Source organism: Cervus elaphus, chromosome X (assembly GCF_910594005.1).
Source record: "Cervus elaphus chromosome X, mCerEla1.1, whole genome shotgun sequence".
NCBI classification, from domain to species: domain Eukaryota; kingdom Metazoa; phylum Chordata; class Mammalia; order Artiodactyla; family Cervidae; genus Cervus; species Cervus elaphus.
Window position 1 is genome coordinate 107,259,101 of NC_057848.1, and position 282,710 is coordinate 107,541,810.

Sequence of the window (282,710 nt, forward strand, 5' to 3'; positions counted from 1 at the left end):
TTGAACTTAAGCCTCCTGCCACTGGTTTTCAGTCTTATTCTTACAGTAGCCTCAAGACTTCTCCATCTCTACGGCACTGATAATAAAACATCTCGGTTAATGATGAAAAGTTTCTCCACAGTGAGGGACACCCAGAGAGGTTCACAGAGTTACATGGAGAAGAGAAGAGGGAGGAGGGAGATAGAGGTGTCCAGGAGAAGAAGGGGAATCAAAAGGGGAGAGAGTAAGCTAGCCAGTAATCACTTCTCTGTGTTCTCCACAGTCTGGAACCCTCAGAGATGTTCACAGATTTACACAGAGAAGAGGGAGGAAGGAGACAGAGGTGGCCAGGAGGAGAAAAGGGAGAATCAAAAAGAGAGGGACAGATCCAGCCAGTAATCAGTTCCCTAAGTGTTCTGCACAGCCCAGAACACACAAAGAGATTCACAGAGTTGGGTAGAGAAGAGAAGGGCGGGGGGAGGAGATAGAGGCGACCTGGTGGAGAAAAAGGAGTGTCAAAAGAGGGAGAGAGCAATCAAGCCAATAATCTCACTCTCAAGTGAAAATGGGTACTGAAGATTGGGTTCTTAAAGGCACAAAATTGATAACAAATACCAAAAATCAAAGATTAAAAATCTAGAGTAGAGGTTAGATTCTCAGAAATACAATATTAAAAAAACAAAACAAAGTCACAGAAATTATATACACACACACACACACACACACACACACACACATATAAAGTTTGCTTTAAAAATAGGGTCTTTTTTTGCAAGGTAATAGTAGTAATTTTACTATTTACTACTAGTATAATAGTAATTTTCATTATAAAAATGAAAATTAAAGGAGTAAGAGGACTTAAAAATTTTTTAATTTAAAAAATGATAATAGTAAAAATATATCTAGGACTTTCTCTGAAGCTGTTGTGGACAGTGTGGGGTCAGTTCATTTTCAGATAATTCCTTGATCCGGCTTATACTTCTCAAGATCTATAGGCCCCTTCCTGTGTAGTCGGTGCTAACTACAGGGTTTTAATCTGTTGCACCTGTCACTTCCAACGTGGTTCCCTCTGTTTATTTTAGCTTCTTCTGTTTGCTGGTCTCTTCAGTGTCTAATTTCCACCCTGACACAAGTGGGCAATGGTGGTCACTTTTTTATGCTCACTTGTTCAGTCATGCTGTGGGGAGGGAGGAACACTGCAAACAAATATCACTGGCGTGTGTAGGGAGTGCTTGCAGTGTTTCAGCCGCACTGGGTTTGCCCCCGCTCACTCACAGCGTGTGTGCTATCATGGTCTACACTTCTCAGGCTCTAGGTTGCTCTGCCGGGGAACTGTCTGAGGTGGGCCCTGGGTTGCATGCACTTCCCAGGTCTAAGCCGCTCAGGTTCAGGTTCTTGGGTACTCCACAGAGGCGCAGACTCAGTTGGGCCTGCGTTTTGTGCCCTTCCCAAGTCCAAGCAGCTCAGGTGACCACGTGTTTGGTGAGCGCAGTCACCCCAGGTGGGGGTTGCGTCTTATCACCTCCCCTGTCCCAGCTGCTCGGTTTTCTGGATGTACAATTGGCGTGCCTTCTCAGGTGTGCCATGTGTCTCTTCTGGGGAGCTGATCTCTGGCTGTGACCCTCCAGGCGGATGTCAACCATCCAGAATCCCAAGAAGTCATGGTTAGCAACAAAGCAAGCTTGCAGTTTTGTAGAGGATGCCTCTTTGTGACCGCAATTGCCCCCTTTTGCCTCTGTTGGCCCTGGCCTGCCTGTCTCTGGTGGGGGATGGGCCGGTCTGCAGTCAACTAGTTCTGCTGAGCCCTTTGTTCTGAGTGGGCCTGGCAGTGTCTTAGGTTAGGGCTTTTCGCAGGATTATTCTCTCTCTTTCTCTCTCTCTCTCTCTTTTTTTTTTTTCCTCTCTCTCTCTCTGGCTATCCCACAGTCTGGGTTGCTATCTCAAGTTAGTTCCCTCAGATTGCCCTTGGGGCATTCAGTCCCAGTTCCTACCCTAAGCAGTGCAGCCTGCACCTCCCTGTCCAGCCCCTGCTTGCAAGTGGCGGATGCAAGCGTCTGGGCTGTTTCTCCGCTGGGAGTTGCTGTTAGGCACCAAATGTGTGGGTTTTAGTTAATTGTTTATCTACTTTTCCTCCCAGTTATGTAGCCCTTTGAGATTCCAAGACTCGCCACAGACCTGCTGGTGAGAGTGTTTCGTGGTGTTTGCAAACTTCTCTCTTTTTTAAGACTCTCTTCCCGGGACGGATCTCTGTCCCTACATCTTTTGTCTCTCTTTTTATCTTTTATATTTTGTCCTACCTCCTTTCAAAGACAATAGCCTGCCTTTCTGGGTGCCTGATGTTCTCTGCCAGCAATCAGAAGTTGTTTTGTGGAATTTGCTCAGCGTTCAAATGTTCTTTTGATGAATTTGTGGGAGAGAAAGTGGTCTCCTCGTCCTATTCCTCCACCATCTTAGGACTGCCCCTTTCTCTTTGTTTTGACTTTTGACAACTTGATTATAAAGTGTTTCATTGTGGATTTTAGAGGATTCATCTTATTTGATGATTTGGGGACTTTTACATCTGGATATCTATTTCCTTCTCAAGATATGGGGCTTTTTTTCACTCATTATTTCTTTGAATAAGCTTTCTGGTCCTTTCTCTCTTCTCCTTTGGGAACTTCCATACTGTTTATATTGGATGTCTCGATGGTTTCCCATAAGTCCCTTTACTTTTTTCTTTTTTGTTCTTGTTACTTTGATTGGGTTATTTCTAATGAATTGTCTTGACGTTTACTGATCCTTTCTTTGTTTGATCTAGTTTGTTGTTGAACCCCTACAGTGATTTTTTTCACCTAATTATTTCAATCCTTAGCTCCTTAATTTGTATTTGGCTTTTAAAAAATATTTTCTATCTCTTTGTTGCAATTCTCACTTACAATTCTCTTGATCTCACTGAGCATTTTAATGACAACTATTTTGAATTTTCTGTCAGGTAAATCATATTACTTCCTTTCATTTGGGTTGACTTTTGTAGACTGATCTTGTTCCTTTGCTTGGAACATCTTTGATTGATTTTTCATTTTTATTTTCTCTCTGTGTGTGTTCATATCTTTGCATTGGGCAAAGTAGACACCTCTCCTGGTCTTCACACTGACTTGTACAGGAGACAACTCCTACCAATCCACCCAGCCAGATTCTGGGATTCTCTATCAACCCTATCACTCCCCAGGGAGAAGGTGGCAGCTGTGGTTTTGTCAGGTCAATTTGTGGTGAGCCAGCAGAGTGACCTATGGTGTCTGCCAGCCCAAGCTTCCATTTCCATTCTCCCCCAGGCTGCTTGACTGTGGTGGACCCAGCTGAGATTGGCAGGACAGAGGTAAGTACTCTGGAGTGGGGTCTTGGAGAAGTTGGGGGCATTGTACATACAGCTTGACTCTTTCCTTCCCCAGGGGGCAGCAGAGAATTTGGCTTTTTTGTCCACATGTTCTATACTGGGCAGGAGTGGGAGCTATGATGTCTGCAGGCTAAAACGTTCATATACCATGACCAAGTGGGATTTATCCCTGGAATATGAGGATGGTTCAATGTAATAAACTCAAATCATACATCAATATCCAGATAATAGAGGGTAACACCACAAGACAGTATCAATAGATGGAGAAAAAGCAGTTGTCAAAATTCAACAGTTTCATGTTAAAAACTTTCAGCAAACTAGGAGCAAATGGAAGATACCTCTACATAATAAAGATTATGTATGAGAAACCTACAGATAACATCATACACAAGAGTAAAAAGCTGAAAGTTTTTCCTTTAAAAGCAGGATTAAGACAAGGATGCTCACCTCTCACTACTTCCATTTAACACAGTATTGGAAGTCCTAGCCACAATAATTAGGCAAAAAAGAAATACAAGTCATCTAAATTGGAAAGTAAGAAGCAAAACTAACCCTTTTTGCAAAATGGCATGATCTTATATATATAAACCCCCAAAAACATCATTTTAAAAAACTATTAGAACTAAAAATGAGTTAACTAAAGTACAGGATGCAAAGGGGCTTCCCCAGTGGTTCTTTGGTAAAGAATCTGCCTGCAATGTAGGAGATGTGAGTTCAATCCCTGGGTCAGGAAGATGCCTTGAAGGAGGGCGTGGCAACCCATTCCAGTGTTCTTGCCTGGAGAATCCAATGGACAGAGTAGCCTGGTGGGCTGTAGTCCATAGGGTCACAAAGAGTCAGACATGACTGAAGCAACTGAGCATGCACACAAGCACAGAGTACAAAATCAACACACACAAAAGTCATTTGCATTTATATACATTATTGAAAAACTATCTGAAAAGGAAATTAGGAAAATAATCATTTTGTGTAATAGTACCACAAAGAAAAAAATTTTTAGAAATAAATTTAACCAAAGAGGTGAAAGACTCATATACTGAGAACAACAAAATATTGATGAAAGTAATTAAACAAGACTCAAGCAAATGGAAAGATGAATTGTGTTCATGGATTGCAAGTTAATATTGTTAAAATGTTTCTCCCCAAAGAAATCTGCAGACTTGATGTAATATCAAAAATCCAAAGACTTTTAGAGAAATAGAAAAAACAATTTTACAGTTCATATGGAGCCACAAAGGGCCATAAATAGCCAAGCCAATCCTAGAAAGAAGTAGTTCTGAAGGCGTCACACTTCTTGATTTCAAAATTCATTATGAAGGTACAAAAATTAAAAAAAAAAGGTATGGTACTGTCATAAAGAAAGAAATATAGACCAGTGGAACAGAAGAGTGAAGAAAAAACCCAAACTTACATGGAGAACAACTCATTGAGAAAGATGCCAAGGATATATAATGGAGAAAGGATTGTTTCTTCAACAGATAGTGTTGGGAAGTCTAGATATTCACATGTAACAGAATTAAATTGGAGCATTATCTTACACCACACACAAAAGTCAACTCAAAATGGATTTAAAAATTAAATATTTTCAATAAAATAAGATACACGAATTTATTGTGCAACATGGGGAATATAGCCATTACTTATAATAACTATAAATGGAATACAACTTTTAAAATTGTGAATCACTATATTGCATACCTGTAACTTATATAAGGCAAACCAAGCAATATCACAGTAATCCAAGCCTATGTCCCAATCACTAATGCCAAAAAAGCTGATGTTGAACAGTTCTATGAGGATTTACAAGACCTCAAGAACTAACATCAAAAAAAAAAAAAAAAAGATGTCTTTTTCATTATAGGGGACTGGAATGCAAAAGCAGGAAGTTAAGAGATACCTGGAGTAACAGGCAAGTTTGGCCTTGGAGTACAAAGTGAGGCAGGGCAAAGGCTAACAGAGTTTTGCCAAAAGAATGCACTGGTCATAGCAAACAGCCCCTTCCAACAACACAAGAGAAGACTCTACACATGGACATCACCAGATGGTCAATACCGAAATCAGACTGATTAAATTCTCTGCAGCCAAAGATGGAGAAGCTCTATACAGGCAACAAAAACAAGACTGGAAGCTGACTGTGCCTCATATCATGAATTCCTTATTGTAAAATTCAGACTTAAATTGAAGAAAGTAGGGAAAACCACTAGACCATTCAGGTATAACCTAAATCAAATCCCTTATGATTATACAGTGGAAGTGACAAATAGATCTAAGGGATTAGATCTGATAGACAGAGTGCCTGAAGAACTATGGATGGAAGATTGTGACATTGTACAGGAGGCAGTGATCAAGACCATCACTACGAAAAAAAGAAATGGAAAATGTCAATATGGTTGTCTGAGGAAGCCTTACAAATAGCTGAGAAAAGAAGAGAAGTGAAAGGCAAAGGAGAAAAGGAAAGGTATATCTGACTGCAGAGTTCCTAAAGAATAGCAAGGAGAGATAAGAAGATCCTAAGTGATCAATGCAAAGAAATAGAGGAAAACAGTAGAGTGGCAAAGACTAGAGATCTCTTCAAGAAAATTAGAGGTACCAAGGGAACATTTCATGCAGAGATGGACACAATTAAGGACAGAAATGGTATGGACCTAACAGAAGCAGAAGATATTAAGAAGAAGTGGCAAGAATACACAGAACTATACAAAAAAGATCTTATTGACCCAGATAACCACGATGGTGTGATCACTCACCTAGAGCTAGACATCTTGGAGGGTGAAATCAAGTAGGCCTCAGGAAGCATCACTATGAACAAAGCTAGTGGAGGTGATGGAATTCCTGCTAAGCTGTTTCAAATCTTAGAAGATGCTGCTGCTAAAGTGCTGCACTCAACATGCCAGCAACTTTGGAAAACTCAGCATTGGCCACAGGACTGGAAAAGGTCAGTTTTCATTCCAATCCCTAAGAAAAGTAATGCCAAAGAATGTTCAAACTACCTCACAATTGCACTCATCTCACACGCTAGCAAAGCAATGCTCAAATTCTCCATGCTAAGCTTCAACAGTCATGAACCGAGAACTTCCAGATGTTCAAGCTGCATTTAGAAAAGGCAGATGAACCAGACACAAAATTGCCAACATCCATTGGATCATAGAAAAAGCAAGATAATTCCAGAAAAACATCTACTTCTGCTTCTGCCTCTTGATGAAAGTGAAAGGGGAGAGTGAAAAAACTGGCTTAAAACTCAACATTCAAAAGACGAAAATCATGGCATCTGGTCCCATCACTTCATGTCAAATATATGGGGAAACAATGGAAACTGTGGCATACTTTATTTTCTTGGGCTCCAAAATCACTGTGGACAGTGACTGCAGCCATGAAATTAAAAGACACTTGCTCCTTGGAAGGAAAGCTATGATGAACCTAGACAGTGTATTGAAAAGCAAAGACATGAATTTGATTACAAAGGTCTGTATAGTCAAAGCTATGATTTTTCCAGTAGTCATGTATGGTGGTGAGAGTTGGACTATGAAGAAGGCTGAGTGCCAAAGAACTGATGCTTTTGAACTGTGGTGTTGGAGAAGACTGTTGAGAGTCCCTTGGACTGCAAGGAGATTAAACCAGTCAATCCTGAAGTAAATCAGTCCTTAATATTCATTGGAAGGACTGATGCTGAAGCTGAAGCTCCAATACTTGGGCTTCCTCTTGCAAAGAACTGACTCATTTGAAAAGGTCCTGATGATGGGAAAGATTAACACAGGAGGAGAAGGGGACAACAGAGGATGAAATGGTTGGAGGGCATCACCGACTCAATGGACACGAGTTCGAGCAAGCCCCAGGAGATGTGAAGGACAGGGAACCCTGGCGTGCTAGTCCACGTGTTCGCAAAGAGTCAGACACAACTGAGCAACTGAACAACAACAGTTTACTGGGGATATTACCAGTCTCTTGGTAGCTATGACATCTCCTGGGTTTCTCCACTGAAAATGTATGAACTTTCGCTGTAGAAATAAATACAGTTGGTGTGTGTATTACATAGATACCTTGAGACTATGAATATATCTTGTTTCTCCTCAAACTTTCATCTGCTAAATTTAGCATACATCAATGTGTCTTGTCTACAATAATTATTACTGTGATATTTGCCTAATTGTGATTTTTATATTTCTTTTATTTCTTCTGCTTTTATTAATTGGAATTATTCTGTAAGGAAGATGTCTCCCCTTCTCCCACTTACTTATTTATTTGACTATTTAATTGTTTATATCAGTTTGGACGCATTCATATTCATGGATTGACAATTCAGTACTGCCATTATTTATTTTGTTGCTCAAATGGTTCTAGCTTTGGCCTTAAGAACTCCTTCAGGTTGGCTCCCTGTCCCTTCAATAGTGCCCCATTCTATTTCAATATGTCCTTATTTTCTGGGTACCCAGATAAGTACCCAGATAAGTACCCTGGTACCCTGGGTACTTATCTTATATTTCTGCTGCTCCAGTCCTGAAATCAACCACTTCTTTAAGAAGTTCGGTTCCTTTTCTGGGAGAGTATTATTTAGAAACCAGTATTTGGGCTCTAGGTATGCTTGTTGCTAATGGAATTTTATTACTCCTGGGCTGTCTCAGTGGACAGAGCTAGGAAAGATATATATGTATACTATTACAAATATCTATATTTAGCTGTCTATTATCTTTAACAGCATGAGTTCATACTGACATCTCTGATTCCAGACACACATATTTTGTTCATTCTTACCTCCCCTCTATGTTTGTAACTCCTTCTGGCGGTAGGAATTCTAACTATAATTATCTCTTCTCTTTAAGAAACAAACTTACAAAGTAGATTACAGTATTTGTGTATAACTTTTTTGTATTTAACCTTACAGTGTTTAATTTTCAAAGTTACTTGCTGTATTAGTTTCCTAGGGTTTCTGTAACAATGTAAGTGCTCGGGCCTGGTGCACTGGGAAGACCCAGAGGAATCGGGTGGAGAGGGAGGTGGGAGGGGGGATCGGGATGGGGAATACGTGTAAATCTATGGTTGATTCATATCAATGTATGACAAAACCCACTGAAATGTTGTGAAGTAATTAGCCTCCAACTAATAAAAAAAATAATAATAATTAAAAAAAAAGAAAAAAAATTGAAATTTATTATTTTACAGTTCTACAGTCTAGAGGTTCAAAATAAAGGTGTCAACAAAGCTGGCTCATTCTTAGAGTTGTGAAGTATAATCTTTTCCATAGCTTTCTCCTAGCTTCTGACAGTTTCCTAGCAATCTTTGACTTTTGGTGCATTACTCCAATATCTGCCTTTATGTTCACATGGTACTCTTCCTTTGTCTTTATCTCTTCATATTTATCTCTTCATATCTCTTCTGTGCATATCTGTCTCTGTCCAAATTGCCCCTTTTTATAAGGGCATCAGTCGTATTGCGTTAGAGTTCAAATGAATGACCTTATTTTAACTTGGTTGCCTGTTTAAAGAAACTGTTTCCAAATAGTCATATTCTAAGATACTGGGGGTTAGTGCTTCAACATAAGTTTTTGGAGAGATATAATTCAATCCATAATATTTATGTTAGTTCTTTTCTTTCCCACCTGTTCCAGTTATATTGTGATTTTATAATGCATTTTAATATAGTCATGTACACTTATTGTTTTTATTCAATTTACTTATTTATTTTTTAGCTATGTGAAACATTACTATAGTACTAAGAGTCAAAGTTACACAAAAAGGCATACTGAGATAAGAATCACTCCTCCCTCAGTCTTACTATTTGATTCCAACTTTCCCATTCTGTCCCCTTTTCACAACCACCCCATGTTGATAACTCCATTCAGTTTCTGGTTTATTCTTCCTGCATTTCTTTTTCACAAATGAGCAAATACACATAGATTTTCTTCCATTTCCTTTTTTCTTTCACATAGGGTAATATAGGTACTCTTTAATACATTGCTTTATTTACTTAAATCATTCCAAGTCAGTTCATAGATTGGAAATCATGCCAAATCAGTTCATAAATTTCTCATAATTTCTTTTTTCTCTTTCATGTTTTAAATTATGAAAGTATGATAACACATTTACAGGAGACTTGAAAAATACAGAACAAGGTTACATATAGTTCCACTATAATAGTAGGAGTGGTCAGTCATGTCCAACTCTTTGCAACCTCAATGACTGTAGCCCACCAGGCTCTTCAGCCCATGGAATTTTCCAGGCAAGAATACTGGAGCTGGGGCCAATTTCCTACTCTAGGGGATCTACCCAACCCAGCGATTGAAGACATGTCTTGCATCTCCTGCACTGGCAGAAAAATTCTTTACTACTAGCTCCTCCTGGTAAGCCCCATAGTTCCACTATATATTAAAATTATATTTTTAAGTGGGTAAATTAAGATTTTCAGTTTGAGTTTCAATACCAAACTCTCAGTAATTAATAGAATGAAAACAGAGAAGTAGAAGGATATAGTAGACCTGAAAGAGCAAAAACGCTGGGCTGGATGAAGCACAAGCTGGAATCAAGATTTCCAGGAGAAATATCAATAACCTCAGATATGTAGATGACACCACCCTTATGGCAGAAAGCAAAGAAGAACTAAAGAGCCTCTTGATAAAAGTGAAAGAGGAGAGTGAAAAAGTTGGCTTAAAACTCAACATTCAGAAAACTAAGATCATGGAATCTGGTCCCATCACTGCATGGCAAATAGATGGGGAAACAGTGGAAACAGTGACAGACTTTATTTTGGGGGGCTCCAAAATCACTGGTGACTGCAAATGGTGACTGCAGTCATGAAATTAAAAGATTCTTACTCCTTGAATGAAAAGTTATGACGAACCTAAACAGCATATTTTAAAACAGAGACATTACTTTGCCAACAAAGGACTGTCTAGTCAAGGCTATGGTTTTTCCAGTAGTCATGCATGGATGTGAGAGTTGGAGTATGAAGAAAGCTGAGCACTGAAGAATTGATGGTTTTGAACTGTGGTGTTGGAGAAGACTCGTGAGAGTCCCTTGGACTGCATGGAGATCTAATCAATCCATCCTAAAGAAAATCAGTCCTGAATATTTATTGGAAGGACTGATGTTGAAGCTGAAACTCCAATACTTTGGCCACCTGATGCAAAGCACTGACTCATTGGAAAAGACCCTAATGCTGGGAAAGATTGAAGGCGGGAGGAGATGGGGATGACAGAGGATGAGATGGTTGGATGGCATCACCGACTCAATGGACAGGAAGGCCTGGCATGCTGCAGTCCATGGGGTCACAAACAGTCGGACACAACTGAGCGACTGAACTGAACTGAACTGAAAAGCAATATGAACCAATTCAACCTAATTAGGATTTATACAATTTTCAGACAACACTAGGATACAAATTCTATTCAAATTCCCATAGAGTGGGTATATATACAAATGCTTTTCTACTATGCCTTATAAAGGATTGAGAAAGAACAACAAAAAAAGAGAGTTGAAGAAATTGGAAAACGTAGACTAAATGAAATGTGAGCACTGAATATGAAATAGAAATAATGAAACAAACTAGATGCTTGAGTGCAATCTCAAAAATGGCAGAATGCTGGAGAAGATTCTTTTTTTTTCCCCAGTCAAAACTTCAGTGAGTATTTATTTATTTATTTATTTATTTATTTATTTATTTATTTTTAGTTGGAGGCTAATTACTTTACAATATTGTAGTGGTTTTTGCCATACATTGACATGAATCAGCCATGGATTTACATGTGTTCCCCATCCCGATCCCCCCTCCCATCTCCCTCCCCATCCCAGCCCTCTGGGTCTTCCCAGTGCACCAGCCCTGAGTACTTGTCTCATGCATCCAACCTGGGCTGGTGATCTGTTTCACCCTTGATAGTATACTTGTTTCAATGCTATTCTCTCAGAACATCCCAACCTTGCCTTCTTCCACAGAGTCTAAAAGTCTGTTCTGTACATGTGTCTCTTTTTCTGTTTTGCATATAGTATTATCATTACCATGTTTTAAAATTCCATATATATGTGTTAGTATACTGTATTGGTCTTTATCTTTCTGGCTTACTTCACTCTGTATAATGGGCTCCAGTTTCATCCATCTCATTAGAACTGATTCAAATGAATTCTTTTTAATGGCTTAGTAATATTCCATAGTGTATATGTACCACAGCTTCCTTATCCATTCATCTGCTGATGGGCATCTAGGTTGCTTCCATGTCCTGGCTATTATAAACAATGCTGTGATGAACATTGGGGTAGACGTGTCTCTTTCAGATCTGGTTTCCCCGGTGTGTTTGCCCAGGAGTGGGATTGCTGGGTCATATGGCAGTTCTATTGCCAGTTTTTTAAGGAATCTCCACACTGTTCTCCATAGTGGCTGTACTAGTTTGCATTCCCACCAACAGTGTAAGAGCGTTCCCTTTTCTCCACACTCTCTCCAGAATTTATTGCTTATAGACTTTTGGATAGCAGCCATTCTGACTGGTGTGTAATGGTACCTCATTGAGGTTTTGATTTGCATTTCTCTGATAATGAGGGATGTTGAGCATCTTTTCATGTGTTTGTTAGCCATCTGTATGTCTTCTTTGGAGAAATGTCTGTTTAGATCTTTGGCCCATTTTTTGATTGGGTCATTTAATTTTCTGGAATTGAGCTGCAGGAGTTGCTTATATATTTTTGAGATTAATCCTTTGTCTGTTTCTTCATTTGCTATTATTTTCTCCCATTCTGAAGGCTGTCTATTCATCTTGCTTATAGTTTTCTTTGTTGTGCAAAAGCTTTTAAGTTTCATTAGGTCCCATTTGTTTATTTTTGTTTTTATTTCCAATATTCTGGGAGGTGGGTCATAGAGGATCTTGCTGTGATTTATGTCGGAGAGTGTTTTGCCTATGTTCTCCTCTAGGAGTTTTATAGTTTCTGGTCTTACATTTAGATCTTTAATCCATTTTGAGTTTATTTTTGTGTATGGTGTTAGAAAGTGTTCTAATTTCATTCTTTTACAAGTGGCTGACCAGTTTTCCCAGCACCACTTGTTAAAGAGGTTGTCTTTTTTCCATTGTATATTCTTGCCTCCTTTGTTGAAGATAAGGTGTCTGTAGGTACGTGGATTTATCTCTGGGCTTTCTATTTTGTTTCACTGATCTATATTTCTGTCTTTGTGCCAGTACCATACTGTCTTGATGACTGTGGCTTTGTAGTAGAGCCTGAAGCCAGGCAGGTTGATTCCTCCAGTTCCATTCTTCTTTCTCAAGATTGCTTTGGCTATTCGAGGTTTTTTGTATTTCCATACAAGTTGTGAAATTATTTGTTCTAGTTCTGTGAAGAATACTATTGGTAGCTTGATAGGGATTGAATTGAATCTATAGATTGCTTTCCATAATATACTTCCAATCCATGAACATGGTATATTTCTCCATCTATTTGTGTCCTCTTTGATTTCTTTCATCAGTGTTTTATAGTTTTCTATGTATAGGTCTTTTGTTTCTTTAGGTAGATATACTCCTAAGTATTTTATTCTTTTTGTTGCAATGGTGAATGGTATTGTTTCCTTAATTTCTCTTTCTGTTTTCTCATTGTTAGAGTATAGGAGTGCAAGGGATTTCTGTGTGTTAATTTTATATCCTGCAACTTGACTGTATTCATTGATTAGCTCTAGTAATTTTCTGGTAAAGTCTTTAGGGTTTTCTATGTAGAAGATCATGTCATCTGCAAATAGTGAGAGTTTTACTTCTTTTCCTATCTGGATTCCTTTTACTTCTTTTTCTGCCCTGATTGCTGTGGCCAAAGCTTCCAAAACTATGGAGAAGACTCTTGAGAGTCCCTTGAACTACAAGGCGATCCAACTGGTCTATACTAAAGGAAATCAGTCCTGAATATTCGTTGAAAGGACTGATGCTGAAACTGAAGCTCGATATGTTGGCCATCTGATGTAACACGCCAACTCATTGGAAAAGATCCTGATGCTAGAAAAGATTGAAGGCAAAAGGAGAAAGGGGTGGCAGAGAATGAGATGTTTAGATAGCATCACTGACTCAATGACATAAATTTCAGGAAAATCTGGGAGACAGTAAAGGACAGAGGAGCCTGGTGTGTTGCAGTCCATGGGGCTGCAAAGAGTCAGACATGATTTAGCCACTGAACAACAATTGCAAGCCATAGTGGAACCATGATTAACCTAACCATATAAAATATTACATACAGTTTGGAGGGTTAAGTAGAGTGATGTGTTAAGTGGAAGTGCATACATGCACATGTTTCCAGCCAGTTTATGCCTTTTGGTTGGTGCATTTCATCCATTTACATTTAAGGTAATTACCAATATACATGATCCTATTACCATATTCTTAGTTGTTTTGGGTTTATTTTGTGTAGGCCTTTTCCTTCTCTTGTGTTTCCTGCCTAGGGAAATTCCTTTAACATTTGTTGTAAAACTAGTTTGGTAGATTCTCTTCACATTTACTTGTCTGGAAAGTATTTTATTTTTCCATCAAATCTGAAGGAGAGTCTTGCTGGGTAGAGTATTCTTGGTTGTAGTTTCTTCCCTTTCATCACTTTAACTATATCATGCCATTCCCTTTTGGCTTGTAGAGTTTCTGTTGAGAAATCAGCTGATAACCTTATAGGAGTTCCCTTGTATATTAATTGTCCTTTTCTCCTTATTTCTTTAAATATTTTATCTTTGTCTTTAATTTTCATCATTTTTATTATTATGTGTCTCCGTGTGTTCCTCCTTGGGTTTATCCTGCCTGGGACTATTTCCTTTCCCATGTTTAGGAAGTTTTCAGCTATTATCTCTTCAAGTATTTTCTCAGGTCCTTTCTCTCATTCTTTTCCTTCTAGGATCCCTATAATGCAAATGTTGGTGTGTTTAATGTTGTCCCAGAAGTTGCTGAGACTGTCTTCTGTTTTTTTCATTCTTTTTTTTCTATATTCTGTTCTGCAGCAGTGATTTCCATCATTCTGTCCTCTAGGTCACTTCCATTCTTTGGCCTCAATTATTCTGCTATTGATTCCTTCTGGTGTATTATTCATCTGTTTGTTCTTTACTTCTTCTTAGTCTTTGGCAGACATTTCCTGCATCTTCTCCATTCTGTTTTTGATATCCTGGATAATCCTCACTATCGTTATTCTGAATTCTTTTCCTGGATGGTTGCCTATCTCCACTTCATTTAGTTGTCTTTCTGAGGTTTTATCTTCTCCCTTTATCTGGGACATAACCCTCTGTCATTTCATTCTGATTAATATTCTGTAGTGTGGTTTTCATTCTAGCCACTGCAAGTTGTTGTTCTTCTTGCTTCTTCTGTCTGCCCTCTGATGGAGGAGGCTAAGAGGCTTGTCTAAGCTTCCTGATGGGAGGGACTGGAAGTGGGAAAAACTGGGTCTTGCTCTGGTGGGCAGGGCCATGCTCAATAAAACTTTAATCCAAGTATCTGCTGATGGGGGGGGTGCACTCCCTCCCTGTTAGTTGTTTGACCTGAGACCAACCAGCCCTGGGGTCTTTGGACTCTATGATAGAGTTAATGTCAACCTCCAAGAAAACTTATGCCAAGGGACTTCCAGGACTGCTTGTTGTTAGTTCCAAAAGTCCCTGCACTGAGTCACTGCTTACCCACACCTCCACAGGAGATTCTCCAACACTAGCAGGTATGTCTGGTTCAGTCTTCTGTGAGGTCACTGCTCCGTTCTCCTGGGTCTTGGTGTGCACAAGAGTTTTTTGTGTCTTCCAAGAGTGGAGTCTCTGTTTTCCCCCAGTCCTGTAAAAATCCTGTAATCAAATCCTGTTGGCCTTCAACGTCACATTCTCTGGGGATTCCCAGTCTTTTTGCCAGATCTCGAGGCTGAGAAGCCTGATGTGAGGCTCAGAACCTTCACAACAGTGGGAGAACTTCTTTGGTATTATTGTTCTCCAGTTTGTGGGTCGCCCCCCGCGGTGGTATGGGATTAGATTTTATTGTGTTTGCACACCTCCTACTGTCTCACTGTGGCTTAATCTTTGTCTTTGGATGTGGGGTATATTTTTTTGGTAGGTTCCAGCATCCTTCTGTTGATGGTTGTTCAATAGCTAGTTGTGATTTTGGTGCTCTCACAGGAGGAGATGTGTCCATGTCCTTCTACTCCGCCATTTCAAGAATTTATCCCAAAACTCAAAGTTGAACACAGAAATTATATTCTTGGTATTCCAACCCTTTACTTTCTGTTTCTGCAAACCTTCTATCTGAATTTCTTTAGCACTTACAGCCTATGCCACAAACTCAAACACATAATAAATTTTACCTAATGTGTATAAGTTTGTTGACCACCTACTACTTTGATGGGTTTATTACCATTGTCATACCCTACACAATGTCAAAGCATGAAAGAATTTTACACATGACCTGGTCAAACTTCATCTTTTTAGAGACTTTGCATGTTGTCTCCTCTAATCCTGAATGATGCACATGCTAATTTTTCTCAGCTCTTATTATTTTAAAAGGCATGCTTAACTACTGTGGGAGAAAATAAATTTAAAATCTTTAATTAAATCATATTTATAAAAAGTTTTTTCTTGCACTTCAATTTATGCTTTTCGTATTATTTATCTTTAAAAATTAAATGGTCTTTCCCTGAATAGTCAAAGGAATCTTGAGGAAAAGACAAAAGCTGGAGGCATCATGCTATCTGATGGGTTTTTTTCTGGGCTATCTATTCAGTTCTATTTCAAACTGATACACAGTTTGAAATTTCAAATTGACACACAGATCAATTGAGTAGATTAGGTAGCCCAGAAATAAAGCCAGGCATATATGGTCAATTAATTTACAACATAGGAGCCAAGAACATACAATGGAGAAGGGACAGTCTCTTAAATAAATGATATTGCAAAAACTGGACAACCACATGCAAAATAATGAAACGACCATTATTTTACACATACACAAAAGTTAACTCAAAATAGATTAAAGACTTGAATGTGAGACCTGAAACCATAAACTCCTAGAAGAAAACAGAGATAGTAAGGTCCTTGACATAGGTCTTGGTGATGAGTTTTTGGATTTGTCACCAAAAACTTCGGTGTTTGCAATAGTTTTTTTTTTTTTTTTAAATCTGTTTCCTCAGACAAAGCAACAAAAGCAAAAGTAAACAAGTGGGACTACATCAAACTAAAAAGCTTCTGCACATCAAAGGAAACCACCAACAAAATGAAAAGCAGTCTACTGAATGTGAAATATTGCAAATGATATATCTGAAAAATAACTTATATACCTTAATAGCAAAACCCAACAAACAATCTGATTAAACAATGGACAGAAGCTCTGAATAGACATTTTCTAAAGAAGACATACAAATGGCCAAGGGGTACATAAAAAGATGCTCAGTATCACTAATAATCAGGGAAATGCAAACAAAACCAACAATAATATCACTTCACACATTTGAGAATTACTATTATGAAAAATACAAAAATAACAAATGTTGGCATAGATGTGGAGAAAAGGGAACTCCTGTGCCTGTTGGTGGAAATGTAAACTGGTTTAGCCACTATGGAGATTCCTCAAAAAATTAAAAATAAAACTACCATATAATCCAGTAATTCCACTTTTAGGTATTTATAAAGAAAAAAAAATGTTGAGCATCTTTTCATGTGTTTGTTAGCCATCTGTATGTCTTCCTTGGAGAAATGTCTGTTTAGTTCTTTGGCCCAAGTGCTCAGGCCTGGTGCACTGGGAAGACCCAGAGGAATCGGGTGGAGAGGGAGGTGGGAGGGGGGATCGGGATGGGGAATACGTGTAAATCTATGGCTGATTCATATCAATGTATGACAAAACCCACTGAAATGTTGTGAAGTAATTAGCCTCCAACTAATAAAAAAATAAAAATAAATTAATTAATTAATTAATTAATTAAAAAAAATGAAAACACTAACTCAAAATGATATATGCACCCCTATGTTCATTGCAGAATTACTTATAATAACTAAAATATAGAAAAAAACCTAAGCGTCCATCAACAGATGAATGGATTAAGAAAATACATCTCCAGCATTTATTGTTTGCAGACTTTTTGATGGCAACCATTCTGACCAGCATGAGATGGTACTTCATTGTGGTTTTGATTTGCATTGAAACATGTATACTACCATATGTAAAATAGATGACCAGTGCAAGTTTGATGTGTGAAGCAGGACACTCAAAGCCGGTGCTCTGGGACAACCCAGAGCGATGGGATGGGGAGGGAGGTGGGATGGGGGTTCAGGATGAGGGGGGACACATGTACACCCATGGCTGATTCATGTTGATGTATGGGAAAAACAACCACAGTATTGTAAAGTAATTAGCCTCCAATTAAAATAAATAAATTAGTTTTTTTTTTAAAGAAAATACATCTCACATAATGGAATGTTATTCAGTCATAAACAGACTACAGGCATATGATGAAAGGTTATTTAGCCATAAAAAGAATGAAATCTTGCCATGCATGACAACATGGATGGACCTTGAGAGCATTATGCTAAGTGTAGTAAGTCAGACAGGGAAAGACAAATACTTAAATACGATCTTACTTAAACATGGTATCTTAAAAAGATCAAACAAGCTCATAGATAGAGAGAACACATTTGTAGTTGCTAGAGTCAGGGTGTGGAGGGGACAAAATGGGTGAAAGCAGTCAAAAGGTACAAACTTCCAGTTATCATGGGATGTTATGGACATCATGGTGACTATGGTAAATATACTGTTGCATATTTGAAAGTTGCTAAGAGAGTAAATCTTAAAAGTTTTCCTCTCAAGCAAGGAATTCTGTTACTATGTATCGTGACAGACGTTAACTAGACTTACTGAGGTGATTATTTCACAACATATACAAATACTGAATCACTGTGTTGTATTGCTGCTGCTGCTAAGTCACTTCAGTCGTGTCTGACTCTGTGCGACCCCATAGACGGCAGCCCACCAGGCTCCCCCTTCCCTGAGATTCTCCAGGCAAGAACACTGGAGTGGGTTGCCATTTCCTTCTCCAATGCATGAAAGTGAAAAGTGAAAGTGAAGTCACTCAGTCGTGTCCAACTCTTAGTGACCCCATGGACTGCAGCCTACCAGGTTCCTCCATCCATGGGATTTTCCAGGCAAGAGTACTGGAGTGGGTTGCCATTGCCTTCTCCTTATGTTGTACATATGAAGCCAAAATAATGTTGTATCATACCTTAATTAAAAATTAAATGATCTTTGATAATGGATCTATTTTGTACTGCTTTATGAAGACCAAATACTTCTTGTCATCCCATTTTTTTAAAAATTTTACTTTATATTGGTTTGTAGCTGATTAACAATGTTATGATAGTTTCAGGTGAACAGAGAAGGGATTCAGCCATACATATACATACATCCATTCTCCCCCAAACCCCCTTTCATCCAAGCTGCCACATAACATCGAGCAGAGTTCCATGTGCTATACAGTAGGTCCTTATGGGTTATCCATTTTAAACATAGCAGTGTGTACCTTAGCTTCCCAAAGTCCCTAGCTATCCCTTCCCCCCAGCAACCATAAGTTCATTCTCTTAGTCTGTGAGTCTCCTTCTGTTTTGTAAGTTCATTTGTATCATTTCTTTTTAGATTCCACATATAAGGAATAGCTTATGATATTTCTCCTCTGTCTGACTTAGTTCATGCAGTATGACAATCCCTAGGTCCATCCGTGTTGCTACAAAGAGTGTTATTTCATTTTTAATGGCTGTGTAATATTTCATTGTGTATATATACCACATCTTGTTTATCCACTCCTCTGTCGATGGACATTTAGGTTGCTTCCATATCTTGGCTATTTTAAACAGTGCTACAGTGAATATTGGGATGCATGTATACTTTCAGATCATGTTTTTCTCCGAATATATGCCCAGGAGTGGGATTGTAGGGTCGTATGTTAGCTGTAGTTTTAGTTTTTTAAGGAACCTCCATACTGTTCTCCATAGTGATTAAACCAATTTACATTTCTACAACAGTGTAGGAGGGGTTCTGTCTCTCCATACCCTCTCCAGCATTTACTGTTTGTGGATTTTTTGATGATGGCAATTCTGGCTAGTGTAAGTCATCTCATTCTTTATCCTCTCCTTTTATGGAGTTGCTATCTTTAGTTAAAACTGTTTTACACATTTAAAAAAGATTGAAAATTAGATTACAGGTTAAAAATAAAAAAGATTTTTTAATGATTACAGATTAGAGAAACTCAGCTCAGAGAAAGGAAGTCAGTTACCCAATATTCCATAGCAAGTTAGTGGCAGAATCATGATTAAGATCCAGGTTTTCTGACACAAGTCAATGTTAATCCCACAATTTGTGGTGGTTTTTCTGATTCTTTTTATATAGTCAATAAACTAACCCAAGAACCTTTGGGAGAAGAGGAAAATGAGTTAAAATTATTAAGTAGCTAACAGCAGGCTGGCTGCCCAGGACAAAGTACTGCTGATGAATGGTGAGATTTCAACAGATAGATCTCTCAATTCCTTCCCAAACCCCAGCTAATTGATAAATGAATCATGCATTTCTCACTACTCTGACAAGATTGTTTCCACTGACCTTTATGAGCTCAGACTAGACTTATTAGTGGAAAGAAGGAACCGTTAGAGATATGGGCCTAGGACATGGCTTTTTAATTTGTTTCCAGGTCAGAGGCAAACAGAATACATTCTGGTTAAGAACAACTCTCTAATCTACAGGTTTCTTTATAACCAAACTGTATCCTGAGTCCTGTAGTTGTTGTGAGAAAAAGCAAGGAGGGACGAATCTTCGTCAGTCTCAGGTCACGAATTCAGTTTAATTCAATTCAAAACAGTATCTTCAATGTTCTAGGCACTGTGATATCTTCAGGGATAAGCAATCAGTGCAACACTATTTCTGTCTTCAAGCAACTTGCAGTCTAGTAAAGTTCACTGTCATGACACAAATCATTATGATGCAAGGAAGTTTGAAATGGGTGCTATAAAAGAAGCTCAGGTAGTGTTCAGTGAGAATAGAAAGGGAAAAATAGTTGCTTTCCAGTGAGGCACATAACACTGACTTCATGAAAAGGGTGATATTTGAGTTAGGCTCTGAAATTTAAGATTTTAGTGACTAGAGAACAAGTGCAAGGGCAGGGGACAAAAACCAAGAAGTGTTCCAAAAAGGAGCTACAGGGGTTTAGGATGAGTGGAGAGATTTACTATACAAGTTGACTGTCAGGGCCAGATCTTGAAATAGTTGAAAAGCCATGTTAAGTGCTTAGATTTTTAAAATTTAGGCAAATTTTTGAGAAAAATTATGTGATTCAAACTCTGTTCTGAAAGAATGATTCTGACATAAATGTGGAGCTTATAGTAAAGGGGTAACAATACTAGAAGCAGGGAGAAGCTATTACAATAGGTCGCGTGAGAGATGATGATGGTCTGGGATAGGAGAATTGCAGAGGAGAGGGAAGAAGTAGACTAGATATAAAAGATACTCTAAAAGTGGAATGGATGAAATAGGCAAATTAATTTAGTGTTGCTGGTGAGGGAAAGGAAGGAGCCAAGGAATTTCGTCTATAAAACTATTTGAACCATGATTGTTTAAAGTAGGGAATAAGGAAGAGAAGCAGGTTTGGAAGGTGCAGAGATGATAGAATTTTTGAATATGAGAGGCTTATGGTATGATGGTGGTTTAGTCACTAAGTCATGTCCAACTCTTGCAACTCCATGGACTATACACCGCCAGGCTCCTCCATCTATGGGACTCTCCAGGCAAGAATGCTGGAGTGGGTTGCCATTTCCTTCTCCTGCTTATGCTATATCCAGGTGGAAATTGTGTGATTAGTTGATGGCCATAGAAGTCTAAAGTTCAGGAAAGAAAGCTAGTCAAGATTTGAAAGTCTTTAAAACGTGGTAGTTGAAGTCATTGTATGACATCAGCCAGAAAGAAAGAATGGACTAAGAAAAGAAAGGAATCAATATTGGAATCTTCAGTGATCCCCTAATTGTCTCAAACTGAGATCTGGGCTCATCTTACTATTATATGGAGAAATATATGTACATTCATGTGAGTGAAAACTGAATTTGAGAACTTTTCCTTTTCCTTTCCATAATTCTTTACTCCCTAAACTGTTTTGTCATAAGCATTAATTACTCTTGAAAAGGAAAAACAAGCAAAAAGGAGAAAAGCATCATATTAAAGGAATACATCATAAAATTGTGAAAAGAAAAGATTCTATCTCCACCAGTATAACAAAGTTATTTTTATTTCTCTGTTTCTTTCCAGTTTCTACCCATATATTTTATAAAAATGTGCTCAAATAGCTATAATTGGAGATCATATATAATTTTAACCCTTTATTACAATTTGCTTTTCATTTCAATTTGGTTTCCATATAGATCCTTTTTCATGCTGTATCAAATTCCATAAGTTTAATGTACCATAATTTACTTAGTTCCCTATTGTGCCAAATATAAATTAAAAAATCATCAATAAGAACTTGACTGATGCGTCCCTTCATTCTCTCTTAAGGACAGTGATGAGAATGAGGGAGAATTCAGTTCTGCCTAATTTATGCCTCAGTTCAGTTCAGTCGCTCAGTCGTGTCTGACTCTTTGCAACCCCATGAAGGCCTCCCTGTCCATCACCAACTCCCGGAGTTTACTCAAACTCATGTCCATCGAGTCGGTGATGCCATCCAGCCATCTCATCTTCTGTCATCCCCTTCTCCTCCTGTCCCCAATCCCTCCCAGCATCAGGGTCTTCTCCAATGAGTCAACTCTTCGCATGAGGTGGCCAAAGTACTGGAGTTTCAGCTTCAGCATCAGTCCTTCCAATGAACACCCAGGACTGATCTCCTTTAGGATGGACTGGTTGGATCTCCTTTCAGTCCAAGGGACTCTCAAGAGACTTCTCCAACACCACAGTTCAAAAGCATCAATTTTTCGGTGCTCAGCTTTCTTCACAGTCCAACTCTCACATGCATACAAGACCACTGGAAAAACCATAACCTTGACTAGATGGACCTTTGTTGGCAAAGTAATGTCTCTGCATTTTAATATGCTATCTAGGTTGGTCATAACTTTCCTTCCAAAGATAAGCATCTTTTAATTTCATGGCTGCAATCACCATCTGCAGTGATTTTGGAGCCCCCCAAAATAAAGTCTAACACTGTTTAAACTGTTTCCCCATCTATATGCGATGAAGTGATGGGACCAGATGCCATGATCTTAGTTTTCTGACTGTTAAGCTTTTTTTTTTTTTTTTTTTTAAGAAAAACACCCAATGTTAAAAATCTTCCACAAAAACATTCATAACCTATGTGGTGCGAAAAACAGAAGACCACTTTCTGTTGTATACTCAGTTGAGTCTGACTGTGACCCCATGGACTGTAGCCCACCAGGCTCCTCTGTCCATGGAATTTTCCAGGCAAGAATATTGGAGTGGGTTGCCATTGACTGTTAAGCTTTAAGCCAACTTTTTCCCTCTCATTTTCATCAAGAGGCTTTTCAGTTCCTCTTCACTTTCTGCCATAAGGGTGGTGTCATCTGCATATGTGAGGTTATTGATATTTCTCCTGGCAATCTTGATTCCAGCTTCTGCTTCTTCCAGCCCAGCGTTTCTCATGATGTACTCTGTATATAAGTTAAATAAGCAAGGTGACAATATACAGCCTTGACGTACTCCTTTTCCTATTTGGAACCAGTCTGTGGTTCCATGTCCAGTTCTAACAGTTGCTTCCTGACATGCATATAGATTTCTCAAGAGGCAGGTCAGGTGGTCTGGTATTCCCATCTCTTTCAGAATTTTCCACAGTTTACTGTGATCCACACAGTCAAAGGCTTTGGCATAGTCAGTAAAGCAGAAATAGATTTTTTCTGTCTCTCTTGCTTTTTCCATGATCCAGCGGATGTTGGCAATTTGATCTCTGGTACCTTTGCTTTTTCTAAAACAAGCTTGAACATCTGGAAGTTCACGGTTCACGTATTGCTGAAGCCTGTCTTGGAGAATTTTAAGCATTACTTTACTAGCATGTGAGATGAGTGCAATTGTGCAGTAGTTTGAGCATTCTTTGGGATTGCCTTCCTTTGGGATTGGAATGAAAACTGACCTTTTCCAGTCCTGTGGCCACTGCTGAGTTTTCCAAATTTGCTGGCATATTGAGTGCAGCACTTTCACAGCATCATCTTTTAGGATTTGAAATAGCTCAACTGGAATTCCATCACCTCCTCTAGCCTTGTTAACATAGTGATGCTTTCTAAGGCCTACTTGACTTCACATTCCAGGATGTCTGGCTCTAGGTGAGTGATCACACCATTGTGATTATCTGGGTCATGAAGACCTTTTTTGTACAGTTCTTCTGTGTATTCTTGTCACCTCTTCTTAATATCTTCTGCTTCTGTTAGGTACATACCATTTCTGTCCTTTATTGAGCCCATCTTTGCATGAAATGTTCCCTTGGTACCTCTAATTTTCTTGAAGAGATCTCTAGTCTTTCCCATTCTGTTGTTTTCCTCTATTTCTTTGCACTGATCACTGAGGAAAGCTTTTTTGTATTTCCTTGCTATTCTTTGGAACTCTGCATTCAAATGGGAATATCTTTCCCTTTCTCCTTTGCTTTTTGCTTCTCTTCTTTTCACAGGTATTTGTAAGCCCTCCTCAGACAACCATTTTGCCTCTTTGCATTTCTTTTCCATGGGGATGGTCTTGATCCCTGTCTCCTGTACAATGTCATGAACCTCCGTCCATAGTTCATCAGGCACTCTGTCTATCAGATCTAGTTCCTTAAATCTATTTCTCACTTCCACTGTATAGTCATAAGGGATTTGATTTAGGTCATACCTGAATGGTCTAGTGGTTTTCCACACTTTCTTCAATTTAAGTCTAAATTTGGCAATAAGGAGTTCATGATCTGAGCCACAGTCAGCTCCCGGTCTTGTTTTTGCTGACTGTATAGAGCTTCTCCATCTTTGGCTGCAGAGAATTTAATCAGTCTGATTTCGGTGTTGACCATCTGGTGATGTCCATGTGTAGAGTCTTCTCTTGTGTTGTTGGAAGAGGGTGTTTGCTATGACCAGTGCTTTCTCTTGGCAAAACTTTATTAGCCTTTGCCCTGCTTCATTCCATACTCCAAGGCCAAATTTGCCTGTTACTCCAGGTGTTTCTTGACTTCCTACTTTTGCATTCCAGTCCCCTATAATGAAAAGGACATTTTTTGGGGCTGTTAGTTCTAAAAGGTCTAGTACATCTTCATAGAACCGTTCAATGTCAGTTTCTTCAGCGTTACTGGTCGGGGCATAGGCTTGGATTACCGTGATATTGAATGGTTTGCCTTGGAAATGAACAGAGGTCATTCTGTCATTTTTGAGTTTGCATCCAAGTACTGCATTTCGGACTCTTTTGTTGACCATGATGGCTACTTCATTTCTTCTAAGGGATTCCTGCCCACAGTAGAAGATATAATGGTCATCTGAGTTAACTTCACCCCTTCCAGTCCATTTCAGTTCGCTGATTCCTAGAATGTCGACATTCACTCTTGCCATCTCCTGTTTGACCACTTCCAATTTGCCTTGATTCATGGACCTAACATTCCAGGTTCCTATGCAATATTGCTCTTTACAGCATTGGACCTTGCTTCTATCACCAGTCACATCCACAGCTGGGTATTGTTTTTGCTTTGGCTCCATCCCTTCATTCTTTCTGGAGTTATTTCTCCACTGATCTCCAGTAGCATATTGGGCACCTACCGACCTGGGGAGTTAATCGTTCACTGTCCTATCATTTTGCCTTTTCATACTGTTCATGGGGTTCTCAAGGCAAGAATACTGAAGTGGTCTACTAGTGTACAAATAATTTCATGACATAAAAAAATAGTCATGATTCTCAAGGGAAACTGTTTCCACTTGATAATTGCCTATGAGCTAAAATTCTTCCTTCTACAAGTTTCACAGTTCAAGTGTGATGCCATGACTTTAATTTCTGTAATTTCATAGTTTATTCAGGGCTCATAAACAGCCTCTCACTCACCTTCTTCAATATGTTCTGAGACAGGACTTCAGATAAGCCCTTGGTCCATAGCATCCTAATCCAAACTAACTCTGCCTAACTCTTCCCCTTAGCTTCTGGGGGCTCTGCCCTGAAAATCTTAGCTATTTACCTATTTATAACTCTGACTTTCAACGCACTACTTCATCCTTCTGTTTATGGTTTATTTCTTCCCTTCTCTCTCCAGTCCCTCTTAACTCCTGGCTTAGTGTTTCTCAGAATCGCCAGTTTTGGACCTCTCTATTTTGACCAAAAGGCCATCCCAAGAATTACCCTGAAATCTTCTCTGGCATGTGAGGCCCAGCATTCCTGAGTTCTGAGGATCAAGTGAGTGCATGCTAAGTTGCTTCAGTCATGTCTGACTCTGTGTGAACCTATGGATTGTAGCCTGCCAGGCTCCTCTGTCCATGGGATTCTCCAGGCAGGAATAATGGAGTGGGTTGCCATACCCTCCTCCAGAGGATCTTCCCATCCCAGGCATCAAACCCAAATCTCTTACATCTCCTGCATTGGCAGGTGTGTTTTTACCACTAGTGCTACCTGGGAATGAGCTGCAATTTCCTGACTTTGTTTTAATAAATCATCTTTCCCTCCAACACTACATTTATTGGAGAAGGAAACAGCAACCCACTCCAGTATTCTTGCCTGGAAAATCCCATGGACAGAGAAGCCTGGCAGGCTACAGTCCATGGGGTCGCAAAGAGTTGGACATGACTTAGCAGCGAAACCACCACCACTACATTTATTTGCCTTTTATTCCTCTGCATTGTTTAACCCTGGGGAACAATTTAGAATGTCAGAGTAACAGGGCAAATTCTTCTATAATTGTAGATTCACAGTCAGGTCTAATAGCACTTTCAAGTTTCAATAGAAAGTATAAAACTTAAATGCAAATTATTACTGTACTAGTAATTATATAATAATGATCATAAGCAAAGACTACAATGAGACAAATAGATTCAAGGGATTAGATATGATACAGTGCCTGAAGAACTATGGATGGAAGTTTGTGACATTGTATAGGAGGCAGTGATCAAGACCATCCCCAAGAAAAAGAAATGAAAAAAGGAAAATGGTTGTCTGAGGAGGGCTTACAAATAGCTGAGAAAAGAAGAGAAACTAAAGACACTGGAGAAAAGGAAAGATACACCCATTTGAATGCAAAGTTCCAGAGAATAGCAAGGAGAGATAAGAAAGCCTTCCTCAGTGATCAGTGCAAAGAAATAGAGGAAAACAACAGAATGGGAAAGACTAGAGATCTCTTCAAGAAAATTAGTGATACCAAGAGAACATTTCATGCAGAGATGGACACAATAAAGGACAGAAATGGTATGGACCTAACAGAAGCAGAAGATATTAAGAAGAGGTGGCAAGAATACACAGAAGAACTATACAAAAAAGACCTTCATGACCCCAGATAACCACAATGATGTGGTCACTCACCTAGAGCCAGACATCCTGGAATGCGAAGTCAAATGGGCCTTAGGAAACATCACTATGAACAAAGCTAGTGGAGGTGATGGAATTCCAGCTAAGCTATTTCAAATCCTAAAAGACGATGCTGTGAAAGTGCTGCACTCAATATACCAACAAATATGGAAAACTCAGCATTGGCCACAGGACTGGAAAAGGTCAGTTTTTATTCCAATCACAAAGAAGAGCAATGCCGAAGAATGTTCAAACTACCACACAATTGCACTCATCTCACACGCTACCAAAGTAATGCTCAAAATTCTCCAAGCCAGGCTTCAACAGTACATGAACCGTGAACTTACAGATGTTCAAGCTGGATTTAGAAAAGGCAGAGGAACCAGAGATCAAATTGCCAACATCCATTGGATCATTGGAACAGCAAGAGAGTTCCAGAAAAAAACATCTACTTCTGCTTTATTGTTTACGCCAAAACTTTTGAATGTCTAGATCACAACAAACTGTGGAAAATTCTTCAAGAGATGGGAATACCATATCACCTTACCTGCCTCCTGAAAAATCTGTATGCAGGTCAAGAAGCAACAGTTAGAACTGGACATGGAACAACAACCTGGTTCTAGATTGGGAAAGGAGTACGTCAAGGCTGTATATTGTCACCCTGCTTATTTAACTTATATGCAGAGTACATCATGTGAAATACCAGGCTGAATGAAGCACAAGCTGGAATCAAGATTGCCAGGAGAAATATCAATAGCCTCAGATATGCAGATGATACCACCCTTATGGCAGAAAGCAAAGAAGAACTAAAGAGCCCCTTGATGAAAGTGAAAGGGAGAGTGAAAAAGTTGGCTTAAAACTCAACATTCAGAAGACTAAGATCATGGCATCTAGTCCCATCAATAAAGGATGAGATGGTTGGAAGGCATCACCGATTTGATGGACATGAGTTTGAGTAAGCTCTGCGAGTTGGTGATGGACAGGGCAACCTGGCATGCTGCAGTCCATGGGGTCACAAAGAGTCAGACACCACTGAGCAATTGAACTGAACCGACAATGAGTTTGGACAGACATGATATGTTCACACATGTCGCTTCAGTCTGTCAAAATGAATTGATAAATTGATTTAGTTTTTCATTTAAAAACTGACACATTTTTCTGAGACTATATTTGATGGTATTTGGACTTGCCTGATCACACGCCTTCCATGCCTCCCCAATGACTATAAAATAAATCCGAATTCTTTAGCATGACATTCTGGGCCTTCCTATGACCCACAGTGATTTCTTTCTAGTCTTATTTGTTGTTACTCATCCTTGTATACCTAATGTACTGTGCTGTGCTGTGCTTAGTTGCTCAGTCATATCGGACTCTTTGTGATCCCCTGGACTGTAGCCTGCCAGGCTCCTCTGTCGATTGGATTCTTCAGGCAAGAATACTGGAATGGGTTGCCATGCCCTCCTCCAGGGTATCTTCCCAACCCAAGGATCAAACTCAGGTCTCCCGCTTTGCAGGCAGATTCTTTACCATCTAAGCCACCAGGGAAGCCCTGTATACCTAATACCAGACCCCTACTTATTTTATTCTTCTACCTGGAATGTCACTTGCTAATAATGACCTTTGGGGTATTTACCAGGTGTCAGACACTGGGTTAAGAACTTGTATGCACTATACAAGTGCAATCCTCTCAATACAATCGAACAATCCTCTCAACAGTTTGATGTGATAGATACTACTATTATTACCTGCCCCTACCCTCCATAATTATAGATGAGGAAACTGTTTCATAAAAACATGAAACAATTTAGCAAAGGGTATAGAGGTAATTAGTGATGGCATTGGGATTGTAACCCAATTTAGTCCTAACCTGGAACCCATATACATAGATACATTACCTTACTGGCCGTTATCTTCCAATGCCCACATTAAATGAGAATCGATGCTTTAGAGATGACCCAGTTTTCCACCATAAATCCCATAATCAGTGACCTAGTAGGTTAGGTTCAGCCTCCTGCTTGAATAGTGAGCTTGTGGGAAATAGACTGTGACATTTGCCTTTTCCTTCCTTCCTTCCTTATCCTATAATTTTGTGTGTTCAAGTTTGAAAAAGCAAGCACTTGGGGTGGCTGCTAATTTCTTCTTATATACTTAGCCTCTAATTAGGTTATATACTGTCATCAAGTAAGGGGCTTCTCAGGTGGTGCTAGTGGTAAAGGCCCTGCCTGCCAGTGGGAAACATAAGAGACAGGGTTTGATCTCTGGTTTGGGAAGATCCCCTGGAGGAGGGCATGGCAACCCACTTCAGTATTCCTGCCTGGAGAATCCCATGGACAGAGGAGCCTGGCAGTCTACAGCCCATAGGGTTGCAAAGAGTCAGACTTAGCATGCATGCACATCATCAAGTATATGGTGATAATTTCTTTGTAGTCATGTGGTCTCAACAACTAGGCATGATTAAATGAGGGAAAGAGAGGAGTATGTTTTTCTAGGAAAAGAGATCTTTTATTATTTTTTAATATCTGTAATTTTTTTCATTTATTTTTATTATTTGGAGACTAATTACTTTACAATATTGTAGTGGTTTTTGCCATACACTGACATGAATCAGCCATGGATTTACATGTGTTCCCCATCCCGATCCCCCCTCCCGCCTCCCTCCCCATTCCATCCCTCTGGGTCTTCCCAGTGCACCAGCCCTGAGTACTTGTCTCATGCATCCAACCTGGGCTGGTGATCTGTTTCACCCTTGATAGTATACTTGTTTCAATGCTATTCTCTCAGAACATCCCACCCTCGCCTTCTCCCATAGAGTCCAAAAGTCTGTTCTATACATCTGTGTCTCTTTTTCTGTTTTGCATATAGGGTTATCATTACCATCTTTTTAAATTCCATATATATGCGTTAGTTTACTGTATTGGTGTTTATCTTTCTGGCTTACTTCACTCTGTATAATGGGCTCCAGTTTCATCCATTCCATTAGAACTGATTCAAATGAATTCTTTTTAATGGCTGAGTAATATTCCATCGTAAAAGAGACCTTTACATTCCATGTAAAAGAGACCTTTTAAACCTTCTCTAGCATACATTTTAATGTAAAGAGGCTTTTACCCTAAGAAACTGAAAGAACTTCTCTGTACCTTGGTTTACTCATCTTTAAAATAGGCTAAAAATACTACTTGCATCACAGAGTTATTATTACAATTAAATTTGTAAATACATGTAAAGTGAGAAGAATATAGTAAAGGCTAGTATTTTTTCTTATAAGATATCAAATTTATATTGTAAATATTATTTGACAGATTGCAAGACTATATTTAAGTATGGACGGAGGAGCCTGGTAGGCTGCAGTCCATGGGGTCGCTAAGAGTCAGACACGACTGAGCGACTTCACTTCCATTTTTCACTTTCATGCATTGGAGAAGTAAATGGCAACCCACTCTGGTGTTCTTGTCTGGAGAATCCCAGGGATGGGGGAGCCTAGTGGGCTGCCGTCTATGGGGTCGCACAGAGTCAGACACGACTGAAGTGACTTAGCAGCAGCAGCAGGTATACTTGGACATATAACTCATAAATTCATATGATTTTCTGAGCTATGGTACCAGAGTGAATCTTCCAAGGTGGCTCCAAACTGAAAAGACCCCTCTTCCTCAATTCTTCAAGTTCCAGACAAGCAGCCACAGAGCAATACTAGAACCTCTTAAGACTATATTTATGGACAGGGATTCCAATGACCTGCTGGGCATGATTGCATTAACAAATACTTACTAAACATTTGTTGTGATATATTTATACTGTGACACTACCTTTTGCAATCCCTTGACCCGTGAGCTGATAATCAGCTTTCTAGGGAACAGTTCAGAAGAAAATCCTTCTTTTAAGTTACTACAAAGCCAAAGTTTTAATTAGTACAAACAAAGGAGCAGTGGTTCTTATTTTCATGCTACTGTTGTTTTTAAAGATATTAAAATTACTTATACATGTAATAAACTCCAAGGCATTTTTTTTAAACTTGACATTTTGAAAATTAACAAGTAAATAAATGCCATTGAAATTTAGAATTTTCTAGTATCTAAAACAGAAGATAAAGTGGTATTGCTTTGCTGGCTCATTGTGATCAAGGCAAACCACATTATTTTCAGGGAAACAATCCAGAAATCTAGAACACATCATTGTCCTTGAATGTGTCTTGCTATAAAGAGTCGGACACGACTGAATAACTGAACTGAACTGAACTGATATCGTCTTTAGTCACTGTTGAGCATTATAACATTTCTGGCAGTCAAATATAAAAACAAATTGTTGAGCTTCATGATTGACTTGCATATATATTTTTAAATTTTATGTTGAATGCATTTTGCAAAAACCACAGCCCCAAGCAACTATAAACTTCAGCAAGGTCTTTTTTTTTTTTTTTCATCTGAACGCCACATCTTCTGCTCAATAAAGCAACACAGACCAAAGAAATAACTTTGCAACCTCTCTAACATGGAGTGAAATAAAATACTGTGTCTTTTGACTATCTGCCAGTGTCATAAATGTCAAAAGGATTTGAAGACTTTAAAAGTGGTGTCCAGCATCAAATTGCTTTTTTACTGCATACTTCCTCATTCTAAGCTGGAATGAAACACTCAGCTATTATTTGCCATTAAGTATAAGGCTGCAATCATGCACGTTTTTCTATATAATATCATTGTAATAATCATTGCCTTGTAATTCTGAGTACATTAAGACAGACACAAAGTTGGGAAGATGTGACAGACAAGATTCACTCTGCTGGCATAAAAGTTATCATGGGCTTCTGCATTTAAGGCTAAAAGCAGAAGTCGAACCTCTAAGATATTTTCCTTCATCAGTGTCTAGTTATGGACATAATGAAAAGCATATGATCTCACGAACAAAATTTATGAGCTGACCACATAAATCAATCAGTTAAGTAGTTATTAGACACCTTATATGTATTCAGTCTTGTGCTAGATTCTATCTTTGGGAGATGCAGAAAAAATATAATTCTTGCCATAAAATACTTACATTATTGGACATACAAGTCACATGAATGAAATAAAAGCAAATAGCATAAAATAAAGGATTAAACTGTGTAATGTGCATTGTATTGAGCGATACTAGTCAGAACAGAGAGATTGATGGTCTTGAATTGAACTGGATAAGTTCTTAAGCCCGGGAGGGAAGTGGAGGACAGAACATTCTAGGCAAAGAAAATAGAATGGATGCACATAGAAGAAAAGAATAAATTAATGGGACTGACAGAATACAAGAAGACTGAAAACTAGGTCAAGTAGAGAGATAATGGAAGGCAGTGGTTATCAAAGAGTTGTCCCCAAGCCAGCAGCATCAACATCACCAAGGAACTTGTTAGAAATGCATATATTGAGCCCTACCCAGATTTAACTTAATCAGAAAGTCTAGAGGTGGCCCCCAAAAACCTGCATATTAACAAGCCAACCCAATGATTTTGATGCCTGCTCAAGCTTGAGAACCACTGATGTAGAGGAGTAGAGAATCACTGATGTTGAAAAATGGACAGAAATAAGATTGTAAGGTAGGATAGGTGGCTAGAAAGCCAGGCAGAGGGTTGTTCCACTTGATGCAGTAGGAGATGAGTTACTGGGTGTTCTGAAAAAAGGAAATGAGAGTGATTATTTTGGCAATGATGGACCAAAGAGGTGAAAGTAGGACTCTCAAGAATCTTCTCCAACACCACAGTTCAAAATCATCAATTCTTCAGCACTCAGCTTTCTTTATAGTCCAACTCTCACATCCATATATGATTACTGGAAAAACCATAGCTTTGGCTCCAACTTATACTCGCTCCTAAATTTCACAGTTGCCCCTAAAGTCCACAGTCTGTTCCCCACCCAGACATGAGGGAGCAAATGCCAAGGCTTATTAGGGCTCACTTGTTCACTTGGGCTGGAAAGAGGGAAGAATATGGCAGTCACAGTTGGGATGTACCAGGGTGAGCCTGCAGCAACAGAGACCTGCCGGATGTTGTTGCAGTCTGAAGGATGTCTTGTGCTCTCCCAGAGGACTTGGCCCCAGATCCTGGATCCATAGGAGGAACCAAACTGTTTAAGCTTCTAGCAAGTTTTGGACAGTAACCTGTGCCTACTCACAGCCTGGTGGTAGCTGCTACCTCTGGGGTTGGCACTGCATCAGTGGCATTTTGTTCACTGCTTCAGGTAGTTTCCCCTGCTTTGGCAGTGGTATGCGTGTGTGCTAAGTCTTTTCAGTTGTGTCCGACTCTTGCAACCCTATGGGCTATAGCCTGCCAGGTTCCTCTGTCCGTGGGATTCTCCAGGCAAGAGTACTGGAGTGGATGGCCATGGCCTCCTCAAGGGGCTCTTCTTAACCCAGGGATCAAACCCACATCTCTATGTCTTCTGCATTGGCAGGCTGGCTCTTTACCTCTAGCGCCACCTGGGAAGCACTGACTTTTCTTTAGGCCAATTAAATTAGAGGTCATTTACAAACTAAACTCAGCGATCTGCAATATTACCCAAACACAAAAGCACGTACTGAGACATACATATATCCAAATAGACACAACAAGATATCTCATAGCTTTGTTTTCCAAACTTAGTTATGAATCAGATATCACAATATAAAGCTCACTAATTGTAAATGACGATTGGGATAAGAAAATTTTATAAAAGCTTTGTTCCCTTTTTTTTCTTTTCAGACTCAGGAATTAGAGATGGTCTAGGTAAGTGATTCAGAGAGCTCTGGTCTCAAGGCCAAAGCATTGGAGGAATTATTCCCTCAGGGCAAGAATTCTTAAGTCACTCTAATTTCACAGTGGCACTCTGGTTTTGCTGGTTTTGACTTGAGCCAGTGGGCACTCAACTACTGTCTGCGAGTGTCCCGCACTCAGCTACTGTCTGCGAGTGTCCCGTTAGTGTCCCTGCAACAATGACTTCTTGCCACTCTGGGACATTCAGTCTTTTCTCTGGACTCCCTCACTGTGTTGAAGTAGCCCCCTCAGAGTATCCTCACGGCAGCCCACTCCTGACTGCTCCCTGAGATCTGACGCCTGCACCTGAGCCTCAGCACCTCGCCCCCACCATCACTCCAGACGGAAGCTTGTGATTCATTTCTTGGCTGAGAAATGATATTTGGCAGTGATTTCTGTGGTGAATTTTCTCTGTTTTGCCCTCTGAGCCCCCACCTTTGCACTGCCTTCTAAGGTTCTGAACCCCACCCTGGCCCCACCTGTGAGGGGGTGTCCTAGTGTGCAGGAACTTTTCCTCCTTCACAACTTTCTCCCTTTTGGCACAACCTCCCATCCTGAAATCCTTTATCTCTTCTTATGTCTTTATCTTTTGCCCTACCTCATTCTAAGGAGATTGGTTTATCCTTTTTGAAGTTTGGGGTCTTCTGGTAGCATTCAAAAGGTGTTCTGTAGGAGTTCTGGTTCCACATGCAGATTAATTTTTTTATGTATTAGTGGGGAGGAAAGTGATCTCCCCATCTTATTCCTCCAACATCTTCCATCTTGTACTACGCTTACTTTATCCATTCATTCGTTGATGGACACTTAGGTTGTTTCCATGTCTTGGCTATTATGAATAGTGCTACAATAAATATAGGAGTTCAGATACCTCTTTGAGATAATAGTTTCATTTCTTTCAGATACATACCCAGAAGTAGGATTGTTCAATCATATAGCAGTTGTATCGTTATTTTTTGGAGGAAACTCCATTCTGTTTTCCATAGTTTCTCTACCAAATGTTGTCTCATTGTTGATGTTTGTAGAGAAACAGAAGTTGGAGTCTCCTACTCTGTCATCTTGATGACATCACTATTCTTGCTATAGATTCTTGTATTGGATTCTTGAGGCTTCCAAGACCATTTTTGTTCATGGGTAGTTGTCTTTGCTTTTGGAAGGAGACAAAGGCTGATAGCTCCTATTCTGCCATCTTGCTGATGTTACTCCCCCTCATTATTATTTGGAATATTCTTCTCTTCCTTCTTTTTTCTTCTCATTCTGGTATTCCTATTATGCTTATGTATCACCTTTTGTAGTCGTCCCACATTTCAGGGATATTCTGTTCTGGTGTGTTTCAGTCTCTTTTCCTGGTTTGCCTTTCAGTTTTGGAGGTTTATATTGAGAAATCCTCAACCTCAGAGATTCCTTCCCCAGTCAAGTCCAGTCTACTTTAAAGTCCAGTCCTTTAAAGACATTCATTTCTGTTATGGTGTTTTGACATACAGGATTTCTTTTTGTCCTTTCTTACGATTTCCATCTCTCTACTTACTTTGCCCATCTGTTCTTGCATGCTGTCTCCTTTGTCCATTAGAGCCACTAACATATTAATCATAATTGTTTTAAGTTCCCAGTCTGATCATTCCACCATCCTTGCCACATCTGAATCTGGTTCATATGCTTGCTTTTGCTCTTCAAACTGTATTTTTACCTTTTAGAATGCCCGGTAATATTTTTAGATAACTGAACAAGATGTATTGAATAAAAAGAACTGCCACACATAGAACTTTAGTAATACGGTAGTGATATGTGGGGATGGAGGAAGCATTCTATAATCCTATAAATAGGTGTCAGTCTTTTAGTGAGCCTGTGCCTCTGAACTGTTAACTTCACACTAGTTTCTTGTGCCCCTCCTTTAGGTGGGATAGTATGTCTATAGTAGTAGTAGTTTAGTTGCTAAGTCGTGTCCGGCTCTTGCGACACCATGGACCATAGCCTGCCAGGCTTCTCTGTCCATGGGATTCTCCAGGCAAGACTACTGGAGTGGGTTGCCTTTTCCTTCACCAGGGGACCTTCCCGACCCAGGAATCAAACCCGGGTCTCCTGCATTGCAGGCAGAGTCTTTACTGACTGAGCTATGAGGGAAGCCCCAGTATGTCTATAGAGGGCTGCAACTGTGTATTTCCCTTCCCTCATGTGGAAGCATAGAGTGAGCTAGTTTGGGTTATTTCCCTTCCTCTAGATCAGTTAGGCTCTGATAAATCCCAACAGTTTGGATCTGATTAAACAGTATAGATCTTATTAAGAAGAATAGAATGCTCTTGCACATTTCAAAATTATTCCTTTTCCTCTTCCCCTGATGGAAGCAAAAAAGGGACTTCCCCCTATATTCACTATGAGAACCTGACAGAATTCCAGGAGGTAAAACTGACAGATGTGTGAAGGACTCCAGATGACTGAGTCCCCCAGCAGTTTTTATCTCTCAAACTTGGCACACCATTCCTTCAGCAGTTCAACTTCAGTTCACTTTCCCCTATTCTGGCACAGGTTCTTACAGAGATTTCTGTTCATGCAGTTTTGCTCTGGTAAGTTGTAATTTGCTGTATTTATCTGTTGCTCTCTCCAATTTTGGAAGCTGTAGTATGCTCTCTGACCTCACTTCTCTTATGGCTCTAAGAAGAGTTGTTTAATTTATAGATGGCATATCTGGTAATGGGTTAATATCTAAAACATACAAAGAAATCATACAACTCAACATCAAAAAAAACAAACAACCTGATTAAAAGATGTGCAGATTACCTGAATAGACATTTTTCTCAAGAAGATGTACAGATGACCAACAGGCATATTAAAAAGATGCTCAACATCACTAATCATCAGGGAAATGCAAGTCAAAACTACAATGAGATACCACCTCACACCTGTTAGATTGGCTATTATCAAAAAGAAAACAAATAACAGGTGTTGGTGAGGATGTGGAGAAAAGGGAACCCTTGTGCACTGTTGGTAGGAATGCAAATTGGTGCAGGCATTATGGAAAACAGTATGGAGATCCCTCAAAAAGTTAAAAATAGGACTGCCATATGACCTAGCAATTCCACTCCTGGATATTTATCCAAAGAAAATGAAAACACTAATTAGAAGATATATATGCATCCTTATGTTTCTTGCAGCATTATTTACAATAGCCAAGATATGGAAGCAACGTGAAAGTCACTCAGTCGTGTCCAACTCTTTGAGACCCCATGGACTATACAGTTCATAGAGTTCTCCAGGCCAGAATACTGCAGTGGGTGGCCTTTTCCTTCTCCAGGGAATCTTCCCAACTCAGGGATGGAGCCCAGGTCTCCCACATTGCAGGCAGATTCTTTACCAGCTGAACCACAAGGGAAGCCCAAGAATACTGGAATGAGTAGCCTATCCCTTCTCCAGTGGATCTTCCTGACCCAGTAATTGAACCGGGATCTCCTGCATTGCAGGCAGATTCTTTACTAACTGAGCTATCAGGAAAGCCTAGAAACAACCTAATGCCCATCAATAAATAAATGGATAAAGAAGATATGTATATACATATGTATATACACACACATAATGTAAATAAAAGAGTAACTTCTTGCCATTTGTGACAATATGGATGGACCTAGAGGGTACTGTTTAGTGAAATAAATCAGACAGATAAAGAGAAATGCTGTATGTTTTCACCTATGTGTGAAATCTAAGAAAACAAAACATATGAACAAATGTAAGACAGAAACAGAATTATGATGTGGAAAACAGACAGGTAATTGCTAGTGGACAGAGGAGTGAAGCAAGAGAAAAATAGGTGAAGGGGATTAACAAGTACAAACTTTCAGCTTCCAATTAAACGTCACTGGTATGAAGTATATAGTGTGAGAAAACACTCCATAACTATGTAGTATCTTTGTATGGTGATATATTATAACTATAATTATCAAGGTGATCATTTTGAGATATATTGAGATACAGAATCACTATGCTGTATCACAGGAACTAACATAGTATTGTAAGTCAATTGTACTTCAAAAACAAGCAAATCACAGCAAAGGTGATCAGATTTGTGTTTACTAGATGCAGCAGATGGGGTTAGGTGGAATTGAATGAAGATAGTTTAAAGGCACAAGCTCCCAGTTATAAGATGAGTACTAGGGATAAAATGTACAACATGATAAACACAGTTAATGCTGCTGTATGTTATATGTGAAAGGTTTTAAGAGAGTAGTTCTAAGAGATTTTATCACAAGGAAAAATATTTTTCTATTTTTTAAATTTTGTGTCTGTATGAGATGATAAATGTTCATTATACTTATTGTGATAATCATTTCATGATGTATGTAAGTCAAATCATTCTGTACACCTTAAACTTATACAGTGCTATGTGTCACATCTCACTAAAACTGAAAGAAAAAACTGCTGTTATATCTGTTTCGGTGAATTTTTAAGCTTTTTAGTATGTAAAATTTCAGAAGTATACAGAGTATACAGAATAGTAACATGGATGTGTATACACCCATCAACCAGCTTTAGCAATGATGAAACTTCTGCCATTTTTATTTTATGTTTCTGCCTGACTCCCTGCTCCACTGCCAACTCAATTATCTTATAGATATTTTAAAGCATAATTTATGTATACTGAAATGCTCTAATCTTCACTCTAATGTTTTGTCAAATGGATACATGTGTAACTTGTACCTCTATCAAGCTATTGAACATTTACATCATTTCAGAAAGTTTCTTCATGCCACTTCCCAGTCTCCCATTGCCAGAAACAACTATTCTAATTTCCTTAATCCTAGACCTCAGATATGCAGATGACACCACCCTTATGGCAGAAAGTGAAGAAGAACTAAAGAGCTTCTTGATGAAAGTGAAAGAGGAAAGTGAAAAAGTTGTCTTAAAGCTCAACATTCAGAAAACTAAGATCATGGCATCCGGTCTCATCGCTCCATGGCAAATAGATGGAGAAACAATGAAAACAGTGACAGAATTTATTTTGGGGGGCTCCAAAATCACTGCAGATGGTGACTGCAGCCATGAAATTAAAAGAAACTGGCTCCTTGGAAGGAAAGCTATGACCAACCTAGATAGCTTATTAAAAAGCAGAGACATTACTTTGACAACAAAGGTCCATCTAGTCAAAGCTATGGTTTTTCCAGTAGTCATATATGGATGTGAGAATTGGACTATAGAGAAAGCTGAGTGCTGAAGAATTGATGCTTTTGAGCTGTGGTGTTGGAGAAGACTCTTGAAAGTCCCTTGGACTGCAAAGAGATCCAACTAGTCCATCCTAAAGGAAGTCAGTCCTGAATATTCATTGGAAGGACTGATGCTGAAGCTGAAACGCCAATACTTTGGCCACCTGATACAAAGAGCTGACTCATTTGAAAAGACCCTGGTGCTGGGGAACATTGAAGGCGGTGGGAGAAGGGAATGACAGAGGGTGAGATGGTTGGATGGCATCACTGACTCAATGGACATGGGTTTGAGTAAACTCCGGGAGTTGGTGATGGACAGGGAGGCCTGGCGTGCTGCAGTCCATAGGGTCGCAGAGAGTTGGACACGACTAAGCGACTGAACTGAACTGAACTGATAGACTAGTTTTATCTATTCTAGGACTCCTTAAAAATGGAATTGTACAAAAAAAAAAATGGAATTGTACAGTATGTTCACTTTTGTTTCCAGCTTTCTTTCATGCAGCATACTATTTGGGAGATACATTCATATTGTTGTAAGTTATCAGTAATGCATTCTCTTCTATAGCTAAATAATATTTTATTGGATGAATATACCACAATTTTTTTTTACCACAATTTTTAAATGCTTTCTCCTGTTGATGGACATTTGATGTATTTCCAGTTTTTGGCTATTATGAATTAAGGTATAAAAATCTTCTAAAACTTCTGGAGGACAGATATTTTTGTTTCTCTTGAGTAAATACCTAGAGGTAGGATTGTTGAGTCAAAAATAAGTGTATGCTTACCATTAGAGGAAATTGCTAACACTTGTTCCAAAGTTATTGAACCATTTTACATTCCCATCAGAAAAGTATGAGTATTTTGGTGACTCCACATCCTTTTCAATATTTGGTATTTCAGTGTTTTTTTTTTTTTAATCTTGCCCATTCTAGTGAATGTGTACTGATGTCTCATTTTGGTTTTTATTTGTTTTTCCCTGAGGACTAATGTTATTGAGAAATTTTTAATGTGCTTATTGAGCTTTTATAAAGTGTCTGTTAAGTTTCTTGCCCATTTATTATTGGGGTTTTGTCCACTTATTGTTTACTTTTAGGAGTTTTTATGTATCCTAAATATAAGTCCCATGTCACATCTATGTTTTGCATAGTCATTTTCTTAATTGTTTACTGGGTTTTTAATTTCCATTATAATCAGTTTTTATTTCTAAAGCTTTTCGGATTGTTTTTCAAAACAGCTTGAATAGATTTTGCAAGGCTCTAGCTCTTTACTTTTATTTTGTTAACTTTATTTCTTTAAACATTATAAATATTCTTTTATATTCCTATTTCTGATAATTCTAATATTAAAGTCTTTATGGGTATGATTTTGCTGCCTATATTTTCTGCTGACTCTCATTCATATTATCTTGTATCCTTAAATGTTCAGTAATATTTCTGTGTGAGTTCATATTTCTTGGAAATTTACATTGATTCTTTGAGTGATGGGATGAAAGTGAGTTTCTATAGAAAAATCTGCCTTTGCTACCACACACCAAAATTCTTGGCTTGAGTTTTTTTTAAATTCACTAAGTAATGTAAATGTGAGTGGTTATTGGTGTTTGATTAAGAAATCTCAGGGAAGATTTTTTTTTCCTCTTTCACTCTGTGCCAATGTTTGGGATAGGCAATTTTCCATCCAGTGAGTGGGAAGGAAGACAGTTTTCTTTCTTTCTTTTTATTTTTTTTCCATTTACTTTTATTAGTTGGAGGCTAATTACTTTACAATATTGTAATGGTTTTTGTCATACATTATCACTCTTCCCCTAAGTGATGTCAGTGGTATGTGAACTTTACAATGGATCTTCTTTTCTTTTCCATTTTAAATAAGCACTTGGCCTTTCTCTTCTTTCCCTACATCCCACCAGATTGTGAAAACAGAAGCCCAATTTAACTGGCAGCAGCGTATCCCCTCACTGTGAAAGCTATGTTCAGGGTTTCACTTTTCTCTTGCTTTTTCACATCACTTTTTTTTTTTTACTCTTTTTTTCTTTTGAAGTTGTTGATGCATCTATCCAACAGTTTTAGTTTTCAGTAGGAGAGTTGATCAAGATACTTAATCTACTAGACTACTGTACTACTAGAAACAAGGATCCAGCAATTGATCTTTCAATCAGGAATTCACTTCTAGATTCTCATTTGTACCCCAGATAATTAACTTTACATATTCAACAGGATATGTAGTAAAACTTACTACATGTTAAAAAATTAAAGTTAAATAAGATCTAAATAAATGAAAAGACATCCTGTGATCATGGATTGAAAGTCCTCCAACCTTGTTTTTCTTTGTTAGGATTGTTTTGCCTCTTTTGTGTCCCATGCAATTCCATATTAATTTTATGATCAGCTTTTTCATTTAGAAAAAGTAGCAGCTGGAATTTTGATAAGGATTGCATTGATTTGGTAGATCAGTTCATGGATTATTGAAGTCTTTTTCAATCCATGATTTCTTTTGGTAGACTTAATTTTTGGTTTCCTTTGCTTGCCGGGTTATTCTATTGTGCTTAATTTTTGTTGGACAGTTTTGATTTTGCTTATGGGTATATATGTATATGTGTATATTCAGTCATACTTTTATTGTGGTTATAAACCTCTGCATCTACATTGGGCTTTTGCAGTTCTGCGGAGTTCTCCTTTTTTGTCCCTTTTTTCTTTCTTTTTCTGTTTTTTTTTCTCTTTCTTATAATTTTAACTTTTAATTTTTTAAACTATTATATTTTTATACATTTATTCATTTGTTTGCCTTTCGTACTGTTCTTTTCCCCTTGCAGTTAATCTTTAATGTGTATAAATCTTTTTCATCTACCTCTGTTTAACTTTGCATATCTATTCTTTCTTTCTTTCCTTTCCTCTCAAAATATTTGTTAGTTTTATTTTATTTGCTTTATTCCCCACTTGGCACCTTGCTTTAGTTTTGTTTTCCACTTTGTGCTTTAATTAGTTTTGCTCTTAACTGGTAAATATAATTTTTGATTTCCTTTGTTTACCAAGTCAGTCTATTGTACCTTTTTTTGTTGCACTGTTTTGACTTTGCTCATGGTTGTATATGTATATGTGTATATTCCATTATTTTAATTATTATTTGCCTGGTTTTGTAACTGACATTTGTTTGCAGTTCATCTTTGATTTCTCCTTTTCAGATATTTGTTTTAATCTCACTTAATGCCATAACGAACCACTTGTGGAATTTTCATTCCTGACCAGAGATCAAGCCCTGAGCCTTTGGAGTGGGAGCACTGACTCCAAGCTCCCTAGGCTACCAGAGAACTAACCCTAGGGAGCATCAAATAGTGAGAACTCACACAAAGGAAACCACTTGAATACAAGACCTGGCATCACCCAACCACTGGTGGCACCCTGTGCGGGACGTCTCATCTAAACAAAAAACAAAACAAAAATACAAACCCAATCATCAGCAGACAGGATTACAACCTCACTCATCCTTGCCCATCAGAGGAAAAATAAACAAGCAAAGAAAGAAAAACTCAGCATGAATCTCACCATATACGAAGCCTACACAAACCACTGGACCAACCTTAGGAGGGCAGAAACCAAAAGGAAGAAAGAATTCAACCTTGAAGCCTGGGAAAGGGAGACCTCAAATACAATAAGTCAAAAAAGAAAAGAAAAGGCAGAGAAATACTACACAAATGAAGGAAAAACACAGGTGCCCAAATAAATGAAGAGGAAATAGACAAACTACCTGAAAAAGAATTCAGAATAATGACAGTAAAGATGATCAAAAACCTTGAAAAGAAAATAGAGAAAATGTAAGAATCAATTAACAAGGACCTAGAAGAATGAAAATTAAGCATACAGAGACAAACAACACAATCATTGACATTGAAAATACTCTAGAAGGAATCAATAGCATAATATCTGAAGCAGAAGAATGAAACAGTATGCTGGAAGATAAAATGCTCTTCAGAAATAACTTCTGAATAGCAGAATAAAGAAAAAAGAATTAAAAGAACTGAGGATATTCTCAGAGACTTCTGGGACCATATCAAATGCACCAACATTCAAATTATAGGGGCCCCAGAAGAAGAAGAGAAAAAGAAAGGGTATGAGAAAATTTTTGAAGAGCTTATAGTTGAAAATTTCCCCAACATGGAAAAGAAAATAGTCAGTTAAGCCAAAAAGGCACAAAGAATCCCATACAGGATAAATCCAAGGAGAAACACACCAAAACACATACTAATCAAACTACCAAAACTAAACACAAAGAAAGAATATTAAAAGAATCAAGGGAGAAGCAACAAGTAACATACAAGGGAAACCCCATATGCTTAACAGCTGGTCTTTCAACAGAAACTCTGCAGGGCAGAAGGGAATGGCAGGATATATTTAAAGTACTGAAAGGGAAAAATGTACAAACAAGGTTACTGTACCTGGCAAGGATCTCATTCAAAATTGATGGAGAAATAAAAAGCTTTTCAGACAAGCAAAAGATAAGAGAATTCAGTACCACCAATCCAGCTTTACAACAAATGTTAAAGGAATTTATATAACCAAGAAATACAAGAGGAGAAAAAAGATCTATAAAATCAACACCAAACAATTAAGAAAATGGCAATAGGAACATATATATCAATAATTACTTTAAATGGAAATGGATTAAATGCTCCAACCAAAAGACAGAGACTGGCTGAATGGATACAAAAACAAGACCCATATATATGCTATCTAAAAGAAACTCACTTCAGACCTAAAGACACATATAGACTGAAAGTGAGAGGATGGAAAAATATATTCCATGCAAATGGGAAGCAAAAGAAAGCTAGAGTAGCAGTCCTCATATCAGACAAAATGGACCTTAAAAGAAGAAGATTACAAGTGATAAGGAAGGACACTACATAATGATCAAGATCAATCCAAGAGGAAGACATAACAATTGTAAATATATATGCAGTCAACATAGGAGCACTTCAATACATAAGAAAAACACTAACAGACTTAAAAGGAGAAATTGACAGTAACACAATAATAGTAGGAGACTTTAACACACAACTCACACCAATGGACAGATCATCAAAACAGAAAATTAATAAGGAAACACAAGTCTTAAATGATACATTAGATGAGATGGATGTCATTGATATCTTCAGGACATTCCATCCAAATGCAGAAGAATACCCCTTCTTCTCAAGTGCACATGGAACATTCCCCAGGATAGACCAAATCTTGGGTCACAAATCAAACCTCAGTAAATTTAAGAAAATTGAAATCATATCAAGCATCTTCTCCAACCACAAAGCTATGAGACTAAATATCAGTTAAAAGAAAAAAAGAACTGCAAGAAATACAAACACATGGAGACTAAGCAACACGTTTCTAAATAACCAACAGGTTACTGAAGAATTCAAAAAGGAAATAAAAAAATTTCTAGAAACAAATGACAATGACATCACAACAACTCAAAACCTATGGGATGCAGCAAAAGCAGTCCTAAGAGGGAAGTTTATACCAATACAATTCTAAGAAAAACATTGAATAGACAACCTAACTTTACACCTAAAGCAACTGGAAAAAGAAGAACAAAAGAAAACCCAAAATTAATAGAAGGAAAGAAATCATAAAGATGAGAGCAAAATTAAATAAAACAGAAATGAAATAAACAATAGTAAATATTAAGAAAACTGTAAGTCGTTTCTTTTTTTAAATTTAATTTTATTTATTTCTTTATTTATTTTTATTAGTTGGAGGCTAATTACTTCACAACATTTCAGTGGGTTTTGTCTTTGACAAAGGAGGCAAGGATATACAATGTAAGTCGTTTCTTTGAGAAAATAAACAAAATTGACAAGCCTCTAGCTAGACTCATGAAGAAAAACAGAGAAGAATCAAATCAACAAAATTAGAAATTAAAAAGGAGAGGTTACAAGAGACAATACAGAAATACAAAGGACTACAAGAGAGTATTGTGAACAATTATTTGACAATAAAATGGATAACCTGGAAGAAATGGACAGATTCTTAGAAAGTTCAATCTTCTAAGACTGAAACAGGAAGAAATAGAAATTGTGAACAACCCAATTATAAGCACTGAAATTGAACCTGTGATCTAAAATCTCCCAAAATACAAAAGCCCAGGACCAGATGGCTTCACAGGAGAATTCTATCAAACATTTAGAGAAGAGCTAATGCTATCCTTCTAAAACTCTTTCAAAAAAACTTCAGAGGAAGGAACAGTTCCAGATTCATTCTATGAGGCCACCATCACCCTGATATCAAAACCAGACAAAGACAACACAAAAAAAGAAAACTACAGGCCAATATCACTGATGAACATCTATGCAAAAATCCTCTACAAAAATTTATCAAACAGAATTCAGCAACACATCAAAAAGCTCATACACCATGATCAAGTTGGGTTTATTTCAAGGATGCAAGGATTTTTCCATATATGGAAATCAATCTGTGTGATACACATTATTAACAAATTGAAGGATAAAAACCATATGATAATCTCAGTAGATGCAGAAAAAGCCTTTGGGAAAATTCAGAACCCATTTATGATTAAAACTCTTCAAAAAAAAGGGGGATAGAAGAAACCTACCTCAACATAGTAAAGGCCATATATGATAAGCCTACATTATTATTCTCAATGGTGAAAAACTGAAAGCATTTGCCCTAAGATCAGGAACAAAACAGGGGTGTCCATTTTCACCACTATTATTTAACATTGTTCTTGAAGTCCTAGCCACAGCAATCAGAGAAGAAAAAGAAATAAAAGGAAAGCAAATCAAAAAGAAGAAGTGAAGTTCTCACTGTTTGCAGATGACATGATACTATACATAGAAAACCCTAAAGATAGTATCAGAAAATTACTAGGGCCAATCAGTGAATTTATCAAAGTTGCAGGATACAAAATCAATACACAGAAATCACTTGCATTTCTATATACTAACAATGAAAAATCAGAAAGAGAAATTAAAGAATCAATCCCATTCACCATAGCAACAAAATGAATTAAATATATAGGAATAAACTTACTTAAGGAAACAAAAGAACTGTACAGAGTAAATTATAAGACACTGATGAAAGAAATCAAAGATGACCTAAACATATGGAGAAATATTCCATGTTCCTGGGTAGGAAAAATCAATATTGTGAAAATGACTATACTACAAAATGCAGTCTACAGGTTCAATGCGATCCTTATCAAATCACCAATGGCATTTTTCACAGAACTAAAACAAAAAATTTCACAATTCATATGGAAACACAAAAGACCCTGAATAGCCAAAGGAGTCTTGAGAACGAAGAATGGAGCTGGAGGAATCAACCTTCCTGACTTCAGGTTATACTACAAAGCTACAGTCATCAAGACAGTATGGTACTGGCACAAAAACAGAAATCTTTACCTATGAAACAAGATAGAAAGTCCAGAAATAAACCCATGTACCTATGGGTACCTTATTTTTGACAAAGGAGGCAATAATTTGCAATGGGGCAAAGACAGCCTCTTCAGTGAATGGTGCTGGGAAAACTGGACAGCTATATGTAAAATAATGAAATTAAAATTCTTCCTTACACCATACACAAAGATAAACTCAAAATGGATTAAAGACCTAAATGTAAGACCAGAACTATAGAACTCTTAGAGGAAAACAGTCAGAACACTCGATGACATAAATCAAAGCAACATCCTCTATGATTCACCTCCTAGAGTAATGGAAATAAAAACAAAAGTAAACAAGTGGGACCTGATTAAACTTAAAAGCTTTTGCACAGCAAAGGAAACTAAAAGCAAGGTGAAAAGACAACCCTCAGAATTGGAGACAATAATAGCAAATGAAACAACTGGCAAAGGGTTAATTTCCAAAATATACAAGCAGCTCATATGACTCAATGCCAGAAAAACAAACAACCCAATCAAAAAGTGGGGAAAAGACCTAAACAGACATTTCTCCAAGGAAGAAATACAGATGGCTAACAAACACATGAAAAGATGTTCAACATTGCTCATTATTAGAGAAATGCAAATCAAAACTGCGAAAAGATATCACCTCACACCAGTCAGAATGGCCATCATCAAGAAGTCTACAAACAATAAATGCTAGAGAGGGTGTGGAGAAAAGGGAACACTCTTGAACTGTTGGTAGGAATGTAAGTTGATACAGCCGCTATGGAAGACGGTATGTAGATTCTTTAAAAAACTAGAAATAAAACCACCATATGACCCAGTAATTCCACTTGTAGGCATATACCCTGAGGAAACCAAAACTGAAAAAGACACATGTATCCCATTGTTCATTGCAGCACTATTTACAGTAGCTAGAACATGGAAGCAACCTAGCTGTCCATTGACAGATGAATGGATAAAGAAGTTGTAGTACATATACACAATGGAATATTACCCAGTCAAAAAAAGGAACACATTTGAGTCAGTTCTGCTGAGGTGGATTGTTGCTGTCTTCTTGACAGCAACTGTCAAGACTGGAGCCTGGGGACAGGAGTCGATAAAAAGAAAGCAAAAGAGAGAGAGAGACTAATATTCCCTGGGTTACATGGAAATCCAATAAAGCCCTAGAATAGGGCTTGTACCACTCACGAAGGCACAGGGCATCCTCTCAAGGAGGTCTTGAAAGCCTGGGCAGGAAAGTGAGCTCGGCAGGCCTCCACACTCCAAAGAACTAGCCAGAGAGACAAAGAAGGACATGGGGGACCCAAGTCTCTAGTGGAACAAGGGTGCTTTATTCATGTTGGCGTGAGCTTATATATTGTTATACAAGGAAGCTTTAGGTAAAAAATAAAGATAAGCAAAGAACAAAAAACCAAACGTATAACAACCATTACCAAGGGAATAACAAGAAATAACAATTGTCACAAGGCCAGAAGACAATCCATATCTTGAGCAAGAGGGTCCTGATTAAACAGTTTTACTTTAGGGTAATAGGTTATTGAAGGAAATCCATGCAGGCGTCCCGTCCCATGACCTCAGTCCTGGGAACAGCGTGCTGCTCCACTCGTTCCTGTCTACCAGGAACTGATAAGGGGCAAAGAGTTCATGAGAAACAGAAAACAACATACAAGAATCCTATAGTTAAATGTTCCCTGACAGTGGATGAACCTAGAACCTATTATACAGAGTGAAGTGAGTCAGAAAAAGAAAGATAAATACCGTATTCTAAGGCACATATACAGAACCTAGAAAAATGGTACTGAAGAATTTATTTACAGGGCAGCAAGGGAGAAACAGACATAGAGAACAGGCTTATGGACATGGGGAGAAGGGAGGAGAGGGTGAGATGTATGGAAAGAGTAACATGGAAACTTACATTACTGTATATAAAATAAATAGCCAATGGGAATTTGCTCTATGGCTCAGGAAACTCAAACAGGGGCTCTGTATCAACCTGGAGGGATGTGATGGGGAGGAAGATGGGAGGGAGGTTCAAAAGGGAGGAGATATATGTATACCTATGGCTGATTCATGTTGAAGTTTGACAGAAAGCAACAAAATTCTATAAAGCAATTATCCTTCAATAAAAAAAATTAAAATGAAAAAATATAAATTAAAAAAATTTAAAAGTTAAGAATAGAATTATCACTGTTCTTGTTGTTCAGTCTCTTAAGTTGAGTCTGACTCTGAGACCCCATGGACTGAAGCAGTTAGGCCTCCTCACTATCTCCCAAAGTTTGCCCAAGTTCATGTCCACTGAGTCAGTGATGCTATCCAACCATCTCATTCTCTGCCACTCTCTTCTACTTTTGCCTTCCATATTTCCCAGCAGCAGGATCTTTTCCAGTGAGATGGCTGTTTACATCAGGTGGCCAAAGTACTGGAGCTTCAGCATCAGCAACAGTCCTTCCAATGAATATTCAGAGTTGGTTTCCTTTAGGATTGACTAGTTGATCTCCTTGCTGTCCAAGGGACTCTCAAGAGTCTTCTCTACAACTCAGAAGCTCCAATGCTTTGGCACTCAGCTTTCTTTATGGTCTAGTTCTCACATCTGTACATGACTATTGGAAAGACTTTGACTAAATGGACCTTTGTTGGAAAAGTGATGTCTCTGCTTTTTAATATGCTGTCTAGGTCTGTCAGAGATCTCCTCTCAAGAAGCAAGCATCTTCTAATTTCATGGCTGCAGTCACCTTCTTCAGTGATTTTGGAGCCAGTAGTATCATCTGCATATCTGAGATTGTCGATATTTCTCCAGCAATCTTGATTCCAGCTTGTAACTCACCCAGCCCAGCATTTTGCATGATGTACTCTGCATATAAGTTAAATAAACAGGGTGATGATATACATCCTTGTCATACTCCTTTCCCAAGTTTGAACCAATCAGTTGTTCCATGTAAGGTTCTCAATGTTCCTTCTTGACCTGCTTAGAGGGTTCTCAGGAGACAGGTAAGATGGTCTGGTATTTCCATCTCTTTAAAAATTTTCCAGTTTCTCATGATCTACACAGTCAAAGGCTTTAGTGTAGTCAATGAAGCAGAAGTAGATGTTTTTCTGGAATTCCCTTACTTTCTCTATGACCCAACGAATATTGGCAGTTTGACCTCTGATTCCTCTGCCTTTTCTAAACCCAGCTGTAATTCCGGAAGTTCTCAATTCAAGTACAGCTGAAGCATAGCTTGAAGGATTTTGAGCATAACCTTACTAGCGTGAGAAATGAGCACAATTGTCCAGTAGTTTGAACATGCTTTAGCACTGCCCTTCTTTCAGATTGGGATGAAAACTGAACTATTCCAGTTCTGTGGCCACTGCTGGGTTTTCCAAATTTGCTGACATTGAGTTCAGCACTTCAACAGTATCATCTTTTAAGGTTTCAAATAGCTCAGCTGGAATTCCATCACTTCCACTAGCTTTGTTGGTAGTAATACTTCCCAAAGCCCATTTGACTTCACACTCCAGGATGTCTGGCTCTAGGTGAGTGACCACACCATCGTGGTTATCCTGGTCATTAACACCCTTTTTTGTATAGTACTTCTGTTTATTCTTGCTACCTCTTCTTAATCTCTTCTGCCTCTGTTAAGCCCTTACCATTTCTAGGCTTTATCATGCCCATTCTTGCATGAAATATTCCCTTGATATCTCCAAGTTTCTTGTAGAGATCTCTGGTCTTTCCCATTCTATTGTTTTCCTCTCTTTCTTTGCATTGTGCATTTCTCTCCTTGCTGTTCTCTGGAACTCTGCACTTGGTTGGCTACATCTTTCCCTTTGTCCTTTGTTTTTCGCTTCTCTACTTTCCTCAGCCATTTGTAAGGCCTTCTCAGGCAACCACTTGCCTGTTGTATTTCTTTTTTTTTGGAATGATTTTGATCACTGCCTCCTACAATGTTATGACCCTCTGTCTATAGTTCATCAGGCACTTTGTTTACCAGATCTAATCCCTTGAATCTATTTGTCACCTTCACTGTATAATAAGGGATTTGATTTAGGTCATATAGAATGGCTTAGTGGTTTTCCCCACTTTCTTCAGTTTAAGCCTGAATTTTGCTAAGGAACTGATGTTGTGAGCCACAGTGAGATCCCAGTCTTGTTTTTGCTGACTGTATAGAGCTTCTGGTGATGTCCATGTGTAGAGTCATCTCTTATGTTGTTGGAAAAGGGTGTTTGCTATGACCAGTGCATTCTCTTGGCAAAAGTCTGTTAACTTTTGCTCTGCTTCATTTTGTACTCCAAGGCTAATCTTACCTGTTACTCCAAGTATCTCTTGACTTCCTACTTTTGCATTCAAGTCCCCTATGATAAAAAGGAGCTCTTTTTATGGTGTTAGTTCTGGAATGTCTTGTAGGTCTTCATGGAACTGGTCAACTTCAGCTTCTTTGGCATCAGTCATTGGGGCATAGACTTGCATTACTGTGACATTGAAAGGTTTGCCTCGGAAATGAATCAAGATCATTCTGTCATCTTTGAGATTGCACCCAAGTACCACATTTCAGACACTTTTGTTGACTGTGAGGGCTATTCCATTTCTTCTAAGGGATTCTTGTCCACACTAGTAAATATAATGGTCACCTGAATTAAAATCGCCCATGCCTGTCCATTTTATTTATTGATTCTAAGATGTCGATGTTAACTCTTGCTATCTTCTGCTTGACCTTGTCCAATTTACCTTAATTCATAGACTTAACATTCTAGGTTCCTATGCAATATTGTTTTATATAGCATCAGATTTTATTTTCACCACCAGATACATCCACAACTGAGCTTCATTTCTGCTTTGGCCCAGCTGCTTCATTCTTTCTGGAGCTGTTAGTAATTGCCCTCTACTCTTCCACAGTAGCATATTGGACACTTCCAACCTGGGGTGCTCATTTTTCAGTGTCATATCTTTTTGCCTTTTCATACTGTTCATGGGGTTCTCAGGGAAAGAATACTGGATGGGTTTGCCATTCCCTCCTCCAGTGGACCACGTTTTGTCAGTATAGTCCACTATGACCTGTCTGTCTTGGGTGGCCCTGCATGGCATGGCTCATAGCTTTATTGAGTTATGCAATCCCTTCACCATGACCAAGCTGTGATCCATGAAGGAGATCACTTAATTATCATATTATCCAGCAATTCCATTCCTTGGTATCAACCCAAGATAAATGAAAACATATAGTCATACAAATAGTTGTACATAAATTTAATATCACCATTATTTGGTATCCAAAAATAAATGAAAACAACCCAAATATCTATCAGCTCATGAAGGTATAAGCAAAATGTGATATCCAAACAATGGAATATTATTCAGTAATAAAATAGAATTAAGTACATACTGCAACATGTACAAACCTTGAAAACTAGTAATAACAAGCATAATGTCTGGAAATAAGCCAGATAGACAGGGACAAATATTGTATGATTCCATTGATATGAGATGTCTAGTTCAGGAAACTCCACGGAAACAGAAAGTAGATTAATGGTTGCTAGAAGATGGGGAAAGGGAGGGTGATTTGACTAAATGGTAATAGATATGGAGTTTCTTTGGCGGGGGGGTGATGCAAAAGTCCCAGAATTAGACAGACTTGATGGTTACAGTGGATATACTAAAACCTACTGAAGTGTATCCTTTAAAATGATGAATTGTGTATGCAACATACATATTAATAAGAATAAAATGCTATAGGAAAAGAAAAACCTAGTATGTGCAAAACCAATATTTCTTGCCTAGTATGAAGATTAATTTGTGGTGTGTAAAGACCTATTTATTCACTTAGAAAATCTTTTTTACTATATCATGTCAACATTATTTCTTTTTTAAATTAATTTTTGTTGGAGTATAGTTTATTTACAATATTGTATTAGTTTCTTCTGTACAGCAAAGTGAGTCAGTTATATATATGGCTCTTTTTTAGATTCTGTTCCTATATAGGTCATTACAAAGTGTTGAATAAAGTTCCCTGTGTTATACAGTAGGTTCTTGTTAGGTTCTATTTTATATACAGTAGTGTGCATATGTCAATCTCAAAGTCCCAATTTATCCCTCCCCCCGTCCCTTTTGGCAACCATAAGTTTGCTTTCTACATGTGTGACTCTATTTATGTTTTGTAAATAGGTCCATCCGTGTTGCTGCAAATGGGACATTTAGATTGCTTCCATGTTCTGCCTATTGTAAACAGGGCTGAAATGAACATAGAGGTGCATATATCCTTTCAGATTGTGGCTTTCTCTGGATATGTGCCCAGCAGTGGAATTGCTGGATTGTATGGTAGCTCTGTTTTTAGTTTTTTTAAGGACTCTCCATACTGTTCTCCATAGTGGTTGTACCAATTTACGTTCCCATCAACAGTGTAGAAGAACTCCCTTTGTTGACATCCTCCCCAGCCTTTATTGTTTGCAGATTTTGATGTTGGCCATTCTAAATGCTGTGAAGTGATATCCCATTGTACTTTTTATTTTCATTTCTCTGATTAGTGATACTGACCATCTTTCATGTGCTTCTTGGCCATCTATAGGTCATCTTTGGAAAAATGTCTACTTAGATCTTTTTTATTTTTTATATTGATCTACTTGAGCTGTTTGAATCATTTCTTTATCATTAAAATTCTCCTGTCATGTCTTATCTCAGTAATAGTCACTTCATTTTCTCAAGCTTGTTGTATGTTATTTTATTAAGGTGGTCTGCCTTTATGTTTATTTAATAAAACACACACATCTTCAATAGCAATGTAAAGGTTCCCTACACAAGACATTGTAGTAAGGACACTGGGAGAACACTTCTCAAATGATATTTTGTTTTCATAATTACCAAATATTTTAAGAAGTTTCTAGAAGAAGCCATATAACTATTAAAATAGAAACTTGACATTATCAATATCATCACTCACGTTTGAGGAGTTGTATCAGGCACTAAATTTTTTTTACTGTGGGTTGTATCAGTTCAGTTCATTTCAGCTGCTCAGTCATGTCTGACTCTTTATGACACCACGGACTGCAGCGCCCAGGCTTCCCTATCTATCACCAACTCCCGGAGTTTACTCAAACTCATGTCCATCGAATCGGTGATGCCATCCAACCATCCCATCCTCTGTCGTCCCCTTCTCCTCCCACCTTCAATCTTTTCCAGCATCAGGGTCTTTTCAAATGAGTCAGTTCTTCGCATCACGTGGCCAAAGTATTGGAGTTTCAGCTTCAACATCAGTCCTTCCAACGAATATTCAGGACTGATTTCCTTTAGGATGGACTGATTGGATCTCCTTGCAGTCGAAGCATCTCTCAGGAGTCTTCTCCAACACCACAGTTCAAAACCATCAATTCTTCGGCGCTCAGCTTTCTTTATAGTCCAACTTTCACATCCAAACATGACTACTGGAAAAAGCATAGCCTTGACAAGATGAACCTTTGTTGGCAAAGTAATGTCTCTGCTTTTTAATATGCTGTCTAGGTTGGCTATAGCTTTTCTTCTCAGGAGCAAGCGTCTTTTAATTTCATGGCTGCAGTCACCATGTGCAGTGATTTTGGAGCCCCCCAAAATAAAGTTTCTCATTGTTTCCATTGTTTCCCCATCTATTTGCCATAATGTGATGGGACCAGATGCCATGATTTTAGTTTTATGAATGTTGAGTTTTAAGCCAACTTTTTCACTCTCCTCTTTCACTTTCATCAGGAGACTCTTTAGTTCTTCTTTGCTTTCTGCCATAACGGTGACAATAACCTGCATATCTGAGGTTATTGAAATTTCTCCTGGCAATCTTGATTACAGCTTGTGCTTCCTCCAGCCCAGCATTTCCAATGATGTGCTCTGCATATAAGTTAAATAAGCAGGGTGACAATATACAGCCTTGATGTACTCCTTTCACAATTTGGAACCAGCCTGTTGTTCCATGTGCAGTTCTAACTATTGCTTCTTGACCTGCATACAGATTACTCAGGATGCAGACAAAGTGGTATAATATTCCCATCCCTTTAAGAATTTTCCACAGTTTGTCATGATCCACACAGTCAAAGGCTTTGGCACAGTCAATAAAGCAGAAATAGATGTTTTTCTGGAACTCTCTTGCTTTTTCGATGATCCAGCAGATGTTGGCAATTTGATCTCTGGTTCCTCTGCCTTTTCTAAATCCAGCTTGAACATCTGGAAGTTCACAGTTCATGTATTGTTGAAGCCTGGCCTGGAGAATTTTGAGCATTGCTAGCGTGTGAGATGAGTGCAATTGTGCAGTAGTTTGAACATTCTTTGCCATTGCCTCTCTTTGTGATTGAAATGAAAACTGACCTTTTCCAGTCCTGTGGCCACTGCTGAGTTTTCCAAATGTGCTGGTGTGTTGAGTGCAGCACTTTCACAGCATCATCTTTTAGGATTTGAAATAGCTCAACTGGAATTCCATCACCTCCACTAGCTTTGTTCATAGAGATGCTTTCTAAGGCCCACTTGACTTCACATTCCAGGATGTCTCGTTCTAGGTGAGTGATCACACCATCATGGTTATCTGGGTCTTTAAGATCTTTTTTATATAGTTCTTCTGTGTATTCCTCCACCTCTTCTTAATATCTTCTGCTTCTGTTAGGTCCATACCATTTCTGTCCTTTATTGAGCCCATCTTTGCATGAAATGTTCCCTTGGTACCTCTAATTTTCTTGAAGAGATCTCTAGACTTTCCAATTCTATTATTTTCCTCTATTTCTTTGCATTGATCACTGAGGAAGGCTTTTTTGTATTTCCTTGCTATTCTTTGGAACTCTGCATCAAATGGATATATCTTTCTTTTTCTCCTTTGCTTTTCACTTCTCTTTTTTCACAGCTATTTTTAAGGCCTCCTCAGGCAGCCATTTTGCTTTTTTGCATTTCTTTTCCATGAGGATGGTCTTGCTCCCTGTCTCCTGTCCAATGTCACGAACCTCCATCCATAGTTCATCAGGCACTCTATCAGATCTAGTCCCTTAAATCTATTTCTCACTTCCACTGTATAATCATAAGGGATTTGATTTAGGTCATACCTGAATGGTCTAGTGGTTTTCCCCACTTTCTTCAATTTAAGTCTGAATTTGGCAATAAGGAGTTCATGATCTGAGCCACAGTCAGCCCCCATTCTTGTTTTTGCTGACTGTATAGAGCTTCTCCATCTTTGGCTGCAAACAATATAATCAGTCTGATTTCGGTGTTGAACATCTGGTGATGTCCGTCTGTAGAGTCTTCTCTTGTGTTGTTGGAAGACGGTGTTTGCTATGACCAGTATATTCTCTTGACAAAACTCTATTAGCTTTTGCCCTGCTTCATTTTGTACTCCAACGCCAAGTTTGCCTGCTACTCCAGGTATCTCTTGACTTCCTACTTTTGCATTCCAGTCCCCTATAATGAAAAAGACATCTTTTTTGGGTGTTAGTTCTAGAAGGTCTTGTAGGTCTTCATAGAACCATTCAACTTCAGCTTCTTCACCATTACTGGTTGGGGCATAGTCTTGGATAACCGTGATATTGAATGTTTTGCCTTGGAAATGGACAGAGATCATTCTGTCGTTTTTGAGACTACATCCAAGTTCTGCATTTCAGACTCTTTTGTTGACTATCAGGGATAATCCGTTTCTTCTAATGGATTCTTGACCACAGTAGTAGATATAGTGGTCATCTGATTTAAATTCACCCATTCCAATCCATTTTAGTTCACTGATTCCTAAGATATTGATGTTCACTCTTGCCATCTCCTGTTTGACCACTTCCAGTTTTCTTGATTCATGGACCTAACATTCCAGGTTCCTATGCAATATTGTTCTTTACATCATTGGACTTTACTTCCATCACAGGTCACATCCACAACTGGGTGTTGTTTTTGCTTTGGCTCTGTCTCTTCACTCTTTCTGGAGTTATATCTCCACTCTTCTCCAGTAGCATAATGGACACCTACCGACCTGGGGAGTTTATCTTTCAGTGTCATATCTTTTTGTCTTTTCATGGATTGTATACACTGAATTAAACCACTTGGATTTAACTTGCAACTTGATGACTTAAAATGCTATGTAAAATCAATGAATTGCTACCCTGACTTAAATGCAGAAGGTTATAATTGAAACTTTGCAGTCTCATACGTGTGTGGCAAAAGAGCTTTGAAATATTTATTCACTTTACTTCAGATGCCAATTTCTTTCTGTGTTCTCTTCTAAGACTTCAAATGCAACGTATTTCAGACTAGACTCATTACTTTCTTCCATCCCACTCTTCACAGTGCACCCCAAGGCCTATGATACTTTCTTTGTTTCCCCTTGCTTAAATGGACCATTATCTTCCCAATCATCATAATTAAAATTCCTCTTGTTTTTTTTTTTTTTCCCATGGTTACTATCTTCCCGCATGCTAAGTCATTTCAGTTGTATCAATTCTGTGTGACCCTATGGACTATAGTCTGCCAGGCTGCTCTGTCCATGGGATTCTCCAGGCAAGAATACTTGAGTGGGTTTCCATGCACTAGGGCTTCCAGGGGCTTCCCCGGTGGCAAAGAATCTGCCTGCAATGCAGGAGCCACAGGAGACATGAGTTCAGTCCCTGCGTTGGGAAGATATCTTGGGCATGGCATGGCAACCCACTCCAGTATTCTTTCCTGGAGAATCCCATGGACAGAGGAGCCTGGCGGGCTACGATGGTCCATGGGGTCGCAAAGAGTTTGACACGACTAAAGCAACTTAGCATGCACAGGGCCTCCAGGGGATCTTCCTGACCCAGGGATCAAGCCCGTGTCTCTTCTGCCTCCTGCATTGGCAGGTGGGTTCTTTACCACTAGTGCCACCTGGGAAGCCTGTTCCTATCTGAGCAGTCACCAAATGCTATCCAGTATATTCTCACAATATTAAATCTGTTCCTTCTCACTTCCTCTGCAACTACCTATTTCAGTCCCTCATCATCTTTCAACTTAATTGTTGCCATATTCTACTAACTTGTTTCCTTGTCTTTAGTCTCTCTCCCTTCCAATCCATCCTTCTCACTGTTGTCAGTTGGCTTCCTAACACAAGTTGAATCATATTCAGTTCCCTCCTCAAATGACCTCCCACTGCTTACAAAATAAATTCCAAAATCTTTAAGTTGTACAGCCTAGTGGTTAAGAGCATAGGCCTATAAATAAAGTAGATTTGGGCTTGAATCTTTGCAGACCAAGTTGTTGTTAAACTTGAAGTAGTTTACTTATGCTCTGAACTTAAATTTCCTCATAAATGAAATGGGACTAAAGGTTAATACCTATCCTATAGAGCTGATTAAATCATACTGTTTGCTTGGTATAACACAAAAGTTCAGCAAATGTTTGTTTTTATTAATATTATTATTAGACTTCCATAATCTTACCTGTCCTACTTCTGTAGCTTCATCTGCTACATTCCTCTGACTATATTGTAGTAAATAGTGTATACTCTCACCTGTGTCAGTTCATTAACCTGAAATACTCTCCTCTCTACTTTTCCTTCTATTGAAATTCTATCTTTCAAAATTCAGTTCAAATATTTTTTGTGTGACATTTTCTCTGGTCTTTGCCCCTTCTCAGTCAAAATTATTTTTCCCTTTTTCACCAACATCTTTTTGCTCTTCCTACTATTGGTAATTCTACTTTGCATGTTACTTCTTTATATTTCTATGTCCTTTACTAGATTTTTTTATGAGCTCCTTCAACTAAAGGAAAAAGACCTATTATTGTGGCACTTAATTTTGCACCCATTACAGTGCTTTTGTAATGTCATCTTGCTTTGTTATAGAAATGTTGAGTGAATTAAAGAACACATAATGTACATTAAGGAAAAAATGAGTATTGTAGATCTCCCTGTTCTTTCCTTGTTTTGAGGTATATGCCACCTTTTATAATACCAGATGTTTAGAAACCGCTCTGCAATACCATCAGTCAACCTCCAAGAGGTGTGTGTGTGTGTGGTATAATCACTAGGCATGAAGATTGCACACACAAAAAAAGAGTCTGGTATGGAAGGTCAAGGGGAAAAATAAAGAATAACAGGGCAAACTGTTACTGTATTTGGTAAACAGGGAGGGGGTAGGGAGAAAATGTACAAAATATAAAGGAGTTGAAAGACAGAGTTTTAAATATTCATATTACTTTTAATTATAGCACATCATAAGTACAAAAGAAAAAAGATAAGAAGCTCATTCTGGGCAAAATTATTTCAAGGCTAAGCCTTACTATTAAAAGGCTTTACTATTTAAAGCCCACAACTTAGACAACTGTTGTGGCAGTGGTTTAGTTGCCAAGTCGTGTACAACTCTTGCAACCCCACAGACTGTAGCCCACCAGGCTCTTCTGTCCATGGAATTCTCCAGGCAAGAATACTGGAGTGGGTTGCTGTTTCCTTCTCCAGGGGATCTTCCTGACTCAGGAATCGAACCCAGGTCTCCTGCACTTCAGGCAGAATTTTTTTTACCAATTGAACTACAAGGGAACTGTTAGTTTTGTTCAAACCAGGAGGCTGGTCACCTGAGAACTTCTATTGCTTTAGTATCATGGACAGAGAAGCCTGGCAGGCTACATGAGTCCTTTATTGGCTTGTTAGATTTATGTAGTTCTTGGTAGAAATGATAGTTTATTTCATCTGTATTGTTTCTTCTTGTCCTGTCAGTTAAGGAACCAGTCTTTTCAGACCTAGAGCCATTGTGTACCTGAAGACTTAGACAATTCTTTTTTCAATGCTAGTGTAAACAATTTGTTGCACAGTAATATTTGAAAATGATCTTTGAAATTATAATATTACATGTATATGAAAGGTCAAGCATAGCATTTAAAAACTATGCAGAAATAAATTTACCATATTTGGTAAATCACTTGAACCCATATTATAGGTAAAATAGAGAGACATATATAGTCCAGACCATGAGTCTATTAAAGAGCAATACTAAAGTTGTGTTGGGCTTCCCAGGTGGCTCAGTGGTAAAGAATCCGCCTGCCAGTGCAGGAGACATGGGTTGATCCCAGGTTCAGGAAGATCCCCTGGAGAGGGAAATGGCAACCCACTCCAGTATTCTTGCCTGGAGAACCTCATGGACAGAGAAGCCTGGCAGGCTACAGTCCTTGGGGTTGCAAAGAGTTGGGCACAACTTAGCAACTGAACAACAGCAACAACAAAAGTTGTATGCTGAGAGCTGTTACTATAATTTTAAAAGACTCAATGTGAGAGAAGTTTTTGTAAAACATATAACCAGTGAAGAACTTATAGCAGAATACATAAAGATGCTTACAAATAAAAAATGCATTAATCAGTATATTCACAGCAGAAATACAAGCACCAAAGGATGTATAAGAATGTCTATAGCAGCATTATTCATAATGACTCCAAACTGGAAATAATCCAAATATCCTTCAACAAGAGAGTAGATAACCACATTGTGGCATAGCCATACAATGGAATATTATGCACTAATAAAATAACTTATACAGTTACATGCAATAACATGAATGTATCTTGCAAACAATTGTTGACTAAAAATACCAGTTGCAGAAATCACTGTATGATTCCATTAAATAAAATTGAAAACAAGGCAAAACTAGCTAAAGTAAGGATTTTGTTAGTTTCCTTTTGTGTGGAAGGGGAGGTTTGTGATTGGGAACTTCTAGGAATTTGGCAATGCTCTATTTTTTCACATGAATAGTAGCTACTTACACTTTAAAAGGTATTCACCTTTAAAAGAATTCATAAAACTAGTCATTTACCTTTTGTACATTTTATTTAATTTATTATCTTTCATAAAGCAAAAAATATGACTAGATAGAAAACTATTTGGTTAGCAGAGAATCTGAGTAGAGGAATTTGAATGGTCTTAAGGAATACAAGCACCAAGATATCATAGTCTCCCCAGATAAACAACCTAACTCCATGCCTTATAGAAAAGAAGACCCTAACTTCATGCCTTAAGGAGAAAGAAAAACAAATTGAGCCCAGAGTTAGCAGAAGGAAGGAAATAACAAAATGAGAGCAGAAATAATGAAATAGAAAAGAGAAAAACAATAGAAAAGATTAATTAAGCTAACAGTTAGTTCTTTGAAAAGATGAGCTAGCTATGAGGGAGTGAATGAAGTAGCTCAGGCGTGTCCGACTCTTTGTGACCCCGTGGACTGTAGCTTACCAGGCTCCTCCCTCCATGGGATTCTCCAGGCAAGAATACTGGAGTGGGTTGCCATTTCCTTCTCCAGAGGATCTTCCTGATACTAACCAAGAAAAAAGAGAAGGCAGTCAAATCAACAAAATTATAAAAGAAAAAGAAGACATTACAACTGGTACCACAGAAATACAAGGGATCATAAAGGGCTACTATGAACAATTATATGCCAACAAACTGGATAATTTAGAATAAATGGAAAAATTATTCAAAACATACAATCTAACAAGACTGAAACAGGAAGAAAGTCAAAAAAGACCAATTATTAGTAAGGAGATTGAATCAGTGATCAAAAATCTCTCAATTAAGTAAAGCTCATGACCAGATGACTTCAGTGGTGGATTTTACCACATATTTAAAGAATTAGCACCAATACTTCTCAAACTATTCAAAAAAAAAACCAAAGAGAAGGGAACACTTTCGCATTCATTTTATGAGACCAGAATTATCATAATCCCAATGTCAGAGAAGGACATGACTAGAAAAGAAAACTACAGATCAATATCCCTAATGAATATAAATGAAAAAATTCTCTACAAAATTCAGCAGAATATTAAAAGGATTATTTATCATCAAGCGGAATTTTTATCTGAGATGCAAAGATGCAAGAATGGTTCAATATATTCAAGTCAATCAATAAGATATATCCCATTAATAAAATGAAAGAAAAGAATATGATCATCTCAATATGTGTGGGAAATCACATGACAAAATTCAACATCTGTTCATGATAAAAACCACTTAACAAATTAGACATAAAAGGAACATATCTCAACACAATAAAGGCTGTATATGACAGACCTACAGCTAACATCATACTCAATTGTGTAAGGTTGAAATCTTTCCCTCTAAGATCATATATATTCTTTTAAAGGTGATATCACCTCACCCCTATTAGAATGGCCATCATCAAAAAGATGAGACACGATGGCCAAAAAGCACATAAAAAGATGCTCAACATCACTAATTATCAGAGAAATGCAAATCAAAACTACAATGAGGTATTACTTCACACTGGTTAGTATGGCCATCACCTAAAAGTATACAAACAGTAAAGGCTGGAGAGGGTGTGGAGAAAAGGGAACCCTCCTACACTGTTTGTAGGAATGTAAACTTGTACAACCAGTTTGGATGTTCCTTAAAAAACTAAAAGAAAACTATTATATGATCTAGCAATCCCACTCCTGGGCATATATCTGGAGAAAGCCACAATGCAAAAAGATACATGCACCCCAATGTTCATTGAAGCACTATTTATAATATCCAAGACATGGAAGCAACCCAAATGGCCATCAACAGAAGAATGGATAAAGAAAATGTAATACATTTAAAACATACAATCTAACAAGACTGAAACAGGAAGAAAGTCAAAAAAGACCAATTATTAGTAAAGAGATTGAATCAGTGATCAAAAATCTCTCAATTAAGTAAAGCTCATGACCAGATGACTTCAGTGGTGGATTTTACCACATATTTAAAGAATTACCACCAATACTTCTCAAACTATTCAAAAAAAAAACAAAGAGAAGGGAACACTTTTGCATTCATTTTATGAGACCATGAATGGAATATTACTCATCATAAAAAAGAATGAAATAATACCATTTGCATCAACATGGATGGACCTAGAGATTGTCATACTAAATAAAGTAAATCAGACAAAGACAATACCATGTGATATCATTTATATGTGGAATCAAATTTTTTAAAATGATACATTTTTTAAATGCACTTGCAAAAAACAAAAACAGACTTACAGATGTAGAAAACAAACTTATGGTTACCAAAGGGGAAATGTAGGTTGAGGAATAAATCAGGAGTTTGGGATGAACCTACACATACTACAATACATAAGATAGAAAACCAACAAGGACTACTGTATAACACAGGGGACTCTACTCAATATTCTGTGACAACCCATAAGAGAAAAGAATCTAGAAAAAGAATGAATATATGTATGTGTATAACTAAATCACTTTGCTGTACACTGAAACTAACACAACATTGTAAATCAACTGTATTCAAATAAAATTAAAATTACATAAATAAAGGAAAATAAATGCTGACAAAGACGTGGAGATAAGGTAACCCTTGTGCATTGGTGATGGGATTGTAAATTGGTACAGTCGCTATGGAAAACAGTCTGGCAGTTTCTAAAAATATTTAAAATAGAACTCTCAGGAATTCATCAGCAGTCCAGTGGTTAGAATTTTGTTCTCTCACTGCAAGAGCTAGGGTTCAATCCCTGGAACCAAGATCCCACAAGTTTCATGGCTCAGCCAAATAAACAAGGACTCCTGTACCATCAAGCAATTCCATTTCCAGGATTGTATACAAAGGAAATATAAACACTAACTCTAAAAACATCTGCACTCTCATGTTCATAGCGGCACTATTTACAATAGCCAATACATGGAAACAATCTAAGTGTCCATTAGTGGATGAATGGATAAAGTTATGAGATCATGCATGCATGCATGCTAAGTTGCTTTAGTCATATCCAACTCTTTGCTACCTTATGGACTGTAGCCTGCCAGGCTTCTCTGTTCATTAAATTCTCCAGGCAAGAACACTGGAGTGGGTTGTCATGCTCTCCTCCAGGAGATATTCCCAACTCAGGAATCAAACCAGACTCTCTTATATCTTCTGCATTGGCAGGCGTGTTCTTTATCACTAGAGCCACCTGGGAAGCTCTGTGAGATCATTATATATCTATACACACACACACACACATATTTGTATATATATAATTTCACAATTTCTTTATCTGTTTTCCTTGTTTTTTGATAATTGAGTATGTATTCAACCTTCAAGAAACAAGGAAATTCTGCTACTTGTGACAACAGTAGATAGACCTCAAAGGCATTATGCCGAGTGAAATAAACCAAAGAAAGACAAATACTGTATAAATTCACCTATAGGTGGAACCTAATAAACACTAAACTCATAGAAAAAGAAATCTGACTTGTGATTATCAGAGGCAGGGGGTGAGGCAAGGGGAATTTGAAGAGGGTGGTCAAAAGAAACAAGTTTCCATTTATAAGATAAATAAGCACTAGGGACGTAACATACAATATGATGACTATAGTTAGCACTGCTGCATAACATGTAGGAAAGTTTTTAAGACAGTAGATTCTGAGGTTCCATCACAAGGAGAATTTTTTTTCTTTCCTTTTTATCTTATCTATTTGAGATAATGGTTGTTATTTAAACCTATTTTGGTAGTAATTTCACAGTATACATAAATCAAACCATCATGCTGAACACCTTTAACTTACATAGTGATGTATGTCAATTATTTCTCAAAAAACTTATAAAATAAGATATTATATTCTCATGTATCCACATGCATTATGGAGTTAGATTTGTGGAAGAGGCTACAATACTCTGTCAAGACTTCCTCTTCTTTAGAAAACCTTGGGCATTCTACCAAATTCTAGCTCTCCAGCTCTATTCCTACTGAGTGGAAAATGTGACACTTCTATTTTTATTTGTTATTGCAAAATCATTCTTCTCAAATGCAATTTCTTTTCGCAATAGGTTGGTAATTGGTAAATAGAGAGAAGGTAGGGGGAAATGCCTAAAATACAGAGAAGAAAGTTGAAAGACACAGATTTTTTAAATCACATTAATCTTAATTATTATACATTATGAACAGTGGAAGTCACAAATAGATTCAAGGGATTAGATCTGATAGACAGAGTACCTGAAGAACTATGGACAGAGGTTCCTAACATTTTACAGGAGACTGTGATCAGAATCATCCCCAAGAAAAAGAAATGCAAAAAGGTAAAATGGTTGTCTGAGGAGGCCTTAGAAATAGCTGAGAAAAGAAGAGAAGTGAAAGGCAAAGGAGAAAAAGAAAGATATACCCATCTGAATGCAGAGTTCCAAAGAATAGCAAAGAGAGATAAGAAAGCCTTCCTAAGTGATGAATGCAAAGAAAGAGGTGGTAAAGAATACACAGAAGAAGTATAAAAAAAGATCTTAATGACCCAGGTAAGCACAATGGTGTGATCACTCACCTAAAGCCAGACATCTTGGAATCCAAAGTTAAGTGGGCCTTAGGAAGCATCACTATGAACAAAGCTAGTGGAGGTGATGGAATTCCAGCTGAGCTATTTCAAATCTTAAAAGATGATGCTGTGAAAGAGCTGCACTCAATATGCAAGCAAATTTGGAAAACTCAGCAGTGGCCACAGGACTGGAAAAGGTCAGTTTTCATTCCAATCCCAAAGAAGGGCAATGCCAAAGAATGTTCAAACTACTGCACAATTGCACTCATTTCATATGCTAGCGAAGTAATGCTCAAAATTCTCCAGGCCAGGCTTCAACAGTACATGAACCAAGAACTTCCAGATGTTCAAGCTGGATTTAGAAAAGGCAGAGGAACCAGAGATCAAATTGCCAACATCTATTGGATTATAGAAAAAGCAAGAGAATTCCAGGAAAACATCTACTTCTGCATTTTTGACTGCACTAAAGCCTTTGATTGTGAGATCATGAAAAACTGTGTAAAATTCTTTAAGAGATGGAAATACCAGACCACCTTACCTGCCTCCTGAGAAATCTGTATGGGGGTCAAGAACAGTTAGAACCGGACATGGAACAATGGACTGGTTCCTAATTGAGAAAGGAGTATGTCAAGGCTGTATATTGTCACCCTGCTTATTTAACTTATATGCAGAGTACATCATGGGAAATGCCGGGCTGAATGAAGCACAAGTTGGAGTCAAGATTGCTGGGAGAAATATCAATAGCTTCAGATATGCAAATCACACCACCCTTATGGCAGATAGTGAAGAGGAACTAAAAATCCTCTGAAATAGGAGAGGAGAAATAGGAGAGTGAAAAAGCTTAAAACTTTTAAAACGCAACATTCAAAAAACTAAGATCATGGCATCTGGTCCCATCACTTCATGGCAAATAGATGGAGAAACAATGAAAATAGTGACAGACTTTATTTTCTTGAGTTCTCAAATCACTGCAGATGATGACTGCAGCCAGAAATTAAAAAACACTTGCTCCTTGGAAGAAAAGCTATGACAAACCTATACAGCATATTAAAAAAGCAGAGACATTGCCGACAAATGTCCATCTTGTCAAAGCTACGGTTTTTCCAGTAGTCATGTATGGATGTGTGAGTTGGACCATAAAGACAGCTGAGTGCCAAAAAATTGATGCTTTTGAACTGTGGTGTTGGAGAAGACTCTAGAGAGTCCCTTGGACTGCAAGGAGATCCAACCAGTCAATCCTAAAGGAAATTAGTCCTGAATAAACCTTGAAAGGACTGACACTGAGACTGAAGCTCCAACACTTTGGCCACCTGATGCAAACAACTGACTCATTGGAAAAGACCCTGATGCTGGGGAAGATTGAAGGCAGGAGCAGAAGGGGACGACAGAGGATGAGATGGTTGGATGGCATTACCAACTCGATGGACACAAATTTGAGCAAGCTCCGGCAGTTGGTGATGGACAGGGTGACCTGGCATTCTGCAGTCCATTGGGTAACAAAGAGTTAGACACGACTGAACAACTGAACTGACTGACTGAGGGTCAGTTAAAGAAATAGTATGATTTTGAATAACTTGAATTTGATAGTGAGCAATATTGTGAACTATTGATCAGGAAAATAAAGTTTAAAAAGTAAGATTAATCCGTCACAAAGTAGTTTTCAAGGCTAAGAAACATTTTCCAAACCAAACTTGGATTCGCTCATCAGAGGTGTAGGAAAGCTCATCAGATGTATAAGCTTGCTTGTACACCAGCAAGGAAAGTACACCATTTATTTCAGGTGCCCAATGTCAGGCCAGGCAGGGAAAATGGGCAGGTCATGCTCAAAAGACCCAAACTTCCCAATGGCTTTCAGGAAAAGGGTTTAAAGTCAGTGTTAGGTAGAGGATTTCAAGGTTCATGATCTGCTCATGTACATCCTTCTAATTTGTTGGTGATGAGGTAACAAAGTGGTGTTTTGGGATTTAACATCATCAACCTTCCAGTTTTAACATGTCTGAGATCTCTGTCTGGGGTCTCCATGCTTGTGGTCAGCTTGAAATTAACTTCTTTTCCCTGGTGGGGGTTTTAGTATCTCCAAAATAATTCAAGGATATGGCTCAGGATATTATCAATTGCCCTGGGGAGGAACTAAAGGTCACTGACTTTGTTTTATGGCTAAACTATTATTATTTTGTCTTGCTTGATACTTTTCCTTTGTTTCTGCTTTTTCTCACTTCTCTGATTAAATTTGTTCTTTGGAAATTTGGGGAAAGCCTAGGAAGCTAAGCTTTTCTACAAACAAGAGGCAAAGGAAGGTGGAGGATTTTGGGAACAGGCTCCATCCCTGGGAATGCCCTGCAGGGTCCTGTCCATGTCTGTGCTAAGTCATTTCAGTCATGTCTGACTCTGTGTGACCTTATGGACTGTAGCCCACCTGGCGCCACTGTCCATGGGATTCTCCAGGCAAGAATACTGGTGTGGATTGCCATGCCCTCCTCTGGGGATCTTCCCGACCAAGGGATTGAACTCATGTGGATGTATTCTGTAAATATGATCATTTAGTATTTTTTATTTTTAATTGTAGCAGGAGAAGCTCAGAAATTTATTATTTTTAAATAATCATAGATACATTAGTTGTTTAATATTTGTTATGGTAGTAGAAGATCATAGTATTATTATTTTTAAATAATCATGGACAAGGCAAAAATTTCAGATTCCTCAGATATGTTAGGATTTGGTAATTTCTCTAAAATGATTTATGATACTTTCTTAAACCTTTTGTTGGGTGTCAAAAGAGATATTAGGATAATGACTTGAAAATTCTCCTTTGATATGACCTTTTAAAGTTTCTAAAAAATAACCTCATTATGCTTGCCCTCCTTGTACCATTTTTATGAGTATGCCTCATGTCCACTGGGAATGCAGTTGAAATTAAATGACCTTACAATGTACTTGGTATCATGTTTAAATGCTAAATTTAAGATGTCTTTTATTGGTTATGTGCTCAGTTGATAATTTTTCACTTTCATCTTACTCATAATGTGTCTCCAGAATCAGACTATAGGATGACTTATATTTTAGGAACTTTCCATGATATGAGAATACTTCCTTGTTTTACATTATATTTATTATTTTAAAACAGAAAATAATATTAGAAAGCTTTAAAAATTTTGACTAATCAAAAAATTAACCAACTAGCTGTTAATCACTTTTCTTTCAATTTTTATCCACATGAATATACTTTATCTACAATTTTTTTTTAATTTAGCCTTTCCTTTCAGTATTATATTGCAAGCATTTTAACATGTCACTGACATGCCTGTCAGTCTTCTCCTCTGTAATTTCATCTGCTACTTCAAACCATAGAATTGTAATCTCTGGATTCATTTTAGTTTCAACCAAATAACATGTTGCCTGCAATCCCTGATCTCTTATCCTTCCTATGACCTTTGCTTTCAACATCGTTTGTTATAGCTAGACCTCAAGGCAGATCTTACTTTAAAGTCTGCAGCCCTTATTTGTCTTCTACATATAAAAGGATCAGAAGAGGGGCAATAGTATTTTAATTTAAGATTTATTAGTGAAGGTTATAGAACTTGTGCCTATTTAGCTTTGAAACTGAATTAGCTTGCTGGTATGGGTGAGATTAAGGAATTTTAAATATAAGACTTCAAGTAGGGACTTCCCTGGTGGTCCAGTGGCTAGGGATTCACACTCCCAATCCAGGGGGTCCGGGTTCTATCCCTCGCCAGGGAACTAGATCCCACATGCCACAACTAAGAGTTCGCAAAAGATCTGCCTGCTGCAGCTAAGACACAGCACAGTCAAATAAATAAATAATTAAAAAAAAGAAGACTTCAAGTAGATGAAAGGATAGATAGTATTGAGCAACTGTTTTCCATTTCTGTTGAGAATAAAAGGAACTGTACATACTAGGGCAAGAAGGATTTATTTCTGTAAATATACAATGGTGAAACCCAGCTGTGGTGACCCAAAGACGAAAGAGCAGATAAACCAAAGAGGGTCTTGGGACGCAGGAACAGAAAAAACAGACCCTTATCATCCTTCCCTCCCCATGTTGTAACTATTAATGGATTTCAGGTCCTCCTGAGCAGTATAAGCTGTCTCCCCTCCTACTCCATAGGGAGAAGATATTTGCCTTACTCTTCCTCCCCCACTCAGTATATGTGCCTCATCCAATCAGCAAATGACCCACAAGACTTCTATCCCACTCCTTGTACCCTGGATATAAAAGTGGACTAAGTAAAAAAAAAAAAGTGGACTAAGGACCCCTGTTCAACGTCAGTTCTCCCTTGAGCTGGCCTGCTGTTCTAATAGCATCTCCCACTCTAATAAACTTTATTTCCTTCTCATTCTGTCTCACGTCTGGAAATTGTTTTCCAACCCACGCCCAGACCACGACATTTTTGGTGACCCATATGGCGACTTGGGGTCTCTTCCCTACCTCCTCACTTCTCCTTTCTCATAGGGACCCTCTGCGAACAGGCAAGTGTTGTGGAAGTAACTGAGGAACTCTGGCCAGGGTTACCCTCTGGTGTGTTCCAAAGGCCCCACTGCTCACTGAGCCCCAGTAGCTGCTGCCCGAATGGGTGAGGATATCTCCTTTGTCTTCTTTTCAACTGAGGACTAGGCCAACCAATATTGTGTGGGCATGGGTCAGGTACTTAAAAGCCGTTAGGGTGCCTGCCACATGAAGACTCCCATGTGAAGATAAGGAGGACGTGGAATGGATCAGGCCACAAGGGCATCCGCCCCCAGCAAAACAACTTCTGTGCACCATATCAGGCACATAGTGGTTGAAGCAAAACAGAGATCATCATCCCCTGGCCACCTCCTCCCCAATAGGATTGTAAGGCAGATTCCTCAGCCTTCTTCCCTGTCACTTTCACTTCTTTCCCCTTTTGGTCCGGATTGATTTACAGGAGCCTAGGTGTTGCCTCTGAGTCATCCCAAGAGTACCTTCCATGTTTCAGGGAATCGCCAAAAGGTGAGTCACCTGGTTGCTCCCAGGAATCTCTGTCTTTCTCTGCCCGGGTCACATGGTGCCTTAGCTCTGTCTTTCTTTGCTTGGATCACATGGTGCCTTAGCCGCACTGTCAGATGCGACTGTTGGGACGGTCGGCCATTTTTTGTGCCATTAGTTGCACGGAGACGTCACTGAGACAAAAAGGGATGCCTTTTTGCCAGTCGGTGACTCTCAGTGCCCCCATTCTATGGCATATAGGTTAAGGATGGGTTCTGGTATGTCTTGGGAGCCCCTTTCATACTCACCCCTTGGCTACATTCTCAGAAACTGGAAAATTTTGACCCTGCAAAAAGCCTGGCCACAATACAAAATGGGGGACCCAAAAAATGGCCTCTGAATGGCACACTAGCTTTTGCCAAAAGCAGGGAAAGACTCAGAATTTCCTTACCTTCAGTCCTTCATGGCCCTCGGTCAGAATCCAGTCTTGAGGAACTCATGCTGCATGTGTCTTTCTGTTGCCTCCCTCTCTTCTGTCCTCTGTCTCTCTCCTTCAGATTTCCTAGATGACCCCTACTCGACTTTTCATCTCCATATGATCTCTAGGAAAGGATTCTGAGGTTCCCTTAGGTCCAGGTCTTTTTCCTACATTCAAAAGCCTGAAGAATCAAAAACTTCCCTCTATGCTTCAAAACCAGTTCTTTTTGCATATGCAATTAAAAACAACTAGCTTGTTAAAAAGCCTGCACCTCATGAGAAGAGTTGACTCATTAGAAAAGACCCTGATGCTGGGAGGGATTGGGGGCAGGAGGAGAAGGGGATGACAGAGGATGAGATGGCTGGATGGCATCACCAACTCGATGGACATGAGTTTGAGTAAACTCCGGGAGTTGGTGATGGACAGGGAGGCCTGGCATGCTGCGGTTCATGGGGTCGCAAAGAGTCGGACACGACTGAGCGACTGAACTGAACTGAAGGAAACACTTGAAGTTAACCCTTTCCATGTCCCTGAAATACACAACCCACTTTGCCTGAGACCTCAGCCTTGGGCAAATTAGAACTTCAAAAAAAGGGGGGGGTCTACAAGCAATAAATGCTGGAGAGGGTGTGGAGAAAAGGGAACCCTTTTACACTGTTGGTGGGAATGCAAACTAGTACAGCCGCTATGGAGAACAGTGTGGAGATTTCTTAAAAAACTGGAAATAGAACTGCCATATGACCCAGCAATCCCACTTCTGGGCATACACACTGAGGAAACCAGATCTGAAAGAGACACATGCACCCCAATGTTCATCGCAGCACTGTTTATAATAGCCAGGACATGGAAGCAACCTAGATGCCCATCAGCAGATGAATGGATAAGGAAGCTATGGTACATATACACCATGGAATATTACTCAGCCATTAAAAAGAATTCATTTGAATCAGTTCTAATGAGATGGATGAAACTGGAGACTATTATACAGAGTGAAGTAAGCCAGAAAGATAAAGACCATTACAGTATACTAACACATACATATGGAATTTAGAAAGATGGTAATGATAACCCTATATGCAAAACAGAAAAAGAGACATAGATGTACAGAACAGACTTTTGGACTCTGTGGGAGAAGGCGAGGGTGGGATGTTTCGAGAGAACAGCATCGAAACATGTATATTATCTAGGGTGAAACAGATCACCAGTCCAGGTTGGGTGCATGAGACAAGTGCTCGGGCCTGGTGCACTGGGAAGACCCAGAGGGATCGGGTAGAGAGGGAGGTGGGAGAGGGGATCGGGATGGGGAATACATGTAAATCCATGGCTGATTCATGTCAATGTATGACAAAAACCACTACAATATTGTAAAGTAATTAGCCTCCAACTAATAAAAATAAATGAAGAAAAAGGGGGGGTCAAAGAGACATTTTAAATATCAAGCAGAAAACTACAAGATTTCTGTCTGTCTGTCTGTCTGGATTTATGTATGTCTCAGTGTGTGTCTTTTTTTTTTTTTTTTTAATATTGCTGAAGTTGTAAATGAGTTCTAATTTAATTAGCCTAAAGAAAAGTAAGCACTTACGAATCAGACAATTCTAAATACAAGAGAAATTAACCTAAATGAATATCAGATTCACGTGAACTGGGAAATAGTCAATATTAAATATATAGTATTAATGTTGGTTTGCTAATCTAATATAGACATGTCTAAGAGTCATTAACATTAAGCATAATATTTTCATTGTGCCTAGGTTTATTATACGCTAGGTATTGTTATATTGTTATATCTGTTACAAGTTTATCAGCAAGGAAAGTACCTCGAGTGAAGAAACTTAAAAAAAAATGTAAATGAGATATGAGCTTTTGGATAAACTCTATTAAGAATAACTATACTTTATAAATGTCTGTCTAAAACAGTCTCAGTAGATTTTGGTAACCTGAATTTCTAGGGTAGTGCTTAACTAAGTGATGGAACTTTATTGAATAGCTAGGTCATTTCTAAATAAAATAAGATTCTGAAACATTTGCTACTTAACACTAATTTCCTCTTACACAGAAACTATAGTTATTTAACAAACAAAGTCAGATAACCTAGGGTATACTGGACTCTACCTAATGAAAGTTCTTGACTTATAATTCTTACTTGTGACCTTACTAATAACTGCTAGCCATATTATTTTCTATGTCGCTTGTTTCAGAAGATTGTTTCTTATGTTACCAAATGTGTGACTGAGTCTGTGATAAAATGCTGATATGCACTTCCATATGAGATCAATGATTGTAATAATGTAACTCTAGATATGGGAAGAAACAAGAGGGAATATTTTCCTGGACCAAGAGGCTAGTAAGACAGGTATGGTCCAGAGACTTTTGCTATTCACAAGACCTGATTCAATAATAGAACACTGAGTGGCCTGTCAATGGAATCTTCGTTAAACCTGGGAATGAGCCTTCCCAGCACCACAGGACGCAATGGCCATATAATGCCCACAAAGCATGGTCAAATATGTGGTTATGAAGGGACCCTGCTGACTGGAAGCTGGCACTTGCCAGCTGCCTCTACAAGGATTACTTCATGACCACTGCAAGCTGCTGACTGTCAGTATCCCCTGAAAGGAGTTCAGGGTGGAGATCAGAAATAAGGCACTCTGTGCTCTGGGAAAAACCCACAAGAACCAGCCTTCAGATAGTCAGACATTTTCAGGTAAAGATTTTACGAGCCCAAATTCGTATCTTGGGCATCTTCTTGTACCTAGAGAAACACTAATGTCATAAACCAGTGTCTGGTCCTCGTTCTCCTGGCTAGCCCCTGAGCAACTTTTCTACTTCTATTAATCTTTGGGCCACATACCTTTAACTTCCTTGTTAAGTTTGTTTCTTCTAGAATACAACAAATCTCCGAGTGGTAGTATGACAAGAATATTCCCTGACCAACAAACACCTAGACAATGCTGAAACAAGTCACCTTATCATTCCATGGACTCTCATCTCCCTCCACAGTTGCACCCTGACAGAGAGCAGGCAAAGGGAACCCAGAGCCCCATAATGGCCCTGTCCAACCTGAAGAAGCCAGAGTGGTCATCGCCCTTTCTCCCCTGAGACAGGGTTCGCAAATGCCTGAGAAGGGAAATAGGTAGATAGTTAGACATGAGTAGGATATCAAAAGGGGCCAAAGAACTGGCCCTAGATATAATAAAGAGAAGGAAGAATGTGGTGACCCAAGGACGAAAGAGCAGATAAAACCAAGGAGGGTCTTGGAATGCAAGAACAGAAAAAACAGACCCTTATCGTCCTTCCCTCCTCCATGTTGTAACTATTAATGGATTTCAGGTCCTCCTGAGCAGTATAACCTGTCTCCCCTCCTACCCCATAGGGAGAAGATATTTGCCTTATTCTTCCTCCCCTCCAACTCAGTATATATGCCTCATCCAATCAGCAAATGACCCGCAAGACCTCTATCCCACTCCTTGTACCCTGGGTATAAAGGTGGACTAAGGACCCCTGGCATGTGAAGTCAAGTGGGCCTTAGGAAGCATCACTACAAACAAAGCTAGTGGAGGTGATAGATTTCCAGTTGAGCTATTTCAAATCTTAAAAGATGATGCTGTGTAAGTGCTACAATCAATATGCCAGCAAATTTGGAAAACTCAGCAGTGGCCACAGAACTGGAAAATGTCAGTTTCATTCTAATTACAAAGAAAAGCAATACCAAAGGATGCTCAAACTACCACACACTTGCATTTATCTCACACGCTAGTAAACTAATGCTCAAAATTATCCAAGCCAGGCTTCAACAATGTGAACTGTGAACTTCCAGATGTTCGAGCTGGATTTAGAAAAGGCAGAGGAACCAGAGATCAAATTGCCAACATATGCTGAATCATCGAAAAAGAAAGAGTTCCAGTAAAACATCTATTTCTGCTTTATTGACTATACCAAAGCCTTTGACTGTGTGGATCACAAAAAAGTGTGGAAAATTCTGAAAGAGATGAAAATACCAGACCACCTGACCTGCCTCTTGAGAAATCTGTATGCAGGTCAGGAAGCAACAGTTAGAACTGGACATGGAACAGCAGACTGGTTCCAAATAGGAAAAGGAGTATGTCAAGGCTGTATATTGTCACCCTGCATATTTAACTTACATGCAGAGTACATCATGAGAAACGCTGGGCTGGATGAAGCACAACCTGGAATCAAGATTGCTGGGAGAAATAGCAATAACCTCAGATATGCAGATGACATCACCCTTATGGCAGAAAGTGAAGAAGAACTAAAGAGCCTTTTGATGAAAGTGAAAGAGGAGAGTGAAAAAGTTGGCTTAAAGCTCAACATTCAAAAAACTAAGATCATTGCATCCAGTCCCATCACTTCATGGCAAATAAATGGGGAAACAGTGTCAGACTTTATTTTTTGGGGCTCCAAAATCACTGCAGATGGTGACTGCAGCCATGATATTAAAAGACACTTACTCCTTGGAAGGAAAATTATGACCAACCTAGATAGATACTTTGCCAACAAAGGTCCATCTAGTCAAGGCCTTGGTTTTTCCAGTAGTCATGTATGGATGTGAGAATTAGACTTTAAAGAAAGCTGAGTGCCAAAGAATTGATGCTTTTGAACTGTGGTGTTGAAGAATTATAACCTTGAGAGTCCCTTGGACTGCAAGGAGATCCAGCCAGTCCATCCTAAAGGAAATCAGTCCTGAATATTCACTGGAAGAAGTGATGTTGAAGATGAAACTCCAATACTTTAGCCACCCAATGCAAAGAGCTGACTCATTTGAAAATACTTTGATGCTGGGAAAGATTGAAGGCTGGAGGAGAAGGGGACGCCAGAGGATGAGATGGTTGGATGGCATCACCGACTCAATGGACATGAGTTTGAGTAAACTCCGGGAACTGGTGATGGACGGGGAGGCTGGGCGTTCTGCAGTCCATGGGGTTGCAAAGAGTTGGACACGACTGAGCGACTGAACTGAACTGAAGTACCCTTGTTCAACATTTGTTCTCCCTTGAGCTGGCTCACTGTTCTAACAGTGTCTCCCACTCTAATAAACTTTATTTCCCTCTCATTCTGTCTCATGTCTGGAAATTCTTTTCCAACCCGTGCCTGGACCACGACAGCAGCTATCAGAATTATTATACTGAGTACTATTATGAAGACAGTCTGAAAAAGAATTAGTTTGATTTGCCTTGATTGCAGAGTTATAGACTACATAATAATGATTTTCTAAAGTTTTATAGCACTGAATTTCCCTGGCAGTCCAGTGGTTGACTCTGTCCTTCTATTGTAGGGGACCCAGTTTCAATCCCTGCTCAGGGAACCAAGATTCCACATGCCATGTGGTACAGTCAAAAATAAGTAAATAAAAATTGTATACCATTTTGCAATTTACAAAACAATCCCCATAATTATATCATTTGATCCTCACAGCAACCTTGTAAAGTAGGTATTATTATATCCGTTAAGGATGAGGAAACTAAGTTTAAATTCCTGAATTTCAAAGAAGTTATCAAGTAGTACAACTTGATCTTTTATTAACAAGTTTATTGAAATATAATTCATGTACATCTAATCCGGGCTTCCCAGGTGGCTCAGTGGTAAAGAATTCGGCTGCCAATGCAGGAGATATAGGAGACACAGGTTTGTTCCCTGGGTCGGGAAGATCCCCTGGAGGAGGAAGTGGCAACCCATTCCAGTATTCTTGCCTAGAGAATCCCATGGACACAGGAACCTCGCAGGCTACAGCCCACAGGGTTGCAAAAAGTCATACATGACTGAGTATGCATGCACGAGCACACCATCTAATTCACTTATACAAGGAATATAATTCAGTGACTTTTACGTTATTCATAGAGTTATACAATCATCACCACAATCTATTTTAGAACATTTTATCCCAGGAAGAAAACTCCATACTCATTAGCAGCCACTCCAGCACTTACCCCAAACCCCAAAGTCTTAAGCAAACACTAGTCTACATTCTGTCTCTACAGATATTGCTTATTCTGGGAATGTCATATAAATGGAGCCATACAATATGTGGTGTTTTGAATTTTTTCATTTAGCATTATGCTCTCAAGGTCTATCCATGTGGTAATGTATCAACACCTCATTCCTTTGTATGGTCAAATAATATTCCATTATATGGATATATCACACTTTATTTATCCAGTCGCTAGTTGATGAGTATTTTTGGCTATTATGAATAATGCTGTTATGAGCATTCATGCATATGTTTTTCTGTGGACATAAGTATTAATTTACAAATTGATCTTGAACTCATTTTTCATCATAGGCAAAGTTTAAAGATGGCCCCCAAGATTCTTGCCCTGTAGTGTACATGCCCTGTATAATTCCTTCCCTTTGAGTGTGGGAAGAATTTGTGTATATGATGGGATAGCACTCTCTCGATTTGGTTATGTTATATGGCAAAGATGAAGAAGGTGTAGGTGTAGTTAAGGTCCCTAATCAGTTGATTTTAAGTTAATCAAAAGAGAGATTATTCAGACTGGGCCTCATGTAATCAGGAAAGCCCTTTAAAAGGGGATTTAGGCCTTTCCTGAAAGAAAGAATCGAAGTAAAAGTGTGGTCAAATGGTACAAACTTCCAATTATAAGTTAAATAAGTCATGAGGATGTAATATACAGCATGGTGATTGTAGTTATCTATACTGTGTTGAATATTTATTTGAAAGTTACTGAGAGAGTAGATCTTAAAAGTTCTCATCACAAGAAAAGAATTAGTAACTATGTGGGGAGATGGATGCTAATTAAACTTATTGTGATAATCATTTTTGCAACAATTTTATACCATATCAGTTTTTTGTAAACCTAAAACTAACACAATGTTATACACCAATTTTATCTCAATGAAGAAATAAGCAAAAGAGATTCTCTTTCTGGCCTTGAAAAAGCAACTAAACTCACTGCTTATCAAGGGGGTCACCTAGAAAGAACCTGAGGATGCTTCTAGAAACTGAAAGTAGTTCCCAGCCAACATCCATCAGAAAACAATGAATTCAGTCCTACAACTTCAAGGAAGTGAGTTTTGCCAACAGTCAGGGAGCTAGGAAGAGGGAGGGATTCCACATCTCAGGTGAGATTGCAGACCTGACTGACACCTTGATTTTATCTTGGTAAGGCTCTGAGCAGAAGATGCAGCTGATTTGTACCAAGACTCCTGACCCACAGAAATTGTGAATTAGTAAATGTATGTTGTTTTAAGCTGCCAAGTTTGTGCTAATTTGTTATGAAGAAACAGGAAGTGAATACAATGTCATATGGACTCCTTTTTTAATCATACCATCCAGTATTGCCTCCATGTACCTGTGTTCCCTTCCTTCTCCATGATTGTGTCATAGAGACACAATTGTGACATTGTGTCATATTATTGCAGTTGCTTGGATAATTAATAGATCTTTTTAAAAATCTGATTTTGCTGGAAAACCTCATTCAAACATAAGGAGAGCAATGATTTTCTGATTAACAAGATGTCACATAATCATGAGTTTTAATAGCCAGAGATGTTAAATTCAAGATGTTACATTAAGATCTGAAAGGAATCTTCATCAAGCTCAGCCTAAAAATTGATGTCATACTCAAGTCTACCAACCCCTTTGTAACATGCCTCATTAAAGTAATTTCCCAGATAACACTCTCTGATTTTTCAATTCTCATTTTCTCATTTCACTCTGCTGACCTTTGGATCAGGCACTTTAAGATGGAAACTGAAGTGAGTTCTGAAATATTAAAAACATCATGCTGCATACAGCTTCATCATGGACTTACATGGCACACAGATTTTAAAAAAAGTTTTCACAGTTCATTGGTTCCTTAACACCAGAGTAAAACCATGGAGCTATGAAATTAGCAAGTTAAATAGATCTTGAAGAAACTTGAAATCATGGTCTATCTAGCAACAATTCTAAGGGATTCACTTGATTATTCTCTGGGCAATGGTATGCATAGTTTTCAGAAAAACAATGATTCTTACTGTGCCATCTGCACGGAGTCCCATAGTCCCATGAAAATTTCCACAAGATCATTCTTTGCCAAGGAAAACTTGGTTGCTGCTTTACAATACACAGGATTGCCCACAATATTAGGAAGTGAAAACAGCTTTGGCATGCTCCTTAAACTCTGAGGGTCATGTTGACAAACATATGAGGAGACATTACAGTTTAGGTTGACAGCACAGGCTTTAGGGTCAAGCTTCGGTTTGAGTTCTGGCTCTGCTTCTTAATATGTAAGTACCTTTGGGAAGGTTCCTGAACTTCTGCAAATTTCAGTTTTCCTAAGCAGAAAATAAAAGTTGATCATAATATTACCTGCCTCATACAACACTGGGGAAGATTATATGAGATCATGTATGTAAACCATATAGCAAGTCCTTATTATAGATTAAGCTTTCAATAATTAATAGCTGTTGTTATTACACATGAGAAGGATTAAGATACAATTATTTTGTATAACATGCAAATGAACCAGATAATTTTTAAATTTGTAGAAGATTTTGCCCCTGGAAGTAAAGCAGTAAAACTGAATAAAATCTCTAAACTTTCATTAGGTTAAAAAATAATTAAAATTTTGCATGAGTTTTAAGTTTGGGGGGCCTCCCAAGAAAATTTGAATAAAATCTCTAAACTTTTATTAGGCTAAAAATAATTAAAATTTAGCATGAGTTTTAAATTTGGGGGGCTTCCCCAATGGCTCAGTGGTAAAGAATCTGCCTGCAATGCAGGAGACATAGCAGATGTGGGTTCAATCCCTGGGTCAGGAAGATCCCCTGGAGGAGGAAATGGCAACCCACTCCAGTATTCTTGCCTGAAAAATCCCATGGATAGAGGAGTTTAAATTTTTTTAACACAAACAACTATGATTAAAACACTCTAGTACTTCCCTGGTGGTCTAGTAGTTAAGAATCCACCTGCCAATGCAAGGAACACAGATTAAATCCCTGGTCTGGGAAGATTCCACATGCTGTGGAGCAACTAAGTCCTTGCGGCACAACTACTGAATCCGAGTGCCACAAATACTGAAGCGTGCATGCCCTGTGCTCTGCAACAAGAGAAGTTACTGCAATGAGAAGCCCTGGTACCACAATGAAGACTAGCTCCCGCTAGCTGCAACTAGAGAAAGCCTGCACACAGCAACAAAGACCCAGCATAGCCAAAAATAAATAAATAAATGAAAGGAAATTAAAAAAGAAAAACACTCTAATGGCACAGTGGTAAGGAGCCTGGGCTTTGGAATAAGATCCTCTGGATTTAGATATCAACCACTTCCAAGCTATGTGTTCCTGAGTAACTCCTAAGCTTCCTTTTCCTCATTTGAAAAGTGGAGGTTATAATAGAACCTACTCTATATGGGCTTATGAGAGGACAAAATTAGATGATACCAGTTAAAGCAGAGTACTTAGAAGAGAATAAATGCTCAATAAATGTTCCCCTCACAAAGGGGGGAACGGACTTCCCTTGGGGTCCAGTGGTTAGGACTTCACCTTCCAATGCAGGGGGTACCAGTTTGATCGGTGGTCAGGGAGCCACAAGCCTCATGGCCAAAAAACCAAAACATAAAACAGAAATAATATTGTGACAAATTTAACGAAGACTTTTGAAAAATGGTCCACATCAAAACAAAATCTTAAAAAAAGAGGGGGAGTGATAAACATAACTTCAAAACATCAATTATTTATTTTGTACTGTGTCCTTTGAAATATATCAATAGTCTGATATATCCTAACAATAATAAATGTGGATATGTATACATGTATATGTACATACGGGCTTCTCAGGTGGCGCTAGTGGTAAAGAACTCGCCTGCCAATGCAGGAGACATAAGAGACGCTGGCTCAATCCCTGGGTCGGGAAGATCCCCTGGAGGAGGGCATGGCAATCCACTCCAGCATTCTTGCCTAGAGAATCCCCATGGACAGAGGAGCCTGGCGGGCTACGGTCCATAGGGTTGCAAAGAGTTGGACAAGACTGAAGTGATTTAGTATGCATGCGCATACACATATACATACACATATTTATATATATGTTTATGTGTACATATATGTATGTGTTTGTGTGTGTGTGTGTATATATATATATTTATATATCTTTGTGTTCTGTCTTATTCAACATTATTTCATGTACATTCTTCCATATACCAACACAAGTCATATACTTTTCATATAATTGTCACTGAAGTTTTCCATTGAACCGCTTATGTAAAAGCTGGGGTTGTTTTCAAAAGTTGTCATTATGATTTACACTGATATAAGCATCTCTGTGCAGTTTCCCTTATTTTTTTCTTTTGGAGTAATTTTTGAACTGTATTTCCTTAAAGTATAAGTGTCAAGTGATCAAGAGGTATATAATGGAGTCAACAGGGTTAACTGACAAGATGTGAGAAACACTTTTCTACACCCTCTAAACACATAGACAAGTTGGATAAAATAACACTCCCCTAGTTTTAAAAAATGCATAATTGAGTTTGAAAACAAAGAAACTCTCTATGTGTCAGAAATGAAGAGGAAATGCAAAGTCAGAAGAGTAAACAAGAGTTGAAGCTCAATGCTCCTAAGAGGAGTCAGACATAGTTGTAATACAAAGTCTGGGGTATTATTTTTCCTTTTTAAAATTTAGGTACAAAATAAAATCACCCTTTTGGTTTATAGTTCTGCAAGTTTTAATACACACATAAAGTAGTATAACAACTACCACAATCATGATATGAAAGTCTCACCAAATTCTTCCATGTTTCTTTGTAGTCAAACTGTTCCTCCACCCTCACTTGACTGGAGTTTTAGCACCTTGCTGAAATGCATGGTAAGCCACAGACCCAGTGCGTGGGTAGTGAGCTGAAATTGAGCTTCCTGCAGTAGGAAGTACTGCTAAAACTTTGACCCTTAGCCTGTGAATGTGGATTTATAAGCAGGAAATCCATTCTCAGCTGTAGGTCCTCCATGAAAAATCTCCACTATGCATGGGTGTGGGGTCCACATGCATACTACATATATGGTATAGAAAAGCAAAGCTAAAAGAATAAACTGTAAAAACTGGCCCTAAACTTTAATAGGGACACTGTGGAAACAAACACAAAACTGCTCCATAGTGACACCTCTACAACCCAGGAGACAATTCTCTCTGAAAAAAGAGAGCATAACTAAAAATTACAAAGTATGCAAAGACTCTTACCACCAAAAGAGAAAACCAGAGTATGTAATAATGGAAAAACTTAGGCCCACAGAAATCTAATCAAGTAATCTATCAACTTAGAACTTGATAATCAGTGAAATAAAGATATTTCAGGACTCAAGACTCAAAGTATACTACAACAGAACTTCAGTAAAAGAACTGCTAAAGGATACATGGTGATGGCGATGGGTGATGGACAGGGAAGCCTGGGATGCTGAAGTCCATGGAGTCGCAAAGAGTTGGACACGACTGAACGACTAAACTGAACTGAAAGGATGCATTCCAGTAAGACTGAAAATGAAATCAGAAGTAAGAAGTGTGATGGAATTAAGCAATGTTGAACAAAAACATCAGTGAATCATGTTGAAATACCTAAATAAGTATTGACTATAAAAAATCATGATAATTAATTCAAAGAGGTAGATAGAATAAAAATCTAAACTACTATAACTAGGAAGATAGAAGGGGAAACTTGGGAGTTCCAAAATTCTTTTATTTTTTGGGAGAAGGCTAGAAATGTTACTTTTAGACTCTGTTAGAAAAATGTATAATAACATAAGTAGCTTTAAAGTTATAAGTATAATCATTGAAAGAAATGTAAATAACATACATAACTTTCAAACCAGTAGGGGGGAAAATTTCAATAAATTCATGTGAAGGCAGAAAAGAAGGGAAAAAGAAGTAAACAAAAACTATGGCAAAAATAAAATACAAAATAATATAATAGAAACCAGCCCAAATATGTTTATAGTTAATATATAAATGTAAATTAATCATAGGTGTCTATTAAAAGAGACTCTCAGAATGGATATAAAAACACCTTCAGGTGTGTGTTGCTACAAAGGCATACCTAAAACTATCAAAAAGAAGGGGCTAACAATAAAGGGGTAGAAAAAATACACTAGGCAATGATATGGTGTGATATTAGTATCAGACAAAAGAGAACTCATGGTGAAAATTATTAATATTAATAAAAAGGAAATGACTTAATAATTTTTCAGCCACCATGAAGATAAAACAATCATTAACCTGTATGCACCTTATATTAAAAATATCAACTTAACGTACACAATAGGTGGGCAAATTACAAGAAGAAATTGACAAATCCACATCCATGGTGCTACATTTTACTACTGATATTAATAGAACAAAGCACACAAATAAGTAGCAAGGTGTAGAAAATTCGGACAAGTTAAAAAATTGTTGCTCTGCTGGGATGACCCAGAGCGATGGGATGGGGAGCGAGTTGGAAGGGGGGTTCAGAATGGGGAACACATGTACATGCATGGCGGATTCAAGTCAATGTATGGCAAAACCAATACAATGTTGTAAAGTAAAATTAAAAAAAAAATTGTTATATCCTCTACAGGGTACTGATTATTTTTTAACCTTCTACTTAGCAACCTTGTATAACTATATTGTTTTTTATTAGTTTATCAATAGATTATTTTTTTTACACTGGAAAAATAATCTATAATATACTGCTATTTTCTCTCTTTCAATCCTTATACCTTTTGTTTCTACTTCTCATTTATTGCATTGACCATTACTTCTACCCAATACAATGCCAAATAGTAGTGGGTAAGTGAGCACCCTTGGCATAGTCCCATCTTTAAGGAAAACACTACTAAATCGTCATCATTAAGTTAAATGTTTGAAATATTTTTATTTATGGTGGGAAAGATACCCTTTACCAATTTAGAGAAAACTAAAGAGTTTTGAAATCTTGGATGAGTGTTGAATTTTATTAAATATACTTTCTGATGTTTTCATATATCTTGTTTCTATATAATATCTATCTTTTAAAATTTGTCTATCAAGGAATTCCCTGGCGGTCCAGTGTTCAGGACTCTGCACTTCCACTGCAGGGATGTGTGTGCTTAGATGCTCAGTCATGTCTGACTCTGTGTGACCCCATAGACTGCAGACTGCCAGGTTCCTCTGTCCATGGGATTCTCCAGGCAAGAATACTGGAGGGGTTGCCATTTCCTCCTCCAGGGGATATTCTGGACCCAGGGATCAAACTCACATCTGCTGTGTTTCCTGCATTGCAGGTGGATTCTTTACACGCTGAGCCATCAAGGAAGCCACTGCATGGGACTCACATTCAATCTCTGGTGGGGGAACTAAGATCTAGTCTTAAAACTGACATATAATTTTCTTGTACAATCCTTGTCCGTGGTAAAGGGGCTTGTATTTCATTCTAAGAAGTTAATGCTTGATCCTATAGCAAGTGAATGGTTTTAATCAGGGAAGAAACATGATTAGATTTGTATGTTCATTAAACCACTCTGTATTAAGTATATACACACTTCATAAAAAATGTAAGACATCATGATAATCATGGTGAATTATTCAAATCTATTTGTCTCCTTCTTTCCAAACTCCACCAAAGTAACATAAAGGAATAAAACAGGAATAAATCTACATGGACAAAGAGACTAGGGCTAGAGAGGGCTAAAACAGGGGCCTTCACTAAACTGTTCTTTTCAAAATATAAAGCAAATACAGTAAAATGTTAGTATATGACTAAGCCAGGTTACAGGTACGTGGGTGTCCATTATCTTTTCCTTCACAATCTTCAGTTATGATGAAATATTTCTTAACATTAAAAATGCACAAAATCAAGTTAGTTTTAGAAAGTGATATGTGCTTCTCAAATTTTAATGTGAAAGTGCTTCTCAAATTTTAATGTGTATATGAATAAACTGGGGAATTCCTATTAAAATGCAGATTCTGAATCATTAGTCTGGGGGGGAGGGCTGAGATTCTGCATTTCTTACTGGCATCCTGGGCGATGCCAATGCTGGTGGTCTGTGGACCACTCTTAGAACAGCAAGATTTTAGGGTTAAAAAAAAAGCAACAAAGCAATGATAGAGAATGGTAGGATCAGGGGGTGACTTCTTTAGATAAGATGCTTTTGAAAAGCTTCTCTAAGCAGGTGATATTTGAGTCATTAAAAAGTCTCCAGGGGATGGGGAATACATGGAAATCCATGGCTGATTCATGTCAATGTATGACAAAACCCACTACAATATTGTAAAGTAATTAGCCTCCAACTAATAAAAATAAATGAAAATAAATAAATAGATAAATAAAAAGTCTCCAGGAAGGAAGAAGTTCCAGGTATAGGGGAAAGTTCCAGGTAGAGGGGAAAGCAAATTCAAAGGCACCGAGGTAGGGATAAGTTTTGGCATTTTCTAGAACTAGAAAAGACTACTGTGGCGTTCTTGAAGTACTCAAGTGTTTCTTCCACATTTCAAGTGTAATTAAGTGAAAACAGCACCGTATTCAGAGTCATGAAACCTAGGTTTGGTCTTTGTCCCATTAGCTCTGTGACCTCTATCAAATTACAACCTGACCCAGCCTGTTTCCCCATAAATATGGGAATATGAATAAATAATACATATTCTGAAGGCTTGATGTGAGGATTAATAAGGTATGAATTTCAACAGCTATTTATAGTGACTTTTATTGTGTTTTCCTCTCTCTAGTTTATTTCCAACACATATGTGTCAAGTTACTGCAGGCCAAGTTGGCCTATTGCTGCAGTTCTCCCCAGTGCACAACTCTTGTTATGCTTCATGTTCTATTTCTGGGTGCACTGGAAATTTTCTTTGGTTTATTTGGCTCATATTTGATTCACTTTAGCTCATCAGAGAGTAACTACTTTGTTATTTCAATGTTATTTACATTTCTTAATCAGAGGAGTTGACTTACAATAAAACTACTTTGGTAAAAATGTTGTGACTCCAGTCAAAAACCTTACAGCTGTTGCTCCATGACAATAATGCCTGTAGGTAATTGTAATGAAACATCTCAAAACTCCTGAGAAATCATCTGTAGGATCAGATGTTTCAGACTTCTGAGATTATGCCTTATTTAAAATCTGAGAATTCTATATGGCCCATAGAGACTTTCAATTAAATCTTGCATTTGAGTGTGGGTAACATCTTTAGTGTAAAGAACAGTGGAATAGTGGCTTTAATACCACAGTTCTTGTTCTGACTCTAACACAACATGACCCTGGTCTTCTTTATCTACTAGCAACAAGAAATACCCACAAAAATGTTACTAAGATCCAGCAAGATAATGCGTGTGAGTGTTTCCAAAAGTATATAAATTTAAGATATTATCTTGTCACATTATATCTGACAGCCTATCACAAAATATATATTGTATAGGTTCCCACCGTTTTAAATTTTTTTGGCTCCACCCCGAAGCATGCCTGATCTTAATTCCCTGACCAGGGATCAAACCCATGCCCCTTGAAGTAGAAGCACAGAGCCCTAACAACTGGACCACCAGGGAATCCCTAGGTTCCTGAATTTTACTTTAAATTAGAGCATTACTGGAGAGTACTTTACTTGGGTAGAAAGATTCAGTAGCAATACTCAGCTATTATAGAAATCATTGGTAGAATCTAGGGCTTCTCTAGTGTAAAGTGTTGTTAACAGAATAGATGCTGAATAAATGTTTATTAATGATGATTTAAGTAGACATTAATGAAAGAAGCCACTATTGATTTGTCAACTAGACAATGAGAAGCCAGAAATATCAAATTAGTCACTAAGTTCTGTCAATTCTATCTCCATAATACCTCTGGAATTGACCTACTGCCCTTGCTACTGCCAGGTTCAGGTCTTTATTTTATGACTATTGCCTTAAATTCATGACTCCAGTCTGAACTCCCTCCAGTACAACCTTACTAAGCCAGAGTGGTTTAATGAACATACAAATCTAATCATGTTACATTCCCGATTAAGGGCTTCCCTTGCGGCTCAGCTGGTCAAGAATCTGCCTGCAATGTGAGAGATCAGGGTTCAATCCCTGGGTTGGGAAGATCCCCTGTAGAAGGGAAAGGCTACCCACTCCAGTATTCTGGCCTGGAGAATTCCATGGGCTATATAGTCCATGGGCTCAGAAAGAGTCAGACAGGACTGAGCAACTTTCACTTTCTTACTGATTAAGACCGTTCACTCATATAGGATCAAGCATTAACTTAGAATGAAATACAAGGCCCTTTACCATCTCTGCTCACTCAGGCCCATCTCTTACTACTATGTCACACACTCCCTAGACTCCTGAACCTGGAGATGTTTTCTGATGCCTTCTTGCTGTTAAACATGCCATTTCCTTCACATGGAATTCCCTTCAACTGGAAACTTCAGTCTTAAATAATTCCTTTAGTCTGTAAATAATTCCTTTCAAGCATCTTCTTCTCTGGAAACCTGGAGTGTAATATGAATCCTGAAACAAGGTAAAGCTAACTGCATGGGTCATGTATATCCTTTGTCTTTATCAGACTTATCATTAGTCCACGGTGCCTCTACATAACTAGCTCGTAATTATTTGCCTGTCTTATGTGAAAGTTTGAGAATGCAGCAGTGAATAGAATATTGTAAACCACACTACCGTTTCCAGGGTTTCAGGTAGCATTTATGCCTAGAAATATAGTTTCCTAGATAACCATAAACATATTTCAACATAATTTTGTTGGATGATAGTGGTGACAAAAATATAAACGCGTCTTTAAACACGGACTTCTCTGCATATATTTTCATTTTACCATCCTTCAGCAAATCTAGCTATTTTACAATAATTAGATACTGCAGAAACCAAAAGGAAGAGGTACAGAGGCAAATTAGCAGAGTAAAGGGGTGTGTGTGTTTGTGCGTATAAAACCCTCCCAAGAGCAACAGAAAACCGACGGAAAACTGCTCCAAAGTTTGTGCGAAGAGAAACAATCAGCCAAATGAAAGCGCTTACAACACAGCAGGGAGAAGGAAACGGCAACCCACTCCAGTCTTCTTGCCTGGAAAATCCCATGGACAGAGGAGCCTGACGGACTACAGTCCATGGGGTCACAAAAGAGTCGGACACGACTTAGCGACTAAACAACAACAACGCACCAAGTGAATCTCACAGATGAAGCTTCCTCCCTGGGGACATCAATATCCGTAGTTTAATCTTCCCTAAGCAGTAGTACACTGGAGAGTGATGAGAATATTCAGAGGGAAAATGGAGAGAGGGGATATTGGCACCGAGTTGGAGTCGGCAGAAGAGTGAGATAACTGACAAGATAGGGTTGCTGGATTTAGCAAATACGGTATTGGGACATAACTATACTAAGAAATAATTCACCGTTTATCTGAAACTCAAATTTAACTGCGCATCCTGTGTTTTATCTGACATATCGAAGCTAAGAAAGACAATGTTATCCCGATATTCCTGGCTGTGTAAGAAAAACACTCGAAAACCACCCGGGTTGGAGGGCGGGGGGGAAGCAGTTACGCTAAAGTGGCAGAATCTTCACAGAGAAGCTATTTCCGGTCTCCGCCTGGGAGGGAGAGAGGGAGGGGGAGAAGGATTAAGGTAGCGAGTTCCGACCGCCAGCGTCCCACAATCCTCTTCTTCGGTTCCTCTTTCCTCGCTCAAGATGGCGCTGCTCGCGATACATTCCTGGCGCTGGGCAGCTGCGGCGGCTGCTTTCGAAAAGCGCCGGCACGCGGAGATTCTGTTTCGGCCTCTAGTCTCTTTCCGGGGCCCAGGTCCGCAGTGGAGGTCACGTCAGCTCCGCGGCTCGGGAACTGCTGGAATCTCTCAGGTGAGATGCCCTTCACTTGGAATGTGTAGGCTGAAGGACAAGGGGACCTATAGGGAAAAAATTGCTCTTGTATCTTTGAGTCAGAAACTGCAAAGAAGAAAGGTTTTCAGGGCTAGCTTGGAGCAGTATTAGTGAAGGAAATTAGGGTTAGAAATTTGAGGAGAGGGTGAAGAAAATCTTTAGGGTACAGTAAGTGGGAACGGGACGTAAGGTTTCAGGCAGAGGGCACCTGGAGCACTGGTGACGCTCATAATTTCCAGTTTTTCCTCTGAATTAAAGAGGTAGGGTAGACACCACCATAGTCTTCCCTAGTGCCTCAGACGGTAGAGTCTGCCTGCAATGCGGGAGACCAGGCTTTAATTCCTGGGTGGGGAAGATACTCTGGAGAAGTGAAATAGCTACCCACTCCAGTATTCTTGCCTGGACAATCCCACGGATGGAGGAGCCTGGCGGGCCCCTATCCATGTGGTCGCAAAGAGTCGGACACGACTGAGCACACACTCAGACACCATTCCCAGACAGCTTACTTTTCTAAATGCAAGGAAAACTGGGCTACTTCCCAAAGTTAGTAATAAGAGTTTGGGGCCAATTTGCCAATGGTTGAGATTTTACTCACCGGGAAGTAGCAATTTGGAGGGCGCTGGAAGATTACAAGTGAAGTGAAGTGAAGTCGCTCAGTCGTGTCTGACTCTTTGCAACCCCGTGGACTGTAGCCTACCAGGCTCCTCCGTCTATGGGGTTCTCCAGGCAAGAATACTGGAGTGGGTTGCCATTCAGCTACCTATAAACCAGCGGCAAATTGAGTTAGCTCCAGTTAGCTCCCTTGCTGACAGTGCTTCTTGATAGGCTCAAACGGTAATTATCTCTGTCTCCAAAACATAGACCGCCCTAAATTTATATGTAAACATCTTTATCCTTTGATCTGAAAATAGTGTTCCTGTGTGTACACAGGTCATTTTGGAAGCCATAATCGTATCTTTAACAAATGAATGTAGCTGTGGCTACAGTGCATCTTAATATTTGTATTCATTATCTCTCATTTTAGAATAGTTATTTAAATTGTTATTTGTATAATGCTTGTACTTCAGTGTATCTTTTTATTGCCTATAATTGACAAAAAGCTTAAATGGCACCCCTTATTCATCTGAATCATTAAAATGTTGTCAGCTTTATATGATGAACAACCTCTTAAGTTTTTATTCTTTGTCAATAAATATTTAAAGCAATTATAATACAGTAGAGCAATGATGGGGAAGGTATAAAGTACTGTAAGAATATACATGAGAGGCATCAAAACTAATCTTGAGGTGGAGAACATTGCCTTGAGTAACTGAAGTATTGAATACAAGATCTGAAAAATTAGAAGTTAGTTAAAGAGGGAATAGCATGTGCAAAGGCCCACAGGTAAGACAGAGCATGAACCTTTTGTAGAACTGCTTATAGTTTAGACTAGTGAGGAATTCATGACAGGAGATGGCAGATTGGGCTAGAGCAGCAAATCAGATCCTTTTATTAAAGTTTTTTTTAAAGCATTTTGTAGTTGAAATTTGTAACATGTGATCTCTTGGGAACCAGTCTTGTTTTCTAGTCCCCTAATAAGCCAGATGAAGTTAAGATAAAATTTGTAGGACTTTCAGGCTCCAAGAATGAGGGGGAAGGAGAAGTCATTAAGAGTTTCAGAGGAAGTAATGGCAATAAAAAAGTTAGCTTTCTCTTTACATGAACACTATCCCCACAATTTCCTCCACTCTCCTCTACATCCTGCCATTTCCTTTGGTTACCATTTCTGAAGTGTAAAAAGCAAGGAAAAGATGTTACCTTTGTTTTCTACTTCTTAAAGGCATGGAACTCTTGTCTCTTTTTTTTGAAAATGTGGGTTTAACAGGGAGATGAATGATTATAAGGCTTTTAAAGTGGACCCTGATAGAACCTGAGGCAAATTTTCGGATTAATTAGTTACTTGTGGTTAAGATTACAAAATAAACACTGAGTGCATAATTTTAGAACAAATCATTAGTATGTATAGTGTATTTTAGAGCTGAAAGGAACCTTAGTGCTGTGTTATGAAATCATATTAGTGGTTGGATCAGCACTGTTTTTAAATGAAATTTAGTAGAATAGGAAAGAAAATAGCAATGCTTTATATGTATTTAGGGAAGTATTGTTTTATGAGTGTATGTGTGTCATTCCTGGGGCTTAGTAGGTGGTGCTAGTGGTAAAGAACCCATCTGCCAGTGCAGAAGACTTGAGAGATGCGGGTTTGATCCTTGTGTGGGGAAGATCCCCTGGAGGAGTTCATGGCAACCCACTCCAGTGTTCTTGCCTGGAGAATCCCGTAGACAGAGGAACCTGGCAGGCTACGGTCCATAGGGTCTCAAAGCTTCGGACATGACTGAAGTGACTTAGCACGCATGCATGCATGATCTCATAGCTTTGTCCATTCATCCATCGATGAACACTTAGGTTGTTTCCATGTCTTGGTTATTGTAAGTGATGCTACTGTGAACATGGGGGTGCAGATAGTTTTAGAGCTAGTGTTTACATTTCCTTTGTATATATTCCCAGAAATGGAATTGCTAGATCATATGGGAGTTCTTTTTTTTTTTAAGCCGAGCCATACAAATACATAAATATTCCCACCTGTATGTGGTTACAGTGATGTATTGGGAAACGTGTTTTTCACACAGGATTATGCCCTAGAGCTGTGCTGTATAGTGTGGTAGTTGCTAGCTTCATGTGGCTGTTTAAATTAAAAATCTAATTCCTCTGTTGCGTTAGTTACATTTTAAAGGCTGAATAGCCATATAGATATGGAACGTTTCCATTATTGTAGAAATTTCTATTGAATGGTACTACTTTAGAAAAGATCATATCCAGGCCTTCTAATTTTGCAGATGAGGAGACTAAGTTCTAGTATAGATAAATGACAGCCATTAAGGCCTTTCATTTGTTTATTGCCTTTTGTGTGTTAGATATTTACATAAGGGTAATTAAGACTGTGACAGACACTAATCACACAGTGAAAGTGTGTTGAATTATAAAGATACTTATCTAATAATTGTTGTTTAGTCACTGAGTTGTGTCCAACTCTTTCAGTCCCATGGACTGTAGCCCACAAAGCTCCTCTGTCCATGGAATTCTCCAGGCAAGAATACTGGAGTGGGTTGCTGTTTCCTTTACCAGGGGATCTTTCTGACCCAGGGATCAAACCTGCATCTCCTGCTTGGCAGGCACTGAGCCACCTGGGAAACCCATTATCTAATAATTATACTAGACGGTTGTCTAGTCTATAATTCATAGAGGGAAATGCTTAAAAGTTTTTTCTTAAAATGGGAAGATTTCATATGAAAAGACCTAAATTATAATGATTATTATACACTTGCCTCTCTACTATACTAATGAGTATTAAAGAACTTAAGAATTTTGAATGATAGAATTTTATATTTATTTCATTAATATTGATATGTTAGAAATTGAAGCATCATATACTTAATCCATAGTGCCTTTTTTTCTGTTTAACGAGTCCTTGACTCTCGATCCTGACACTGATACTTTCATTTTTTAAAAATAATTTTTTATTGAAGTATAGTTGATTTACAATGTTGTGTTAGTTTCTGCTGTACAACAAAGTGAATCAGTTATACATATACATATATCTATTATTTTTTAGATTCTATTCCCATATAGGTCATTACAATATTGAGTAGAGTTCCCTGTACTATAAAATAGGTTATTAGTTTTTTATTTTATTTTTTAAAGCTTTTTATTTTATATTGAAGTATAGCTGATTAACAATGTTGTGATAGTTTCAAGTGGACAGCAAAGGGATTCAGCCATACATATATGTATCCATTCTTCCCCAAATTCCCTTCCTATCCGGTCTGCCATATAACACTGAGCAGAGTTCCCTGTGCTATACAGTAGGTCCTTGTTGGTTATCCATTTTAAATATAGCAGTTTGTACATGTCAGTCCCAGTCTCCCAGTTTATGCCCACCTCCTTCTCCCCTAGTAACCATAAGTTTGCTTTCTACATCTGTGACTCTTTTTTCCTTTTCATAAATAGGTTCATTTGTACCATTTTTTTTTTTGGATTCCACATATAAACAGTATCACATGATATTTGTCTTTCTCTGACTTCCTACACTCAGTATGACAGTGTCTAGGTCTATCCATGTTGCTGCAAATGGCGTTATTTTGTTCTTTTTTATGGATGAATAACAGTCCCTTGTATATATGTACCACATCTTCTTTATTCATTCCTTTGTTCATGGACCTTTAGGTTGCTTCCATGTCCTGGCTATTGTAAATAGTGCTGTAATGAATATTGGGGTACATGTATCTTTTTGAATTATGTTTTTTCCTGAATATTTGCCCAGGAGCAGGATTGAAGGGTCATATAGTAGCTCTATTTTTAGTTAAGGAACCTCCATACTGTTTGCCACAGCAGCTGTAACAATTTACATTCCCAGTTAATTTAATTAATTTTAATTAATTAATTTTAATTTTTGGTGAGCTGGGTCTTTGTTGCTGCGTGCAGGCTTTCTCTAGTTGTGGTGAGTGGGGGCTACTCTTTGTTGTAATGGCTTTTCCCTGCAGTGGCTTCTCTTGCTGCAGAGCACAGACTCTTTGTGCAAGGGCTTCAGTAGTTGTGGCATGTGGACTCAGTAGTCATGGCTCGTGGACCCCAGAGCATACAGGCTTCAGTATTTGTGGTGCGGGCTTGCAGGCTCTAGAGCGTGGGCTCAGTAGTTGTGGTACATGGAGTTGGTTGCTCCACCGCATGTGGAATCTTCCCAGGCGAGGGATTGAACTCGGGTCTCCTGCATTGGCAGGCAGACTCCCATCCACTGTACCACAAGGGAAGCCCTCTCCAGCATTTATTGTTTGTAGATCTTTTGATGATGGCCATTCTGACTGATGTGAGGTGATACCTCATTGTAGTTTTGATTCTCATTTCTCTAATAATTAGTGATGTTGAACATTTTTTCATATGCCTCTTGGCCATCTGTATGTCTTCTTTGGAGAAATGTCTATTTAGGTCTTCCACCCATATTTGCATTTTTTTCTATTGAGCTGCATGAGCTGTTTATATATTTTGGAGATTAATTCCTTGTCTGTCACATCCCATTCTGTGAGTTGTCCTTTTGTTTTGTTCATGGTTTCTGTTCCTGTGCAAAAAGCTTTTAACTAGGTCCCGTTTGGTGGCTCTGATTGTAAAGCGTCTGCATGCAACGTGGGAGACCCAGGTTTGATCCCTGGGTTGGGAAGATCCCCTGGAGAAGGAAATGGCAATCCACTCCAGTATTCTTGCCTGGAGAATTCCGTGGATTGAGGAGCCTGGTAAGCTACAGTCCACGGGTTCACAAAGAGTCTGACACGACTGAGCGACTTTGCTTCGCTTCATTTGTTAATTTTTGTTTTTATTTTCATTACTCTAGGAAGTGTATCAAAAAAGATCTTGCTGTGATTTATGTCAGAGTGTTCTGGCTATCCTGTCCTCTAATATAAGAGTTTTACAGTGTCTGGCCTTACATTTAGGTATTTAATCCATTTTGAGTTTATTATTATTTATTTGAGTTTATTTATTAAGAAAAAGTTTTTTCTTAAAATGGAAAGATTTTATATGATAAGACCTAAATTATAATGATTATTATACAGTTGCCTCTCTGTTACACTAATTCATATTAAAAAGACTTACAAGTTTTGAATGACAGAATTTTGGATTTATTTCATTAATATTGATATGGTAGAAACTGAGGCATCATATATGTAATCCATAATGCTTTTTTAATATATGTTTAATGAGTTCTTAACTCTTGATCCTGACACTGATAATGTACTTTCTTCATTTTTAAAAACATCTTTATTGGGATTAGTTCACATATCTAAAAGTCACCCACTTAAAGTGTACAGTTCAATGGATTTATTATATTCAATGGGTTTTAGTATATTCAGCAATACATACCACCATCACCATAGTCAGTTTTACATTTTCATTACCTCAGAAAGAAACCTTTTGGCTATCACCGTCATTCCCCCTTCCCCACCAGACTTACACAACCATTAATCTATCTTCAGTCTCTATAGATTTGTCCGTTCTGGACATTTCACATAAATGGAATCATTTAATATTTGGTCTTGAGACTGGCTTCTTAGCATTGTTTTCAAGATTCATCTGTGTATGGCATGCATTAAATACTTCGTTTCTTTTTATAGCTGAATAATATTTGATGATATGGATGTAAGATTATTCATTCGTCAGTTGATAGTCATTCAGGTTGTTTCCATCTTTTGTCTGTAATGAATAATGGTGCTTAACATTCATGTACAAGTTTTTTTTTTATTTAACTATTTTTTATTGAATATAATTGGCATACAACATTATGCTGGTTTAAGGTGTATAACATAATGATTTGACATTTGCATACCTTATAAAATGAGCACCATGATAAATCTAGTAACAGTCTGCCCACATAAAACAAGTTTTATATGGACATAACATTTTCATTTCTCTTGGGTGTATACATAAGAGTAGAATTGTTGGGTCATATGGTAATTCTATGTTTAATTCTTTATGAAACTGCCAAACTGGTTTTCAGAGTGACTACAGCATTTTACATTACTGTCAGAAGTGTCTGAGGGTACCAGTTTTTCTATATCCTAGCTGTTAGTTGTTATCTGATTTTTTTAGTCTAGCTGTTTTGGTGGGTGTGAAGTCATGTCTCCTTGTGGTATTGATTTGTATTTTTTTTGGTAACTAAAGATGTTGAGCAACTATCCATGTGCTTATTGGCCATTTGCATTCTCCATCTTCTTTGGAGAAATGTCAATTCAGGTCCTTTACCCAATGTTTAATTGGATTATTGTTCTGTTTATTATTGAGATATGAGAGTCCTTATTCTAGATTCAAGTCCCTTATCAGATATATGATTATAAATTTATAATTTATATTATAATTATATAATTATAAAATTATAAATATTTTCTCTCATTGTGTGGATTGTCTTTTTTGTCCTTGATGGTGTCCTTTGAAGCACAGACGTTTTTCATTTTGTTGAAGTCAAATTTATCTATTTTTTTCTTTTATTGGTCATACTTTTGGTGTTATAGCTAAAAATCCATTGCCAAATCTGAGGTAATGAAGATTTATCCTATGTTTTCTTCTAAGAATTTTATAACAATTCTAGTGAGTTATAGAAACATTACTTTTGCATAGTTCTGGTTTCTTCCCCCACTTTGTTGCTTTACTTCTCTATATATTACATCTATAAATGTTACAGTCCTAACAATATATTGTCATAATTATGACTTGATATAATTTTATGACTTTTAAAGAAGTTGATATAAGAAAGGAGGGTAAATAAATATTTATGGCTTTTGTTACTTTAAGCTTCATATTTATCATTTCTTGTTCCTTTCATTTGTTCTGTAGTGTTTGAGTTACCATTAGGATTCATTCCTTAGCCCAATACAGCTGTGCTGCCACCCATTTCCTTTATGCTGTTATTGGCAAGTGTATTGCATCTCTCTATGTTATAGGCTCAACCAAACATTATATAAATATTTTTATATGATTGCTTTTTAAATCAGTACAAAGAAGAAAATAGAAAAAAATGTACATTTATATAGTGTAATGATACAATGAGCCATGCCATGTAGGGCCACCCAAGATGGACGGGTCATGGTGGAGAGTTCTGACAAAATGTGGCCCACTGGAGAAGGGAATGGCAAACCACTTCAGTATTCTTGCCTTGAGAACCCCATGAACACTGTGAAAAGGCAAAAAGATAGGACACTGAAAGATGAACTCCCCAGGTCAGTAAGTGCCCAATATACTACTGGAGATCAGTGGAGAAATAACTCTAGAAAGAATGAAGAGATGAAGCCAAAGCAAAAACAATACCCAGTTGTGGATGTGACTGGTGATGAAAGCAAGGTCCGATGCTGCAAGGAGCAGTATTGCATAGGAAACTGGAACGTTAGGTCCGTGAATCAAGGCAAATTGGAAGTGGTCACACAGGAGATGGCAAGAGTGAACAATGACATTTTAGGAATCAGCGAACTAAAATGGACTGGAATGGGTGAGTTTAACTCAGATGACCACTATATCGACTACAGTGGGCAAGAATCCCTTAGAAGAAATGGAGTAGCCATCATAGTCAACAAAGAGTTCAAAATGCAGTACTTGGCCTCAGTCTCCAAAACGACAGAACGATCTCTGTTTGTTTCCAAGGCAAACCATGCAGTATCATGGTTATCCAAGTCTGTGCCCCGACCAGTAATGCTGAAGAAGCTGAAGTTGAATGCTTCTATGAAGACCTACAAGATTTTCTAGAACTAACACCAAAAAAAGATGTCCTTTTCATTATAGGACCTGGAATGCAAAAGTAGGAAGTCAAGAAACACCTGGAGTAACAGGCAAATTTGGCCTTGGAGTACAGAATGAAGCAGGGCAAAGGCTAATAGAGTCTTGCCAAGAGAAAGCACTGGTCATAGCAAACACCCTCTTCCAATAACACAAGACAAGACTCTACACACGGACATCACCAGATGTTCAACACCGAAATCAGACTGATTATATTGTTTGCAGCCAAAGATGGAGAAGCTTTATACAGTCAGCAAAACCAAGAATGGGAGCTGACTGTTGCTCAGATCATGAACTCCTTATTGCCAAATTCAGACTTAAATTGAAGAAAGTGTAGAAAACCACTAGACCATTCAGGTATGACCTAAATCAAATCCCTTATGACTATACAGTGGAAGTGAGAAATAGATTTAAGGGACTAGATCTGATAGAGTGCCTGATGAACTATGGATGGAGGTTCGTGACATTGGACAGGAGACAGGGAGCAAGACCATCCTCATGGAAAAGAAATGCAAAAAAGCAAAATGGCTGCCTGAGGAGGCCTTAAAAATAGCTGTGAAAAGTAAAGGAGAAAAGGAAAGATATACCCATTTGAATGCAGAGTTCCAAAGAATAGCAAGGAAATACAAAAAAGCCTTCCTCAGTGATCAGTGCAAAGAAATAGAGGAAAACAATAGAATGGGAAAGACTGGAGATCTCTTCAAGAAAATTGGAGATACCAAGAGAACATTTCATGCAAAGATGGGCTCAATAAAGGACAGAAATGGTATGGACCTAACAGAAGCAGAAGATATTAAGAAGAGGTGACAAGAATACACAGAAGAACTGTACAAAAAAGATCTTAAAGACCCAGATAATCACAATGGTGTGATCACTCACCTAGAGCCAGACATCCTGGAATGTGAAGTCAAGTGGGCCTTAGAAAGCAGCACTACGAGCAAAGCTAGTGGAGGTGATGGAATTCCAATTGCGCTATTTCAAATCCTAAAAGATGATGCTATCAAAGTGCTGCGCTCAATATATCAGCATATTTGGAAAACTCAGCAGTGGCCACAGGACTAGTAAAGTAATCCTCAAAATTCTGCAAGCCAGGCTTCAACAATACATGGACCATGAACTTCCAGATGTTCAAGCTGTATTTAGAAAAGGCAGAGGAAACAGAGATCAAATTGCCAGCATCCTCTGGATCATTGAAAAAGCAAGAAAGTTCCAGAAAAACATCTATTTCTGCTTTATTGACTGTGCCAAAGCCTTTGACTGTGTGGATCACAACAAACTGTGGAAAATTCTGAAAAAGATGTGAATACCAGACCACCTGACCTGCCTCTTGAGAAACCTGTATGCAGGTCAGGAAGCAACAGTTAGAACTGGACATGGAATAACAGACTGATTCCGAATAGGAAATGGAGTACATCAAGGCTGTATGTTGTCACACCCTGTTTATTTAACTTATATGCGTAGTACATCATAAGAAACACTGGGCTGGATTAAGCAGAAGCTGGAATCAAGATTGCCAGGAGAAATATCAATAACCTCAGCTATGCAGATGACACCACCCTTATGGCAGAAAGTGAAGAGGAACTAAAAAGCCTCTTGATGAAGGTGAAAGAGGAGAGTGAAAAAGTTGGCTTAAAGCTCAGCATTCATAAAACTAAGATCATGGCATCAGATCCCATCACTTCTTGGCAAATAGATGGGGAAACAGTGGCTGACTTTATTTTGGGGGGCTCCAAAATCACTGCAAATGGTGACTGCAGCCGTGAAATTAAAAGACACTTACTCCTTGGAAGGAAAGTTGTGACCAACCTACACAGCATATTAAACAGCAGAGACATTACTTTGCCAACAAAGGTCCGTGTAGTCAAGGCTATGGTTTTTCCAGTAGTCATGTATGGATGTGAGAGTTGGACTATAAAGAAAGCTGAGTGCAGAAAAATTGATGCTTTTGAGCTGTGGTTTTGGAGAAGACTCTTGAGAGTCCCTTAGACTGAGATGAGATCCAATCAGTCCATCCTAAAGGAGATCAGTCCTGGGTATTCATTGGAAGGACTAATATTGAGGCTTAAACTCCAATACTTTGGCCACCTGATGAAAAGAACTGGCTCGTTTGAAAAGACCCTGCGATTCTGGGAAAGATTGAAGGCGGGAGGAGAAGGGGATGACAGAGGATGAGATGGTTGGATGGCATCACCGACTCAATGGACATGAGTTTGAGTAAACTGTGCGAGTTGCTGATGTACAGGGAGGCTTGGCATGCTGCAGTTCATGGGGTCACAAAGAGTCGGACTCAACTGAGTGACTGTACTGAACTGAACTTTCAAGATTTTCCCTTTTTTTTTGACTTTCATTATTTTTACTGTAATGTGTCCATGGATCTCTTTGCAGGTTTCTGTTGACTAAAAAAGATGCTCTTGTGAGAGTTGCCAGTTAAGTTTTATTTGGGGCAAAATGAGGACTGCAGACGGGGAGTCAGCACCTCAGATAGCTCTGAGAGACTTCTCCAATGAGGCAGAGAGGGAAGGTAAATATGTAACATTTTGCAGAAGGGGGAGTTCAGTGTAGTCAAGCACTCATTTTGCAAAAAGTTTTCTGCTAGTCACAAGGAACTGGTGTCTTCATGAAGGGATTTAGTGCTTTTCTAGATATGAGGAGATGCAAAGATTGGCGTCTTGAAACCAGTTCCTGAAAATATCTATCTATAGAGACTTATTCCACCAGTTTTCCTGGAGGATAGAGTGCCTCACTCTCCACCCTGAATTCCCTTCAGGGAGTGTCAAAGGTCAGCAGCTACAACAGCACAGGCAGATGGCAAATATCCTTCTTTTTGTTCAGTTGATGGTGAATGCTCTTGGCAAGTGCCAATTTGTAGTTGACTGGCAAATGCTAATTTGTAGTTGATAAGGCCTCCTCATGGTAATAAATTTGACCATACTTTGGAAGGCATTTCATGACCATTTTGTCCCACATTGCTAGCAAGGCTCATTCCTAGTTCTCGAGAAGATTTTGCTGATAGGTCACTCAAGTGCTATTACTTGACTAGGTTTTAATAGTCAAAGATCTCTGGAAACCTGTCTTCTAGTTATGGTTCAGGAAAATATTCCCTCTCATTACATCCTCCCATATCTAAAGTTACACTGATAGAATCATTGATTGCATATTGGTCTAAACATTTGATGGACTGCTTCAAGTCTAGTCATCATCATTTTTGTTGGAGGCTCAATCATACTCTTAGTAATACAAGAATCAGTATATATATTATCTTGTAAAACAGGCAAGATACAAATTAATTAATAACATTAGTGGAATTATAAGTAAATGTTTCAGTCATGAGCCTCCCATACCAAACCAGTTTTTTTAAAAGATGATCAAGACTAGGGAATGGGTCACTCAAGGCAGAAATCTGATTTTTCGTGTGGTTCATCAAATGGGTTACATTAGAGAATTCATCAGGTATGAAAACACAGCATTCAGTTTGAATTATGGCACAGGTGCCTCCCTAAGATGCTGTAAGGATGTCAAGGGCCATATAGTTTTGTAGCATTGCCTTCCTTATCATAGAGACCTCAGAGTTCAGTAGGCTAATAGCCTGGTTACTATTATTTAAAGCTTGTTCAGTGAAAGTTGTTAAGGCTTCAATGTGGTCAGTTACATTTTCCAATCCTATTGAAGGCACAAAAAATAGCTGCTAAATGGTCATACCGGTAGAATACAGATCTCTTGACTCATCAGACTTGTGTATCAATGGTAGATTGGCTGGGGTTACCTCTAATTTGTTTTGTATATAACCTTGAGTTCAGGGGAATCCCAGACTATACCTTCCTATCTATCCCAGTAGAAGCCAAGGCCATAAATTAGTACCACAATCCACCAAGTTCCATTAGATGCAATTCAGTGAATCCCTGATCACCTGACCTTGTCAGTTCTGTACCAATCACTGACTCTAAGGTAATAAGGCAACAGCCTTGTTTCATAATGTTACTAACTTGATCATTCTTAGCATGATTTAATTGTTTCCAACATAGAAGAGCTTTTAAACTTAATGACCATAGCCTGGTGTTAACTATGTAGATTCATCCCATAGTTGTGAGTGTTTTCCTTTTAGTAGATGAGAGGTTACAGTTTTTGATTGAGACTTAGCTTGTTGCTCTGATTGACTTTGAGTGACCCTAAGAGAAAACTTAAATCTATGGCCAGGGTCAGAGCAGATATTATTAATTGCCCAGGTGAGAGGATGCCATCTAGTAATATCGTGAGTAGTCAGAATAGGACTGAACTGTCTTCTAAAATAAATTTCCTAGGAGCAGTCCAATCAGAGCTTTGGAGGGGGGAAATCCACCAAGGTAACCTAGAAGTACTAGACATACGTAATTGGCCATAAACCCAGTAATTGGATTGAGTTTTAAAACTAGTGTAGTCTCACGTCCAGGAGAAGGGAATGGCACCCCACTCCAGTACTCTTGCCTGGAAAATTCCATGGACGGAAGAGCCTGGTAGGCTGCAGTCCATGGGGTCACTAAGAGTCGGACACGACTGATCAACTTCACTTTCACTTTTCACTTTCATGCATTGGAGAAGGAAATGGCAACCCACTCTAGTGTTCTTGCCTGGAGAATCCCAGGGATGGGGGAGCCTGGTGGGCTGCCATCTATGGGGTCTCACAGAGTCGGACAGGACTGGAGCGACTTAGCAGCAGTAGCAGCAGCAGCAGTCTCATGTCCATGATAGAAAATATTTGATTTATAAGCAAGGTTCCAAGAAGTCAAGAAAACATTATAAATGATCATATGAATCAAGGCCGGCATTTTGGGCAAGCTCTCTCCTTCTGATGTCGTTGTCTTCTCGCCCTGGTGTGAGTGTAGCTCCTCTTCTATTCAAGTGTCATTTTAAAGTGAGTTTGAGATCGGCAGTCCTCTCTACAGTCCAGTTTTGTGTCTGGGCCCTTTTTAAGTGTGAATTATGAATGCAAGAATCAGTTTCCCTTCAGTTTCACTGTGCATGATGTAGTTAAGAGTACTTGATAAAAAGTCTTTCCATCCGGGTTAGAGACAATCCCTTAAATTATGTCATTTTATAGTCTTAGTGGCAGGTTGTGAGGCATTTGATCTTCATCCAAAGATAGATTGCTGAGATAAGCTTCAAAAGCAAACTTAAGATGTCCTTTAATAAGTCAATTAAGTTTTATATTAATATACCATAACAGCAAAGAACTATCCAGGAAATGAGTCTTAGCAGATACAGACCTCCATTAACTGGGATTTAATGTTCATTGAAACAGCTTTTCTCCCTAAAATTATCATTGTTTTTACCAGATATAACCACATTAAAACTAGTTTGTTTGTGAAATAAATCTGGGCTCAGTAAGCTTTGCCTAATGATTTTATAACCATAATTGATCACAAACTTCCTTTTTTTGCTTTGCTAAAACTTTTATCAAGTCTGTGGATACCTTATCTTTGACAAAGGAGGCAAAAATATACAATGGAGAAAAGACAATCTCTTTTAACAAGTGGTTCTGGGAAAACTGGTCAACCATATGTAAAAGAATGAAACTAGAACACTTCTAATGCCATACACAAAAACAAACTCAAAATGGATTAAAGATCTAAATGTAGGACCAGAAACTATAAAACTCTTAGAGGAAAACATAGGCAGAACACTCTCTGACATAAATCATGGCAAGATCCTCTATGACTAAATCACAGCAAGATCCTCTATGACTCCCCTCCCAGAGTAATGGAAATAAAAACAAAAATAAACAAATGGGACCTAATTAAACTTAAAAACTTTTACACAACAAAGGAAACTATAAGCAAGGTGAAAGGGTAGCCTTATAGGATGGGACAAGATAATAGCAAATGAAGCAACTGACAAAGACTTAGTATCCAGAATATTCAGGCAGCTCATGCAGCTCAGTACCAAAAAAAAAAAAAAAAAAACAAAACAAAACCAAACAGCCCAATCAAAAAGTGTGCCAAAGAAGGAAACAGACGTTTCTCCAAAAAAGACATACAGATGGCTAATAAACACATGAGAAGATGCTCAACATCACTCATTATTAGAGAAATGCAAATCAACCACAGTGATGTGTCATCTCATGCTAGTCAGAGTGGCTGCCATCAAAAAGACTAGAAATAATAAATACTGGAGAGGGTGTGGAGAAAAGGGAACCCTCTACACTGCTGGTGGGAATGCAAACTGGTACTGTCACAATGAAGTACAGTGTGGAGATTCTTTAAAAAAAACTGGAAATAGAACTGCCATACAACCAAGCAATCCCACTGCTGAGCATACATGCCAAGGAAACCAGAATTGAAAGAGACACAACGTACCCCAATGTTCATTGCAACACCGTTTACAATAGCTAGGACATGGAAGCAACCTAGATGTCCACTGGCCAACAAATGGATAAGGAAGTTGTGGTACATATACACAATAGAATATTACTCAGCTATAAAAAGAAACACATTTGAGTCTGTTCTAATGAGGTGGATGAAATGAGCCTATTATACAGAGTGAAGTCAGAAAGAGAAACACCAATACAGTATATTAACGCATATATATGGAATTAGAAAAATGGTAATGATGATCCTATATGCAAGGCAGCAAAAGAGACACAACGTAAAAACAGACTTTTGGACTCTGTGGGAGAAGGTGGGGGTGGGATGATTCAAGAGAGTAGTGTTGAAACATGTGTATTACCATATGTAAAATAGATGACCAGTGCAAGCATGAAGCAGGGCACTCAAAGCTGGTGTTTTGGGGGGATGGGGTGGGGAGGGAGATGGGAGGGGCGTTCAGGATGGGGGAACACATATGCACCCATGGCTGATTCATGTTGGTCGATGTATGGTACAAACCATCAAAATATTGTAAAGTAATTATCCTCCAATTAAAATAATTAAAAGAGTCTCAGACTGAACTTGTTTTTTTTAATCCTCTCAGGGCTAGGAAAGTCACACCAAAGGCTTATCACAGATTTTGCTTGACAGATCTAGGTGAATTCCTCCCTTCTCAAGGTCTCCAAAATTTCTTGAGCTGTTAGTGAGATAGCCTTCCTAAGTTATCTGATAAAGGTACTGGAAACCTAAGAGTTTCCAATCTCTGGAGGCATCAGGTAGAGAGAAAAGATAATGTTTCAATTTTGCTTAACAAAAATATCATCTTACCAAATTGCTGTTAAGTTATAATCAGTTTGAGGGGAAGCTTTCCTTATACCTGGAAAACACAGATTCAAACCAGTAATTTTTCAGATAGAAGCCATAAAAGTTATAAGCATATTCACCAGTTCATTCAGTCCTTTTGTTAATCTTTGTGAAGCCATCAGGTTTCCCTTGAGAATCCTTTAATGTCTTACCCTGTTCAGAAACTTGAATTTATCCAAAAGTCCTTTCTGTAAATCTTCTTGAAAAGGAAGCAGTATTTTGAAAATTGGTTAGTGCTGTGACAAAACTTTAAGATATAACTAAAATTATGACTGATAATATTTTACCAGGACATATCAGAATTTTAACTCCATATAATTTTTAGGATATCAGTAACATTTACCATCCAATATAACCTAAGATTTATTACTCATTTGACAATACTTCCCATGTAATTCAACATACCAAATGAACCTAATTGGTTTAATCTCTCTGGGATGTTTCAGGGGCCCTCTGAAACATCCCAAAATTAGCTAGAATTCATAAGTGCTTCTTTAGAATTTGATTTAGGAAGTTTTGTCAAATATCCAAAGGGTTTAGAACACTCAGTCAGATAGGATCATAGGTCATTCTGAAACAATAGCTATTCACTTAGCCAAAGTAACAATAAAGGATTGCAAAAGTAAATACAGAACAGATCATTTAAGAGGAAAAGGAATGTAAATCTATTATCAAAGGCAGTTCAACACCTGAAGAAAGCGTGTACTATTAACAGGTAGAAAAGCCAAATTCAAGTTTTTACACCAGCTTACTTTTAAATTCATTTAAAAGTAAACTTAATTTAAAAAAAGTAAACTTAATTAAATTTATTTTTTTCAGAGTTTTAAATTTTCATTTAGTTTTTAAAACAACAGAGGTCAACCACAGATGTGGACCTCCAGCAATAAAACAGGATTTCAAGTGCCAGATACTCAGCATATTAGGTGTCCTACATAAGTCACAGGATGATAGTTCTTTTTTTTTTTAGGATAATAGTTCTAAATATCTATAATGTGATCCAAAACCCTAAAAACAGCTGTCACAAAACCATCATGAATAACTTCCTCTCTGGATGTAAATTTTAAAAAATATTATTACAGTATCATAGCCCCAACTAACAACAACTGGGGTATATATTACCATGTATTGTGAAATTAAGTGTATTTATTCTCTTGATAGCAAATGCTATTAAACTTAGTACTGACCATGCACTGACCTCTTTTCCACTTTTCACAGACCTTATTACTTTCTGTACCTATTACTCCATTACTTTGCTTTCCCATCCTGAAACAGCCAAGTGTAAGTCACACCTACTTCCTTTTCCCTTCATAAAATGCAATTCCATTCCTCATACCATACTGAAAAGACACATCGTACTTTCCTTAAGCAACCTAATTTGTCATTTATATTAGCATTCTGTAGATTGGTGAACATAAATACCAGTGATAATTTTTTTTTAAATTTAATTGGAGGATAATTGCTTTACCATATTGTAAAGCATAGGTTTTTGTCATACATCAATATGGTTGATATTGGTACCAACTTTCTAGATTCTGTATATGTGCATTAATATATGGTATTTGTCTTTCTCTTACTTCACCCTGTATAATAGGCTCTAGGTTCATCAACCTCATTAGAACTGACTCAAATGCATTCCATTTTATAGCTGAGTAATAATCCATTGTGTCTAGGTATAAAAACTTCTTTATCCATTCATTGGCCAATAGACATCTAGGTTGCTTCCATATCCTAGCTATTGATAATGCTGCAATAAACTTTGGGTTGCGTGTGTCTTTTTCAGTTCTGGTTTCCTCAGGTTATATGCCTAGCAGTGGGATTGCTGGGTCATAAGATTTTTTTTACTCGTAGTGTTTTAAGGAATTTCCGTACTGTTCTCCATAGTGGCTGTACCAATTTGCATTCTCACCAGCAATGCTAAAGGGTTCCCTTTTCTCCACACCCTCTCCAGAATTTATTGTTTGTAGACTTTTTGATGATGACCGTTCTTACCAGTGTGAGATGATACCTCATTGTAGTTTTGATTTGCATTTCTCTAATAGTAAGTGATTTTGAGCATCTTTTCATGTGATTATTAGCCTTCTGTATGTTGTCTTTAGTGAAATGTCTTGTAGCCCCTTTTTGATTGGGTTGTTTCTTTTACTGATATTGAGCCACATGAGCTGCTTGAATATTTTGGAGATTAATTCTCAGTTGTGCTCTGGAGAGGGAGGGACACTGCAAACACCACTGGCAGATGTGTGGAGCATTTGCAGTGGCTGAAGCACATGGGCATTGCCACAGCCCAAGGTGAGCATGCACCTCCCACTGAAAAGCCACTTGGGCTCCCGGGTGAGCTGCAAGGGCATAGTCCCAGGTGGACCATGTGTCTCCTCAGAGGAGCTGGCCTTAGGTTGTGACACTCCTGACTCCTGGAAGATCTGAGCTGTCTAAGATCCCAGGAAGACATGGGTAGCAACTAGCGATCTGCTCACAGCTTGGTGGCAGATGCTATCTCTGGGGCCAAGGTTGCGGCCACCCCTTGCCTTCTGTCTCTGGCTGTTGTACACCTGCCTCTCTGCCTCTGAGGCCATAAATGGCAGCCAGCTTGCCCCGCTTCAGTATTCACTAGGGCACGATCCTTTGTTCTGTGAGTATGCCAGGAGTCAGAGTGTGGCTTTTTCTAATGGTGTCTGTAAAAATAGCAATTTTGGAATATCATGCTGCTGCTGCTGCTGCTAAGTCACTTCAGTTGTGTCTGACTCCATGCAACCCCATAGACGGCAGCTCACCAGGCTCCTCTGTCCCTGGGATTTTTCAGGCAAGAACACTGGAGTGGGTTGCTGTTTCCTTCTCCTTGGAATATCATAAGAATCCCAATTTGGGCATTTTAGGTTGAGATTTCCTTTAGTATAATTTCCCCATTTAAGTAGGTACTTGCAATTATAAGTTTTGTATGTACCTAATGCTGGGATTCCCTGATAGCTCAGCTGGTAAAGAATCTGCGAAGGCAGGAGACCCTGGTTTGATTCCTGGGTCAGGAAGATCACCTGGAGAAGGGAAAAGCTACCCACTCCAGTATTCTGGCCTGGAGAATTCAGTGGACTTAGAACCAAGTTCTAAGTCCATGGGGTCACAGTCAGACACGACTGGGCAACTTTCACTTCACTAACTCTGGCTGGAGGTGTTAGAGGCTGCTTTCTGACACCCCTTGTTTCTGTATTTGAGAGGATCTATTTCCCATTTTAAGTTGAATTTGTCGTGGATAAAATTCACTCTTCGCTTTTATCCTGACAAATTCTATTAACACAGCCAAATTGAGGAAAAGCATTACATTAGCCTCTTACCTGGTGTGTAAACTACTCAGCACAGACCATTCAGTCTCCTTCAACTGAGCAACCTTGGTATCTTTCAACCAGCACCCACCACCCCCCCCCCAGTGTCTTTCATCCAGAACCTCCCCACCAAGTATCTTTCAGCTGAACAGGTATTTCTCAGTATTTTCAATTGAGCCCCACTCTGAGCCCCACTTTGCATGTAGACCTTGAGTAGGTATGCCCTGGTATATTTCAACTGCCCCTCCCCTGTAAGTATCTTTTTCCTGGGAGGGTACAGGTAACCTGCTCCACCACCAAGTAAAATTAAGGATCTCAACCAATATGGGAGATCTGAGAACCAGGCGAGTCTTACCAAATTCGTCTGCACTCCCTGGGGCATCAGATGGGTGCAAGAGGCTGCTGCTGGTACCAAAGTTCTAATTCCTCTTGGAGTTCAGGTGAAAGAGGAAAGTCCATTCTGGTTCCCTTCATCAGTCGCCATCAGTTCAGTTCAGTTCAGTCGCTCAGTTGTGTCCAACTCTTTGCAACCCCATGAGTCACAGCACGCCAGGCCTCCCTGTCCATCACCAACTCCCGGAGTTTACTCAAACTCATGTCCATCGAGTCAGTGATGCCATCCAGCCATCTCATCCTCTGTCGTCCCCTTCTCCTCCTGCCCCCAATCCCTCCCAGCATCAGGGTCTTTTCCAGTGAGTCAGCTCTTCGCATCAGGTGGCCAAAGTATTGGAGTTTCAGCTTCATTATCAGTCCTTCCAATGAACACCCAGGACTGATCTCCTTTAGGATGGACTGGTTGGATCTCCTTGCAGTACAAGGGACTCTCAAGAGTGTTCTCCAACACCACAGCTCAAAAGCATCAATTCTTCAGCGCTCAGCTTTCTTCACAGTCCAACTCTCACATCCATACATGACCACTGGAAAAACCATAGCCTTGACTAGATGGACCTTTCTTGGCAAAGTAATGTCTTTGCTTTTTAATATGCTATCTAGGTTGGTCATAACTTTCCTTCCAAGGAGTAAGCATCTTTTAATTTCATGGCTGCAGTCACCATCTGCACTGATTTTGGAGCACAGAAAAATAAAGTCTTCCACTGTTTCTAGTATTTCCCTGTCTATTTGCCATGAAGTGATGGGACTTGATGGCATGATCTTAGTTTTCTGAATGTTGAGCTTTAAGCCAACTTTTTCACTCTCCTCTTTCACTTTCATCAAGAGGCTTTTTAGTTCCTCTTCACTTTCTGCCATAAGGGTGGTGTCATCTGCATATCTGAGGTTATTGATATTTCTCCCAGCAATCTTGATTGCAGCTTGTGCTTCCTCCAGCCCAGCGTTTCTCGTGGTGTACTCTGCATATAAGTTAAATAAGCAGGGTGACAATATACAGCCTTGACATACTCCTTTTCCTATTTGGAACCAATCTGTTGTTCCATGTCCAGTTCTAACTGTTGCTTCCTGACCTGCATATAGGTTTCTCGCCATAACTGTCAACTAAAAAGATGCACAAATGAGGACAACAGCTTGGGAGACAGCACCTCAGATAGCTCTGAGAAACTGCTCCAAAGAGGCAATGGAGGAAGGTCAATATGCAAGATATTGGTGAAGAGGGAGTTCAATGCAATCAAACACTCATTTTACAAAAGGTTTTCTGCTGGTCACAAGGAGCTGATGAGCGACTGAACTGACTGACTGACCCCTTTGAATATATACTACCTCTACTTTGTGAGGCTAGTTTATTACTGGTAGTAGTTTTTTTTTTTTTTTTTATTTTTTTTATTTTTTTTATTCTTTGAATCAGCCATGGATTTACATGTATTCCCAATCCCGATCCCCCCTCCCACCTCCCTCTCCACCCGATTCCTCTGGGTCTTCCCAGTGCACCAGGCCGGAGCACTTGTCTCATGCATCCCACCTGGGCTGGTGATCTGTTTCACCATAGATAGTATACATGCTGTTCTTTTGAAATATCCCACCCTCACCTTCTCCCACAGAGTTCAAAAGTCTGTTCTGTATTTCTGTGTCTCTTTTTCTGTTTTGCATATAGGGTTATCGTTATCACCTTTCTAAAGTTTTTAAGGAACAACATAGGCTACATTTAAGTTCACATGAATTTTTAATGGGGTAAAACTGTATTCTATCTCTTCTGATATTACTTATTGATCTAAGTGTAGGAGTAGGAGAACTGAGATTGATGCTGAGTGTAGTATTTTCTAGTGTTGGGGAGATGGAATTAGAGTGGAGGGAAAGTAAGCTAGGTTCTAAAATCATCTGGGAAGGTAGAAAAGGTTCTAAGAAAGTGGTGGAGAATAGTAGCATTACTATAAAAATTTTTATAAAATAAAGATGAAGCTTAAATATGGGCTGTGAATGATAGGAGTGGAAATAAAAAGGTCTTAAAACCTTTCTAGGTCTAAAGGTCTTCTGCCACTTGCATAAGTGGCGCTGGGGATTGAGAAGAGGAATTCAGAGGACCCCTCATCCTGAAATAGTTGAATAAATAACATTCTCTAAACCATTGACATGCTGATTTAAATTGGTAATTAATAGTAGGGGGGATAAAAGTTCATAATAGTCGTTCTAAACTTTCATTTAGATCAATAGGTCCTTTGAGAATCTAATAAAGGCTATGAACTTCCCCTCTAGAAAAATGCACAGATGCATAAAAACCTGTTTTTATTAAATGGAAGATACAGTAATACACTGATACTCAGTGTTGTGATCTTAAAGTTGTTGGTTTTTCAAAGGAGTGTGGAGTGTGTTTTTGCCGTGTTATAAAATAGACTATATAATAGAGGCAAAGTTGCCTGTTCTGTATGTGATTCTTATAATTTTCCTTTTTAATTTTATTTATATATTTCTCTTTTTAACTGTATAAAATCACATCTAATAGAAACATGAGAAAAATACCCACAGTCTTCTTATTTTCCATTTTCCTGTTGAATTCCAGTTCTTATATGTACATAATTTTTATATTGCTGAGATAATTTTAAATCCTGTTTCTTTTTACTTATAGGCATTATTTTCCTTAGTACTCAGTCTTTACCAAAATTAGGTCTTTTAATCATTTTGTTTTCTCCGTCTTTTTCTAAAATCTCCCTAAAGTCTTCTTTTCTGTTCTTCACACCATTGGAAGGTTTGTCACTAGTGAGTAAATAAACTTTTCTCAAATATTTTATTATATCCTTTGATTTTCACAGTAGCCCTGTGAGGTAGGTGAATACTTCATTGTAGTAGCAATGGCCTATTCTGTCTTTTACAGTCTCTCAACTTCTGCCCTAGTTTTAGGTCTGTGTAGGTTTATGCATGACTTTTCTTACTACCTTTAGGCATTCATCCTTTCATCTCATCCCACCCCAAAAAAATCCAGATTATTCTTTCTGAAACTTAACTCTGTTAAGTATCACTTCCCTGCTTGTGGACTTCAGTGGACTCTACACCTTAGCCTGCTGTTCAAGACCCTAAAGAATTTTCACCTAACTAGCTTGCTGGCCATATTATTAACTATTTCCCTATAAATACCCTGCCCCTCCAACCACCCTGGATTGTTCACTGTTCCTTGAACCTTGTGCTTTTTTGTTTTTGTTCCTTCATTTATATCATACCCTCTGTCTGAAATGTCCTCTCTCTAATTCCTTTCTTTTGTTCAAATCTTAGCTCAAGGACCAATTTATGCCAATAGAACCGTTCCTTATAAGCTTGTAAGACATTGATTTCTTCCTTCTCTGAATTCCGATAACACTTTTTTCTACTAATACAGTTATCATGTGTGTCTTGTGGAGAAGATAAGGTTTTATGCACCTAAAAGACAGGTACATTCCAATCACCTTGTTTTATCTTCTACAGAACAGGGCATAGTGTCTCACATGTAGCAAGCACAGAGAATACTAATAAAATGAGTGATTAAACCCTATAACCAAATCAAAACAAAGTCTAACATGGAATAAATAGTGTTTGCTTTAGTACTATACATTGGAACGGAAGGCTCATTTCTATGTAAAGGGTATTTTTCAGCACCATGCATCAGAAAGGAAGGCTCATTTCTACATAAAGTGTATATTTCAGCAAAATCATAATCAGATTGTGGAATTATTAAACTTGAGGGTAACCTATTAAGTTTGTCCATTGCATTTCTGTCACTAGGTGGTACTGTGGTACGGTAGTGTCACCAAATGTTAGTGTTTGCTTGATAACCAAAGCATATGTGTTTTTTAAATTTTTGAGTTACTTTATTAGTAGGCATCTTTTTCTTTAAAAAATGACTTACAAGATGGAGTTCTTTGAGGGATAAGATGTATAAAATTTTATTGCTTGTAGCAATTTTAACTGCAGGCTATTTATTAGTTTATTAGTTCTCTAATTTTTCTTTACCACATCCAGGGGTGAAAGAGATGTTAGAGTAGAGAAACTATATCCTAAGAGTGTAAGATTTTTTTATTATCATGCTTTTATATTAAAAGCATACTAGAAAAGAGAAGTTGAAGCTTCTATTTTGGTTTACTTATCAAATTTTTAACTGATCTTGAGTAACTTGTCATTGTAATATATTCATATTTTTAAGTATACAAATATCTGCCAAGTGTGAACTCTTTCTTCAACTATTTTAACTGTAGTGGCTTAACAGCTGTCTGTACGTATGTGTTTGCTAGGGCTGCTGTAACAAAGTGATCTCGGGTGGCCTCAGCCTGCCTTGGCTTGGAGCGGGGCTGGGTTACTAGCCAGAGATTGGGCTGGGTCAAGGCAGTGAAAGCCCCAGATCCTAGCCAGAAGACTGGAGGTCAGTGACAAGGGCCCTGGATCTTCGATTTTGCAGAAAATAGTTCCCACAAAGATGGAAAGCAGTGAAGCAAGTTAAGTATTTATTATGAGGAAAAAGAGTACAATCTGTGTGGATAGGCACATGGGCAGACTCAGAGGGGGAGTCCCTGAGTCATGCCCTGATGGCAGTTTGAATTACTTTTATGGGGTATTTTTTCCAGATTTCCTTTGGCCAATCATTTTGATTTGCCTGGTTCACAGTCCATATGTGGTAAATCTCAGGATCCTCCCACGTGTGGCACACATCTCCTAGTCAAGAGGGATTTTGCCAAAAAGGTGTATGGGTAGGGAACATCCCTTGACATAACTCCCCTTTGGCCTCCAAGGAACTTTTCTGTGCGTGTGTGGTTGGGGAGGTCTCCTGACTTTGAGAATGAGAAATATGTGGTCTGGGCAGGGCCCAGCCTTCTCCCTTAATTGTCCTGCAATTCTTGTCTTGGAGTTTTGATCCATAGGGAATGAATCTCCAGTTGCTTTATCCTAGGGGGATCCATGTGCCTCCTGCCTCAAAAGTACCATAGACTAGGTGGCTTAAACAATAGAAATTTATTTTCTCACAGTTCTGGAGGCTAGAAGTCTGAGATAAGGTGTTGGCGGGGTTGATTTCTTCTGAGACGTTTCTCCTTGGCTTGTGAGATGTCTGTCTTCTGTGTCCTCACAAGGTCTTTTCTCTGTGCATGTCTGTGTCTTATCTCTTCTCATTAAGTATACCAGTCATTTATTAGGGTCCACCCTAATGACCTTGTTTAATCTTAATTAACCTCTTTAAAGGTCCTATCTCCATATACAGTCACATTAGAGACACTGGGAGTTAGGACTTAAACAGGAATTTGGAGGAGACACAATTCAGTCCATGATAGTATGTGTGTATGTAAATACATAAAAAGCTGGAATAGTATACTGCAAACATGCTTCTGGAGAGGAGAGGATTGGGAGGCCAAAGGACAGTAAAAAGGAACTTTCACTTGTTATTCTAGTTTGGCATTTAGTAAACTTGTTTTTATAATGAAAAAATTTTCATATTTAAATTTTTCAATTGGTGCTCTGATCTTCTTGAATAGGTTGTATTAATATCTTCATATGAACTCTGTTTTGTCTACTAGTAATGCATTTTAGCATTCTTGCATATGACTTAATGATTAATATTTAACATGTAAAACAGTCTTTAACAAGTTTAAGAAGCTTTCCTGGAAATATTCTGCAACTTTTAGATTTAGCCAGTTTTGGTTATCACTTTACTAGGCAATTGTGGGTTTATTGAATATTGTTTCCCTGTATTTCCTCTTCATTTCAGCACTTTCTTCAATTTGTGTAACATAGGTATTCTACATATTTTATGCTCGCTAATAAAGATCTATAACTTCCTTGGTAGCTCAGACGGTAAAGCATCTACCTACAATGTGGGAGACTCAGGTTCGATCCGTGGCTTGGGGAGATCCTCTGGAGAAGGAAATGGCAACCCACTCTAGTACTCCTGCCTGGAAAATCCCATGGATGGAGGAGCATGGAAGGCTACAGTCCATGGTATCACAGAGTCGGACACGACTGAGCAAATTCACTTCTCTTCACTTCAGTAATGATCTATACTCATGCTTCTTTTTTCAAAATCAAGTTCTTGTATTTACAAAAAAATTACCAAAATAGTACATACCAGCTACTGAAAGTTTAAAAAAACAAAAAAAAAAAGAAGAAAAAAGGCAGCTATCTAACACTTTGGTATAACCTATTTATTTATTCATCAGTCTTCACCAGGATCAGAAAAAAAAAGGGGGCTTCCTATTTGCTTAGAGCTGTACTTTCAATACAGTAGACATTAGCCACATGTGGCTATTTAAATTTCAATTAAAATTAAATAAAATTTAAAACTTAGTAGCTTAGTCACACAAGACATATCTTAAGTGTTCAATAGCCACATGTGTCCGGGTGGCTGTTTAACCACACAGATAACAGAACATTTTCATAATCACAGAAAGTTCTGCTGGACATGGCTGGCCTAGAAAATAATTTGAAGTAGGAATGATATTATCAAATTTGTTTTAGGAATATGATTCTGCCTGGAGTTTGAAGGCTAGATTGGAAATAGACAGGGATTGGAGATAGGGACATCAGTTAGGAGGATATTGAAGTAATATAGAAGAGAAATGATAAGGGCCTGCACTGCCTATCATGAGGAAGAGTTGTCAGGATTTGTCACCAAGCAGTCTAATATCATGAAATGATTTTGAAAGGTTTTGAAGGATTATGAAAGATTTTGAAGCATGAGAGTGTTACTTTGTCTTAGCTACTTTACCTTAGTCTCAATGTTTTTAGGCTATATAATAGACATTTGAATAAAACTTACCTATTACCCACTATTCTGGGGAGAATTAAGTGAAACGATAGATATGAAAGCAGTTTGTGAATTGTAAAGTGCTTTAAATTTTGCTGTTGCAATTTTGGCTTATGGTTCTGTAATAAAACATGATTTTTGGCAATGGATTTTATGAGGACTGCCTATACAGCTCGTGTGGTTAGGCTACTATCATTGTTTCTGTTTTGAATGCTGCTTAAGCAGTCCAGCTAATTAGTGACACTACAACCCAAGTCCTTTCACTCGTCTCTTTCCCCTTCATCTTGCTAGCTCTGTTTTCCACAATTCAAACTGATAAATTTTACTTCTAATTTAGGACCTTTTGTGTAACTATAATCTATTGCTTTAATGAATAACTTGAGTAAATCTATTTAAATAAGCCTACTGTAAAACTTTTAAATGAATTCTTATATGTTAGTGTTACTAGCTTAGAATATTGTCATACATACAAAAGTAGCAAAATCATACTAATGTTCTAGAGTTTACTACTGCCTATTACAGCTTTACATTTACAAAAAGAACATTATACCATCTTCAGCCAGTCTTAACAAACATTTACTAGTTACCTGCCATTTGTCAGACATTGTACTAGGTACTGAAGCTACAACTATGAACAAGGCATAGCCTTTGCCCTCCAGGAAATCACAATTTAGAGGAGAAAACAGGTAACCAGCTGTTCAAAATAAAGCATGTTAAGTGCTTTAGTAGAGGTATGTGTAGGGTTTTTGACGGGAACCACTCTCAGTCTAGAGAAGTCAGGGAAAACTTTCTAAATAAAGAATTATGAATGAGTATTAAAGGCTGTGTAGGTAGATACTGTCTGGTTGATAAAGGAGAAGAGGGTATTTTAGGGCAAAAGATACTAAACGACATGTCTTCTTTGTAAAAGCTGTAGCTTGGAGTGTGGATTGAAAATGGACGAGATTGAAGGTAGGGAGACACTTGACTTGATGGAACTTCAGAGAATTTAATGGTAATATTGGAGAGAAGGGATGAGAATCTCAAGGGAGATTATGACAGTGTTTATAGAGTTATTTAGGAGGTAAAATGGGCAGGAGTTACTGTGTGATTCAATACAGAGAGTAAAGAAAAAAATAAAAGAGTATACTTCCTGGGTATCTGGCTTAGGCAGCGAGATGGAGAGTGATGCTATTAACTAAGATGTGGAGGAGCAAATTTGAGAAGTTGGAGAAAATGGTGATTTCAGCTTGGAGTATGTGGAGTTGAAGCTATCTATGAGGCATCATGATGAAAATGTCTAACAAACAGTTGTATATATGGGGTAGGTACTCTAGAAAGAGATTTAGACTTGCAGTAAAGTTTGAGCATCATCATGGAGGTAATTTTTTTATAGTGGCCGTGGATAACTTCTGCAGATTATGTAGAAGGAGAAAAAAATAGAGGGTTAAGGAAGACACTCATGAGACTGTCAAAATTTAAATGAAAGAATAGTCCAAAAGGGAGAATATGCATTGGCCAGAGATGTTAAAGGAATAGGGATAGATTGGTATGCTAGAAGGCAAGAAATGAGAGGGTTTTATCAATAGAAAGGAGGGGGGACTTCCCTGGCAGTCCAGTGGTTAAGAATTTGCCTTCCACTGCAAAGGGTTGTATGTTGGATCCCTGGTTGGGGAGCTAAGAAACCACATGCCTAGCGGCCAAAAAAACAGGACATAATCAACAGAAGCAATATTGTAACAAATTCAATAAAGATTTTTAAAATGGTCTACATTATACCTATTATACAGAATGAAGTAAGCCAGAAAGATAAAGACCAATACAGTATACTAACACATATATATGGAATTTAGAAAGATGGTAACGATAACCCTATATGCAAAACAGAAAAAGAGACACAGATGTACAGAACAGACTTTTGGACTCTGTGGGAGAAGGCGAGGATGGGATGTTTTGAGAGAACAGCATCGAAACATGTATATTATCTAGGGTGAAACAGATCACCAGCCCGGGCTGGATGCATGAGACAAGTGCCCGGGCCTGTTGCACTGGGAAGACCCAGAGGGATCGGGTAGAGAGGGAGGCGGGAGGGGGGATCGGGATGGGGAATACATGTAAATCCATGGCTGATTCATGTCAATGTATGACAAAAACCACTACAATATTGTAAAGTAATTAGCCTCCAACTAATAAAAATAAATGGAAAAAAAATTTTTTTAAATTAAAAAGAAATGGTCTACATGAAAGAATTTCTAAAAAAAAAAAAAAAAGACAGAAGGAGGGAATGGTCAATAGTATTATATGACAGAGAGGGCATATAAGATGAATATGCAAAATGTTGCTGAATTTAACAATTAGTAGCTCATGTAGTATTTGTGGTGATCTGGTGGTAGAAGCCATATTACAGTGTCTTAAGCAGTATAACATTATGCTATGTCCTTTTCACTGCATCATATCAGGTCAGTTTTCATTCCAGTCCCAAAGAAGGGCAATGCCAAAGAATGTTCAAACTACCCCACAATTGCATTCATTTCACATGCTAGCAAAGTAATGCTCAAAATTCTCAAAGCTAGGCTTCAACAGTACATGAACTGAGAACCTCCAGATGTTCAAGCTGGATTTAGAAAAGGCAGAGGAACCAGAGATCAAATTGCCAACATCTGTTAGATCATAGAAAAAGCAAGAGAGTTCCAGAAAAACATTTATTTCTGCTTCATTGACTATGCTAAAACCTTTGACTGTGTGGATCATAACAAACTATGGAAAATTCTTAAAGAGATGGGAATACCTGACCACCTGACCTACCTCCTGAGAAACCTGTATGTAGGTCAAGAAGCAACAGTTAGAACTGGACATGGAACAACAGAATGGTTCCTAATTGGGAAAGGAGTACATCTAGGCTGTATATTGTCACCCTGCTTATTTAACTTATATGCAAAGTACATCAGGAGAAATATCGGACTGGATGAAACACAAGCTGGAATCAAGGTTGCCAGGAGAAATATCAATGACCTCAGATATGCAGGTGACACCACCCTTATGTTTGAAAGCAAAGAAGAACTAAAGAGCTTCTTGTTGAAGGTGAAAGAGGAGAGTTAAAAAGCTGGCTTAAAACTCAACATTCAAAAAATGAAGATCATGGCATTCAGTCCCATCACTTCATGGCAAATAGATGGAGAAACAATGGGAACAGTGACATACTTTATTTTCTTGGGTTCTCAAATCACTGTAGATGGTGACTGCAGCCATGAAATTAAAAGACACTTGCTCCTTTGGAAGAAAAGCCATGACAAATTGCCTAGGCAGCATATTAAAAAGCCAAGACATTACTTTGCTGACAAATGTCTGTCTAGTCAAAGCTATGGTTTTTCCAGTAGTCATGTATGGATGTGAGAGTTGGACCATAAAGAAGGCTGAGGGCCGAAGAATTGATGCTTTTGTACCATGGTGTTTGAGAAGACTTTTGAGAATCCCTTGGACTGAAAGGAGATCAAACCAGTCAATCCTAAAGATCATCAACCCTCAATATTCATTAGAAGGACTGATGCTGAAGCCAAATCTCCAGTACTTTGGCCACCTGATGTGAAGAGCCTACTGATTAGAAAAGGCCCTGATGCTGGGAAGGATTGAAGGTGGGAGGAGAAGGGGACGACAAGGCAAGATGATTGGATTGTATCACTGACTCAATGGACATGAGTTTGAGCAAGCTCTGGGAGATGGTGAAGGACAGGGAAGCCTGGTGTGCTGCAGTCCATGGGGTTCACGATGAGTCAGACACAACTGAGCGACTGAACAACAACAAGAATATCAGAGGATACATGGTATTGATATGTCTTATTACTAGTGATGTTAACCTCCATTGCATGATTAAGGTGATGTCTACTGGGTTTCTCCAGTGAGAAATACTATTTTCTCCTTTGTAATTAAAAAACATCTTGAGGTAGATTCTTTGAGAATATGCAAATACCATGTTTCTCCTTAAACTTTCACCAGCTACTGTTAGCATACCTACAACAGTTATTACTGTGATGTTCAGCTAATAAATACATTGGTTTTTTTGTTTCCTCGTTTTACAGTTGTTAATGGGACATCTTTTGTAAAGAAGAGCTGTTCCCTTCTCCCTCATTTAGTTATTCACTTATTTATATCAGGGTGAACTCACAGATGTTAATAAAATATATTCTATGGTTTATAACTTAATAATCTAAACTTTTATTTTGTTGCTCTAGTTGTCCTAGCTCTGGGCCACTTGAAGGTCCTTTAGATTGGCTCTTGTTTGTCCTTTGGACCAACATCCGTCCTTTTTCATTGCTTCCTTACTTTCTGACACCATGCAGTGTCCAAATTCATCTTATATTTTCCCTGACCTGGTGTTGAAATCATCCATTTCTACCAGGAATCTTGTGCCTTTTATTGGAAAATGGTATGTAGAAATGAAGATCTAGATGCTAGATGACTGTATTTTAAAAAGTAATCAGTTCTGAGTTCTAGGGACTGCCAGTTTCCACAAATAAATGTATTTACTGGTTTTGATAACAAAACTAGGAATGCTAATTAATTTCATGTAAGACTGGAAAAACCATTTAATTGTGATTATTTTATTTGATAAACTATCTTCAGAAATGCATGTCTAGCTTTTCATTTGTTACTTCTGATTAAATGCCCTTGATATAACTCCATATTCGATTACTTTTTAAAAATTACTAGGTGAAATTTGTATAATATGAAAATAACCATTTTAAATTCAGTAATTCAGTGACATTTAATATGTTTACAATGTAGTACAGCCATCACCTTTAACTCTGAAGCATTTCCGTTGCTCCAAAGTAAAACTCCTTATCTGTTAAGTACTTTTCCCCATTCCTACCACCCCCCAGGCCCCATCAGTCTGCATCCTGTCTCTTGATTTATCTGTTCTAGATATTTCATACGAATTGGATCATACAATATGTGACCTTCTGTGTCTGGCTTCTTTCACTTAGCATAATAGTTCAGAGGTTCATCTATGTTGTAGAATGTGTCAGTATTTCATCCCTTTAGTGGCTGAATATTATTTCTTTGTATATGCATGCATATACCACAATTTTAATCCATTCATCTGTCGAGGACCTTTGGGCCATTTCTACCTGTTGACTATCGTGAATCATGCTGTTATAGACAAGCATGTACATGTATTATACTTGTTTGAGTTCCTGTTTTCAATTTTTTCTTCTTCAGATTTATTGAGATATAATTGGCATATAGCAGTATTAATTTAAGATATAAAACAATTATTTGAAATATGTATATATTGTGAAATGATTAGCACAATTAGTTAACATCCATCACCTCACATAGTTAGTGTTTTTTTTCTTGTGATAAACACTTTCAAATTTACTCTCTTAGCAACTTTCAAATATACACTTGACCCTTGAACAATGTAGGGGCTGGAGGAACCAACCATCTGCACAGTTCAAAATCTGCATGTAACATACAGTAGGTTTTCTGTATAGGCATTTCCTCCATATCCATGGTTTGGCATCTGTGGATTCAGCCAACCACAGATTGTGTAAGTGTACCCTCACAGTTCAGACCCTTGTTGTTTAAGTTAATATTGTAAAATACAATATTATTATTTCAAGTCACTATGCTCTATTTTTTGTTTCTTCCTGATGAGTCTTGGTAGATTTAATGTTTCTGGGAGTTTATCCATTTTTCTAGGTCGTCCAGTTGGATTGGTTGGCATATAACTCTTATGATCTTTTGTATTTTTGTGGTATCAGTGATAATGTCTCTTCATTTCTGGTTTTATTTGGTGTTTCTTTTTCTTGGCTAGTTTAGCTGAAGGTTTATCAATTTTGTTTTGTCTTCAAAGAACCAATTTTTAATTTTGTTAATCTTTCCTTGTTCTCTCTTCTCTATTCATTTTTTTTCTAATTTGTATTGTTTCCTTCTTTCTGCTAAGTTTGGTCTTAGTTTCTGATTTTTTTAGTTCCTTGAGGTGTACATTAGGTTGATTATTTCAGTTGTTTCTTTTTCCCCAATGTGTATTACTGTAAACTTGCCTTAGAATTACTTTCACTGCAGCCCATAAGTTTTAGTATGTTGTGTTTTCACTTTTGTCTCAAAGTATTTTTTAATTTTTAAAATTGAGGTACATTTGCTTCGTGCTGCTGTGTTAGTTTCTGCTGTACAGCAAAGTAAATCAGTCATACATATACATATCTCCCTTCTTTTTTGGATTTCCTTCCCGTTTAGATCACCATAGAGCATCAAGTAGAGTTCCCTGTGCCATACAGTAGGTTCTCATTAGCTATCTGTTTTATGCAGTGTACTGTAGGTATGTCAATCCCAGTCTTCCAATTCACCTGACTTTTGCCCTCTCCCATCCCCGTTTGCCCTTGGTATTTGTGTGTTTGTTCTCTATGTCTGTGTCCCTAGTTCTCCTTTGCAAATAAGATCATCTGTACCATCTTTCTATGTACAACATGCGTTAATCTATGATATTTTTCTTTTTCTGACTTGCTTCACTTTGTATGACAGTGTCTAGGTCCATCCACATCTCTGCAGATGACACAGTTTCATTCCTTTTTATGGCTGAATGATATTCCATTGTATATGTACCACATGTTCTTTATCCTGTTCCTCTTGTTGATGGACATTCAAATTGCTTCCAAGTCCTGGCTATTGTAAATAGCGCTGCAGTGAACGTTGGGATGCATGTATCTTTTTGAATTATGATTTTCTCCAGTATATGTCCAATAGTGGGATTATTGGATCATATGGTAGTTCTATCCATACTATTCTCCCTAGTGTTCTGCATAAGGTTCTCCATAGTGGCTGTATCAATTTACATTCCCATCAGCAGCATAAGAGGGTTCTCTTTTCTCTACACCCTCTCCAATTTTTATTGTTTGATGAGGGCCATTCAGACCAGCATGAGATGATAATTCATTGTAGCTTTGATTCATTTTTCTCTGATAATTAGTGATGTTGAGCATCTTTTCATGTGTTGGTTGGCCATCCGTATGTCTTCTTTGGAGAAGTGTCTGTATAGGTCTTGGGCCCATTTTTTGATTGGGCTGTTTCTTTTTTTGATATTGAGTTGTGTGACCTGTTTATATATTTTGGAGGTTAATCCTTTGTCAGTTGCTTCATTTGCAGATATTTTCTCTCATTTTGAGGGTTGCCTTTTCATTCTTCTTTGTGGTTTCCTTGGCTGTACAAAAGCTTTTAAGTTTAATTAGGTCCCATTTATTTGTTTTTGTTTTTATGTTCATTACTCTAGGAGGTGGGTCGAAAAAGATCTTGCTGCGATTTATGTCAGAGAGCCTTTTGCCTATGTTTTCCTCTAAGAGTTTTATAGTGTCTGGCATTACATTTAGGTCTTTAATCCCTTTTGAGTTCATTTTTGTGTATGGTGTTAGGGAGTGTTCTAATTCCATTCTTTTACATGTAGCTGTTGAGTTTTCCCAGCACCACTTGTTGAAGAGACTGTCTTTCTCCATTTTATATTCTTGCCACCTTTGCCATAGATTAGGTGACCTAGGTGTGTCAGTTTATCTCTGGACTTTCCATTCTGTTCCATTAATCTATATTTCTCTTTGTGTCAGTACCATACCGTTTTGATGCCTATGGCTTTGTCATATATATAGTCTGAAGTCAGAAAAGTTGATTCCTCCAGTCTCATTTTTCTTTCTCAGGATTGCTTTGGCTATTTTGGGTCTTTTGTGTTTCCATACAAATTATAAATTTTTTTGTTCTAATTCTGTGAAAAATGCTATTGGTAATTTGATAGAAATTGCATTGAATCTGTAGATTGCTTAGAGTAATATAGTCATTTTCACCATATTGATTCTTCCAATTCAAGAACATGGTATATCTCTCCATCTGTTTGTATCGTCTTTGCCTTCCTACATCAGTATCTTAATTTTTCTGCTTACAGGTCTTTTGCTTTCTTAGGAAGGTTAATTTTTAGGTATTTTTGTTGTTGTTGCAGTGGTAAATAGGATTGTTTTCCTTAATTTCTCTTTCTAAACATTCATTGTTAGTGTACAGGAACGCAAGGTATTTATATGTATTAATTTTGTATCCTTCAGCTTTGCTAAATTCATTGATTAGCTCTAGTAGTTTTCTGATGGGATCTTTAGGATTTTGATTCGTAGAGAATCATGTCATCTGCAAACAGTGAGAGTTTTACTACTTCTTTCCCATTCTGGATTCGTTTTATTTCTTTTTCTTCTCTGATTGCTGTGGTTAGGACTTCCGAAACTACGTTGAATAATGGTGGTGAGAATGGGCACCCTTGTCTTGTTTTGATCTTAGACAGAATGCTTTCAGTTTTTGACCATTGATAATGATGTTTTCTGTGAGTTTGTTATATATGACTTTTATTGTGTTGAGGTCAGGTCCCTCTATGCCCACTTTCTGGCATGTTTTTATCATAAATAGGGGTTGAATTTTGTCAGTTTTTTCTGCATCTATTGAGATGATCATATGGTTTTTCTTTAATTTGTTAATATAGTGTATCACATTGATTAATTTGCATATATTGAAGAATCCTTGCATCCCTGGGATAAACCCCACTTCATAAGGGTGTATGTGTTGTTGGATTCGGTTTTGCTAGTATTTTGTTGAGGCTTTTTTTTTGCATTGATGTTCATCAGTGATACTGTTCTGTAGTCTTTTTTGTGATGTGTGTCAGGTTTTGGCATCAGGGTGATGGTGGCTTCATTGAATGAATTTGGGAGTGTTCCATCTCCTGCAATTTTTTGGAAGAGTTTGAGAAGAGTAGGTGTTAACTCTTCTCTGAATACTTGAGAGAATTCACCAGTGATGCCATCTGGTCATGAACTTGTGTTGGTTGGAAGATTTTAATCACAGTTTCAATTTCAGTGCTTGTGGTTGGTCTGTTCATAATTTTTTTTCTTCCTGGTTCAGTCTTGGAAGGTTGTACTTTTCTAAGAATTTGTCCATTTCTTCCAGGTTGTCTGTTTTATTGACATATAGCTGCTTGTAGTAGTCTCTTTTTCACTTCTTTTTCATTTCTTATTTTATTGATTCACGTCTCCTCTCTTTTCCTTTTCTTGATGAGTCTGATTAAAGACTTATGAATTTTGTTCATCTCCTCAAAGAACTAACTTTTAGTTTCATTGATCTTTTGTTATTGTTTTATTTCTATTTCATTTATTTCTGCTCTGGTCTTTATTTCTTCTGCTAACTTTTTTTTTTTTTTTTGTTCTTCTTTCTCTAGTTTGCTTTAGGTATGAAGTTAGTTTGAGATTTTTCTTGTTTCTTGAGGTAGTATTGTATTGTTATAAATGTACCTCTTAAAAGTGCTTTTGCTGTATTGCATAGATTTTGCAGCGTCAACAATGACCTTTTGTTTCTAGGTATTTTTTGATTTCTTCTTTGGTTTCTTCAGTGACCTTTTGGTTATTTAGTGTCATACTGTTTGGCCTCTATATGTCTGCATTTTTTAAAGTTTTTTTTCTTGTAAATTCTAATTTTACAGTGATGTGGTCAGAAACTGTTTAATATGATTTTAATTTTCTTAAATTTATGGAGGCTGGATTTGTGTCCTAAGATGTGATCTATCCTGGAGAATATTTCCTGTGAAGTTGAAAAGAAAGTTTATTTTGCTGTTTTTGCATAGAATGTCCTATAAATATCAGTTAAGTCTACCTGTTCTGTCATTTACCACTTGTGTTTCCTTAATTTTCTGTCTAATCTATCCGTTGGTATAAGTGGAGTGTTTATGTCCTCCACTATTACTGTATTACTGTAGATTTCCTCTTTTCTGGCTGTTAGTATTTGCCTTACATATTGATATACTTCTATTGTGGGTGCATAAATATTTAAATTTGTTCTGTTTCTTCTTGGAGTGGTACCTTGATCATTATGTAGTGTCCTTCCTTGTCTCTTGTCATAATCTTCATTTTAAAGTCTATTTTATCTGATATGCAAATTGCTACACCAGCTTTCTTTTGATTTTCATTTGCATGAAAGGATCTTTTTTCTATACCCTTACTCTCCATCTGTATGTGTCCCTATGTCTGAAGTGGGTCTCTTGTAGACAGTGTGTAAACAGTTTTTGTGTGTGTGTGTGAGCATTCAGCCAGTCTGTGTCTTTCTGTTAGAACATATAATCCATTTACATTTAAGATGATTGATGATAATGTATGTTCCTGTTGTTGTTGTTCACTTTCTAAGTTGTGTCAAACAGTTCAAGACCTCATGGACTATAGCATGTCAGGATCCTCAGTCTTCCATTATCTCAGAGTTTGCTAAAATTCTTATCTGTTGAGTTGGTGATGCTATCTAACCATCTCATTCTCTGTTGCCCTCTTCTCCGTTGCCTTTAGTCTTTCCAAGCATCAGAGTCTCTCCCAGTGAGCTGACATTTTGCATCAGGTGGCCAAAGTATTAGAGCTTCAGCTTCAGCAACAGACCTTCCAATGAATATTCAGGGTTGATATACTTTAGGGTTGACTGATTTAATCTCCTTGCAGTCCAAGGGACTCTCAAGCACAATTTGAAAGCATCAGTTCTTTGGCATTCACCCTTCTTTATAGTCCAACTGTCACATCTCTACGTGATTACTGGAAAAACCATAGCTTTGACTATATGGACCCTTACCAGCAAAGCATCTCTACTTTTTTAACACACTGTCTAGGTTTGTCATAGCTTTTGTTCCAAGGAGCAAGTGTCTTTTAATTTCATGCCTGTAGTCACTGTCCATACTGATTCTGGAGCCCAAGAAAAATAAAATCTGTCACTGCTTCACTTTTCCCCGTTTTTTGGCCATGAAGTGATGGGACAGGATGCCATGATCTTAGTTTTTTGAATGTTGAGTTTCAAGCCAGGTTTTTCAATCTCCTTTTTACCCTCATCAAGAGGCTCTTTAGTTTCTCTTCACATTCTACCATTAGAGTAGTCTCATCTGTTGAGACTTCTGGCAATCTTGATTCCAGCTTGTGATTCATCCAGTCTTGCATCTCAAATAATGTACTCTGCATATAGGGATTCCCAGGTGGTGCTAGTTGTAAAGAATCTGCCTGCAAATACGGGAGATATAGGAGACATGGATTTGATCCCTGGGTCAGGAAGATCCCCTGAAATAGGGCATGGCAACCCACTCCAGTATTCTTGCCTGGAGAATCCCCATGGACAGAGGAGCCTGGTAGCCTAGAGTCCATAGGGTTGTAAAGAATTGGACATGACTGAAGCAACTTAGCATGCACTCTGCATATAAATTAAATAAGCAAGGTGACAATATACAGCATTGTTGTACTCATTTCCCAATTTTGAACAAGTCAGTTTTTCTAAGCTCGTTTCTAACTGTTGCTTCTTGACCCCTATACATGTTACTCAGGGACTGGTAACATGTTCTGGATACTCCCATCTCGTTATGAATGTTCCCCAGTTTCTTGTGATCCACACAGTAAAAGGCTTTAACATAGTCAATGAAGCAGAAGTAGATGTTTTTCTGCAAATCCTTTGTTGTCTTCATTATCCAGCGAATGTTGGCAGTGTGGTCTCTGGTTCCTCTGTTTCTTCAAAACCCAGCTTGTACATGTGTAAGTTCTTGGTTCACGTATTGCCGAAATATAGCTTGAAGGATTTTCCTATTACAATTTTCTTAATTGTTTTTGTTTTGTTTTGTTTTTCTCTTCTGTTTCCTGCCTTGAGAAGTTGCATTATCATTTGTTTTGAAGTTGGTGTGGTGGTCCTGATTCTTCTTCGCTGTTGCTTGTCTGTAAGGCAGATGGTGATTGCAGCCATGAAATTAAAAGATGCTTACTCCTTGGAAGGAAAGTTATGACCAACCTAGATAGCATATTAAAAAGCAAAGACATTACTTTGCCAAGAAAGGTCCATCTAGTCAAGGCTATGGTTTTTCCAGTGGTCATGTATGGATGTGAGAGTTGGACTGTGAAGAAAGCTGAGTGCCGAAAAATGGATGCTTTTGAGCTGTGGTTTTGGAGAAGACTCTTGAGAGTCCCTTGGACTGCAAGGAGATCCAACCAATCCATCCTAAAGGAGATCAGTCCTGGGTGTTCATTTGAAGGACTGATGCTGAAGCTGAAACTCCAGTACTTTGGCCACCTGATGCAAAGAGTTGACTCATTGGAAAAGACCCTGATGCTGGGAGGGATTGGGGGCAGGAGGAGAAGGGGATGACAGAGGATGAGATGGCTGGATGGCATCACTGACTCGATGGACATGAGTTTGAGTAAAATGCGGGAATTGGTAATGGACAGGGAGGCCTGGTGTGCTGCGATTCATGGGGTTGCAAAGAGTTGGACACGACTGAGCGACTGAACTGAACTTAACTGAACTGAAGGCTTTTGATGTCTCCTTTGAATCTGAATGAGATCCTTGCTGGGTAGAGTATTCTTGGTTTTACGTTTTTCCATTTCATCACTTCAAATATGTCCTGCCACTTCTTTCTGGCCTGCAGGGTTTCTGCTGAAAAATCCAGTGATGATCTTATGTGGGTATCATTATATGTTAACTTGTTGCTTTTTCCTTGCTGCTTTTATCATTTTTGTTTGTGTTTAGTTTTTGTTAATTTGAGTAATGTGTGTCTCTGTGTATCTCTCCTTCAGTCAGTTCAGTTAAATTCAGTCACTCAGTCATGTCCAACTCTCAGATCAGGGATCTAACCTGACTCCTGCATTTGGAGGCATATTCTTAACCACTAAGCCATCAGGGTTCAGTCCAGTTCAGTCGCTCAGTCATGTCCAACCCATGGACTGTAGCACACCAGGGTTTCCTGTCCATCACCATATCCCAGAGCTTACTCAAACTCATGTCCATTGACTTGGTGATACCATCAAACCATCTCATCCTCTGTCATCCCCTTCTCCTCCTGCCTTCAATCTTTCCCAGCATCAAGGTCTTTTCCAGTGAGTCATTTCTTTGCATCAGGTGGCCAAAGTATTGGAGTTTCAGCTTCAGTCCTTCCAGTGAATATTCAGGACTGATTTCCTTTAGGATGCACTGGTTGGATCTCCTTGCAGTCCAAGGGACTCTCGAGTCTTCAACACCACAGTTCAAAAGCATCACTTCTTTGGCATTCAGCTTTTTTAATAGTCCAATTCTCACATCCATACATGAGTATTGGAAAACCTATAGCCTTGACTGGATGGACCTTTGTTGGCAAAGTAATATCTCTGCTTTCTAATATGCTGTTTACGTTAGTCATAGCTTTTCTTCCAAGGAGCAAGCGTCTTTTAATTTCATGGCTGCAGTCACCATCTGCAGTGACTTTGGGGCCCCCAAAAATAAAGTCTGTCACTGTTTCCATTGTTTCCCCATCTATTTGCCATGAACTGATGGGACTGGATGCCATTATCTTAGTTTTCTGAATGTTGAGTTATTTTTTAATTGGAAGCCAATTATTTTACAATATTGTGGTGGTTTTTGTCATACATTAATGTGAATCAGTCAGTGGTGTACATGTGTCCCCTCATCCCCAAATCCCCTCCCAGCTCCCTCCCCATCCCATCCCTCTGGGTTGTCCCAGTGCATGGGCTTTGAGTGCCCTGTTTCATGCATCGAATTTGGACTGATGATCTATTTCATATATGGAAATATACATGTTTCAGTGCTATTCTTTCAAATCATCCCATCCTCGCCTTCTCCCACAGATTCCAAAGTCTGTTCTTCATCTCTGTGTCTCTTTTGCTGTCTCACATATATGGTCGTTGTTACCATCTTTATCCATTCCGTATATATGTGTTAATATACTGTATTGGTGTTTTTCTTTCTGACTTACTTCACTCTATATAATAGGCTCCAGTTTCATCCACCTCATTCGAACTGATTCAAATGCATTCTTTTTAATAGCTGAGTAATATTCCATTGTGTATATGTACCACAACTTTTCTTATCCATTCGTCTGCCAATGGACATCTAGGTTGCTTCCATATCCTAGCTATTGTGAACAGTGCTGTGATGAACATTGGGGTACATATGTCTTTTTCATTTCTGGTTTCCTCAGTTTGTATGCGCAGAAGTGGGATTGCTGGGTTTTATGGCAGTTTTATTTTCAGTTTTTTAATGAATCTCCACACTGTTCTCCACCAATAGTGTAAGAGGATTCCCTTTTTTCCACACCCTCTCCAACATTTATTGTTTGTAGACTTTTTGATAGCAGCCATTCTGACCGGCATGAGATGGTACTTCATTGTGGTTTTGATTTGTATCTCTCTGATAATAAATGATGTTGAATATTTTTTCATGTGTTTGTTATCCATCTGTCTGTCCTCCCTGGAGAAATGTCTGTTTAGTTCTTTGGCCCATTTTTTGATTGGGTTGTTTATTTATTAATTTTTTTTTGGTATTGAGCTGCATGACCTGTTTGTATATTTTTGAGATTAATTCTTGGTCAGTTGCTTCATTTGCTATTATTTTTTCCCACTCTGAAGGCTGTCTTTTCACCTTGCTTATAGTTTCCTTCATTGGGAAAAATCTTTTAAGTTTAATTTGTTCCCATTTGTTTATTTTTGTTTTTATTTCCATTACTCTGAGAGGTGGGTCATAGAGGATCTTGCTGTATCTTTATGTCACAGAGGGTTCTACCTATGTTTTCCTCTAGCAATTTTATAGTTTTTGGTCTTACATTTAGACCTTTAATCCATTTTAGTTTTGTGTATAATGTTAGAAAGTGTTATAGTTTCATTCTTTTACAAGTGGTTGACCAGTTTTCCCAGCACCACTTGTTAAAGAGATTGTCTTTTCTCCATTGTGTATTTTTACCTCCTTTGTCAAAGATAAGGTATCCATAGGTGCGTGGATTTATCTCTGGCCTTTCTATTTTGTTCCATTGATCTATATTTCTGTCTTTGTGCCAGTACCATACTGTCTTAATGACTGTAGCTTTGTAATATAGTCTGAAGTCAGGCAGGCTGATTCCTCCAGTTCCATTCTTCTTTCTCAAGATTGCTTTGGCTATTCGAGGTTATTTTTATTTCCATACAAATTGTGAAATTATTTGTTCTAGTTCAGTGAAAAATACCGTTGTAGCTTGATAGGGATTGCATTGAATCTATAGACTGCTTTGGGTAGTATAGTCATTTTTACTATATTGATTCTTGTGATCCATGAACATGGTACATTTCTCCATCTATTTGTGTTATCTTTGATTTTTTTTATTAGTGTTTTATAGTTTTCTATATATAGGTCTTTTGTTCCTTTAGGTCAATTTACTCCTAAGTATTGTATTCTTTTTGTCACAATGATGAATGTGATTGTTTTCTTATTTTTTCTTTCTGTTTTCTCACTGTTAGTGTTTAGGAATGCAAGGGATTTCTGTGTGTTAATTTTATATACTTCAAATTTAGTATAGTAATTGTTTTGGGGTGAAATGTCCTATAGATATCAATTAGGTCTAACTGGTCCATTGTATCATTTAAAGTTTGTGTTTCCTTACTAATTTTCTGTTTGGTTGACCTATCCATAGGTGTGAGTATGGTATTAAAGTCTCCCACTTTTACTGTGTTACTGTTAATTTCTCATTTAATACGTGTTAGCATTTGCCTGACATATTGCTGTGCTCCTATGTTGGGTGCATATGTATTTATAATTGTTATATCTTCTTTTTGGATTGATCCTTTGATCATTATGTAGTGTCCTTCTTTGTCTCTTTTCATGGCCTTTATTTCAGTCTATTTTATCTGATGAGTATTGCTCATCCTGCTTTCTTTTTTTATCTCCATTTGCATAAAATATCTTTTTCCAGCCCTTCACTTTCAGTCTGTATGTGTCCTTTGGTTTAAGGTGGTTCTCTTGTAGACAGCATATGTAGGGGTCTTGCTTTTGTATCCATTCAGCCATTCTTTGTCTTTTGGTTGGGACATTCAACCTATTTACATTTAAGATAATTATTGATAAATATGACCCCATTGCCATTTACTTTGTTGTTTTGGGTTTGAGTTAATAAACCTTTTCTGTGTTTGCTGTCTAGAGAAGATCGTTTAGCATTGGTTGAAGTGCTGGTTTGGTGGTGCTGAATTCTCTCAGCTTTTGCGTGTCTGTAAAACTTTTGATTTCTCCTTCATATTTGAATGCCATCCTTGCTGGGTATAGTGATCTGGGTTGTAGGTTTTTCTCTTCCCTCACTTTCTAAGTACGTCCTGCCATTCCCTTCTAGTCTGAAGAGTTTCTACTGAAAGATCAGCTGTTATCCTTATGGGGATATCCTTATGGTTGTATCAGGTGGTGTGTTTTCAGGTGTCTGTGATCTTAGTGTGACTTCAGGCAACCTGTCTGCTGATGAGTGTTTGTTTTGAATGAGGTGTGCAGTGCTAGAATATGCAGGGTCTTTGGTAGAACTGAATCTTTGTGTTGAGATGGACACTTCCATCACTAATTAATATTTCCTGGGTCTCGAAATCGTTTGGTGGTACAGTGTCCTGGACTTGGCAGCCCTCCACCAGAGGACCAGGCCCCATGCCTGGCCAGGGAACTAAGAGTGCAGAAGTGCATTGTGACCACAGGAAAAAAGAAAGAAAAGGAAAATGTAACACAAACAAAACCCATGGCAAGTAGCAAGAAGAAAAACAACAGTACACACACAAACAAAATGATAAAAACAAAACCAAAGAGGAACAAAGAAGCAGACAGAAAGGAAAGAAAATAACAAACAAATGAAAGGACTCAAAAATTAAAATAAAATAAGGAATAAACTGAGAAAAACAATGCATGAAAAAACAAAAACATAAAGCAGACTAAGGAGAAACACAAAGAAAATATATAAAACAAACAAAAATGAAAAACAGAAACAGTAAAAACACTAAACAACAGAAAAATAAAGTCAAAATGGAAGAAAAATTTTTAATTAAAAAATGAAGCAGTACCAACAAAATCAGCTTCTTTCAGGGATACCGGTTTCTTCTTTGAATAATTTTTTCTTTTTTTCATACTACCTGGTTGCAAAGAGATTTTTCTTGTCTTTTTAAGTGTGTCTTACACTAATATTAAGCAGGTGCTTTCTGAGAATGGGTTTGTTTGTAGACATATTCTTTATGTGCTTGTGAGAAGAGATGAATTCTGCATCCTCCTATTCTGCCAACTTGACTGTGGTATTTTCTAATTTTGCTTTTAATATTTTTCTTTTCATCCATTGGTTGTTTAGGAATATTTTAGTTTATATGTATTTTTGAGTTTTCCAGTTGTCTTCTTGTTATTAATTTCTAGTGTTATACCATTGTTGTATGAGAAGATACTTGATATGATTTCAGTGTTCTTAACATTTGCTAATGTTAATTTTGTGGCCTAATGTATGATTTATCCTAGAAAGTGTTCTGTGTGTACTTGTAAAGTATATCTGGGTGATACAGCTATTATTGTATCACTGTTTCTTTCTCCTAGTTCTGTTTGTTTTTGCCTTAATATATTTCAGTGCTCTTGTTTTCAGTTCTTTTGTATACATATCGAGGAGTGTAATTACAGGGTCATATGGTAATTCTGTGTTTAAATATTTTTAAGATCTGCAAAACTGTTATCTGCAGCAGTTGAATCATTTTGTATTTCTACTAGTAATGTGAGAAGGTTTAAGTTTCTTCATATTTCTTTTAACATGTCTTATTTTCTGACATTTTTGGGGGAGTAGATTTTAAGTATAGCGATCTTAATGAATGTGAAGTCATACTGAATTGTAGTTTTGATTTGCCTTTCTTTAAATGACTAATGAGGTTAAGAACCTTTTCATGTGTTTATTTGCTTCTGGTATTTCTATTGCCTAATCTGAATTATGATGATTTCCCTTTATATTTTCTTCTGAGTTCTATGGTTTCAGGTCTTCTTTTTCTATATGATTGAGGTAGGAGTCCAGCTTCTTCCTTTTACATGTCGATATTCAGTTGTTACAGTATCATTTTTTTGAGACTTTTTTTTTCCTCATGAAATGCACTTGACTCCCTTTTAAAAATTAGTTGCCATCAGTGTATGGCTATATTTCTGGACTCTGAATTCTATTCCATTAGTGTGTATGTCTATCCTTATGTCAGTCCTGCACTTTCAGTTGTTGTTAATTTTAGAGTTGATCTTGAAATGTGTGTCCTCTGACTTTCTCCATCCTCAACCACCTTCTTTATCTTTTCTAATTGCTTTGGTTAGAACTTCCTGTACAGTATTGAGTAGCAGTAGTTAAAAGCTGTCATCCATGTTTAAGGAGAACACTCAGTTTTTCACCACAAAGTATGATGTTAGATGTCATTTTTACATGGTTTATCATGCTGAAGCAGTCTCCTTCTGTTCACAGTTCTCTGAATGTTTTTATCATGAAAAGGCATTGGGTATGTTAGCTGGTTTTCTGTATCAGTTGTGATGATCAAGTGTTTCTTTCCCCTTTATTGTACTAGTGTGGTGTAGTATGTTTGTTGATTTTCTTGTGTTGAACCACTGTGGCTTTCCTGGGGTAAATCCTACCTGAATATTGTATGTAATCCTTTTAACATACTTTTTGACTCAGTTTTCTAATATTTTGTTTAGAATATTTACCTCTGTATTGATAAGGGATTTTGGTATTTTGTTTTCTTCTAAGGAGCTTCCCAGATGGCTCAGTGGTAAAGAATCTGCCTGCCAATGCAGGAAACAGAGAAGACGCAGGTTTGATTCCTGGGATGGGACGATGTCCTAGAGGAGAAATTGGCAATCCACTCCAGTATTCTTGCCTGGGAGATCCCATGAACAGAGGAACCTGATATACTATGGTCCAGGGGGTCATAAAGTGTCAGACGCAACTGAGCACACATGCATCTGAGTAATGTTAGTTCTAAGAATGAGATCGAAAGTGTTCCTTCCCTTTCAGTTTTTGGGGAAGAGTTTGAGGAGGATTTAAATTATTTCTTTTTAAAGTGCTTTGTGGAAATCACCAGCAAAGCAATATAGTCTAGGATTTTCTTTGTTGGGAATTTTTGTATTACTGATTCAGTGTCTTTATTTGTTGTGAATCTCCTCATATTTTGTGTTTCTTCTTGGAGTGATTTATGTTTGGTAATTCTTATTTTTATTTTTTTTCCATTTATTTTTATTAGTTGGAGGCTAATTACTTTACAATATTGTAGTGGTTTTTGCCATACATTGACATGAATCAGCCATGGATTTACATGTATTCCCTATCCCGATCCCCCCTCCCACCTCCCTCTCCCCGGTAACGATAACCCTATATGCAAAACAGAAAAAGAGACACAGATGTACAGAACAGACTTTTGGACTCTGTGGGAGAAGGTGAGGGTGGGATGTTTTGAGAGAACAGCATCGAAATATGTATATTATCAAGGGTGAAACAGATCACCAGCCCAGGTTGGATGCATGAGACAAGTGCTTGGGGCTGGTGCACTATGTTTGGTAATTTTTATTATGAGAGGAGTTTTTCCTCATTATCTAGGTTGTCTAATTTGTTGGCATACAATTATTTATCCTTGTTATTTCTGTAAGGCCTGTAGTAATGTTTTGACTTTCATTTCTAATTTTAGTTACTTGTCTCCTTGTTATTCTGACTAAAAGTTTGTCAATTTCATTGATGTTTTCAAAGAGCCTACTTTTGCTTTTGTTGATTCCCTCTATTGTTTTTTTCTTTATTTATCTCCACTTGAATTTTTACTATTTCCTTCTGGTATCCTTAGGTTTTTACTTTTCTTTTTATAGTTACTTAACACATAAAGTTAGGTTATTTATTTGATATCTTTTTTCATTTTAAAAATAATTTTACTTAATTAGTTGCACTGGTTCTTTGTAGCTGTGTGGCAGGCTTTCTCTATTTGCAGCGAGCAAGGGCTACTCTTTATTGTGGTGCACAGGCTTCTCATTGTGTTAGCTTTTCTGGTTGTGGAGAGTGGGCTCAGTAGCAGCCCACAGGCTCTAGAGAGTGGGATCAGTAGTTGTGGTGCACGGTCTTAGTTGCTCCACAGTATGTGGAATTTTCCCAGACCTGGGATCAAATCTGTGTCCTGTGCATTGGCAAGCCAATTCTTATCTACTGTATCACATGGGAAGTCCCTTTCTTCATTATTAATGTGTACTTAGTGCTGTAGCTTTGTTTCTGAGCACTGTTTTCACTGTATCCTATAAATTTCTGATATTTTTTAAAAATTTGGTTCTTTCATACTTCCCTGGTGGTCCAGCATTTAAGACTCCACAGTTCCACTGCGGGGGGCACAAGTTTGATTCCTGGTCAGAGAACTAAGATCCCACATGTTGCATGGTGTAGTTCCCTTCTCCAGTTGTTTTTGGTTATTTTTTTACGGTTAAATATATGTAACATTAAGTTTCCTACTGTGACCATATTGAAATGTACCCAGTTCTGTTCCATTTAGTATATTCATATTGCTGTGCAGTAATTACCACCATCCATCTCCAGAACTTTTTCATGTTCCCCAACTGATACTCTACCCACTAACTACAGACTAACCCCCTATTCTCCCTGTTTTCCTGCCTCTGAAAGTGAAAGTTGTTCAGTCGTGTTCAACTCTTTGCAGCCCCATGGACTATAGAGTCCATGGAATTCTCCAGGCCAGAATACTGGAATGGGTAGCCGTCCCCTTCTCCAGGGGATCTTCCCAACCCAGGGATCGAACCTAGGTCACCTGCATTGCAGGCAGATCTTTACCAACTGAGCCACCAAGGAAGCCCTTTCCTACCTCTGGCAAGTACCATTCTATTGGCATACCTTGAAGATACTGCATATCACCACAGTTCCAGATCACCACAATAAAGCAAATATCACAAAGCCAGTCACATGAATTTTTTATTTTCTCAATGCACATAAAAGTTATTATTTACACTATACAGTAGTCTGTTAAATGTGCAATAGCATTATGTGTTAAAAATGTATATGTCTTAATTTTAGAAATAATTTATTGCCCCAAATCCTAACCATCATATGTGCCTTCAGTGTGTCATAACCTTTTTGTTGGTAGAGGGTTTGAAATATTGTGAGAATTACCAGCATGCGACACAGACAGATGAAGTGAGCAAATGCTGTAGGAAAAATGGTGCCAGTAAGAGTTGCTCAATGCTGGATTGGCACAAACCTTCAATTTGTTTTTTTTTTTTAAATTCTGTGAAGTGCAACAAAACAACATGTGTTTGTCCTTTCTGTCTCTGAATTTGCCTACTCTAGGTACCTCATATAAGTAGAATCATAGTATTTATATTATCTTATTGTGACTGGTGTTTTTTCACTTAGTATAATGTCTATGGTTCATTCATGTTGTAACATGTGTCAGAATTTCCTTCCTGTTTAAGGCTGAATAACACTATTTTATGCATATACTACATTTTGTTTATCCATTCATCTGTCAGTGTACACTTAGGTTGCTTCCACCGTTTGGGTGTTGTGATTAATAATGTTGTAAAATGAATGTACAAATGCCTGAGTCCCTACTTTGAATTGTTTTAGTTATATACCCAGAAGTGGAACAGCTGGGTTATATAGGAACCCTGTTTTTAATTTCTTGAGAAATTGCCATAGTATTTGCATCAGTGACTACACCATTTGACACTCTCAGCAATAATGCACAAGGATTTCAATTTCTCATTGTCCTTCCAACACTGGTTATTTTCTGGGTTTTGTTTGTTTGGTTTCTGTTTGCTTGGTTTTTAATAATAGACACCCTAAGGGGTATGAAGTGGTATCTAATGGTGGTTTTCATTTACATTCCTCTAATATTTCCTGATGTTGAGCATCTGTTCATATGCTTATTGCCCATTTGTGTATCTTTGAATAAATGTCTATTGATGTCTTTTACTCAGATTTTGAGGTGTTTGGTTTTGTTGTTGTTGCTAAATTGTAGGATTTCTTTATTCAGGATATTAAACCTCATCACATATATGATTTACAAATATTTTCTCAGTTTGTTTATTTTTTCTAATTAAAAAATTCTTTGGCCACCCCATGTGGCATGTAGAATCTTAGTTCCCCAACGAGGGATTGAATCTGGGCCCCTGGCAGTGACAGACCTGAGTCCTAACCACTGGACTGCCAGGGAATTCCCTCTATTTTTTAAAAAAATGTTCTCTATTTGATTTATTTCTGCTCAAGTCTTCATTATTTCCTTATTTCTGCTATTTTTGGATTTAGTTTGTTTCTTTGTCAACCCTTGAAGTGAAAATTAAGGTTGTTTATTTGAGGTTGTCTGAGTTGAGGCTGCTCTAATAAAATAGCATAGATTAATGGCTTATAAGGAACAGAAATTTATTTTTCACACTTCCGAAGTCTGGAAAGTCTAAGATCAAGGTATCCAGAAATTCAGTGTTTGTTGAGGGCCCACTTTATGATTCATAAATAGCTGTCTTCTCATTGTATCCTTATATGGTAGATAGGCCTACCTATCTACCTATGAAGACTCTCTGGAGTCTTTTTCATAAGTTCATTAATTCCATTAATGAGCACCTATATCTGAGTAATCACAATATCAGTGTTTATCAATCCCTTAACATTAAATTTGATATTTTAGTTTAAGCTGGCACATAGGATAGAAAATCTCTGACTAGCAAGTGATAATGCTTTTTTAGAGCTAGTGTGATTTTTAAATGATTATTCAGAGCACATAGTATCTTAGTATGTTTTATTTCATTATATGATAAAAAATATGTGTAACTATGTAATGTAGTAGTAGTTCAGTTGCTCAGTTGTGTCCAGCTCTTTATGACCCTGTGGACTGCAGCACACCAGGCTTCCCTGTTTACCACCAACACCCAGAGCTTACTCAAATGCATGTCCATCATGTTGGTAATGCCATCCAACCATCTCATCCTTTGTTGTCCTCTTCTCCTCCTGACTTCAATCTTTCCCAGCATCAGGGTCTTTCCCAAAGAGTTAGTTCTTCGCATCAGGTGGCCAAAGTATTGGTTTCAGCTTCAGCATCAGTCCTTCCAATGAATATTCATGACTGATTTCCTTTAGGATGGACTGGTTGGATCTCCTTGCAGTCCAAAGGAACTATCAAGAGTCTTCTCCAACACCACAGCTCAAAAGCTTCAATTCTTTGGTGCTCAGCTTTCTTTATAGTCCACATCTAACACCTATACATGACTACTGGAAAAACCATAGCCTTGACTAGATGGACCTTTGTTGGCAAAGTAATATTTCTGCTTTTTAATATTCCATCTAGATTGGTCATAACTTCTGCTGAGGAGCAAGCATCTTTTAATTTCATGGTTGCAGTCACCATCTGCAGTGATTTTGGAGCCCAAAAAAATAAAGTCTTACACTGTTTCCTCATCTATTTGCCATGAAGTGATGGGACCGGATGCCATGATCTTAGTTTTCTGAATGTTGAGTTGTAAGCCAACTTCTTCTCTATGCTCTTTCACTTTTGTCAAGAGGCCCTTTAGTTCTTCACTTTCTGCCATAAGTGTGGTGTCATCTGCATATCTGACATTATTGATATTTCTCCTGGCAATCTTGATTCCAACTTGTGCTTCACCCAGCCCAGCATTTCACATGCTGTACTCTGCATATTGTGGCTCAGATGGTAAAGCATCTGCCTATAATGTGGGAGACCCGGGTTCGATCCCTGGGTTGGGAAGATCCCCTGGAGAAGGAAATGGCAACCCACTCCAGTACTCTTGCCTGGAAAATCCTATGGACGGAGGAGCCTGGTAGCCTTAGCATGCACAGGGCTGCAAAGAGTGACTTCACTTTCACTTTCACTCTGCATATAAGTTAAATAAGCAGGGTGACAACATACAGTCTTGGCGTACTCCTTTCCTGATTTGGAACCAGTCTGTTATCCATGTCCAGTTCTAACTGTTGCTTCTTGACCTGCATACAGATTTCTCAGGAGGCAGGTCAGGTGGTCTGGTATTCCCATCTCTTTCAGAATTTTCCACAGTTTACTGTGATCCAAACAGTCAAAGGCTTTGGCATGGTCAATAAAGCAGATAGATGTTTTTCTGGAACTCTCTTGCTTTTTCAGTGATCCAATGGATTCTGGCAATTTGATCTCTGGTTCCTCTGCCTTTTCTAAAACGAGCTTGAACATCTGGAATTTCACAGATCGCATATTGTTGAAGCCTGGCTTGGAGAATTTCAGCATTACTTTACTAGCATGTGAGATGAGTGCAATTGTGCAAAAGTTTGATCATTCTTTGGCATTGCCTTTCTCTGTGATTGGAATGAAAATTGACCTTTTCTAGTCCTGTGGCCATTGCTGAGTTTTCAAATTTGCTGGCATATTATGAGTGCAGCATTTTCACAGCATCATCTTTAAGGATTTGGAATAGCTCAACTGGAATTCCCTTACCTCTACTAGCTCTGTTCATAGTGATGCTTCCTAAGGCCCACTTGACTTCACATTCCAGGATGTCTGTCTGTGGGTGAGTGATGACACCATCGTGATTATCCGGGTCGTGAAGATCTTTTTTGTATAGTTCACAGACTGGTTTCAAATAGGAAAAGGAGTACATCAAGGCTGTATATTGTCACCCTGCTTATTTAACTTATATGCAGAGTACATCATGAGAAACGCTGGGCTGGAGGAAGCACAAGCTGAAACATTACTTCCACTTTATTGACCACACCAAAGCCTTTGACTGTGTAGATCACAACAAACTGTGGAAATTTCTTCAAGAGATGGGAATATCAGACCACCTGACCTGCCCCCTGAGAAATCTGTATGCAGGTCAAGAAGCAACAGTTAGAATTGGACATGGAACAACAGACTGGTTCCAAATTGGGAAAGGAGTGCATCAAGGCTGTATATTGTCACCCTGCTTATTTAACTTATATGCAGAGTACATCATGAGAAATGTCAGGCTGGATGAAGCACAAGCTGGGATCAAAATTGCCGGGAGAAATATCAGTAACCTCAGATATGCAGATGACACCACCCTTATGGCAGAATACGAAGAAAAACTAAAGAGCCTCTTGATGAAAATGAAAGAGGAGAGTGAAAAAGTGGGCTTAAAGCTCAACATTGAGAAAACTAAGATCATAGCATCTGGTCCCATCACATCATGGGAAATAGATGGGGAAACAGTGGAAACACTGTCAGACTTTATTTTTTTGGGCTCCAAAATCACTGCAGATGGTGACTGCAACCATGAAATTAGAAGATGCTTACTGCTTGGAAGCAAAGTTATGACCAACAGCATATTAAAAAACAGAGACACTAGTTTGTGGACAAAGTCTGTCTAGTCAAAGCTATGGTTTTTCCAGTATTCATGTATGGGTGTGAGAGCTGGACTATAAAGAAAGCTGGGCACTGAATAATTGATGGTTTTGATCTGTGGTGATGGAGAAGACCCTTGAGAGTCACTTGGAACTGCAAGAAGCTCAAATCAGTTAATCCTAAAGGAAGTCAGTCCTGAATATTCATTGGAAGGACTGATGCTGAAGCTGAAACTCCAATACTTTGGCCACCTGATGTGAAGAACTGACCTATAGGAAAAGACCCTATTGCTGAGAACAGTTGAAGGCAGGAGAAGGGGACAGCAGAGGATGAGATGGTTGGATGGTATCACCGACTCAATGGACATGACTTTGAGTAAGCTCCAGGATTTGGTGATGTCCAGGGAAGCCTGGCGTGCTGCAGTCCATGGAGTCATAAAGAGTCGGACACGACTGAGCAACTGAACTGAACTGAAGTCAGGAAGGTTGATTCTTCTAATTCCATTCTTTTTTCTCAAGATTGTTTTGGCTATTCATGGTCTTTTTTGTTTCCATACAAATTGTGAAATTCTTTGTTCTAGTTCTGTGAAAAATACCATTGATAGTTTGATAGGGATTGCATTGAATCTCTACATTGTTTTGAATAGTATTGTCATTTTTACTATATTGATTGTTCCAGTCCAGAAAGAAGGTATATCTCTCATTCTGTTTGTTTCATCTTTGATTTCTTTCATCAATGTTTTATAGTTTCCTGTATACTGGTCTTTTGTCTCTTTAGGTGGGTTTATTCCTACCTATTTTATTCTTTTTGTTGCAGTGATGAATGCGATTGTTTCCTTAACTTTTCTTCAGATCTTTATCTGTTTTTGTATAGGAATGCAACAGATTTCTGCGTATTAATTTTATATCCTGTAGGTTTAGTACATTGATTAACTCTAGTAATTTTCTGGTGGATTGTTTAGGGTTTTCATGTCATCTGCAAACAGTGACTGAGTTTTACTAATTTTCCAATCTGGATTTCTTTTCTATTTTTTTCTCTGATTGCCATGGCTAGGACTTCCAAAACCATGCTAAATAATAGTGGCGAGTGTAGACACCATTGTCTTGTTCCTGATCTTAGAGGAAATGCTTTCAGTTTTTCACCATTGAGAATGATGTTTGCTGTGGGTTTGTTGTATATGGCCTTTATTATATTGAGGTAGGTTCCTTCTAGGGCTACTTTCTGGAGCATTTTTATCATAAATGAGTGTTGAGTTTTGTAGAAAGCCTTCTCTGCATCTGTTGAGATGACCATTTGGTTTTTATCTTTCAATTTGTTGACATGGTGTATTTCATTGATTGATTTGTGGATATTGATGAATCCTTGCATCCTTGGGAAAATCCCACTTGAGCATGGTGTATGATCATCTTAATGTGCTGTTGGATTCTGTTTGCTCAAATTTCTTGAGGATTTTTGCAGCTATATTCATCAGTGATAGTTGCCCATAATTTTTTTGGTGGTATCTTTGTCTGGTTTTGGTATCAGGGTGATGATGCCCTCCTAGGATGAGTGGGAATTTTTCTTCCTGTTTAATTTTCTGGATGAATTAGAGCAGGATAAGTTTTAGTTCTTTATACTTTTTGTAAAATTCATGTGTAAAACAATCAGGCCCTGGGCTTTTTTTTATTGGAAGATTTTTTAATCACAGTTTTGATTTTAGTGCTTGTGATTGGTCCATTCATGATTTCTGGTTTTTTCCTGGTTCAGTTTTGGAAGGTTGTACTTTTCTAGGAACTTGTGAATTTCTTCCAGTTTGTCCATTTTGTTGGAGTATAGTTGCTCACAGTAGTCTCTCATGATCCTTTGTATCTACATTGTCTGTTGTTATTTCTCCTTTTTCATTAAAATTTTTTTTTTTTTATTTGAGTCCTCTCCCTTATTTTCTTGACGAGTCTGGGTGTGGTTTGTCAATTTTGGTTATCTATTCAAAGAGCCAGTTTATTTAACTTTGCTGTTATTTCCTTAATTTCTTTTTCATTTATTTCTGCTATAGTCTTAACAGTTTCTTTCCTTTCACTAATTTTGGAGGGTTTTGGTTGTTGTTGTTGGTCTTTTTCTAGTTGCTTTAGGTGTAAAGACAGATTATTTATTTGATGTTTGTCTGGTTTATTGAGGTAGGATTGTATTTGCTTTTGCTGTATCCTGTAGTTTTGGGTCATCGTGTTTTCACTCTCATTTGTTTTTAGGTATTTTTGATTCCATCAGTGACCTCTTGTTATGTAGAAGTGTGTTGTTTAATCTCCATGTGGTTGTTTATTGCAATTTTTTCCATGTAATTGATATTTTGCCTCATATCATTGTGTTCAGAAAAGATGCTTGATACAATTTCAGTTTTCTTAAATTTACTAAGGCTTGATTTGTGACCCAAGATGTGATATGTCCTGGAGAAAGTTCCACGTGCACTTGAGAAGGAAGTGTATTCTTCTTCATTTGGATGGAATGTCTTGAATATACCAGTTGGGTTCATCTGGTTTAATGTGTCATTTAGTGCTTGTGTTTCCTTATTAATTTTCTGTTTTGTTGATCTGCCATTGGTAAGAGGTGTTAAAGTCCCCTGCAGTTGTGTTACTGTTGATTTCCCCTTCAGTGTCTTAGTGTTTTTCTCATGTATTGAGGTATTCCTATGTTGGGTGCATAAATATTTATAATTGCTTTGTCTTCTTGGTTAGATACCTTGATTATTGTGTAGTGTCCTTCCTATCTCTTTTAAAATCTGTTTTTCCTGATATAAGTATTGCCGCTCCCACCTTCTTTTGGTTCCCATTTGCATGGAATATCTTTTTCTATCCCCTGACTTTCAGTTTGTATGTGTCATTACACCTGAAGTGGATCTCTTGGAGGCAGCATGTGCACAGATCTTGTTTTTGTCAGCCAGTCAGTGCCTTTTGGTTGGAACATTTATTTGTTTACATTTAATGTTATCAATATGTGTTTTCCTGTTGCCATTTTTCTTAATCCTTTAGGGTTTTGTGGATCTGTTTCTTCTCTTGTGTTTCCTGCTAGAGAATTTCCTTTAGCATCTGTTGTAAGACTGATTTGGTGGTGCTGAATTCTTTTTCTTTTTTGTGATGAATTCTTTTAAATTTTGTTATTCTATAAAGCTTTTTATTTCACCTTCAAGTCTGAGTAAGGTCCTTGCTGGGTAGAGTAATCTTGGCTGTTGGTTTTCTCTTTCATCACTTTAAATATATCCTGCCACTGCCTTCTGGCCTGCAGAGGTTCTGCTGAAAAATCAGCTGTTGGCCTTTTGAGGACTCCTTTATATGTTATTTTTTGCTTTTCAATGTGTAGAGGGGAGTCCTGGATGGTTGAGGGCCAGTCCAGCAGGCAGACAGAGCCTCTGGAAGGGTGAAGGGACCTGAAGAGGATGGGGACCTAGGAGGCGGGAGGAAACCAGAGAGTAGAGGGAGACCCTGAGTCTGGAGCTCCCAAATGGCAAAGGACTGGGTCTGGAGGAGGGCCCTGGAGTGGGGAGGTGGCCCCAAAGAGTGGAGGTGGTCCAGAAGGGCAGAGGGCTCAGCCTGGGGGCCTTAGGAGGCTCCCCAGGGCTGTGTTCGGGGAGTGACACTAGGCAGTTCCCTGTTCCTGCAACTCTGCATGTGACTTCCCAAACCAACAGGCATTTTTCTCTCCTTGCAGGAGCCTCCCCCCTCCCTCTCACATCCATTGGGCCCACCTAGGTGGAGAGGTCCCTGAAGAGTGTAGTATGCCCCAGAGGGCAAAGGGCTCTGCAGGTGAATAGAGAGGGCCCTGGAGGGCAGATGTTCAAGCCCCTGGGCTCCAGAATGCATCCCAGGGCCAAACGAAAGGGGAACAACTTGGGCTTGCCCAGTGGATCTTTCTGTCCCCTCAGAGATCTCTCCCCCTCCTAGTGGAGCAGATACATCTTTCAGTACCTAGTAGCTTCCAAACTGTTTCTGGTGCCAGAACTTCTGCCCCTTCCTCAGCAGCCCCTCAGTCACAGCAAAGTTAAAGGGGAACCCAGGGGCTTTCCCCAGTGGATCCTCCAATCCCCAAGGGTCCCAACCCCTCCCAGGCGAGCAAGCACACTGCTCCTAGAGTCCAAAGGTGCCCAAACTGCCCCTGGCGCCCAGACCACTTATGGCATTAAAACTACTCCCCTTCCCCAGCAGCCTCTCACTCCTGCAAAGTGAAAGGGGGAACTCCTTGGGCTTTTCCCAGTAGATCTTCCAATCCCTAAAGATACAACCCTTCCCAGGCGAGCAGATAGCCTGCTTCCAGGGCCCAAAGGTGCCCAAACTGCCCCAGGCACCCAAATTTCTTTCAGCACTGAAACTGTTCCCCCTCCTCCAGCGGCCCCTCAATCTCTGGTCCCCAGGCCTCAAGCTTCTCCACTTCCTCCTACCTGGTACCTGTTCTCTCCGGGTCTCTTCTGGTCCACTTGTCTTCAGGAAGTTCCCCACTGGCGCCTGTTAGGTATCCTAGGTGTGGGGAGACACAGATTCCATGTCTTCCCTCACTGACATCTTGGCTCCTCCCACCTGTTGATTTTCATATGAAATTACTTTGGCTGAGATTTTATTTATTTTTTTAATTTATTTATTTTAATTGGAGGCTAATTACTTTACAGTATTGTAGTGGTTTTTGCCATACATTGACATGAATCCACAACGGGTGTATATGTGTTCCCCATCCTGAACCCCCCTCCTACTTCCCTCCCCATCCCATCCCTCAGGGTTATCCCAGTGCACCAGCCCTGAACATCCCATCTCATGCATTGAACCTGGACTGGCAATCTGTTTCACATATGATAATATACATGTTTCAATGCTATTCTCTCAGATCATCCCACCCTTGCCTTCTCCCACAGAGTCCAAAAGACTGTTCTATACATTGTCTTTTGCTGTCTCACATATAGGGTTATCGTTACCATCTTTCTAAATTCCATATATATGCGTTAGTATACTATATTGGTGTTTTTCTGACTTACTTCACTCTATAATAGGCTCCGGTTTCATCCACCTCATTAGAACCGATTCAAATGTATTCTTTTTAATGATTGAGTAATATCCATCATGTACATGCACCACAGCTTTCTTATCCATTCATCTGCTGATGGATATCTAGGTTGCTTCCATGTCCTGTCTATTATAAACAGTGCTGCGATGAACATTGGGGTACACATGTCTCTTTCAGTTCTCATTTCCTCGGTGTGTATGCCTAGCAGTGGGATTGCTGGTTCATATGGCAGTTCTATTTCCAGTTTTTTAAGGAATCTCCACGCTGTTCTGGCTGAAATTTTAGAAGGAAACTTGGTTCAGCTTGGTTTTCTAACTTGGTGGAGCTTTTTAAAATTTTTTTTTTTTTTTGGTGATATCTGGCCTCTCTTTTCCACTGTTACCTTTGTCTGGATCTTCTTTTCCTTTCTGCCCTAGTCCTGATCAATTTTAATTCCACTTCATGCAGTTTGTCCTCAATGTGTCTTTTTTAAAATTTATTTTTTATTTATTTTTGACTGCACTGGGTCTTTGTTGCTGCATGCAGGCTTTCTCTAATTGTGGTGAACAGGGGCTACTCTCTAGTTGTGGTGTGCAGGCTTCTCATTGTAATGGCTACTCTTGTTGCAGAGGGCAGGCTGTAGGGTATGCCAGCTTCAGTAGTTGCAGGCACATGGGTTCAGTAATTGTGCCTTGTGGGCTCAGTAGTTGTGGCACATGGCTTAGTTCTCTTGCAGCATGGGGAATCTTTCTGGACCAGGAATAAAACCTGGGTCTCCTGCATTTGCAGGTGGATTCTTAACCACTGGACCACCAGGGTAGTCCCTCATTGTGTCTTCAAAAGGAGTCTTTGTTGGTCAGTTTTTAGCGTTCATGGGATTAGGCTCTTCCACCTCCTTTAGAACGTATTATCGGATACTCTTTGCATTCATCCACTAGTGGAATGGACCAAAGCCCTTCCAGTTTCACCTATTTTTCCTTATTTGACCGATGTGTTTTCTGGTGAGTACTGTTTGGGTATTTTCCTGGTCTAAGGTCTGCATATGGTATTTGCTTATTGCTGTAGAATTGCCATTACCATGCAGATCATGTTGCTGAACCAAACTCTCCTTGTGGTTGTGTTATGAGGTGCAAGGGGACTTTACAGTGTCCTAATTTTGTTGTGTATTTTGTTCATAAGTTCTGTTCTTTGTTTTGTATTGTTATCTGTTTGTAATATGAGAATTCAAGATGAAAATATTATGCTTCTACTGCCTTGTGATCTCCTCCATAAGTTTTTATTTTTTCCTCTATCGTGATTTTTAAAAAAAAGACATGTAGAGTGAGATCTACCCTCTTAAAAGAAATTTTAGGTGTGTAGTACAATACTGTTAATTTTTGTTTTGTTTTTAAAAATTTTTTATTGGAGTATGGTTCTTTACAATATTGTGTTAGTTTCTGCTATACCAGAAAAGTGAATCCGTGATACGTATGAATGTATTCCTTCTTTGTCACCAGAGAGCACTGAGTGGAGTTGCTTGTGAGTTCTCATTGGCTTTCTGTTTTATACATAGTAGTCTATAGATGTCAATCTCAACCTCCCAATTCACCCCACCCCTTTTCCCCCCTTGGTGTACATACATTTGTTCTCTACGTCTCTCTTTCTTGGAAGAATATTGCCAATGTGGTTTTTTTTTTATCTTTTAATGATTCACACAGAAAATTTTTATTAATACTGCTTGAAATGTTATGGAAATAACATTAATGCTAAATAAGCATCCATATAACAAACCCCCTCAATGGATTGCAGTTCCAGGGTAGTTGCTTTTTTTTTTTCAGATTTAGTTTATTCTTAGTGTGATCTAAGATTACTGTCCTTTCTAGATTTTTTTTTTTCATTTATTTCCATTAGTTGGAGGCCAACTACTCTACAATATTGTAGTGGGTTTTGTCATACACCGACACGAATCAGCCATGGATATACATGTATTCCCCATCCTGATCCCCCTTCGCACCTCCCTCTCCACCCAATTCCTCTGGGTCTGCCCAGTGCACCAGGCCCGAGCACTTGTCTTATGCATCCAACCTGGGCTGGTGATCTGTTTCACCATAGATAGTATACATGCTGTTCTTTTGAAACATCCCACCCTCCCCTTTTCCCACAGAGTTCAAAAGTGTGTTCTGTATTTCTGTGTCTCTTTTTCTGTTTTGCATATAGGGTTATCGTTACCATCTTTCTAAATTCCATATATATGTATTAGTATGCTGTGATGTTCTTTATCTTTCTGGCTTACTTCACTCCGTATAATGGGCTCCAGTTTCATCCATCTCATTAGGACTGATTCAAATGAATTCTTTTTAATGGATGAGTAATATTCCATGGTGTATATATAACACAGCTTCCTTATCCATTCATCTGCTGATGGGCATCTAGGTTGCTTCCATGTCCTGGCTATTTTAAACAGTGCTGCGATGAACATTGGGGTGCATGTGTCTCTTTCAGATCTGGTTTCCTCGGTGTGTATGCCCAGGAGTGGGATTGCTGGGTCATATGGCAGTTCTAATTCCAGTTTTTTAAGAAATCTCCACACTGTTTTCCATAGCGGCTGTACTAGTTTGCATTCCCACCAACAGTGTAAGAGGGTTCCCTTTTCTCCACACCCTCTCCAGCATTTATTGCTTGTAGACTTTTGGATAGCAGCCATCCTGACTGGCGTGTAATGGTACCTCATTGTGGTTTTGATTTGCATTTCTCTGATAATGAGTGATGTTGAGCATCTTTTCATGTGTTTGTTAGCCATCTGTATGTCTTCTTTGGAGAAATGTCTGTTTAGTTCTTTGGCCCATTTTTTGATTGGGTCATTTATTTTTCTGGAATTGAGCTGCAGGAGTTGCTTGTATATTTTTGAGATTAACCCTTTGTTTCTTCATTTGCTATTATTTTCTCCCAATCTGAGGGCTGTCATTTCACCTTACTTATAGTTACCTTTGTGGTGCAAAAGCTTTTAAGTTTCATTAGGTCCCCTTTGTTTAGTTTTGCTTTTATTTCCAATATTCTGGGAGGTGGGTCATAGAGGATCTTGCTGTGATTCATGTCGGAGAGTGTTTTGCCTATGTTCTCCTCTAGGAGTTTTATAGTTTCTGGTCTTACATTTAGATCTTTAATCCATTTTGAGTTTATTTTTGTGTATGGTGTTAGAAAGTGTTCTAGTTTCATTCTTTTACAAGTGGCTGACCAGTTTTCCCAGCACCACTTGTTAAAGAGATTGTCTTTTTTCCATTGTATATCCTTGCCTCCTTTGTCAAAGATAAGGTGTCCATAGGTGCGTGGATTTATCTCTGGGCTTTCTATTCTGTTCCATTGATCTATATTTCTGTCTTTGCGCCAGTACCATACTGTCTTGATGACTGTGGCTTTGTAGTAGAGTCTGAAGTCAGGCAGGTTGATTCCTCCAGTTCCATACTTCTTTCTCAAGATTACTTTGGCTATTCGAGGTTTTTTGTATTTCCATACAAATTGTGAAATTATTTGTTCTAGTTCTGTGAAAAATACCGTTGGTAGCTTGATAGGGATTGCATTGAATCTATAGATTGCTTTGGGTAGAATAGCCATTTTGACAATATTGATTCTTCCAATCCATGAACATGGTATGTTTCTCCATCTGTTTGTGTCCTCTTTGATTCCTTTCATCAGTGTTTTATAGTTTTCTATGTATAGGTCTTTTGTTTCTTTAGGTAGATATACTCCTAAGTATTTTATTCTTTTTGTTGCAATGGTGAATGGTATTATTTCCTTAATTTCTCTTTCTGTTTTTTCATTGTTAGTATATAGGAATGCAAGGGATTTCTGTGTGTTAATTTTATATCCTGCAACTTTACTATATTCATTGATTAGCTCTAGTAATTTTCTGGAAGAGTCTTTAGGGTTTTCTATGTAGAGGATCATGTCATCTGCAAACAGTGAGAGTTTCACTTCTTCTTTTCCTATCTGGATTCCTTTTACTTCTTTTTCTGCTCTGATTGCTGTGGCCAAAACTTCCAACACTCTGTTGAATAGTAGTGGTGAGAGTGGGCACCCTTGTCTTGTTCCTGATTTCAGGGGAAATGCTTTCAATTTTCACCATTGAGGGTGATCCTTGCTGTGGGTTTGTCATATATAGCTTTTATTATGTTGAGGTATGTTCCTGCTATTCCTGCTTTCTGGAGTTTTAATCATAAATGAGTGTTGAATTTTGTCAAAGGCTTTCTCTGCATCTATTGAGATAATCATATGGTTTTTATCTTTCAATTTGTTAATGTGGTGTATTACATTGATTGATTTGCGGATATTAAAGAATCCTTGCATTCCTGGGATAAAGCCCACTTGGTCATGGTGTATGATTTTTTAATATGTTGTTGGATTCTGTTTGCTAGAGTTTTGTTAAGGATTTTTGCATCTATGTTCATCAGTGATATTGGCCTGTAGTTTTCTTTTTTTGTGGCATCTTTGTCTGGTGTTGGAATTAGGGTGATGGTGGCCTCATAGAATGAGTTTGGAAGCTTACCTTCATCTGCAATTTTCTGGAAGAGTTTGAGTAAGATAGGTGTTAGCTCTTCTCTAAATTTTTGGTAGAATTCAGCTGTGAAGCCATCTGGTCCTGGGCTTTTGTTTGCTGGAAGATGTCTGATTACAGTTTCGATTTCCTTGTTTGTGATGGGTCTGTTAAGATCTTCTATTTCTTCCTGATTTCAGTTTTGCAAAGTTATACTTTTCTAAGAATTTGTCCATTTCATCCAAGTTGTCCATTTTATTGGCATAGAGCTGCTGGTAGTAGTCTCTTATGATCGTTTGTATTTCAGTGTTGTCTGTTGTGATCTCTCCATTTTCATTTCTAATTTTGTTAATTTGGTTCTTCTCCCTTTGTTTCTTAATGAGTCTTGCTAATGGTTTGTCAATTTTGTTTATTTTTTCAAAGAACCAGCTTTTAGCTTTGTTGATTTTTGCTATGGTCTCTTTAGTTTCTATTGCATTTATTTCTGCCCTGATTTTTAAGATTTCTTTCCTTCTACTAACCCTGAGGTTCTTCATTTCTTCCTTCTCTAATTGCTTTAGGTGTAGAGTTGGGTTATTTATTTGTCTTTTTTCTTGTTTCTTGATGTAAGCCTGTAATGCTATGAACCTTCCCCTTAGCACTGCTTTTACAGTGTCCCATAGGTTTTGGGTTGTTGTGTTTTCATTTTCATTCATTTCTATACATATTTTGATTTCTTTTTTGATTTCTTCTATGATTTGTTGGTTATTCAGAAGTGTGTTATTTAGCCTCCATGTGTTTGAATTTTTAACAGTTTTTTTCCTGTAATTGAGATCTAATCTTACTGCACTGTGGTCAGAAAAGATAACTGGAATGATTTCAATTTTTTTGAATTTTCCAAGACCAGATTTATGGCCCAGGATGTGATCTATTCTGGAGAAGGTTCCGTGTGCACTTGAGATAAAGGTGAAGTTGATTGTTTTGGGGTGAAATGTCCTATAGATATCAATTAGGGCTAGCTGGTCCATTGTGTCATTTAAAGTTTGTGTTTCCTTGTTAATTTTCTGTTTAGTTGATCTATCCATAGTTGTGAGTGGGGTATTAAAGTCTCCCACTATTATTGTGTTACTATTAATTTCCTCTTTCATACTCGTTAGTGTTTGCCGTACATATTGTGGTGCTCCTATGTTGGGTGCATATATATTTATAATTGTTATATCTTCTTCTTGGATTGATCCTTTGATCATTATTTAGTGTCCTTCTTTGTCTCTTTTCGCATCCTTTATTTGAAAGTCTATTTAATCTGATATGAGTATTGCAACTCCTGCTTTCTTTTGGTCTCTGTTTGCGTGAAATATTTTTTTCCAGCCCTTCACTTTTAGTCTGTATGTGTCTTTTGTTTTGAGGTGGGTCTCTTGTAGACAGCATATATAGGGGTCTTGTTTTTGTATCCATTCAGCCAATCTTTGTCTTTTGTTTGGGGCATTCAACCCATTTACATTTAAGGTAATTATTGATAGGTGTGGTCCCGTTGCCAGTTACTTTGTTGGTTTGGGTTCATTTTTATACACCCTTCCTGCATTTCCTGTCTAGAGAAGATCCTTTAGCATTTGTTGAAGAGCTGGTTTGGTGGTGCTGAATTCTCTCAGCTTTTGCTTATCTGTAAAGCTGTTGAATTCTCCTTCATATCTGAATGATATCCTTGCTGGATACAGTAATCTAGGTTGTAGCTTATTCTCTTTCATTACTTTCAGTATGTCCTGCCATTCCCTTCTGGCCTGGAGGGTTTCTATTGATAGATCAGCTGTTATCCTTATGGGAATCCCTTTGTGTGTTATTTGTTGTTTCTCCCTTGCTGCTTTTAGTATTAGTTCTTTGTGTTTGATCTTTGTTAATTTGATTAATATGTGTCTTGGGGTGTTTCACCTTGGGTTTATCCTGTTTGGGACTCTCTGGGTTTCTTGGACTTGGGTGGCTATTTCCTTCCCAATTTTAGAGAAGTTTTCAGCTATTATCTCCTCGAGTATTTTCTCATGGCCTTTCTTTTTGTCTTCTTCTTCTGGGACTCCTATGATTTGAATGTTGGGGTGTTTCACATTGTCCCAGAGGTCCCTGAGGTTGTCCTCATTTCTTTTGATCCTTTTTTCTTTTTTCCTCTCTGCTTCATTTATTTCCACCATTTTATATTCTACCTCACTTATCCTATCTTCTGCCTCCGTTATTCTACCCTTGGTTCCCTCCAAAGTGTTTTTGATCTCATTCATTGCATTCTTCATTTTTAATTGACTCTTTTTTATTTCTTCTAGGTCTTTATTAAACATTTCTTGCATCTTTCCAATCTTTGTCTCCAGGCTATTTATCTGTAACTCCATTTTGTTTCCAAGATTTTGGATCATTTTTATTATCATTATTCTAACTTATTTTTCAGGTAGATTCCCTATCTCCTCCTCTTTTGTTTGACTTGGTGGGCATTTTTCATGTTCCTTTACCTGTTGGGTATTTCTTTGCCTTTTCATCTTGTTTAGATTGCTGTGTCTGGAGTGGGCTTTCTGTATTCTGGAGGTCTGTGGTTCCTTTTTATTGTGGAGGATTTACCCAGTGGGTGGGGTTAGACGATTGGCTTGTCAAGGTTTCCTGGTTAGGGAAGCTTGCATCAGTGTTCTGGTGCGTGGAACTTGATTTCTTCTCTTTGGAGAGCAATGGAGTGCCCAGTAAGGAGTTTTGAGATGGGTCTATGTGTTAGGTGTGACCTTGGGCAGCCTGTATGTTGACACTCAGCGCTATGTTCCTGCATTGCTGGAGAATTTGCGTGGTATGTCTTGCTCTAAAACTTATTGGCTCTTGGGTGGTGGTTGGTTTCAGTGTAGGTATGGAGGCTTTTGGATGGTCACTTATTACTTAAAGTTCCATGTAGTCAGGAGTTTTCTGGTGTTCTCAGGTTTTGGGCTTAAGTCTCCTGCCTCTGGATTTAAGTTTTATTCTTCCTGTAGTCTCAGGACTTGTCCAACTATACAGCACTGATAATAAAACTTCTAGGTTAATGGCGAAAAGATTCAAAAAGAAAAAAAAAAGAAAAAAAAATTTTTTTCCCTAATTAAAAAAATCATAAATATCTATGAAAATGAAAGTTAAGGAGTAATGGGGGAGTAATAGGGAATTTTAAAGGAAAATAAAAGAGAAAAAATAAAAAAGAAAAAATAAAAAATTAAAAAATTAAAAAATTTTTTTTCTTATTTAAAAAAAAAAAAAAGTAAAAATATATCTAGGAATTTCTCTGGAGCTGTTGCCGTCAGTGTGGGTTCGGCTCAGTTTCAGATAGCTCCTCGAGCCAGCTTACACTTTTTGATATCTACAGGCCCCTTCCGGTGAAGTCAGTGTTTTCTACAGGAATTTTAATGTGTTGCACCGGTCCCTTCTGAAGCGGTTCCCTTTGTTTATTTGGCTCCTGTTTGCCGGTCTCTTCAGAGCCTCATTTCCGCCCTGACACAGGCGGGCGGAGGTGGACTCTTATTCAGGTAGCTAGTTCCCTAGCTCTGCGGGGAGGGGCTGGTGCTGCAGGGAGGGGCTGTCGCTGCTTTCTCCGTCTGTGCTGCTCAGGCTCCCGGCTGCTCCATATGGAGCACCCCCCGTGCTGCGCGTGGTTCCGGCCCTCGGGTGTTCCACAAAAGCGCGGAGCAAAAAGCTGCGCTTGCTCTCTGTGCCTTCCCCGTCAGAGCTGTCCAGGCAGCCCGGGGCTTGATGGGCGCACTCTCCCCAGGTGTGACGCGCCCACTCCCTTCTGCGGACCCAGTCTCAGTTTCCGCTGGCGCCAGTCGGTTGCATGCGCCTTCTGCCCTCCGCGTCCCCAGCCCCAGTCCCCGCCCGCGCAGGTCGGGTGCGTGCCGTGTCTAGCTGCGACCCTCCCGGGGATGTCGACCATCTAGAATCTCAGGAAGTCTTTGGTTAGAAACTGGAGGCCTGCTTGCAGTGTGGTAGGGGATGCAGTCCTTGGGGCTGAGCCTGCCCGTTTCCCCTCCCTGCTGCTTCCTGCCTCCAGCCGGGCTGGGCCAGTCCACAGCTGGCTAGCTCCTCTGGACTTGCTCGGTCCGTTTGTTCTGTGAACGGCTGGCAGTGTGTTCCAGCTGGTTAATTTTCTCTCTCTCTTTTGCTGTCCCACAGTTTAAGTTGGTAACTCACAAAAGCTCCCTCCGATTGCCCTCAGGGCAGTCAGGTCCGCTCCTTACCCTAAGCAATGCCGCCCGCTCCTCTCTGTTCTGCCCCCACTTGCTGGTGGCGGATGCAGGCGTCTGGGGTACTTTTCTGCTGGGAGTTGCTTTTAGGCACATAATCTGTGGGTTTTATTTATTTTTCCCTCCCAGTTAGGTTGCCCTCCGAGATTCAAAAACTTCCCCCAGACCCGCCAGTGCGATGGTTTCCTGGTGTTTGGAAACTTCCTCTATTAAGACTCCCTTCCCGGGACAGATCTTCATCCCTAGCTCTTTTGTCTCTCTTTTTATGTTTTATATTTTGTCCTATCTCCTTTCGAAGACAATGGGCTGCTTTTCTGGGCGCCTGATATCCTCAGCTAGCGATCAGAAGTTGTTTTGTGAAGTTTGCTCTGCGTTCAGTTGTTCTTTTGATGAATTTGTAGGGGAGAAAGTGGTCTCACCGTCCTATTCCTCCGCCATCTTGGCTCCTCTCTCAATACTGTTCATTTTAATCACATTGTTTTATGAGAAATCTCTAGGACTTTTTCATATTGCATAAGTGAACCTCTATGTGTAGTGAGCATCAACTTTCCATTTCCCACTTCTCCCTGTCCATGGTAACCACATTACTTTCTGCTTTTGTGAGTTTGACTACTTTAGATATCTCATATAAGGAGCATTATGCAGTATTAATCATTCTGTGACTGGCTTATTTTACTTAGCATGATATCTTCCAGGTTAACTGATGTCACCACATATGACAAGATTTCTTTCCCCTTTTTTGGCCATGCTACATGGCTTCTGTGATCTTAGTACCCCAACCATGGATTGAACCCAGGCACGAGGCAGTGAAAACATGGATTCCTAATGAATGGACAGTTTCGTTTTTAAGAATGAAAAATATTACACTGTTTGGATATATCATATTTTCTTTATCTAGCTATCTATCTGTGAATATTTAGATAGCTTCCAGAATTTTGGTAATAACTGAAAATGCTGAAGTGAATATGGGCATGCAAATATAACTTCAAGTTACTGATTTCAATTTTTATGGATAAATACTCAGATCTGGGATTGGTGGATCATATGGTGGTTTAAAAAAAAACATCTTCATGACCCAGAGAATCATGAAGGTGTGGTCACTCACACTCACCTAGAGCACATCCTGGAATGTGAAGTCAGGTGGGCCTTAGGAAACATCACTGCGAACAAAGCTAGTGGAGGTGATGGAATTCACCTCTATTTCAATATCCTAAAAGCTATTTCAAATCCTAAAAGATGATGTTGTGAAAGTGCTGCACTCAATGTGCCAGCAAATTTGGAAAACTCTGCAGTGGCCACAGGACTGGAAAAGGTCAGTTTTCATTCAAATCCCAAAGAAAGGTAATGCCAAAGAATGCTCAAAGTACCGCACAATTGCACTCATCTCACACACTAGTAAAGTAATGCTCAAAATTCTCTAAGCCAGGCTTCAGCAATATGTGAACCGTGAACTTCAAGATGTTCAAGCTGGTTTTAGAAAAGGCAGATGAACCAGAGATCAAATTGCCAACATCTGCTGGATCATTGAAACAGCAAGAGAGTTCCAGAAAAACATCTATTTCTGCTTTATTGACTATGTGAAAGCCTTTGACTGTGTAGATCACAGTAAACTATGGAAAATTCTGAAAGAAATAGAAATACCAGACCACCTGACCTGCCTCTTGAGAAACCTGTATGCAGGTCAGGAAGCAACAGTTAGAACTGGACATGGAACAACAGACTGTTTCCAAATAGGAAAAGGAGTACGTCAAGGCTGTATATTGTCACCCTGCATATTTAATTTATGTCTAGAGTACATCATGAGAAACGCTGGGCTGGATTAAGCAGAAGCTGGAATCAAGATTGCCAGGAGAAATATCAATAACCTCAGATATGCAGATGGGTACCACCCTTATGGCAGAAAGTGAAGAAGAACTAAAGAGCCTCTTGATGAAAGTGAAAGAGGAGAGTGAAAAAGTTGGCTTAAAGCTCAACATTCAGAAAACTAAGATCATGGCCTCTGGTCCCATCATTTTATGGCAAATAGATGGGGAAAGAGTGGAAACAGTGGCTGACTTTATTTTTCTGGGCTCCAAAATCACTGCACATGGTGACTGCAGCCATGAAATTAAAAGACACTTGCTCCTTGGAAGGAAAGTTATGACCAACCTAGAAGAGGAATTACTTTGCCAACAAAAGTCTGTCTAGTCAAGGCTTTGGTTTTTCCAGTAGTCTTATATGGATGTGAGAGTTGGACTATAAAGAAAGCTGAATGCCAAAGAATTGATGCTTTTGAACTGTGGTGTTGGAGAAGACTCTTGAGAGTCCCTTGGAGTGCAAGGAGATCCAACCAGCCCATCCTAAAGGAGATCAGTCCTGGGTGTTCACTGCTTTGCCACTTTCCATCATTCTCAGCATTCGCCAGGCATGCAAACTATGCTGGTTCTGTCAGAGCTTCAAGTGAGGAGAGATAGAAACTAGTCTCTTGGGCAGCACTCTGAAAGTTGTATATTGAACACATGTTTCTTGCACTCCTTTCCTTCACTGTAAGAAGGGAAGCCTCAGGATGCATGCCTCCTTCCAATTACACAAAGCCATGCCAACTTTCCTTTGTTCATAGCCGCCTGCAAGCATCTAAACTGTTCTGGCCCATCAGCATTCTGAGTAAGCTGAGCGAGAATCCAATACCTTGGGCAGCACTCTATAGTTCTGAGATGTGGGTGACACGTTGCACTCCCTCTTTTCCCCTGAAGGAGAAGTTGCAAGTCTGAGTAATCTTTCTTGGCACTGAGCACTGCTGGGTTGGGGGAGGGACTCATGTAGATAAAGTGAATTTGATCATTTTGTTTCACTGCAGCTGTTCTTGACTTTGTCCTTCTTGGGGGTTACTTCAGCTTCTTCATTGTAATATGTAATTCTCATAAAAGTGTTTTGGTCAATGTTGTTCATTCACTCAGTTGTGTCTTAGTCTCTATAATCCATGGACTGCAGGCTTCCCTGTCCTCCACTGTCTCCTAGAGGATGCTCAAACTCATGTCCATTGAGTCTATGATGTCATCCAACCATTGCATCCTCTGTCGTCCCCTTCTCCTCCTGTGTTTAATCTTTCCCAGCAACAAGGTTTTTTCCCATGAGTCAGCTCTTTGCATCAGGTGGCCAAAGTATTGGAGCTTCAGCTTCAGCATCAGTCCTTCAATAAACATTCAGGGTTGATTTTCTTTAGGGTTGACTGGTTTGATCTCCTCATAGTCCAGGGGACTCTCAAGAGTCTTTTCCAGCACCACAGTTCAAAAGCATCAATTCTTTAGCAGTCAGCCTTCTACACATGATCTTAGCCAAAAGGCCGAGAAGCAATCAGCCTTCTTTTTGGTCCAGCTTTCACATCCATACATGACCACTGGAAAAGCCATAGCTTTGACTATATGTACCTTTGTCGGCAAAGTAATGTCTGCTGTTTAATATGCTGTCTTGGTTTGTCATAGCTTTTCTTCCAAGGAACAAGCATCTTTTAATTTCATGGCTGCAGTCACCATCCACATCATATTAAATAATGTTAATATACTTTTGTGTTCCTTTATTTATCTTTCATTACTTTTTAAAAAATATAACGTTTCTACTCTTAAGAAGTCCTTATTTTCCCATGTACCTCCTGCCCCAGACTCTCTTCCTAGACTTTTATTCTTTCTCCTGCTTGCCCCATTATCTTTTGCTCCAGGCATCTGCAGCTAGTATGTGTACTTTATATACTTTACAACAAACAACATTAAACACTTCCAACCTGTAGAGAGTTCTGAAGGATGCACAACAAGGTAAGCCCCTGAGCAAGGTGTTTAGGAAGCTGCCAGACAGTTTAAAAAACACAACCACAATTCTTTGAGCAAGGAGCCTCACATTTCCATCTCTGGTAGCAGCCAGCCATAGGAGGAATGAGAGATGCCATTGATCACCATGGCTACCTCTGATCTGGGGAATGGGATATGGTAGGTGGGTATGCACAAATGTTATAATGCTCTCTGCTGAAATTTAGCAATTTCTTTCCTCATTATGCAATTCCCTGCTTGCTGTACATTTTTTTGGTTGATTCCAGAAGTTTTAGAAAAATTGTTTTTGTCAGTTTTTGATAGCTTAATCATTGTTTTAGTGGAGGTACACTTTTTTGAAGTTTCATATTCTGCCACTTTTGGTGATGTTGCCCTTTATGTTTAACACACAGTTGTGTTGTTATTTTTTACCGAAAAAAAAGCAAACATACAATGGAACGTCTTCCTACTTAACAACAGAAAAATTAACCTAGGCATTTCAGGGTTATCAATCAGGAAGGGTAAATTCAGTTCAGTTCAGTTGCTCATTCATGTCTGACTCTGTGACACCATGAACTGCAGCACGCCAGGCTTCCCTGTCCATCACCAACTCCCGGAGCTTACTCAAAGTCATGTCCAGTGAGTCAGTGGTGCTATCCAACCATCTCATCCTGTGTCGTCCCCTTCTCTTCCTGCCTTTGGTCTTTCCCAGCCTCAGGGTCTTTTCCAGTGAGTCAGTTTTTTGCATCAGGTGGCCAAAGTATTGGAGCTTCAGCTTCTGCGTCCATCCTTTCAATGAATATTCAGGACTGATTTCCTTTAGGATGGTCTGGTTGAATCTCCTTGCAGTCCAAGGTACTCTCAAGAGTCTTCTCCAACACCACAGTTCAAAAGCATCAGTTCTTCAGCTCTCAGCTTTCTTTATAGTCCAACTCTCACATCCATACATGACTACTGGAAAAACCATAGCTTTGACCAGACAGACCTTTGTCAGGAAAGTAATATGTCTGCTTTTTAATATGCTGTCTAGGTTGGTCATAACTTTTCTTCCAAGGAGTAAGTGTCTTTTAATTTCATGACTGCAATCACCATCTGCAGTGATTTTGGAGCCCAAGTAAATAAAGTCTGTCATTGTTTCCATTGTTTCCCCATCTATTTGCCATGAAGTGATGGGACTGAATGCCATGATCTTTGTTTTTTGAATGTTGAGTTTTAAGCCAGCTTTTTCACACTCCTCTTTCACTTTCTTCAAGAGGCTCTTTAGTTCTTCCTCATTTTCTGCCATAAGGCTGGTGGTTATTGATATCTCTCCCGGCAGTCTTGATTCCAGCTTGTGCTTCATCCAGCCTGGCATTTCACATGATGTACTCTTCATATAAGTTAAATATGCAGGGTGACAATATATAGCCTTGATGTACTCCTTTCCCAGTTTGAAACCATTCTGTAGTTCCATGTTCAGTTCTAACTGTTGCTTCTTGACCTGCGTACAGATTTGTCAGGATGCAGGTAAGATGGTCTGGTATGTCCATCTATCTAAGAATTTCCCACAGTTTGTTGTGATTCACACAGACTTTGGTGTAGTCAATAAAGTAAAAGTAGTTTACAATTCTAGCTTTTCTGGAATTATCTTGCTTTTTCAATGATCTAAAGTAAACTCACTAGATCCAATGACAATGTTGATAATTGTTAGTATTGATAATGTTAGAAATGTCCATCTCCATTCCACCACTTACTAGCTATATGAATTTGAGCATGGTAGTCTTTCAGAGCCTCAGTGTCTAGTTTGTATAATGGGAATAGTAATAATAGTAGATACCCTGTAGGATTATAGTGAAAATTAAATGAGATAATGTAGTATTAGACAAAAGGCCAGCCAAATAATGATTGTTTAGTGAATGGTAGCTGCTGTGGTTCTTATTAAAAATTATTATAGTAAAGCTGCTTCTCCCGTCCAAGTACTATCCAGGCAGACCCTGCTTAGCTTCCAATATCAGACAAGATCAGGTGCTGTCAGGGTGGTATGTCTGTAGATAGTATAGCTGCTTCTAATCCATGTTGCTTCATAATGAAAAAGTATCTCAGCAAACAAATCCAAATTAAAATACAAAAATAGGATAAAATGCTAACTACTCTGGCCTTCAGCTAATCTGTTGTTCTGTTCTGGCTAAGGATCTCAAGGAATGAACTAAAATTTAAGGGTATTTTTGGGTGGATGATGGTGGAAGGGTGATCAAGATATATTCTACCTTTGCATTGGTCTTTCTGTGATATTTTTGCCCATATCTGTTAGCTTTAGCTTATAAACTTTGAAAACATAATGAACACTTATTTAAATTTGTTGTGTACAGTGTGTAAGATAAAAACCTTTTTGTATTGCAACTGTGTATCCAATTTAAAAACGTTAATATGGCAATTTGCAGCAAGGTTTGTTTACTCTTGAAACAGTTTTAGAATGACTTTAAGGCTCTAGGTTGCTTCTCTTGAAGACATTTGGAAAAATATGCAGCTCATAAAATACTTGTAAGAGAGCTGTTAGTTTTCTTCCTGACATTGTATGAAAATAAGTGTTCTAGCCGTTGTATGAATTATGGTCACCTTATGAATTTTCAAAGTGCAATTGAGAAGAAGAATGGATAGTTTTAGAAAAAAAACTCTTAACAGTTTTCAGGGCTCAAAGAGAGAAATGAAAGACAGAAAAATTAAGAAATTTTTGTGTATATATTTTTGAAGGGGTGCAGTATCTTTTGAAAAGGTTCCTTTTTTTTTTTCTTTTGTGAAAGTAAGTCAGTTGTTTTGGACAATAATTGTGTTATGAGAAATATTACAGTTGTGTTCTCCATCTTGTCTGTGTTAAATAAGACCATGAGGAGATAACGGAGTAGAGGCTGGCAACCTTCTCAGGTTTGAGTGCGATGAGAAGAACTAAACTAACAGTTAAAAAAATAAGCAGATAAAAAAAATAGGCAGATAGAAGAGAAAGAAAAATCTACTAGCACATTATTAGAGAGAAAAAGGAGGTAGCAAAACGATAAAGAGGAGACACCCATGTTGAAGAGAATAGCAGATTGCTGTCAGCTCTAACTGTGCATGTTTACCAACCTCTATAAAAGAACTTAACTTTTAGCATGCTGGAAAGAAACTAAATATGAATAAGTCTAAAGGGATTTAAAATTCACGAAACCAAATACCTTCCTTAAAATGCCTTTTTCATCTAATGCTCATCTGAAGCCTTTTAGGTATCATTTATAAGTCCTGGAGTTGGTTTTATGTTTATATCAATATTTTAAATCTTTACCTATGTTATAAGTGAAGATTATGTCTTTTCTACCAAAGGACTGCCTGTTATTAGATTTTGTTGGAATGCATATAAAGAAAACAAAAGTATTTTGGATACGACCTACATAAGTGAGCCTTGCAGAGTGACGCAAGTAAATGAAAACCCTATCCTGTATGAGTTTAGGGTAGTTATCCCAGGTAATTTGCTCACCAGTGGCAATCTGATATATCAGTAAAAAGCAGCAAACATAATGAGAGCATTTATAGAAAAATATTACTAAACAAAAGTGTCAGATTTGCTACTGATTCAGATTGTCCACAATGAAACTTAGAGTTAAGAAATGTACTTCAGAATTTTCTCCAAAGTCCATATTAATAAATATACAAAATGGAAGTTGAAACTGTAAAGTAGCAAAAAATAGGTCCAATTCTACTTTCTCAACTTCTTTCATATTATCTCAGCATTCCAGCTGCACTCTGTATAGTAATGTCTCCATTCTGTGCACAAACACAATAGGGCTAGGAATCTTAGAAGCACAGAGATTTATACCAGTTTCCTAAAGTTCTTGGAAGTCAGCCCAGAGAAATAATCCACTAATTAAATGTCTCTAAAATATGCCCTTGGTGAATTACTTTTAATATGATGAGGTTCTCTTCATGTATTTTCTCCCTAATTTCATAATTTAAAATGAACTGGTTCTGAAGTTTTGTGTGTTTTTTTTTTGTTTGTTTGTTTGTTTACCTTTTAACATTGAGTCATTAGTTTTTATTGCCCTGAATTTGGCAAATGCCTTGTAATTCTTTATTACTTTATTAGCAAACAGCATGGAATTTCCCAACACTTAGATGAAACATATGAAACAGTTAACAGGTTTCATGATGACAAAAATGTGATGACAAAGAGTTTCTTATATGAATGGGAAATGAAGTCTAAACTTTCTTCACAGAAGTTGCCTAAACAAACATATGAAGAGTTTTTGTGCAAACTACTAAATAGGCCTGCTGCTGATGTTATGCCCTCAGAGATGTAAAAATTGATAGATAAAAAGGAAAATTGGTTGAGGAAAAGGGGAATTCTGTGGATAATTTTTGTTCGTGAGTTTATTTTTTGTGATAGTGATTTTTTTTTGTGGAAGTGTTTTGTTTTGCTGTGTCATTATGAGAATCCTTAGAAGCTGCAGGGATTTTAGAAATCATCCAGAGCAGGAGGCAGCTGAAGGGAATTTTAGAAATCATCAAGAGCAGGTTACCAGCAGTTACTGGCCATTGGGCCAACTCCAGTATGCCATCTATGTTTGCAGGGCCTCTGTGCTAAGAAATTTTTTTAACATTTGTTAGTGGTTGGGAAAACAATTTGGATGCATGAGACAAGTGCTCGGGGCTTGTGCACTGAGATGACCCAGAGGGATGGGATGGGGAGGGAGGTGGGAGGAGGGTTCAGGATGGGGAACACATGTAAATCCATGGCTGATTCATGTCAATGTATGGCAAAAACCACTACAATATTGTAAAGTAATTGGCCTCCAACTAATAAAAATAAATGAAATAAAGAATTTTTTTGACAGATGACAATGATTTGAAATTCACATTTCAGTGTTCATAAGTAAAGTCTTATTTGAACATAGCCACACGTTTATTTGTGTATTATCTGTGGCTGTCTTTATGCTACAGTGACAGAGTTGAGTAGTTGTGACACAGGTGGTATGCCTGCAAACCCCAAAATATTTGCTCTCTGACCCTTGAGAGAGAAAAAAAATATTTGATAACCCCTATTCTAGAGTCATCAAATTTTATGGTGATGTAGTTCGATGATTTTGTGGTTTAATGAATGAATACTTAGGTGATGTGAGCTGCCCATGATCCTTGAGCTATGTTGCCATTTATTCATTCATTTAACACACGTTTATTGAATATCTAACATAATGAAGGAAATTCTTTATCCTTCAACTTACAATTGAGAAATACAATTACAAAATCTAAAAAGTCACATTTTCTTTCCTCTTCTTCTTCCATTCTTACCCCTCAAGTCCTCCACCCACCTCTCTTACTTCCTTCTCTCCTTTTCTTCATCCACCCCTGCCCCCTGCCACTCCCAACTAGTTTTGAAGAAATTGGGAAGAAAATCAAGTTCAAAAAGCATTTATCTCAGACTTTTAAACTTTTAAAGTGAGATAAATGTAATTTTAAATATGATAGTTTCTCCTTAAAATACATTGAGAGCTTAATTTTAAATGTTTGATGTTTTTTAATGATCAAATGATAACAGTATTCATGCATGACTATTTGATATTGTTAAGCAGTACATGCATCATGGATGGATAGTTGTAAACTTAGTTTTGTTTCCAATTGACAATTTATATATTGCTATTTCTTCAGGTGTCATAAACACTGAACATAACTTGTATTATGAAAAATAACTATTCTAAAAAGGATACATTTGGGCTTCCCTGGGGACTCATTGGTAAAGAATCCGCCTGTCAATGCAGGAGACATAGGTATGATCCCTGATTGGGATAGATATCGCCTGTTGTGGAGCAACTTAGCCTGTGCACCACAACTATTGAACCTGTGCTCTAGAACTCATGAGCCACAACTGCTGAGCCCATATTCTGCAGCTACTGAAGCCTGAGCACTCTAGAGCCCATGCTCTGCAACAAAAAAAGCCACTGTAACTAAAGACTGTGCAGCAAATGAATAAAAAGGATACAGTCATATTTAATAATCACTAAAGCATTATATAATAGGATTATTTTTAAATTGAATTAGTTTATTTTTTCACTGTGGTGGGTCTCCATTGCTGCACTGGCTTTTCTCTAGTTGCAGTGAGCAGGGGATACTCTCTAGTTGTGGTGCGCAAGCTTCTCATTGAAGTGGCTTTTCTCGTGCACAGCTTGGCTTGGTCTCTAGGGCGAGTGGGTTTCAGTAGTTGTGGCACGATGACCTCTAGAGCAGGGGCTCAGTAGTTGTGGCTCCCAGGCTCTAGAGCACAGGCTCAGTAGTTGTGGAGCATGGGCTTAGATGCTCCACTGCTGTGGTATCTTTCCAGATCAGGGATTGAACCTGCGTCTCCTGCATTGGCAGGGGAATTCTTTACCACTGAGCCACCAGGGAAGCCCAATGGATTATTTTTTAGTAAAATGTAGTTTTTATCTTAAAGGAAAAATGTAATTGGGATAGGTTTGCTTGCTTGAGTCTTAGTCTCATTACGTGGAGTAGTTCTGTCTGCTAGATTGATGGTTTTAGTGTTGATAATATTTTTGTAAGTAATAATTGAATGTCTACACATAGTAAAATATTGTGCCTATGCAACTGTCTATCAAAGATTAATATTTATATTAATTAGTGGACAGATGTTGCTGATCAGAATGAGAGCATACATTATTATGCTTGGATGCCACAGAATCTTTGACTTTTAGGCTCTGCTAGAATTTCTTCTTTTTAGGTAAAATAAACATGACTCTCCAGTGTTTTAATCTGTCTCCCTCTTCAAACAGACTGGCAGATTGTTACTTCCAGTATATTCCATTTGTATAGTAGCTGTGTACATTGGTTGTGCCTATTATTTTCAATAATATATGGTTTACTTCTGTGTGTGTCTTTTGAGGGGTGGGGTTATTAACAAAATCAGATGCTAGATTTGTTGAAGAAAGAAGTATAATCCCAGTTAAGAGTTTTAAAATCCAGTTAATAACTGCAGCATTACTATTTTATTCCATAAAAATCACAGAATTTTAGAGTTAAAAGGGACCTTAGAGCATCTAGTTCAACCCTCTAATTTTCTAATCAAATTTTAAAGGATTAATCATCTTGTTTTCTCTTGTTGCCCTCCTTCATTTTTTGACTTTTTAAAAAATTTATTTATTTTTTAATTGAAGGATAATTGCTTTACAGAATTGTGTTGGTTTCTGCCAAACATCAACCTGAATCAGACATAGGTATATATATATATCCCCTCTCTCGCCTTCTCCATTTTTAAGTAATTTTTTTTTTTTGCTATAAACTCCTTCCTCCAGCGTTTTAATAGTAGAGGTAATCCCTAACTTACAAATACATTGTGTTTCAGAAGTGTTTGTAAGTCTGTTGTTTAGAAGTCAGAGCATTTTTTTGGTAGAAATTATATTTTAAGTAGTGATGGGACTAGCCCTCAAAAGGAGTTAACACATTATGTGACTGTCGTTTTTGCTTTTGCAATGAAAGATGTTTTAAATGATTTTCTCTGGGGATCAGGAAAGAGATGACATTGTAGAGGAGCATGTCAAGGTCTTTCTTTTTATGTGTTATTTCTTAGGTGGGGTAGTGAATACATATTGTATTCATTATTTTCTGACCTTTTTATATGCCTGAAACAGCTCATAATTGTACAATGCTATCTTAGTATGAAGTTCTTTGTGAATATGAATATTTTAAAATTATTTACATTGAATCCTGATGCATAAGGGAAATATGGTTTGATTAGAGAAGGATAAAGAGATAGCTAGAAAATTGAAGGGATTTTATGGGTACTTTCAGGGGCTTACTTAGATTTTATGGTAAATTTTCTTTATTTTGACTAATGTCACTTTAGAAAGTATGTTTTTGTTGTTAATTTGAGTGTATCACCAACATTTATCTTTTACCTATTGGCAGTATAGAGGCAGTGTTTTGAGAGAGAATAAAGAAGATAGATAGTCATCATGAGATAACGGGGCAAATTTTGAAAGGCAAAGAAGATTAAATTGTATATGCATGTGTAAACATGTGCGATATCTTACTTGATTTATAGTTACTTGAACTAGGGGGTTATGAAAAATAGGAAAATGAGGGAGTAAAGTTTGTTCGAGGTCTTAGCATGGTGAAAAGCTCTAAGGAGAACAGTTGACATAAGCACCAGAAAGGCATCATTGACAATAGAAGTCTTGTAGAGATTTGAGGGTACATCACATGTTGTAGGAGCTTGGGCTTGGCAAGACAGTGCAAATAGCTATTAGTATTTTTGAATTTTTTGTAATTTAGGGAATGCCTATATATTGAGAAGTATGTGCTCAGTTGTGTCCAGCTCTTTTCGACCCCCTGGACTGTAGACTGCCAGGCTGCTCTGTCTGGAATTTTCCAGGCAAGAATACTGGAGTGGGTAGCCATGCCCTCCTCCAGGGGATCTTCCTGACCCAGGGGTTGAACCTTTTCTCTTGCATCTCCTGCATTGGCAGGCAGATTCTTTACCACTGCACCACCTGGGAAGCCCCTGTTTACAAGTATACATAAACAGAAACTGCTCCCACTGGTTACATTCTAGAAAGCAACTGAGTTAATTTTCTCAATAATTTGGTTAGCTTTTTTGTGTGTATATGGAGATTGTTTTCTTGGTTGGTTTAATGTTTGCTCTTTTGCAGTGTACAGCATTGACTTTTATATGAAAACATGAATCATTTCTACAACTCATTTGTAGCTTAGGGAAAGCCCACGTATTACCTGCTTTTTGGGAGACTCTTAACCTAATATGCAAATTTTTCTTCACTAATATGATGGTGCATTTTAGAAGGATGTATGTCCATTTTAGAGATGTCTATTTTTTTCTTCTTTCTTTCAACTCCATTTTTGGAATATTATCAACACAATAGATTAGCCCAAGAGTCCATCACCTGGTTATAAACCTTGACAAAACTGATCTTATGACCATTATCTAAATTTAGCATTCAGAATTAAGACTAAAGAAGGAGCGCATAATAAAGTGCAGTAAAGGGAGGAGTGTTTGAAAAGAGCAGAGAAACCATTTAAGAAAGAAATGGATTTGAAGACTTCAGAGGCTTTCAGAAACAAAGAGAATCCTAGGGAGAAAGAGGGTAAATGGAAAGTGCAATTTGATACTTCTAATGGGCAATATAATTTATTTTATATCTGGACCACACATTTTTTGCCATTTTAGATATGTGTTAGAAGCATCTTTCTCATATTGGCTATGGTTTTAGCTTATGCATGTTCATGAACAGTAATCCTCATGGACAGAGGAGCCTGGTAGGCTACAGTCCTTGGGGTCGTAAAGAGTTGGACATGACTGAGCGACTAAGCACAGCACAGCACCTGGACTACAAAAGAAATATTTGAATATTAACTGTCCACTCTGAAATTTCTGACCTCTTTTTTTATTCTCTTCTGCAGATCTCAGAGTTATTAAGACATACTACATGGCAGAGACTAGGAAAAGGCAATTCAAGAGAGTTATTAGATGCTACAAGGGTAAGATGAAGCATATATTTCTTCTGCATATAGCTAGGAAAAATGTGTTAGCCCTTTGAGCATTTTCTAATTTATATTACATATTTTCCAAATAGTTTTAATTTTTATTTTTTTCTAAATACTGGCAAGATGAATAACAAGATATATTTCTGCTACTGGAAATGGAGAAAGAAATCTTGATGTTTTTCTACACCTGGAGAGATATATTTGAATCTTTTGAGATCAATGCCAACAAGAGTAGTGCTTTTAGAAAACTTTTATAAATGTAATGGCAGCTTGTTGATGCTTAAATTTATCCTGTAATTTGTATGTGATGTATGGAATACTGTACATTTTTTAAGTGAGTAAAGTTTCTTTTTACCTTAGAAGATGTTCACATAGCAGAATATCAAGGGACTCTAAGCTTATTAGAGTCCATGGAGTAGGTAATGCTGAGTTTACCTATTAATGAGGGTTGATTTTCATTGCTAATGTAAGTGAAAGACACCTTTAAAAATTCTCAGTGCTTTAAAAGAAACAAATAAATCTCTTAAGATAGAAAGACAAGAAAATTAGAAGACAGTCTAGCTCCTGAGTAGTAAGTACTTCCTTTATTTTTTCTTTCTGTTTAACAGTTATTTCCCATTAAGGTACAAGGCACTGTTCTAATTTATGCAGAAGCTGTAGAAACGAATTAGGTTTTCCATTATTAAAGTTTTAAGGGAGAATGTGCTCCATCTTCTCATTATTTATGACACCACTGTTTATGTATATTTTATAAATATATAAAATATTTTGCTTTGTTGATGACCTCATTATCTTGTGAGTTATTTACCAGACCCTTTGATATAACTTATCAGTTTTTTAAAGGGGAAAAAATGTCACAAAATGACATTGTCACAGTAAATATTACTTTTTGATATTTTTTCCTTTAACAGTGCTTTACGATTGTTGATCCAAAAATCAATGACCCATTTATGGCAATTACTTTTTGGGTCTCAACTGATGAGAACAAGAAGGTACTTTTGATTTCTGTAGTTCCACTTTCATAGCTTGACCCTGAGCTGATACTCTTAGGATTCAGTATTGATACACAGTTGTGATTGTAAAGAACTATGCCCTTGTTCACTAATTATTATTATGGCTACTGGAGAAGCATTATTATATCCATGTACTTTATTAAGTATTTTTTTGAGGAGACACTTTCAAATTAGCAAGACTAAAATTTTAAAAAGCTTAATCTTTACTATCTTTTCAACTATTATATATTTTCCAAAAGATTTAATTTTTGTTTTTTTAAACTGATCAGTAATATAGGGCCTTTTAAAAAATTATAAAAGGCAAGATGTTTGGATATTTTCAAGACTAGTTGAGAAATTTGTAGATAGCTTTGTTTTATAAACTAATTCAACAAGCCCATCTGCAAGACACGGTGGTATGGGCCATAGGAGATACAAGGATTTGAGAGACTGTCCCTAATCTTAAGAAATTTACCATGTAGGAGTAAAAACAAAAGATTTATACAAATTACTATAGCATAAGATAGACTGTGATGTAGTTAAAGATACTTTGTTTCTATATATATATGCAAGTCAGAATAATAAGAATGAGTTATATAAAATCAACTATATTGAATTATAAAACAAGAATGTTATACACATGGAAAGCAAGTGGGATACAGTTAATTAACTGTATTATATATTTGCCAGTAATAAGAGTTAAGGATTACACAGTACTTAGTAGCAAATGACAATAAGAAAGCTGGTATAAATCAAATAGAAGTAGATTACAAGTTAAATCTTTTAAATACTAATTTCGAAAACTAGAGGAAGTAACTTCTGTATGAGTAATTTGTTATATCTCAATATTCTTTGTATAAGTGTATCTGTAAGCTTATTATGAAGGTATTTTACTTAGCTACGCTAGGCTCAAAGCTATGCCTCTGAATTTGTTGGGGCGACATTCATCAGATTAGACTGCCTAAGTCAAATTTTTAAAGATCTGAGATTCTTTAATAGCTAATGGATGGCTTGGTATTATCTTCAACTAGGCTCTCCAGGCATGGCCACTGATAGAAAAGAGGACATGTTGGCATGGTCATGCAGGAGGAGGACTCCACACAGACCCGAAAGAAGGGGTAAGAGACAATAACAAGTACCTGAAAATTCTTATAGCTGATTGGAAGATAGCTATAATTATATATGTGTGTGTGTATATATATATATATAGTTATTATATTCCAGAATATTTTGATTGACTCATGTAACTGCAGATTTTCTAATACAAAACCATCTGGTTATGTAGATGAGTTTTTCTCAGGCTTAAGACAAAAAATGTCATGATTGACTAAAAAATAAAAAAGTAAGTTGCCGACCTAAACATTATTTTAAGTAGTATTTGTTGAGGTTATGTGTTATTATCATCTATCCTTATGAGATAAATTACATATTACATTTAGCTCTTACAAGTAGTGTGTGTGTGTGTGTGTGTGTGTGTGTGTGTGTGTTAATGATAACATTTTCCCTTCTATATTCTTGGTTTAGAAAGATTCTAGAATGTCCCCTAGCTTCATGGTAAATACTCCATTTACCAGATCCATTTATTTAATTATCCATATTCTTTATCATCATCATTATACAGACAAGATTAAACATTATACAGACAAGATTAAACAGTAGGGTCACTGAAATCAAAAGATTGAAATTGCACTACACTTTTTTCTAAGTGAGTGGAACTGTCATTGGAATACTGTTATACAATTCTCCATCTGGCCCTGTTTCTCTAAGTTTGCCTTTATTTTCTTCCTCTAACTTCACCCAACCAGTATATACATGGTATCTCTAAGTAGAAATGATATTTTGAGGGTTAGTGGCAAGTGAACAAATTTTATGTAAAAGCACTCTCTAAATTTCAGAGAGGTAAATAAATTTACTATTTTATTGGTGGGAGGTGATTGCTAAGAAAACCTTTCCAGTGCTTTTCCCCCTGTTTCTTTAATCCCCCATGTAACTTCTCTCACAGAATTTAAAACACATCACATTCATGTTTCTGTCCCATTTTTGCATATTAACATTTGTCCTGGTTGTCTTTAGAAACAGTGCATTATAAAATAGAATTTTAAAAAATAATATAAATACTGACATTTATCATATATTATTGATATATGGATATGGCATGACACCATGTTGTTTGCATCAGTCTGTCAGCTTTCAGGATTGTCAGCAAGGCCTCTTAAGGATAGTTTATAAGTAATGCTCTAAACATATCAAAAATATGTTGAATAATGCAGGAAAAGCAGTCATGTCTCTTAGACTCAAGCAATGTAGACTTTAAGATAGATTCTTTATTCTCCAATAAAATAAAAGCAAAGCAAAACTCATTGTAAATCTTTATATTTGGTCTCTTTTTCCTTTGTTCCCTGCCATCTTTGTGTTACTTTAGCCTCATTAGCTAAAAGTAATCATAGAACAATAAAGCATGAAGGCACACCAGAAAAGAGGCAGTGTTATTGTTGTTGATCAGTCACTAGGTTGTGTCTGATTCTTTGCAACCCCATAGACTGCAGCTTGCCAGGCTCCCCTGTCCTTCACTATCTCCCAGAGCTTGTTCAGACTCATTTCAGAAGAGGTGGTATGGAGTTTTACTTAAGAGCTTGAGCTGTGGAGACTGACTGCCTAGATTTGAATCTTGGTTCCATCACTTGCTACTGGAAAGACTTTGAGCAAGTTACTTAACCTCTGTATGTATCAGTTTCTTCATCTTTAAAATGGGGATGATAAACACAGCAAAGGGAATTTGAATGATTCACCCCATTCAAAGCTTGAATAGTGCCTGTCACAGGAAATGTTCAGTAAATATCTGCTGTTACTACTATGTGAGATTATTATAAGTCCTATACTCTACTATGATCCATTCATTTTAGATGTATGTATTATTGAATACCTGCCTTGTACAAAACTATGTTAAGTAACTGGAGATACAATAATGAACAAGCCATAGTCCCTGCTATTGAGAAACTTAACAGTTTATTTTTTAATTTATTATTTATTTATTTTTGGCTGTGCTGGGTCTTCATTGTGGTGCATGGGCTCTTCGTTGCTGCTTGCTGGCTTTCTCTGGTTCCAGTGAGCGGTGGCTACTTTCTAGTTGTGCATAGGCTTCTCATTGCAATGGCTTCTCTTGTTGTGGAGCATGGGCTGTAGGGTGTGTGGGCTTCAGTAGTTGCTGCACACGGGCTCAGTTACGCCATAGCATGTGGAGCCAGGGATTGAACCTGTATCTCCTGCATTGGCAGATGGATTCTTAACCACTGGACCACCAGGGAAGTCCCCAGAAACTTAACAGTTTAGATGGCAGAATATCTACAGTACCATATAGAAATGTTATCACTCTACAAACTATAGATTTTAACTTATAACCAACTGAAATTCTTATCGCTTTACTTTCTGTGCATTTGTACTTGTATGTTCCAAACTTTTAATAAGCATTAATATTTCTGCTCAGAAGGCATATAAATCATTCCTTTACCCATTGTGGCTATAGTAAAGGGGTTGTGAAAAAAAGAGTGGCAGTTTCACCATTTGGAAGTTCCTCTTTTTGAAATAGATGAATTAAAGAATTGCTTGTTTTATAATAGAATCTTCAAATTTTTGAAGGATTTTGGGACTTTATCTCTGCATTTAAACTTTTTTATGTCCTGCTTTTAACAAAGCATCTTTTAGTATATTTAGATAAACTTATTAGTATATTTAGATAATTAGTATATTTAGGTAGTATTTAGATAATATTAGTATATTTAGATAATCCTATACTGATGTAGGGGCTTCCCTCATAGCTCAGTCGGTAAAGAATCTGCCTGCAATGCAGGAGACCTGGGTTCAATTGCTGGGTCGGGAAGATTCCCTGGAGAAGGAAATGGCAATCCACTCTAGTATTCTTGCCTGGAAAATCCCATGGACAGAGGATCCTGGTGAGCTACAGTCCATGGGGTCTTAAGAGTTGGACACGACTTAGCAACTAAACCACCATACTAATTTAAATACCTAAATTAGTATATTTTGATAGATACTAGATATTAGTATATTTAGATAAAGAAGCATCTATTAGTATATTTATTTTTATAATCTTGTACATGCATGCTCAGTCATGTACTACTCTTTGTGACCCTGTGGACCATAACTAGTAAAGTAATGCTCAAAATTCTCCAAGCCAGGCTTCAGCAATATGTGAACTGTGAACTTGCAGATGTTCAAGCTGTATTTAGAAAAGGCAGAGGAACCAGAGATCAAATTGCCAACATCTGCTGGATCATCGAAAAAGCAAGAGAGTTCCAGAAAAACATCTATTTCTGCTTTATTGACTTATGCCAAAGCCTTTGACTGTGTAGATCACAATAAACTATGGAAAATTCTGAAAGAGATGGGATTACCAGACCACCTGACCTGCCTCTTAAGAAACCTGTATGCCAGTCAGGAACGAACAGTTAGAGCTAGATGTGGAACAACAGACTGGTTCCAAATAGGTAAAGGAGTACACCAAGGCTGTACATTGTCACCCTGCTTATTTAAATTACATGCAGAGTACATCATGAGAAAGTGTGGGCTGGATGAAGCACAAGCTGGAATCAAGATTGCCAGGAGAAATATCAATAATCTCAGATATGCAGATGACACCACTCTTATGGCAGAAAGTGAAGAAGAACTAAAGAGCTTCTTGATGAAAGTAAAAGAGGAGAGTGAAAAAGTTGGCTTAAAACTCAACATTCAGAAAATTAAGATCATGGCATCCGGCCACTTCATGGCAAATAGATGGGGAAACAGTGGAAACACTGGCTGACTTCTTTTTTGGGGCTCCAAAATCACTGCAGATGGTGATTGCAGCCATGAAATTAAAAGACGCTTACTCCTTGCAAGGAAAGTTATGACCAACCTAGATTGCATTTTAAAAAGCAGAGAGATTTCTTTGCCAACAAAGGTCATCTATTCAAGGCTATGGTTTTTCCAGTGGTCATGTATTGATGTGACAGTTGGACTATAAAAAAAGCTGAGCGTCAAAGAATTGATGCTTTTGAGCTGTGGTGTTGGAGAAGACTCTTGAGAGTTCCTTGGACTGCAAGGAGATCCAACCAGTTCATCCTAAAGGGGATCAGTGCTGGGTGTTCATTGGAAGGACTGATGTTGAAGCTGAAACTCCAATACTTTGGCCACCTAATGCGAAGAGCTGACTCATTTGAAAAGACCCTGATGCCGGAAAAGATTGAGGGCAGGAGGAGACGGGGACAACAGAGGATGAGATGGTTGGATGGCATCACCAGCTCAATGGACGTGAGTCTGACTGGATTCTGGGAATTGGTGATGGACAGGGAGGCCTGGCATGCTGCGGTTCATGGGGTCACAAAGGTCGGACACAACTGATCAACTAAACTGAACTGAACTGAATAAATACATGAATAATGCAGAACTTAATATAAGGACTACTTCCCAGATTTTCCTTGACATTTTATCCCCAATAATGTGGGGAAAGTCTTCCAATTACTTTGTAAATTTTTCCATTAGATATCTACTCAGCTTTTTCTTATCTTTTGACCTAGCTTTTTATCAAGCTACTGTTATCCCTAACAGTGAAAGCATTAGCTCATTTTTAAGTGTAAAGATATCTTCATTGATTGAATGCTGTCAGAAGCTAGTAGTATTAAAAGAGAGATGAGCATTTACTAGAGCAGTCAGAGTCTTTGATATAAATATTGGCATAATCAAGTGAAGTAGCAACTTAGGATATTAAAAATTTGGAGATTGGGGAGAGAATGGAATAGTAAGCCCTCAAACTTGTTAAAATGAGTTGACACACAGACCAGTGTACAGGAATACCTGGATGACATGGAGAGGCTGTTTTGCAGCTCTGATAACATCCATCATCAAGCAGCCTTGTGATCTTTATTTGATTTCTCAAATTTACCTCCTTTGGGATAGAGTTTTCACTTACTGGCCATTGCGAATATAATTCAACTTCCTAGTTTTTTTTTAAATTATAACTATTAAATTGACTTGGGTACAACTCCATCTCATAGAATAAGCCATTTTTTTCCTAGGGCCTTTTCACTGCCAGATGAGTTCTTCATTGCAGCTTCAGACCAACAGAGCCTAGAAAACAAACCTTGAGGTATAGAGAAAGTAACAGTAATTGCAAAGCTTTTCCTGACAATTAATATATCTTTCCCCCTCTACCTGTAAATTCATTATACTTATATCTCCAATAATGTGGGGAAAGTTTTCCATGTACTTTCTAGATTTTTCTGTTAAATATCTACTCAAGTTTCTTATCTTTTGCCTGGCTTTTATCAAGCTACTGTTATCCCTGAGATTATTGAAGTAGTGGTTAAAATTATTCCTTTAATTGCAGTTAGTTATCTTTAGCTTGGATTGAAAAGACAGTTCTTTGGACAGTTTGCTTCTCCTCAAAATTGTGGGCATTTCCAAATTCTCTGCTTAATTAGTTTTTAGGGAGAAAACATTCAGCCTATGACCCACATTTATACAAAACAAGTAGCATCCAAAAATTTTTGGTATATTTTTCTTCCTTTCCATACGTTTTACCCTAACTCGTTTCCTTCTAAACAAATTCCCTTGATTATGTAAGAACATTTCTTGCTATTGAAATTTAAGAATGTCTCTAAAACTAGAATTCATATATAAATTCATCAACTAAAGAAAAAGTGATTCTGTTGTCTTTATCAACAGATCATTTTCTCTTTTCTTACTCTTTCATTTTCCTATCAGAGACTAGATTGCTCTGCTCCCTTTAAACAAATGGACTTTTGGTAGAAAAAAAATGCTCTTGCTTCAGTGCTGGACAGCCTTTTCTGGTGAGAAATAAGAAGTTACTGACTTGAGAAGCAAAATGTGTTCAATTTATCAATATACGGTTATCTTTAATATCTGAAATTCTACCAGGTGAGCTACTCCAGGTGTGTTTTAATTTTTTTTAATTGTCCTTTTTGTGTTCTGTCTACATGGGTGTTAGCTGTAGGTATTCACTTACAAGAGCTTCCCTGATAGCCCAGTTGGTAAAGAATCCGCCTGCAATACAGGAGACCCCGGTTCAGTTCCTGGGTCAGGAAGATCTGCTGGAGAAGGGATAGTCTACCCACTGTAGTATTCTTGGGCTTCCCTTGTGGCTCAGGTGGTAAAGAATCTTCCTGCAATGCAGGAGACCTGGGTTTGATCCCTGGGTTGGGAAGATTCCCTAGAGAAGGGAAAGGCTACCCACTCCAGTATTCTGGCCTGGAGATTTCCATGGACTGTGTAGTCCATGGAGTCGCAAAGAGTTGGACACTACTGAGCGACTTTCACACATAAACATTCACTGACAACACTTATGACTGTGAGCAACTGTATCTTTCCCTCAGGTCATCCTGTTGAATTGAGCACTGCTGCATATAAGCAGTACAATTTGTGGCTTTCTAGTTATACCCTATTGGGTCAGGTGCTTCCGATGTTTCGTTCATGTTTGTTTTTGGCATACTGTGCTACGATTGCAGTTTCAGCTCCCCCTGTACAAGTAGATATTCCTTTTATTATTTTTCTTATCTGCCCAGACTCATAAAGCTTATTAAACTGTATATTAATACCAAATAAGTAAATATTTATAAATCTGTGCAAAGTTGTGATAACTTAATAAATCAAGCATTTATGTATTCAGAATTTTCAGATATTAAAGATAACTGTATATTGGTAAATTGAATACATTTAGGTATTCTTCTTGGAACTTGTCCTTATGTGTCTAAGAACAGTTAATTCATTAGTTAAATAAATATTTATGGACATTGTGTCTGTTATGAATTAAGCTTCTTTCTCTGACACCTGCTGTTTTGTTTTTGTCCACCTTGTTTTCACTTACTTTCATCTTTTCTTTGACAGCTTTTTGATGTCTCCAACCTTTTCTTCCAAAAATGCTTTCTAGGAAAAAAGAATAGGTACAATTTTGTTACCATTCCAAGATCTTACTGAGCCAGTTTGAGTTCTTTCTTTTGTTACTCTTGTGGTTTTATTCTGAATCTAATTGTTTCTCTCTATTATGGCTAGCTAATGCCAGTATATAGTTGAGACCTTTCTAAAAACTTTTATTCCTCATACTAATATAGTAGTAGTTTTCTAGTTTAATGGGGCTTAAAATATCAGGTTTGTGTTTTGAATTTGAGGCTATCTAGCTATGGCAGGAAGGCCACATTGCATATGTTAGCAGGGTAGGAAAGCAGATTGACTGCTACTTTTACAGGCCTTTTTAATGGTATTTCTATAGCATTCATTTTAGAGAATTTTGTTGTCATGATACATAATTATCATGGTTATTTTTTTAAATGACTTTTAAATTGTATTTATTGTAAAAATTATAAACAGAAAAGTTAAAGAATTTCATAACTAAACAAGGTTTAAAGAAAAACTACATTGATTACTTCAGGAATTTTGACCCTTGAGAAAGAATTTTCTTTTCTTAAGAAAATTGGAGTTTTTCCCCCATACTGTAATTACTCCTCACATGGTGTGTTTTCAGATAATTCAATTTCTTATCATTCTTCTTGACCATTTCCTACATTTTCACCTTTCTTTAATAATATGATCTTAAAATGGTGTATATGCTATTTGTGTTGCTCAGTCTGAAATGAAAAGTTTAGTTGATGTGAAGATTATATCTGATTCAGTCTCTAAGCTGTGACTAGTCTTTTTTTAGCTTAGATAATCTTTTGTCTTTCAAGATTACCATTGGGTGTCCAGTATGAATTAACTGTGGTAATTTTGAATGGTGGTGTATTTCAGGATCCATATTGAAGCCTTCAGTTTTATTTTACTCTTGTGCAGCAGTAATAAGTTGGTTTAAAATACTTTAAAATATGCCTCAGCCTCTGAAATGGTTGTTTGAATTGGCCTGTCCTTAAAAAAAGACATTATTTTCCAAACTTTATAGTTGATTATCTACACTGCAACTGAAAGGCATGTACTTATAGCCTAATGGACTCATAATGCATGATGACACAACTTCAGAACCCATTTTGTTGAATGAAGTGGTGACATTTTATGCACTATTAAGCCAACTAGGATAATTTTCTTGCTCTTGGCCATAACTTCTCTGTGTCCTTATTGAAGAAATTTTTGGGTGTGTTGTAGACGGTTTTTGACAGGAAAGAGTGTTTCTAAAGATATATGGAAACAAGGCCTTTTTTCCATTATTCCACCAAGAAAAATACGACAGATGAAACTTATGAAATGGGAGAGTGGTTGAAATGTCCCAGTTTGTGCTATAACACATTAAATTATTTTTATTTAGTAGTAGTTCAATTAGAAACATGAATTTTGAAATTACAGCCTTATTCCATTTTTAAAAATACCCTACCAGTTATGAAAGCTCATATGTGTGATTATATATGTGTATAAAATAAAGCATTAATAATTATACTCTCAGCATTTCCTGTCTTTGTAACACAGTTTATTTAAACCAGCTTAAGAAGGTAGTCTTGTTTTCAATAAATATGGACAGTTTTGCTTCTTTTACTATTTACTCCATAAACTGAATAAAAGAGACTAGAAAAATAGTATACTGAGCCTTGGATAAAATAACTATAATATAAAAACTGCCCTGTATAATATGTTGTCCTGGGTTTATGTTGACAGTTTCCCCTGATTCTTTGCTGTGCAGATCTACTTGAAATTATCTAACTCTTCACTCTCAAAATGAATTACATTTTCTTCTTATTGTATGTGAACTACAGAAAATAAGAAAGCAAAAAGGAATATAAAAAATCATCAATGATTCCATCTACTCAAGCTTCTAATGTTAACACTTTAAGGGTATTGCTTTCCAGACCCACTTGTATGCATGTGTAAAACTCATACACATATGACATTTTTTCCACTGAACATACATTTCATACTACGTTTTTTCACTTAACATGTTTCTATTTCACTGTATATATTTCTGAATGGCTATATTTTGCTGTATGCATTCACTGTGACTTATTTACATAATTCCCCATTGTGCTCATTTAGTTTAAACCCAGTTTTTTCCCTATCAAAGCAGCATGCAAATAAACATCCTTATAGCTAAATTTTCATGTCTTTGTTCAATAAATATTCACTGACTGCCTACTGTGTGTCAGCCATTGTATATAGTATTGAGTTACAACACTGAGCAGGAGGAGAAGAGGGTGACAGATGATGAGATGGTTGGGTGGCATCATCGAGTCAATGGACATGAGTATGAGCAAACTCTGGGAGATAGTGAAGGACAGGGAAGCCTGGTATGCTGCAGTCCATGGGGTCACAAAAAGTCGGACCCAACTGAGTGACTGAACAACAACAGTGAGCACAAAACACAAAGTTACTACCCATGTGGAATTTACATTCTAGCAGGAGAGCAGTTAATCAGGTAATCACATTGCTGTATATATAGTTTATAACTGAAATGGATTCTCTGAAAGAAAAGGAATACTGTTCTGTGAGAGAATAGAGCCAAGGATCCTGACTGGGATTAAGGAAGAAGACCTCTGAGGAAGTGCTGCGTGAGCTGGCAGTTTTAACTAGTTGGAAGGAGTTGAGGGCGAGTTGGTATTACAAAGAGAGAGAGATTATTCCAGACAAAGTGAAAGGTATTGTGCAAAGGCCCCATGGCAGGACAGATTATAGTCTATTTTGGGAGCTTGAAGAAAGGTATAATGTGGCATGAACAATGATATCAGTTGTATAAGATATGACTAAAGAGGTAGCTAGGGGCCAGGCCAAGCAGAGCCTTATAAGCCATGTTATGGACTTTGATCTTAATCCTAAGATTGACAGGATGCCATTGAAGAGTTTTAAACTGAGAACAATATTTCTTTGCAGGCTGAACTAATTGGACAAGGAGCAGAGTGGATGGGAGGAGATCAGTTAGGAGATTGTTGCAGTGGTTTGTGTGAGAAATGGTGATAGATTACATTTGTGGTGGAAATAGAAAGAACAAGACAAATTCAAGAGATTTTCAGGAAGTAAGATTGATTCAACTTGGAGAATATTCGTATGTTTTTAAAGCATTAAGTTCCCAGAAGTGGAATTCTTGACATAAAGGGCAGAATTATTTTCAAAGCTTAATGGCAGATATCAAATTACTTTGCAGAAAGATTATTTCAGTGCACTCTCCCATTAACAGTTATTAGAGTACCTATTTCTGTACACTTTCACCAACAATGAACATTAACTTACTTTTCTTTTTTAATATGTTTTCAAGAAATTGAGTAGATACTTCAAGTTTTAAAATGGGGATTATTTCATCAACTAAAATAATATAGTAGTTTGAGAGTGTACACACACTGATCTTATTTTGGCTTTGAAAAGTGTGATTTTGATTCTTAATATTCTGTTTCCAAATGCTGAAACTAAAATAAAAAGATTTATTAATGGGAATGTTGCCTTGGGAACTTGGGAAAAAGAAAAATGTACAGTAGATTTAAGTCAGATTAAGTATGACTTGAAACATATGGTTTTGTTGAATTTTTTAAATAATCCTAACCCAACTTCTGTTCTATATAGTCAATCCCAAGACTCGTACTTTACTAAACACTGTATTGTAACTTTGCTCTATCATGAGTTTGGACTTGGGGTTCCAAAATATTTTATATAAACATACAGATAAAGAGTGTGTGTATGTATGTATGTGTGTGTGTGTATAAGATTTTGACCACGAAGATGAAAATATAGAAATGTTTCTTAAATTTTATATATTTTGATAGCTTAGTAGATAAGAAGTAAATGTATAGTACATGAATAACTTTTTGGCAATATGAGGATGGCTATAGCTGAAAGTAAGAAATAAAGAGAAATAAGTAACTTTTGAAAATCTGTTGAATTAGTTTCAGTTTAAAGGATATTGACCTTAGATTCAGAATAAAAGTTATGTTTGTGATGTTTTTTGTATTTTCCTCAAATATTTATATAATTCTACATTACTAAACTATACTTATATTTGAATGACATGTTATACTCTCTGCTTTGTTCTCTCTTCCAACAGTTAAAAGATGTTGATACTCGGAAAATCATAAAAGCAATGCTCTCTTATGTATGGCCCAAAGACAGACCAGATCTACGAGCTAGAGTTGCCATTTCCTTGGGATTTTTAGGTGGAGCAAAGGTAAGAATAAGAAGAATTATGTTTTGTTTATTGCTATAGCTATGAAATACCATGACATTTTCTAATAATGAAGCTCAGACTGAATAAGCCACATATGGAGTAGTATTTTCAACATTTAGGACCCTAATTTATGTAACTCTTCTGTGCAGTCAGCAGAAAATTATATGCTAATGTCTGATTTATCTGTGGATCAGACTTGTAACAGCCTCATTTTAATGGAATTCACTCCTGAAACCACTGTAATATGCAAGATCATTGGATGTAACAAAGCAAAAGAAACTATAAAAGAAGCTCATCAGAGTCCTTTGGCTCTTATTGATACATATTTCTGGTAAGCTTAGTTCTCAGTTCCTAGAAAATTGAGAAGAGGATGAAGACATTTTAGGTACATTGATAGTCATAAGTGATAAACAGCAGTGTGACATGAAGGGGGGAAAAGGAAAAAAATAGAAAAACTTAAAAAAAAAGGCCAAAAAGCCGGGCATTTTGGTACAAGACCTTGATGCAAGGAATGATCGAGGGCAGGAGGAGAAGGGGAAAATAGGATGAGATGGTTGCATGGCATCACCAACTCAGTGGACATAAGTTTGAGCAAACTCCAGGAGATGTTGAAGGACAGGGAAGCCTGGCATGCTACAGTCCATGGGGTCACAAAGAGTTGGACAAGACTTAGCGAATAAACAACAAAAAGACACCTCAATTCATCACTGTGCAGTAACACATTTTAATAAGGCAAAGTTAAGATAATGACTGGGTTTTTAAGAAAAACTCTCAATTAATTCAGATTTTAAACTCAGTGAAGTCTATTATCTTTAGGTACAATAATAGTCATTTGTTGTTCAGTCTCTGATTCATATCTGAGTCTTTATGACCCCATAACTGCAGCATGCCAGGCTTCCACGTCCTTCCACTGAGTCGGTGATGCCATCCAACCATCTCATCCTCTGTGGTCCCCTTCTCCTCCTGCCTTCAATCTTTTCCAACTTCAGGGTCTTTTCTAATGAGTCAGCTCTTCGCAGCAGATGGTCAAAGTATTGGAGCTTCAGCATCAGTTCTTTCAATGAATATTCAAGGTTCATTTCCTTTAGGATAGACTGGTTTGATCTCCCTGCAGTCCATGGAATCCAAGTCTTCTCTAGCACAATAGTTTAAAAGCATCAGTTCTTTGGCCTCCGGCCTTCTTTATGGTTCAGCTCTCACAACCATACATGACTACTGGAAAAACCATAGCTTTGACTAGACGGACCTATGTCAGCGAAGTAATGTCTCTGCTATTTAATACGCTGTCTAGGTTTCTCATAGCTTTTCTTCCAGGGAGCAAGTGTCTTTTAATTTCATGGCTGCAGTCACCATCTGCAGTGATTTTGGATCCCCCCCAAAATAAAGTGTCTCACTGTTTCCATTGTTTCCCCATCTATTTGCCATGAAGTGGTAGGACCAGAGGCCGTAATCTTAGTTGTTGTTGTTGTTTTTTTATAATGTTAGTTTTTTGAGTGTTGAGTTTTAAGCCAACTTCTTCACTCTCCTCTATTACTTTTATCAAGAGGCTCTTTAGTTCTTCTTCACTTTCTGCCATAAGGGTGGTGTCATCTGCATTTCTGAAGTTATTGATATTTCTCTCAGCAATCTTGATTCCAGCTTGTGCTTCATCCAGCCTGGCATTTTACATGATGTGCTCTGCATATAAGTTAAATAAGCAGGGTGACAATATACAGCCTTGACGTACCCCTTTCCCAATTTTGAACCAGTCTGTTGTTCCAGGTCTGGTTCTAACTGTTGCATCTTGACCTGCATACCAGTTTCTCAGGAGGCAGTTAAGGTGGTCTGGTATTCCCATCTCTTTAAGAATTTTCCACCATTTGTTCTGATCCACAGAGTCAAAGGCTTTAGTGTAGTCAGTGAAGCAGAAGTAGATGTTTTTCTAGAATTCCCCTGCTTTTTCTATAATCCAGTGGATGTTGGCAATTTGAACTCTGGTTCCTCTGCCGTTTATAAATCTACCTTGAACATATGGGAGTTCTCGGTTCAGGTACTGTTGAAGCCTCACTTGGAGAGTTTTGAGCATTACTTTGCTAGCATGTGAAATTACTGCAGTTGTGTGGTAGTTTGAACATTCTTTGACATTGCCTCTCTTTGGGATTGGGATGAATACTGACTTCTTCTAGTCCTATGGTTGCTGCTGCTGCATTTTCCAGATTTGCTGGTGTATTGAGTGTAGCACTTTCACAGCATCATCTGGATTTTGGATTTTAAATAGCTCAGCTTGAATTCCATCACCTCCACTAGCTTTGTTCATAGTGATGCTTCCTAAGGCCCACTTGATTTTGTACTCCAGGATATCTGGCTCTAGGTGAGTGATCACACCATCATGGTTATCTGGGTCAATAAGATCTTTTTTGTATAGTTCTTCTATGTAATCTTGCCACCTCTTAATATCTTCTGCTTCTGTTAGGTTCATACTATTTCTGTCCTTTATTGTGCCCATCTTTGCATGAAATGTTCTCTTGGTATCTCTAATTTTCTTGAAGAGATCTCTAGTCTTTCCCATTCTATTGTTTTCCTCTATTTCTTTGCATTGATCACTTAAGAAGACTTTCTCATCCCTCCTTGCTATTCTTTGGAAGTCTGCATTCAGATGGGTATATCTTTCCTTTCTCCTTTGCCTTTTGCTTGTCTTCTTTTCTCAGCTATTTTGTAGGGCCTCCTCAGACAACCATTTTGCCTATTTGCATTTTTTTTCTTGGGAATGGTTTTGATAAGCGCCTCCTGTGCAATGCCATGAATCTCCATCCATAGTTCTTCAGGCACTCCGAATATCAGATCTAATCCCTTGAATCTATTTGTCACTTCTACTATATAATTGTAAGGGATTTGATTTAGGTCATACCTGAATGGCCTGGTGGTTTTCCCTACTTTCTTCAATTTAGGTCTGAATTTGGCAATAAGGAGCTCATGATCTGAGCCACAGTCAGCTCTTGGTCTTGTTTTTGCTGACTGTATAGAGCTTCTCCATCTTTGGCTGCAAAGAATATAATCAATCTGATTTTGGTATTCACCATCTGATGATGCCCATGTGTAGAGTCGTCTCTTGTGTTGTTAGAAGAGGTTGTTTGCAGTGACCAGTGCGTTCTCTTGGCAAAACTCTGTTAGCTTTTGCCCTGCTTCGTTTTGTACTCCAAGGCCAAGTTTGCCTGTTACTCCAGGTATCTCTTGACTTCCTGCTTTTGCATTCCAGTCCCCTATGATGAAAAGGACATCTTTTTTGGGTGTTAGTTCTAGAAAGTCTTGTAGGTCTTCATAGAACTGTTCAAGTTCAGCTTCTTCGGCATTAGTAGTTTGGGCATAGACTTGAATTACCGTGATATTGAATGGTTTTCCTTGAAAATGAACAGAGATCATTCTGTCATCTTTGACATTGCACCTTTGACCATTGTTTATGGTGATTTTACTTTTTCCTTAACTTTGTTCTTCCATGTCCCAAATTGTACCTTTGGATGTTAAAATTAAATGATTTCAATTCCCTAATGATATACAAGTCTCTGTGAAAATTCAGGAGTTAAACAGATTATTTATATATATAACTTCAAGTTTTTCATCTAGTTAAGAAAAAAGTTTTGTGAGAATAAGTTCCTTTATTTCTCTTGAACTTAAATTCATGGATACTTTGTAGTTATTTCATATTCATTTGTCATATGGTTATAATTTAGTAAAAATAACTAGTTTCTTAATATGAAAGTTCATATTGAGTCACTTTTTATGAAATACAATATCATCTAGCTTTATTTTTAGATAATTCCAGCCCCTAAGGGAGCTGGATGTAGTGTGACCTGTGATACTGGCTTTATTTTTAGTATACATGCAATAAAATATACTCTGTTTGATTTATAGATCTATGGTTTTTACCAGGTATATATTTGTATAATTACTGTCACAGCATGGCCCAGAAAAGTGTTATCATTCCAAAAATTCTCCTTTTTGCAACCCATTTGTAGATATATCCTCTTTAGACCCCTAACTGCCAGTTATCACTCATTTGTTCTCTATCACTGTAGTTTTGTCATTTTGAGAATACCATATAAATAGAAAGATAAAATATATAAGCTTTTGAGTTGGCTTCTCTAATTCAATGTAATGTCTTTGTCATTCATGCAAGTTGCTGCTTCTATCACTAGTTTATTCTCTTTTATTAATGAACAGTATCCCATAGTTTGGATATACTTGAGTTTATTGATCCATTTACCTGCTGACGGACATTTTGTTTCTTTCCACACTCTTGGCAATTATAACTAGAATTGCTGTAAACACTCAAGTACAGGTGTTTGTGTGAATCTGAGTTTTCATTTCTCCAGTATAAATACTTAGGAGTGGAATTGCTGGGTTATGGTAAGTGTATTTTTAACTCTATAAGAAACTGCCAGGTTAATTTCTAAAGTGGCTGTTTGTCTTTCCATTAGCAATATATGAGAGTTTCAGTTGCTTCACTTCTTTTTATTGTGCATGCATGCTAAGTTGCTTCAGTCGTGTTCGACTCTTTGCAACCCTTTGGACTGTAGCCCCCCAGGCTGTTCTGTCCCTTGGGTTCTCTAAGCAAGAAAACTGGATTTGGTTGCCATGCCCTCCTCCAGGGCATCCTCCAGACCCAGGGATTGAAAGACTCATGTCTCCTGCATTGGCAGGGAGTTCGTTACCACTGGCACCACCTGGGATGTTGTTCCTTAGGTTGGTGCAAAAGTAACTGTGGTTTTTGCATTGTTGAAATTTACCTTTGATATTGGAATACATTCTTAAATAAATGTGGTTATGTTATACATCATATTAATGCACATCTCTCACTTTATGTTTTTTGCTGATAACTTATTACTTGCTGTTTATTTTATATTTACTTTAAACTATGGAAATGATGTTAGACAAAAATCAAATTCAAGTGATTTTCTTATTCAAGTTCAAAATGGGTTGTAAAGCAGTGGAGAGAACTCAAAACATCAGCAATGCATTTGGCCCAGGAACACCTAATGAATGTACAGTACAGTGGTGGTTCAAGATGTTTTTGCAAAGGAAACAAGAGCCTTGAAGATGAGGAGCATAGTGGCCGGCCATTGAAAATTGACAGTGACCAGTTGAAAGCAGTCATTGAAGCTGATCCTCTTACAACTACATGAGAAGTTGCTGAAGAACTCAGTGTCAACCATTCTGCGGTCGTTTGGCATTTGAAGCAAATTGGAAAGGTGAAAAAGCTCAATAAGTGGATGCTTCATGAGCTGATCAAAAAAAAAAAGTTGTCATTTTGCGTGTCGTATTCTCTTATTCTGTGTAACAACAATGAACCATATCTTGATCAGATTGTGACACGTGATGAAAAGTGAATTTTATATGACAACTGATGATGACCAGCTCAGCGGTTGAACCAAGAAACAGCTCCAAAGCATTTCCCAATGCCAAACTTGCACCAAAATGAGGTCATGGTCATTGTTTGGTGTTCTGCTGCTAGTCTGATCCACTACAGCTTTCTGAATTCTGACAAAACTATTACATCTGAGAAGTATGCTCAGCAAATCAGTGAGATGCACCAAAAACTGCAATGCCTGCAGCCAGCATTGGTCAACAGAAAGAGCCCAGGTCTTCTCCATGACAATGTCTGGCTGCACGTTGCACAACCAGTGCTTCAGAGTTTGAATGAATTTGGTTATGAAGTTTTGCCTCATCCATCATATTCACCTGACCTCTCATCAACTGATTACCACTTTTTCAAGTATCTTGACACCATTTTTGCAGGGAAAATGATTCCACAACCAGCAGGCGCAGAAAATACTTTCCAAAAAGTTTGTTGAAACCTGAAGCACAGATTTTTATGGTATAAGAATAAACAAACTAACTCCTCATTGGCAAAAATGTATTGATTGTAATGGTTCTTATTTTGATTAATAAAGATGTATTTGAGCCTAGTTATAATGATTTAAAGTTCATGGTCTAAAACCACAATTACGTTTGCACAAACCTAGTACTACCCTTAGTATCATCAGGCATAGTGCTTTCTTGTGGCTTTAATATACATTTCCCTAATGGCTAATGATGTTGAATATCTTTGCTTGTGCTTTGTTGCCATCCATATGTCCACTTTGATGAAGTGTCTGTGCAAATGTTTTGTCCATTTTTATTTGGACTGTTGTTTCTACTGTTGAGTTTAGTGAATTATTTATATATTCTGTATGAGACCTTTCTCAGATATATAATTTGCAAATATTTTCTCCCAGTGTATAGCTTGTTTTTCAGTTCCCTTAATAGTATCTTATATAGAATAAATGTTTTAAATTTTAATAGGTTTCAGTTCATCATTTTTTTCTTTATGGATTATGCTTTGGTGGTTATGTCTAAGAACTATTTGCCTAACTTAAGGTCATTAAGATTTTTCCCTGTGTTTTCATCTAAAAGTTATATTTACATTTAGATCTATGTTCCATTTTGCATTAATTATTGTTTTGCTTTTAAATGAAGTTTCATGGTTTTGTCTGGTTGTTCCTACATGAAGGCTCTCCTCTCCCCACTGAATTTTCTTTGTTTCCTATTGCTGCTATAACAACTTTTCAAAAATTTAATACTTAGACAACACAAATTTATTGTCTTATGTTTCTAAAGGTCAGGAGTCCAAAATTAGATTTCACTGGATCAAAATAAAGACATTTAGCAGGATTGTGCTCCCTCCGAGTCTCTTGGGAGAGGATCAGTTTCCTTGCCTTTTCCAGCTTCTGGGCTTCCCTGATAGCTCAGTTGGTAAAGAATCCACCTGCAATGCAGAAGACCCCCATTCAATTCCTGGGTTGGGAAGATCTGCTGGAGAAGGAATAAGCTACCCACTTGAGTATTCTTGGGGCTTCCTTGTGGCTCAGCTGGTAAAGAATCTGCTGCAGTGTGGGAGACCTGGTTTTGATCCCTGGGTTGGGAAGATCCCCTGGAGAAGGGAAAGGCTATCCACTCCAGTATTCTGACCTGGAGAATTCCTTGAACTGTATAGTCCATGGTGTCCCAGAATTGGACATGACTGAGCGACTTTCACTTTCACTTCCAGCATCTAGAAGTCACCTGCATCGTTTGGCTTGAGGCCCCTTCCTCCATCTTAAAGCTAGCAGCATCTTCAGTCTTCTTGACTCTTAACTCTTGGATTCTGTAGTCATATCGTTTTTTTCTTTACTTTGGCCCTCCTACTTCCCACTTGTAAGGACCTTTTTGATTATATTTGGCCCACCTAGATAATCCAGAATACTCTCCCCAGCTCATATTCTTTAGTTTAATCACATCTGCAAAGTCCATTTTACCATGTAAGGTAGCATCTTCTAGTTTCTGGATATTAGTACATGGAGATATTTAGGGAGCCATTATTCTTTCTCAGATAGATAGATAGTTGTATGTCATCATTTTCTGAATTCTGTTTCTTTGATCTATGTGTCTCTCCATTCATCACCACCACAATGCCTTCCATATTGTAGTTTTATAGTTCATCTTAAAGAGAGGTAGTATGGTTCTTCTGATTTTTTCCCCAAAATTATTTTGACTTTTCTAGTTTCTTTTCTTCAATCATTGCTACAAACAAGCTGGATGGGACTTTTAAATGGATTTTTAATAAATCTCTAGAGCAATTGGGGAAAATTGATGCCCCCTACTATGTTGATTCTTACAGTTGATGAACACAGTATGTCTCCCCATTTATTTAGATCTTCTGTAATTTATTTCATATGCATTTGTAGCTTTCAACATATAGATACTGTACATATTTTAATAGATCAGTGGTTCCAATTGGGGTGATTTTGTCCTTCAGGGTACATTTGGCAGTATCTAGGGCTTCCCTGGTAGCTCAGACAATAAAGAATCTGCCTGCAGTGCAGGAGACCCAGGTTCAGTCCTGGGTCAGGAAGATCCCCTGGAGAAGGGAATGGCAACCCACACCAGTGTTCTTGCCTGGAGAATTCCATGAACAGAGGGGCCTGGCAGGCTACAGTCCATGGGTCACAAAGAGTTGGACACAATGACTGAAACTTTAACACTTTAGAGGCATTTTATTGGTCACATTTGCACAGTGCTGGGGAGTGCTACTAGCTTGTGGTCAGTAGAGGTTAGACACTAAACATCCTGAAGTACACAGAACAGCCCCTCCCATAAGAAAAAATTATCTATTGAAACATCCCACCCTCGGCTTCTCCCACAGAGTCCAAAAGTCTGTTCTGTACATCTGTGTCTCTTTTTCTGTTTTGCATATAGGGTTATCATTACTATCTTTCTAAAGTATGACAAAACCCACTACAATATTATAAAGTAATTAGCCTCCAACTAATAAAAATAAATGAAAAAAAATAAAAACCAAAAAAAAAAAAAGAAAAAATTATGTAAATGTCAGTAGTGCTGAAGGTTGAGAACCCCTGGGTTTATACTTAAGAATTTGTTTTTGTGGCGGGGGGTGTTGTAAATTTTTAAAAATTTTGGTTTCCAGTTGTTCATTGCTTGTTTATTGATACATTGATAATTGTTCATTTATATTGCCTATTATAATGTTGATTGTATTGGTAATTACTGATGTATTCAGAGTTTGGGCTACCATTTTATTTTTGAGAGCTGACCTGAGTTGAGTTTGTTTATCTTAATTTATTTATTTTTAATTGGAGAATAATTGCTTTACAATATTAAGTTGGTTTCTGCCATATATCAACATGAATCAACTATAGGCGTATGTATGTCCCCTTCCTCTTAAACCTCCCTCCCATACCCCACTCCATCCTCCCTCCACCCGCCCCCCCCAAGTAGTCAGAGAGCCCCAGATTTGAACTGCTTCCTTGGGAACAGGGAATTCCCTCCAGCTATCTGTTTTACATGTGGTAATACATATGTTTCAATGCTGCTCTCTCTATTTGTCTCACCCTCTCCTTCCCCCACTGTGTCCACAAATCTTTTCTCTATGTCTGCATCTCTGTTACTCCCCTGCAAATAGGTTCATCAGTACCATTTTTCTAGATTCTATATATATGTATTAATACATGATATTTGTTTTTCTCTTTCTGAATTACTTCACTCAGTAAAATAGGCTCTAGGTTCATCCACCTTATTAGGACTGACTCAAATGTGTTCCTTTTTGTGGCTTAGTAATATTCCATTGCATATATGTACCATGACTTCTTTATCCATTCATCTGTCGATGAACAACTAGGTTCCTTCCATGTCCTAGCTATTGAAAATAGTGGTCTTCCATTTTATTATTTGTTTTCTGCTAGTTGTCTCTTTATTTTGTTGCTTTGTTTCACCTTTCCTACCATATTTTGCATTATTTGAACAGGTTTTACTATCCCATTTTATCTATTGTGCCTTTTGGTCTATCTCTTTGTATAAGTTTTTAGTAGTTGCTCTAGGAATTATACTTTTCACAATCTACTTAGAATCAGTACATTATCGCTTCAAGTGAAATGTAAAAAACCTTACCACCCTCTAAGACCCCCTTTATGTTTACAAATCATTTTATGTGTTACATCTGCATACATTGAAAACCCTATCAGTCAGTGTTTTAATTTTTGCTTTAAACCATCAAATGTATTTTATAGAACTTAAGAATATGCTACTATATTTGCTTAGATATTTACCATTCCTGTTACTTTTCCTTCAATCCTAATGTTCTGGGATTCATACTGCTTCTATTAGCATTTCCCATGAGTATGAAGTCTGCTGTTAATGAATTCTTATTTGTTTTCTTTGCTCTGAGAATGTGTTGCTATTCCCTTCATTTCTGAAGGCTAATTTGTGGTGATAGGATTTTGGTTGACAGTTCTTTTACCACTTGAAAAATGCCACTTCCTGCTAGCTTCCCTGGAAATCTTCTGTCTTCAAATTGTTTTTCTCTTATACTTAATGTATTATTTGTGTCTAGCTCTTTTAGTAGTTTTTTGTCTTTAACTTTTAGAAGTTTAATGTTGATGTGTCTAATTGTGGATTTCTTTGGATTTATCCCTATTTGTGGTTGCTCAGCTTCTTGAATTCTTGGGTTTGTTTTTGCCAAATTAGAGGAGTTTTTGTTTCTTTGAATTCATTTTCCAGTTTCACAATTTTTCTCTTATTCTTCTGGCACTCTGAAAAGGAATGCTAGATCTTTTCTTATGGCCCCTTAGGTTTCTGGGTCTTGTTTACTGGCTTTTTTTAAAGTCTATTTTCTCTCGGTTGTTCATATTTGGTAATTTCTATTGTTCTATCTTCAAGTTTACATATTCTTTCCTTTGTTCTCATCATTCTGCCATGGATCCCATCCATTCAGGTTTTTTTACTTCAGTTATATTTTTCAGTTTCAGATTTTTCATTTGTTTCTTTTATCTCTATTTGCTGAGACATTCTATTTTTGTTGATTTAAGCATGTTTATAAATGTTCCTTGAAGTACTTTTATGATAGCTACTTTGAAATTCTAGTCAGGTAGTTCTAATATTTCTGTCTATTGCATTTTCTTATTCAAGTTGCTATCTTAGACATTCTTGGGATGATGAGTGATTTTTTTATTGAAACCTAGGCATTTGGGGTACTATGAGACTGAATCTCATTTAAATCTTTCTGTTTAGCAGGCCTCTCATGACACTGCTCTGCAAATGGGTTTGAAAGTCCTGGTTCTTACCTTGGCCTCCATTGTTTCCTAGGGAAAGGGACTCCTCATGACTCTAGGTGGGATAGGAATTCAGGTGCCTCAGTAGGATGAAAGACAAACTATGTACAGGAAGAAAATATTTATAAATCACATAACCAACAGAGGGCTATATCTAGAATATAAAGAATTCCTAAAATTCAGTAGCAAAAAACAATCCGAATATAGAATGTACAAAAGACACAAACATATTTTATCAGAGAGGATATATGAATCGCAGAGAGTACACGCAAAGATGTTCAACATCTTTGCTGTTATGGAAACGCAAATTAAAACCATAATGAAATATCACTATACACCTATTAAAATAGTTTCAAAATTTAAAAAAAAAACTGTGATGATACCAAATGTTGGTGAGGATGCACAGGAATTGGATCATTCATACTTTAAAGGTAGTAATATAAACAGCCACTTTGAAAGAGTATGGCAGTGTGTTAAAAAGTTCAGTGTAGGCTTACTGTATGACTTAGCAATTACCCACTTGGGCATTTATCACAGAGAAATGAAAACATATGACCACCTGTATGAAAATGTTCATAACATCTTTATTTATAATAGCCCCAAACTAGAAGCAACCATAATATCCTTAAGATATGAGTGAGTGGTTGAATAAATTCTGCTACATCCATGGACTAGTACTCAGCAGTAAAAAGAGATGAGCTATTGATAGATGCATCATCTTTGATGAAGGAATATAAATAAGTAGCATAAGGAAGTTCTTTTGTGGTGATGGTACAGTTCTGTGTCTTTATTGTTGTGATGATTACATGGATCTGAACATGGGACAAAATTGCATAGAACCATATAGATAACACATACAAACCACACATACACTAATACACATTTTAAGATGATGAAAACTGAATGAGTTCTATAGCCTAGTTAACAGTAATGTGCCAATGTACATTGTTGGTTTTGATATTGAACTACAGCTATATAATAGATGCCATCATTAGGAGATGCTGGGTGAAGGGTTATGAGTCTCTGTACTACTTCTTCAACTTCCTGTCAGCCTATAATTATTTCAAAATGAAAAGTTAAAAAATCACAGTTGTCTGAGATGATTTAAGTCTAGTTCTGCTGAAGGCAGAATATTAGGGGGAAATCAATATTTGCCACCACCACCACCCCCAGTCCCAGAATCCACCTGCCAAAGAAGGAGACCTGAGAAACGTGGATTTGATCCCTGGGTCAGGAAAACCCCCAGAGTAGGAAATGGCAATCCACTCCAGTATTCCTGCCTGGAAAATTCCATGGACAGAGGAGCCTGGCAGGCTACAGCCCATGGGGCCACAAAGAGTCAGATATGACAGAGCAACTGAACACATCCTCAAAATATCACATTATTAGTGGAAACCACATGTAATGGTATACTAATGGTCTACATGTAGATAACATCCACATGTAATCTTTTTCATTTCTTTGGTGTTTTTCCTTTTCTTTTAAAAATTGCTTTTATTAGGAAGCTGACAGTAATCAATAGTTATCATTACAGGTAGTGTATGTTCTTAGCACTGTGCTAACTGCAGACAGATGACATTCAAATTCTTTATATGCTTATAAGGATGCTCCCAATTTGACCAAAAGCAAATATGTTTTCAAAAAAATAAAATTGCACAATTTTCTTGGTGATACATTAGTTTCAGTGATGATTTACTCTAAGTATGGCAAAGATATAATGGGCTATGCATTGTGAGAATTGCATGCTAGCTGTAACTATCACTTTTTCTTGCACTCAAAAGTGTGGTGGTGTTTTAGTTGCTAAGTCATGACTGATTCTTACAACTCCATGAACTTTAGCCTGCCAGGCTTCTCTGTCCATTTGATTTCTCTGGCAAGAATGCTGGAGTAGGTTGCCATTTTCTTCTCCAGGGGAAGTTCCTGACCCAGAGATTGAACCGTGTCTCCTGCATTGCAGGCAGATTCTTTATCATTGAGCCACCAAAGAGTCCCTGGTATACTGGAATGCAAGTGAGGGGATTTAGCCTTATTATACAGAAAACCTGGAATCTGTTCAAATTTATTTAAATTACTTGTGCAGATTTATTTAAATACTTTTCATCTGTTACCAGCTGTAACTGGTTTAAGCATTACACTTAAGAAGAGTATCCATTTAGGGTGGTGGTGGTGGTGGTTTAGTCATTAAGTCATATCCGACTCTTGCGACCCCATGGACTGTAGCCTGCCAGGCTCCTCTGTCCGTGGGATTCTCCAGGCAAGAATACTGGAGTAGGTTGCCATTTCCTTCTCCATTCATTTTAGGGTACAAAAGTAATTAAATACTATTGGCCCTGCTGTATAAGCTGCTGATATGCTTATGGTATACTGCAAAAAATTCTAAATTTCAGAGTGGACCTGGATTTTAATTCCAGCCCCGCTGCTTACTAAGCAAGTCATTAAAAATCATAGAACCTGAGTTTTCTCAATTTTAGAGGTAATACCCATTTCATTCAGCTCTCACCTTTGTGATAGGTACCTAGGCACCATTGCTGACTTGTATAGCTATTTTTACAAAATGTTTGTTGCAAAAGGTTTCCACTGAGTTATCCATACACATGCACCTGGAGATAAAGTGAGTGATAAATATATGATAAAAATTATAAATGCTGTGCTTTAAACTATAAAAAAAGAAAGGTCAGAAAATAGAAAGTGCCAAAAGGGCTGAAGATTTTAGAAAAGGTGTCATGATGGGAATGAGATTCAAAGTGGATTTTAAAGAACAAAGTGGAGAGGTAAATTGAGCAGGGAGACCATTTCAAGTAGAAGCAAAATGCCTAAGAATATATGATTATATGGGAATCAGAATTTAGAAATTTTTATGTTACTTGAAACCAACTGTTTATTAAATTATATTTGGGAAGTTATAAATCTTAAAGTTTTAAGCAATTTTTTCCATAGCATTGAATTTTAAAAATATTCCAACATCTGCTGTCTATTTTAATGATATTAAATGTTACAGTACCTACTTGGTTGCTAAGACACTTTTATACATTTGAAATCTTGATTGGTAAGGTTTATGTAGTTCTTGTCAGTTGTAGCTAATCTTAGGTTTATTGACCATATTCTTTCTGTTTATCAAAGATGAATGATATAATAATGGAACTAACGAGAACTGGGATTTCATTGTTTTTGTTAAGTCTTATAAAATTGTTTTCACATTATTAATGTATATGAATTTAATTTCTTCAAAGAAAACGGCCAGCTTTACCAACTTCCTTTTTCTAAATGACGGTTAGTGTTTTTAACAGTTTATAACTTTATAGAAAATTTGAAATATGAGTGATTGACTAACTTATCTTGAATATATGAAAGCATTGTACCCCTAATTTTTTTTTTTTTGGTGTATTCTCATGGAGAAATAGGTTGGTGTTTGAAAATTTAGTTTGGTATTCATTGGGTTTTGTTTTATATGGTATTGGAGCGAAGGGATTTTTTCTGGGGCAAATATATCTATCAGTGTTGTTTCTTTTTCCCCTGCCAGTGGTGAATGAATCAGCCACAGATACTTATAATTTATCTGCTTTTGAGATCTTTTTTGCTGTGTAATTTCAGTTTTACCATTGTTTTGGTGAATAAATAATTTTACACATATTTATTGAATACCTTCTACCTACAAAGCATTGTACTCAATGTAAGTGGGACAGAAAGAGGAATATGATATAGACTGTCAAGAATCTGGTAGAAAAGAAAAATATATACACAAATAACTATAACATAAGGCAATTTGCTGTATGTGCCATGAGCTCTGTAGGATTTTAGATAACAAAGAAAGCATTTTTGAGTGGATGATCAGGGGTGATTTCATGGAGGTGGGAGCATTTGACTAATGCACATAGCTTGTAAACGAATATTAACATGACAGTCAGTGTGAGGTAGGAATCCTGAAATGACGGCTCTCCCACTGCCAAAGATTTTATCTTTATAAACTGGGAAAAATGATTCCATGGTAAATGTTTAATATCTAAACATTCCCATAAATGCTAGTTTAAGGTAAAATATTTGTACTTTTGTAAAAAATATAATTTGTATATGATGGATAATTGCTACTTTTATGTTTTTAGGCCATGAATATTGTGGTTCCCTTCATGTTTAAATATGCTGTAGACAGCCTCAACCAGATGTCGGGAAACATGCTGAACCTGAGTGATGCACCAAATACAGTTGCAACCATGGCAACAGCAGTTCTGATTGGCTGTATGTGTGGTTCTTTAATCTGTCTACAGGTGTTGACTTTCTTCAAGAGGGTTTCATCATACTTGAGCATATGACCTTTTACCACAAACACAACTTAGCATTTTGGATATTTGTGTTATGTGCAAGTTTTTTTTGATAGGTGATTTTGAAATGTTCTTTGTATGATATACTTTCCAAAAATTATATAATAAAAGTTTCCAAGTTCTAGAAAGCAATAACATGAAATAAGACATTAAATTCATAACAACCACTTCTAATAGACTCCCTATAAGATATCTTTTTAGTAAGACTATAGTTATATTCTTGCTGCTGTTGTTAGCTTTTAAACAGGAAATGGCTAAATAATGATATATGTGTATTAATATGTTTTTAAATTATATTCAGTAGCCATGACACAGATCTGCAATTTATAAAGAATATAATGCTTTGTGTCCCCATGCCATAGAAAGGATACTCTGTGAGATTCAGACCTGAGTTGGGGCATGCTTAGTCAAAGCACTTGGATTTTTCAGGATATCAGTTTTATCATTTGTTTCTTGGGGGAATTGAATTAGATCTTAAAACCTCAACAGATACTGTGCATTTATCTATAATAAGACCTTATGGGCTCAGTTCAGTTGAGTTCAGTTGCTCAGTCATGTCCGACTCTTTGCTACCCTGTGGACTGCAGCACACCAGGCCTCCCTGTCCATCACCAACTCCCAGAACCTACTCAAACTCATGTCCATTGAGTCGGTGATGCCATCCAACCATCTCATCCTCTGTCGTCCCTTTCTCCTCCTTCCTTCAATCTTTCCCAGTATCAGGATCTTTGGGGTTGCTATTTAGTAAAAGTATTTACTTGGAAAAAATCTTTCAACATCTGGAACCTTATGGGGGTAAATAACAATGAAAGATTTTCATAGTGGTGGAAATTAATACTCACTAAGCTAGATGTTTTCTAGGTTTCTTTTAGTGTAAGTATTCTGTGATATGCTCATTCATTGTAAAAACATTTTCTGAGCCCTTGCCATTTTTTGCACTGCAACAATTCTAATGTTTTTGCACCCCATTCTTTCTTGAATGTATTGTTAGATGGTGTATCAAGAGCGGGAGCTGCCTTTTTTAATGAAGTTCGAAATGCAGTATTTGGCAAGGTAGCCCAAAATTCAATCCGAAGAATCGCCAAAAATGTCTTTCTCCATCTTCACAACCTGGATCTGGCTTTCCACCTGAGCAGACAGACAGGAGCTTTATCAAAGGCTATTGACAGAGGGACAAGGGGTATTAGTTTTGTCCTGAGTGCTTTAGTATTTAATCTTCTTCCCATCATGTTTGAGGTGACTCTTGTCAGTGGTGTTTTGGTAAGTAAAACATTTTTCATGACAACCTTTTATCATGCATTCTTGTTAGTAGATGTTTAGTACCTGAAGCTTTTGTACTGTTGCATGCTGATGATTTTAAAGCAAAATTCCATGATGCCTGAAGGATTATGCAGTTTAATTATTTTGCCATAAGCTTCATGGGACTGTATCTAAAGTCTTTTATCATGTTGTTATTGTAAAGAGTTGTTCAGTTCTACACATAGATCAGTCATTTAGCTAATGCTTGCAGTTTTTTTGTTGTTAGCAGACATTATGGTATATGAATTTGGACTGGTATGCTCAGGTTATCTAGGTTTCTTGCTATTCACCATTCATAACATTTTAGGCATAATGATTCACCATTTCATATTTTATAATAAAAGTATGTGTATAACTTAAAGTTGGTTTTCTAAGGTATTTGTTTTCTTACTTAGTTTTCCATATATACAACTTTATACCAACATATTTTTAATTAGAATCTTTGAGGTTTGTTATTATATATTATAAACTATTTGACAGGAATAATGACTAAGCTCATTTCTTTTTTTTTTTTTTTTTTTTTTGCCTTTTCCAGTATTATAGATGTGGTGCCCAGTTTGCATTGGTGACCCTTGGGACACTTGGTGCATACACAGCATTCACAGTTGCCATCACACAGTGGAGGTAAGGTATTCCCCAGAGGTCAGTCAAGGTGAAGAAATTAGTTATGCTTCTATAGAAGACATTCCATACCTATGCACATCTTTGTCTTACAGAACTAAATTTAGAATAGAAATGAACAAAGCAGATAATGATGCAGGCAATGCTGCCATAGACTCGCTGCTGAATTATGAAACTGTGAAGGTAATATGTTTAATTTGACTTTTTCTTCCTTTCACACTGCACTAAGATTTGTTCTGCCATTTAATATTATAGGTGCTGTAAGTTAGAGCTGCAGATTAGGATAGGATCTCTTGGTATGATGAAATAATAGTACTTTATTGTTTTTCTTTTATTTAGGAATTCCCCTTTCTTTCTACTTCATTTTTTTGTGTGGCACCATCAGAACTTTACCTTCTAAATTAATTTATAAGTGGTATAAATAATTTATAAGTGATAGTATAGTTAGCATTTGATTCAGAATGCACACTGAGATTTGACTCTCTATCCTTCATAGTGCCTAGCATAGTGCTTTTCACTAATTCTTTCATTTATTTGTTCATTTTTCCATTTAACAAACATTACTGAATGCCTCTTGTATGCAAAGCACTATGCTGTCTTGTAATGAGGAGGGCAGTAAAATCAATGATTGCTGTTTAATTCTTGCCCTCCCAGAATTTGCTAAGCATTGGGAGAGTTAAAGTATGCAAGTGATGACACAAAAAGGCATAATGTGGTGGGGGCAATGAAATTGTGAATTCAGAGAGTCTCAGGGGATCAAGGGAAGACTTTGTGAAGGAAGTCCCTTGACAGCTTTTATAGATCTGGATTTAAATTAACTAGGCATTCTTTAAATATTTCGGGGATGAATTTTATGGACTTTTAAAATACTGTCCATTGTGGAAAACTGCAGGCATAGGCATACCATAGTCCAATGTAGTGAAAGTCAGTTTTTAAAATTTCCTGTGCAATACAAAATTGTATCCATAAATGAAGTCTGATTCCAATTATACTTGTATATAATTGCTATTTTTATGTATTTTGTAGTATTTTAATAATGAAAATTATGAAGCACAAAGATATGATGGATTTTTGAAGACATATGAAGCTGCTTCATTGAAAAGTACCTCTACTCTGGCTATGCTGAACTTTGGTCAAAGTGCTATTTTCAGTGTTGGCTTAACAGCCATAATGGTGCTCGCCAGTCAGGGAATTGTGGCAGGTAATAGATCTGTGGTTTTCATGTTTGTCAGTGTTTTACTTCACCTTTATAAATAAATATTAGTGAAAGGAATATGTATTTTAGTCTTAAATATAAAGCATATTTAATACAGTACTATAACATCCTTGGAGTACTTTCATTTTTGTATCACAATATGTTTTCTTGATGGTATGTTGTTTTCTTTTGTTTAATGCTACAAATTTAGCACTGATTTTTTCATTGATTGGGATTGCTGTTTGTGGGGCTTCAATCTGATTCTTTTAGGAGTAATATACTTTTTAGTATCTAATATTTCTAATTTCTCTTGTGGACCTGGAAAGAAGTGTAATTAGTGTTTAGTCCAAAGGACTAAAGTGTGAAAAGTCTTATAAAAAAATTACTAGTAACGCTTTTATCTATTGGCTGTTCATTTGTAAAACATTTCAAAAATAAATAATATCCCTGCCTCTTTTCTGTAACTTGCCTGCTCAGTTAGGATTCTTTCATTCACTATGACCTTAATATATGATTGATCATTCCCAATCATGATATCCATTTGCTCCAATGTTTTAATTTATACTTTTAAAAAATCCTACTTTATATTATGCTAGTATCTTAGGAAGAATGGAAGGATTTTCAGCCTTCCATTTCAGTCTGCATTTTTAAACCATTCTTTCTGTTTTTTTTAAACCATTCTTTTTTCTTATATATCATATGTAGTGTATGGGTAGGCTTTTCCCATTCCACTTAGCACATATTTAGTTCCCTATATTCCTAAATCATGGGTTAAAATGCTTTGGAATTAGAGTAAGCCTTACCATTACTGATTATGTATGTTTTGAACTGTATTCCACAGTAATAAACTGTAAACTTCTTTATCTTAAACTGGAAAGTTCATGACATCTAAAGTATTTTTTTTTCTCTACCAACTGCATATTAAGGTACCCTTACTGTTGGAGATTTAGTAATGGTGAATGGACTGCTTTTTCAGCTTTCATTACCCCTTAACTTTCTGGGAACTGTATACAGAGAGACTAGACAAGCACTTATAGATATGAACACCTTGTTTACTCTACTCAAGGTAGACACCCGAATTAAAGTAAGTAATGTATTTAATACCTTTTTTAAAGCATATAAGCATCATCCCATAATGGTATTATTCTGGGATAACAGTCTTATATCACCATGTTAGCAAACTAACTTATCTTTTGCAGGAATTTGGACTATAATGTGTATTAAAAGGCTGTTACAGCTTTTACTTCTATGTTTAGAAACCTTACAACATTAGCAAAGAATTTTATACCTAGACACTAAACTTTGTTAACTTCAATTATTTGTATTTGCACTTGATTTACTTTTGCTAATAATGATACAAAATGTTATTGCCTCTCCTTATAGTCTCAACCTCCTTTCTCCCCTGCCCACCATCTCTCTTCCTCCCCAAAACAAATTGATCAGAAATCAGAGCATTCAGGATTTTTGCCTTAGCAGTGAGGGAAAAAACAGATCTTTAAAAGCATGCATAGAAGTGGTCTAACTCCACTTATAAACTTTCTCCTTTCCCATTATTTTCCTTTTTATCTCTGTGAATTAGAAAATTATCTGCATAGCAATACTCTAGGCGGTGTATAAAGTGGCTTTTTTTTTTCTTCCCTGCTAGGACAAAGCGATGGCATCTCCCCTTCAGATCACACCACAGACAGCTACGGTGGCCTTTGATAATGTGCATTTTGAATACATTGAGGGGCAGAAAGTCCTTAATGGAATATCTTTTGAAGTCCCTGCAGGAAAGAAAGTGGCTATTGTAGGAGGTAGTGGGTCAGGGTGGGTAATTTAGTTGTTTATAAAATTTTGCATCATTGATGATTCCCAATGTAATATTTTTTCTTTGTCATAATAAAATGATTACTGTAGTTTAAAATAGGGGTTCCTTAATGCCAGTTGGAGCTATATAACCTTTCCTTGTTTTCCATTTCAGGAAAAGCACAATAGTGAGGCTATTGTTTCGCTTCTATGAGCCTCAAAAGGGTAACATTTACCTTGCTGGTCAAAATATACAAGATGTGAGCCTGGAAAGCCTTCGGAGGGCAGTGGGAGTGGTACCTCAGGTATTTAAAAAAAGGAAAAAAACCTATTTGGGGGAATATTTGTTGGGTTGCTGGATCTTTTACTAGAATAATTTGGATCCAAGGAGTCAGTATATGTTAATTTAAGTTGGAAGCGTTAGGCCCTACAGGCCATATTCTGTTACCAAAAAACATGAATTTAAAAATCTTCATGATGGGAAGATTTTTTTTAAGCCTTAGGAAGAAAACTAAGGAAAGAACTCAGACTGGAGTCAGAACTGGATTCTAAGCCCAGCTTTAACCCTTATATGTTGTATAGTTGTGGGCCTCAGTTTCCTCATCTGTAAAATAAAGATATCATTTTTCTTATAGGACAGAATTAATATGGATTAGAGATATATGTGTAAAGCACCAAGTACAATGTCCCTCACATAACTGTTCAGTAAATGAAAACTATTATTTGAGCAGTTTTTGACATAGTAAATCTATAAAAATTATAAAACAATTTGGCTGCCAACTTCAAGTTGGTATGCCTTGTCCCCAAGTACCAAGCACAGTGCCTGACCCATAGTGAGCATTTAACAAGTATTTGCTGAGTGACTGTAGCGGGAAACAAGTTCAGAGTAAGCTCTGAGAAGATAAGGAGATAGCCTATAGGTTGTAAGCTTTTCTGATGCTGAAAGCCAATAGAAAGACCTGGGACTTAGTTGTAGCATAGGTGGTTAAGTTGCTAAGTCATGTTCAACTCTTTGCGACCCCATGGACTGTAGCCTGCCAGGCTTCTTTGTCCATATTATGTAGCTAGTAAAAGGTCCTCAAGTGATCTGACGCATGCCACTCTGCCCTGTCCTCCCTTTCACTGAGAATCCCAAATTTGGAGTGCATGAGTCACCTAGGGAGATTATTGAAATTCCAACTCCCTTTCTCACACTGTTTATGAGGGCAGTGTGAGCTTCAGAAACCTGCATTTGCGAATATGCCTCCTAGGTGATTTTGATTTAGGTGATTTGTAGACTATATGTTGAATTATTTTGAAAAATAAAGCATTTTATTCACTAAGGAAAAATATACATGGTCAATAAATGAAAGAAAAGATGCTCATCCTCATTAGAAATCTTAGTAATTAAATCAGCAGTGGTATACCACTTTTCACCTATCAGACCGTTAAAGATTTAAAAATTCATGATGTCTAGTTTGGGTAAGGCTATGTGAAATGGCCAGTCTCTTGCTGGAGGAAGCATACAGCTTTCCTGATGAGCAAATTGGCAGTATATAACAAGAGTCTGAAAAATATTTAGTCTTTATTACAGTAATTCTGTCTCTAGGAAGTTTTAGTAAGGAAATAAACAGAGAAGTGAACAGATTTTTATATGCTAAGCTGTTCATTATAGTTTGTTTATAATAGCAGAAATTAGGAACAATATAAATATCATGTTTGTAAAGAGTATTGAGTATCATGGAAAAATACTCAGATACAAAGTTTGTTGAAAAAGAATTTCCAAACAAGATGTAATATCTCCATTTTATAATATTAAATAAATATGTGTAACAGAAAAAAATTGGAGAAAATACACCAACATGTTAATAGTAGTTATTGCTGGTTGGTGGGATTATATACTGTTTAATTAACTTTTATTTTACCATACATTTTGTATTTTTAACCTTTCCAGTTAGCATTTTTTTTCTAAATAGAGAATATTTAAAAATAAGTATTTTCTCTTTGCAGAACTTTAAACTCATTGGATTGAACTACCACCTCCATACAAGAAAAGTTTATATTAGTAGTAGGTGTAAAAGTTATTAAAATATGATTTGAAATAATATATGTAACTCTAGGGCTGATTATGATATTAAAGAAGATCTTAATTGAGTGTATTGGTTAAAGTTAATCAATAGAATCATTTTGTTTCATCTTACTAACTGTTGCCTTACAACCATTGGATACTTAAAGAAAAGTGGGAGGTAGATACTCGCATTAAGTAAATTAGCTTTAGTGTGCCATGTCAGAATAAATTGAAATATCAAATGAATGCTTGCAGTGAACTTTCTCCCCCCAAATATCTATAATGCATAAATTCTTTGCTTTCTGTGCTTTAAATCCAATTGAAAAGCTTCTGAGATATTAATATATGAAAATATATTCAATTCCATTAGTAATAAGAGAAATGCCAATTTAAACAAAAACCACATTTTACCCATAAAAGTAGCAACAATGAAAACTTAATATCCAGGGTTGTTGAGGATATGGGGACCTGGCACCCTCATACATTGTTGGTTGGAGTATATGCTGTTGGAGCGTTTTTGGAAGACAGTTGGGCCATACTATCCAAGGGTAAATGTATGCTTGTAACCCATCAGTCTGCTTCTAGGAATCCTTCTTATAGAAATGCATGGGTATGTATAAGTCATTATACAATGATATTTTATTTCAATATTGTTTATAGTAGCAAAAGTTTTAACTAATATCCATCAGTATAGGAATGGATAAGATAAATATGATACATCCTTAGTATCACAGAACTGTTAAAAGGAATGAGGTATGTTTCTGTTATTGACATGAACAATCCCCAGAATGTGTTAAGTGAAAAAAACAACTTATACAGTATGGCCCCACTTTTGTTGGGGGAAAAAAGGTGTATGTTTAAGCATATAAATGTATCAGAAAAATTTGGAATGATACACAACAAATGGTTCATGGTGATTAGCTCTGGGAAGGGAAGTGGAGCGGGCATGAGGGATGATATTAATAAAAGACCCCTTTTATCACATTTTTACTCTTTATGTCTTTACTATTATTTGAATTTTAAAAATATGAAACATGCGTATCTATGTGTGTATATATATAAATCTGGTCCAGGATGCTGTCCTCTTCCATAATACCATTTACTACAACCTCTTATATGGAAACATCAGTGCTTCACCCGAGGAAGTATATGCAGTGGCAAAATTAGCTGGACTCCATGATGCAATTCTTCGGATGCCACATGGATATGACACTCAAGTAGGGGAACGAGGACTCAAGCTTTCAGGTAATCAAAGATTTTAGACCTGGCCCCCACTTATATTCACCCTTCAAACTTTAATTTGTCAGAACCATTTACTAGAAAATGTAATGACAGAGTACAAACCTAATGCTTATCTAGTCTCTTTTGGCAAGGTTCCCAGTTTCCTGTCTATCACTGTAAATAAACAGTTCAACATGCTAGAAGTAACTGTTACAAAATCATGCAGGTCTCTTTTTTTTTCACTCACAGCTGCAAACACTGTAAGTGCTTAATAGTAAGTTACTGATACATGGTGAGATCAGTGTTAACTTATTATCTTAAAGGAAAGCCAAGATCATTATTCACATTGGAAAGAAGAGTAGAGACAAGTAATTTGATAGTAAATAGTGTATCTTCTCATAGCTCAGCTGGTAAAGAATCTTCCTGCAATGCAGGAGACCCCAGTTCAATTCCTTGCCCACTCCAGTGTTCATGGGCTTCCCTGGTGGCTAAGATGGTAAAGAATCCACCTGCAATGTGGGAGACCTGGATTTGATCCCTGAGTTGGGAAGATCATGGAGGAGGGCATGGCAACCCACTCCAGTATTCTTGCAAGGAGAACCCCCATGGACAGAGGAGCCTGGCATGCTACAGCCCATGGGGTTGCAAAGAGTCGGACACGACTGAGCAACTAAGCATAGCACAGTGTATCTCCTCATAATTTCTTAGATTATTATGGGATATTTTTGATACTTTAGACTTCCTTATACTTGGTATCCTTCCTTATAGCCAGCTTCATTTTCCTGTCTTTGTTGGTTCAGTGACCAAGTAAATTTTAGGGCTTCTTCATTTTAAGTGTTTAATTATGAGATGATTATTAAGTTTTATAATGGATTATCCTAAAATGAATTTTCTTGAGGATTCATAAAAATGTTTCTTTGCCCTGAATTATTTGAATTCTGAAAGTATGATAATATCTAGTGCCTGAAAGTATTAATGTAACTCATATAAACATGCTACACTCTTTGCATTTACTCTTCATTCTAGCTTAGTTTCGGGGAGGGGCTTTATAGATTAGGGATGAGGGTAAGAAAAAGAGAATGAAAAATATCCACATAAATTTTAATGAATCTTATTTCTCATGATAAACTGGCATCACAACATTGACTAGGTACATTCTGTGTGCAAGCAGCTTGCAAGAATACTGGAGTGGGCAGCCATTCACTTCTCCAGGGGATCTTCTGACTCAGGGATCGAACCCTGGTCTCCTGCATTGCAGGCAAATTCTTTACTGTCTGAGCCACCAGGGAATCTTTTATACTTCCAACCAAAGTTTTATGTAAGACTGATGGCCTTAGACCTATGAGAGTCCCAATGAAGAAAGAAATGTTTCTTTATTTTCTTTAGAGTATATTTAGGAGTAATTGTGGGTTCATACATTGTGAAAGAAAAAGCATTGGACTGGGAATTAGTCGAGTCTTGTTCAGATTCTGCCAGAACTTGCTCTGTGACCTCGAGCAAATCACTTAACTTTTCTGGGCCTCTGTAGTCTTTCTGTTTTAAAATTCTGCTGTGCTAGAGCCCTATAGCAAAGAACTAAGGTGAAATAAGAGGTCCTAGGATACAGCCTTAACATTGAAAGAGTGCTGTGAAAATAATAGCTTTCTGTAAAAAAAAAAAAGTCTTTCAGAATACTGGATGAATGGTACTTTGTTATATTAAGAATTAAATTTAGATATTCATAGTTTCATGTCTTCAGGTTTCCAGACTTCATATATTGAATTTGTTTTTGGCTTTGTGGATTCTGTCATATTGGAATTTTTCTATCTGAAGTCACTGTTCATTGGGAAGTAATATAAAGTACATATAAAATAATGTATGTCATGAGCATATTTTTGGTGAGAGAAGTAATTCTAGAATCGAAATTGTCACCTCCCCTCTTTGTTCTTTTTGCCTGCCATGAAGTCAGAATCCAGAATTACATTAATGTTCCAGGAAATATAGTTTGTCAAGGGATATTATATATGAACATAGACTCTTAAAAATGAGTAAAATGAATAATCAAGAGTAAAAGTAAATATTGAAGGTATTACTTGGTGGTTATGATTAATGGAAAAATACTAGAAATATAAAATATGTCTTTATGTTATACTCTGTTAAAATTTTCTTTACCAGGAGGAGAAAAGCAAAGAGTAGCAATTGCAAGAGCCATTTTGAAGAACCCCCCAGTCATTCTGTATGATGAAGCTACTTCATCATTAGATTCAATTACTGAAGAGGTAAATGATGGTGAAAACATAAAACTCTTCAATTCTCATTGCTTAACTTTTTTCCAGGGAAATTTCAGTAAGTAGCTACATTCTTTCGCTTTTTGAATGAGCTTCAAAAGGAGGTGCTTAGCCCTTTTCTCTGATAAAGGAAGTGTTGATAGTAAGAATGCCAGATTATCACATATTTTAAGTCTGTTTGCAAATACATCTCCTTTTGAAACTATGTGGCACCTTTTGTTCTTATTGTATAATGCTTGCATCTTGCAAAGCTCTGGGAATCACCTAATCTGCCACATATCACACATTGAAACAAGTCATGTAAATGGTTCTGACACAGTACATACCAGAAAAACTTTCACTTATCATGGAGCAGCTCACTAAGGTGCAAACTTGGCACACACAGGCTACAGTGCTGATATCAATTTATGTTCATTTTACAACAAGTATTGTGCTACAGTGCTGGTATCAATTTATGTTCATTTTACAACAAGTATTGTGAAGCTCTAAGATGTTATGAAATTGATGTCATGGTACTACCCAGAAACCACGGTAGACTTCATGACATTTTTGTATTAAACTAAAGACTTGACGGCAGTCATAATATCATAAATGAATCCCCTTAATCTAGAACTGAAGATTGTGTCCATGGGATTTCCCAGGGAAGAATACTGGAGAGGGTTGCCATTTCCTTCTCCAAGCACTGAAGATAAGAGTGATGTAATTTGTCAGTTGCCTCCATTCACCTACATTTTACTTGAATATATAGTAAAACCATGTTGTTGAAGGATAGGGCTGAATTCAGCTTCACAACATGTATGACATATATTGATATTTGCATATGGAGTTAAGGTTCGGGGGATACTAGTTGTTCTACCATATGTTTAAAACAACTTAGTTTCCAGGTCAGTTGTTTAGCACGAGGATTTGTTCTATTTATTTATTTTAAAAATTTGAAATCTTATTTATATATTTTTTAATGGAATGACTTTTCTAAAAATTATTTTTGGTTGCACTGGGTCTTTGTTGTGATGTGCAGGCTTTCACTAGTTGTGGCAAGCAGGGGCTGCTCTTCAGTGTGGTGCTTGGGCTTCTCTTATTGTGGAGCATAGGCTCTAGACACATGGGCTCGGTAATTGCGGCTCACAGGCCCTAGAGCTCAGTACTTGTGGCATGCAGGCTCAGTAGTTGTAGTGCACAGGCTTAGTTGCTCCATGGCATGTGAAATCTTCCTGGACCAGGGATCAAACCAATGTCTCCTGCATTGGCAGGCAAATTCCTATCTACGTACCACCAGGGACATCTGACATTTTATTTTAAATATAGCATTGTGTACATGTCAATCCCAAACTCCCAATCTAACCCTACCCCCATTCTGCATATAAATATCATATGATGTTTATCTTTTTCTGACTTACTTCACTTAGTATGATAATCTTCAGGTTCATCCACGTTGCTGAAAATGGCATTATTTCATTCTTTTTAGGGGCTGAATGATATTCCATTATGTACATATACCATATCTTCTTTATCCATTCATCTGTCAATAGACATTTAGGCTGCTTCAGGCCATGACTGTTGTGTAAGCAGTGCCATAATGAACACTGGGGTGCATATATCCTTTTGAACCATTTTATTTTCCAGATTATAGGACGGAGTGAGATGGCTGGATCATATTGTAGCTCTGTTTTTAGGCTTTGAGGGAACCTCTATACTGTTAACCATAGTGGCTGTACCGTTTTACATTCCTACCAGCAGTGTAGGAAAATTCTCCTTTCATCACACCCTCTCCAGCATTTATTGTTTGTAGACTTTTTGATGATGGCCATTCTAACTATTGTGAGGTGATACCTCATTGTAGTTTTGATTTGCATAATTAGTGATGTCAAGCATCTTTTCATGTGCCTCTTGGCCATCAGTGTGTCTCCTTTGTAGAAATTTCTCTATGTCTTCTGTCCATTTTTTGATTCAGTTGTTTGTTTTTGATATTGAGCTTCATGAGCTGTTTGTAAATTTTGGAGACTAATTCCTTGTCAGTAATATCATTTGCAAATATTTTCTCTCTTCTGTGGGTTGTCTTTTCATTTTGTTTATGGTTTCCTTTGTTGTGCAAAAGCTTTTGTGTTTAGTCAGGTTTCATTTACTTTTGTTTTTATTTGTATTACTCTGTGAGATGGATCAAAAGAGAGATTGCTGCAATTTGTGTAAGCATGTTCTGCTTATGTTTTCCTGTAAGAGTTTTATAGTATCTGATCTTAAATTTGGGTCTTTAATCCATTTTGAGTTTATTTTTATGTGTGGTGTTAAAGAATGTTCTAATTTCATTTTTTTTACATATAGCTGTCCAATTTTCCCAGCACCACTTAATGAAGAGGCTATCTTTGCTCCATTGTATATTCTTGCCTCCTTTGTCAAAAATAAGGTACCCATAGATGCATGGGTTTATCTATGGGTTCTCTGTCTTATTCCATTGGTCTATATTTCTGTTTTTGTGCCAGTACCATAACTGTTTTGATGACTGTAGCTTTGTAGTATAGTCTGAAGCCAGGGAGCCCAGTTCCTCCACCTCCGTTTTTCTTTATCAAGTTAGCTTAGTCTATTCAGGGTTTTTTGTGGCTCCATACAAATTTTAAGATTTTTTTTGTCTAATTCTATGAAAAATGCCATTGATAATTTCATAGGGCTTGCACTGAATCTCTAGATTTCCTTGGGTAGTATAATCATTTTGAAAATATTCTTTCAATCCAAGAACTTGATATCTCTCCATCTGTTTTTGTCATCTTTGATTTCCTTCATCATTATAGTTTTCTGCATATAGGTCTTTTGCCTTCTTAGGTATGTTTATTCCTAGGTATTCTTTTTTTTGCAGTGGTAAATGGGATTGTCACCTTAATTTCTTTTTCTGATCTTTCGTTGTTAGTATATGGGAATGCAAGAGATTTCTGTATCCTGCAACTTGACTAAATTCATTGATTAGCTCTAGTAGTTTTCTGATTGCATCTTTAGGATTTTCAATGTATAGAATCATGTTATCTGCAAACAGTGACAGTTTTACTTCTTTTCCCATTTGGATTCCTTTTATTTTTCTTCTCTGATTGCCATGGTTTGGACTTCCAAATAATGGAATAATTCAGTAATTATTGAATAATAATGGTGAATGTGGGCACCTTTGTCTTGTTTCTAATCTTAACAGAAATGCTTTCAGTTTTTCACCATTGAGAATGATGTTTGCTCTGGGTTTGTCATATTTATTGTGTTGAGGTTTTGTTCCCTTTATGCTCATTTTCTGGAGAGTTTTTTTTTAATCATAAATGGGTGTTGAATTTTGTGAAAATCTTTATCTGCATCTATTGAGATGACCATATGGTTTTTATTCTTCAGTTGGTTAATATGGCTTATCACAGTGATTGATTTGCATATATTGAAGAATCCTTAAATCACTGAGATAAATTCAACTTGATCATGTTATATGAGTCTTTCAATATGTTGTTGGATTAGGTTTGCTAGTATTTTGTTGGGAATTTATGGATGTATTTTCATCAGTTATATTGGCCTGTAATTTTCTTTTTTTGTGATGTGTTTGTCTGGTTTTGGTATCAGGATGATGGTGCCTTGTAGAATGAGCTTGGGGGTATTCCTCCCTCTGCAATTTTTTGAAAGATTTTGAAAAGGATTGACATTAGGTTTTCTCTAAATATTTGATAGAATTCGCCTGTGAAGCTATCTGGCCCTGGGCTTTTGTTTGTTGGAATATTTAATCACAGTTTAAATTTCAGTGCTTGTGATTGGTCTTTTCATATTTTCTATTTTTCCTGGTTCAGTCTTGGAAGGTTATACTTTTCTAAGAATTTGTCCATTTCTTCCATGTTGTCCATTTTATTGGCATATAGTTGCTTGTAGTAGTTTCTTATGATCCTTTGTGTTTCTGTAGTGTTGTAACTTCTTTTTCATTTCTAATGTTATTGATTCTAATCTTCTCCTTTTTTTCCTGATGAGTCTGGCTAAAGGTTTATCAATTTTGTTGATCTACTCAAAGAGCTAACTTTTGGTTTCATTGATCTTTGTTACTGTTTTCTTCATTTCTATTTCATTTATTTCTGCTCTGATCTTTATGATTTCTTTCCTTCTACTACTTAAGAGTTTTTTGTTCTTCTTTCTCTAGTTGCTTTAGGTATAAGGTTAGGTTGTTTATTTGATATTTTTCTTGTGTCTTGAGGTAGGATTGAATTGCTGTGTAAACTTCTCTCTCTGAACTGCTTTTGCTGTATCCCAAAGGTTTTGGGTCATCATGTCTTCATTGTCATTTGTTTCTAGATATTGTTTGGTTTCCTTTTTGATTTCTTCAGTGACATCTTGGTTATTTAGTAACATATATTTTAGCCTCTGGGTGTTTTTTACAGGTTTTTTTTTTTTCTTTTTGTAATTGATTTCTAATCTCGTAGTGTGACCAGAAAAGATGCTTGATATGATTTCAGTTTTCTTAAATTTACTGAGGCTTGATTTGTGGCACAAAATGTGATCTATCCTGAAGAATGTTCCTTGTGCACTTAAGAAGAAAGTATTTGCTGCTGCTTTCAGATAGAATGTCATGTAAATCTCAGTTAAGTCTGTCTTGAAGCTTGTATTTTCTTATTAATTTTCTGTCTGGATGTTCTGTCCACTGAAGAGAGTGGGGTGTTAAAGTCCCCCCACTATTATTGTGTTACTGTTGATTTGTCCTTTTTATGGCTCTTAGTGTTTGCCTTATGTATTGTGGTGCTCCTATATTGGATGCATATACATTTATAATTATTATATATTCTTCTTGGATTGATTCCTTAATCACTATGTAGTGTCCTTCTTTGTCTCTTGTAACAGTCTTTATTTTACAGTCTGCTTCTTCTCATAGGAGTATGGCTACTCCATCTTTTGATTTTTATTTGCGTGGAATACCTTTTTCCATCCCCTCACTTTCAGTCCATATGTGTTCCTAGGTCTAAAATTGGTCTCTCATAAACAGCATATAGAGTGGTCTTATTTTTGTGTCTATTCAGCCAGTCTATGTCTTTTGGTTGGAGCATTTAATCCATTCATATTTGAGGTAATTATCAATGTGTATATATATATATATATATATATATATATATCCTTATTGCCATTTGTTCACTGTTTTGATTGTTTCGTATTTTTTTTTGTAGGTCATTTTTTCTCTTCTTCCTCTTTTGTTCTCTTGTGAATTGATGACTAACTTTAGTGTTGTGTTTGGATTCCTTTTTTTTTGTATGTGTATCTGTTAATATTTTAGATTTGTGGTATGCAGTTACCATGAGGTTTTGGTATGTGTCATGCTCAGTTACTTCAGTCATATCCAACTTTTTGTGATCCCATGGACCATTGCCCACTAGACTCCTCTGTCCATGGGATTCTCCAGGCAGAAATACTGGAGTGGGTTGCCATTTCCTTCTCTAGGGGATCTTTGCAACCCAGGGATTGAGCCCGAGTCTCTTGTGTCTCCTGCATTGCAGATGGATTCTTTATTGCTGCGCCACCAGGGAAGCCCAGTTTTGATAAAGCAGTCTTTATATTAGCAAGATTGTTTTTTAAGTTGCGGGTCTTTTAATTTCTCATTTGTTCCCAATACCCTGCATTTGTGCTCTCCTCTCCTCACAGTTGCTGGCTTTGATATCATATTTTTGTGTAGATTGTTTCCTTCCTTTAATGTATATTTGCCTTTACCAGTGAGTTTTTCCATTCATAATTTTCCTGTTTCTATTTGTGGCCGTTTCTTTCCTGCTTAGAGAAGTAACAAGTAATTGTTGCAAAGTCAGTCTAGTGATATTGAATTCTCTTAGCTTTAACTTTTCTGCAAAGCTTTTGATTTCTCCATCAAATGTGAATGAGAACCTTGCTGGGTAGAGTATTCTTGGTTGTAGGTTATTCCCTTTCATTGCTTTAAATATATTGTGCCAATCCCTTCTGACCTGCAGAGTTTCTGTTGAGAAATAAGCTGATAACCTTAAAGAGTTCCCTTGTGTGTTATTTGTTGTTTTTCCTTTGTTGCTTTTAGTATTTTTTTGTCTTTAATTTTTGTCAAGTTGAATACTATGTGTCTTGGTATATCCCTCCTTGGTTTATCCTGCCTGGGACTCCCTGTGCTTCCTGGACATGGATGACTGTTTCCTCTCCCATGTCAGGGAAGTTCTCAGCTATTGTCTCTTCAGAATGTTTTCTCGCGTCCTTTTTCTCTCTTGTCCTTCTGGGACTCCTATAATGTGAATGTTGTTATGTTTAATATTGGCCCAGAAGTCTGTTAGACTGACTTCTTTTCTTTCTTTCTTTTTTTTTCTTTATTCTGTGATTTCTACCATTCTGTCTTTCTGGTCACTTATCTCTTCTTCTGCCTCAGTTATTCTGCTGTTGATTCTTTCCAATGTATTTTTCATTTCAGTTATTGTATTATCCATCTCTGTTCTTTAGTTCCTTTAGGTCTCTGTTAAACCTTTCTTGCATTTTCTCGATCTTTGGTCTTTTTTCTTCTCAGGATCTTGGATCATCTTCACTATCATTTCTGAGTTATTTTTCTAATAGGTGTCTATCTCCACTTAGTTTTCTTCTGGGGTTTTATCTTGTTCTCTCATCTAGGACATATTCCTCTGCCATCTCATTTTATCCAACTTTCTGTGATTATAGTTTCTATTCTGCCAGCTGCAGGATTGTAGTTCATCTTGCTTCTGCTGTCTGCTCTCTGGTGGATGCGGCTGTCTAAGGAGTTTGTGTAGGCTTCCTGATGGGAGGGACTGGTTCCTGCTCTGTGGTGAGTGGATCTGGGTCTTGTCCTTCTGGTGGGCAGGGCCATGCTCGTGGAGACTTGAAGCCACTTGTCTGTGGTGGGGTGGGGTTAATGGTGGCTTCCTGGTAGCCTCACATCAATGAGTACTCCACAGATACGCCACTGCCAGTGTCTTTATCCCCATAGTGAACCACAGCTGCCACCTGCCTCTGCAGGAGACCCTCTAGTATTAGCAGATAGGTCTTGCATAGTATCTTATGAAGTCACTGCTTTTTTATCCTGGGTCCTGGTGCACACACAACCTTGTGTCTGTCCTCCAAGAGTGGCATTTCTGCTTTCCCCATCTCTTTGGAACTAGGCTGGGAAGCCTGATGTGAAACTTAGGACTTTCACTCCTGTGGAAGAACTTCTGTGGTATAATTTTTATCATGTTGTGCCCCTCCTACCATCTTGTTGTGTCTTCTTTGCCTTTGGATGTAGGGTATCTTTTTTGCTAGGTTCAAGCTTTTTTTTTTTTTTTTTTTTGCCTTTGGTTGTTCAGTAGTTGGTTGTGATTTTGGTGTTTATGTAAGAGTGAGCTCATGTCTTTCTACTCTGCCATCTTAAGCTAATCTGACAATTTGTTATATTTAAAGAGAACCTTAAGCTGCATTAGACCCCATTCACAAGCAGACTAGGAATCTGCTTACAAGAACTTTAAATCTAAAAATGTGTCATCCACATGTATTGCAAATTTGGAGTCCCCACAATAGTCATTATTTGAGGCACATACCTTTACTATCTCAAGGAGCATAATCCATTAATTGCCAGCAGAAAAGAGTCCCCTGCTGAGGGAATGAGTTATCAGAAGATTTAGTAAGTCTGAATTGACCTTTTAAAAAGGTCCAGACTATCATTAGGATGGCAGTTTAAGTTTTTGAGTGTAAGATATGATGCCTCAAGCATCATAGTTTTTCTTAGATTTTCAGTCTGCACTTGATTTTCAGTCTGCCATAGTAAAGTTTAAGGTCTTCTTTTCCTGGGTAACCATCTACTCAGGTATTTTTATTCCTTTAATAAATACAGTGATTAGATATACCTATAGGAAGACATTGGTCCTATCCTCATCCCCCACATTGCTATTTCCATCTAGCTAATTGTACTTAGACCCAGGTTTCCAAGTATAGCTGAATATATATACAGCTGCCTTACTTTTTTGTTATTTTTGTTTAGTGGCTAAGTCATGTCTCTTTTGTGACCCCATGGACTATAGCCCACTAGGCTGTTCTGTCCAAGGAATTTCCCAGGCAAGAATTCTGGAGTGGGTTACCATTTACTTCTCCAAGGAATTGTGCCAACCCAGGTGTCAAACCTGCGTCTCCTACCTTGCAGGTGGATTCTTTACCACTGAGCCACCAGGGAAGCCCTCTCTTATATTTTATAGACAGTAAGCAAAAAAAGTGTATTTTCCAGAATACCTCAAGAAGTCAGAATACTTCTGAAAAAGAAGTTTCTTCAAGTTAAACGTGAACAGTTGTCCTTGTCAATCTTTCTGTCCTCTGAGTTAGAACTAAGGAAAAGCAAACGCTCCTGTGCTCTTTGTGTCTTCTATCTTTTCTTGATTTTTTTTAATTTCTCTGCATCATATCATTTGGTTGCCTACTTATTTTGTTTTTGCTCTCTTTGGCCAGATAAACATCATACCTAGCTATTCTCCTGCCATCAGTGGATTCATTTTATTTGTTTGTTTTTAAGTATGGGAAATATCCACCTTAAAGCTAATTTAAAGAAGTGGTTGCCTATCTTAAAGCTAGCTTCTTCCATGATAATGTGGTCGTGTTTGCCTTCTCTCTTTGATTGATTTGTTCTCTTGTTCATAACTATTAGATTGGGTACAATATTTGGTAGTGGTATAAAGTTTATATAACAAAATTAACTGGCATTTTATATGTTCTTTTAAGAAATATATGGTTATTTTAATTTACATTTACCTAATAGATAAATCTCCCCCCCTTACTGTTCTTGTTGTCAAACTTGCAGACTATTCTTGGTGCCATGAGGGATGCAGTGAAACATAGAACTTCTATTTTCATTGCACACAGATTGTCAACAGTGGTTGATGCAGATGAAATTATTGTCTTGAACCAGGTAAGACATTTAACTTTAAAGTTTAATGTTTGAAGTATATTAGAAATTGTTGCAAACACAAGCAACTTACATTGTTTCTAAAGAAATTTTTAGAATTTGTGTTCTTTGAATAAGATTGTATCCTGATAGGATTCCATCTTTATCTCCATTGATAGGAACAACCTGTGCCACTTACAAAAATGAATAAAATGTATTAATTCACTCTTTTTTTTTTTTTTTTGCTGAGACATGCAGAGAATTTTTATTTATCACATTTGTTAATACTTAAGTTTTACTTGCAGAACAGAGTCACCAATAGAAGAGCAGGCTGTTAGTAGGTATTAGTAGGGTTCAGTCAGGGATCTAGTATAGCATCTAGGAAGCACACAAGAGGTGGTTCAATAGGGAGGTGGTTCAATAGAGAAGGGTCATAGCTCTCAAATGCCAACTTTTGGTACAGTAAGCTGTCAATCACTGTTTATTTAGATGCTTTGGTTGATTGATACACTACATATTTTTCAGTTAGGGATTACTTTTGTTGTTGTTTTTTGTTTGTTTTTAAAAAATTTTCAGTTATCTTTAGAGGTTATGTGTTGGGGCCCATCCCCCAACAACAGAATAGTATTCTTATTAGAAGTTCCTAAAAAGGACTGATGCTGAAGCTGAAACTCCAGTACTTTGGCCACTTCATTCCAGGAGTTGACTCACTGGAAAAAACCCTGATGCTGGGAGGGATTGGGGGCAGGAGGAGAAGGGGACGACAGAGGATGAGATGGCTGGATGGCATCACCGATTCAATGCACATGAGTTTGAGTAAACTCCTGGAGTTGGTGATGGACAGGGAGGCCTGGTGTGCTACAATTCACGAGGTCGCAAAGAGTCAGACACGACTGAGCGACTGAACTGAACTGAACTGAACACTGGCAATTCCAGCATGTGAAGTGTGATAGGACATAGCCAGGAAGATGAGAAATTGAAGCCATCATCTAGGGGTTATATAGTCCATCCCTGTTGCTCCTTGCATCCTGCGGGTCCTCTTTGCTACCCTCTCCATTAAACCCATTAGCATGCAGGATCCTCATTTGCTTCACAATGGTGCTTTTACCAGGTTCACCAGCAGCAGCAGATGGTGCATGGTCTGGTAGACCTGCTTGTCCTTCTGCAGCTGCTTCTTGATCTTCTTGTTGGCCTCACGCTGCTCCTTCTCCTTGTTGTGCTGGTCCTCAGTCTTTTCTGTTTTCAAGACAGCCCGTGGCAGCGGGGCCGGGCATGGGCAGCCTCACGCGGCCTGAGGGCCGGGGCAGCGCCGGGCGGACAGGCTGGCCCGGCGCAAACTCGGCTTCTCGGGGAGGAGCACCAAGGGAGGGCGGTGTCGCTGTGGCCGAGAGGAGAGAATGACTCCCAGCCCATCGAGCTGGAGTGCAGGGCGTCTAATGGCTGCTGCGGAGTGAGATGGACCTGAGCCGGAGCTGCGGACGCTACTGCCACCGCCGGCCACCACTCTTATTGGCAGAGCTCCTCAGCGGGTGCAGGGAGGTGGAGGCGGAGGCTGCAAAGGGGGTGGAAGGAGGAGGAGGAGGAGGGATGAGGAGCTTAATTCACACTTTATTAACATTTTAAGAGCAAAGTTAGATGAGGAAAGCATTAAATCCTAATATGTTAGAAACAGTTTTAAAGGTTTTGTATTTAAAACAATTTTTCTGCATTCATTTTTGCTCTGTACAGAATATTTGCTTAATGTCTTCAGTGTATTTCATATTTTCATTTTCCTAATACCTGCACACACCCTTGATGTTTAAAAGAAAATTACCATAAAATAAAGTGGTCATTTTCAAACATGGCCATTTTTATTTTGTATTTTTCCTCATGAGGAAAGTAAGAAAAATGACAGCCTACTTTATTTCTCTGAGGGAATTACTGTAAGAGTGTACTCTCTAAATATTCTGAACAGATCAGAGTGCCACTATTGCAATTGGTAGATTTGAAAATTGTAATAGTTTTACTTTTCTCCTCTCTGTAGGGATATTTTATCTCCACCCACCTTTGTACTTGATTATTTCTAATGATGTTCTCCATGTTTATTTTTACCATCTAACAAGTAAACCTTCAATTCTTTATCATTTTGAAAGCAAAAGTACTGGGAGTTGAGAGCAGAAGCATTCTCCTCTACATTCTGTACTGAGAGAGAATTTTTTGCATCACTAAAATTTCTTATAGAATGTTTACTTCCGTGATACAGATATTATTTCTTTTTTATGTTACCACTTGCTCAAAAATGCTAATATTCACTAAAGAGTAAACTGATTTTTTTCAGTATAATTGTCCAGAATGTCTAAAATGGGAAGTTTTATAAATATACTTTATTATTTCATTGATGTTTAAGTATCTGAAGTAAAATCTGCTCTTGTGCTTTTTACTGAACTTTTCAATTGTATGCCATCATGTACATAGAGCCTTTTCTTATAAATATAAAACATTAAAAGTACCTTAACAAGTATAAGCCATAGGACTGGAAAATGTCAGTTTTCATTCCAGTCCCAAAGAAGGACAGTGCCAAAGATTGTAAACTACTGTACAGTTGAGCTTATTTCACGTGCTAGTAAGGTTATACTCAACATCTTTCAAGCTAGGTCTCAGCAGTGTGTGAACCGAGAACTTCCAGATGTACAAGCTTCATTTAGAAAAGGCAGAGGAACCAGAGATCAAATTGCCAACATTCACTGAATCATGCAGAAAGCAAGGGAGTTACAGGAAAACATCAACCTCTGCTTCATTAACTACACTAAAGTCTTTGACTATGTGGATCACAGCAAACTGGAAAATTCTTAAAGTGATAGGAATACCAGACCACCTTACCTGTCTCCTGAGAAACCTGTATGTGGGTCAAGAAGCATACAAGACATGGAACAACTGGTCAAAATTGGGAAAGGAGTATGACAGTCTGTATATTGTCACCCTGTTTATTTAACTTATATACAGAGTATATCATGTGAAATGACAGGCTGGATGAAACACAAGCTGGAATCAAGACTGCCAGGAAATATATCAACACCCTCAGATATGCATATGATACCTCTAATGGCAGAAAGTGAAGAGGGACTAAAGAGCCTCTTGATGAAGGTGAAACAGGAGAGTGAAAAAAACTAAATTTAAAAAAATATATGAATTTAAAGCAAACGGAAAAAAATAAAACTGTCTGCATAAAGAATTGATAACATAACCATGAAGAAGAAAAATAGCATGCAGAACCAACCCAAGTAATAACTTTTGAACACATTACTCTTATTTTTTAGCCTTAGTAGAATGTAAGGATAAATATAACTCAGATTTGAACTTAGTAAGTTTGTTGTTGGTAGTATGGGAGTATCTATTTTGAAACTATTTTCTGTATATCATATGACTGAGCATATGAGTTAATATATTGATGTTGTTGAGAAATAAAGGTCTTACCTGGGAGAAGAAAGATACAGATATGGAATAGGAGAACGGGAGGAAGAACCTTGTGATGTTATATTGGAACAGAATTATCAATATTAGTTTATGATGAAAAGTTCCTAACTCTGTTCAGGGAAAAGGTCTAGAAGCAATGAAATCCCAGTAGTACTGAGTATAACTAGCACCTAGATCTTACACAAAATGCTATTCCTCAACAAAAAGAATCAAGGAGCATTTTGAGTGGATTCCCACTGGCCAAATGTGGGATAATTTGATCATTAAAAAATGATACTTATAAATTACAACACACTGAATAAAAAGTAAATGTATAATTCTATAGTAATGCTTAGGGAAAGCTCTTCTTTAAAAATAAAATCTTGCCACTTACAGCAACATTAATGGACCTGGAGGGTATTATGCCAAGCCAAATAAAAATACATCAGAGAAAAATATATACCATATGATTTTACTCATATGTGGAGTCTAAAAAAACTGAGCAAATAAACAAACAACAGAAACAGACCATAGATACAGAGAACACACTGGTGATTGCCAGAGGGGAGAGAGTGAAGAGATAGATGTAATAGGTGAAGGGTATTAAGAGGTACAAACTAAGTCATAGGGATGTAATTTACACATAAAGAATATAGTCAATAATATAATAACTTTGTATGGTGACAGATGGTAACTGAACTTAGGTAATCATTTCATAATATATAAAAACAATCACTGTGTTATACATCTGAAACTTATATTGTATGCTTTCTTTTGTTTTAATCAGGGTGTAGTTGCTTTACAAAGTTGTACAACAAAGTGAATTAGCTGTATGTATACATATATCCTCTCCTTCATGGCCCTCCATCCCACCCAATATTGTATGGTAATTGTAACTCAATAAAAAAAAAGAATGTTAACACACATATAAGGAATGATACATTTAGAAAATCATTTTACAGCCACCACTGTAGTAAAAGATTTAGATAAATATCATCATTTGCTAAAACCATATGGTGAAAAACTATTGGGGAATAGAATAGTCACGTAACCCATAGATTACTTTACTTTTACAAAGAAAAAATACCTTTAAAATAGAGAAATCTGGTAGACACTGCCTTAACCAAATGATCAAACTTAATATCATTAATTATGGAGGAAACTGACATCATATATCTCCTAATATGATACACTGAGGATGTATCATCACCTACATTGTATTTCAGCAAAAATGTTTAGCCTAGATCTAAGAATCAGGAAAAACTAGAGAAATACAACTTGAAGTTCATTCTTTAGAAAATAAGCCTGGATATTTTAGAAATGTTATTGTCATATTCACACAGACTAGAAAACTTATAAATTCAACATGTTGATCCTGATTGGATCCTGGATGGAAAATATATATATATGTGTGTGTGTGTGTGTGTGTGTGTATTATTGGGATCATTGGTAAAATCTGAATATGGACTATAAATTAGATGAATTTCTTAGGTGTGATATAGTTGTATTCCAGTCATATAGGAGAATGTCCTTGTTTTCAGGTGTGTGTGTGTACATGCTCAGTCATGTCCAACTCTTTGTGACCCCATGGACTCTAGCCCACCAGGCTTCTCTGTCCGTGGAATTTTCCAGGCAAGAATACTGGAGCAGTTTGCCATTTCCTTCTTCAGGGGATCTTCCCGACCCAAGGATCAAACCTTTCATCTCCTGCATTGGCAGGTGGATTCTTTACCACTAGTGCCCCCGGGAAGCCCTTTCAGGAGACACATGCTAATGAAATACTTAGGGGTGAAATGTTATGATGTCCACAATTCACTCTTAAATAATTTAGCAAAAAGTAATATAAATTTAGAGATAGGATCAAGTGAGAGAAGGCAAATGTGGAAAAAGTAACAGTTGCTAACCCAGGAGAAGCATATATAGGTGTTCATTTTTACCATTCTTGCATCATTTCAAATTTGAAATGGGATGGTAAATAAATAAGGAACAATTGGAGAACAAGAGATTTTGGAAATCAAAACTGTCATTGCTGAAATAAAGTCAAGGATATCTCTAAAGAGTAAAACAAAAAGAGAGAAAATAGAGGAAAGATTTGAAAACAAGAAAATTAGTCTAAGAGGTCCAACATTTGACTAACATTCTAGAAAAAGGGAGTCAGACAAAGGAAGGATATAACCAAAGACTAATATCCCCCAAATGTCCAGAACTTCAGAGCATGAGTTTCCAGATTGAAAGGGCCTAGCAAATAGCCACCACAATAAACGGAGGGAGGAAAAAGAATACACAAATTATCATAAAATTTCAGAATTGAGAATAAGGAAAACAGCTTAAAAGCTGTAAGAGAAATATCTTCTGGTGGGGGGGTGGTGCTAAATAATAGATTACATAACATAGTTGATAATGAGAAAAACACTGTTCAGACAAGCTTAAAGTTTAGAGTGGATTACCAATAGTGACATAGAAAACTAAGCAAATGAAAAAATAAGGCAATTACTAAGTCCAGGAAGAATAAGAAATTAAGAGAAAGTATATATAAAGTCCTAGTACCTGACAACAGGTAATACTTTACATAGTTATGATAAAGCAAACATTGTATATTAAATAACATTTATGATATAACCAATGTTATTAGGAGAGTGAATTTGAGGCATGGGAAAGTGGAATAGTTGAAAGTGCTGGATCTCATTAATATGTATCTGTGTGTGTAAATGCTAGAATAAATAGCTACAAATTGGGGGATAAGAAGGAGGTATTCAAGGGTAGAGAAGGAGGAAACAAAAGAATGTACTTTTTATCAGCTTTGTAATTACTTTTAAGCTATGTACATTTATGCTTTAATACAAGTAAAATAATTTAAACTACACATTTTTACTACAGGATAAATTTTTATAATTTATTTCATTACTTTTCTGCAAAAATAGTTCCATTCTTTCTAATATTTTTTGATGCAGCTTTCATAGAAGATTTTTTTTAATTAATGTATAATTGATGTATAATTGATGTACAATGTTGTGTTAGTGATTCAGGTTTTTTTTTCAGATTATATTCCATTGTAAGTTACTATAAGATATTGAATACAATTCCCTGTGAGTGAAAGGAAAGTGTTAGTTGCTCAATCATGTCTGACTCTTTGCGATGCCATGGAATGTAGCCTGCCAGGCTCCTCTGTCCATGGAATTCTCCAGGCAAGAATACTGGAGTGGGTAGCCATTCCATTCTCCAGGGGATCCTCCCAACCCAGGGATTGAACCTGGGTCTCATGCACTACTGACGGATTCTTTACCGTCTGAGCCACCAGGAAAGTCCCTGTGCTATTGAGTAAATCCTTTTTGCTTATCTATTTTATATATAGTAGTTTGTATCTATTAACTCCATACTCGACTGTCCTTTTCCCCTCCATGTCCTCTTTAGTGACCATAAATTTGTTTTCTGTATCTGTGCATTGAGAATTTTATTTTGTTTTTTTACAGTGGTAAATAAAAAAGTATAAAATATGTAACCTTGGGGACTTTTATGCCAATGAAGTTGTCCACACACCTTGGGGTTGAGGACTACATGCAGGATCCAGAGGAATTCAATTAGCAGAGCAAAATAATTCTCAGACTCTCCAGCCAGGAATCAAGGAGATGCTTAAATTAACCACTCAGAAGTGGGCACATACAAATTTCAGTTATTTAGCTTAAGGTTATATTTTTAAAGGTCGTATCACCAGGAGCACCACTGAAAGTGACAAAATTACTTTTGTCTTCCAGTATGTTTAACAGTAGCTCTCAAGAGACAAATTAATTGCAGATATAAGAGTTTGGCATCAATACCAAATCTGTGCAATGTTAAGTTTAATAGCTATTGTTAAGAAAAATAGCTACTGGAAGAAATAAACATCATGGAGGAATCTTGTTTATTTCAAAGTACACATAGGGTTTTGGCATATTATTTTTAAATCCTTTAAATCTCTGTATAACTGTGCTTTTGATTTAAATATGATTTACTGATTACAGAAAATATCACCTTTAGAAAATCTTCACCTTCCTTTTCTGCTCTTCAAAATGAAAAAAAAAAAAACATTCAGACTTTATTTTCTTTAAGTGAAATATTTTATGTTATATAGAATTTCATAGCTTTTTGGTTTTTTATCATACTGGTAGCTCAACAGTAATGAAGGCATTCCTACCTTGAATTTTCCCACATATACTGTAATTAAGAAATAGGGAAAATTATTTTAATGAATGCAATCTTTCACAATTCTTACTTGGAAAGTATTATGTGTTTTCAGTTATTATGCTAGTTATATGACTTTGTCTATGTTTCTCTTATTTTTGCTTATTAGGGTAAGGTAGCTGAACGTGGTACCCACCATGATTTGCTTGCTAACCCTAGCAGTATCTATTCAGAAATGTGGCATACACAGAGCAGCCGTGTGCAGAACCATGATAACCCCAAATGGGATGCAAAGAAGGAAAATGTGTCCAAAGAAGAAGAAAGGAAGAGACTACAAGAAGAAATTGTCAACAGTGTCAAAGGCTGTGGAAACTGTTCCTGCTAAGTCATATGAAACATTTTCTTTTCTTCCTTCATCCTTCCCTTACTCACTCACTCCCTCCCTCTCTCATTTCCTTCCTTCCTTCCTCTTTTTACCTTGACTACACATTTGCACTGAAGCAGAATTGTTTTATTAAAAAAAAATCAGACATTCCCATTTTCTATAGTCCTTCTTTTAGATAAGATTTATTTGAAAAGGGAATTGAGTTTTACATCTTTCACAATCTACTTGATGTGGAATCTGTATTTATCTCCTAATTATTTTCTTGTTACTGCCTTAGTTGTGGTCAAAGCATAATTGTTGTTACTACTTGACTATACCCCATTTCCATTTTTGAGGCCTGACAGTCATTTGATATCAATAACCAGAAAAATCAGCTTGATTTCCAAAATTTTTATAGTTTTTCAAACCTCCTTTATGCTGACAAATTAGAAGAAAAGTATCTATTTTGTTTTTTAAAAGTGTAGATTTTCTTTCTCCATTGAAATACTTGAATGATAGATAACAATACTTAAATTTTTAGAAATAGTTGCCACCATATATCTTTAAGAGGAAAAACCTTGATTCTCATGTTGATATATAGAATGTTCATCATTAATCAGCATTATAACTGTCATCTAGTGCTGGGAATTTTATTTTTCCACCAAATGAGATGTAGCTTTTGTTTTGGACAAGAAATCATAATTTGTCTTAAAAGATTTGCAAACCTTGTTATAATTTGAGACTTACTATACTGGGAGTGCACGACTGAGCAACTTTACTTTTACTTTTCACTTTCATGCATTGGAGAAGGAAATGGCAACCCACTCCAGTGTGGGTTGCCCAATCCCAGGGATGGTGGAGCCTGGTGGGCTGCCGCCTGTGGGGTCGCACAGAGTCGGACCCGACTGATGCGACTTAGCAGCAGCAGCAGCAGCATACTGGGAGTGATCTAAAAAGCTTAGGATGTTAATTGGGTTTTCTGTTTCCATCTTAAATGCACTGCTTTTGCTATCTGAAGTTATACAAAGAAACAACCAAATGGGATGTGTGCACACACACATGTGTATAAAGCAAAATCTATTTAACAATTATTAATAACCTTTAGACAAATAGAGGATTACAAAAATATTTAGATGATCAAGCCTCTAATCTGTGTTGACACTTCAGAATTACTTTATTACCAGATCTTCCCTTCCTTTTTCAGTAGTTTAATGAGTTTAAGCTTGAAATAACAAGGAGGAGCCCAAACAAGATAATTAAGTTTTACTGATTAGGAATAATTAATAAAATGTTGGTATATATTCACTTAGAAAGTTCCCTTCCTTTTCCAACTTGAATTTGCTTTAATTTGTTTGGTAGTAATCATTCAGCTTGAAAAACTGTATATAATAAGGCTTTGTTACTCATAACTGTATATAATGAGGCTTTGTTTTTCAGAAAAGGTGTTAAAATATCTATTTTATTGGTCTATGGTTTTATTGTGTTTTAAATGATAATTTGGTATGGATGAGACATTTTTTTTTCCGATTTATGTTGTTGTCATTAGTAGGTAGATATCTAAGCTTATCTAAGTCTAGTCTCCAGTTTTGTTATATAAAGGTGATGAGATAAGTAGCTTGAAGCTAGTATTTTGTGGTTAGTCTTTGATACCAGAGCAAGTGGTAGGATCTTGCTTTTGGAGTTGAAGTTAACACTGAGATGCTTAATCAGCTGCAATATGAGGGGAGGTTTGGGACATTTCTTACTCTAATACCATAGATGTGATTGCTTTTCTGAGGGACAGCAACCAAAAAAACATGTCCTTTGAATAACCCAGCTGCATTACTAGAAATAATGGTTAGTCTAGGTAGAAATTCTGCTTCTGTTAATTCCTTCTGTACATTTTTAATGTTGCTGATAGAAAATATTTAATTTTATTGCATAATCAAGCAGGTAAAATTGAAATAATCACTAGTAATATTCATTTTGAATGTGAATAGTGGTATTCAAAGTAAGTGATTCTGTGATATGGGAAACATATAGTCAAAGAAGGACAGGAATGTTTTTAGGGTGGGGATAATTCCCCCACAAAGAAATTTGAAAGTACTTTCATATGGTTGGAGGTGGTCTCTAGACCATTGGGTCACTGTGGTCATTAACCAGTATTTTCAGCTAATAAAAACTTTAATTACCTGAAAAACACAGTTACTGTAGGGGCTACAACTAAGTCTTAATTTTTTTTCTCTTAACTCCATCTTATTAAGGTGGTTCTATACACTGACATAGTAGACAAATTAAAATGAAAGAAAAACTTCCTAGGATTATTCACTCAGAGGAAGTTCCAAGAAAGGGACATTTATCATAATGTACTAATTTTACATTAAAATATTACACACAAAAGTACAAATTTCAAAGTTAACATCACAAAATAATATTTTTTTAAATGTCTTGGGATGAATAAGCTACAATTTTGGCATATGAGCTCTGAAAATGGAGCAGGGGATAGGGTTTTGTTTCTTAATATCCCTTTATTTTTAAGATTGAAAATTTTACTTTCTTCCTAAGGGAATCCCAGTTTACAAAGATTAAATTGAAGCCAAGGTAATTTGGGATCATAAAAACTGGGCCAGATGCCTTCCTGAAGGTTTTAACATAGAAATATTTTGGTGAGGAGATGGGCTCCTTTGGAAATTTTTGAACAGCTCAAGTCTGATGGTCACTTGTGAGAATCAGAAAGAGGCCTTAGCATTTGGATAAACTCAAAATATGCATTTACTTCTCCTCTGCAGGGATTTGAACCTTTTCTATACCTTTAGTTAAATATTTTGCCTTTTCCCTTAGATGCTGACAAAGCTCAGTGTGTGAAGATGGTTAGTTTAAAAATATGTTTTGCTTTTAAAGGCAAGATATTTAAAATTAATATGATTCCTTATTTCTGGATCACTTTGCACACACTGCCATCTTGCTCCTATCCTTCTTTATTGCTGGTTGTCTCAGGAAATGCAACTTTGACCAGTATATACTCATGATTCTCTTACCTTGTAACTTCATCATAGGATATTCTACTGTGTATTGGTAGTTGAAAGCATTTAAATATGTTTACAAAGGCAGCTTTCTTATAGAAAGGTCCCTTCTCTCCTGCTTTGAGTATATAGATTTTGAATATAAACTGCATAATAAATGACAGTATGAAGTCAAATCAGCTGCATAAGATTGGTTAAGATAAAATAACTCAGTGTGGAAGCTTATTTACCACAGATGTATTGTTGTAACAATCTGTGCAGATAATCAGTACTAAATAAACTATGTCTTTGTGGCTCGAAATGGGTGTCCCATTGAAGCAACTCTTCTGCAATGCATAGGGAGAATTAATATTTTGCTATTCACACACTCCAAATAAGTACAAATTTAATAGACACTCTGGGAGTATGGCCTTACAGCCTTATGCAAAAAGGGAAAACTTGAAATTGTCTCAAAGAGAAAGTAATTGTTTCCAGTGCTCATAATATGGGTAAAATGGTAGCAAATTATAGTGCTTTCACTTAGCATTAAGCTGTCATACTTTTAATGACCAGTCAGTGAAAGGCAGCCTTCTATTGCCCCCAGTTTCTCAGTTCTAATGACTAAGAAAGAAACCTTTAGGGTAGAAAAATGCCTTAACTGCAAACCATGCATTAAATTAGTATTTTGATTAGCTAGGTAGAATTGGAAATGTACTAGCTTTAACTAGAAATGGGTTGGAACATTTTTGGTTTAAAACAAAGGCAATGGATTGTTTGCGTATTTCCTGTTTTTACACAGCTACACTAGAATGTTTTTCACTGATGACTTTCTATTTTATAATATCATTGGATTTTAGAGCTGGAAGGAATTTAGAGGTCCTTTAATAAAACTTCTTCATTCTAAAAATGAGGAAACTATTTCAGGAGAAGTCACTGAACTTACTATTAGCCAAGTGGATGAAAATTCTGGGTCCTGACATCCAGTCCATTTCTTTGTTGTTGTTGTTGTTGTTGTTCAGTCACTCAGTCGTGTGCAACTGTTTGTGACCCCATGGACCGCACACGCCAGGTTTCCCTGTCCTTCATCATCTCCCGGGGTTTGCTCAAACTCATGTCCATTTAGTCAGTGATGCCATCCAGCCATCTTGTCCTCTGTTATCCCCTTCTCCTCCTGCCTTCAATCTTTCCCAGCATCAAGATTTTTTCTAATGAGTCAGCTCTTCACATCAGGTGGCCAAAGTATTGGAACTTCAGCTTCAGCCTCAGTCTTTCCAATGGATATTCAGGGTTGATTCCCTTTAGGATTGATTGGTTTGATCTCCATGCAGTCCAAGGGCCTCTCAATAGTCTTTTCCAACACCACAGTTCAAAAGCATCAATCTTTGATGCTTTTTGCTGAACCACATTTTGACCCAGAAGTTATGTTCAAAAATATATTGAGGTTGAGACATCCAGCATGGTAAAGTAAGGGGCTCTGTAGACCTTCAACAAAACAACAGCCTAACTGGTAAAAAGTTATTTTTTAAAAAATCATTTGAAGTATCTAGAAATTATCCAAAGGGCATAAAGCAAATGGAAAAACATTCATTTGAGAAACCTATTAAGTCTCAGTAAGAACAGCAAGAGTCTGGCATTTGAGGAATTACTGACATACTCTCCACTTCACCAGGTCTTTGTTACAGAAGCTCTTCTCTCAATGCTCTATTCTTTTCAAGTGTGAAGATATTAGGGAGAGAGAGGGCTCCTCTTTCCCCAACTCCTACTGTGGGGCTACAGTTTCACCCTGCAAGGTAACTGCTTGCATTTCTCATCTCCCCAACCCTGTGCTGCAAAAAATGTATTCCAGGCAAGCACAAGCAAGCGGACTAGAGATCCTTTCTACCACCCCACCCCCCACTCTTAGGGTGGAACCACTCCATGCACAGATTGAGAATACTGGGACCCTGATTTTTTCCACCTCAGCTAACTCAGAGGTTTCACTCAAGGAGCGAAAAACCAAGAGTACCATGGACTGCCACCATGTCCTGGTGCCTTTTCATAGAGTGGTGGTTTCACTCAGGGTCCTCTGGCCCCAGCTCTGGTTCGTTGATGCAGAGGTTCTTTCCAAAGGGGAAGGCATTCAATGAATACAAAAAGTTCCACAGGTCTACCTGAGGGTACTGATTTCATTGAAACAAAGCATGGAGAACTCCATCCCTAAGGGCATTGTGAAAAACAATGGAGATCTTGGTGGAGAGCTACTAGGAGGCGCTGGTACAAGCAAATCAGTAGGGCAGCCAGAAGTTAAACCAGAGAGAGCCCAGAAGTGCCTCCTGGGAACACAGGCAACTCAGAATTGAAAAGTCTGAGTGCATGTGCTGGGCTGCACTCACTCGGGACAGTCAGAGTGGAACATGGGACAGACTTAAAAGTATTTCACAATACATGCAGACCATCAACACATGGGAGAAGTTTGACTGGCACATGGAACTAGACAAAATACTGACTGAGCAAAAAGTTGCTCTCACCCAGATGTGACTCCTAGGAACGCAGGCTTAAAAATAAAACCGCACGCATTCCTGGCAATTTGAAACACTGTATGTCCAAGACTGTGCCCACTCAGAACAGAAAAGGAACCTCAAAGTACTAGTCTCTGGCTGAACATAGGTCAAAAGTAAACTCTATACTATGGTAGCACCCTCCAAGCACACACACATCCAATGGTAAAGGGTAAAAATCTTACCACTAATTGCTTTATGCCAACCCAGGGGCAACACTTGGGTACCTAGACTAAAAGACAGAGAAAGCCTAATATCAGACTGCACACTGCAGGGAAAATAACCAAGCAGATAACAGTCCCCCAGAGGAGGTGGATCATTATCCACAGATATTACAATATACTATATAAACTGTCGAGTTTTATGCAAAGAAAACAAGAAAGTCACCCATTTGCACAAGGGAGGAGGGGGCAGGAAGCAGGCAATAAATGTTGCCTTAGGTAGGACCCAGATGGTGGATGTAGTAAAGATTTGTCAATAAATAGGAAAAAAAACCAACTGGAAATTATGAAGTTGAGAAGTACAATAAATAAAAAATGTACTAGAGGAGCTCAATGCAGTATGTCTCCTACATGTGAACAGGTTCCATTCCAAGAGCACATTCATAAGTCCAATTTGTTCAAATATGCTGTCTATAGGAGAAATACTCCATAAAGTTACAGATCAAAAATAAAAAGATGGAAAAATTTATATACCATGCAAGCACCAACCATAAACTTTTTAGAGTGTCTATACTAATATCAGATGGAATAAACCTTAAATAAATGTTACTGAAGATAAAAATACTTTGGCCACCTGATGCAAAGAACTGACTCATTGGAAAAGACCCTGGTGCTGGGAAAGACTGAAGGTGGGAGGAGAAGGGGACAACAGGATGAGATGGTTGGATGGTATCACTGACACGATGGACATGAGTTTGAGTAAACTCCAGGAGTTAATGATGGACAGGGAAGCCTGGCGTGCTGCAGTCCATGGGGTCACAAAGAGTCGGACATGACTGAATAACTGAACTGAACTGAAAGGTAAAAATGGATATTTTGCAATGATTAAAGATTCAATCCGTCAGGAAGATATAACAATTTTAGGCATGTATGCACCTAAGAACCTGTCAAAATAGATGAAACAAAAGCTTGATAGACTTAGAAGGAGAAATAGACAATTCAGCAATTACAGTGGAAGATTTCAAGACCCCACTTAATAATGGATAGAAAACTATAGAGAAGATCAAAAAGAAAAGTGAAAAATGCAATTTGCTGAAGTGTACATGGACCAGTCATAGACCATATGCTGTGCCATAAATCAAGCTTCAATAAGTTTTAAAAGATTGAAATCATATAAAGAGTGTTCCCTGACTACAGTATATTAGAAATTAGTAATAAAGGAAAAAATCCTGGGGACTTCAGAAGGCAATCAGACACTTTAAATATGGGTCAAAAAATTACAAGGGAAATTAGAAAATACTTTGAGATGAATGAAAATGAAAACAACAAAAACATGGGATGCAGCTAAAATTTTTGTTAGAGATCAGTTTATAGCTGTAAATATATTTTAAAAAAGGAACATCTCAAATCAATAACCTAAACTTCTGCCTTAAACTAGAAAAAGAAGACCAAACTGAACCTAAAGGGAGAAGAAAAGAAATAATATAAAATTAGTGGGGAAAATTAACAAAATCACAAGCTTGTTCTTTGGAAAGATCAACACAATTGTTAACTCTTTTAACTAGACTGATAAGATTCATAGTAGTAAAAAAAAATGAAAGCAGATATCACTACTGATCTAACAGAAATAAAAAGATTGTAAAAGACTATGAAAAATTGTATGACAGCAAAGTAGATGACTTAGAGGAAATGGGCAAATTCTTAAACTGACTGAAGAAGAAATAGCCAGGCTGAATAGATCTGTAAGCAGTAAAGAGATTAAATTACTAATCCAAAGCTAATCAAAAAGCCTAGGCCCAGACAAAGCCCAGTGCTTCGTCACTGGATTCTGCCAGAGAGTGAAGAAAAGATTAATACCAATACCTCACAAACACCCCCCCAAAAAAAAATTAAAGGAGCGAATTCTTTTGCACTCATTCTGTGAGACCTGTATCATCCTGATACCGAAATAAAATATATCACAAGAAAACTAGAGAACAATATCCCTTATGTGTATAGATACTAAAATCCTCAAAAAATACTGATAAACAATCCAACAACTGTACAGCATAGTCAAGTGGGAGGCATACAAGATTAATAAAACTTTCACAAATCAATGTAATACACCATCATAATAAAGGGTAAAAAGCATATGATCATCTCATTAGATGCAGAAAAAGCATTTGACAAAATCCAATACCCTCTCATGACAAAAATGCTTGATAAACTAGACATACAAGGAAACTTCATCAACCTAATAAAGGCCATCTATGAAAAACAGTTAACATTATACTTAATAGTGAAAGACTGAATGCTGTCCTCCTAACATCAGGAATGAGACAAGAATGTTTGGTCTTTCCACTTCTATTCACTGTTGCACTGGAGGATCTAGTCAGGGCAATTAGGTAATAAAAACAAAGCTAGAGGACTCAACTTTCCAAACTGTAAAACTTACTCCAAAGCTACAGTAATCAAGATGTATATATTACTGACCTAAGGCTAGAAATATAAATCAGTGGAGTAAAATTGAGAGTCCAGAAATAAACCATTACATTTACAGCCAACTGATTTCTGACAACGGGTGCCAAGATGATTCAATAAAGACTGAACATTCTCTTCAACAAACGGAGCTTCAACAACTGGATATCCACATGCAAAACAATGAACATAAACTCCTTTACAGATATATAAAAATTAAGTCAAAAGTAGATCATAAGCCTAAATGTAAGGAAACTAAAACTCTTAGAAGAAAACAAAATAAACCTTCATAACCTTGGATTAAGCACTTGTTTCTTAGATGAGACCTAAACAGCACAAGTAATAAAAGAGAAAAATAGATGAGTTGAGCATCATCAAATTAGCAATTCAACAACTCAACTTTTGTGCTTCAAATGATACTATGAAGAAACAGACCCTTAGAATGGGACATAATATTTACAAATCATATCTGATAAGAGGCTGTATCCAGAATATATAAAGAATATAATTACAACTCAATAATTTAAAAATCCAATAACCCAATTAAAAATGAGCAGAAGAGCTGGATAGAAATTTTCCAAAGAAGATATACAAATGTCTAATAAAAACATGAAAAGATAGTCATTAGAGAAATGCATATCAAAACCACAAAGAGATACCACTTCACACTGACTATAATCAAAAAATAATAATGTTGCAAAAATGTGGAGAAACTGAAACTCTCATACATTGCTAGTAGGAATGTAAAATGGTGTGGCTTATATGGAAAACAGTTTGATAGTTCCTTAATAACTTAAACATAGAGTTACTGTCTGACCCAGAAGTTCTACTTCTAGATATATTACCCAAGAGAATTGAAAATATATGTTCACACAAAAACTCATACATGAGCATTCAGAGTAACATCATTCCTAACAACCAAAAATGTAAACAACTCAAATATACACCAATTGTTGAATGGTAAATAAAATCTTTTCTATCCAAACCATGGAATATTTTTATTGTCATAAAAAAGAACAAATCTGTGTTACTTATGGCTGCTTCCCGCATATTGTAGGCTTTCATTCTAGAACATGCAAATCTATAAAGATAGAAGGTAGATTAGTAGTTGCATATAGATAGTGTGGTGGGGGGTAGATGGGAAGTTACTGATAACGGATACAGGATAAGTGTTTTGACTATACCCTGTGTTGTGTGGTTCATGACACAGATGTGTTTTGTACATATGCTGACACTGTAGTATGTTGCTAGTGTTTTACTTCTGTATTTCAAGAGGTGTATTGAAGTAAGAAATCAGTAGCCTCAGTTTTTCTTCTGGTCTCAATTATAGGAATCTTCAACTGCTATTTCCAAAGTTTAATTTACCTACTTAAAATATTGATGATGTAAAAAAAAAAAAAGCGTCTACAGATGCTGCCTTTAACAGTACTCATGAAACATGAAAAACAAACCTTTCTCCTACCAGTAATATTATATGCCAGGTTGTCTATAAAGAAAAGCCACTACATAAATTAGATGCTGCAAGTTTAAAAATAAGATGCAATTATAGTTAATACTTTAAAAATTAATAGTCTCATAGTTATATAGATGATCAGAATTTGAAGAAATCTCAGGTGGTTTAGTCCAGTGTTCAGCAAAATTTTTCTGTAAAGGCAGTATCTAAATACTCCACACTCCTGAAAGTTTCTGATTTTTCCCATGTTTGACTCCCTTAATTTAGTTTGTAGGTTTTCTAGCCTTATATAGTCCCTCCTTGTGTTTATTTTCCTTTCAATGCAACATATCACTCATTTGTACAACAATAAGTAACTGCCACTAGAACAGTGAACTTCATGGTGGTCAGGAATTGTCATAAATACATGAAATTCATAAAAATTTTAAGTCCCATTTCAATTTCCTATTCACCACAGATTTATTAACATATGAAAATCAGTTGCTTATCCTTTCTTTTATCTCACTTTAGCCTAGTGGTAATGGGCAGGAATGACAAAATGACCAAAGGTCTAATACACAAAGGAAGAAGAAAGTTTAGGCATTGATAATCTGAGAATAAAATTTTCAGCTATGGAATAATTAGGAATTAACTGAGTACTTGGTTGAGCCAGTTGTTCTCCCAGCTGACTTCCCTTCATGTTAAAACTCGGGTGTTAAGGCTTTTGTAAGGAGAGCACTCAGAATGAAAAGAACAGCTTTCTAGACTTGTTGCTGAGTGTCCTTTTCAAAAATAATATTTCACTACAGGATTTTGGTTTCCCTAAGGTCCTGCCATTTCTATCTGCATTTAAAAAAAAGAAAAAAAATGAAAAGTGTAATAATATCAAGTGAAGCTTTCATAGCAATTTCAAGTGGTCATGCTGTCTGTAAGTTTTCAGAGATATTAACACTATTCTTCATATTTTAAGATCACATGAAATCTATTAGTGTATCATTTAACCTCTAGCTCAGAATACATCTTGTTTGTGTGGTCTCTGCATCTGTTTGTGTAGCCATCCTAATTTAATGTTTAAAATTATAGTTAATGTTCTAAGATGATTAACATGACCAGCTCTAACACAAGTGTGGTAAAGTTTTTTAATGAACTCCTTCTGGTTAATAAAAGTCTTCAGGCCCTGGTAAATAGGGTTTGTGTGAATATCACTCATTCAGTAAATATGGCAGAAAAATGTGAAAACGTTTTAAATGTGGACATTTAAAACACATTAAAACGTTTTAAATGTTTTAAATGTGATTTGAAATCAGGAAAAGCCTCCAGCTTTATTCTTTCTCAATTGTTGCTATTCAGGGTCTTTTGTGGACCCATACAAATTTTAGCATTGTTCTACTTCTGTGAAAAAACCCTAGTTAATTTTGTAGTATGATGCTTTCTGAATGTACAGAAAACAAAATTCCCCAGTGGTTTCTGCTCATACCTTGACCCCGTCCTTGGAAATTTTCACCCATTTGTCCAGGTTCTTCAGATATGTATCCAGGATTGAAGGAGTTGAGAACCACTCCTTGACTCCACTTTAAAATGTGTGAGGACAGACAAAAGGAGAACATAGCCATTTGACGACAGAGGCAGAGATTAGAGTAACGGCATCTGCATGCCAAAGAATGCCTGAGGCTACCAGAAACTGGAAGAGGCAAGACAGAATCCTCCCCCAGGGGTTTGGGAAGGACCATGACACTGCTAACACCTTTGTTTTGAACATCAAGCCTCCACAACTATGATGAATTTGAGATCTTGAACCACTGAGCAACAAGCCGAGAGTTAGCCAACTGACAACAAGCAGAGCTAGAATCTGCTCCACATCAGTTCAGTTCAGTTCAGTCACTCAGTCGTGTCCAACTCTTTGCGACCCCATGAACCACAGCATGCCAGGCCTCCCTGTCCATCACCAACTGCTGGAGCTTACCCAAACCCATGTCCATTAAGTTGATGATGCCATCTAACCATCTCATCTTCTGTTGTCCCCTTCTCCTCCTACCTAGCACCTTTCCTAGCACCAGGGTCTTCTCAAATGAGTCAGCTCTTCGCATCAGGTGGCCAAAGTATTGGAGTTTCAGCTTCAACATCAGTCCTTCCAATGAACACTCAGGACTGATCTCCTTTAAGATGGACTGGTTGGATCTCCTTGCAGTCCAAGGGACTCTCAAGAGTCTTCTCCAACACCACAGCTCAAAAGCATCAATTCTTCGGTGCTCAGCTTTCTTTATAGCCCAACTCTCACATCCATACATGACTACTGGAAAAACCATAGCATTGACTAGATGGACCTTTGTTGACAAAGTAATCCCCATCAAATGATCTGCAAAGACTATTCAATTATGTTGGAGTCAAGGAGTGGTTCTCAACTCCTTCAATCCTGGATACATATCTGAAGAACCTAGGACAAATGGGTGAGAATTTCCAAGGACGGGGTCAAGGTATGAGCAGAAACCACTGGGGAATTCTGTTTTCAGTACATTCAGAAAGCATCATACTGCAAAATTAACTAGGGTTTTTTCACAGAAGTAGAACAATGCTAAAATTTGTATGGGTCCACAAAAGACCCTGAATAGCAACAACAACTGAGAAAGAATAAAGCTGGAGGCTTTTCCTGATTTTAAATCACATTAGAAATCTATCAGAATAGTATGTTACTAGCATAAAAACAAACACGTAGACCAATGAAACAGAATACAGAGCCCAGAAACATACCCAAGCATATATGATCAACTGATTTTCAACAAGGATGCTAAGAATATACCATGAAGAAAGAACACTTCCTTTAATGTTAATAAGTGGTCCTGGGAAAACTGGATAGTCACATGCAAAAGAATGAAATTGGACCCATATCTTACACCATACACAATAATAACTCTAAAATGGATCAAATACTTAAGTGTAAGACCTGAAATCATAAAACTCTTAAAAGATAACATAAGGAAAAATCTTCTTGACATTGGTCTTGGCAATGATTTTTTGCATGTGGCTATCCAGTTTTCCCAGCTTTATTCTTTCTCAATTGTTTTTGCTATTCAGGGTCTTTTGTGGACCCATACAAATTTTAGGATTGTTCTCTTTCTGTGAAAAATGCTGTAAGAATTTGTTAGGGATTACATTGAATCTGATTGCTTTGGGTAGTATGGACATTTTAACAATATTAATTCTTCTAGTGCCTGAAAACAGATACCTTTACATTTATTTGTGCCTTCTTCACTTTTGTCACCAATGTTTTTTGGTTGAGAGTGAACAGATATTTCACCTCCTTAGTTAAATTTATTCCTAAGCTTTTTATTTTTTTGATGCCATTTAAATGGGACTTTCTTCCTTTCAGATTGATCACTGTTGACTTAAAGAAATCCAGCTGATTATATGTTGACTTTTTATCCTATGACTTTACTGAATCGGTTTCTTACTTTTAAGAGTTTTTAATGGAGTCTTTAGGGTTTTCTGTATATATAGGATTATGTCATCTGCAAACAGATAATTTTCCTTCTTCTTTTCCAATTTTGATGCCTTTTATTTCTTTTTCTTGTCTGATTGCTCTTGCTAGTACTTTCAGTACTATATTGAATGGAGAGTGGGCATCTTTACTCTCTGATTTTCCCTGATTATGATGTGAGGTTTTCATACATGGCTTTTATTGTATTGAGGTAAGTTCCTTCCATACCTATTTTTTGTGAGCTTTTATCATGAATGGATATTGAAATTTGTCAAATGATTTTGCTGAACCTATTGAGATGATCATGTAGTTTTGATTCCATTAATGTAGTATATCTTATTGATTGATTTGCATATGTTAAACCAACCTTGCATCTCAGACCTATCCCACTTGGTCTTTTTTGATGTGCTGTTGAATTAGTTTGCTAGTATTTTATTGAGAATTTTTCCATCTACATTCATTTTTTAAAATGTGGACCATTTTTAAAGTCATTATTGAATATGTTACAATATTTCTTCTGCTCTATGTTTTGGTTTTTTGACTACAAAGCGAGTGGGTTCTTAGCTCCCTGACTCAGGATGAAACCTGCAGCCCCTGCATTTGGAAGGCAAAGTCCCAACCACTGGACTACTAGAGAAGTCTTTCTTCTTTTTTAATGTAGGCATTTTTCACCATAAAATTCCCCCTTTGTACTGCTTTTGCTGCATCCCATACATGTTGGTATCCTGCATTTTTATTTTTGTCTCAAAATCATTTTTAACCTTTTGATTTCCTACTTGACCCAGTGGTTCTTTAAAAGTATGTCATTTAGCTTCCAAATATTCATGAATTTTTCCATTTCTTGCTGTTACTGATTTCTAGTTACATTCTACTGTGGCTGGAAAAGATACTTGGTATGATTTCAATATTCTCAAACTTATTAAGACTTGTTTTGTGGCATAACATGATCTATCCTGGAGATGTTTCATGTGCACTTCTAAAGAATGTATTCTTCTGCTGTTGGGTAGAAAGTTTTGTATACATCTGTGATGTCCATTTAGTCTATAGTGTTGTTTAGGTCAACTGTTTATTTTCTGTCTGGATATTCTTTTCATTATTGAAAGTGAGTTATTGAAATCTACTATATTTGCATTGCTGTCAATTTCTCCTTTCAGATCTGTTAATATTTCCATATATACTTAGGTGCTCTGATGTTTGGTGCATATATTTATCTTTGCAATATTTTCATTTTGAATTGACCCTTTTATCGTTATATATTGACCTTTGTCTCTAGAGACAGTTTTTAACTTAAAATCTATTTTGTCTGCTGTAATTGTAGTCACTCCTGCTCTCTTTTTCTTACCATTTGCTAAGAATATTATTTTCCTTCCATTTACTTTCAGCATATGTGTTTTCTTGAATCTAAAGTAAGTTTCTTGTAAGCAACATACAGTGAGATCTTGGTTTTTTAGTCCATGTAATCACTGTATCTTTTTATTGGGTATTTTAGTCCATTTACATTTAAAGTAGTTATTGATAGGAAAGGATTTACTATTGCCATTTTGTTTTGTTGACTGTTTTCTGATTGTCTTGTAGTTCTTTTATCCCACCTTTTCTCTTTGCTGGCTTCCTTTGTTTTTTGTTAGTTTGTTTCATTGTTGTCATTGTTTTTGTTTTTGTACTGATAGGTTTTGATTCTTTTCTCTTTTTCTTTGTGTAACTTCTATAGGTATTGTCTTTACAGTTGCCAAGAAGCAGTAGTAAAAATATTTTAATTGTTCACGACACTTAAGGATATTTTTCAATAACTATTTTCCTGTTTCAGAAACTAATTTGTTAAGGAGAAAGGAGGGAAGGATTGGAAACTGTTGCTTGGGGAGAAAATGTACAGGCTACCTTTTCTATGACTGCTCTGTTCTCAGTACTTTACTTTGAATGAAGAAGGCATATTACCAAATTTGAAGTGAATCATAATCATGATCTAATGGGGAATAAGTAAACTTAGGGAGGATTATGAATAATTATTCTGTTAATCATTTGTCTTCCTATCTGAGAATTGCAAGCAATTTCAGAAAGTCACCCAGTCTAAATTTCCTTCATCTTGCAAGCAAGAAAACATGTAGAAGTTAATTGAATGGCTCCATGTCATATTGGGAAGTGGGAAATCTAGATCAGAGAGTCTCAGAATGTGGTCTGAGGGCTCATGAGATTCTTCAGAGTCTGTGAGGTCAAGGCAGTTTTCATAATTATATTCATGATACTGACCAGGCTTCTTGGCCTTCCCCAATCAATAGAAATTCACTACAGGCCAGACAAGAAATTCAGGCAAGACTTTATTGGGGTTCCTGCTGCAGCAGTGGGGTGTAAGAACAAGAGATTCCCTTGCTTGCTTCCTTACTGAGTGGAGCTTGTTCCTTATATGGAGTAAGTGTAGGGGTATGTCCAGGAGTTGGGATAGAAGGATAGCATAGGTGATTTCCCAACCTCTCTGGTGGTGTTGTGTGTAGGGGGTATGAGTAGTACCTTGCTTTTGACCCCAAAACCCTTGCTCCAGGCTGTTCAGAAGTGGCATCCGGGTTTTTTGGTCTCTTTGTATCTTTTGTCCAGAATTTGCCCTAACTCTGCATGCATGCTGTTATTTTCAGTCCTTTAGAGCTTCTTTGTATGTTGTTGTTCCAGGAGAGTTATGTCCAGGTACAAGGATTATAACACTGCAGCAAAGGGCCCCAGGTCCCGATCTGTCTCATCCCCCCTTAGAGACTCTACACCCTTATTCTTAAGGGATTAGGGGGCTGAAGGTCTCTTCTGAAACTTCTTCCTACTGAATCAGGGCCATAGACCCTGGCCTACCCTAGAAGTATAGAAGTCCCTCGTTGACTATTCCAAGGACCATAGGGATTTGGGCCATCCTCCACTGGAATTGGTTGAATTTTTTTAGCCATCCTGAGCCTTCCTTCAAACTGTTGGAGCCTAAAAGACATAAACTTAACCAAAAGGTTAAACAAATGAGGGCTAAAAATGAGAGGAACAACAATAGCCACTAAAGGGCCTATAAAGGAAAGGAACCAGGGTAACTTTGGGAGGGCTTCCTTAACTGTTGATCAAAGAGGGGAGGCAATGTCACCCCTGCCAGGAAGCCATTCTGCTTCAGTATATGTTTTTTTTACTAATCTGAGGGTTAAAGTTTAACATGTTTCTCTATTTTTAGAATGGAAAGTCTGGATTTGTTGGTCCTTGGTCTCCTTCTTGATGGCATCACCAACTCAATGGACATGAGTTTGAGTAAACTCCAGGAGTTGGTGACGGACAGGGAGGCCTGGTGTGCTGCAGTCCATGGGGTCACAAAGAGTCAGACATGACTAAGCGACTGAACTAAACTGACCTGAACTGGTCTCTTTCTTGGACCAAAATGTGTTAGTCACAGGTTTACAATAGTAGGGAAGACAACAAAGCACTAGACAAAATATAACATAAATCATGATGACTAAAGAGAAAAGGGCTATAAGAAAATGAAAATCTCCCACCAGAAAGTTTTTTATACCTTGTGGGATCCAAGAGAACAAACTAGAGAACTAGTTTTTAATTTCCCCACCCATAATGAATAGTGACTTCCCTGGTGGCTCTAATGGTAAAGAATCTGCCTGCAATGATGGAGACCCGAGTTTGATCCCTGGGTTGGGAACAACCGCTGGAGAAGGAAATGGCAACCCACTCCAGTATTCTTGCCTGGAGAATTCATGGATAGAGGAGCCTGGTGGGCTACAGTCCATGGAGTCACAAAGAGTCAGACACGACTGAGTGACTAACATCAATGAATAGTAAGGATTGGTTAATTAGGGATTAATTGTCTGCTGAAGCCAAGTGGCTCATTGTTGAATTTTATCCATGTTGTTTTCTAGCTGGTATGGGCATTATTGCCTCCCAATCTGCCCTGTTGTTCCTTTGGGCAATTTGAGAATTTTCCTTTTGGTGCCCACGGCAGTGAATGACTGCTAGTAGTTTCGGTTTTTTGAGCTGCTTCTGGGAGATGTAAAATCTGAGCCCCATACAGAGGAATTCTTTGCATTTAAAAGTCCTCTCTCTTTCCAGATATCTTCATGGGCGTGTAAAACAAAGAAGGCGTATTTTGAGTCTATATACATATGTTTATAATTTTCTCTTCCTCCAAGGTTAAAGCTCAAGTTATAGCTATTAGCTCAGTACTCTGGTCTGAAGAATTACGTGGCAAAAGTTTTGCTTCTATAACGCTATAAACACTCACAATGTCATATACCCTGCCCTCCTGACTCTATCTTTAATGAAACTACTGCCATCAGTAAACCATTCTTCCTCAGGCTTTTCTATGGCCTGATCTGTTATATCAGGCCTCTAGGCTTCAACCTGGTCTAGGAGTTCAAGGAATGTGTTAGTTCTGGGCTTTCCAGAGGCATTAGTTTAGCTGGGTTGAGGGTGTGGCAGGTTTTGAGGGTTACCTCTGAGGAGTCAAGAAGTAAAGCCTGATACTTATTAAGGCAGTCTCCAGTTAGCCAGTGGTGGCCTTTAATCTCCAGAATCCCTTGGAAGTCTGGACTTCCAGTGGCTGTCCAAAGGTAAGCTTGCTGGCTTCTTCCACTAATAAAGCAATGGCAGCTACCGCCTGGAGACAACCAGACCACCCTTGGACCATGGAATCTAGCTGTTTGGAAAAATAGCCTATAGGCTGTGGAACTTCTAGTAGCTTTTGTACAATGATCCCCAGGACTGTCCCAAGTTTTTCAGCCATATACCAGATAAATTATTTTAAATTGGGGAGACCCGGAACAGGAACTTTGGTGAGGGCCTGTTTGATATTATTTAAAGCCTTTTCTTGTTCCTCAGTCCAAAGTAGTGGTTCTGTATTTAGGCCTTAAGTGGATTCATGTAGAAGCTTAGCCATTAGTCTGGATCCTGGAATCCAAATTCTGAAAAATCCTGCCATGCCTAAGAAAGTATGAAGGGTATTTCTTTTAGGTCTTCAGGGCACTTGGACCTAATATAGCTTGTTTTCTATCTGAAGATGACTGTCAGGGTTTATAATATATCCCAGATATTTAACTTGTGGCTTTGAGATCTTGTGCTTTTTTTCTGGGAGATCCTATAGCCCTGGGCCTCCAGGATATTAAGAACTTGAATGGTATTCTGATCTGAGGCCTCCATGGTGGGACTACATATTAATATGTTATCTATGTACTATGTACATCTACATACCCTTTCTTTTATTTGAGTTCTTTTCTTAGGGCCTAGACAAACAAGTGTGGGCTGTCCTGAAACCCTTGAAGCAATAATACTATCCAGGTATATTGTTGCATTTGGCCTGAGTCAGGGTTAGTCCACTCAAAGGCAAACATACTGAGATAAGGGATAAACTGGTATGCAAAAGAAGGCATCCTTGAGGTCAAGCACAGTTAAAGCATTTGGCATCTCCAGGAATCTGGACTAATATATTATAAGCTTTGGCCATAACGGGATGTATAGGAACCACTGCATCATTTACTGCTCTAAGGTCTTATACCATTTGATATTCTAAATTTGGCTTAACAACTGGTAGAATAGGGGTATTGCATGAAGACTGACAAGGCACTAAAAGAACATGTTTTAAGAATTTTTCGACGAGGGTTTTCAAACCTTTTTTTGATTCCAACTTTATGGGGTACTGTCTCTTATTAGGATAAGCGAGTTCTGGCTTAAGGCTAATTTTTACAGGTTGGGCACTTATGGCCCTTCTGGGAATTCCTTTGTCCCAAACTTCAGGGTTTACTGAGTGTAGAATATGACTAGGAACAAAACCTTGCTTTTCTAGCTGATTTGTCTTAGAGTCAAGCAAAGGGGCTGCTTTGGAGCTTCCTAATTATAATATGGCTCTGAGGGAGTCCAGAAGGTCTCTCCCCACTAGTGGGGTAGGACATTCAGGCACAACTAAAAAGACATGTGAGATCAAACACCCTTTAAACTGGCAAGTGAGAGGCCCAGTGAAGAAATGAGTGTGAGGCTTTCTGTCAACACCTGTCACAGTACAACTTTTGCAGGAAAGAGGCTCAGTGAGAAAGATCTGGACAGAATAGGTAACTCCTGTATCAATTAGAAAAGCTGATTTTCTTACCAGCCACATCAAGGACCACCTGGAGCTCCTCAGTGGAGATAGACATCTCATTGGCAGGAGCCACCAGAATCCCTGGGCCACCTCAGTCATCCAGTATGGCTGTCTTAGGAGTGGAAGCCCCCATTCCCTTTGGGACTGAGGACATTTTCCACTTCCAGTGACCTGTTTGTTGGTAGAGTGGGCATGGACAGGAGTTTCTTTCTGGCATTTTCATCCCCAGTGGCCAGTTGACATACATTTGAAGCATTCCCCTTTTCTGATTTATCTCCAAGCAAATGGTTAAAACTTCCTTGGCCTCCTTGGATTGTCCTGAGGTTGCAAGGCATGGGTGACAGCTATGGCCATCAATTTAGCTTAAGCCCTGGCTTGCCTGTTTTCATGTTCTCTCTTCCTCCTCAGCTTGATCTCGATTATTAAATACCCCAAAGGCCACCTCTAGTAGTTGGGGCATTGGTGTTTGTGGGCCTGATTGTAACTTTTGGAGTTTTCACCTAATATCAGGGGCAGAGTGGCTGATAAAATGTTGTTCCAGCATGGATTGATCCTTGGGAATGGACTGGTCAATGTTAGTAAATTTTCTAAAAGCTTCCACAAGTTGTCCCTAAAAGATGGCTAAATTTTCTTTTTCTTCTTGGGTCACTCCTTTAACCTCATAGTTAACTGGCTTTTTGATATACTTTCTCATCCCTTCTAATACACATTAGATCATGTGCTTCCTGGTTTCTGTTCTTTCCCAAGAATTACTATTCTGATTAGGCTCCTGAATTGGGACTGTATCTCTACCCATAAAGCAATATTTGGACTAGTCCTTGGTGAGTTGGTCAGCATACTCATGGGCTGTGGCCAAAATTCTCTGTTTTTCCTCAGGGTACAGCAAGTAGATAGGACTATTTGGATATCCTTTCAAGTTAAATCAAAGGCCAGAGTTAGGATCTGAAACCCTTCAGCAAACATACTAGGGTCTTCAGAAAACTTTCCCATACTCTGCTTGCATTGGGCTAAATCAATTAAAAGGAAGGGCATATCAACATACTCTGATTTTCCCTTCTCCATTTGCCACTTCTTTAAGATAGCATACTTTTCCTGATCCTGGGTGACAGGAAGTTCTGCTAGGAGTTAACCCTGGAGGAACTGGTCCCTCCCTTCTGGGATAACAGATAAATCCATTTACCTAATTAAATATAATCCAACCTTAGAAAATCCTGACCATATACCTAACTCTTTTCTCAGTGCTCCTCTTCCACAAACCTTCTGCAACTTTCTGAAGCCATACTTTGTCCCTTATTCTTTCCACTTAGAAATAACCAGCTTTAGGACAAAATCACCCTTTTTTTTCCCTTTAAAAAATACTTTTTCATTCCTCCTTTCTGAAAACACAATTCTACTTTTCTTAAACAACTATGAACTACCTTTTTCATTAGCATCCTATAGATTGGTGGAGAACATCTCAAGGTGGCACAAAACAGCTTAATTTCTCTCTCACAAGAAGACAAAAGTAGGTAAATTTAGGCCTGTTAATAATTAAAGTTCCAGTATTTTATCTTATTGAAATGGCCTGGATAATGCATTACTGTCATTTTAACTTAGCTTCGATTTACCAAGATATGGAGAGACTGTTTTAGCTGGACAGTTCCAAAACATAATTATTGCTATAGAGTTTACCAAAAACTTATCCTAGTTACATTTACTTAAAAATTTAATATCAGGTTATTTTCCCTGTTGACAAATTTCATAACAAAAATAATGTGCACTTACTGACTTTCAGTAACCATAGGTATAATAAAAGTATTATACTTAATGTTGATGACTCTAAAGACAAGCCTGCATTAAACCCACAAGCTTAAGCTAGCTCTAATACCAGATGTTTATTAAATATTGAATATTTACCAGTTCACATGAACACAAAATATATTCTGGTGAGCCTCCTTTATATTTCTGAAAATGTATATAAACACTCATTTCCTTCCCAATTAAATACATGTCATTTACAAGTTAATTTTTACATAAAGACATAAAGAATCAGAGATCTCATAGTTTTCCCACTTGAATTTGAAACGACCCTTTCCCCTGCCCTCAATCTGGGGACTACAGATGAATCAGATAGTTCCTGAGAGCCCAGGCAGAATAGTTAGACTGTAGAAACAGAAGAGATACAAGCTCCTGGAGCCCAGGTAGAACAGTTATTAATACATTGTAAAAGCAGAGGAGAGAAAAATGCAAGCTCCTTTCTTTTCTTTTTGTTCTTTAAAATCCTACCAAGCAACCCAAGGCTAGAATCTCAGGCAATGTGGAGTGCTTTTGTATTTCAAGGTTCAAATGCTCCACTGTGCCCACAACTGTGGCAGAGATTTGCAGGTGCAGTTGGGTAGACAAAACTACATAAAAGAAAGACCCCAGGACAGAAAGAGGAGAAAATAGAGAAGAAGCAGATTTCAGGGGAGGGCAAAGGACAAGGAGGAGGGAGAAGTATTGCCTAAATGAGGGTACTGAGGCCACCAGGAGTCAAGAAGGTAGGCTTATCAAATGTGGTGGTGTTGAAACAAAAGATTCAGATGTCACCATCGGGAAGCTGCATTCAGTGGCCCTGGAGGTGGCTAAATTCTTTCCCCAGAAGGGGACACCTGCCTCATGGTGGGTGCCATAAATCAGATACTGGCCAGGGTTTTTGGCTGTCCCCAATCAATAGAAATCAACTAGAGGCCAGACAAGGAATTCAGGCAAGGCTTTATTGGGGTCCCTGCTGAAGCAATGGGGAGTAAGAACAAGTAACAGTTTCCCTTGCTCACTTGCTAATGGGGAGGATGTGCTTGTTCCTTATGTGGGGAGAAGGTAAGGGTGTCTTCCAGGGGTCAGGCTAGAGGGATGACTTAGGTCGTTTGCTCACCCCTTGAGTGGTGTTGAGTACAGGGGTCATGCTCAATACCCTGATTTTGCTCAAATACCCTATTTTAGCATCAGGCTCTTCAGAAGTGGCAGTTGGGTTTTTTGGTCTCTTTGCACATGCATGCAGTTATTTTTAGTCCCATGTAGTTTCTTTTTATTTTTTTGCTCCAGGAGAGTTATGTTCAGGTGTAAGCATTGCAGCACTGCAGCAAAGTATGCCAGGTCCCAGTCTACCTCACTCAGACATTATTTGCCTTTTTCATTTTCATCCTCTCCTAAGTATAGTGTTTTCCAGAGTCTACGTGATATACAATGACATCATTGTTCAGATAGTTGATGTGTATGTTATTGTGTTTTCTAGAATTTTCTAAGGTAGTAGGTTTAGGATACAAATATGGTTATGTTTATCTGGTATTTATGTTGGTATTATTTGGTATTTATGGTATTTATGTTTATCAGTCAGTTCAGTCACTCAGTTCTGTACGACTCTTTGTGACCCATGAACCGCAGCACGCCAGGCCTCCCTGTCCATCACCAGCTTCCGGAGTTTACCTAAACTCATGTCCATTGAGTTGGTGATGCCATCTAACCATCTCATTCTCTGCTGTCCCCTTCTCCTCCTGCCTTCAATCTTTCCCAGCATCAGGGTCTTTTCAAATGAGTCAGCTCTTCGCATCAGGTGGCCAAAGTATTGGAGTTTCAGCTTCAACATCAGTCCTTCCAATGAACACCCAGGACTGATCTCCTTTAGGATGGACTGGTTGGATCTCCTTGCAGTCCAAAGGACTCTCAAGAGTCTTCTCCAACACCACAGTTCAAAAGCATCAACTCTTTGGCACTCAGTTTTCTTTATAGTCCAACTCTCACATCCATACATGACTACTGGAAAAACCATAGCCTTGACTAGATGGACCTTTGTTGGCAAAGTAATGTCTCTGCTTTTTAATATGCTGTCTAGGTTGGTCATGACTTTCCTTCCAAGGAGTAAGCGTCTTTTAATTTCATGGCTGCAATCACCATCTGCAGTGATTTTGGAGCCCCCAAAAAATAAAGTCAGCCACTGTTTCCACTGATTCCCCATCTATTTGCCATGAAATGATGGGACCAGATCGTAGTTTTCTGAATGTTTAGCTTTAAGCCAACTTTTTCACTTTCCCCTTTCACTTTCATCAAGAGGCTCTTAAGTTCTTCTTCACTTTCTGCCATAAAGGTGGTGTCATCTGCATATCTGAGGTTATTGATATTTCTCCTGGAAATCTTGATTCCAGTTTGTGCTTCATCCAGCCCAGCGTTTCATCATGATGTACTCTGCATATAAGTTAAATAAGCAGGGTGACAATATATAGCCTTGACGTACTCCTTTTCCTATTTGGAACCAGTCTGTTACAAATAATTCAGTTTGTTCTCATTACTTAACTGTTTCTTACAGGCTATCTGTGGTTATGTGCTCAGTGCTAAGTTGTGTCCAACTCTTTGTGGCCCCATGGACCCATGGATTATAGCCCGCCAAGCTCCTTTGCCCATGAAATTTTCCAGGCAAGAATACTGGAGTGAGGTGCCATTTCCTACTGAAGGGAATCTTCCCAACCCAGGGATCAAACCTGCATCTCTTGTACCTCCTGCATTAGCAGGTGGATTCTTTACCACTATTGCCACCTGGGAAGCCCATCTATGGTTATACCTTCAATAATCTCTGTAATCTCCTTATTATCCACCAAATAGTGATTTAAAAATTCTAAAGATTCCCCAATGCCTATGTGGAAGCACAAGAAGTAAATACACTTTTTTTGTGCAGCTAAATTTTTTAAAACTTTCAAAACCTTCCAAATTTTTTACATTTTATCTAAAGCTTATTATAGAATTTAATAATATTTATACTATTATAAAGTCATATTTATATTTTTCTTAGTGATGAATCATTGACTTATAAAAAGGAGACTAGTGAAACCACTTTCTCAACCTATAGCTGCTCCAACCATTTCTAGAGATGTTGAAAATATTTTTATCTTGAAACTGACATGATAATTGAGTTATAGAGTTTTTTGAGTCAAGAAAGGGAGGACTATACTCCAAAGAAACTAGGTGAAACTGCAAATTAAATATGATGAAAACTGTTTCTCTTGGCTTTATTAGTTCAGTTCAGTTCAGTTCAATCGTTCAGCCATGTCTGACTCTTTGCAACCCCATGGAATGCAGCACGCCAGGCCTCCCTGTCCATCACCAACTCCTGGAGCCTACTCAAACTCATGTCCATCATGTCGGTGATGCCATCCAACTATCTCATCCTCTGTCGTCCCCTTTTCACACCTTCAATCTTTCCCAGCATCAGGGTCTTTTCCCATGAGTCAGTTCTTCACATCAGGTGGCTAAAGTATTGGAGTTTCAGCTTCAACATTAGTCCTTCCAATGAATATTCAGGACTGATTTCCTTTAGGATTGACTGGTTTGATCTCCTTGCAATTATCATAAATTGACTAGCAAAACACACACAGTAACTAAGAGACTAATTAAGCCTTGTACAGTTGACATTGCTTAATGAATGCCTACTGAATGAAAAGTCAATAAAAGAAATAGTGGTACAGACACTTTCCAATGATACAGTAAGTCATGTAATTAAATATTTAGCTATAAATATGAAGAATGACATATTTCTTCCTCCTTATTTATTGCCTTAAAAATGCCTGAATCTAAATGTGGCTGAAGTTGATGAGAATGCATGGAAACACATACAAGTATTAATAATATGGAAGTGCTGCATGACTTTTTTTTTTTTTTGCTGCATAACTTTTTTGAATTTCATGGTTTATCCTAGAACAACCATGTTGGCATTTGTTCTGATGGTGCAACAGCATTAGGAGGTAAAACTGCCAGTCTCTCAGCATGAATCAAGACAGTGGTACCAAACTATACCTAGACACTGTATTCTTCACCATCATATGCTGAAATAGATGTGCTAGTTTCATTTCAGAATATCCTTAATAAAGTAGTAAAAGTCAGTTTATTAACTCAACCCTTGAGCACAAGTTTTAAAAATATTCTTTAGGATGAAATGGAAAGTATACACAAAGCACTTTCAGTGTACATTGGAGTGTGATAGTTGTCTCCAAGAAAAGCACTTTTACACTTATTTAAATTGAGAGCCAAATTAGCCACTTTTTTTCCATGGAACACCACTTTTACTTGAAAGAAGGACTGGTAGAACTATGGTTATTCAGATTTGAGCATTTGACAGATGTTTTCTTGAAAATTAATGAAGTGAGCAAGGAAAGCAGTGAACCATATTTATTACCAGTGATAAATTTTGAGTTTTCAGGAAAAAATTAGAATTAAAAAAAATTGTATCTACCACTCTAAACCTGACAGCTTCCCAATACTTAGTGACTTTTTTTGATGAGATCAGTGGTGATACTAACAAATGTGATATTTTGGATGTTTTTTAATGGAATGTATCAGTGTTTGGAATACATGCATAATTCAGTGAACTGGTATTAATATTTTCCATATGAGTGATGTAACAAAATCACGCATAGGAAAAAGATACATTCAAAGGGCAAGATAGACCAGTGGATTTCAGTGTGACTGAGTCTAAATTTATCTATATGGTTTCAGATTCTACACTGTGTCAACTCTAAGAAACTACTGGGCTTCCCTGGTGGCTTAGTGGTAAAAAATCTGCTAGCCAATGCAGGAGACATAGGTTTGATCCCTGGTCCAAAAAGATCCCACATGCTACAGAGCAACTAAGCCCATGTGCCACCACTATTGAGCCTGTGCTCTAGTGCCCTTGAACCACAACTATTGAGCTCATGCGCCACAACTACTGAAGCGCACACACCCTAGAGCCCATACTCCACAATAAAAGAAGCCACCATAATAAGCCCATGCACAGCAACTAGAGAGAAGCCCCCACTCACTGCAACTAGAGAAAAGCCCACACAGCAATGAAATCACATCACAGCCAAAAATAAATAAAATTATTTTTTAAAAAAGAAACTACCACTGGTCAAATTTTGTTGTAGAATCAAAAAAGAATATCCATAATTATCTGAAAAAAGCTGTTAAAATACTCCCCCCTTTTCCAGCTATATCTCTGAGTAAGGCTGAACTTTCTTCAAAACAACATATCACAGTAGATTGAATACAGAGCAGATAGGAGAATATAGCTGTCTTCTGTTAAGCCAGACATTAAAGAAATTTGCAAAGCTGTAAAACTGTGCCACCCTTCTCACTAATTTGTTGTAAACTATATTTTTCACTACAATGTTATATTATTTCTGTCATGTGATAGGTTTATCATTTTAAAATAAATTAGTAAACAGATACATTGCATTTTTCTCAGATTTAATTTCAAATACAGTAAATATTGATAGATATAATCAATATGAACAAAAGCTATTTGGAGTCCTCTGTACTTTTGAGTTCTAAATTGGTACTGAGACCAAAACATTTGAGAAGTGTTCTGCACATAGAATTTTGATTTATGACTTGAAGCTCCAAGCATTATTAGCAATGTGATCTCTTGTCAAGGAAATTGTTTTCTAGACAGAGATGGAGTCATGGTCTCAACAGTGACTTAGAGTGAGCTATATGAACTCTGTGCAAGTAAGTTAATCCTTGAAAATAAGTATGGGAAAACAAATTTGTGGCATGTGCTGTCTTTGGACAAAGCATATACTCAACATTTTTTACAGTGTTTTGCCATTAGCAAAGCATTTTCACACTCATATCTTTCCTTCAAGGATAAAAGTGTTTTTAAAGATCAAATCCCAGACTTTAATTTTTATAGATGAAAAAATTCAGGCCCAAGAAGAGAGGTGATTTACCTCAAGTCACATAATAATGTTTGTTTACCATTTTATTCCCAGTAACTCGCACAATGTAGACACTCAACATGGGCTTCCCTGATAGCTCAGTTGATAAAGAATCTGCCTGCAATGCAGGAGACCCCAGTTCGATTCCTAGGTCAGGAAGATCTGCTGGAGAAGGGATAGGCTACTCACTCCAGTATTCTTGGGCTTCCCTGTGGCTGAGCTGGGAAAGAATCCTCCTGCACTGTGGGAGACCTGGGTTTGATCCCTGGGTTGGGAAGATCCCCTGGAGAAGGGAAAGGCTACCCACTCCTGTATTCTGGCCTGGAGAATTCCATGGACTGTATAGTCCATGGGGTCGCAAAGAGTCAAACATGACTGAGCGGCTTTCACTTTCACTCAGACACTCAATATATATTTGCTGTATGCATATCTGAATGAATGAATCATTGAATGAATGAATGAATGACAGAGCCTGTAAAGGCCAGGACTCATCATGAGTTCCTCCTTTTCTAACTTTTACATAGCCCCTCATAATATTATTCAGAACAAGAGTTAATGTCTTTCTATTACTGCAGGAAAGACTTAGATTATTCATAGCAAAGAACTTTTTGGCAATTTAAGATTCTTCCTAGACTTTTATCTCAATCAAGATATGGAGTATACCCCCACAACTTTTACGAACAAGAGAATTTGTACTTTATCCTCCTGGAAACCCTACTGGTATATGTATATATATTCCCTGGTGGCTCAGACAGTGACGAATTTGCCTGCAATGCAAGAGACCCAGGTTCGATCCCAGGTTCGATCCCAGGTTGGGAAGATTCGCTGGAGAAGGGAATGGCTAACCACTCCAATATTCCTGCCTGGAGAATTCCATGGACAGAGGAGCCTGGCGGGCTACAGTCCATGGGATCGCCAAGAGTCGGACACGACTGAACAACTACCACTTTCACTTTCACATATGTGTATGTGTATATACATAGTGTGTATACACACACACACACACACACACAAATTGTAACCATCCACACACCACATTCAAGAACTTACAGTCTAAAGAAAGAAGAACTGTTTGGTAACCAGATCTAGATTTCCAATTTCTCTTTGTTTACAGGTGTTCTGACTTAGTAAATGGTGGAATTCTAATTTATGTCATGCCTAGCACATAATAGGAAACTCAATGTATTGACTGACTAATCTTATAGGGATATGATTTAAACAGGCATCTGGGAAGTAGTAATTACCATATCAAAGTGGGCTCCAGTTTTTAAGGGAAAGCAGCTGCCAAGCTCAGTTTTTGCCCCTCTCTTTGGTGAATTCACAGGGAATATCGCACACCTCAGACTTATAAAGTCCCTATTAATGGTGGGATTTACTGGGAATTCAGTCTACAGACACTTACAAGTCTGCCTAGACTTAAAAATCCATCTCCAATAAATTCCAGTGCAATGTTTTTAATATATTTACAGGGACTAAGATTTAGAATGAGCAAAAATGTCATAAACAAAATATAGTTGCGTGTGTGCTCAGTCATGTCCGACTCTTTGCAACCCTCTGGACTGCAACCTGCAGGCTTCTCTCTCCATGGGATTTTTTCAAGCAAGAATACTGGGGTGGGTTGCCATTTCCTACTCCAGGGCATCTTCCCAACCCAGGGATTGAACCTGTGTCTCTTGTGTCTCCTGCACTGGCAGGCAGATTCTTTACCACTGTGCCACTTGGGAAGCCCCAAACAAATTATAGTTGACAGTACCTAATGGAGAGGATTTTACTTAACGTGTTTTTTAAAGTATCATTTTGAGAAGGAGTGGAGTTTAAATGAGGGGAAATTAGAGTGAGAATTAGGAAACCTACCTTTCAGTCCTTGCTCTGCTATATGTTGTTGAGGGATCTTGGAGAGATGACCTCACTGCAAACTCTAGTTAATGTCTGTCTCCATATACTTCACAGGAGTGGTATAAATGAGTGAGAATGTATGTAAAAACACATTGAACTCCTTAATATAAAAGTTGAATGCCACAACAAGACTTACGAATAAAGTTATCTTTTATTTTCCAATCCAAAATGCCCATTTCCACTCCATACATTTTGAGAGATGCTAAAGTATAATATTTAAGGAATGTTACATGCCATGAACTCTGACTCCCCCACCAAAAAAAGAAAGAAATCAGGTGGCCCAATATAAAAATAAATACAGGTTTTTTTCCCTCACTCCTACTAAGGCACTAGCCTCTCTTCTAGTTACTCAGGCCTGTACACACTGTGATTTTTTTCATATCTATGCCACACTGGACTGTAAGCTCCTGAAGGGCAGAGACCATTTTGTCTACCTTTGTAACTCCCATGTCATCTAGTAAGGCCCTCACTTATGTCTCAGTAAATGTATGTTAAACATAATAGATTTTCAATAATTTAAATAGTTATAGAGCTTCTCACCTTTTAATTCTTTTTAATACCCTTTTAAATGGCCTCCTTACCTCCGTTGAATAAATTAAGGCTCTAAAGTATTTTTCCATTCCTATAAGTCTCTTTCCAGCATGTTCTCTCTATTGCTCTGTGAATTTAAGAGGTCATCAGACTTTTATTATCAAAAATGGAACTAAGAAACTATCCTAAAATTACATTTAGACTTTCAGAAAAAAAATGTATGAGCAAATGAAAGATTAAAAGTCCAAGAGAAGCCTAAGAAATGCCCAACTTAGACTAGTGTGAAGCTTGAGTTATTTTGAGCTCCAGCATTTACTGTTCCTCCATTGATTGCCCAAAGACCTGCTCAAAACATATTTGGAACTTTCCAAACAATATTTCATATCAGATACACAAGTATATCACAATACAACTCCTTCTTATATTCTTTATTTAAAGTCAGACACCTCATCCTAGTCACCTATTGATGTGTTCAGAATCCCACAAAAACCAATATTTTGCCAAATAACATTGATTTACCATTTGCTTATTCATTCAAACAGCAGACCTTTGCTCTTAGCATATCTGTAGTTTATCTTTGTTCTCATTGCACTTTCCTAGATTAGGTTTATTACCTCAAACATCCAACACCATTTATTACTTTCAAATGGAGGTTGTAGAATCCTGAGTGGTCTGTGCCTCTACTTTCATCTACCCTCCAGTTCATTCCTTCCTATCCCCCAGTGCTATCAGAATTATTTTTCTAAAACATATATCTATACTTGGGCTCACTTCTTAATAAAATCCTAATTCCTCAGACGACAAAGGATGAGATCATTGGATGGCATCACCAACTCGATGGTCGTGAGTTTGAGCAAGCTCTGGGAGTTGGTGATGGACAGGGAAGTCTGGCGTGCTGCAGGGTCGCAAAGAGTTGGACACGACTGAGTGACTGAACTGAACTGAACTGAATTCCTCAGACTGGCATTTAAGACCCTCCATATGTTTTACTTTTACCTTTTGGCCCTTGTTTATTACTGCTTCACTGAGCGCTGTTGTACTCTTCTCAAAGGTTTATTCATTTCTCAAAGAAGGTCCAGCTAAAATTTGCATCTTTCAAAAAACTTACGTTGCTATCTCCAATTGAAATTCATCTCTCCTGATCTCATATTTCCTTCACACTTTGGACTTGTGGACATGAGTATTTGTGTCTTTTTTTACTGTAAGCTTCTTTTGAAATTTCATTTAAATTCCTCCACAGTACCACCCAGAATAATACTTTGTACCTAAAATAGAAAGTGTCATTCAGCTTCTGAATTCTTTCACTTAATATAATGGTTTTGAATGTCATCTATAGTCTAGTATGTATCAGTTGTTTGCTCCTTTATATTATTGCATAGTATTCTATTATATGAATATACCCATATTTTCTTTATCCATCTACAAGTTAATAAAACATTTTGCTTACTTTCAGTTTTTTGGCTATTATGAATACTACTCTGAATATCTCCTGAGATAAATTCTACTAGATCTTTTTTCTCTTGGAAGTTAAATGGTTTTATTTTATTTATTTTAGATTAATTTTTTTATTGAAGTAATGTTAGTTTATGAGTTTCATGTGGACAATAGATATATATAACCCTCTAAATATGAACCGGGGGCAGGAGGAGAAGGGGATGACAGAGGATGAGATGGCTGGATGGCATCACCGACTTGATGGACAGGAGTTTGAGTAAACTCCGGGAGCTGGTGATGGACAGGGAGGCCTGGCGTGCTGCAATTCATGGGGTCGCAAAGAGTCGGACATGACTGAGCGACTGAACTGAACTGAACTGAAATATGATCTTGGATTCAGTTTTCTAGTATTTTGTTGGGGATGTTTGCATTCAGAGTTGGTGCACATAATTTTCTCTTCCTGTGATGTCTTTCTCTGGCTTTGGTACCAGAGTAATTCTAGCCTCATAGAATGATTCAGGAAGTATTCTATCCTGCTGTATTTTTTTGGAAGAGATTGAGAATAATTGGTGTTAATTCTTTTTTAAATGTTTTTCAAACTATCTCTTCCTGAACTTTTCTTTGTTAGGAAATTTTTGATTACTAACCCAGCTTGTTCACTTATATAAATGTCAGTTCTGATTTTCTATTTCTTCTTGAGTCTATTTTGGCAGTTTATGTATTTCTAGGAATCTGTTCACTTCATCTAGGTTATTACAATTTGTTTTCATACAGGTATTCATAGTATTCTCATAATATTTTTTTTCAGTGAGATAGATAGCAGTGTTCCCCTTTCATTCCTGATTATAGTAATTTGAGTCTTCTCTCTCTCTCTTTTTTTTTTCCTTAGTCTATCTAAAGTGTTGTCAGTATTTTGGATCTTTTTAAATAACCAACTTTTGGTTTTATTTTCTCTGTTGTTTTTCTATTCTCTGTTTCATTTATATCTAATCTTTATTACTGCTTTTCTTATGCTAGCTTTGTGTTTAATTTCCTCTTCTTTTTCTAGTACTTTAAGGTGTAAATTTACATATTACTTTTAGATTTTTTTTAAGACATGCGCTATTTGTTTTTGTTTTGTTTTGTTTGTGCCTCAAGGCTTGCTGGATCTCAGTTCCCCAACCAGGGACTGAATCCACGCCCTTGAGAGTGAAAGTCTGGGATCCTAACCATTAGGGCACCAGGGAATTGCCTGAAATCTGTTATTAATGCAGGGATTTGCAGCAATAGATTTCCCTCGGAGTACTGCTTTTCCAGTATCCTCTAAGTATGAGTATGTTGTGCTTTTGTTTTCATTCACTAAAATACATTTTCTAGTTTCCTTTGTTATTTACTCTTTAACCCATTGATTAATAATGTGGTGTTTACAAAGTAAATGGCAACGGGACCATACCTATCAATAATTACCTTAAATGTAAATGGATTGAATGCCCCAACCAAAAGACAAAGACTGGCTGAATGGATACAAAAACAAGACCCCTTTATATGTTGTCTACAAGAGACCCGTCTCAAAACAAGAGACACATACAGACTAAAAGTGAAGGGCTGGAAAAAAATATTTCATGCAAACAGAGAACAAAAGAAAGCAGGAGTCGCAATACTCATCAGATGAAATAGACTTTCAAATAAAGGCTGTGAAAAGAGACAAAGAAGGACACTACATAATGATCAAAGGATCAATCCAAGAAGAAGATATAACAATTATAAATATATATGCACCCAACATAGGAGCACCACAATATGTAAGGCAAACGCTAACAAGTATGAAAGAGGAAATTAATAGTAACACAATAATAGTGGGAGACTTTAATACCCAACTCACAACTATGGATAGATCAACTAAACAGAAAATTAACAAGGAAACACAAACTTTAAATGACACAATGGAACAGCTAGACCTAATTGATATCTATAGGACATTTCACCCCAAAACAATCAACTTCACCTTTTTCTCAAGTGCACACAGAACCTTCTCCAGAATAGATCACATCCTGGGCCATAAATCTAGTCTTGGTAAATTCAAAAAAATTGAAATCATTCCAGTCATCTTTTCTGACCACAGGGCGGTAAGATTAGATCTCAATTACAGGGAAAAAATTGTTAAAAATTCAAACATATGGAGGCTAAATAACACGCTTCTGAATAACCAACAAATCATAGAAGAAATCAAAAAAGAAATCAAAATATGCATAGAAATGAATGAAAATGAAAACACAACAACCCAAAACCTATGGGACACTGTAAAAGCAGTGCTAAGGGGAAGGTTCATAGCATTACAGTCTTACCTCAAGAAACAAGAAAAAAGTCAAATAAATAACGTAACTCTACACCTAAAGCAATTAGAGAAGGAAGAAATGAAGAACCCCAGGGTTAGTAGAAGGAAAGAAATCTTAAAAATTAGGGCAGAAATAAATGCAAAAGAAACTAAAGAGACCATAGCAAAAATCAACAAAGCTAAAAGCTGGTTTTTTGAAAAAATACCAATTGACAAACCAAGACTCATTAAGAAACAAAGGGAGAAGAACCAAATTAACAAAATTAGAAATGAAAATGGAGAGATCACAACCGACAACACTGAAATACAAAGGATCATAAGAGACTACTACCAGCAGCTCTCTGCCAATAAAAATGGACAACTTGGATAAAATGGACAAATTCTTAGAAAAGTATAACTTTCCAAAACTGAACCAGGAAGAAATAGAAGATCTTAACAAACCCATCACAAGCACGGAAATCAAAACTGTAATCAGAAATCTTCCAGCAAATAAAAGCCCAGGACCAGACGGCTTCACAGCTGAATTCTACCAAAAATTTAGAGAAGAGCTAACACACATATTACTCAAACTCTTCTAGAAAATTGCAGAAGAAGGTAAACTTCCAAACTCATTCTATGAGGCCACCATCACCCTAATTCCAAAACCAGAAAAAGATGCCACAAAGAAAGAAAACTACAGGCCAATATCACTGATGAACATAAATGCAAAAATCCTTAACAACATTCTAGCAAACAGAATCCAACAACATATTAAAAAATCATACAACATGACCAAGTGGGCTTTATCCCAGGAATGCAAGGATTCTTTAATATCCGCAAATCAATCAATGCAATACACCATAGTAACAAATTGAAAGATAAAAACCATATGATTATCTCAATAGATGCAGAGAAGACCTTTGACAAAATTCAACACCCATTTATGATTAAAACTCTCCAGAAAGCAGGAATAGAAGGAACATACCTCAACATAATAAAAGCTATATATGACAAGCCCACAGCAAGCATTACCCTCAATGGTGAGAAATTGAAAGCATTTCCCCTGAAATCAGGAACAAGACAAGGGTGCCCACTCTCACCACTACTATTCAACATAGTGTTGGAAGTTTTGGCCACAGCAATCAGAGCAGAAAAAGAAGTAAAAGGAATCCAGATGGGAAAAGAAGAAGTGAAACTCTCGCTGTTTGCAGATGACATGACCCTCTACATAGAAAACCCTAAAGACTCTACCAGAAAATTAACAGAGCTAATCAACGAATATAGTAAAGTTGCAGGACATAAAATTAACACACAGAAATCCTTTGCATTCCTATACACTAACAATGAGAAAACAGAAAGAGAAATTAAGGAAACAATACCATTCACCATTGCAACAAAAAGAATAAAATACTTAGGAGTATATCTACCTAAAGAAACAAAAGACCTATACATAGAAAACTATCAAACATTGATGAAAGAAATCAAAGAGGACACAAACAGATGGAGAAACATACCGTGTTCTTGGATTGGAAGAATCAATATTGTCAAAATGGCTGTTCTACCCAAAGCAATCTATAGATTCAATGCAATCCCTATTAAGCTACCAACGGTATTTTTCACAGAACTAGAACAAATGATTTCACAATTTGTATGGAAATACAAAAAACCTTGAATAGCCAAAGTAATCTTGAGAAAGAATAATGGAACTGGAGGAATCAACCTGCCTGACTTCAGGCTCTACTACAAAGCCACAGTCATCAAGACAATATGGTACTGGCACAAAGACAGAAATATAGATCAAAGGAACAGAACAGAAAGCCCAGAGATAAATCCACGAACCTATGGACACCTTATCTTTGACAAAGGAGGCAAGGATATACAATGGAAAAAAGACAACCTCTTTAACAAGTGGTGCTGGGAAAACTGGTCAGCCACTTGTAAAATAATGAAACTAGAACACTTTCTAACACCATACACAAAAATAAACTCAAAATGGATTAAAGATCTAAATGTAAGACCAGAAACTATAAAGCTCCTAGAGGAGAACATAGGCAAAACCCTCTCTGACATAAATCACAACAGGATCCTCTATGACCCACCTCCCAGAATATTGGAAATAAAAGCAAAACTAAACAAATGGGACCTAATGAAATTTAAAAGCTTTTGCACAACAAAGGAAACTATAAGCAAGGTGAAAAGACAGCCCTCAGATTGGGAGAAAATAATACCAGAAGAAGTAACAGACAAAGGACTAATCTCAAAAATATACAAGCAACTCCTGCAGCTCAATTCCAGAAAAATAAATGACCCAATCAAAAAATGGGACAAAGAACTAAAGAGACATTTCTCCAAAGAAGACATACAGATGGCTAACAAACACATGAAAAGATGCTCAACATCACTCATTATCAGAGAAATGCAAATCAAAACCACAATGTGGTACCATTACACACCAGTCAGGATGGCTGCTATCCTAAAGTCTACAAGCAATAAATGCTGGAGAGGGTGTGGAGAAAAGGGAACCCTCTTACACTGTTGGTGGGAATGCAAGCTAGTACAGCCACTATGGAAAACAGTGTGGAGATTTCTTAAAAAACTGGAATTAGAACTGCCATATGACCCAGCAATCCCACTTCCGGGCATACACACCAAGGAAACCAGATCTGAAAGAGACACGTGCACCCCAGTGTTAATCGCAGCACTGTTTATAATAGCCAGGACATGGAAGCAACCTAGATACCCATCAGCAGACGAATGGATAAGGAAGCAATGGTACATATACACCATGGAATATTACTCAGCCATTAAAAAGAATTCATTTGAATCAGTCCTAATGAGATGGATGAAACTGGAGACTATTATACAGAGTGAAGTAAGCCAGAAAGATAAAGAACATTACAGCATACTAACACATATATATGGAATTTAGAAAGATGGTAATGATAACCCTATATGCAAAACAGAAAAAGAGACATAAATGTACAGAACAGAATTTTGGACTCTGTGGGAGAAGGCGAGGGTGGGATGTGTCGAGAGAACAGCATCGAAACATGTATATTATCTATAGTGAAATAGATCACCAGCCCAGGTTGGATGCATGAGACAAGTGCTTGGGCCTGGTGCACTGGGAAGACTCAGAGGGATTGGGTAGAGAGGGAGGTGGGAGGAGGGATCACGATGGGGAATGCATGTAAATCCATGGCTGATCCATGTGAATGTACGGCAAAACCCACTACAATATTGTAAAGTAATTAGCCTCCAACTAATAAAAATAAATGAAAAAAAATGTGGTGTTTAATATCCACATACATGTAAATTTTCCAGTTTTATTTCTGTTATTGATTTCTAGTTTAATTCCATTGTTGTTGGAGCGCATACTTTGTGTGATTTCAGTCTTTTGAAATTTATTAAGCCTTATTTTGTAAGTATGGTCTACCCAGAGGAATTTTCATTTGCACTTGAGAATAACATGTATTCTGCTGTTGTTTGGAATATTCTGTATTTGTCCATGTCTGTTAGGTTAACTTATAGTGTTGCTTAAGTCCATTATTTACTTATTACCTTATGTCTAGTTTTTCTATCCATTACTGAAATTGGATTATTGAAGTCTTCAAATACTATTGTAGAAATGTCTATTTTGTCCTTCAATTTTGTCAATTTTTGTTTCATATATTTGAGGTCTCTCTTGTTAGATATGTGTATATTTATAAATGTTATACTTTCTTTATTGATTTATTCTTTCATCAACATATAATGTCCTTCTTTCTCTCTTATAACAATTTTTCACTTAAAGTCTATTTTTTCTGACTTTGCTATGGCCACCCCAACCCTCTTTTGGTTACTGTTTGCATCAGATATCTTTTTCCAATTTTTCACTTTCAACCTATTTGTTTTTTTTAATTTAAGTGAGTTTCTTGTAGGCAGTGTATAGTTAGTTGGCTCATGTTTCTTCCTTTATAACTGGAAAGATTAATTTATTTACATTTAAAGTAACTACTGATAAGGAGGGACTTACTTCCGCCATTTTGCTCTTTGTTTTCTGTGTCTTATGCCTTTTTTATTCATTGACTTCAACACTGTCTTCTTCTGTATTTAACTGATTTTTGTTTTGTATTGTAACTTTGATTCCCTTCTCTTTTCCTTTTATGTATTTTTTTAGAGTACATTACCTTTATTTTTTTTTCCATTTATTTTTATTAGTTGGAGGCTAATTACTTTACAATATTGTAGTGGTTTTTGCCATACATTGACATGAATCAGCCATGGATTTACATGTATTCCCCATCCCGATCCCCCCTTCTATGTATTTTTAGTTATTTTCTTAATTATTACCCTGAAGATTACAATCAATTTCTTAAATTTATCACAATCTAGTTTTAGTTAATACAAACGTTGCTTCAGTCCTACACAAAATTCTCCTCCTATACCACTTCTTCCATCCACATTTATATTGTTATTGTCACAAACTGGAGCTTCCCTGGTGGCTCTGATGGTAAAGAATTCACCTGCAATGCAGGAGACCTGGGTTCGATCCCTCGGTTGGGAAGATCCCCTGGAGGAGGGTGTGGCAACCCACTCCAGTATTCCTGCAAGGAAAATCCCCATAGACAGAGGAGCCTGGTGGGCTATGGTCCATGGGGTCGTAAAGAGTTGGACACAACTGAGCGACTAAGCCCACAGCACATTGTGTGTGCCTGTTAACATAGATTTATATTTTATTGCTTCATAAATTTTCCTATTTAATCATATAATGGAGAAAATTCAGTTTTAATTTTAATGTTCATAACACACACAATTCTTGGGTAGCATGTCTATATTCTAAATAGTACCTTTCATATCCAAGTCATTGTCAAGTATCACAGTGTCTTTGTCTAGAACAGTTGTCAAATCTAAGTTCGTAACACATTTCATACTGGTCTGAATAGCTTGTTTAGATCTTCCAAAACTATTACAGTTGTTTCTGATCTCTTTTGTGTCAAGCACACATAGAAAAATTCTAATATTTTCACAGTTTCCTGAGATATGTGACCAAGACATCTCATGGCTTGAGTCCACTAAGCTTAGGGGTTCATTCACCCCAGACTCTGATTTATCTTCCCAAAGATTGAAGGAATCAATATCTGACCTTACATATTACTTGTTCATGGCATATCAATTGAGAAGTTATGATATATTAATACTTCATTCAGCCTTCATTCTGGATGGAGAATAAGGCAAGGCATTCGAGGGAAATTAAAAAGAAAAAGTGTGTCCTGTTGTAGGTGGAATTATAAAATATCCCTCAAGATTTCCCTCTCCCTGGTGTTCATGTACTGAATAGTCCCAAGGACTGTGAAAATGATGCATTTTATGCCTATGATTAGGTTATATCCTATGGCATACTTGATCTTAAATAGGGAGATTATATAGTGGGTCTGTCCTAATCACATGAGCACTTTTAAAAGTAGAAAGTTTTCTCCAAGGAAGAAATCAGAGTGAACTCCAGCTTGTCTGGCATAAAGCAAACATCCATGTTGTGAACTGCCAATGGAGAGGGGCAGCTTCTAATAGCTAAGAGAATTCCCCAGCCAATAGCTAGGAGAAAAGTAGGGACTTCTATCCTATAGCTTCAAGGAAATGAATTCTCCAACAATCTGAATGAGTTTGGAAGCAAATTCTTTGCTAAAGTCTCCTGCCAAGATCATAATTTCAGCCTTGTGAGCTTTTGAGCAGAGAACACTGCTACACTATGTGCGGACTTCTATAGAACTATGAGGTAATAAATGAATGTTTAAGTACCTAAGTTTGTGGTAATTTGTTACACAGCCATAGACAAATCATATAGTCCTTTCCCCCGAGTTCACACATTTGTCTGTAAGAGAAGACCCTTTTATAGACAAATATGTGAGAACATGCCCTATAACTCTAAGTGATGTTATGGTTACTTTCTGGAATTCTGTAGCAAGAGATCTTAAGGCTTTATGCTACTACCACAAGCATACCTTGGAGATATTGTGGGTTCCATTCCAGATGACAGCAGTAAAGTGATTATTGCAATAAGGTGTGTCACACCAATTTTTTGTTTTCCAGGGCATATAAAAGTTATGTTTACACTATACTGTAGCCTATTAAGTGTACAAAACAGTATGTCTAAAAAGCAATGTACATACCTTAATTTTTAAAATGTTTCATTGCTTAAAAAATGCTAACCATCATATGACAATGCAGGAATGGCAAAACCTTTCGTTTGTAAAAACTGATATCTGCAAAGCAGTAAAGCAAAATGTAATAAAATGATGACCGCTTATGGTGAACGATGTCGGATTTGCAATCTCCGAAGAAGATTTGACTTCAGGACCAGGAACCAGGCTTGATCACTCAAGAGCTTTTGTGTGAAAGTGAAAGTGAAACTCGCTCAGTCGTGTTGGACTCTTTGCGACCCCATGGGCTATAGAGTCAATGGAATTCTCCAAGCCAGAAAACAGGAGTGGGTAGCCTTTCCCTTCTCCAGGGGATCTTCCCAACCCATGGTTCGAACCCAGGTCTCCCACATTGCAGGCAGATTCTTTACCAGCTGAGCCTGTGTATCAGAGTTTTATTAAAGTGAAAAGCGTCAGAGAAAGCTTCTGACATAGACAGCAGAAGGGGGATGGAGAGTGCCCCACTTGCTAGTCTTAGAAGGGAAGTTATATGGTTTTCTAATTGATTATTACAATAAATCAAAAGAATGTCTCAAGGTTGTAAAAAATTTTGCCAGACCCATTCCCATAATATACATTTTAAGATAAAAGGATTAGTCAGAAGGTTTTCATAAAGGAGAAACTGTCCTCAAGCAGGATACATTGTTGTTATATAATCCTTAGTGAAGAGTTTAAACAGTTGTTTTGTTGTGTAATCATCAGCTCAGGGCTTAAAGAAAAAAAAAAAAACATTTTATGTGACTAAGACAAAGGAATGTAGGGGGAAAAAAGATGTTTGACCCTTTCTCCTCCTTGAGAATTCCAGACACCTATCTCCTCTTCAAGAGCCTCAGACCCCTTTTTCCTCCTTGGGGACCCTGGACTTCTTATCAACCTACCTAGAAATTGACTCAATGAGGTGTGCTTATATATTATTGTTCAGTGTCTCACCTGAAGGATGAGAATATTAGTTGTTTTAGTCACCAATCAGTTGTGGATATAATGTTAGATGGGAAACTATAACTGAGTGAATAGCCATATAGGCTTGAGGGTGTGGGGTACTTGGTGAAAGAAAGGAAAGTAAGGAATAGGTAACAGGAAATACAGTGACACCTGCCATATGGAGATTTGGAGGGTGAGTAAAATAGTCGAGGTATCTAGGAGTTGTGGTAACCACTGTCTAGGGGCTTAAGCACAAGTAGCTAAGGAGACAGAATAAAGCATGGGATATGACTTAAGAGCCTTGTAAGCAAGTTAAGTCAGTTCAGTTCAGCCACTCAGTCATATCCAACTCTTTGTGACCCCATGGACTGCAGCACACCAGGTTTCCCTGTCCATCACCAACTCCCGGAGCTTATTCAAATCCATGTCCATCGAGTGGGTGGATTTAAAAGCAAGTTTTTTGGAAGCTTGATTTTTTTGTGTGTATGTTTTGTGCTTCTTTATTTTCCTTGTGTTCTCCCTTCATTTTTTTTTTTTCGTTTAAAAATTTCAGCCTTTTATAGCTGTGCTAAGAGAAACCAAGCAAAGAGAAAATTTTTCACACTTGTACCAGAGACTAATGAGAAAACAGTGTTCCTCTGGAGGTCAGACATGGCAGTTTGATCTGGAAGAGAGGTTTCAGGAGAGTATTTCCTAACAGAGGCCACTTCAGAGAGGTTAAAATTTAGTTAAAACTGAACACTCCTGGTGTGACTGACTATAAAAGGATAGCACAAGGGAACTTATTTCTGGTGATGGAAGGTTTTTGTATCCTGGTGGTAGTAGTAGTTTTCATGCGATAAAATTTCACTTAAAAATACCCAAATAAATGAATGCATGTAAAATTTGATGAAATCTGAATAAGGCATGTATGTAGTTTATAATATTGTGCCAATGTCATTTTTCTGGTTTTGATAGTATACTATGGTTATATAGTATATTATCATTGGGGAAAGCTGGATGTAGAGTACATGGGAACTCTATATTTTTGCAATTTCTTATGAGCCTACATATTTCAAAATTTAAAATGTTTAATTGAAAAAAAACCACCCCTGGATTTCTGACACTAGCCAGAACTTGCTTCCTGGCATTGCCAGCCTGATCCAGGCTATTAGTCAAATGAATAGTGTTTTTACAAATTCTAACCACCATGGGACCCCCACTAAACCCCAGCCTATGACAGAATCACAAAGCACCTGGGTATAGGAGGCTTTGCCTCAGGCTGCTCTGTCAATATCAGGGCTATGAACACATTCTAAAGAAATAGTAACCATGTTTCTCAATCATCTGACTTGCCCTTCACCTTCCATCCCTAAACAAGCCAACTCTCCTATGGGAATTAATACCAAAAATGAAGGGCAGAGGAGGTTAAGCAAAGGCCAACAACACCGTTATTGACCTGATTCCAAGCAAAGCCCTCAGGCCTCTGATTTACTGTCCTGCACTAGTATGTTATACACCAAATTGCTTTGCTTATTGTCATCTCTCTTGTATCTCTATGTGACTTGATAATATGATGCACTGTCTCAAAAGCTAGTACTTGACATAGAAACATTGAGAGACCCAAGTAGCATAAAGCTTTCTATGCACTAAGCACCTGTTCATTATGGCTACCTCCCTCCACTGAGAGAATGCAGGCACATAACACATTAGCTTCTTGTTTTACCATCCAAGTGCACCAGTTTTTGTAGATGTCTGCATTTTCTTTCTCTCCATTTCTTTTTATATCTTTTAAAAATATTTATCCTTGTTCTTCTTTAAATCCAGGCTTGAAGATCCCTCAAAACTATGACATTCACCCCTGATTTAAAGCAAAGGGAAAAGAAAATGCATTTTAAAGGAAGACAGCAGTGATATAATATCACCCCTTTGCTTAGACTAGTATTGGTTTAAGGTAGTTTAAAAAAAAAACAGCTTGCATTCTAAACTTAACCAGATGGAAATATGTGCCTGCTGAGAGTTGGACCTAATTAAAAAAAAGATGGTTAGCCAATAGACAATCCAGTTTAGATCAGAATGTGCCAAAAATGGTCAATCAAGTTGTCCCAAGTGTGACTCCCCCAGAGCAGATGTCACACTCTCTCTGAAGACTTTTGAGTATCATCATCTTTTAGCAAGAGGTGGTTTTATATGTGCACACATACACATAAATGAAACTTAGGCCTATAGCTACCCTTTATTTTATTTTACTGTAGTCCCATCACTCTATCAGAAAAAAAGTGAAAGCCCTCTCCTTCTCTTCTGGCTTTTAAATGAATAGAAATGTTGCAACTCAAACAAAATCTATGAACATACATAATTAATTCCAAGCAACTATCTTTACTTTTCTCATTTTTATAGTTTTCTATTGTAATAACAGCAGAAATCTGAGAGCATAATTGCCTAGTTTCTCATCACCTAATAAAAGTCAATATTTTTATTTGTCCACATTGTCTATTCTTTCCCTTCTGCTTATTCAATTCTGACATTTTAAATTTTCTTTCATATGGATCAGGAATGGAAACTTGCCCTCCTAAAAACAGGAAGGCTCTGCTTTCCCAAATCTGGACAGTAAAGGGATACCCAAAATGCAATGATGACCTTGTGAAAACCTGTAGTAAAATATCTTAGGCTGTTAACTGTAAGGCATGGAGTAGGAGTTGCTTAGTGGATTGGTTCTATGTTGTGAACTGCTTAAACCTGCATTTGCTACTGTGCTAATAAACAATACTAAAACAAAAATATACGTAATGTTTCAAAAGCCCCATTCATATCCATTGCTTCATTACATCCTTATGATAAGCTTGAAAGGCAGACAGGACTCATTGTTGTTTAGTTGCTAAGTCACGTTAGACTCTTTTGGGACCCCATGGACTGTAGCCCACCAGGTTCCTCTGTCCATGGGATTTCCCAGGAAAGAATACTGGAGTGGGTAGCCATACCCTTCTCCAGGAGATCTTCTCAACCCAGGGATCAAACCCAGGTCTCCCACATTGCAGGCAGATTCTTTACCAGCTGAGTCACCAGGGAAGCATAAAATGAGGAAGTTGGACTATTTAATTTCTAAAGCCCCTTCACATCTTCAACACTATTTATCATTATCATCTTCTTGCGCCCTCCTGTACATGCTAACAAAAAACCCCACCTCTGAGATGGTGGAAATTTTGGCTTTTTATAAACAGAGAAATCAGAAAAAGTGATCACCAGGTCCTAAAATATTTCATCCAGATGAGTAAACTGCAAGTGTTTAACTGAGAACCTGCAAGCTTTCTTTAAGATATTCAAAACCCCATTGTGATAAAAAGAAATCAATTTGAATGAAAAATCCCAATAATTCTAAAGATGCTCTGGATTGGAGGAAGACCAACTTGGTTTCAAAAACAAAATGACTCCCCAACCCACATGCACACAATTGTGTAGATTATGAAACACTTTCACATTTCAGTCTCATATCAACTCTTTGAGATTACTGTTACTAGCCCCATTTTTACAGATGAGGAAATGAAGGCATAGGGAGGAAAATGATTTTGCCAAGGTCACACAGCTGGTTAGTGGTAGAGTTAGTACTCAAACCTGGCTCTCTACTATTGTTACCACCACAGATCACTATGTCCACTACATCAATAAGAGATCTAGCAACCGATTAATTTGCTCAATTTAATTTGAAGGGGCAGATGGTGCCTGCCAGAGAAATGGCAGCCCATTTGGCTCTCTGTAGTTATACAAATAATGATAGTAACAACAGAGCTTTGTGAGGAAGCAGTTGCAACAATTACCAAAAAAGTGAGATCTTTTGCTAATGTGAGAACTTTCTGCCCTTCTCAATTTGCTTGGAAAATTGAAGGTGGACCTAAGCTCTGTTTGTGTTGAGAACAAGTAGGGAGAAGCAAGATTCTGGGTCTTCAGTTAAAATGCATGGATTAATGTTTTAAATGAATAAAGAATACTTGCTATGCCAAGAGATAATGTTTCAAGGTATTAGGAGAAATTGACCACACTTTGTGCTAATCTATTTGCATTCAGCACAGTGAATCTTGCTTTTAAACTTATGTTTTCTAAGTATAGGCCAATGTTTTTAATGAATATAGATGCAAAAATTCTCAACAAAATATTAACAAACCAAATCAAGCAACACATAAAAAAGATCATACACTGTGAGCAAGTGAGATTCATCCCAAGTTCACAAGGATGGTTCAACATACACAAATCAATCAATATGATATACCACATCAAAAGAAGTAAACAAAACTACATGATCATCTCAATAGATACAGAAAAAGCACTTGACAAAATTGAGCATACATTCATTATTTAAAAAAAAAATTCTTACCAAAGTGGATATAGCGGGAACAAAACACAATAAAAGCTATTTATGACAAACCCACAGCCAATAGAATACTCAACCATGAAAAGTTCAAAGCCTTCTTGCTAAAATCTGGAACAAGGATGCCCACTTACCACTTCTCTTCAATATAGTATTAGAAGTCTTAGTCACAGTAATCAGATAGGAAAAAGAAATAAAATGTATCCAAATTGGAAGGAAAAAGGTAAAATTGTCATTATATGCAGATGACATGATACTATATATAAAAAATCCCTAAAGACTTCACACAAAAACTATTAGAACTGATAAATGAATTTAGCAAAGTAGCAGGATACAAGGTTAAATACAGAAAGCAGCTGCATTTTTTATACTAATAATGAAATATGAGAAAAAGAATGTTTTATATATATATATATATATATATATATATATATATATCTTTTAAAATCACATGAAAAAATATCTAGGAATAAACCTGACCAAGGTGGAGAAAGATTTATATGCCAAGAACTGTAAAACATTAATAAAGGAAATTAAAGATTATTCAAAGAAATAGAAAGATATCTCATGCTCTTGAATTAGGATGATTAATATTATTAAAATGGCCGGGTGAGAAGTTATATATTATAGGGAGCCCAACCTGGTGCTCTGTGATGAGGTAGAGTGGTGGGATAGGAGATGGGAGGGAGGCTCAACAGGGAGGGGGTATATGTATAATTATGGCTGATTCATGATGTTGTATGGTAGAAACCAACACAACATTGTAAAGCAATTTTCCTGCAATTAAAAATTTAGAAAAAAAAATGAACATACTACCCAAAGCAATGGACATATTTAACTCTATCAAATTACCCATGACACTTTCCACAGAACTAGAACAAATAATCCTAAAATTCATATGAAATCATAAAAGGAAAAAAGAACAAAGCAGGAGGCAGAACCCTCCTGGACTTCAGACAATACTACAAAGTTGCGGTCATCAAAACTGTGGTACTGGCCCAAAAACAGACATAAAGATTAATGGAAAAGAATAGAGAGCCCAGAAATAAACTCACATATCTATGGTCAATCTTTGACAAAGGAGGCAAGAATATAAAATGGGGAAAAGCCTCTTCAGCAAGGGATGCTGTGAAAGTTGGACAGCTGCCTGTAAATAAATGAAGTTAGGACACACCCTCACACCATGTACAACAATACACTCAAAGTGGTGTAAAGACTTACACATAAGACATGACACCATTAAACTGCTAGAAGAGATCCTAGGCAAAACATTGTCTGATAGAAACTTTACCAATGTTTTCTTAAGTCAATCTCCCAATGAAATAGAAATGAAAACAAAAATAAACAAATGGGACTAATCAAACTTACATGCTTTTTGCACAGCAAACTGTAAACAAAATGAAAAGATAATCTACAGAATGGGAGAAAATGTTTGCAAACAATGTGACTGACAACGGCTTAATTTCCAAAATAAAGAAATGGCTCATACAACTCAACAACAATAAAAAAAAAACTGAAAAATAAGCAGAAGACCTAAATAGATATTTTTACATAGAAGATATACAGATGGCAAATCAGTTCAGTTCAGTCCAGTCGCTCAGTCATGTCCGAATCTTTGCAACCCCATGAATCACAGCACACCAGGCCTTCCTGTCCATCACCAACTCCTGGAGTTTACTCAAACTCATGTCCATTGAGTCAGAGATACCATCAAGCCATCTCATCCTCTGTTGTCCCCTTCTCCTCCTGCCCCCAATCCCTCCCAGCATCAGGGTCTTTTCCAATGAGTCAACTCTTCAAATGAGGTGGCCAAAGTATTGGAGTTTCAGCTTCAGTGAACACCCAGGACTGATCTCCTTTACGAAGGACTGGTTGGATCTCCTTGCACTCCAAGGGACTCAAGAGTCTTCTCCAAATCCATAGTTCAAAAGCATCAATTTTTCGGCGCTCAGCTTTCTTCACAGTCCAACTCTCACATCCATACATGACTACTAGAAAAACCATAGCCTTGACTAGATGGACCTTTGTTGGCAAAGTAATGTCTCTGCTTTTTAATATGCTGTCTAGGTTGATCATAATTTTCCTTCCAAGGAGTAAGCGTCTTTTAATTTCAAGGCTGCAATCACTATCTGCAGTGATTTTGGAGCCCCAAAAAATAAAGTCTGACACTATTTCCACTGTCTCACCATCTATTTGCCATGAAGTGATGGGACTGAATGCCATGATCTTAGTTTTCTGAATGTTGAGCTTTAAGTCAACTTTTTCACTCTCCTCTTTCACTTTTATCAAGAGGCTTTTTAGTTCCTCTTCACTTTCTGCCATAAGGGTGGTGTCATCTCCATATCTGAGGGTATTGATATTTCCCCCAGCAATCTTGATTCTAGCTTGTGCTTCCTCCAGCCCAGTGTTTCTCATGATGTACTCTGCATATAAGTTAAATAAGCAGGGTGACAATTTACAGCTTTGACGTACTCCTTTTCCTATTTGGAACCAGTCTGTTGTTCCATGTCCAGTTCTAACTGTTGCTTCCTGACCTGCATACAGATTTCTCAAGAGGCAGGTCAGGTGGTCTGGTATTCCCATCTCTTTCAGAATTTTCCACAGTTTATTGTGATCCACACAGTCAAAGGCGTTGGCGTAGTCAATAAAGCAGAAATAGATGTTTTTCTGGAACTCTCTTGCTTTTTCAATGAACCAGCGGATGTTGGCAATTTGATCTCTGGTTCCTTTGCTTTTTCTAAAACCAGCTTGAACATCTGGAAGTTCACGGTTCACGTATTGCTGAAGCCTGGCTTGGAGAATTTTGAGCATTACTTTACTAGCATGTGAGATGAGTGCAATCGTGCAGTAGTTTGAGCATTCTTTGGCATTGCCTTTCTTTGGGATTGGAATGAAAACTGACATTTTCCAGTCCTGTGGCCACTGCTGACTTTTCCAAATTTGCTGGCATATTGAGTGTAGCACTTTCACAGCATCATCTTTCAGGATTTGAAATAGCTCAACTGTAATTCCATCACCTCCACTAGCTTTGTTTGTAGTGATGCTTTCTAAGGCCCACTTGACTTCACATTCCAGGATGTCTGGCTCTAGGTGAGTGATCACACCATCATGATTATCTGGCTCGTGAATATCTTTTTTGTACAGTTCTTCTGTGTATTCTTGCCACCTCTTCTTAATATCTTCTGCTTCTGTTAGGTCCATACCATTTCTGTCCTTTATTGAACCCATCTTTGCTTGAAATGTTTCCTTGGTATCTCTATTTTTCTTGAAGAGGTCTCTAGTCTTTCCCATTCTGTTGTTTTCCTCTATTTCTTTGCATTGATCGCCGAGGAAGGCTTTCTTATCTCTCCCTTGCTATTCTTTGGAACTCTGCATTCAAATGGGAATATCTTTCCTTTTCTCCTTTGCTTTTCAGTTCTCTTCTTTTCTCAGCTATTTGTAAGGCCTCCTCAGACAACCATTTTGCCTTTTTGCATTTCTTTTCCATGGGGATGGTCTTGATCCCTGTCTCCTGTACAATGTCACGAACCTCCATCCATAGTTCATCAGGCACTCTATCAGATCTAGTCCCTTAAATCTATTTCTCACTTCCACTGTACAGTCGTAAGGGATTTGATTTAGGTCATACCTGAATGGTCTAGTGGTTTTCCCTACTTTCTTCAATTTCAGTCTGAATTTGGCAATAAGGAGTTCATGATCTGAGCCACAGTCAGCTCCTGGTCTTGTTTTTGCTGACTGTATAGAGCTTCTCCATCTTTGGCTGCAAAGAATATAATCAATCTGATTTCGGTACTGACCATCTGGTCCATGTGTAGAGTCTTCTCTTGTGTTGTTGGAAGAGGGTGTTTGCTATGACCAGTGAGTTCTCTTGGCAAAACTCTATTAGACTTTGCCCTGCTTCATTTCGTACTCCAAGGCCAAATTTGCCTGTTTCCAGGTGTTTCTTGACTTCCTACTTTTGCATTCCAGTCCCCTATAATGAAAAGGACATCTTTTTTTGGGTGTTAGTTCTAAAAGGTCTTGTAGGTCTTCATAGAACCATTTAACTTCAGCTTCTTCAGCGTTACTGGTTGGGGCATAGGCTTGGATTACCATGATATTGAATGGCTTGCCTTGGAAACGAACAGAGATCATTCTGTCATTTTTGAGATTGTATCCAAGTACTGCATTTCGGACTCTTTTGTTGACCATGATGGCTACTCCATTTCTTCTAAGGCTAATACAGATGGCTAATAGGCATATGGAAAGATGTTCAACATTGCTAATTATTAAGGAAATGCAAATCAAACGTACAATGAGGTAACACCTCACACAATTCATAGTGGCCATCATTAAAAAGTCTACAAATAACAAATGCTGGAGAGGGTGTAGGGAAAAGGAAACCTTCCTACACTGTTGGTGGGATTGTAAGTTGTTGTAGCCACTATGGAAAACAGTATGGAGACTTGTCAGAAAACTAAAAATAGAGTTACCATATGATCCAGCAATTGCACTCCTGGGCATATATCTGAATGAAGCTATGACTCAAAAAATATACACGTTCCCCTATGTTCGCAGCAGGACTATTCACAATAGCCAACACATGTGTGCATGCTAAGTCACTGCAGTTGTGCAACCCCATGGACTGTAGCCTGCCAGACTCCTCTGTCCATGAGATTTTCCAGGCAAAAATACTGGAGTGGCTTGCCATTTTCTTCTCCAGCCAACACATGGAAACAACCTAAATGTCCATTCACAGATGAATTGCTTAAAGAAGATGTGGTATATATATATAATACAATGGAATACTACTCAGCCATAAAAATAATGAAATAATGACATTTGCAGCAACATGGATGCAACTAGAGATTTATCATACTAAGTGAAATAAGTCAGAAAGAAAAATACAATATAATATCACTTATATGTGTAATCTGAAATGTGACACAAATGAACCTAATCTATGAAGCAGAAACAGACTCACAGAGAACAGACTTGTGGTTGCCAAGGTGGGGGTAGGGTGGGGATGGGGAAAGGATGGATTGGGAGTTTGGAGTTAGTAGAGGCAAACTATTACATATAGGATGGATAAACAACAAGGTCTTACTATATAGCACAAGGAACTATATTCAATATTCTATGATAAACCGTAATGGAAAAAAATATAAAAAAGAATGTATGTATGTATGTATATATATGAAATTAAAAGATGCTTACTCCTTGGAAGGAAAGTTATGACCAACCTAGGCAGCATATTAAAAAGCAGAGACCTGACTTTGCCAACAAAGGTCCATTTAGTCAAGGCTATAGTTTTTCCAGTGGTCATGTATGGATGTGAGAGTTGGTCTATAAAGAAAGCTGAGCACCAAAGAATTGATGCTTTTGAACTGTGGTGTTGGAGAAGACTCTTGGGATTCCCTTGGACTGCAAGGAGATCCAACCAGTCCATCCTAAAGGAGATCAGTCCTGGGTGTTCATTGGAAGGACTGATGCTGAAGCTGAAACTCCAATACTTTGGCCACCTGATGCAAAAAGCTGATTCATTGGAAGTCCCTGATGCTGGGAAAGATTGAGGGCAGGAGGAGAAGGGGACGACAGAGGATGAGATGGTTGGATGGCATCACTGACACAATGGACATGGGTTTGGGTGGACTCCGGGAGTTGGTGATGGACAGGGAGGCCTGGCATGCTGCGGTTCATGGGGTCACAAAGAGTCGTACACGACTGAGCGACTGAACTGAACTGATACACTCATATATAACTTAGTCACTTTGTTGTACAGCAGAAATTAACATACATCATAAATCAGCTATGCATACTAAGTCACTTCAGTCATCTCTGACTCTTTGTGACCCTATGGGCTGTAGCCCGCCTGGCTCCTCTGTCAATTGGATTCTTTAGGTAAGAATACTGGAGTGGATAGTCACTCCCTTCTCCAGGGGATCTGCCCAACCCAGGGATCAAACCTGCGTCTCTTATGTCTCTTATATCTCCTGCCTTGGCAGACGGGTTCTTTACCACTAGTGCCACTTGCAAAGCCCAACTATACTTCATTTTAAAACAAAGTTATGTTTTCTTACCTCATCCACAGAACTGTAAGCTCCTCAAGAGCAAAGAGGGCATCTTCCTCATCTAGGTACCCTATAGTGGGAATTTGCCTTGAACTTTGCACATTAGAGACACTAGATAAGTAACTACTTATTCAACAAATCAATCCGCTCTTTGTTGGCTACAACTTAAGTCAGTGATTCTCATCCTGTTTCCTATTTTTGTGAAGTGAAATGAAAGGCCATCTTGTTCCCTTACACAGTGAAAAACCTCATTGAGTGAAATTGTTTGTAACTCCAGTTGCATGTGTGCTCAGTCATGCCTGACTCTTTGCAACGCCATGGCCTGTAGCCTGCAGGCTCCTCTGTCAATGGGATTTTTCCAAGTAAGAATACTGGAGTGGATTGCCATTTGCTACTCCAGGGGATCTTCCCAACCAAGGGATTGAACCTGCATCTCTTGTGTCTCCTGCGTTGGCAGGCAGGTTCTTTACCACTGTGCCACCTGGGAAGCCCCTTATAAATCCAAGTGAACAGCTAAAATCTCTAGCCACCCTCACAGGCTCACATTTGTAGTCTTTAAAAGTTCCTGCCCCTTTTTTGTTTCTCTATTTATGTAAGAAAAATAAAACAAAGTTTTATGAAAAGGTAAAAAAAAAATGAAGATATGTTTAATTGAGAAAGCCCTACAAAATGAAGACTCAAGTAGCTCTAAATGCCAATGATCATTTGTGAGCTGCAACCTAATAATACCAACCATTATTGATCATTTATTATTGGAAGAAAGTTATCTCACCTAATCCTTATTACAACCCATTTTATAACTAGTAAAACTTTACTTCAGTTCATTTAAGGAGCTAACCTAAGGTCATAAGAGATCTGAATCCCCAAGACTGATACCAGAACCAGTGACCTTGACTATGCTATATTCCTCTCGAAGCCTTGCTGGAGGTCTTCTACATTTGGAGGAAAGCCATCAGGTGGGAAAATTAACCCTAAAAGAAATCACAAGATAATTATTTTAAAAGATGATTATATCCTGTGTATCAAAAAGGTTGTAACTTTAAATTATAAGCAGTTCAAAAAGATTAATTAAATACAAAATAGATCAGTAGTTTGCTATTTTAAAAGGATTTACTAGAGGTAGGTAGTTTCTGACCTTATACTAATTTTTCTAATGAGAGATACTATTTCTACTGAGAAGTACTATTAATACTTTATCAGAAAATGACCTTTCCCTCCCCCCTTTAACTGTCACTTGGAAAGACTTCTTGCATTCTTCAGTGTGTACTTTTAAAATTATCATTTGGTCCCAATTTTCCCTTTTATGAAAGTCCATCTTTGGTTTTGTAATGAAAGACATACAAATGTGCTTTGTAGTAAAGTGGTTTTTATTTAAAGTAAATATATTTAAATCACAGGCTAGGAAGACTTTGTTTCATGGAACTATAAAGTATTGGCAATGGAAGGAAATAAGGGAAGGGAATGGAAGGGAAATAAGAGGTCATTGAGACCAACCCTCTATCTGTCTGATTCATGAATCAGATTATTAACTACAACATTGTGACATTGTTCATGGAAAAATGCTTTCTTGTTGTTTGCTATAGCTTTAATGCAGGTTCTGCAACTCAGCAGTAGATGTAGGCTTCATTTTATAAGGTACACACCAAGACACTCTGAAGTAATGACATATTTTTCCTCTTTTCAGATTGATTTTGCACCTACATAAGGAAACTAAGTGATGAAAAAAAATTTTTATTTGCTATAGCTAATTGAAGCAGGTACTTGTGAGGTCACTAGGAGACAAGTCATCTACTATTCAACAGGTTAATCATGAATATTGGTGTTATTTTTTTCCAGACTGTATTAAAAAAGAGAATGAAGTGTTTCATTTCAACAAAAACAACCATATTTTTTCCCTTTGCTAAAACACATATAATTATTTTAATACAATGTGAATATGAACTATCAAATTTTTTATTTAATGATTAGTATGTGTGTATGTGTAATTAACCATAATTTTATATTTTTTGCATTTTTACATTTTCAATTCCATTTTTTAAAATTAGCTTATTTATTTTAATTGGAAGCTAATTACTTTACAATGTTGTAGTGGTTTTGCCGTACACTGAACATGAATCAGCCATGGGTGTACATGTGTCCCCCACCCTGCACTCCCCTCCCACCTCCCTCCCCATCCCATCCCTCAGGGTCATCCCAGTGCACCAGCCCTGAGCACCCTATCTCACGCATCAAACCTGGACTGGTGATCTATTTCACATATGGTAATATACATGTGTCAATGTTATTCTCTCAAATGAACCCACCCTCGCCTTCTCTCACAGAGTCCAAAAGTCTATTCTTTACATCTGTGTCTCTTTTGCTGTCTCGTGCATCTTTATAAATTCCATATATATGTGTTAATATAATGTATTGGAGTTTTTCTTTCTGACTTACTTCACTCTGTATAATAGGCTCCAGTTTCATCCACCTCATTAGAACTGATTCAAATGTCTTCTTTTTAATAGCTGAGTAATATTCCATTGTGTATATGTACCACAGCTTTCTCATCCATTCGTCTGCTGATGAACATCTAGGTTGCTTCCAACCATAATTTTAAATAAAGTCCCTTTCCATCCGAAAGACTGAAAGTATTTTCTGAAATGAATGCAGTTTTCGTCTTTAGCTTCCTATTTGTTTATATATGTGAAGTCCTAATATTCTTTTTAAATATTTTTAAAAATTCTTCTCAAAAATGAATTTGTCTAGTGGGAGAAAATCCCTTTTTATCTGTAGAAGAAGCTTTCTGGTACTAAAATCTAGATCTATCACTGTGAGCATCTGAATCCAGGTGTTCATGAGGTTTCTATCCATTTGCCAATGTGACTTTACTGAAAGCCCCAATAATAAGACCATACTGTTTGTTGAAGGATTGATTGTTGACAAAGATTTTCTTAATGCCTGCTTTGTACCAAATGCTGTGCTAGAGGCTGATGTAAAGATGATTCCAACCTAGACCCAGTTTCCACCACTGAGTTTAGTGGGGGAGTCAGAGATGTTAGAAAAGCAATTATAACACGATGTGCTTATAACAGTCAATTGTACATGACATAGAGAACAAACTGATTACCTCAGGCTTGAAAAGTCCTCACAGAAGAAGTGACTTGTGAACTGGACTGATAGATAAATATGAGTTCACCAGGCAGAGACCATGGGAAGGAGATGAAATAAGATGTACAAAGGCATGGGGTATGAATAAGCATAGCGTATTAGGAAAATTTATGAAGGTTGGTGTGGGGAGAGAGCAAATTAGCCAAGATGGCATATTCAGGCTTTTTTGCCCCACATTTTGTAAATAGTGACTTATAACTGAGATCATCTGTAGCACTGCACATGTGCGTAATGAGGTACTTGAGCTTGGTCACGAGCTACTTTGTTCTGTAGGGACATGTCAGCTCCAGCCATAAATCAGTGATATTACTGCTGTGTCATGGTTGTGTCCATTGGGTCAGCCACAAGAGAAGAGATTATAGTGTGTCTACTGCTACAGCTGCTGCATCAGCCAGGAGAGAATACTGTTATGGCTGCTGTGTCAGCGAGGGAGAGGTTGTGTTCTCTTAGGTTATGCTATGGCTGCTGCTGCTGTGCCAGCCAGGAGAGAATAAACGTGTCTGCAGTTCCTATGGCTCCTCCAGTCTTCTTCCAGCCTCTTAGCTCACGCCTTGCCTACTGCAGGTTCAGCTAACACTGTGGACAGTGTGAACAGCAAGACAATTGGCATCATGAACAGGATGATCAGCAATATAGTTGATATGACTGGAGGGTATACATGTTGAAATTAAGTGGTAAGGAGAAGAGGCGCTGAAAAGATAGCTAAGATATAGGTCATGTAAAGCTTTGTATGTTAAAGATGTAAGGATGCTTTTACTGTCAGCATTGAAATGCCGTTAATGGTTTTTAAACAAGGGAATGATAGGATGAGTTTTACATTTTTAAAAATACCATGCCAGCTGTGATATGGAAAATCACATAAGGTCAACAAAAGCAAAGTAGCAAAACTGATGAGGTTTCTATAATAGTCCAGAATCAAGGTCTGACCTAGGGCAGTGGCAATAGGAACAAAAAGAAGGCGGGAGGGGTGGGACAGGGAGCATATTCAATAGAGGTTGCTGAGGTAGAATAGATTTGGATGAAGGCAAAAAAGAAGACAAGGATGACTCTGACGTTTCTAGGAGACAGGGTAGAATTGTAGAGAAAGTAACAAATTCATTTTGAAGTACCTGTAAGATAGCTAGGTAGAGAGGGCATGTTGGCACATTTATGCAGTTCAGAGATATATTCCAGATAGTCTTGGAAGGATACTTGCTAGACATTTATGTCAGATTCTCTCTTTCAGTTTTGGCTAGGACCAACTACTGAAAATTCTCTGAGAGAGAGATAGAGCCACATCCTCTAGTATGAAGGTTCTTTGTAAACTTTTGAGACCTATTGATTTGCTGAGAAAACTTTTCTAAACTGTTTTACTCTAGGTCACCCCTGGCTCAACTGGTAAAGAGCCTGCCTGCTAGTGCAGGAGCCACAAGAGATGTGGGTTCGATCTGTGGGTGGTGAAGATCCCCAGGAGAAGGAAATGGCAACCTGCTGCAATATTCGTGCCTGGGAAATCCCATGGACAGAGAGGCCTGGTGGGCTAAAGTCCACAAGGTTGCCAAGAGTCAGACACGACTGAGCACCCACATGCACACACAACCCCAATTTGTTCTGCAGGTCCCTATGAAAATCCAAGCTGGATTCTTTAGAAAAATTAACAAGCTGATTGTAAAATTCACATGTAAATTCAATGAACCAATAGCCAAAACATTCTTGAGAAAGAGCAAAAGTTGGAGGATTCACACTTTGCAATTTAAAAACTTAGTACAAAGATACAGTATTCAAGACAATGAGGTACTGGCTTAAGGACAGAAATGTAGATCTGTGGAATTCATTTGAAAGCCCAGAAACAAAAACATTTACACTCACTTGACTTTCAATAAGGGTACCAAGACAATTGAATGGGGTGGGGAATAATAGTGTTTTCAGTACATGGTACTGGGAAAAACAGCTTGGGTATCCACCTACAAAAGAATGAGGTTGGCACTCACCTCACACCATATAAAAACATTAACTTAAAATTGAACAGAGATCTAAAAGTAGGTGCTAAAACTACAAAACCCTTAAAAGAAAATATGAATAAATCTTCATGACCTTAAATTTGACAGTAGTTTCTGAGATAAGACATCAAAAGCCGAAGTGATGATGGAAAAAATAGATAAATTGAACTTCATCAAAATTAAAATCTTTTGTGTTTCAAAGGACATCATTAAGAAACTGAAGTGAAAACAAAAAGAATGAGAAAATACTTGCAAACCACATTTTACATAGATAAATCTTACAACACAATTATAAAGTCATATAACCCAATTAAAAATGGGGAAAGGATCTGAATAAAGTTTTTTCCAGAGAAATTATACAAGTTACCAATAAGTGCATTAAAAGATGTTCAATGTCATTAGCCATTAGGGAAATGCAAATGAAAACTACAATGATATACCATTTCACAGTCTCTAGGATGGCTATTGGCTTCCCAGGTGGTGCTGGTGGTAAAGAACCCACCTGCCAATGCAGGAGATATAAGAAATGTAGGTTCAGTCCCTGGGTTGGGAAGATCCCCTGGAGAGGGCATGGCAACCTACTCCAGTATTCTTGCCTAGAGAATCCCAAGGACAGAGGAACCTGGTGGGCTGCAGCCTGTAGGGTCACAAAGAGTCACATGATGGAAGCGACTTAGCACAGCACAGCATGGCTACAATCAAAAAGACAAATAACAAGTGTTGGTGAGGATGTAGAGAAGTTAGACCCTTCATATATTCCTGCTGGTAATGTAAAATGGTACAGCTTCTTTGGAAAACAGTCTGGTAGCTACTCCAAAGATGAAATATAACCATATATAACCCAGAAACTGTTCTTCCAGATATATACATAAAATAAATGAAAACAAAAACTAGTCTGAATGTTTATAGCAGTATTATTCATAGCAGCCCCCAAATGGAAAAACCTAAATGTCCATCAATTGATGAATGGATAAATAAATTTAAATATCTATACAATGAAATATTATTTATCAACTAAAAGGAATGAAGCTCTGATACATGGTACAGCATGAATGAATTTTGAAAACATTATATTAAGTGAAAGAAGGCAGTCACACATTATATGACCCATTTAGTTATATGAAATGTTCAGAATAAGCAAATCTATAGTGACAAAATAGATGAGTGATTGTGTAGGCTTAGGGGGAGATGGGGGAAAATGGAATATTACTGCTGATGGGTACAGAATTTCTTGTTTTTTTTTTTTTGTGGGCAATGATTGTGTTCTAAAAGTGATTTACAACTCTATGAATATACTAAAACCACTCAGTTGTACACTTTAAAATGGTGAATTGTTGAAGGGCTTCCTGGAAGTCCAATGGTTAAGACTCCTTGTGCCCACTGCAGGGGATGCAGGGTCGATCCCTGGTTGGGAAAGTAAGATCTGACATGCTGTGTGGTGCGGCCAAAAACAAAATGGTAAATTGTTTGTTATGTTACTTATATCTCAATAAAGCTGTTATTTTATTTTCTTAAATAACCGGTTGAAGACACTTCTCCAAAGAAGATATACAGATGGCTAACAAACACATGAAAAGATGCTCAACGTAGCTCATCATTCAGTTCAGTTCAGTTCAGTCGCTCAGTCGTGTCCAACTCTGCGACCCCATGAATCGCAGCACGCCAGGCCTCCCTGTCCATCACCAACTCCCAGAGTTTACTCAAACTCATGTCCATCGAGTCAGTGATGCCATCAAACCATCTCATCCTCTGTTGTCCCCTTCTCCTCCTGTCCCCAATCCCTCCCAGCATCAGGGACTTTTCCAATGAGTCAACTCTTCAAATGAGGTGGCCAAACTATTGGAGTTTCAGCTTCAGCATCAGTCCTTCCAATGAACACCCAAGACTAATCTCCTTTAGGATGGACTGGTTGGATCTCCTTGCAGTCCAAGGGACTCTCAAGAGTCTTCTCCAACACCACAGTTTAAAAGCATCAACTTTTCAGCGCACAGCTTTCTTCACAGACCAACTCTCACATCCATACATGACCACTGGAAAAATCATAGCCTTGACTAGATGGACCTTTGTTGGCAAAGTAATGTCTCTGCTTTTTAATATGCCATCTAGGTTGGTCATAACTTTCCTTCCAAGGAGTAAGCATCTTTTAATTTCATGGCTGCAGTCACCATCTGCAGTGATTTTGGAGCCCAAAAAAATAAAGTCTGACACTGCTTCCACTGTTTTCCCATCTATTTCCCATGAAGTGATGGGACCAGATGCCATGATCTTAGTTTTCTGAATGTTGAGCTTTAAGCCAACTTTTACACTCTTCTCTTTCACTTTCATCAAGAGGCTCTTTAGTTCCTCTTCACTTTCTGCCGTAAGGGTGGTGTCATCTGCATATCTGAGCTCACCATTAGAGAAATGCAAATCAAAATCACAATGAGATATCACCTCACACCAGTCAGAATGGCCATCATCAAAAAGTCTACAAACAATAAATGCTGGAGAGGGTGTGAAAAAAAGGAACACTTTTGCACTGTTGGTGGGAATGCAAATTGATACAGCCACTATGGAAGACAGTATGGAGATTCCTTAAAAAACTAGGAATAAAACCACCATATGACCCAGCAATCCCACTCCTAGGCATATACCCTGAGGAAACGAAAATTTAAAAAAAAAAAAAATGTATCCCATTGTTCATTGCAGCACTCTTTACAATAGCTAGAACATGGAAGCAATCTAGATGTACATTGACAGATGAATGGATAAAGAATTTGTGGTACATATACACAATGGAATATTACTCAGCCATAAAGGAACACATTTGAGTCAGTTCTGATGAGGTGGATGAACCTAGAATCTATTATACAGAGTGAAGTGAGTCAGAAAGAGATAAATATTGTATTCTAACACATATATATGGAATCTAGAAAAATGGTACTGAAGAATTTATTTACAGGGAAACAATGGAGAAACAGACATAGAGAATAGACTTATGGACATGGGGAGAGGGGAGGAGAGGGTGACATGTATGGAAAGAGTAACATGGGAACTTATATTACCATATGTAAAATAGATAGCCAACGGGAATTTGCTGTATGGCTCAGGAAACTCAACAGGGGTGGAGGTGGTGGGATGGGGTGGGAGATGGGAGGGAGGTTCAAAAGGGAGGGGATATATGGATACCTATGGCTGATTCATGTTAAGGTTTGACAGAAAACAACAAAATTCTGTAAAGCAATTTTCCTTCAATAAAAAATTAAATTAAAAAAAACACAATCAGTTGAAAACATGGAAGGAGAGAGATGTGAATGTTGCTGAAAATTGCTGGCATGACTGGGGCAGCTGGTTAAATTGTCCCTGGTTATTACCAAAAGAAACAGAATATCCTAGACTTGGCAAAATAAATTCTACAAAGTAAATTACTAGATAGGGATTAGAATATTGTAACTTAATTGTGTTTAGGTTTTGCCAAAAAATGTCCTCACAAACACAGTCCTCTCAGTTGAAACTTATCTCCACCATTTTATTCTTCCTTGGGGCACTTAAACTGCAGGCATCTTATATTCCAGAGCTGATGCAGCCACTGCTGGCATCACTGTCACCACAGCCAATGTCTGCCAAAGATGGTGCTGCCACCAGGAGCTGACCTTATTTTCTTCACCATGAGTCTTCTTTTTTAAAAAATATATATATTTTATTGAAGTATAGTTGACTTACAATGTTTCAGGTGCACAGCAAGGTGATTCAGTTATACAAAGATAAATATATTATTTTTGAAATCATTTTCTATCATAGGTTATTACAAGATATTGATTATAGTTCTTTATGCTAAACAGTAAGCCTTTGTTGCTTGTTGCATATCTATTTTTTAATTAGAAATCTAACATTCTATTCATATTAAATCAAACAAGTGGACTCAAAAATGTCATCAAATTTTTAGTTAGGCAAAAATTCATAAGTTTTCTAAAATACATATACATATACATATATATATATGTATATGTATACAAAAGCTTTTCTATTACACCTGATAAAGGCTTGAGAAAGAACATCAAAAAAAAGAAGAGATGGAGACATTGGAGGACATAAACCAAATGAAATGCGAGCAATGAATAGAAAATAGAAAAAGTGAAACAAGCTAGGTAAAAGTGAACAATCATCATATAGTCCAGTTTTTTTTAAACATGACTGCTAATTAGAAACATATCTGGAGCTCTGGAAAAAAAAAGCAATACCTGAGCATTTGTATTGTTCAACTAATATGCATCTGAATTTTAAAAAGTTATTACAGTTTCTTCTATTAGATCCTAGTTTTGGTGATATAAAATTCTATTATTTTTCTGTTGATGAATCATGATACAATGGTATTAAGTGAGTAATAGTTACATAACCACAATAATAAAAGATGTTTATCAGTTTTCAGAATCAACAGGCAGAAAAAAAAGTAATATAATTGCAATTGCAAGCCATTATGGGAACATGATTAACTTAACAATATAAAACAATACATACAATTTGTGGGGGTGGGTCAAGCAAAGTGATATGGTAAGTGGAAGTACATACATGCACATGTTTTCATCCACCCAGTCAGTCTATGTCTGTCAGTTTGTGCATTTAATCCATTTACATTTAAGGTAATTATCGATATGTATGATCCTATTACCGTTTTCTTAATATTTTGGGTTTATTTTCTGTAGGTCTTTCCCTTCTCTTGTGTTTCCTGCCTAGAGAAGTGCCTTTAGCATTTGTTGTAAAGCTAGTTTGGTGGTATTGAATTCTCTTAACTTTTGCTTGTCTGAAAAGCTTTTGATTTCTCCATCAAATCTGAAGGAGAGTCTTGCTGTGTAGAATATTCTTGGTAGTAAGTTCTTACCTTTCATCACTTTAAATATATCGTGCTATTCCCTTCTGGCTTGTAGAGTTTCTGCTGAGAAATCAGCTGACAGCCTAATGGGAGTTCCCTTGTGTGTTATTTGTCGTTTTTCCCTCGTTGCTTTTAATATTTTATCTCTGTCTAATTTTTGTCAGTTTGATTACTATGTGTCTTGGTGTATTCCTTCTTGGGTTTATCCTTCCTGGGACTGTCTGTGCTTCCAGGACTTGATTAACTATTTCCTTTCCCATGTTTGGGAAGTTTTCAGCTATTGTCTCTTCAAATATTTTCTCAGGTCCTTTCTCTCTTTCTTCTCCTTCTGGGACCCCTATAATATGAATGTTGGTGTGTTTAACGTTGTCCCAGAGGTCTCTTAGGCTGTCTTCATTTATTTTCATTCTTTTTTCTATATTCTGTTTTATGGCAGTGACTTCCACCATTCTGTCCTCCAGGTCATTTATCCATTCTTCTGCCTCAGTTATTCTAGTCTTGATTCCTTCTAGTGTATTATTCACCTCTGTTTGTTTGTTCTTTAGTTCTTCTAGGTCTTTGTAAACATTTCTTGCATCTTCTCAATCTTGCCTCCATTGTTTTCCTGAGATCCTGGATCATCTTCACCATCATTATTCTGAATTCTTTTTCTGGAAAGTTGCCTATCTCCTCTCTATTTAGTTCCCCCCCCCCCGGGATTTTATCTTGTCCCTTCATCTGGGACATAATTTTCTGCTTTTTCATCATGATTAACTTTCTGTACTTTGATTTTTGTTTTAGCTGCTGTGAGACAGTGCTTCTTCTTGCTTATTCTGTCTGCCCTCTGATGGATGAGGCTAAGAAGCTTGTGTAAGCTTCTTGATGGGAGGGACTGGTGATGGGAAAAACTGGGTCTTGCTCTGGTAAGCAGGGCCTTGCTCAGTAAAGCTTTAATCCAATTATCTGCTGATGAGTGGGGTTTCATTCCCTCTCTGGTAGTTGTTTGGCCTGAGGCGACCCAGCCCTGGGGGGTCTACAGGCTCTACAGGTTAATGGCGAACTCCAAGAGGGTTTACGCCAAGGGGGATCTTCCAGTGCACCCGTCCCTGTGGTGAGCCCCTGCCAACCCACTCCTCCACAGGAGGCCCTCAAACACTAGCAGGTAGTTTTGGTTCAGTCTCCTGTGGTGTCACTGCTCCTTTCCTCTGGGTCTTGGTGCATGCAAAATTTTGTTTGTGCCCTCCAAGCCTGAAATCTGTTTCCCTCAGTCCTTTGGAAGGCTTATAATCAAATCCCACTGGCCTTCAAGGTCAGATATCCTGGTGATTCCCGGTCCATTTGTCAGATTTCTAGGCTGGGAGGCCTTG

The 282,710-nt window shown here is 37.6% G+C and overlaps 1 protein-coding gene and 1 long non-coding RNA gene across 2 annotated transcripts; both read left to right on the forward strand.

Annotated features, from left to right (window-relative positions):
• The first annotated feature begins 87,287 nt into the window (after positions 1-87,287).
• ABCB7 (ATP binding cassette subfamily B member 7) lies at positions 87,288-221,080 on the forward strand. Its single transcript, XM_043895839.1, has 16 exons — positions 87,288-87,507; positions 165,523-165,600; positions 167,630-167,716; positions 178,612-178,731; positions 193,451-193,583; positions 194,658-194,926; positions 195,501-195,589; positions 195,682-195,769; positions 196,613-196,787; positions 197,708-197,865; positions 198,427-198,590; positions 198,745-198,874; positions 201,690-201,861; positions 203,992-204,095; positions 212,872-212,979; positions 220,715-221,080. The coding sequence occupies exons 1-16, from the start codon at positions 87,340-87,342 to the stop codon at positions 220,928-220,930; spliced, it is 2,259 nt and encodes a 752-aa protein (XP_043751774.1). The 5' UTR covers positions 87,288-87,339; the 3' UTR covers positions 220,931-221,080.
• Positions 105,082-127,821, forward strand: LOC122689432. The gene is made up of 3 exons (XR_006339815.1): positions 105,082-105,178; positions 119,211-119,218; positions 127,787-127,821. It is a non-coding gene; the product is annotated as an uncharacterized LOC122689432 (long non-coding RNA).
• Positions 221,081-282,710: the final 61,630 nt, after the last annotated feature.

What these genes read in the sequence shown, in the direction of transcription:
- ABCB7 (XM_043895839.1), top strand. Translation starts at nt 87,340, where the DNA reads ATGGCGCTGCTCGCGATACATTCCTGGCGCTGGGCAGCTGCGGCGGCT. An exon ending in CAGTCAGGGAATTGTGGCAG is followed by an intron (nt 196,788 to 197,707) that starts GTAATAGATCTG and finishes CTGCATATTAAG; the next exon opens with GTACCCTTACTGTTGGAGAT. An exon ending in TAGATTCAATTACTGAAGAG is followed by an intron (nt 204,096 to 212,871) that starts GTAAATGATGGT and finishes TCAAACTTGCAG; the next exon opens with ACTATTCTTGGTGCCATGAG.